The 250468-nt window shown below is 42.3% G+C and overlaps 2 protein-coding genes, 2 long non-coding RNA genes and 1 pseudogene across 6 annotated transcripts; 2 read left to right on the forward strand and 3 right to left on the reverse strand.

Annotated features, from left to right (window-relative positions):
- Positions 1-11314: 11314 nt before the first annotated feature.
- Positions 11315-14294, reverse strand: IFT70B (intraflagellar transport 70B). Its single transcript, XM_006119451.5, has one exon. It carries the CDS (start codon positions 14085-14087, stop codon positions 12084-12086), a length of 2004 nt encoding a protein of 667 aa, XP_006119513.2. The 5' UTR covers positions 14088-14294; the 3' UTR covers positions 11315-12083.
- A 61-nt stretch (positions 14295-14355) lies between these two features.
- Positions 14356-27782, forward strand: LOC149524068 (uncharacterized). Of its 3 annotated transcripts, none has more exons than XR_016350056.1 (3): positions 14356-14712; positions 16133-16293; positions 23440-27782. It is a non-coding gene; the product is annotated as an uncharacterized LOC149524068 (long non-coding RNA). The 3 variants fall into 3 exon arrangements; XR_016350057.1 differs by having other exon boundaries at positions 14356-14600; XR_016350055.1 differs by lacking the exon at positions 14356-14712 and adding an exon at positions 14717-14856.
- On the reverse strand, positions 21144-149864 carry PDE11A (phosphodiesterase 11A). Its single transcript, XM_075933714.2, has 18 exons — positions 149776-149864; positions 144999-145139; positions 142387-142451; positions 136134-136269; positions 130456-130531; positions 127487-127554; positions 125842-125934; positions 118368-118418; positions 93209-93355; positions 92983-93090; positions 82754-82863; positions 79502-79592; positions 69795-69895; positions 59425-59502; positions 57531-57598; positions 53606-53676; positions 49911-49994; positions 21144-21590 (listed from the first exon to the last, which is right to left on the reverse strand). Exons 1-18 carry the CDS (start codon positions 149860-149862, stop codon positions 21432-21434), a joined length of 1734 nt encoding a protein of 577 aa, XP_075789829.2. The 5' UTR covers positions 149863-149864; the 3' UTR covers positions 21144-21431.
- LOC149524069 (uncharacterized) lies at positions 76505-78557 on the reverse strand (annotated as a pseudogene).
- On the forward strand, positions 101540-111526 carry LOC149524070 (uncharacterized). The gene is made up of 3 exons (XR_016350128.1): positions 101540-101700; positions 106864-106986; positions 111227-111526. It is a non-coding gene; the product is annotated as an uncharacterized LOC149524070 (long non-coding RNA).
- Positions 149865-250468: the final 100604 nt, after the last annotated feature.

The following is a 250468-nucleotide window of genomic DNA, read 5'->3' on the forward strand; positions in this document are numbered from 1 at the left end:
GATGCTGTCCAAAGGCTGGATCAAAGGGTTAAGTGGGCTGGATCCAGTCCCCGGGCAGCATCTTGCCCAGCCTTGGCATAGTATAAGCTATCCTATATCAGTGCAGAGGAATGGACTAGTGTGGTGGCGCGTCAGGGATCCCCCTGGTCCTGCACCCCGTCTCCAGCAAGATAAGACTCCTCCAGCCAGTAGAATAGAGAGGGTTTATTACTTTTCCAGGATACAGTACAGCATAGACGTGATGTGGACATAAAGAGTCAGGCGGGCAGCGCTAGACCCCTTTGGGCAGGGGTGCCCAGGCCCCTCAACTCCCAGCACTCTGCTTAGTCTGTTCTCTTCATGGTTTTCCAGCCCCAAACTGCCCAGCTCCCAGGCTCTGCCCCCCAGCAAGGTGGCCATCTCCTTTGTCTCTTCCCTGGGAAGAGCCTTGTTATCTGCTCAGGCTGGGACTAGGGGCTCGTCTACACTGGCCCCTTTTCCGGAAGGGGCATGTTAATTTCACCTATCGTAGTAGGGAAATCCGCAGGGGATTTAAATATCCCCCGCGGCATTTAAATAAAAATGTCCACCGCTTTTTTCCGGCTTTTAAAAAAGCCGGAAAAGAGCGTCTACACTGGCCCCGATCCTCCGGAAAAAGCACCCTTTTCCGGAGGCTCTTATTCCTACTTCAAAGTAGGAATAAGAGCCTCTGGAAAAGGGCGGTTTTTCCGGAGGATCGGGGCCAATGTAGACGCTCTTTTCCGGCTTTTTTAAAAGCCGGAAAAAAGCGGCGGACATTTTTATTTAAATGCCGCGGGGGATATTTAAATCACCCGCGGATTTCCCTACTACGATAGGTGAAATTAACATGCCCCTTCCGGAAAAGGGGCCAGTGTAGACGTAGCCAGTGTGTCTGGGCCAATACACATGTGGGTGAGTCAGTGGGAATCACACATCACAGTGCAGAGTAACCTCGAGTTACAGAGCAGACAACATCCCCACTATGTCACAACTAGATCAGTGATAGATCAGTGGCTTTCAAGAGGAAATCAAGGTGCTAATACATTATTGTATTGTCAGGATTATTGTGTCTGGGAAACTCCTCAGCAGGTGTAAATCAGCACTAACTTAGACCAGATAAGAAGGATCTGACCCATTTAGTAGTTATTGGCATTTTGGTAGTGCTCAGAGACAGTAAGGACTGAATTTACTTTCCGGGATTAAGAAGCAGGAGTCAAGCATTTCCCCCTAGAGCTGTGTTCTGTCAGTTCCATGTTTTTTTCCCAGCCTTAGTAAATTATTATCCCCTTTTAATTAAAGGGAAATTCTCCGGTGAACAAATCCAAAATGCTCTGAATTTCATGGGAGTCATTAAGCCAATGAAATGATTTCTTGGTATGACTGTGGGCTAAGCCCTCAGCTGATAGAAATCAGCTTAGCTCCCTTGATGTAAGGAACTATTGTCGTCATATAAATTGATGATCTTCCCATGTCTTTCTTTAGAATCCTAAGGGCCTGATTCAGCTGTCATATTACACTCTTGTAAATCAGGGTCAGTGCCATGAGGTAAGTGAAATATATTGGTGTAAAAATGATGTGAGAAGACAAACACTACAGTCAAAATGTGATTCTTTGCTTTTTTTTTTTTTTTTTTTTTTTAAACAAATGACATATTGTAGTGCAGGTCATATGATTCACCCGCTCTAAGGGCACAAGGATGGCCATGTTCAATGAAATCAGAATTGTATCCTAAGTCTTCTAAAATCAGATTTGTCTTTCTATGTGTTATACTGAGCTCATCAGCATTCTAGCTGTGCATATTTATTGCTGGATTTAACAGTTTTTAAGATCCAATAATGAAACAGGATATTAGTAGTATTTTTCATTGCTTCAGCTCCTAGGAGACCCAGTTGTGGAACTGGGCCCGGATCCTTGGTGACGTACAACAAAGAACAGGAAAAAAGGGCAACTAATTAGAGAGTAAAAAAAGTTTGTTCCAAATCAAGGCCTCGTTCTGATTTTATTTACATCAGGATCAATCAGGATTAGTTACCAGAGTAAATAGTGTTTCACCACGTAAAACCATCATAAGCAAAATACAGAATGAGACCCTAATATGTGTGTTATCAAGTAAATCTATCCAAAGTATTCTTTCAAGGTATTTACAAAGAAAAATAAAAACACCCACAGCTGAGTTTTGATTTCATTGTAACACTGTTCTGTTTACAGAATCCTTTTCATAGGTAAATACTGGCTGGCACTGCATAAATTCCTATCCTCATCATCCTTAACTCAGAGTTGATTACTTAGGTTAAAACTCAAAATGAAGCCATTAGTTTTTTAGGCTTTCCATGTAATTTTATCTTTATTGGGAACAGGGGGGGGGGAAGAAAATTAGAGAAATAAATCCCCGAGTCTTGATGCAATCTTAAATTATGGGACGTTAATACAATTCCTTTGTGTTTTCAAATGCAAAAATGGGAGGTAACCATTTAGCATGCATCCCTAGGGAGTCATTCTCTGATTTCAAACAGGAGGGAAGACCAAAGTCAAGGCAGAGGCCTGCTGTGACTCTATCACAGAAGAACACGTGCCTTTGAAATTTCATCAGCTAGAAAATCGATGACTACTGTTTCAGATTTCATAGAGGAATTTTGCTGGGGGGAGTTTAGGACCAAAAGATAAAAATGCCATAAATTCTATCCTAGAATCTGCAAGTAGAAGGTTTAAGAGATTATGTGAGTAAATCACTCATCCCTTCTGAGTATCCTGCTGATAAAAAGGATCCCCTGATGTGATATGAACCATCAGGTTTGAATTTGAAGCAGAGAATTTCTTTTCAGCACCCTTAGGGAATCTCTACATTTTACGCTATTAGAATTACCTCTCTAGGCATGCAGAAGAGGCCACTATGAGACACTGAAGCATCAGAGAAATTATCAAGAAGAAATACACTGTTAGTGATTTCCTTTATTTAATCCTTTCATAAACAGCTTTATAACAGCAATTTGCAAACCTATACAGTATATTACTAACTCACATGCATTTTACAAGGTCAAACATGTACCTCTGTTTATCATGACTAGGACTAAGCATAATGGCTGCAAACTCTTCCTGCTTCATTTTCAGAGGTCTAAGACTTCTGTAACAACTTAATTTTTCATTTTATGTGTCATAGTTATTAACTCCTGCTATTTGCATGTTTTATCCTCCAAATCATTTGTATGATTCCCAGGACCATGCCAAATTCTTGTAGGTAGAAGCACAGGACAGCGACAGTAAGGAGCTCTGGACTCTGTTCTCAGTTTTACCACCTTGTCTGCCTGCCTCCGTTTCCCATGTACAAATAAGAGGTACTGCCTTATCTTAGAGGGGTACTGTAAGGCATAATTCTTTAATGTTTGTGAGGTGCTTAGATACTGTGGCAATGAATGTCATACCAATGCTTGTAACTCAATGCAGATTTCACACTGGGAGAACACTCCTTGTCCCCTGCTCTCCACCCTCAGAAAGGCCAGCAGGACTTGGTCCAGAAGAAGCCCAGCCTTCTGTAGGGACACTGTATTGTGTTTTACATTTATCATTATGCAAACATTTTGGGCTTCATTGTATTCTCCTCTTACCCAACATTTGCCAGTCACGTTATAAGGGAGTGACGCACCTAGCTCTGGAAAGGCTGTGTACTGGCAGAGTGAGCGCTGAGCTGCCTTTCACTCTGGCTGTCTGGTTTGAGCATTAGCCAGTCATTTGTTTCTCCCTTGTTCCTGTTGATTTCGTTGTTAATGCTGGATCACATAGATCCACCGGTTGGGCTCAGTTGTGGAAGTGCTGAGCTTCCCTGGGACAATGAGTACTTACAACTACTGTGATTTACAGTGGCAGTTGGAGTGCAGCAACACCTTGTAGGATCACGAGTATTTTGTATGCCAGGGCCCATTCCTCTTTTACTTGTGACTTGGTGTTTCTGTTCTAGTAGCGCATGCAGTGGCTGTCCTCTCCAGTCTGCCTCTCCTCTTTCACACGTGAAATGGTTTCCTAACAGATTGCAGCATTTGGATTCAATGTCAGAGTGCTGACCTCCTGTGGGTGAACAAGGTGGTGGTTTATGTGCCAAACTGTGGCTGCTTAGCTCCCTCTGGAGCAACTCCTGGGAATGGCATGCATCTGTCTTAATGTAGCTATCTCTGAAGGTTACACAAAGGCATGCACTGCCAGAATAAGGATAAAGTCACACACAGAAATCAGGTAATATTGCCTAATGGAGATCTCTCTACAGCTATTTTGTTTGTAGCTATGAGTCAGTTGTAATTTTATAGAATACACTTGTAACCTCTCTCTTATCCTCATTGAAATAATAGGTAAGTCAACATGAAAATTTGCCTTTTTCTTTTACCATAAAATGCAGGGAGCTTTACTGCAGTGGGTATACTGAGGATTTATGTGCCCCCTGGAAACAAAAAACTTATCCTAGGACTCTGATGGAAAAGCAAATCCCTTAAATCCAAGTAGAAGCTACAGTGTTAGTATTTATCAGCACATCAGTAGAATCAGATACAGCATACCTGAGCTCTTACATGTCTGCTGGTCTAGAATGTTTGAACTATAATGAATCAGAAGACAAATAGCTTCAATATAGGGGTATATTGATTTCTGAAAAATTAAAGTTGTCATTTTTACATTGGGAAGGAAAGACTTTTTGTGTGTGAAAGGTGTTACCCCTACAGCAGTGTTTTGTCATCTGCTGCCTAGGAGAACTGAACTGGCAGACACAAAGTGCAGTAAAATAACTGATAAAACTCAATTAAAATGTCTTATTTGTGTGCATGACATACCCTGCCTCAGCACAGGGAGATGGACTAGATCAGTGGTCTCCAACCTTTTTAACCACAAGATACATTGCACTTCACTTTTTCAATTTAAGATCTACCTCAAATCCAAAAACCCTTGTCCCACTTCCTTCCCACCCCTTCTTTAGGGTTGCCGGGTGTCCAGTTTTGAACTTTGGACAGTCCAGTATTTGAGCTTTCTATTCAGGAAACAAATTGAGAAAATATAAATGTCCGGTATTTTCTAAATAAGATGTAATGTAGATTATGATGTTATGTCAAGTGTGTCCAGTATTTTTGTTGAAACCATCTGGGAACCCTACCCTTGAGACCCTGACCCTGCTCCACCCCTTCTCCTAGGCTTCATTCACTTTCACTAGGCTGGGGTAGAGGTGCACGCTCTAGTCTTGGGCCAAGGGGTTTGGAGTGTGGGAGGGGCTCTGGGTTTAACCCAGGGTGTGGGATTGGGATCCAGGAGGGGTTTCAGTCAGGGGTGGCCCTAGACTAGCTGCCAAAATCTGGTTCCCTAGGCAAACCATGCAAATGCACCCCCACCTCCAAACCCCTCAATGATATTGCGCCACCTTTTGGTGCCCCATTTAACTCTGTGCCCTAGGCGACCGCCTAGTTCACCTACATGGACGGGCTGCCCTTGTTTCAGGTGCAAGTTCTGGGAAGGAGGTTGGGTGCAGGGGGACTCACATCTGCAAGAGGAGGTTCAGGGCTGGGACAGAGTTCAGGAAGCAGGCTCTGGCTGGGCACCATTTAACTGAGATGGCTTCCAGGTGGTGGAGCAGTGGAGTTAAGGCAGGCTTACTCCTACCCTGGCCCTGCACCACTCCTGAAAGCAGCTGGCATATACAGCAATGGCTCTATGGTGCCATGTGCTGCCCCTCATCTACAGGCACCGAGCCCACAGCTTCTGCTGACTATGCTTCTCTGCTATTATTGATCAATGGGAGCTGCAGGAGTGGTGTCTGCAGGCAAGGACAGCGTGTGGAGACCCCCTGCTTTGCCTTTCTCATGGGCTGCAGGGACATGCCACCCACTTCCAGAGCAGTAATTACCACAGGGATAATGACTCCAACCGCGACAGGTTAGGCACTTTGGAACTCACTTTTCAAATAATTACATTTAAGCATAAGAGAAATGAAAATTATGAAATGCACAGACCAGTCAAAAACCAAAACTAACACACTTTGCAAACAGAAATAGAAGTAACAGCCCCCCAGGTATGTGTGTTGGGTTGGGAGATGAGAGTAAAGGACAGTGTGTTTGAGACTGACTGACAGACACACACAATGGCTGCGTCTAGACTGGTTTTTCCGTTAAAAGTATTTCCGCAAAAGCGTGTCTAGATTGGCACGGATGCTTTTGTGCAAAAAGTACGTTTGCGCAAAAGCATCTGTGGCCAGTCTAGACGTGATTTTACGTAAGAAAGCCCCGATTGCCATTTTAGCCATCGGGGCTTTTTTGCGCAAAACAGTTCTTCCCTGTCTACACTGGCCCTTTTGCGCAAGTATTCTTGCGCGAGAGGGCTTTTTCCCGAGCGGGAGCATAAAAGTATTTGCGCAAGAAGCACTGATTTTGTACATTCAAAGCGGCCAGTATAGAGAGCTGCACTTGCTTTTGCACAAAATCTTGCCAATCTAGACGCACCGATAGTGTGAGAGTAACAGAGATTTGCATTGCCAAGCTCCCTTCATCCCCTTCTCTCTGGGCAGAAGATAGGGTACAGAGGATTTGCTGAAGCATGGGTGGTCAGTATTGTCTAGCAGCATTACTAACTCTGCCATTGCTTACTGGTCTCTTAGCAGACATTTATTAGAGCCAAATTACAGCACAGAACATTGAGAGCCAGGTAGCTGTAAACAAACTTTAAACATAAGTCGACATCCAATTAACTAAAATCATGCTGGACCACAGATGTTGCTGGACCACAGTGCTAGACTAGAGCGGTTCAAACTGTATGGAGGCTAAGGGAAGAGTCCCCAAAATGGAAGCATCCTGGGCCCAATTTTTGAGTTTGTCAGATGCAGTATATTCCAGAGCTTTATTATTTAGGATCATAGTCTAAATTCAATCAGGATTTAGGAAAATCACACTGCTCAACAGGCCCTTTGGTGTGATGGTCTTCATTTTTTTTTCTTAGTGGGTAACATCCAACTAACCAAATGTTGCCTTACTAAAGACAAACCCTAAACATTTTGTCAGGACTGAAAGCCTCTTTTATTTTACTAGGAAAGTGTCCCAAGGATTAGTCATGGTTGAGCTAAACAGACCAAATAAGGTACTGGGAACTGAAAAGTAGCTGTTGGTCATGTAGACCTTAAGCTTCAGCTGCAAGTTTTCACTGCAGTATAAATGTTATCGATCACTTTAAAAGAACACTTCAAATATCTTATTGCTGTGATGAATAATGGAAAATTCAAATGGAAAGTGTTTAAAAAAATCTAATTCATTTTCACCATTCATGCTGTTTATGTTGTAATTTGCGAGCATGGACACTGACATTACACTGGTTAGCTGTGTGTCATTTCCCTTTGCTAGTTCTCATGCACTAGTTTAATACTACAAAGTCTGGGGAATATGGAGATCTAAACAAAAGACTATTTTAAGTGGAACTAAAAAAACCTGAAACATTTCCGTGGTATTTCACCAGTGATCATCCATGCTCTTTGTTCTAAAGGACATGCTTTTGCTTGAAAGCAGCCCCACTCTCACCCCCAAATGTGCTGCAGAACGAGATGTCTATACCTAAATGTCATTTAGCACATGATTCAGAACCTGAAGGTGACATGCACTATGCAGAGCATTCCTACTCTTTATTTTGAGAACCAGCCAATGAAGGCCCAACATTTGGAGGATTTTTAAAAGGATTTACAAAATCTATAAACTTCTAAAATTTTCAATTTTTGAACAAAGAAGAAAAGTGAAAACAGTGAGTCTGAGCTGCAATGAACTGAGAACAAAATGGCTTCTGAATTTAGTGCAAGGAGAGCACTGAAATAAAAATGTGCATTTCACAGAAAACAAAGCCCAGTTACCTCACTTCACTATCCCCATATCACTAGTCTCAGGTTCAGAGGTGTTAACATTTACTACAGTTATAACTATTGCAAGCCCCTCATGCAGCACTAAGGACTAATCCTGCAAGATTCTGACAAATATCAACTCCTACTGAAGTCAATGGGATTTGAGGGCACTCAGCACCTTGTAGGAGCAAATCTTACTGCTGCTAGTGAAAATCTCATCTACTTGCAACAGTTTCAGCTGTGTATAGTCAGGAAACAGTAGCATTGCTAAGTGACTGAAGGGACAAGAGGAGATAAGAAAAGGATAGAGAAAGGAAAAGATACTAGATCTTTCAATTCTTATCTTTCAGCACCCACAGTACACACATTGAAATCCTAAGCCTGCAAACCATCATTCAGGGTCTGACCCTGCCACCCTGGCTCACATTCAGCAAGACCTTATAGCAAAAGTATCCCATTCATTTCAAAGGGTCTATTTACAGTGAGGTATTAGGGGACATCAGGAAACCAAACCAAATCCTCACTCCTGTAAGCATTGCAACCTCACTGATTTAGAGAAATAGGATCACCCTAGTATACTCTCCCCAGCTATCTGTTAAGGATTCTTTTACCCTTGGAAATACACACTAGCCTATCAGTAGAAACCTTTAATGAGAGCCCTTCCTTCTTTTGGGAACAAAACCAAGTTATTTCTTTCCTAAGTGTTCTGTGACTTTGCTTTTATTCTGAAGTCAACTCTGCCTTCATTTGCAATCAAAAAAGAGCAAAGTTTACTAGAGCTATAGCTATGGCCGTAGCATCTATTAACTCCAGTCTGTTGTTGATTGCTGCAGCCATTTCATTAATAACTAAGATTTAAACATCAAGGAGATTCATGGTGAGCTATGAAGTAAATTGTGTAGATGTCCCTTCATTCCATCCTTTCTTCACCTCATTTTGAACTTTTGAGAGAGAAGCAGTTCAAGGCCCTTTCCAGATGCTAGATGCTGTAATTATTACAAGAGTAACTGAAGGAAGGAAAAAACAATCCTGCATGCGGTAGCACAACACAACTTGTCACTGAAAGGATCTGGCCTGTTGAGAAGTTCATGGTCTAAAAATTGTTTTAGGGAAGTTCCATGGTGTATGTTCTACAGAAGGTCAGACCAGATGATCATAGTGGTCCCTTCTGGCCTTAGAATCTGTAAGTAGCATTCTATTTGAGGTCAATAATATGATTCAATGTCACAGCTTTTCTATATAATAACTATAATTTTGAATAAAATCACCATAGGATCAGGATATTTGTGAGAGGAAGGAGTGGGACTTCATGCTGATGTGCTAAAAGGATTTGCTAACTTCCCCCTTGCCATGCACCCCAAGAACTTGTAATTTAAAAAGCAGTATTTGTCTTCAATCAACTCCCCAGTAAGATACATTTCTGAGTAATGTGGCTCGGGGTTTTTTTGGTTTGCTTTTAAAACGAAAACAAGCTTGAATATGCACAAAACAGAAGTGTGCAGGGAGCCACATGACAGTTTATTTGCTAAGCAGCATAATCAATGTTTGGGATCTTTCCCCTCTTCCAAATAAAAGTGTATTTGCCTTCCCCCAAAACTGTACTTGTATGAAAACCAGAAACTGGTAACATTAGATGCAGTTTGAAGATGGTTATAAGATAGGCTGTAATATTTATATAACATGTTTCACGATCAAAGGCTCTGCAGTTGGAGATGCCATAAAACAAGGTTTTCAAATACAGCCGTAAGTATTTTTCCAGAAAAAAGCCACAGCAATGACATAATGCTTAGTGCATAGAATTTTTTGGGATGGGGGGAGGTAGGCAAGAAAGGGTGTAAGGAAATAGAAGAAGCAGATTAGTTCTTGCATTATTTTCCAGGGCTTCTCAAGGGAGAAACAAACTTCAAACATGCAGCAAGAACTTCTACCCTCCAGTGATTGGTGCTGGGTAATACAGTAATTTGTTAATGTTTCTACCATTTTACATAATCTAAGACCCCTATTCCCTTCTGTGCAAGCTTTTCCCAAGTATGGGAGTGCAAACTCTTTACAGCAATAGATCCTTCATAATCTTCATGGATGGCCAGAAAACTTTGAGAATCAAGGGTCTTCTAATGCAAAGGATCCTTTTATCCACATTTTTACTGAGACCTCGCTGGCCCCTGGCCACTATGACTTCAACAAATATGTTGCCATGTATGCTCTGACTCACCGCCTTTGGGCACAGACCACCTTACAGAGGCTGATCTTTCAAATTTCCAGGTCCTGTAATTACTCAGCTTTGACGGAGACTGGAAATGAGCCTGGTTATGGGAAATGAGAGCATGGAAACATCAGAGCCTAGGTCTGCCATGAATAAAACTGTAAAATATTCTTCATTCTACATTATTCTGCTGGGAGGGAAGTCAACATTTGCATTGACCGATATACATATGCAAAGTGATTTTTGTAACATGTTTACTGAATTTTACAGAGCATTCATCCTCAATATAAAACAAAGCTCCCTGTGTCCCTGCCCACAGCCTTTGTTTCATTCTTGAGTAGGTAGAATGACTTGTTTTAAAAGGTCATACTATTTGTTGCATGATCTATAGTACAATTCCACTGCAAATCAGAAATGTGCTTTGCGAGGGATGTTACATTTAGATCAATAGACTAATCAAATAGTCAATGCAATTTGCATTGAGTATTCAATTAGTCGATAAGAGCAACCCTGCCTTTGAAGTGTAACAAAGGCAAAAGCGCTGTGAAGAGCACGGGCCAGCAGGGGACTAAAGCCGTCCCCTGCTGGCCCTATGCTCCCTGTGGTGTTTCAAAGCGGCAGTGCAGCATGGAGCCCAGGGTCTGGCCCCAGGCCCTACAAGGCACTGCCACTTTGAAGCATCCTCTCCTCTTCCCTTACCCCTTGCTGATAGAGGTGGAGGGGGGGAGGAGAGGGTGAGAGTGACTAGTCCACTAGTGGGTCAACTGTCTGATAAGCATTTGCGTATCGGATAGTCAACTAGTCATGCACATCCCTATGTTTTACTGCAGTGCTTCATGAATGTGAACAAAATCTGAAGTCATGGATCTCTGTCTTAGTGGAAAATGTTTAAAGTGGCAGCAGGGGCTATATGGTTCTACGGAGTAGAGGCCTTACTTCTGGAACTCTGTGCTAAATGGCACACCCTGTACTTCTCAACACTAGGAAATTTTCCAGTGGTGGACAATGGGTGAAGCTGAACCAGGGCTGAAAATTCAATCTTTGCACATGCAGACTGGACCAAATGATGTTCAGCATCATTTTAGAAATAGTGGTTAAGCCTTAATATTACGTTGAACACACCCATTTCCCTTGTCTGAAAACCTGATGAACAACTATACCCAAGACTAGAGGCTTTCCTCCCAATGAGTCAACACATTTAGTTAACCAATGTTGAAATGGTTTAAGCCTGCTGTTTGATGTTACTAGTCAAGGTCCTGCCTTTCCTGATCAACCTTATAATAATGACATATTTAATGAAAAATAAAACCCCAACAAACACAGCAGAACAAAGTGAAGACATAGAAAAGGAGGTATACATAAGGGGGATAGTCACTGCATCTGGATTCTTCACCAAAACTTCAAAACCAATGAACACTCTGGTCAAAAGATGCTCATCTCCTTTTTCTTACCAGTTATATAACCAAACCCACAGATTTTTGTAGACTCATGTTTATAATACAAAATAATTTTAGTGTTAGGAAATACAACCTCTCTAACAAACTATATAAAAGTGCAGTAGAAAAAAAAGGATTTTCCAAAACAGGGAAATGAACATAAATTAAAGAAATGGCTTAATGGAAATCTGGTATAAATGTCTAGCCCCAAAGCTGATAGGAGAAAGAAGGGAAAATATTTCAAAGTGTCAACATATAGATTATAAAAACTTGTTATTGTAGCTTCCTGTTAAACCACATACACAGAAAAATCTCCACAACATTTTTGTTAAAAGGTTTTTGGGGGTATAGTGATAGCTTACAAAATATAAAATCACTGTGTGAGGATATTGTTAGTCATTAAACATGTTACATTTGTGTTAGAACACCATCTTCCACCAAATACAGCAAAAATTAATAGGATAAACATTTAAATACAAAGGATAAATATATTTAAATCAAAAAGAAAATACATTACTTTGAATACACAGGGTCAAGGAAATCAAAAGTGAAAAAACACAAGAATCATAGTCCATCTACATCTTGTATTGGAATGGCAAAGTATTTACACATTCCACCCAATGACCTCATACATCAGTGCCCTTAACTGCCTGGCTTCATATGTAACTGTGTTCTTCCCACTGTGCATCCTCTCTTCTTCAAGTGGTTGCTCTATAACAGCAGGGATGTTTCTGCCATATAGTTCACACTGCTCTAGAAAATGCACACACTCTGAAATAACACTGTCACGTAGCATGATCATGTGCTTGGACATGTTCTCCAGCAAGGACAGGAAACATCTTTTAGCATAATACCAAGTATCTGTGCCTAACTTTTTGTTATAAGGCTCCAAACTTTTAATTACCCTTGAGATGCCAAAGTCATAGTTTCCTTTGGCACAGTAGAGTGTGCCAATCACTAAGTTAACAATGCAAAGATGGTAGATCTTTTTTTCAGGGTCATCATAAGAGAGCTGCTCTTCTTCCTTCTCAATCTTCCTCATCAGCTCCTCTGCCTCTTCATTCTGACTGGTCATGATGTAGGAAACACAAAGGTTGGCCAGCACAATGGCACTGACTTGCAAGATGTTATCATAGTGCTTCTTCACAATGGGCTCATAGAAGCCAATGGCCTCTTTGTACTTGTTCTCCTGCATGAAGAGCACATGAGCCACATTCAGCTTCCACACTTCGTGTTCATTGCAGAACTCTACTGACTTGCGAAAGATCTTCTCCACCATAGTGTAATTCTCCATGTCCCAATAGATCTTGGCCTGGGCCATCAAGACAGGCACATATTTCTCCAGAGTCTCATCATATTCATTAACTGCCTTTTTGACAGCCTCATCATCCCGGTTTTGCCTAGCTTCCTGCACTTGTTTAGTGAGCTTTCTCAGCTGGTCAGTCATTGTCCCTGCAAGTTCATCTAGCTTGTGGAAGGCCTCCTCAGGAGCAGTTTGACATGTAATCATGGCATCCAGGAAGTTGTAAAGGTAAGGTGAAAGCAGCTTGTAGGTCAGATGGGCATTCTCTGCCAACACATCAGCAGCAAGGTCATAATATTGATGTTTACAGTACAATAGCAGCAAGTTCCCAAAAGTCTCTGGTGGGCAGGGGTTCTGTTGCAGAAGGAACTGCAGTTTCTCAAACCCTTCAGTGGGCCGGCTGTCCATGTTCATCAGCGCTTGGTTGTGCAGGGTGACAGGGTCTAGCTCTTCCTCAGCCCTTGGTGGCATGTCTGTAAGTGCTTCCTGGGCTGCTTCCAGGTTGCGTAGCTGGTATTCTATGGCAGCTTTGAGGTTGAAGGCCTCCACCAGAGCAGTGCGGTGCAGGAGCATGGTGTTGCCCACACTGCGGACATCAATGCCCTCAGTGGTCATGCCCACACTGAGCTCAGGGTGCTGGTGGATGCCACGTTCAATAATGTCAGAGATGTGTTTGAGGGCAGGTGCATACTGCTTGGCTGCATAGCAGCACAATGCCATGTTGTATGACAGTTCAGGAGAGTAACCCAGCACCTGCATGGCACCTGCAAATTTGCCGCAAGCCTCTTCGTGCCGCCCTTCCCGGTACAATAGGCAGCCCAGGTTGACCTCAGCATCTGGCAGCTCTGAGGCATCTTCCGTGGCCCCAGGGCTGCTCTCCGCAGCAGCAGCCAGTACCTGCTCCACCAGGCTCTTGGCTGCAGCGAGGTCACCTTGGGCGTAATGGGCAGCAGCCTGCAGGCGAAGGGCACGTCCCTGGTAAGCGGGCACATCGAGCAAGGGGCTGGCGACCCGCAGGGCCTCGGCATAGAGCCCGGCCTTGTAGAGGGACTGGGCCTGATAGAGCCGGTACTCGTCCAGCTCAGGGTGCAGCGCCCCCAGCTGCTCGTAGCACTCGGCCGCCGCCGCGAAGTCCTGCAGCTGGTAGTAGCAGTAGCCAAGCAGCGAGAGGCCGGCCCGGGAGCGGCAGCTGTTCTGGAGCTCGCTGCCCAGGATCCCCACCGCCTCCGCGAACCGCCCAGCCCGGATCAGCCCGTAAATGGCCGCTGTGAATTCCCCGTCCGGGATCGGAGCAGCCCCGGCCATGGTCGCAGCTACCAGGCTCAGCGCGTCCCTGGGCCGCCGCTACCACGGCAACCGCCCCGCCGGAAACGGAAGTACCCGCGAGTGACAGCGAGACCACGTCTCCCCGCTGCCATGGTAACAACCCAGGTGGAAACGGAAATGCTCGGAGCTTAGCACTACCGGAGTGGTGCTGCCGTCTGTTGTACCTATCACGGCGGCTGTTCTGTCGGACGCGGAAATGACGTGATCTTGCCGCATACTGAGACGGAACCAACAGGTTCCGTGGGGGCACCCTCCGGCGGGGGCCGCACTGCATGCTGGGAAGCGTAGTCTCTACGGGGTGGGGGCCGCTCCGCTAGTAGGGCTTGGCCCCACCCCGTTAGCCTGCATCTGGCGGACGCCCCCTTCCACGAGGGGTGGGGCGCTCTCCTCGCAGTATCCCCACGGCTAGAGGAGTCACGTGTCACTCGGAGGCTGCGCTTGCGGGCCTGGCGCGCAGCAGCGAACGCGCGTCCCAACGGCCAGGCTCGCTGGGTAACGGTTACGGTCACCTATTGCGGTAGCCGGGAAGCCGCCCAGTGCCCCCTTCCTCCACTAGGGATCGAAGCTGAGACCCCCGCGCTGACACCACCGGCCCGGCCGCGGGGTTTGTTAGGCGGTGAGGGGGAGGCGGTGGCGTTTGCTGCCTAGAATGCCCCGGGAGGGCAACAGGCCACCGCTAGGAACCCAGTTCTGTGTGGTTTTCCAAAAGTGGGGCTGTTATCCCCATTGTATAGATGGGGAGACTGAGGTACATGGGTCAACAGCCTGATTGCCGCGGGTTTGGTTTCTGCAAGACTGGGCAGCTGGGGCAAGCGGATTGCGATCTACGGATACAACGCCTATTGAGCTAATCCTAATGCTTTAGCTGTGCAGCCTTTTATTGAGCAAAAATAGCAAATGCCCATGGTGTGGCTGAAATACAACTGTTCAGTGGACTAATAGTGTAATAACAGCCACAGATCTATACCGTTAATTAACCTCTCAGTTAAGAGACTCACAAACCTAAGTGGTTGCCTTGGGTTTCATAGTTAGATTGTAACCATAACTTTATAAACCTTTTCTTCTGTTGGCATCTACAACTTACATTTTCATTGTACGCTAAATGAAGCACAGTATGGCTCATAAAGGGCTTCTGAACAAATACTAAGCCATCTTATATTACAAAAATTAGTTCTACTTGCCTGCAGACATTGGTATATAAAAACAGAAGATAATGGATTTAAGATTTTAAAAATTAAACTTGTCACACAATTAACTACTATCATTTATAGTATTTTGGGAGTGGGGTGGACGGAAGAACTCCACTATATGAACTTACATAAATAACCTACTATCATGCTAGGTCTTATTTTGTGATATATCAAAATTTTTGTTGCAAAAAGGTTAAATTACTTCCTTCTGCTATCACTAATCATATATTTTCGTTACAATATGCCAGATATAGCCATTGATCAGAACAGGAAGGGTGTCTGTACAACACTCTTGTGTATATTTTAGAGAACTGGCTGGAGGAAGAAATGCACACATTTTGCATTGGCATATACTTTTCTGTATAAAGAAAGAATCAGGAAAATAGCAAACTTTGAGGTGAAACTTTATAAATATGGCACCATAGGAAGTAATTTAGGAAACGTATTCTTGAATATGAGACACCTTAAAATCCAGACACTATTATCTAGTAAATAAGCCATATAGTCACAATTTTCTGACATTAAAAATTATAAAATTAATAAGAATCTGAACATATTAAGCTATGTAACTGTTTAAATATATATATCATAATGTATTCTAGGTAGAAAATAGATGTATTGAATCTAGATGTACTGAATCTAGTGTAACAGATTTAGGTGTAAATCAACGTTTTAATATCAAACAATGAAAATATATTTTTGATTAGAAAATAAAGAACCAATGGAAAAGTTTATATGAATCAAAGTTTTCCACACTTGATGATTTAAATCACTAATTTAAATTGCCTTGATTTAAATCAGTTTACCCTGACTTTTCCCTTCATCCTCTTCTAGAAAAACCTAGGGATTCTGTTACCTAAATCCACCGATTTCAGAACCATGTGAGACAAGGGGCATCTTATCTTCACAGATGGTCTTTAACTCTGCTTTGCTGCCTGATTCTGCTTCTGGCCTGGTTCTTCTACCTCAAGTTGTGGCTGCCACTGAATTTAAAAGTGAGTCCTGTAGTGTTTTGTACTTGGAAGAAGTGCTATAATTTAAAAGCCTTCCACCTGTGAATAGTTCCACTGAAGTCAAGAAGCTAGATACTGTGTTGGGTCACAACAGAGCAAATTGGGTAGAATTCACTGAAATGAAGGTTTGTATTTCAAAAAATGAAATTTGAATCCCTCAAAGATGTTTTCTGTGCTTCTGCCTTTTCTATGTGAATGAGTAATCAATAGATGGGGCCCTGATAATTAGGCAGGCCTCACTGGAGGAAAAAAAAAGAAATTACAGGGTACCATTAAAGTGATTTATTAATTTTTAGTGAGACAAATAAAACCAATTTGTCCATTTCAGAAACATGCTTTTTAAAAAAGTTGAATCAGAATTGTTGACACAAACTAAAGCAAAACAATGAGGGAAATGGAATTACAATAGAAAACATAAAGGAAACAGATACAATAAGACCTTTTGCAGTCCCAAGTTATGCATTTTTGTAGTACATAGGCTCCATTTACTGTAGAAAAAAAGTCTATATGTCTGTTCATGTGTATAATATCTCACACAAACACATATAGACCAATGGACAGTTTACAATAGTATTTTCACTGAGTTGAAAGATGCAGTGTCCAACATGCTCATAAACTAAAAATTAAATCCAAAAGATTCATAATCCAAAACAGAGAAGGAAAGGCAACAAGTAATATACAGCATGTATTCCGGAATTGTCAAAGTCAGTAGGACATCACTGACAATAAGTTCTGAACCCTTTTATTTTAAGTAATTTACATTTTATTATGTTCATCGTTTGGTAAAACCAATCCAGATAATTTTAACATGTTAATGAAATCCTCAGATTTTTTGAGCAAGGTCAGTGTAATTTTCTTGCTTTACATTTCCTGACATTCTGAGTATCGGAAGTGCCTTCTATTAATTTCGTATGGACTGATGTCTTATGTAATCGTGAAATTTTTAAGATAGTCCTAAAATGTTACTAAATATGCAAAATACCTAGCTACACCTACAAATTCCTTAATTTTACTAAAAGCCAACTAATATATTCATTATGTATACTGAAACATTGTCATTTATATTAGCATGAACCAATGAATTGTCTAAATCCTACTAATTATTTTTTATATTAGGCACTGCTGGCTGCAGTTTGGAAAAGTGTCTTGTGAATACTGGTATTGGCTTTGTTGATAATTAGGCATGTTCATAAACATGCTGTGCACTATAAGCAGGAGAGGTTAAGAAGGTTACGAGGCCAGAAAATGCAGCTACTTTTCCAGTGACAATGAATACCTGAGCTAAAATGGAATATATCTATTTATACTATTGTATATCATTTCTTTACTTGATGCGTAGAAATCCTACTAATCAACACATTCAAATTTGTAAATAACCACAGGCCAGGGTATAGATCACGCTAAGTACTGAGGAGCTCCCAGGAGGAATTAAACACCCCTGGCTTCCATTGACTATAACATGAACTCAAGGTGCTCAGCACCTTGTAGACACTGGTCACGAATATCGTACGGACAAATCATGGGCTTTACTCAGGCAAAAGTCCCATCAAGGATTGGGACAAATGACTGAGGAGACTCGTTGCCCAGCATTGATACTGAGCTGAGTGTGGAGTGTCTAAATAGGAAGGCTGGGGTAAACGGTTGAGCAAGGCTATAATAGCCCCCCTTTCTGAGTACCAGTTGATTTTGTTCTCTGCCTCACTTGTTTCCTGCTAAATTCCCGCTGAACCCTACTGATTTCCTGTGTCATAGCAAACAGGTACTACCAGCAGAACTGCCCAATGCTGCATGAGGTAGGGATATACACTCTCCCCCTACCCAAATCTGTTCTTCCCACTGGTGCAGTGTAACCGAGGTGGATCTTTGCACATGTGTAGGGCAGGGAACTGAGTCAGGACTGCAGGATTTGGCCTAGCCTACACTTTACAGTGATCTCGCTTGCATTTTTTCCTAGAATAGGTTTACAAAACAGATTTAAGTTCAGGAAAAGTATTTTTCTCTAGTTGGTACAAAACCAGCTTTTTCCAATCAACCAAAAACTACCAAAACCTTTTTAAATGCAGCTGACACACAGTGGAAAAAGGTCCCTGACATCTTAAGTTTGAAAATCATACTGTGTGGCTGTGTCTAGACTGGCCAGTTTTTCCAGAAAATCAGCCGCTTTTCCGGAAAAACTTGCCAGCTGTCTACACTGGCCGCTTGAATTTCCGCAAAAGCACTGACTTCCTACTGTAAGAAATCAGTGCTTCTTGCGGAAATACTATTCTGCTCCCTTTCAGGCAAAAGTCCCTTTTGCACAAAGCTTTTGCACAAAAGGGCCAGTGTAGGCAGCTCAGATTTGTTTTCTGCAAAAAAGCCCCGATTGTGAAAATGGCGATCGGGGCTTTTTTGCGGAAAAGCGCATCTAGATTGGCACGGACGCTTTTCCACAAAAAGTGCTTTTGCGGAAAAGCGTCCGTGCCAATCTAGACGCTCTGTTCCGAAAATGCTTTTAACGGAAAACTTTTCCGTTAAAAGTATTTCCGGAAAATCTTGCCAATCTAGACGCAACCTATATGTTTCTGTACAGAATCTGCCTCTTTTTCTGGAAAAAAAAAAAAAAAAGCAAATGTGTTGCTAGGATTTTGAACTAAAACTGAAAACTTTAGGGCTCAGATTTTTTTTTATCTAGACTTTAGTGTTTTTAAGATTGAAATACTAATGGCCAAATTCTGCACTCACTTTCACCAGTACAATACTACTGATTTTAACAAAACTGTATCAGTGTGTTTGAAAGTAGAATTTGATGAGAATCATGTTACATGCTTTCATTTGCTTTCTTGTGGAAGAACAGAATCATTGCATTAGTCAGCAGTTTCTGAATTTTGACTCACAATAGAAAAGATACCACAAGACAGGAGAAATAGATGGAGGCAATTACAAATAGCTGCTTGATTGATGGTTGACATTGTTAAGGCCTTAACTGTATGTCAGGTTGCAGTGCTGTTGAATTCCCCTCACTGCCAGTGGGTGTTGCTATGGGCAACAGTGCACTGAACCCAGTAAAAAGGAAAGGAAATATGGGAAAAAATCTTGGAGGAAGCTATAGGATACGTACTATAAATTGTTACACTTAGCAATATGCATTATCAAAATTCAGGACAGCTACATATAGCTGCCAGTATTACCAAGTCAGTCATGGTGTCTGCTTTTCCAATAAAGCACATATTATATAAATAAGTTTAATACCGGTTTGCAGCACACCATCTCATCTTTTTCATTACTAGGGAAAGAGTGAAGAGGTGGAAAGGTAACAGAAGCAAGTTCATACAGTAAATGTATTTACCTCTGGATAGCATACATGTCTCCTTCTCCCTCCCCATTTCTCTTTGGTAGCAAACATGATATGGTTCAGTGATTTAGATAACTAGATTTTCTTGCACTGGTTCTGGATTATTCAGGCATTCTAATCTCTACACAAATTATAAATAGTACAAACATTTTAATAAATGGATATAGTTTTACAAATTGTCAATTAGAAGTAATAGTCGGATTTTCAAAAATGCTTAGTGCATTGCCCATCTTACTTAGGTGCTCATGAGAGAGAATGGTACTCGGCTCTTATGAAAATCTGTTCCTGTAAGTCATTCTGATTTTTGTTACAGCAATGACAATCCAGGGTATCTCCACTGAAGTGAGAGGTGTTATTCTGTTTTGCTGACAGTGTAAAAGAGATTAGAATCTGGTTTTAATTTCTTATGCTGTTTTTGCCTAGTGGTAGCCATTCCTAGTTTCAAATTGCCATTGTCAGGGCCTCCAGTAACTGATGACCCTAGTAGCTTTCTTTTTTCCTGAAGGGGCAATTTCATGCTTAAGAAGCCCTAAAGATGGGAAGCATTCTGTCATGCGTCCTCTTGTATTCACGTGCTTGGAATAGAGCAAGCAGTCTCAAATCATGGATTACAGTGCTGTTTTGCCAAGGATTTCTGCACTGATTGGAAGAGGCCAACTTTAGTGTGGTCACTGAGAACTAGGCATGCTTGAATTCTTTATCACAACTGATCAACATTTTACTTACAACGGTTCAGATATGTTACCCTGGATTTGCTTTCTGCTAGTTGTAATTGGATAAAAGACATGGTAAGAGAAATAAGAGGTAGTCGATATCTAGTGTGATGGTACTCTATTTCTCCATCATTTCTTATGGGGTAACAGTCAAAATATTTATCTCAGTTGGAAATTATATCAGAAAGACACATCCAAAGTAAACTCTTCAATGCACATTCTTCAGCACAAAGCAATACATTTCCCTTTTTATCCTATTTTTGTTAAAGGCTATTAGTTCTTTCCTTAGGTAAAATGCAGCTTAAAAATGAAACAGTTTTTCTAAAAGAATGAACCCAAATTACCATGCAGTAATTTTTGCCTTTATACAGATTTCCACCTGCAAAGTAATTCACTGCATTGTTAATATGAATATTTTAGGGGAACTGGGACAGATTTATATTTTTAAAGATAATAAAGTTTATTTTTAAATGTAGCAGACAGGCAATTCTAAAGGCTCTGATCAATCACTAAGCAGCTTTGTTGTAAAAAAATACTTTTGTAGAATACAAAGCAGGCATTTCAGAATGCTCAAGCATGACAGAGAAGGAATGAGAAAGACATTACAAAAGCAGGCATAATTGGTTCATAACAAATACTGAAAAGATGCAAAACAACAAAGTAATTACACAGTCTTCAGTTTTCCTGCAGCTCCTTGCATATGCATTGATAATTGTGCATTCCCAGTCTGCTCTGTATTATTAATTTTATTAAGATGTAAATTCTTGTATTTCAGTCTGCAGTCTGGTGTGGTGGTGTGTTTTTTTGTTTGTTTTTTAAACAACAGCAGTTGAAATGTGATGGAGCTCAATGACTGCTTCTGCTATGCCTTCTATGTGATTCCAGATATCAGCATCATCTTATCTCAGGTCTTTTCAGACCAACTGAACACCTACATAAAAGCCAAATCATGGCCAGCGAAATTATATCCAATCAATTAATCATGTCAGTGGAAGCATTTTTTAAAAATGATGTGGCTGAGCTTAGGACTGCCTTGCAGACAGCTGTCGTCATAACAGCAGCTGATGTTCACAGGCTTAATGTATGTCTTCAAGAGAGACAGAAAAGCTAGAAGAAGAGGAACAGGGTGTTGTCTGGGAGAGAAGTGTTTTCTGGTGCAGCTCCTCCCATTTACCCCTGTTTACTGCCACAGAGTCCAACATGGGCTTCAGTTTCACATTCACCTTCACTAGAGACTGGAGAAAGATATAAAGGAAGAGAGGAAAAAAAAATATTGACAATATCTCTGATCCAACATCTAGGAAAAAGGGCTAAACCAATAGGCTGTGTCTAGACTGCATCCCTTTTCCGTAAAAGGGATGCAAATTAGACACATTGCAATTGCAAATGAAGCGGGGGAGGGATTTAAATCCCCGCCGCTTCATTTGCATAAACATGGCTGCCATTTTTTCCGGCTCGGAGCTTTGCCGGAAAAAAGCGCCAGTCTAGATGCGGATCTTTCAGAAAATAAAGCTTTTTCCAAAAGATCCCTTATTCCTTTTAAAATAAGGAATAAGGGATCTTTCGGAAAAGGCTTTATTTTCTGAAAGATCCGCGTCTAGACTGGCTCTTTTTTCCGGCAAAATGATGCAGTCTAGACACAGCCATACTGTTAACTTCAAACATTCAAATATCATGAGATTGAAAGCTCAAACCCAGAAGATAAATAAAAAGAACCTAAAATGTATTGGCTTAAAATGTCATGATTTTAAGCCAGAGTGAAATCAGGTTACATTTTCAAACTACTTGCCACAATCATGAGACACACCCCCACCGCCACTACAGCCTTTTAATACTGGGTAAAGCAGTAGTAGTGTAAAGGGCTTGAAAAGCCCTGTATGTGGCTAAGTAAAATGCTTCCCAGTGTAAGCACTGGGACAGACAGCCATAAGCTTTTCTTTCACAGACCTTTCACAATTCTCAGGTATAGGGTATGTGTTGGGAGTTGGGATGCAGCATGCAGTGTTATGGAGATTCCAGGCAGCAATGCAACCCATAGAGCAGGGTTACTCAACTTTGGCCTTGTAGGCCACAATGATACCCACAGCACATGCCGAGAGCCGCAACTTAAGTGTGGTTGCGTGTACGTTCAAATAGCTTCTTTCACACTGACGGGCATGAATACAAAGATTAAGGCAAGACAAATGGAGAGGTGTGTTGTATTAAGTCAGTTCTGCTGATATTAATAAAATGCAATATTTACCCGATTTCCACCCATATGAGCAATGACAGTCCAGGAATTTAACTACTTAAAATGCATATCAACAGAAGACCATTATATTGACTCGCCGTTGTGGAATGTGTTCCCACTGGAGGCCATGTTCAAGGTTCCCATGCAAATATGTTCAAGGCTCTTCTGCAAATATGTTGGAAGAGCAGACGTGTTCCCTGGATGTGGCGGAGTGTTTCCGTGATACCATAGTCTAGACATACACTAAGGCTATGTTTACACTACAAACAAAGCAATGAGTAGTCCTGTGACATCTTAGACATTAACAAAAATATATATAGTGTCATGAGCTTTCATGGGTAAAATCCACTTCATCAGATGATGTGCTGGAGTGGAAATTATAAGAACCAAGGTATTTATAAGGAGGCGGGGGAGAAGTGCACTGGTGCTAAAGAGGCTAATTAAGTAGGCTGGAATTGTCCCATTCTTAGCTTCTGACGTAAAAATGTGGTTGTTAGAGGCAGGGAAGACTGGCTTTATAATATGACATCCAGTTAATGTCTTTGTTCAAGCCCAGGGAAACACTGTCAGATTTGTAGATGAATACCAATTGCACACTCTCTCTCTGTAATTGGCTGATGAAATTTCTTTGTAGAAGAATGGCTACTTTTAAACCCATGATTGACCAGGCAGGTAAAAATGTCCCCCCTACAAGTTTGTGTCTTGTCTTATTTTTGATGTCTGATTTGTGTCCAAGGTATAAATGCAACCCGGAGGTCATAAGATATGCAAGGTTTCAAATAAAAGGAAGTGTAACTGCTGTATTATTCTATCTGCAGCCCTTTTAATTAATAATGTAAGGCCTCTATTTGTAGATTGGATAGTCTGCTTTCGATGATGGAAAGTGAAGTGCATGTCTGTAATCCATGGAGGAATGTCATGAGAAAGGAGAATGAAGGAGAAGACAACAAACACTGATTTTATAGACATGCAGAATGTTTAAAAATATAGAGGTGGATAAGTATGGAGTTTTTGCTATTAAACCTGTTGTTTAAACCAAATCATCAAGATATTCATCAGCAATCAACTTAAATGGCCTCAAGACCCCAGAAGACTGTTTAGTATTATAGGTTAATATGGATACCCTGCAAGCTATGGGGACTTGGTTAGCTACTGGAATAAGTCTTGGCAGATTTTTAATTGAGTGCCTGCATGATAATTAAAGTTCAATGGCCTGATTTGAAGATGTGCTGAGCATCTGCAATGTCAGCAGATTCAGTAGGAAATGCAAGTGCTCAGCATTTTTGAAAATCAGACCATAAGTACTAATTAATTTTGTCTAGAGCATGGAGTAAATCTACTGTGAATTGCTTCAACTATGCAATTACCACGGAGTAAAATGTGAAGCCCGATGGGTAGGGTTGATGACAGGGTATAAACTGATTGCCCAGTAAGATCGCAGAGATGTTATTGCCTGACAGTAGCATTTCATTACTTTGTAACGATATTTTAGGACTTTGCTTGTTTAAATGAACAATGTTTCCATTGGTGCAAACTAGCTCCTTTCTGAGCTCTCTCTATTTTAGCCCTTTATTTCAGAGAACAGTGTGTTTTTGGAAATCTGAGACACACCCAAATATAAGCATTAACATCAGTGATAGAAACTCACTGCTGGTGAACAGCCAATCTCCTTCATAATTTGGAGGCAGTCAATTCAACATACACTCCTGATGGCAATTCACCAGGAACTTCCTATGCAAAGCATCTTGTCATGGCAATGGCAATGCTTGCACAGATGTACATCAACAGAGAGGGATAGAGCTGGCAGAAATGTCTTGAATTTTCAAAACTTTGAAGAAAAAAGGTACACATTTTTGATAAAATAATTTTTTAAAAATCACTTTTGAATTGTCCTTAGAGATGTAGCTTTGTACACTCAGACCTTCATGCTCCCATCACCTGAAAGCACAGAATGATCTGCACCTCACCGAGGCCATAGATGTTTATGCTGCTAATGTATATCTGCAGTGCCTACAGTGAATTGAAAGGCGATGTAGGAGCCCGGGAAATAGAGCATCCCTGGCACTGCCTTATAGTGATTCTTCAGATCCTGACAGACTTGCACTGGCCTGCTGTTGTGCCAGGTCTCTTGTTCCAGGTCAAAAATAAGACTTCTAGGCCAGGGCATCTCTATGCACATGCTCTATATAGCTTATACAATATGGGTGATAATATGTGGGTCCTAGAATGATGACATTCAAGGTCTATTCTTTGTTTTCTGTGGGCCCTAGTCATTTCTCCTCTTGCTGTGCAGTCAATCTGTTGCATACCAAAGATGGTGACTTCATACTGGTTGATGAAGGTGGAGTTGCTGGTATTCTACATGGCCAAAATATTCATCTGCCACGCATACTGTGCAGTACCTTTGCTTGAGGTTTCCACTATTCCCTTAATTTGAGGTTCTTAAAATTAAGCAGAAAGGACCAAATCCTGCTCCTGACTCCTAAAAGGCCTACAGTTGGCCCTCGCTATACTTGGAATGGATTCAACCACACTTTTTGAATCACAAGTTAATTGACAGATTTTGTGTGCTGCGAAGATCTTTTTGATTCACCATGTGGATATATACATTTTTTGTAAATTTGGATGTAACTGTACATTTAATAGGACTCAGGTATTTACAGACTAAACAACAAGGATGAGGACACTTTCAGGATTTTTCATGTACTCTTTATGATTACCTTAGGATATTAAAATTAACTAAAATAAATTAAAAGTAAAATTTCACAGTGAATAAACCATATCTTTGATTTTTCACTCTTATTACAGGAAATTCTGTTAAATAGTTAACACAGAGTAATCTTGAAAAAAACTTTAGCTTTTATTACCCATTAGTTGAGCTACCCTGTTAGTTAGAAATGGTCCACAATGCTGATTTTGCATAGAGGTTTATCAAATGTCTTTATTCAAGCATTGATTTCATGTTTCAAACACTACTTCTGTATTGTATAGTTTGGCTTTGAGGCCCCTTTATTTTGACCTGCTTTTAATTAAACCTGCTACGATAATTCTAGCTTTTATTTTAATTTTTCTGAGTACCAAAGAATTTCACTAGGACTTTTCTGATATAAACTACACAAACTGGATTTTACTTGTGCCTGAGATGTAATTAAAAACTCATTTTTACTCATATCTGGCCCTGTTTTACTTATTAAATGCCTTTTTAAATCAATTTTCTTTTATGAAGCTTCTGCAAAATAATTTTAACAGCAACGCATTTCTCTGTTCCCTGGCAGGTTCTTCAGCATTTACTACATTCACAGCATCTGTTCATGATCCAAATTATTCACCAATTTATTCCTAATGCTATTTAAGATTAGTTGGCTCTAACCCAGTCAGGGTTCTTCACCTCTGGCTCTTTGTTCTACAACTTACTTTCTATTTTATTGAACGAAAATCCCTTAAGTACTGTTCATTCATCCTTTTCTTTCATTTATTCCTCATAGGAATTGATGTCAGTGATCCATTTAATTCAGTGTCCACATTGATAAAATCCAGTCTAGCTCCTACTGATGCAAATTTCCCATTGACTTCAGTGGGCAAATCATTTGTCCCAGGTAGCTGCATGAAAACTAGATGTTTCAGAAAAAATCACAAACCACCAATAATGCATCTGTTATTGTCTTAGTTTTTGTACCTTAAGAAAAATTCTTCATGTCCTCCAGATGGTGATCAATTTATACTCAAGCAAAAGAAGAATCCTACATTGGCAAGAAACCTGTAGGCCTGTTCATTTCTATGTGGTAGGCTAGTCACATGAATAACAGGTGCAGGATCAGGCCATAAGATCTTTTTAAAGTTATCTGAGCCATTGTTTGTTTCCATCTTCCATTACAAAAAAAATGTTAAAAAAAAACCATACATGCTGGCTATCCAGGCACTCAAAAATTAGTAAATAATAGTAAAGTTGCCATATCTAAATATACCTCTTTCCCTTTGTGTCTATGTATTGAAGATTAAATAGTTTTGATTAAATAGTTTTTCTCAAATGGTAGTATTTCACAATTTTTTTTCTACAAATTCAAACTGCTGTAGTATCTTTTTGTTGCTCTGTATAGGCCCCACAAAGAGAGAAGGACTGGTTGTGGAAAAGATACATAGTGCATGATATATTCACTGTGCATTTTATAGGATGCAGCTGACAAAGGTGTAAGAAAAAAGTCTGACATAACTTATATTACTTGAAAAGAAATGTGGAAGTTGTCATAATGCTTTGATAATGCATCTGTGCAAGAGGGAAGAGATAAGACTGTACAGCAATACGGAAGATATCAATGGGAGGATGGCAAACAGAGCTGCCTGCCTGTGATCAAAGATGGTAAGATTAGATATGATTTTGACTGGCATACCATTGGCTTTAGCAGCCTGTCCTGCAGCTACTACAGACTTTGCCTGTTTCTAACTGGTGCACATATTCAGGTAGTCTGAGTGGAGAATTGAGGGTCAGGATTTCTCGACTTCTTATCCTAGCTGACACTGACTCCCTGTGCAGCCTAGGATAAATTAATGAACCTCTCTGCCCCATTTCCCCTATATGTAAAATGTGGATAATAATTTTGCCTACCTTACAGACACGGAGTAAAGATTGGGGTATGTACTTGCACTTCAGGTAGAGAAATAAGTGCTGCTTGAGTAAGTTCCCCCATGCTAGCAGTGACGATGTGGGTCACATGGGCTTGAATGCAGGCTGGCAATGTGAGTGTGTACCCAAGGTCCCTGGCAAGCAAGTCATGTTCACTGCTATTTTTACCATGCTAATTTAATTAAAGCTAGTACAGGTATACCCCTGATTGCAGTATAAATGTACTCTTAGCATGTTCTGCTGTGCTGTGTAATAATGGCACCCTCGTGCTCTGAAGAGCTGATCCCTGCTGACTACAGCAATGGGACTGGTCATTGAGGAAGATGCTAGTCAGCATGAGTAAAGGATCAGAATTTATCCTGTGTTCAATATTCATAGAGACCAGGTGATCATTGAACCAGGACCCCTGTAATCTGATAGCAGCTCAGTCAGTGTGTTAAAGGAATGTCTCCTAGTGACAAAAGTGAGAAAAGACACTAAGTTTTCTATCTTAGAAGTTACCCCTAAAAATATATTTAACTGTCTCTGTTCTTCACTACTAAAATTCCAAACATGAATTTTTGGCGCACAGACATTATTTAATAAAGCTTTCAAAGGAACAACATGTTTGCCTGGATGTTCTCTTGCAAGTAAGTGGTGATTGCTATGGACAGAACGGCCACCAGGGAACCTATGCTTTTTCCGCTTGCCTCTTCTTGAGCAAAAACCCCCTCTTCCCCATCCACATATGCCTTTTTGCGCAAGAGCTCTTGCGCAAAAAGGCATTCTTCCACATAGAATGAGGATTACCAATTGCGCAAAAACCCCTCTGATCTTTCAATTTACTTGCGCAAAAACGTGCTTGTATGGATGGGGTGTGGATGCTCCACGAGTTTTTGTGGAAAAACGGCCATTTTTCTGCAAAAACTCTGTAGTGTAGACATAGCCCAACTGTGACAAGATTGCAGCCCAAGAAAATATGGCTGCAGCTCTAATATTTATAAAACAAATTATGCATAAGAGACATTTATTTTGAGTATGTCAGAATGTTATAGGTCCCCATGTTTACTCTGCTTTGGAATCCACTGATTTCTAATTACTCACTTTATTGTGTAGGAACTTCGTGATTTGGAAGGAGAAGTTAAGAAGTTAGGCTATGTTTACACAGCAGCGTTATTTCAGAATAACATCAGTTATTCCGAAATAATGTAGTGCGTGTCTACACAGCAAGCCCGTTATTTCAAAATAAATTTGAAATAACAAGCTTCTTACTCCAACTCCTGTAACCTTCATTGTTTAAGGAGTAAGGGAAGTTGAAGGAAGAGTGTTCTATTTTGAAATAACTGTTGTGCAGACAGCGCCAAAAGTCGAAATAAGCTATTTTGACTTAAGCAACACAATTAGCGTAGCTCAAGTTGAGTAGCTTATTTTGAGTTTAGCCCTGCTGTGTAAATGTGCCCTCAGTGACCTGGAAGCATAGAGATAAATTCAAATACAATATAAGTGTTTTATACTTCACTAAAGTTGATGGGATAACAACAGAGCTGAATAGAATTTTGCTGATGTGGCTTTCATAAGAAGATGTATGCCAGAGGTCAACCATTTATCTGATACTCCTTGAATTGTTTTGAGGTTAGAAGAAAATGGGACCTACAGCTCAGCCAGCCACAGCTTTGGTCTGACAGAAAATGTTCTGCAAAACCAAAATCATCTCTCGGTTTGCTATCTCCACGTGCATGCTAGTACTGAAAAACAAAACTCTATTGCTAAAAGAAGACTGTTTTCTGGAGGCTTGCTACGGAAGATAAAGGACAAAAGCTTGAATACATTTTTATGGAGTTATGTGCAAACTTTAGGGCTTTGTTTTATGGATGAAAAGCCAGTTTTGTTCCAGATGCAAAACTCCAAAAGAGATAAGTGCACCACAAGAGAAGGCTGCAATTGTAGAAAAAGACTCTGCTCTCCCCATGATGGGTAGCCCATAAGGGACAAGCACAGCCTCCAAAAACCTGGCTGGGAAAGTGTGAGACTAGGGCAGCTGGAGATGCACTTAATCATTGCATTCCTTTAGGATTTCTGTTAGTGCAGTTTCTTGGAGACTACCAATATAATTTACAGCTGCTATCTCCAATGAAACTGCCAAAGGAGGGCAGTGAAGAAAACAGTGCCTGCCCTCCCTAGGGAATGAATGCACCTGGATATAGTAACCCCCAATAGTGCACGAGGAGCAAACTGTGAGCAGGAGTGATCTGGCATACAAAATATATTCAGCATCCTCTGAACTGAACAGTTATTAAAGTTTCCTTCTTCTGATAGCGAAACATTCTGTATACTTCCAAAATAATGCTGCAGTATCTGTTTCTAATAAAGTTATGGCTGGCTGGATTAATAAAACAAACTTCTTTTATTGATAAAAATGACCCATATGTTATAATGAAGAAAATGTGTATAATACTTTTAACTTATTTGTAGCAAAGTGTGCTCTGATCAGAGTAAAAATTGTTCTTGTCAAAGGGAAGAAATGTGACTGAGAGATTGGAAATCTATTGAAATAGCTCAACTGATATATTGCTACAGTTTCCAGGCAATCTGATAGTTAATCTGTTCATAATCATTTAATATAACCCAGGATTCAGTATTTCTTTTCCATGAAAAGATGACTTACTGTTTCATAAATACCAATATAATCTTTTATTTGGTTCTGCAATTCTTGGTTTTGGTCTTGATCCTATATATTTTACACCACAGTTTGTGCAAAATCTGAGATGACTCTTTCCTGTCAACATTTGTTTTGAGGAGCGATCAATGCCTTCTGCCTTGCCATTAAATAGATTTTGAAAAACTTGTTAATCCATATCAATTTCATATCCTTATTTAGATCTTTGAAATTATCCTCAGCTGGGAATTCTGCAGGCTATTGTGATTCTGTGGTGTTCAACGCGCTAAAAGTGTTTCATCCATCATCATTTCTAGTCCTTTTCTGATGCAATGTAGTTTGTTCTTTGTCTTTCTTGAAAACTGAATGGCTGTTAAATTATCCATTTATCTTCCTTCAGATTTGCTGTACTCACTCTGGTGGTTGTCTTTTTTTTTTTTTTTTTTTACCTTATCTGACAACTTTTCAGTCTGTTTTCTCTGCTCTGAATGTGGATCTTCATTTGCCACCAATTCCTTCTCACTGTACAGGCCAGATAATTGTGTTGTTTTCTCATTTGAAAATTGTGTAATTGCACAGATCGTTCACCACCTTTTTAATAGGTGATGTTGAAAAGCCTCAAATGTGAGAAATCTGGCTCCAGTGCAGTCAGTAGCAGATCTCTCTGGCTACGTCTACACTGCAGGTTTCTTGTACAAGAGCACGTCAACACTGCCATGTGCTTTTGCACAAGGGAGTGTCCACACTGCCAAAAACAGCTTTTTTTTGCACAAAAACTCTGCAGTATAGACGTAACCCCAGTGACTTCACCAGGACAATCATTTCAGCCAATATTCTGTCATCTATTCAGGCCTTCTCTGAAAAGCCATAGTTGTTGGCTTGTCATTTCAGCACAGGGCTGGATGGGCTTTCCTTTGTGGATTGTCAATACAGGTTGAACCTCTCTAGTCCAGCACCCTTGGATGGCGAAGCAGAGAATTTGCCGAACCACAGGAGATCAATATTGTCTAGCACCATTACTAACACTTCCACTGCTTATTTGGCTCTTAGAAGACAATTGGAGTAAATTACAGCTAAATAACATCACAGAATACTGAGAGCCAGTACTGATGGCTGTAAGCAAACTTTATGGGACTCTGGGAAACTTGGCCACAGCCATAGTAAGTAGGAAAAAATCCAACAAAAATAATGAGCACTTTTCTCTATGTACAAATAGCCTTGGTCACTATCAAATATGGATACCTGTACAAAAACATTCACACAAGCATTCATGAGGTGTGAATATGAGACAGAAATTTGGTTGGAATTTCAATGCATGTTCCTGATCACCATTTTGGCTGCTTGCAACCAGATTTTAGATTTTACCTTGGTAAAGAATTCAGGACTTGGCCCTATGTTTGCTAACTTCTTTTAAACCATCCCATTCAATAAATTCTGTGCAGAAGCACACTTTGAAAGGCAATATCAAAATCCTGAACAGAGATCCATTGTTCCCCAGCCAAAACTCTCACTGAATTCAGTAGGGACTGTAGCTGAATAAAGGCTGCATCAGGATTTAGTATCATGTCCACAATCCTTAAACTTCCCTTCTTGTGAAAGGTATACAGGCATGGATCTAAGAAGGGACTCCTGTGTTGCAATGCCTAACCTTTAGGTACCTAGAAAAATCACAGGGATAACAATGCAATCCACAAAAGCTGAGTTAGTGTTGAGGCTCCCTGTACAATGTGTAGGGACAGATAAGCAGCTCAGATAAGCAACAATGGAAATCCATCAACCATACGAAGAAACTCGTACAGATACAGACAGACATCATCTTTCTATCCAAGTGCAAGAAGATGGACATCGTACCCAAAGGACTGAAAGTGAACAATCCATTAAGATCAACAATGGAAATCCAGCTCAGAGTGTGATTCACAAAAGCCAGCATGCTAGGCAATAAGCCACATAAACAAGCCAATGAGAGATGCTAGTAAGGAGTGTGAGTGCCATTAGCCCCATCACTCTTATAGATATGTGCTGAGTGTGCTTGTCTCTGCTAGCAATCATAGAAGAGTAGAGTTTAAAGAAACCTCAGAAGATCATTTAGTCCAGTGGTCTCCAACCTTTTAAAGCACAAGATCATTTTTTGAATTTGTCAGTCCAAGATCTACCTCAAATCCAAATACCCCTGCCCCTCCTCTTCTTGAGGCCCTGCACCCACCCACCCCTTTGCCAAGGCCTTGCCCTCCTCACTCTGTGAAGATGGGGTACAGGGGAGTGGGAGAGTGACATCAGTGCCCCCTGCCTCTATCTCCCCCATCCCACACAACAAGCAGGAGGCTCCCAAGGGGCAGTTCTGAGGCTCTGGGCAGGATCAGCAGAGCGGTGGGGGAGGGGCGGGCAGCTGAAGTGCCTCCCAGCCAAACCAGTCAGGATCACCTGTCAGAGGTTCCAAGATCTACAGGTAGATTCTGATCTACTGGTTGGTGACCACTGATCTAGTCCAACCCCCAGCTCAAAGCAGTGCCAACCCCAACAATCATTCCAGCCAGGGCTTTGTCAAGCCTGACCTCGAAAACTTCTAAGCATGGAGATTGCAACACTTCCCTAGGTAACCCATTCCAGTGCTTCAACACCCTCCTAGTGAAATAGTTTTTCCTAATATCCAACCTAGACCTTCCCTTCTGCAACTTGAGACCATGACTCCTTGTCCTGTCATATGTCACCAGTGAAAATAGCTTGGCTTCATCCTCTTTGCAATCTACCTGCAGGTAGTTGAAGGCTGCTATCAAATCCCAACCCGCCATTCTCTTCTGCAAACTGAATAAGCCAAGTTCCTTTCAGCCTCTCCTCATAAGTTATGCACCCAACTCTCTAATAATTTTCATTGCCCTCCAATGGACTCCTTGATTTTCTGCAATAGGCAGCCAAAAACTGGATGCATTACTCCAGATGTGGCCTCACCAGTGCTCAATAGAAGGGAATAATCACTTCCCTCGATCTGCTGGCAACGTTCCTATCAATGCAGCCCAATATGCCATTAGCCATCTTGGTAACAAGTCTGACTCATATTCAACTTCTCGTTTACTGTAATCCCCAGATACATTCTGCAGAACTGCCATTTAGCCAGTTGGTCTCCAGCCTATAACAGTGCTTGAGATTCTTCCATCCTAAGTGTAGGGCTCTGCACTTGTCCTCATTAGATTTCTTTTGATCCAATCCTCCAATTTATCTAGATCACTCTGGACCATGTTCCTACCATCCAGCCAATCTATCTCTCCTTCCAGCTTAGTGTCAATTCTTCCCTGTCAATCCAGAGCCAGAAACTGGAGCCAGTCAACTTAGATGCCTAAGTAATTTCTGCTGAAAATGAGTTAAGTGCTTGCCTCAATCTACACAAATCCTTGAGCTCATAGACACCTCAGAAGTGGAGATGTAGGGCCTAGGCAAAGCCTCTAGCTCCAGCTCAACAGAGGTCAGGGAATCTGCTCCTGGCACATTCCCCAAAGACCCCCACACCGAGTCCTGGGACCACTGTGTTTTCCCTGTCCCACCAGCACTACTTCTGGGGGACAGGGCTCTGATTTTCTCCTGCTTTGTCTCCCTTTGACATGTTTCTGCTCTCTCTGGAAGCTGGGCCTGAGTGGGGAGCAGACTGAGTGGGTGGGAAGAAGCTGCTTCTCACATCATCTGATGGTGGCCACTTCAGGTCATGATCTCTGTGCAGTTCAGCAGCTGTCTGAGAAAGAGCCCAGGTGGGGAGGTGGATGTGGTCTATGTCCTCCTCTTTCCACCTAGGCCTAACTGCTGGGGACAGGGGCTGAGCAATCCAGTCATGTGCCAAGAGCGGAAGAGGGGGGACCTCTGGCTTGCTGAGCCACTATTTCCAGTAGCTGGTCCTGGGTAGGGAATAGGAATGTGAATGGTTAACTGGTAAGCATCCGTGATTAGGGTTACCCTATTGGAACTTTCCAAAAAGAGGACACCCCTGAGAGGAGTATATCTGTATCAGTATCTACCAACCCATGTTGTATTAATAGTTGGTATATAACACATTAATACAACATGAGTTGCTATATAACACATTAATACAACATGGCTTTGTCTACACTGGGCCACTTATTCCGGAAAATCAGCCGCTTTTCTGGAATAAGCTGCGAGCTGTCTACACTGGCCCTTGAATTTCCGGAAAAGCAACGATGCTCTACTGTAGAAAATCAGCTGCTATTCCGGAAAAACTATTCTGCTCCTGCTCGGGCATAAGTCCTTATTCCGGAACACTGTTCCGGAAAAGGGCCAGTGTAGACAGCCCAGTAGTCTTTTCCGGAAAAAAGCCCCGATCGCGAAAATGGCGATCGGGGCTCTTTTCCGGAAAAGCGCATCTACATTGGCCACAGACGCTTTTCCGGAAAAAGGGCTTTTCCGGAAAAGCAGCCTGCCAATGTAGACACTCCTTTTCCGGAAAAACTGAAAATGGAATAGTATTCCATTTTAAGCATTTCCGGAAATTCATGCCAGTGTAGACACAGCCCATGATATAGATACACTCTCTCTCAGGGGTTCCTCTTTTCTGAAAGTTCCAGTATGGTAATCCTAGCATCCCCCTTACCGGGTGATGCTTACCAGTTATGGATAAGCGGTGACCTGGCCAGGCTAAAGAAGCTTTGTGCCTGCCTGTGGAGTGGTGCAGTGGGCCCATCTGGAGTACCCCCACCCACAGCAGATGGGAAGCACTCTATCCCAGCTGGAGCAGCCCCTGCCTATGGTGGGCCTGGCCTGACCGCTCCATTCCACCACACTATGGGTTGGGGGGCGACACCAATATAAGTGATTAACCAGTTAAACACAACGTTTAACCAATTAACTGATTAAACAGAATCTTACATTCCTCATTGGGAGCAGGCTGCTGCCACCTCTGAGCCAGGTTTTCTGACCCTGCACACCCCATACTGCATTATCTGTGGGGTTGGTGCAAATGTCCATGCCCACATAACTTTTTTACCCAGAGGCTAGAGCACTCTCCTGAGAAGTGGGAGATCCCCCTTTCACATCCTTTGTTTCCCTCTGGGAGAAGAGACTAAACAAATCCAGGGCTCCCTCAGCACAGGTTAGTGTTCTGACCACTGGGTTACAAGTTCTAAGTACTGCTGCTTCAACTGGACCCAATGCAGTAGCTACTTAGCACACCTAGAACTGGGATTTAAGTGCCAAGCAGAAGGGCTGGGCCGAAGTATAAGAGAGGGAGTTCCCAGCTCAGTTGGAGCCCAGCAGCTGAGTAGGGAGGAGGCTCGGGCCAGCCAAAGCTCCAGAGGCAATGGAGAGCCTTACCCTGCCAACCCCAGCAGGACGACTGGGTTGGGCCGCTGGGCCCACTGCTGGGCCCCAGAGACTGTTCCAGGCCACTGCAACCCCTGCGGGAGCCCCGTAACTATGAGAGGTTGCAGAGAACCCTGCTAAGGCCTGAGGACTATCCGGGATTCCCATGGGCTGGACCCCCTGGACCTCTGCCTGAGCCACTCTGGAACCTATGGATACCCTGCCAGCTCTTCTGGCCCCCGCAAAGCCTGCCGACCAGACAGGTAGGACCACAGGGGGAACCAAGAAATAGCCCAGGAGGAGCTGACCTAGTGCCGGCCCAAGGACATGGAAGTCAGCTGGGCTGTGGGTTGTGGTCTGGACCCCTGCTAGCCCACTGGCTGGACTGGTGTGTTGTGGCCAAGAGCCCCACCAACCCGGTGGCAGCTAGTGCTGCCACTGTTAGGGCCCTGGGCTGGGACACAGTGGAGTGGGTAGGCCTGTGTCCCCCCGCCACCCTTTTCCCTCGGGTGGCAGATTCTCCCTGAAGGGAGAAACCACCTGCGCCTGTCGGCTCTCCGCCAGCAAGGAGACCTGGCCCTGGCTCAGCCTGCAGATAGGCCTGTACCCAGGAACTTTTTGGATTGCTTAACTGCTACTGTTTGTTTGTTTGCCTGCCCTGATCCCAGGGCCAGGCTCAAAGACTGCTATTGGTTGTGGGTTCACCCCACCCTACCCCCATGATGGGGCTCTGGGACTAATTGTAGGGAGGCAGCCTGGTTGCCCACAGCCTGAGATGATTACAGGGCCAAACTCCCTTTGTCTTAAGCTACAAGAATATTGAGAAGCCACTGACCACTGCCTTATATTTATAACTAGAAGATTTTCCCAGCATTGCTCATGTCCTTAACTCAATTTTTTTTCTTCATTTAAATCATTGCTCTGGAGTGGCATTGGGGATGAGGAGTTCAATATGCAGGCTTCCCACAGGAGAGAGGACTACCCCAGCCATCTCTCACTGCAACAGTATGGGACCATGGTTGTGCCTGCTGGAGCTGCAGTGGCCGGGGGAGGGTTGCATGTTCCCCAGCTGGGCAGATCCAGGTTCATATGCCCCCTGTGCTCCCCAGCCAGAGTGAGGAATGCAGCTAAATGTGCACTTTCCTCTCTTTCCCCTGATGAAGGAAAACAGTTCCCACACAAATCCGGGGACGGAGGGGAAGGAGCTTCAGCCTCCCACATTCCCTAAACAGTGTCTGGGAGGTGGAAAGCTGGGGCAGTCCCAGATGGAGAGGGGCCATACGCCTAGCCAGCCCTTTTCACCTGCCTAGTGATTCTGTCTCTTCAGTATGGCCTTCTGAGTAGCAACCCCATTCCAAGCACATTCCATTTTCCTGGCACAACCAAATCCTTATCTTGCTTTAAGTTATACGAGGAAGCTGTATACCAAATTTAGTGGCCCTAGCTCTTGCCATGTAGGAATTCTTGAACAGACAGATAAGCTCTCTCAAATAAATAGTACATAGTAACTGAAACTTTTGACCCAAATCATTTAGCATACACTTGACACTTCAATTCATTATCAAGGCAAATTCTTGCAAAGGACAATGAAAACAAAGTGTTTGCCTATGATGGGATGCCTACCACCTCCCAGACACAAGTGATGGAAAAAGTGAATGTGGGCTCCGAGGTCAATATTGCTGGCACCTGGAGGTTGTGGTAAGCCTCATTAGTGATGAAACCCAGTTGGGAAGGGGCTGAATAAACAGAGGAACATCAGATCAGGAGACTGCAGGGAGAATCTCTATAATCACCTTCCTTATAGAAGAGAGTAAAGAGACCTATAGGGAAGAGGAAGGTTCTTGCAGGATGAGTGGCAAGGCTGGATGGGATGAAGTCTGGTGGAGTGAACTTTGACAGCCTGTCTTAGGGTCTGTGGAGTGGAACATCATGCTGAGGGGCAGGTCTGTGTTTCCTTATTAGCCACTGTGGAAGATATGAAGAGTGTGACAAAAAGGGATACAGACTTTTGAAATTCCTGAGTAAAAGGCTATATGGGCCACTGGGCCCAGATGGAGGGAATGGACACTTGTTTCTGTTATCTTGGAAGAGGAGAAATTTTAAAGTGACCTTCCTGGAGGGCCACATCAAAAGAAGCAGCTGACCAGCCAGTGCTACACAGTAGAGGGGGTGCTGCAGTGGTGAGTCCTCCCTTCTACAGTGCTGTAACCTTTGGGGATGTCTGTTTGTTCTCCCTGTGGGTCACAGGAGAACTATTAGCGCTAAAAGCTTTTGCCTTGCATCCACTTTTGAATATGAATTGAATAATTTAGAGGCTTGTAGAAGTGACCTTTTATAGCTATTGCTCCATAGACTGTGAGACTACAGGGTCAGATATGATTTGTTTAATAAGGATCAGCATGACACGGATCTCAAAGTACCTGAAGGAAGCAACCTGATTTCGTCCTTGGTGTGCCAAGAATGCTGTCTGATAAAGAAGCAGAGACTCTTATTGTCTCTCAGCATGAAGTCTAAAACTCTGAAAATGTTTGGTGATGTAACAGACAGATCTCCCAAACTTTACATGTAAATTCGGAAATTCATTTCCTGCTAGGATTTGAAGCATTTGCAGCTTCTGGCACCCAACAGGTGGAGTCTTGACTAAAACTGAAAGAATCAGCCATTCAGGGCACCAAGATAGAAGCAAACAAATCCACAATTGTGTATTTCCTACAAAGACAACTCCCTTAAATGTAAAATAGCTGCTGTCACTTTGTCACTGACTGCCTGACTATGTATATTTATACACACAGAAGCAGAGTTTGACCTTTAGCCTTGCTATTCACAATGTTATTGTCTCTGCCTAACAGCACAATGAGCAGCGGGAAGGTTTCTGTTTGCATCTTTTGCTGGAAACCTACAATTTAACATTGTTAAATATCTGTTCAGACTTATAGTTTTCTATATCTGAGCCTCATATGGAGGGCTGTAATCTAATCTTGGGGAAATGAAAGCTTGAAGGTCAACCCTGCCCTAGGTGCATGCAAAATGCTACCAGAGTCTAGAAGAAGATCCTTGTGGTGCTGAAACTTGAACACTTGCAAGGTGGCTTTGAATGCTGCAAGATCTGTGAAATGCAAATTAATCTGTCTTACATGCCTCACAAATGCTGAGTTATTCTAGTTACAGGGAAAATCATGTACATGCGTGTCCAATATCTGCTGGAACTCTAAAACTGCATCCCACGTGCTCTTCCACATGCTGTGAGCTCATCTAAAAGTTAGCATAAACAATCACTTTCTGTTCAGTGGAACACCCTAGATTTTTCTGCTTTTAGACAAATTCTGTTTCTCTCTTCTGAAGAATGTGTCCTAGCCAAAATGGTAGAGGTAAAACTACTTCTTTTATACTGGATACTCAAGCTATATAAGGAAATTTTCTTTGGGTGATGTCCCTGGGGGTGCTCCACATAAGGTTACAGGTCATTCCCAGAACTGCAGAGTTGGAGCTTTTCAAAGCAGTTAGCAGTCAGGCTGCGCATGTGCAGCAGGTGGCTTGCGATTTGGCAGTTGGCTGCTTCACGCGTGACCTGACTCTTCCCTTCAGTTCCTCTTCTACCGCCCTTGGTCACGGACGGAGCTCTCCTGCCGCCTCTGGCTTTCTTTTCTCACAGGAGGTTTCACTTTCTCCTACTGATCTTTTGACCACCCGCAGCTACAGTTACTCTCGCTACATTCTTGATACTTCAAAGGAAAAAAAAAAGAAAAGAGGAATGGTAGGAACTGTTCCCTCAGTGAAGCCCTCAAACGGCAGCAGCTCCTCTTTCATGTAGCCAGCTGCACTCTTTTTTTTTTTTTTTAAAAAAGAGAGAGAGAAGAAAAGAAGAAACAAATTAACTGCTTAATAAGGCGCAAGCAGCCAGCCTCACTACAGGCGGGCTATTGGTCTAAGAAGAACACCCTTCCCCACTATAGCCCTCAACCATGAGCGTAATGGCCGTCACTATGCCGGGCGCTCAAGGCTTTAAAAGGTGCTGCAACTGCAATGACCCAATGCCGGTCTCTGATGGCCACAGCAGCTGTATAAAGTGCTTGGGGGAGTCACACACACCTCAAAAGTGTGACCATTGCTGCACTTTAACAGCCAGAGCCAGAAAGCATTGGGAGCTCAGGCTCTGCATGATCCTCTTAGAAAAAGCTGTGCAGCTGGGGGGGACGTTTCAGGGGGGCAATCGACAGACCCCCCCCAAAGCAGAGATCTGCCTCTTCAATGCTACAGAGGCATCACCATACAGAGGACTCACCAGCTAGATCACTGCCTCACCCCAGTTGTCCCCAGATTGAACAGGGGAGAGGCACCTCCGGCACTGCGGGGCTGAGAGCAACATCAAGCGCCGCTGCCCCAGCACTGAAGCTCAATGAGGCACCAGTGTGCTCCTCCACAGCACGAAGGAGAGGGCACCGACAAGAGCCAGTGCTGAATCAAGTGCTCCAATGCCTGGCACCGGCGAAGGATGCAGAGCTGGCTTCAAAGCGGCCCCGCAAATCCCCGATACCAACTCCTACCGCACCGGATTCCCCAGTGCCTCCTGTGGTGGAGGTTTCTCTGAACAGGCAGACAGCCCAGGATGTCTGCAGTGCACTAGCCAGAAATAAAAAAGACTTGTCCAAGAGCGGAAGCGGGGAGGGGCACCTTCCCCTGAATTCATCAAGAGAACTATCTCCAGTGCCCCTTCCACAGTGCTCATCTCCAGACCACAGGAGGTCCCGACCTCCTCTCCTCCCCCCCCCGTTTGCAAGGGCACCCCCGGGCTCATGAATATGATAGGAGGAGTGTGTTCTCCTCACAACATTCATCTCCTACCATGTCCCGACAATACCATCATTATGGGGAATGCACGTACTATCCCCAGTGTTACCCTGATTAGCACTACCTTCTTCAGCACTACCCGTCTCACTGGGCACACTGGGACTACTGGGGACCACCGACACATGAGCTGGTGAACCCAGTGCCTCTGTCAAAAAGGCTTCCACTGGCTTCACCAGCTCTCACTCTCCTCACCACACCACAGACAGACGAGGAGGAGGGCCAACTCTTGGATGATCAAGGTGACACTCAACTACCACAAGACAATTCATCTAACTCCCCTGAGGAGGCTACAATTCCAGAGGATGCACATACCTCCAAAGACTTAAAAAGATCTTGAAATTGCTTCAAGTGGGTACCTAAGACACAAGAAGTGAAGCTTCCAGCGGTGAAGCAGAAACAACACTGCCTCCTAAAGAACATTCATCCATCATCCCAGGGCAGGTTTGCTTTGCCAAAAGACGAGGCTATCATGGAGGTGTCTGACGACATCTGGCAGATGCCTCCATTGGCCCAACCAATATGTAAGAAAGCAGACAAGAAATATTTTGTCCCATCCAAAGAAGTAGACTTCCTCTTCTCCCACCCTCAACCAACCTCACTAGTGGTAGATGCGGCAAACCAACGCTCAAAAGTCTCCCAGTTTAAACAGAACACCAGGGACAAAGAACACAAGAGGCTGGCCCAATTTGGCAGAAAGGTGTACTCCTCAGCCACCTTGCAGCTCAGAATAGCGAACTATTCCGCCCTTCTGGCCAACCACGATTTTGACAACTACTTGAAGTTAGTGGAGTTGATGGAACACCTACCAGAATCCAAGAGACCTATCCTCAGAGCAGTCATCTGAGAGGGGCACATTATTGCCCGCACTGCACTGCTCTCGGCAATTGACAGAACCGACATGGCAGCAAGAGCAACGGCTACAGTCGTGGTCATGAGGAGGGCGCCATGGCTACATGCTGCAGGGGTTCCCAAAGATCTTCAAGCCAAGGTGAAGGACCTCCCTTTTAACAAACAGAAACTCTTTGCAACCAACACCAACAAAATTTTGCACCGCAGTAAGAACTCACATACTAATCTATGTACACTTATCATGTACACACCTCCATACAGGCAAAAGCGACACACCCCTTTCAATAGGAACATGGACACATATTAAAATAGTCCTCAAAACAAGCCATATGAACATAATTGTCCCAAACAATGTAACCAAAGGAGGCTTCTACAACAACCATGCTCCTCTAGTGGACAGGCTTCTAAACAATAAATTTGAAACATTTGGTCAAGGATCTGCCAGACCTCCCCATTTATCCAGTGCAAAGTCAGAGTCATCTATTCGACCACAGGCTATGTCCTTTCCTTCATCATTGGGATGTAATAACATCCGACCGGTGAGTTATGGAAATAATCTGTACTGGATACACAATCCCGTTCACCGCCCTTCTACTTACTCTCCCCCCTTCCCAGTCTCTTTTCAGGGACCCCTCTCATGAGATACCTCTCAAATGAGATCGATCAGCTCATCAGACTGAGAGTTATAGAAGAGGTACCCATGCTATACAGGGGGAGGGGATTTTATTAAACATGCAACCAGAACAGCACAGGAGGCTGGAAACCGATTCTAGACCTCTGCAAACTAAACAAGTTCCTGAAAAAACAACGCTTCTGGATGGTCACGTTAGCATCAATAATTCTGGCACTGGATGAAGGGGACTGGTTTGCAGCCCCCAACCTTCAAGATGCCTACTTTCACCTCTCAATACATCTGGAACATAGATGCTATCTGAGATTCACCATGGGGGACAATCATTCCCAATACAAGGTTCTCCCCTTCATCCTGTCCTCTGCTTCGCCAGGATTTTTTCCGAAGGTCCTAGCAGTCATCACAGCCTACCTTCGACATCAAGGGGTGGTGATCTTCCCATACCTAGACGATTGCCTAATAAAGGGTTGTACAAGAATGGAGGCAACAGATATAGTGTCAAAGACCAAAAGACTCTTGAACTACTACCATTTTTAGGGCTCCTGAAAAATGAACAGACGTTGACCCTCAATCCCATGCAGGATTTGGAGTTCATAGGGGCACAGCTCGACTCCATATGAGCCAGAGCATATCTACCTCAACAAAGATTCAAAACGCTGCACGACCTAGTAGCCACCCTTCTAGTGAACTCTTCTACCTACCTCCAACTGATGGGCCATATGGCGGCCACTACTTGTATAGTCTAGTATTCACGCCAACACTTCCATGCCTTCCAGCATGGGTTGGCAACAGTCTATGTGCCATCATGGCACTCGTTGCACAAGCTGGTTCTGTTCCCCAAGCAAATACTGGACTCCCTCAAATAGTGGTCATTTCCGCGCAATTTATTCTCAGGGGTCCCATTTCTGCAACCAAAACCATTATTGCAGATCACAACAGATGCCTTGCTGAAAGGTTGGGACAGGCACTTACACCAACAGACAATACAGGGCAAATGACTACTTCACGAGACCACGTTGCTCAGAGCTATCCAAAATGCATGCAGACACTCTGTCTCGACCATTAGCAATTGCACGGTCCACATACTGATGGACAATACTACCACCATGTTTTATATAAACAGACAGGGTGGAGTGCGCTCCAATCCCTCTGTGCGGAGGCTGTGCAGCTTTGGAACTCCTGTATCTATCACAGGGATCTTTTTAAGGGAAGCATATTACCAGCCATCAACGATGTCATGGTGGATGCTCTCAGCCGCAATTTTGTGGGATCACGAGTGGGAACTTCACCCAGCGGTGACAGATTCCATTTTTCGCAGGTGGGGCTTTCCAATGACGGATCTGTTCACAACCACGAGCAACTCCAAATGCCCCCATTTCTGCTCCCAAGCAGGACTGGGCAGGGGATCCAATGGCAATGCATTCTAAATCCAATGGGACTAACTGATTCATTATGCCTCCCCTCCAGTACCATTAATCCTCAGAATTCTGTGCAAGATCCACTCAGACGGTGCTCGAGTCATCCTCGTAGCCCCATCTTGGTCCAGACAGACTTGGTTCCCGTATTTCCAACACATGTCCATCGAACTACCATAACCTTTTTCATAAAGGCGCTATCTCCTCTCCCAGAATGCGGGCAAGTTACTTAACCCCCATTCTCAGACCATTCACCTCCAGGCTTGGCTCCTGTCTAGTTCTATGGAGCTGAACAGGACTGCTCTGAGCAAGTAAAAACCATCATCCTACATAGCAGGAGGCAGTCTACTAGGAAAACTTACCTGCAAAAATGGAAGAGCTTCTCATCCTGATGCCATCAGTTGCACGTCGACCCTGGCAAAGCCCCACTCCACGTAGTACTTGATTACCTACATGCGTTGAAGAGTGACAGCCTATCTATGTCCTCAATAAAGGTACACCTGGCGGCCATTGTGGCCTTCCATGACCACATTGAGGGGTCATCAGTGTTTGCACATCCACTCACTAGGAGATTTCTCGAGGGACTCCATAACCTTAACCCCCCTGCTCCCACAGGACCCCAATGCCCTCATGGGATCTGAATTTGGTTCTTGAGTTCCTTCTGAGACCTCCTTTTGAACCTATGGCCACATGCTTTCTCCTGCTCCTCACAATGAAGGTGCTTTTTCTAGTGGCCATCACCTCCAAAAGAAGGGTCAGCAAGATAGGAGTCCTAATGGTGGGCCCAGCATATATGGTTTTTACCAAAGACAAAGTGACTTTGAGAATGCATTCGACCTTTCTACCTAAAGTCAGTACCTGCTTCCACATCAATGAGCCCATAGTCTTACTGAGTTTTTTCCAAAGCTGCATACATCTACACATGCCATGCTTCATACCCTGGCTGTCAGAAGGGCTTTGGCTTTTTATATCGACAGAACTCAGATCTTTTTCAACTCCCTACGTCTGTTTGTCTCTATTGCAGACCACTCCAGGGGCAACCCAATTTCCAAACAACGCATTTCCAAACTGATAGCAAGTTGCATACTTCAGTGACACTCTCTTCACAACAAACTAAGGATGGCACCAAGAGCACACTCTAACCGTACTACAGCAACATCCATGGTATTCCTCAACAGTGTGTCACTCAAAGACATTTATCGGGCAGCCACCCGGTCATCCGACCACATATTATCTAAGCACTATGCTATCATGCCTCAGCTGGCGGCAGACACATCAGTGGCTACAGCAATTCTATCTGCCACTACGAAGCAGTGACTCAGAGTCCCACGAGCCATAGTAAGTACTGCTTTGTAGTCACCTTATGTGGAGCACCATTGGGGACATTACCTGGAGAAGAAAAGGAAGTGCTGCACCTGTGCAGTGACAACTGTTCTTTGAGATGTGTGTTCCTGTGGGTGCTCCATGACCCTCCCTTCCTCCCCGCTACTCAGAGTCCAATTGCTCTGTGGTAGACTAGGAACTGAAGGGGGCAGTCAGGTCGTGTGCGAAGCAGCCAACCACCAAAGTGCAAGTTGCCTGCTGCGCACGTGCGACCCAACTGCTAACTGCTTTGAAGAGTTCTGACTCTGCGGCTCGGGGGATGACCCATCACCTTACATGGAACTCCCATGGGGACACACACCTCAAACAGTCATCAATGCACAGAGTGAATAACTTCCTTTTCTACAAGGAAAAAGTTAAGTTTTGGGAATTACTAAACTGAAGTTAGATCACCTAGGGTATGGCTTCACTAGCTCGGTAGTTCAAGCTAGGTAGACAGATGAGGGCAACCGGAGTGGCAAACGAAGCCCGGGATTTAAATATCCCAGTTTCATTTGCATCTTCCCGGGCACCGACATTTTTAAATCCCCCTTAGTCCGAACTCCGTGCCCGCGGCTAGACACGGCACGGAGTAGGTAGTTCGAATTAGGATCTCTAATTCGAACTACCGGTACACCTTGGACTAAGGGAGATTTAAAAATGGCGGTGCCCGGGAAGATGCAAATGAAGCCGGGATATTTAAATCCTGGGCTTCATTTGCCACTCCTGTTGCCCTCATCTGCCTACCTAGCTCGAGCTACCGAGCTAGTGTAGACATACGCCTATTTTTCTATTTCAGTGCTTCTCATGGTAATTCTTAATGAAGAACCAATATGGTGTAGCAAAGCCTAATGAAAGACTCAAACTATTCAGATGCTGTAATTCTGACAATTCCAGTGTCGTACATAATATTCTGATCACTAATCATTACATGCAGTTATAAAGAAACATAAATTCAATAAATTTATAGGATCTTAAATATAGTAATGAACAAAAAATCAGGAAGCTTTTATCTTCACAAGTGCGTGATGCACTACAGGGAGGAAAGAATCAACTCTGGTTACTACAAGCACTGGAATTGGAAAATTTCAAATCTCTTGCAAGCTTTATAACTTAAAACAATACCAGCTAACAATTAAACCAAATAACCATTTTTAAAAATAATACCCATATAACCAACTTTGAAATATTTAAAGTTGTTAGCTCTTCTTTGTATTATTAAATTGGGTGCCTGTTAGGACAGAACACTAAGGTCTTAGTGTTAAAAAACGTACATGCACACTGCAATCATGTTAGCGTGATGGTGTGCCTTATTGCCATCATCAACTTTGATAGTTGCATAGCTAGTTATGTATTTCATTTCCAACATGGGTGCACACACACACACACCTTACTTGTTCCACATTTCTGATAGTCCTAAAAGATGGTCCCTATACCCAATTAAAACTAGCAATCAGTCTTATTTACTGAATGGAGATCTTTAACTAATGACAGGTCCAAATTGGTTTGAGTAATATAATGCTCTTAACAATCTAAGAATACTAGACTTCTAATTTCTCATCTAAAGTGTTGGAAAACAATATACCTCAGCACACTTCAGATTTATATAATGACACAACCTGACCACAGATGTAGACACTAATTCTAGAGGGATACCGTTATATATTCTTATCAAACTACAGATATTTGATTGAAATCAAGTCCATTGCAGGAGAAATTGACTTATGTGGGTTAAGGCATTGCTAAATGAGGTGTAAGGTGTTATTTCAACTTTAGCTTCCTCTCCCATTGGCTCTAGGGTTGCCAACTCTCCCGACCAGACAGGCTAGACACAATTTGCAGCAATGGCATTTGGTGTGGAAAAGCTGACAACACTAATTGGCTCCACTATATATTTTTTTTCTTACTGGAAACAACCAGTTAGGGCAGAAGAGTTATTAATCTCTATGCCCTAGTCTACACTAACTCCATAAGGGTACGTCTACACTTGCTCCCTAGTTCGAGCTAGGGATGCAAACGTAGGCAACCGAAATTGCTAATGAAGTGGGGATTTAAATATCCCGCGCTTCATTAGCATAATCTTGCCTGCACATTAATCCGCTCACCAGCTGATTCGAACCAGGAAGTGCGCTCCGGGACGCGTTAGTTCAAATCAAACCCCTTGGTTTGAACTAACATTACTCCTTGGGGTTTGATTTGAACTAACGCATCCTGAAGCACACTTCCTGGTTCGAATCAGCTGGCGAGAGGAATAACGTGTGGGCGAGATTATGCTAATGAGGCGCAGGATATTTAAATCCCCGCTTCATTAGCAATTTCGGTCGCCTACATTTGCATCCCTAGCTCGAACTAGGGAGCAAGTGTAGACGTACTCTATCTCCCTTATTTCAAAATAACAAGCAGAACAGCCACACTATCAAGCCTGTTATTTTGAAATTAGAGGCTAGTTATTTCAAAATAATAACTCTTTTCCATGAGGAATAACACTAATTTCAAAATAGTTATTTTGAAATAGTGGTAGTGTGGACACTCTACTGCTGCTATTTCGAAATAACTACTCCCCAGAGTCATTCAAAGTAATTACTTCCAGTGCTTCCTAGGGCTTTTAGTCGAGGTAGTGCGTCCACCTTAAGGGAGCCTGCCTCAGGCTAATGTCGAGGCTTCCCTGTAGTGTGGACAAGGTATTTTGAAATAGTTATTTCGGGAGTTATTATTTCAAAATGATTTCCTAGTGTAGACATGCCCTATGGGGCCTTTCCTAAGAGATTAGAATTAACTGTAATACACCTTTTTTTACACCTTTTTGTAATAGTTCATTTAGTTTGATTATTCCTGGTCTTTTCTGCAGGTCTTACTAAAGGCAAACTTGCCTCTGATTTCAGTTGGGAAATGGCTACATGCACATATCCTTGATTATTATTTGGATTAATGTTGTACCAAAATGGCAATACTGGCTATAATATTCTATGCTTACTCAAATCATTAACTTCTAAATTGTATGACAGTGCATTATAAAAGCATTGATTAGGTTTTTGCTAATTCTTATTATCCATCAATACTCCACCTCTTCATGCTTCATTCACAAGTCTTAATGATGTATCTGTAAGTGGGCATTGTATCCCATGATACACAGTCCATACAATTGGTACAAAGGTTAAAAATTAAAATACATTAATAAGGAAGAGGGCGAAAAAAAACCCTGAACGTGAAATATTTGTAGTGCATATAGCACCAGACCTAAAAGAGGTTTCTTTATATTTGCAGAGAATTTCTTGTACCTCTGTGCATCATTGATGCGATAAGTACACTGAGGTTTGATTAAGTTGGATATGGAAATTAAAACTTGGCTTTATATTCAAGAGGGTAGCTCACACAGTGGGATACTGTGACATCAAGTTTTCTGTTTACCCCTAAGGCTGGTGCTGCAATGACTTCAAGGTTTGATGGTGTCTCTCTTTTTAAGTTGTTGAGCAGCAGGCTAATAGCTGCACAGCATGATGCAAAGACAGCAGAAAACAGGGGAATCAGATGTGAATATATTCCCCACAGATATCCTGCTAGGATGGAGCTAACTAACCAGCGCTTTAGTGTTCAGATCTAGTCGACTCACACAGAGGTTTCTTTGATTCTCTGCCCACCCTGTCTCATTGTACTCTTTCTGATTAAAGACACTGTCACAAATAAATCATGACTTCTGGCATAAGAACTTGGATTCCTAATGAGGTTGCCATGTTTGGTAAAATAACCTATTTTTGACAGTCTCTTATTTCAATGTCTGTTTCCCCCCTCACTTATTTTTATATAAAGGAAGGGTTGCTAACTGTAGAGATTCTGTTTATTCCCATTTTTCCCTTGTTTGGAAGCTGCCTGTTCATGTGCCTCCACTTTCGCTCTCTGCTTTACCAGCTACTGGTGACATGTGGCCTATAATCACAAAACAAATTCCTAAAACAATATATTTCTTATGTGCAAGAGCTAAATCACAGTTACATATCTGAGCAAGGGAGTTAGAGTGAACAGATTAGAAATGTTATTAAAATCGCATCCTCCATTCCCTGTACATTGAAATGCCTGTTGTAGTTGCAGGGAATTGCAGGAACACAAGGTTATGCAGGAAGAGAGCACAATTCTAGCACAGATTTCAAAGTGAATAATTAAATCTCCTTTAATGCCTCATTATATATTCATTTTGTAACATAGCTGTTTCCTATATTTTGTGTACTGATGCCCAAATTCTACAGTTTTTATTCAAGCAAAAACCCCTCTGACTTCCAAGAGAGGCTAGTCTAAGAGAAAGGAACGGTCTGGTGTTGAATTTGGATGACAAGAAGGTGTGAAAGGTATTGACTTGGTGACTTGAGATCATATAGCTTACTGCTGGTTTTGCCGACTAAAGCTCATGATAGTATATAACTTTTGTTAGTCTCTGAGGGTGCATCTATACTGCACCGTAGCTCAAAATAAGACATGCAATTTGAGCTACGCAAATTGTGTAGCTTATTTCGAGTGTATTTCAAAATAGCTTATTTCAAAATTTGGCACTGTCTACATGGCACCAAATTTTGAAATAGAACACTATTCCAAAATGTCCTTTAATCCTCGTGAAATGAGATTTAGAGGGACGTCGGAATAGTGAGCCCGTTGTTTCAAAAGCTATTTTGAAACAACAGGCTTGTTTAAAAGACTTGGAATAGCTATTTTGGGTTACTGGAAGTATCCCAAAATAGTGCCCCTGTCCAGCTGCACCCTAAGGTGCTACGGGACTACTCATTGTTTTTAAAGTTACAGACTAACACAGCTACCCCTTTGAAACATCTTTAGCCATTCTTGCATAGCTGTGCCTTGGTCTAAAAACAGAACTATAATAATGAACTGCAAGTTCCATATAGACCAAATTCTGGATCTATTTGTTTTAGCTCATTTACTGTTTTTTAAAGTGTCATCTATATTCAAGGCTTGCTTGCACCTCTGGGTGCAAGTGGAGGTATCTAATGGCTTTAACTGTCTGGATTAAACTGGAAGATTCTGCTCATGTGTAGCCCTTTAGCCCTTTTATATGCACCTATTTGTAACAGGAACACAAGTAATCTCTGTAAGTGCATGATCACAAAAGTACACTGTGGGTTAGAAACAATATTTGCTGAAATAAGGACCACATCTCCAATGGCCTCTGAGGCTTGGAATGCCTCTCCAAAGCTTCTGTCTTTCTCTGAACTTGGAGAGGAGCCAAAACTAGAGTGGCATAATTCAGCTATGTGCTTTCCTTTGGGGCACAGCTGTTTAGGTCTGTGCCTATGTGCAATCTGAACCAGAACTATCCATTGAACAAACTATTTTGCACAGTATAGCCCTGTTACAGTGTTGATATTGTCTGATGTGTCAGGCAGAATGCTGTAAAAGATTCTTGAGCTTGAAACTTTTGAATTTAAAGAGAAATGTTATTTACAACAATCATTTAGTCTTTTCTTCAGTAAATTTAAAGATTTTGGTTTACACCTAAGAATTCTGAGTAAAGTTGAAGTAGGAAACAAGTTGACGGTGTTTCATGAATAAGTGTAGTGATTTAAAGATTCAGACTGCCTGTAAGGTTGTTATAAAAGCTACCTCTCGCCTTCAGAGATGCAGGACCAGTGTTCTGATTCTGTAGTTGCAGAAGTAAAAAATACCTGATACAGGGGCATGCAGATGCTATCAATCCATTCCAGCTGCAACCTGGGTAGTTCATCTTTCCTGTTCCGATCAAAAATAGCCTGAATGCAGAGGGGGGAGGAAAAGTGTCATGCTTTATTACAAGAGAATACTTTACAGATGCTTCATCCAGCACTCTGGAACTACAGCCAAACTGTTACAAACTGAATACTTAATGAACAATAATCAGTGTTTACAGTCTTTATAAGCCATTGTCTAGGATGAAAAATAAAACTTTCAGCTCTGTTTTTGAAATGTGTAAGTTGAATTTGACCATTTATCTAATGGTATCTTAGTGGAAACTGAAGATGGGCTTCAAGAGCTCATTTAAAGAAGAGAGAGTAGAATTTTGTGTGGGATTTTGAAAAATTTAACCTGAACTTTGAAGTGATGTAGGTATTTCTGAAAATCCCATTATTTGTTCTATGTAGACTGTTTTGTAAGCTTAATGCAAGAAAATTATCTTGTGCGGACAGGCAAAGGATACCACTTTGTCTTCCTGACCAGCTAGCTTCTCTAGATTCACTAGCAGTATCCACATATTTATTTCCTTTAAGTAACCTGTGATAAGGCTGAGTCATTAAACATTTCAGTGACTGCTACTGTTGCTTTTTAAAAACTCTCATTATTCAAATTGTAACACTCTGATTTTGGTCCTTATCCCTCAGACTTTACACTTTATATACTCCACCATTGGTTCCAAGATGGATTGATTTAAATCAAAGCAGATGAAAACACAGATTTTAATAATGATTTAAATCAGTCAGGAGGTAACTTTGATTTAAATAATTTTAATTCTCCTGCATTTCTATTTTTTAATTCTTTTACTAAAGAAAGGTTGAATATTGTTAGTTGATAAATCAATGTGCTTTAATTGTTACAACTAAATATAGCCTTCACAATAAATGTGGTGTATATTTTTGCTAATGAGGAATATAAGTATATATACTTATTAATGCAATTATATAGCTTAATTTGCTCTTAGTCAGTTGTTTAATTTCTCCATATTTATCATGTTAGAAAATGATGAATTTATTTACCAGATTTAGTTTTTACTTGTGATTTTTGTCAAGCTGTATTTGCTTGGAAATTCAAATGCAATAAAAAATGCATAAAGAAAGCAGTTTAAGTTTTTTAATTGAACAAACCTACCTTAAGTTCTGGATACACAAGAAAAAAATATCAAAGCATGTTTTGCTTTAAATCCGATTCCCTAAACAAAGGAAGTATTGTGGGTAGCTAATGAACTGATGTGATTATTTCTGGTCACCATATGGTTTAGAATTTTAGAATTCATCTGTCCCCTCACACCTAGTTTTTATTAATAAATTGGAAGAGGAAAATAAGCTTTCCTGCTGCTCCCTCCCCAGCCCTCTGAACTCTCAATTGGTTTCTTTGAATGAACTAGTCATGGAACTGAATATGTTGAACAAACTGAGCTAAAGAAAGAATCTATTCTCTCTGCACCTGCAGAAGAGGCTACTGCTGTCAAAAGCTGGTTTAACTGTTAAAGAAACTCTGATTCAGCTGTTTAGCCAGTGACTTCCACCAGTCAAACAGTCTGACTATTAAAGAAAGTTGGCAGCATGCATGTACTACTTAATATTGTTTGTATTTAATTTTAATAGACTTCTAATAGATATTTGCAGTGTTGTTGTAGTCCTGTTGGCCCCAAGCTATTAGAGACATACTATGAGTGAGAGAATATCTTTTATTGGGCCAGCTTCTGTTGGTAAGAGAGAAAGAAGCTTTTGAGCTACACAGAGCTTTTCAGGTCTAGGAAAGGTACTAAAAGTGTCAGAGCTAAATACAAGGTAGTTTAACATAAGTAGTTAAATATTACACTTATAACATAAGTAGTTAAATATTTATTAGATGCAGTAAGTTCAGTCTTTAATAAGCTTGTGCTTCAATTTAACATCAGGTTTTATTTAACTTCATTTTATTTTTTAAAAATTTCATGTTTTTAATAAACTCTCATTAGTTCACATTGGCTCAAATGTGAACCCATTCTCCAGCCCAGGTAATTTGTCTGGACACTAGGGAATGCTATGGTGTAAAGAGGAGGGGTAGAATTTTTCTTTCAGGCATTGGAGCAGAGGTAGATCCATAATGTGGGCACTACCCCCTTTTACTGGCTGGAGTAGGTACCCCAGCTGCAGTGTCATCACTGTATTGGGGGTAGGAGGGGAGAGCCCTGAGGATGTGCACAATAGCACAACCCACTTTCCTTCTTTCTAATGTTGCTGCATAGAGCTTTCCCAAAATCCTCAGCAGCTCCCTGAACATAGGCCTATATCCCTACTCATACACCCCATCCTGCTGCTTCAGCGACGTGGGAACTACTGTATTAAGGAGTTTCCATATTCCTGATCTGACAAATGCAGATTTGTGGCATGAATTCATTTTTCAGATTGTTTATGCTAGGGTATTTGCTAGAAACACTCCAAGTAATTAGAGTGCCCTTCTAGTTGAATATAACAGAATGTGTTTTAAAAGTCTGTTACACTGGGACTTCATTAGTGTGAGGAACACACTTTAATTACTACATGCATTATGTGAAAAACACCAATACATATTATATGGAATGGTACTTTCAGTTATTGCAGGCTAAATTTGGTACAAGGCACCAGCATTGTTAGTGCTATGTCTGATTAAGTGCTAATCCACGGTATTATAGCTACTTTTTTTACTTATGTACATGAGAGGGCATACACAGAGAACTTCATTATCTTCTCAGGCTCTCTAGCTCAGTGCAGAAAGTTGTAAGCCATCCTGAGTCATCTTACAGTAACTGAAAGTCACTGAGTCAGATCTTCATTGGATATAGATTACTGCAACTCTATTGACCTCAGCAGAGTCATGCCGATTTATACAAGCTAGGAATCTGGTTCAGTGAGTGCTTACCACACTGCAACATCAAAACAGCAACTCATATGAGTAGGCTGTATCACTTTCTTGAAGTATCCGCTGTATGCAGAATTATATGTAGTTTAAAATGATGAATCTCTATTTTATTCTTGAATGGCTTCAACTTGAACTTCTTAGAAGCCCTGTCTTCCTTTCCTCATGAGTCTGCTTTTAAGATACTTAAGTGGGAAGGTCCTCTTTTTGTAATAGGGTTTTTGGAGGTCACTTTTCCTCTTTGCAGTTTCCTTTAGCACTTTATACCTTTCCACATGTTTTATGTTGATCTGTATTACGGTGTAGAAGCCATCCCATATAACCCTACAATGATGGAGGTAAGGTTACTTGTAGGCATACAAAAGAAATGATTCCTTAGAGGGTATAGGGATGCATCACAAAACTGATGTCAGAAATTTCTTACTGTAACACAAACAAAACAATTATGCTTTCTAATAATGTAACTATTGCATCTTGGGTATTATACTCAATGCTGTTGTATAATGAGTAGACCATATAAACCTTGGGATATGTTCAGCGCATAAGGAGAAAGGACTTGATTCAAAGACCGACGAAGTAATTGGGAGGCCTCTTTTCACTAACTTCAATGGACTTTAGATTTCACTACCAGATTCCAGTGCTAGGCTATCCATATGTTACATATTCCTTCTTATAAAACCCATTTGCTTCTCTGAATTAAGACAATGACCAGAAAACAGTTTTCCTCCTCCACACACAGGTAGCTGATTCAAAAGTGATAAAAACTTACTGAAGGAGTGAGTTTGAGTTCAGATCTCTCTCTGTCTCCTTGTTCAAAGAACTCACTGGTTACCAATTCAGCTGCCTAAAATATAATCACACTAAAGGTTAAAGTTCATGTTAGCTATCTGTAAGAATTACATATTTATTGTTTAAGTACCTTGCCTTAAGCATGTGCTGAACTATAAATTCATGGGCAGTCCCATTCATGTTCCTAGAGCAAAGGATATGCTTTAGTATCTTGCTGAGATTGGGGCTCAGTCAAGGGACACTGTAGATATAATTGTATCTATATCTCTGTAAACACATTCAAAAAAACACATTCTCAAGTCCTTTTGATGCCTGTCAATGACCAGTCCTATTGGAGCTGTATGTAACTTATGCATTTGAGAGAAGAATAGATCATTATTAGATCCAGGAGACATACAAAAATCTTTTTACAAAGATAATTTTAAAGTGTACATGAACCCTTTGGGTGCTGCTACCGCTGCTTAAGAAAATTGTCAGTTGTTGGAGAAACAAATCTGATCGATAAGTTCTGTGTTAACGTGAAATCCTAAGGCTCTTTTTCACCCAGTATTGTTCTTCTGTACTATATGTATCCTATACCACTCTAATTACTGTAGCTCTTAAGCATCTAAAGGTGAACACAGATTAAAATTGTCATATTTGATTAAAAGTAAGAATGGCGGCATTGTCTTTTAGAACTATATTATATTCTTTTGCCAGACTCCATGAAGCAGCCTTCATTTTTGACAATGGTATGTGTTACTAGGAACAGGATGCAGTATTCAGAAAAATTATTTTTTGAAAATACTCAAAGCCTAAAGAAACCAGGAAAGCCCAGACAGCAAGTGACACTAGTATAAACAGTTTTAACTAAACGTACTTGCTGTCATGCGCGTGCACACACACATAGAGCTACAGAGGCTATGTCTAGACTTATCCCTCTTTCGAAAGAAGGATGTAAATTAGACATACTGAAATTGCAAATGAAGTCGGGATTTGAATTTCCTGTGCTTCATTTGCATAATCACATCACGGCATTTTTCCAAATAACATTTCGAAAGTGAAACCGTGGTCTAGACGTGGTTCTTTCGAAAAGAAAAGCCTTTTTTGAAAGATCCTGTAAACCTCATTTTTTGAGGAGTACAGGATCTTTCGAAAAAGGCTTTTCTTTATGGAAGAACCACGGTTTCACTTTCAAAATAGCGTTTTTTTAAATGCCATGACGCTATTATGCAAATGAAGCAAGGGAAATTCAAATCCCGGGTTCATTTGCAATTTCGAAGTGTCTAATTTGCATCCCTCTGTTGAAAGACAGATGTAGTTTAGACATATATCCTGAAATAAAGGTATGTTTCTAAATAAGAAAAGGCTTGAAAATTCAAACTCGCATTCTGTTAACTTATCCTGTTGTGTTACTTGCTTTTCTGATAAAAAGCCAAATCATATGCAATACCAAGACACAATATGGTAAACTAAGGATAGACTTTGTACCCCAGGATAACTCTAAATTTCCTGCTCTAACATTGAAATGCAAGATTGCTATGCAGTCACTTGGGGTATGTCTACACTACCCCGCTAGTTCGAACTAGCGGGGTAATGTATGCATACCGAACTTGCTAATGAAGCCCGGGATTTGAATTTCCCGGGCTTCATTAGCATAAAGCCGGCACCGCCATTTTTAAAAGCCGGCTAGTGCGAACCCCGTGCCGCGCGGCTACACGTGGCACGGGCTAGATAGTTCGAACTACGTAGCCATTCCGAACTATCTGTACTCCTCGTGGAACGGGCTAGATAGTGGAACGAGGAGTACCGATAGTTCGGAATGGCTACGTAGTTCGAACTATCTGTACTCCTCGTTCCACTATCTAGCCCGTTCCACGAGGAGTACAGATAGTTCGGAATGGCTACGTAGTTCGAACTATCTAGCCCATGCCGCGTGTAGCCGCGCGGCACGGGGTTCGCACTAGCCGGCTTTTAAAAATGGCGGCGCCGGCTTTATGCTAATGAAGCCCGGGAAATTCAAATCCCGGGCTTCATTAGCAAGTTCGGTATGCATACATTACCCCGCTAGTTCGAACTAGCGGGGTAGTGTAGACATACCCTTGCAGAGGCTCTCAATAATCATCAGCGCTTACATTTGCTATAACTTAAAAATGAGTCACAAAAATTGAAAGCATGTGAACTGAAATTATAAAATGATTTAAAATCTTCAGCTAAGCTAAGACTAATTACCTGGAGAATTTTACTGCAATTTGGAATGACTTTTTCTGTATGGAGCCCCATAATGTGAATAAAATAACGGATTAATACACCTTGCATTAGAATAATTTAACAGCCTAACGGCAATTATGATCTTTCCAAGTATCTTCTACATGAATAATCAATGTGTACTTGTCTCCTTTCCTCCTGCTGTCTTCGACATTCCATTTCTATCTCCTTTTGTATGTCTGGTACCTTTCCTAATACTTTGGAATGTTTACCCTTAGCACTTATTCCTTAGTCCTTTCCATTTATGTATCTTTTGTTCTCTCCCTTCTCAGGACTCCTCCTTCAGATGAGGCTGAGGCAGGGATGAGCAATAAAAATGACAGTGATTCACCAGCGTTAGCCTCTGGCACTGCTATATTTATCTGCGCCTCCGCAGGTATGGGCAATTGCAGCTCCTGTTGGCTGCGGATTGCTGTTTCCAGCCAATGGGAGCTGCGGGAAGCAGTGTGGACTGGGACACCACTTCCCATAGCTTCCATTGGTTGGGAATGGCAATTCACAGCCAATGGGAGCTGCAATCACCTGTACCTACAGCGGTGCAGGTAAATATAGCAGCGGCGGCTCACCAGGGGCGAATCCTGGGGAACCGGATCTGGCCAGCAGGCCAGTATTTGCTTGTCCCTTGGTTGAAGGTTAACAGAGTTTCCATTCTGTGTCCACCACTAGTGTCTCTATTTACTTTTATCTTGGGAAAGTCAATCAGATGTGCTTAATGCTAGGAGACTGAGTTTTTAATACAAAATACATGTTGGGCTACAAGGGAAAGTTTAGCCTTTGGAAGTCCTAAGGAAAAAAAAAACGGGATCCTGGATTTCAGTACTGATATCCCATAGCCTAAAACTCATTCAAGAAGTGCTAATCAGATTCTAACTGACTTTTCTGATACCATAGGAAATGGAAAGGCTAATGGGGTGAGGGGGACTGAGGAATGTCACAAGCTGTAGCCATGGCTGAGGTGGGACTGAGAGCTGAAACTTTTATCCTGCTGTTGGAGAAACTTCCAGATACAGAACATTCTCATACTACAGTGATATGTCCCACTAAACCGGAAATGTTAGTGAGTGCCTAGGTATTATACACCTTTTCAGAGCCCCACTCTGCAATGCAAATTTGTTCTTCTGTATAGGGAATGCTGAAGAGGGCTTTAAAACTACATCTTGAAATATTAAACCACAGCTGAGATAATTATATTTCTTTATGCTAAAAAGGCATATTCTAGATCTATTCAGACATGTGAATCAACTGTCAGTACCTGTTGGTATTCCATATTTAGGGCAAATTGTGCTATTGTCACTGGGTTATAGAATTATGTATATTGGAAAAGGTAACTTTGGGTTTACCAAAAGGAAAAAAACAAATGTTTGCAAGGTGGTGAGTGTTTTTTGGAAAAGGTCCCTTTTTTGGACTGGAGTTAAAAGGGGAATGGATGAGGAGAAGATATAAAAAATAACTCTTTGTATATCTAAATATTGATCAAGAGCATCAAGCAAAGGAAAAGACTGTGCAATAAACCATGCCTTGCAGAAACACTTTACTATTTTTTTAAGTGCATTAATACTGCTATAAATTGACTGCAGTTTTGCTCCTTTGTAAGTCAGGTCCCTGGGAATATTGTCCTACCAATACTGCCTCGTCCCAGCCCTGCTATTAATCATGACTTGCCTGTCTTGAAATCTCCCACGGTTTGGTCACAGCTCCGAGGTCACAGGCTGTCATTAGCATTGATCTGAATAACAGAAATGAACAATACAAGCTGAATAAACCTTTATTGTATTTCTAAACAAATCTGCCCTGAATGCATAAATAAAAAGTCAGAATTAGCACCTTTTGCCTCTGGAAAGAACAGCAGCACTGTCTGAAATCTTAATCATCAGCATAGTTTTATTATCCACATTATACCTAGGAAGTCTAATATCACATAGATAATGCATAAAATGGAAAATGTATTATGCTAGAAAAGAAACATGTATCAATATAGACAAATCACTAATTTTGCTTCTAACTAATGATAATTATATCATATAATGCAGCATGTTCTTTACCAGGATGTAAGTAATGGAGTTGTTATATAATCATGCAAACTGGATCAATCTATTTGTCCACTAATAAGTGATTGATCTAGCAAGAGAACTTGTAATCATGAGAGGCATTCCAGACACGGTTTCAGCAATTTCTGCTACTCAGCTGCAATAAAAGAAATAAGATTTATAAGGGCTACACTGTTTCACTGTTCATTAACAAGAACTATTCAGCTGTAGAAAGGTAGGGATTTTAGCATATATTTGTTTAAATGATTAACCGGTAAGCCAGAGTTTATCGGTTAAACCTAATAAGTACATGCACTCTTCCCCCCCTCCTCGAACCTTGATGCTGTAACAGAGGTTTTTAAGATGGCTCCACACAAGCACTGGATCCCATGGAGCTGCCTGCACACCCCCAACGCTGCTGCATCTGATAAAGGGACAGCAGCACAGAGGTTGAGGGGAGCAGGCAGGAACTGATATATGCAGGAATCTGGCTTTCAAGCCAGCTGTCTGGGCTTATTGACTTCTTTGGAGCTACTTGCTCCCCTGCACTGCTGCCTCACACGGGTGTGTGTGTGTGTGTGTGTGTGTGTGTGTGTGTGTGTGTGTGTGTGTGTGGAGGGGGGGAGGCAGGAGTCAATACACTTACTGACTTACTGGCCCCTCCTGTGCTGCTGCCTCTGTCCACAGCAGGCCTGAGCCCACCATGGAAAGAGGCTGCACCGTGAATACCAGCACAGCCTCTGACCGTGGGGAACTCCGGTTTCTCATGGACAGGGGCTGCTGTTACCTTTGATACCAAGTCAGCAGTGTGGACTGGCAGGGGGCTACCCAGGAGTGGGGCCAGGAATGCACTGGCTGCCAGCCCCTCTCCTGGGGATTATCGAATAATCATGTAACCCTAAGATTTGATGCAGTAACATAATTATTAAATTAATCGATACCTAATATCCCTACTCCATGTCTCAAATCTTTCACCAGTTGGCAGTTCTTAGGGGCAAATTGAGTGCAATGCATTTGCAGCTCCTAATTGAGAAGCAGTAGGAGAGAAATTCAGCCAGAAGAAGAGGGAGAGGGAAAAGGGGTCACTGGGTACAGGTTGATGTGGAGGATCAATCAAAATGTGGAGGGTGTTTTATCTTGAGAACTTCTCAAGCTTTTTGCTCTTTAAAATTGAGCAAAAGGAAATAAAATATCTAATGGGGCTGGGAGAAGAAAGATGAGGGAGGGAAGGAGGAGCAGGGTGAGATGGACCCATGATCACTCCTTCCCTGCTGAGTTTTGGGACTGGGCTCCGACAGAAGTAGATTTAAATAGAAGTGGTTAGGAGCCCTTCTTCCCCTATCAAGTTCTGTGCTTTTACAGCTACAATCAAGCACTATATCTGGTAATAATTACAAAGCACTTTGTTATTTTAAAACAAGATTTCCAATATCACTGCAAACTATATTTGTGTTCCTGACATTGACCTCCTTAAATACATTGTGGTTATCTCCCAAAGTAATAGAAAAGCAAAAGAATGACTCACCGAAATATTTCTCGATGGCTTTTGACATTCCAATTGTAATTGCCTTTATTAACAAGTTCAAAAAACTCAGTCCTTCTCCTGCAACAAAACACACATGTAAGAAAAAAACAAACTCCTAGACCTGGAGCTATGTTGTGATACAAAGAAAGTTTTTGTGAGAACACAAGATCACAATACCTACTGCCTTAATGTTAGAAAATGTTGAGTTAAGAAGCCATTTAAATGAACCATTTTTATTTTGGAATATGCCTAATGACTGCCAAGCAACAACATCAGAGCCATCTGATAAGAGCTATATACAGTACCTGCAACAAAACTAAGTGGCACCTTAATTCTCAGTTTTTATGAATGGATGAAATGTTTTGCCCTTACCAACACATAGCCAGTAAGACCATGTGCCCATAGAATATATATTAAATGGTGATGATACTTTGCCTTTCATGTGAGGATATTAAAGGGCTTCAGAAAGATAGGTAAATATTGTTTCCAGCTGAGGTTTAGAAAGGTTTAATGGCTTGTCCAGGTCATGTATTGAGTTAGTGATATGCACTAATCACTAAAACACTCTGCTTTGTTCCCCGAGACTGAGGGGGGGATATATTGAAAGAAAGACCATCCAAATTGACATTCCATCTTGATCTTACATAGTGGTTGGGTATTAACCCAAGAAGAGATGCTTCACAGTCTGTCCATGAAAACATGCCAGTGCAAAATAAACTTGGGTCACTAGGTATGTCTACACTGCAATAAAACACCTGTGGCTGGCCTGTGTCAGCTGACTTGGGCTTGAAACTATAAAATTGCATGGTGTGGGAGTTCAGAGCCATGACTTGAGCCTGAAACTGAATATCTATGCTGCAATGTTATAGCTAGGAGCCCAGGGTGCAGGACAGCCACAGTTGTGTTATTGCAGTGTAGATGAGCTTACTTCCTGCTTGTATTATGATAAACTAGCTTGAGGATAAAGACAGCTCATGTGAGGTGCCAGGTCAAGATTCAACTGCTAGAAACTTCCAAACAGCTGTCCTCCCTAAGCTAATGGCCCTGTAAATACCTTTTCGCTCCCATGTAGACAGCCCAAGTCTAGGGCTACCCCTACCCTCACCTGCATCTTTTAACTTTTCACTGAAGTTGACCAGTATTGCCACCTCTGGTTCAAGAAAGAAGATTACCCATTATGTTTGCATCCTCCCCCAGAAAGGCCCATGAAATACCATCAGTTCAATGTTTTTGGTTTTTGTCTATTGAACTACAATTTTCCTGCTATGGAAATATTTTGTTTATGAATTCTTGTTCTTACATTTTAAAATAATAATAAAAAACCCCCACACTATGTCTTTTAAATCTAAAACATAAGGATCATTTGCCGGGGAAAATGATAGATACGCAGTTTAATGGATCCAACTATGTTAAGGCTGACTTGGAGCCTTCTCACTAACATTCTTGACTTATGACAGTCTGTCTATATTTCAGCTGGGTACACTATAATGAGTTGTTCCAGGCACCATACAAACACATATTGAAAAAAGAGTCCTTGTCCCCAAGAATCTTCTGTCTGTATTTCAGACAGGGGCACAGGAGAAACAGAAGCACAGATCTTCTTCAAGATCACACAGCAGATTAGAGTCAGAGCTTAGAACTCCCCACAAGTATGTCTACACAGCATTTTGGAGCGAGCTTCAGGCTAGAAGTCTCATACTAGAGATCTAAAAACAGCAGTCTAGAATGTATGTTGAAGTTGCAGCTCAGGCTTTGAAGCCCACTCCCTCTCAACATGCTTCACAGCTCAAGCCCTAGCTCCAGCCACACTTTCACAGTGCTTTCTGTTCAGCTACTTCTAGCCTGAGGCTCACTCCAAAATGCTGTGTAGATGTGTCCTGAGTGCCAGTCCTACAGTGGAGTAGGGATGTTAAAAATCATGTATTTGTGCTCCTACCTGCCCCCTCCCCTGCTGTCTCTGATAGAGAGGCAGCAGTGTGGGGGCCAGGCGGCTCCCTGGGAGTTGGTATACACAGGGAGCCAATGAATTTCAGCTTCCCATGTGCCCCAGCTCTCACCTGCCCCCTTTCCACTCCCCATGCTTTGGGAAGCAGTGGGGGGGGGCAACTGACTCCATGGGAGCCGGCTTCCCACATGCACTGGCTCCTGCCTCCCCCTGCTCTCTCCCTTCTCATTGGGGGATGCATGCAACAGTTAGGATTAACCAATAAGCCTTGGCCTTATCAGTTAATCATGTAAACGAGTACATGCTAACAGCCTTACAATGAAGCCTTTTGTATCAACCAAAAGTGTATTAGATTACTACCATAATGGAGCTTAGAGGGTCTTATATGAAGGCCTAGCCCTAGTTAGACTGAACTTTATAAACAGTGACCATTTCACCCATCACAGAAATCCACCCACTTCTGCACTTATTGCACATTCAGATAAATACATCAGTATATTAATTTGAAAGAGCAGTCTGAATATGTGATCACACAATTTCACATTCAATTCAAATTTCGTACACTTGGTGTTGCCCACCCTAGAATACATTATTTGCTGTAAATGAATACAATTTTAAATGGGGCATATAGGGGCCTATCATAAATGTTCCGAGCACTTAGCCTCTATTGTGTTGATAAAGTCATCTGAATTTAAAGGCGATTCAGGTATCAATTGTATAACAGCAACTAGAATTCTAAGGCATAACGGCTGGTCCTTTAATAACATATGAGTGGGATATGAGCTCAGTTTATTTTTTAACAAAGAGATGATTGAGGAGTGAGTTGAGTATAGTCTTAAAGTACCTACAGCAGGAAAAATATATTTAATAGTGGGCTCTTCAATCTAGCATAAAGAGAATACACAATCCAATGGGTAGAAGTTGAAGTAAGACAAATTCAGACTGGAAATAAGGTGTACATTTTTAACAGTGAAGGTAATCAACTACAGTTGCAAGAAGGATCGTGGTGATAGAGTCTCCATCACCAACAATTTTTAAATCAACTGGATTTTTTCCCTAAAATTCTAGGAATTATTTTGGGGCAGTTTTATCTCCTGTACTATATAGGAGGTCAGACTAAATGATCAGAATGGTCCTTTCTGGCCACGGAATCTAGAAGAACAGAATTAAATACATAAATAATTAAACTCTTTCTATTGATTGATTACAATGTAATAACAAACACATCTCACTACCATGTGGCAAATTACAGAATTTTTCTACTGACATTACATAATTTCCACCCCACCCCCTTATTTAATGTGGAGGTCGTTAGCACACTAATGAAGCAGTGGATAAGATGACATACATTCTCTGTGTTTTATGAAATATGATACAAGGGGGCTGCATTTTACAAAAGTTGCTAATACAATGCAAAGTCACACAAGCAGAAAACAAAATTAATTTATTTCACATAGATTCATGGCATGATGGCATAGCCGTCCCTGTGGGAATAAACACTGCAATGATGAAAATTTTAATGGCCTGGAGTAGCTGGTGTATAGACCTTAAATCAGTCTAATCATAAGCTGATCACTGGCAGCTAAACATTTGTTGTGAGCACAGCCAGAGCTGGTGGACTTCTACATTTTTCTATTTAATACACATTTCCTTGCCAATGTCTTACTAGAAAAATATCAGTAAAGCAAAATTTGATAATTCTTGAATTTCCGGTTAAAGAATCCTAGCAACTGGAATCCTAGAACTGGAAGGGACATCGAGAGGTCATCAAGTCTAGTGCCCTGCCCTTACGGCAGGACCAAGCACCATCTAGACCATCCCTGAGAGATGTCTATCTAACCTACTCTTAAATATCTCCTGAGATAGAGATTCCACAACCTCCCTAGGCAACTTATTCCAGTTTTTAACTACCTGGACAGTTAGGAAGTTTTTCCTAATGTGCAATGAGTTTTCCACATTTGTGGTTCCTAGGCAATACATAGTATCGAAGCAACAAACTGACAGTTCAGAAGAAAAGGTGGCTTCCCATGCCCACCTTGAACATTGTGAGATCTCAAATAAAAAATGTATGAAGCAGCAAAATAAAATATCGGTGATTCAAGGTATTTTTGGTAAATCACATGCTTCTGAGTAATTGAGCTGTTTTAATTCTAGGAAAAAAATTCCTAGCTCCATTGGAATATAGGCAGAGGAAACATGGAATCCCCACATTTATTCTAGTATCAAAAGGCTAATTCTGTAAAAAGCAACAAATGGTCCAGTAGCACTTATGAGGAAACAATTTAATGCTGCCTTAATGTACTTAAACATGATATCCATGAAGACTACTTTTATGGGTTTTTTTTTTAAAAAAGCTATGCAAGTGACAGTCAAAGTAAAGTGTTCAAAGTAAATGTAATTTTCAGTTATTTTGTAATCCACTCGTGGGGCTGAAGAGAAACATTTATTGATATATCAATGCTGAAAGATACAGCTGACAATATATAAAAAAGCTCTACAGTCCAGTGGCTCAGGACATCATTTCAGTGACTCTCAGAAACTATCATGACAAGTTGGGCCTGTATCTTTTCCTTTTGGTACATATATGACACTACTGTCATGAGTTGTAAGAAAGAGAACTTATAGTTGTATTTTTTCAGTTCTGTTGCCTGTTGTCAGTAACAATTTCCTCTCTTGAGGAATTCATAAAATATGGGATCAGTTCTATAATCTTTTCTGTTTGGATACAACGTGTCCTTGCTGTGTCTTTGCATTGCATTCTCACAGGTATGCTGCCTGTCCAGATCTTATTGCAGCCCTGGATCCTTAAGACTACCTACGTAGGTTATTACATTGCACAGTGGTCTCCTATGAAGGATTGGGGTTTAAATAGGAGCTTGCATTCAAAATCTCATCTACCACTGATAAGACAAAAAAAAAAAAAAAAAACCTTGAAACTTTTTGATCTAGTTCATGTTGGGCTAGGATACCAGTAGGCTGAAGAGAAACAAGACAACCTTTTTTCCTTTTTTTTTTCATAAATAAAAACTAAAAGTCATTTTTAGGACTCTAAAATAAATGAAATTCTATTTATTCACAGCCATAACAGACACAGTGTGCTTGAGAAAACGTCTGTATTTGACTGTTATCTGATGATAGTTAATTATTTCTTTGAATAACAAAAATTTCTGAATTTCTGAAAATTTTCACTGAAATGTTATGCATAAAATTAACCTTGGTCAATTGTCCACTGGTAGAAGGAATCTGCTTTCAGTTAAAATCCTAAGTGATAGGAGAGTTCTGCCTGAGTAAGAACCGTAGGACTTTGCCATAAGCAGGTAAACAATACAAAAAGCAGTAAGTGCCCAATAGGCAACATTTTCATTGGCAGGTTCATAACATATAGTGTTTTAGCATATATTACAGAAAAAAAAGGCATTGTACAGGCAGTCCCCGAGTTACGCGGATCCGACTTATGTCGGATCTGCAGTTACGAACAGGGCTTTTCTCGCCCTGGAGGATGCGAGCAGTGGGACGCCCAGATGCGCTGTGGTCCCGCCGCCCATGTCCTCCGGGGCGAGAAAAGCTGCTCCACGTCTCCCTGGTCTGCTGGGGGGGAAGCCCCCCCCAGCAGACAAGGGAGATGGGGAGCAAAGCCTTGGAGGACGCCGGCAGCGGGACAGCCGTGGCGCGTCTGCGCTGCCCCGCTGCTCGCGTCCTCCGTGTCTCCGCTCCGCGTCTCTCTGGTCTGCTGGGGGGAGTCCCCCCCCCCAGCAGACCAGGGAGACGCGGAGCAAAGCTGCGGAGAATGCAGGCGGGACCGTGGCGCATCTCAGCGGTCCCGCCACCCACGTCTCCCTGGTCTGCTGGGGGGGGTGGGGCGCGCAGCTAGTGCGCCCCCCCCCTCAGCAGACCAGGCTTTTCTCGCCGAAGAGGCCTGGGGTAGAGCAGCTGGGGCGCTGCCAGGTTGGTCCCCGCAGCGCTGAGGTGCGGCGCTGCGGGGACCTACCCGGCAGCGCCCCAGCTGCTCTGTCCCAGGCGTCCAGATTCAGCTGCTGTTGAAACTGATTAGCGGCTGATTCCAGGAAGCCCAGGGCAGAGCAACTCTGCCTCGGGCTTCCTGTAGTCAGCCGCTGGTCAGTTTCAGCAGCGGCTGAATCTGGACGCCAGTTCCGACTTACATACAAATTCAACTTAAGAACAAACCTACAGTCCCTATCTTGTACATAACTCGGGGACTGCCTGTACCAAGATGTTTTCAGCAGATTAAAGTTACATACATATATTAGCTGGAGTTCACTGCAGACACAAGAACATAATAGGCTGGCAATGAGTTTATTTATAAATTGAATCTCTCTAGTCCGGCACCCTTGGAACCTGACCGGTGCCAAACCAGAGAATTTTCTAAACCACGAAAGGTCAGTATTGTCTAGCAGCATTACTAACACTTCCACTACTTTCTGGGTTCTTAAAACTAAACAACAGCACAGAACTCTGAGAACCAGGACTGGTGGCTGTAAACAAACTTTATGGGACTGCAGGAAACTTGGCCACTCCCAGGATAAATGGACATCCGGCTAACTAAAATCATGTTGGACCAGAGAGTGCCGGACTAGAGAGGTTCAACCTGCACTAATATTAGTGGTTGAGATCCTTGTTGTACAAGGGAGAATTGTCTGACTCCGGTATAGCTGAGTCCAGTTTTAAAAAATTCATCTACTAGATCTACAAAAGAGGAAGCTGATAAATAATGTGGCCAGAATCACAGAGGCCTGGTCTACACTAAAAGGGAAAGTCCACTTAAGATCCACAACTCCAGCTACGTAGTCGGAGTATCTTAAACGCACCTTTGCTCCTTGTGGGGAACTGGAAGACTGGCACTGATGGGGGATCCCTTTCAGTTCAAATTAGCAGGTTTTCACTAAACTTGCTAATTTGAATCCCAGAAGTTTGACTGCGGCAGCCTAGATATTCTCCCTCTAGAAAGAGAAGGTATTCCAGAGTAACTTTTGTCGAGAGCATTTCTATGAGTCTGTGTATGTGAGGGATGACTATTTCTCCCTCATCCATAGCAACTCTTGCTTTAAACCATGGAGGACTGTATCCAGTCCTCTCAGGAATCCATTTTCCAAATGTCACTGTTAATTTGTAAATAACTTTCTAATTGTTGTTGTTAAACAACCCTTTCAGGCCAACTGTTTATACAAGGAAATAGGTATCTGCTAAAATTCCTTAAATTATCTGTTAAAACATTGAGATAATTTATCAACATATCTCCACATATCAAGCCTGATTTTTCACTTGCAGGTAATCTGTTTATTTGATAATTAGTTAAAGTCCTATAAATAGGACTTCCTCAAGTATAGTGCATAAAAGTCTTTCTCTATCCATATTTTTACTGCTTCACAAACCAATTCCCTGAGTGCTAAGAGAACTTTATGAATAGCAGTACAGAGGAGATCCAAGAATACTGCAATGCTGATTTTTTTTCCTCCCAAAGACATGTAAGAGACAGGAAACTTAAAAATTATGTCAATTTAATCAAGAATGTGCTTGCCCAAAAGAATCAGTTTGCATAGTTTATCTTTTAAAGGCATATACTTTCAGAAAGCTTATGCGGTGGTTGTTTTCAAACACACTTAAGAGTAAATTGTACAATTAGCACAGAATAGTACAAATAGTTTGAGTTGTTTTATTAGCACACATGGCACAAAAGCTGGGTTCATGTTAATGTGACAGTATTGAGTAAAAAGAGGTCTTTTTTATTTGCAGAAATTCAAGTCAGTGCCTTAGTTTCTTGAAAATATTCTGACTTATTAAGCACATCAAGGTCATTAATAAAAACTAGGAATGAATATTCTTGAAGCTCAGTTACTGCACGTTGTTTGACATCAGTGCTGTTGATATACAAAAGGAAACTTGATGAGTCAGATATACCCTTCTGGTGTCAGGAAGTGGAAGGGCTACTGTGCCCATGTGGGGATTTATCCCTTCCCTCTCCTGAGAGGAGCATCCACTGTCTGCCCTTTCCTGGCTGTCCTTGCTGAGAGAGCAGCCTTATATTTTTCCAGGAACACCACAGGAGTCTTGCTTGTGGAGTCTGCTCAGGATCTGTGGAAAAATGTATCTTCACTGTTGCTCCCGGCCAACCTGCTCACACCCCCTTTTCAGTGACCCAACCAGTTTTGGAGCACTAAGCTACTTGTGCTAGGACGATGGAGGTCATACAGAGCGCTCATTGTGGTCCCAAACATCTCTGTCCTAAGCCACTGGCAATTTCCATTGTCTTATTATCCATCAAAATCAGGAGCAATCTGCACAGACAACTTAATAGAAGTAGTTCTTTTTCTTGAAGTAATTCCTTTTTGAAGCAATCTTTAGCAAAATTGTTTAATTTTGTTTTGAGAGGCAGGTGTCTCAATTTGTTTTTGAAAAGTCTCTTGGTGATCTAGGCTACCCTGGGGGAGAAAAGAAAGCCATGCACTCTGAGAGACATTATTAGCAGGAAGCGAGGTGTTAATGCAGTACTGAAATAGCACAACAAGCAGTCAGAGCAAGCTTTGTTTGCTCCATTCCTACCAGTGCCCAATGGTATGGCACAATCTTAATGTATATTAACAGACCATATGAGGAAAAGATTTTGCCTGAAGTTCTTTGGAAACTTGGTTTGGCATCAAGCCATCAGTACTCATAATCAGGAAGGAAAAATCTATATCCTCTCATACACACTCAACAATCAATAATTAAATGGAGTGAAAGTGGGGTGCTAATGGATAACAAGCTATTTTCTAATGCACTGAAATTCCTTAGGAATTGAATTGTCTAGTGTTGTGCCTGAACAGGAGATGATCTATAATTGCACTCACTATTGTACTCCACCCAGTAAATTCCCCAGGTGTTTGCTAGCAAGTGAGATTCTGACTGGCACACTTTGGAGGAGGAGGTGTGATACTCAGGAAAGGTAAACCTGAGATACCAACAATTGCATGTATTGATTCTGTATGCAAGTTACACGTTGCTTTACTCAGTTTGAATCTCCTGTGGTTTTTTTAAACTAATTTCAGTGCCAAAAAAATGAAAGAACTGGTGTTACTTTGACTTGGAGGTGAGATAGGAAAAATAAGAAGGAATATGAAGTAACTGTATTTATTGGACACCTTCAGTGATGCATGATCCACTTAAACTTTTACATGGCCTGGGTAGGCTGCAGGGCACATAGGCGTGCTCCCAAGTTCCAGCACCCACTGTAGATTGCAAGGCAGCTCCCCTTGGCTGGTGCTGCACCCCGATGGACAGTGCTGGTCGAGTGGGGACAGCAGCTGGGGGAAGAGCTGGCCCGGCTGTAGCAGTAATTGCTGCAAATTTGTAACCAGGTGAGTGAGCAGGAGGGGAAAGCCAAGCTGGGAAGAGGAGGAGGGAGCAGAGCTCTGGGGTAAGAGCCAAGCAGGGGACTCCTGGGTGCAAGGACCGTAGGGGGTGGAGGAATTGGGCTGGGTATGGCTGGGAAGGGAAAAGAGCGGGTGGGGTGGCAGAAGAAGGCAAGGATGGCTGGGAGAAAGGAGCCGAGTGGTGTCACAGGACTGGTGACGGGGAGGGGGACAGAGCTGGCTGGGGGGCGTGGCTGGACAGTAGGAGGAGCTGGGCTGCAGTGGCTGGAAGGGCAGAGAGGGTAGGAACCAATCTGGCCACAGGACCGCTGGGGGGTACAGCTGGGCTGGGAGTGGCTGGGAGGCAAAGAGGGGAAGCCCGTTGCGCTGGGCACAGAGCGGGTGCAGGGTGGGGGAGGGGCTGAGCTGGGCACAGGACCACTGTGGGGGGGGGGGCAGAGCAGTGCAGGAGGTGGCTGGGAGCCAAAGAGGGGAATGAGGGTGGGAGGAGCACTTCTGGGCAGGTGCGAGTTGGGGCTGTGAATGACCAGCCAGGCCTCTGACTGAGGGGTGGTGCTCAGAGTTTCTCCAGGTAGGGGGTGGCTTGCGGCTTTCTCTCAGGGAGTGGAGCCCATTGACTGTGGTGTCCTGGGTCTCTGAATTCCTGTTGGCGAGCCTGGAGATGACTAGAAATTCCAAAAGGGCTAAAAATGTGTAGTCTCTTTGTAGTTTTTGCCCATAGAAACAATCCGGCACTCTTTGCACATGAAAGTCTGCTTGGGAATCATATGTGCAGGAAATACAAGACTGGGCTATGACTTTCTTCTGCAATTGTTTCAAGTTTGGAGACAGGACGTGCCTTGGCTTTTTCTGAATATCAAAATGAAACACATATAGGCATGGGACACTTCTATTAGCTTAAGTATTAAAATATGCATTAGGCTAAATATCTCCAACCATAATTAACCACTCATTTCATATATTACATAGCCCCTCTCCCCTGCATTGGTGCTTCATGGGTCATTAGTTCATGTTCTTTGGATTTTCATTTGTCAAATATAAAAAATGCCAATACTTACTCAAAATATAGAGTGAGATCCGTTGCCAATATCGACTGCTTTAGAAGCTGCATAAGGTCACTGTATTCCTTGGAGGACAAGTTAGCAAAGATGTTGTGACCCTGTAATGAAAAAGAGAGAGAGAAGGTAAATGGCTAACAATCATTGTAGATTTTTAAAAGGTTTCTAATGCTGTAAACTGCCCCATTTTGCTACACAGAAGGGTTTTTTCCCCCCGAATCATGGTAAAATCATGACAAAATAATAAAGTTAACGCTACTGAGATTACATTAAGACAGGAGATGCTGACCATTGTAATCAAGAAGCTGGGTTATGTTTCTTAACACTGCTAAAATTATAGTCTCTTACAAAAAGATGTATTCTTTGGTCTGATGCTGCACAAGACTCGGTTTATGGAGGAAAAGCTCCATATGGATACATCTCAATCTTCTCCTTTTAGCAAGTGTTTTTGGGGCTGCACTTTGTGGCTTTTTACTTGTGCTGCCAACAGATTTATCTGTGCTGCTGCTCAAAGCATGCAAGCTGCTGTTAGAGCCATCAAAGACACTAAATCAGATTTTAGTTCAAAATACAGTCTCTGTGTTCACCCTGTTTTCCCACTATCTCGTAGTACAGACTAAAGAAGCTAAGTTTGTGAAGCTCTAGACCTTGTGGGCCCCATAAGAATGCACTTTTTAAAGGACTGGGAAAGCTTATGATTCTAGAAAATGTTTTACAGCCAGAATGAAAAGGAACAGTTTGTTGCTCTTTTGGAAAAGGAAGATAATACTAAAAGGCTGTGTCTACACTGGCAAGTTATTCCGGAAAATCAGCCGCTTTTCCGGAAAAACTTGCCAGCTGTCTACACTGGCCACTTGAATTTCCGGAAAAGCACTGACGATCTAATGTAAAATCATCAGTGCTTTTCCGGAAAAACTATGCTGCTCCCATTTGGGCAAAAGTCTTTTTCCGGAAAAGGGCCAGTGTAGACAGCACAGTAGTGTTTTCCGCAAAAAAGCCCCGATCGTGAAAATGTGCTTTACCGGAAAAGCGTCCTGCCAATCTAGATGCGCTTTTCCGAAAATGCTTTTAACAGAAAACGTTTCCGTTAAAAGCATTTTCAGAAAATCATGCCAGTATAGACGTAGCCAAAATGTTATAGTTAGAGATGTGTCAAATAAGGGGGAACAGAAGGCCCATCGTTCCTCCAGAAAATACAAACTGAGTGAAATCTGCAGTTGAACTTGGCTGAACTTTAAGCTAACCTTAGACTTTATAACATCAGTTACATATGATTACATTCACATATTAACATCTTACTTAGGTATTGCTTCCTAGCCTTAGATACAATGATGTTTTTAGTAACTGAATCTAATTTTGATAGTTAGCTGTAGTATAATTTTCATATTCAGTATGCACTGCCATCTAGTGTTTAGGAAGATTAGAACACTATAAAGAAAACAAGAGCTTTCCTTAGATAAGAGACATCTCTTCTTTCTCTAAGGATCTTATGGCTTGTCTTCACTTGCCCAGAGATTCGATCTCCTGTGGTTCAATTTAGCTGGTCTAGTAACGACCTACTAAATCAACTGCTGATGGTGTCCCCATTGGCCTCGTACTCCACCAGGCCATGAGGAGTAAGGGAAGTTGAGGGGAGAGTTTCCCCCGTCAACCTCCCTCAGTGGGGACACCGCAGTAAGTCATGTAGCTGAAGTAGAGCGTCTTAGCTGGACTTTCTCCCATAATGTATACCTGGCCTTAGTCTTGTAAAAGATTCCCTTTCACCTGTGTGTTGGGAAAGGTGTGTAGGGGGAATTCTAGAAGATATTTAATTAAAAACTACAGCTTAGGTATGGTGTACAAAGAAAAGACTAATCCAGTATGTGTTCAGAAAAGAGCAAATCATCGAAGTATAGAATTACTAGTACATGTGATATATTGTATAATAAATAACTTACAAAAGGCTTTCCCTTTATATTCAAGGTTTTGTTTGTTGAACTACTTCATAATGTATAAGGCAACATCACTACAGCACAAAACCATGATAACGTGTCAAAGGTGCCCAAGAGCAAATTCAGGCACCATTTTCTGTTCAGGCTCATAGAAATCTAAAGAAATAATACAATATGCTTTGACACTTCCCTCTAAAAAACACAGACTAGAATATTAAGCACTAACTTATGAAGTGTAATCTAATTTCAGTCCAGTAGAGTGAGAGGTCTACATCGTTGGTACAAACGTATATAACTAAATTGACCTCAATGGAGTTATATCTACTTGCAAAAGCAGAGGATCTGGATTTGTCCTTTCCAGTTTGAGTGTTTTTTGGTTCCATCTTTCAGTTTATCCAAACAAGTAACAACATGCAGAATGTAGGGCTTAAAATCATAGAATGAATTGTGTAGTTGCCAGGACAGATGATGTTTGGATAATGAAACAGGAGTGAGCTGGGTAAGGGAAGAGTTTGCCCAGGAAGGGAAGATGTTTTTTGTAGATTTGTGGGAATTTTTTAGGTCCACAGGTGCCATTAAATCATGTAATCTGACCTCCTATATAACACAAGCCCTCCTGTTTTGAGCCCAATGTTCTAGTGCAGTGTTTCCCAATTTTATTTGGCCACAGAACCCTTTTAAACTCGAAAGAACCACTAATAACAGTCTGGTATATAACAGGTGATCGTACCACTGACTGCGCGCAGCACTGAGTAGTGACATCGTCATCTCTACTCTCCAGCTAAGCTGGCATTAAAGGGACACTTATTGTGGCAAACACAAATGAAAACTGTTTTCAATAAAATTAATAAATTCTTAAATATTAATTATTTTTAATCATAAAATTTGATGTTAATGGAATTTTCTTGCGGAACCCTTATTTTCACTTCGCAAAAACATGGGGTTCTGCAGAACACCAATCGGGAAACACTGTTCTAGTGGAACAAAAGTTATATTTTCCAGAATGGCATCCAGTCCTGATCTGAAGATATCAAGAGATGGAGAATCCATCACTTCCCTCAGTAAAATGTTCCAATGGTTAATCATACTTCTTGTTTAAAAAAAAAAAAAGAGAGAAAAATTATGCTTTGTTTCTCATTTGATTTCAGCTTCAAGCCATTGGTTCTGATTATACCTTTCTCCGTTCAGTGAAACAGACTGGTATTTTTTTCCAAAGGCATTAATCAAGTCTCCCCTAAATCTCCTTTTTGATAAGCTAAACAGATTGAGCTCTTAGGCCTGGTCTATACTAGGAGTTTACACTGAATTTAGACACATATGGTTGATTTTCTAAAACGATGTATCAACACTACCAAGCTTGTCTTGTTAACCTCAAGGGCCAATGAAGTCGATGTGAATTGCTCCTGATTTCACGAGGAATAATACTAATCCCAACCTTGCCTGGTTGAGTTTAGGACAGTGTAGACACACCGCTGGTGAAAGTTGAGGCTGTTGGCCTTTGGGAGGCATCCCACTCTGGCCAGAACTTATGCCTTTAATGCTCTCCAAGTAAACAGGAAAGCCCCGGGGAAAGTTTGAATTTCATTTTCTGTGTGACCAGCATCACAAGCACACCTCAGAGTGAGCAGCACACTGTGGCACACATGACCATGACTTCTAATACTTCCATGATTTCCAATACTTTAAGTCCCATGTGCTCCAGTTTCCAGGTGCGCAAAAGAGCACCAGCATGGAGTATGCGGGAGTTCTTGGATCTCATCGAGGTGTGGGGAGAGGAATCTATTCTCTCCGAGCTCCAGCGAAAGAAATGTGGACATTTACATGAAAATCTCAAACTCCCTGGTGGCCAAAGGATATGCCAGGGATACCCAGCAGTGCAGAGTCAAAATGAAGGAGCTAAGGCAGTCCTACCACAAGGCAAAGGAGGTGAACGGACAATGTGGTGCATCACTGCAAACATGCTGGTTCAATGAACAGCTGGATGCCATACTGGGTTGTGGGGATGTAGTTGAAATGCAGAAGATGATTGTGAGGTTGAGGAAATTAGGTGGTGTACCACAATCATTCCTTTTATGCCTGAATCTCCTATCAGACCTGGATGCTCTAGGCAGCCATTTGTGCTTTGTGCTTCTTATTATTCTTTTGTTATTCTCAAAGAGTTAGCTGTTTGCTCAAGATGGTACAGTGTAGGAATGCACTGTTGACTTTCAACAAGTTCTGGGACAGGTCCCAAGGCCGGCCACCTGGCATGAGAGTGCAGGAGCTCTTGGGAAGATCACATAGCTATCTATGCTAAATATTTCCCACCTGATAATGCTAATTAGTTGGCCTGGGAAAATTTGCAAAGTATCAACAAGCTAATTATTGGATCTGAGAAAATATGCAATGTATCAACAATATTGTTAGGTTCTCAAAACACCAGGTGGGATTACTGTAGATCCAATAGTATATAAAGGCTGGGAATATTCCTAACATTGGAACCTCAGCGTAGACCAAAGCTGCAGAAGGTGCTATGCACTGGCCACTGGGGTCCATCCGCTGTCCTCCTTCAGGGGGTTCCCAGCAGCAGAAGGGACATAGGCATTGCATTTTATTCTGAGGTTTGCTTAGGCTTAATAAGCATTGTCCTTTCTTAGTAAGCATTGCATTTCACTTTAAGATAGGCTTAGGCTTAATAAGCAGGGCTCGACAAATGCGCTCGCCCGTGGCGAGTAGATTTTTCTAGCTGGTGAGTGCAGGGGCAGACTGGCCCGGAGGGTGGTTGTGATGGGCTGATTGAAGCCCGCACTACGGGCGGCGCGGCTCCATCTGATCCGCCGGTCGGCGGAGGAGCACAGCGCCACTGGGAAGGGGGAAGCGCGGCGATTCTTTCCACCGGGCTGCCTACGTGCAGGAGGAGGCGAGGCGAGGTGGGGTGGGATGCTAGGACGCTGGCGTGACCTTGCCCCGTTGATTTTAAAGGGCCGCGGCAGCTAAGCTCTGGCCGCGTGACCCTGGGAGCTGGCTGCGGCGTGCAGCACAGCCAGACCCCGCCTCACCCCGCAGGCTCCAGTCCTGCCATGGCCCCAGACCTCCCTTGTCTCCGCGCCACCCGTTCCCCATGCCTCTCCTGCTCCCCGGACCACCTGCTCTCCCTCTTCCCTGCGACCCTTTAGCTCTGCACTGCCCTTACACCCCACACCCTGCTCCCCCCAATCCCTGCCCCCCCAGCTCTGTGCTGCCCGTTCCCTGCACTGCCCCTAGACCCCGGTCCCTCTGCCCCTCCCATTCCCCGCGTCCCATTCCCCGTGCCTCCACCGCATCCTGCTCCCCCCGATCCCTGCCCCCCCAGCTCTGTGCTGCCCGTTCCCCACACCACCCCCGTACCCTCTCACTGTTCCCTGTACCCCTCTGGCTCTGTGCTGTCCCTGCACCCTGCTCCCCCTGTGGGTCGGGAGTGAGGGGTGTTTGTCCACAGGGAGGGGCTGGACAAGGCAGGAAAAAGGCTGCTGTGACCCAGCAGCAGTGAAAGGGGGAGGTCACTTGAAGCGCCTTTGCCTTTATGGAAAAAAACGAATGAAAATGCTATTTGTTATTTATTGGGCTAAAATGCCGGGACAAAAAAGAAAACAAACAAACAAAAAAACCCATTGCAAAATGCAAACATGTGTAAAAGACAACAACAAAGGGGGGCGGGAATGTTTTGCTTGGGGCAGCAAAAAACCTAGAGCTGGCCCCTGGGGAGGGGAAGGGGCTGGGCTGGGCTGTGGGGAGGGGAGGGGAAAAATATGGGGAAGGGGTTTGTGCTGAGGGGAGGAGGTCAGGAGAAGAATAATAAGAAGAAAGAGGACGGCACCAAGGGACAGGGGTGCAGGAGAGACAAATACCAGGGGACCAAGTGCAGACAACGAGGAAAAGGGCAGGAGGGAAGGTGTCAGTGGGAGGGGGGACAGGGTGATGCTGGAAGAGGAGAGGGTAAGGACACTGGGGACTAGAGGGGGAGGTGCTGGGAGAAGGCTTAAAAGAAGGGGTGGGCATGAGGAAGGCGGGGATGGAGCAAGGCATCTGTGAGGGCACAGGGGCATGAGGAGAATGGGGGCAGAGGGTGGTGAGTGGGTGGGTATCAGGGAAAAAGAGAGCAAAGGGGACAGGAGCAGTGAGGGAAGGAGGAGGCACCAGGAGGGTGCAGGTACCAAGGGATTCTGGGGATGAAGCAGAAGGGAAGACACCTGCAGGGGAGGGACCAGCACCAGAGGAGTGAGGGAGGCCTGGTGGGTAGAGGGAGGTTTTAGGAGAGGGGATGAAGAGGGGCTCACACGATCAGAGTGGGGCTATTGGAGGAGTGGGCACAGGGCGGAGAGAAGGGCTGGCGGAGGGGGGCAGGTCTCAGGAAGGCTGAGGGCAGTGAGAAGGGCAGGAGTCAAGACAGCAGAGGGTGAGGGGTTGGGGGGCAGCAGGCACCAGGAGAGCTGATGGAGCAAGGGGAGGACACATGGCAGCAGAGAGAAAAGGTAGAGGTTTATAAGGGTATGTCTACACTACCACCCTAGTTTCACGAGGAGTAACGGTAGTTCGGACTAGGAAGCCTAGTAAGCATTTCAATTTCAGCTGCGCGCCCCGTTCATTCGCGGTGCGCGCATGCGCATTGCGACTCTTGCGCATGTGCAGTACGGGGCTGGCGAGCGGTTTTTGACGCCGTTCGTCATGCCCTGGTAATGAAGATATTTTATAGAAAATCAAGTGCAAAACTTAATAACTTTGTGACTTATTTTTGTAACCAGTGTCTGGCTGCCTGCTTGCCTATTTCACCCTCACACTGTTACGCTGCTAAAAAAAAAAAAAAGACAGGACTATGAAGCACTTTAAAGACTAACAAGATGGTTTATTAGATGATGAGCTTTCATGGGCCAGACCCACTTCCTCAAATCAAACTGTGGAAGTAAATTGGCATGACCATATATACCAAAGGGATAAAAACAAACAAAAAGTGAACATGTATAAATAGACAAATCATATTTTAGAACAGAGGAGAGAATGAAGGGGGGAGGTTAATGTCTATGAGGTAATGATATTAGAGGTGATAATTGGGGAAGCTATCTTTGTAATGGGTGAGATAATTAGCATCTTTGTTAAGCCCCATTCGTAAAGTGTCAAATTTAAGCATGACTGACAGTTCTGAGGCTTCTCTTTGAAGTCTTGTGTTAAAGCCTCTTTGAAGCAGGATGCAGGTAGTAAGGTCATTGAGACAATGCCCAGGTTGGTTGAAATGGCAAGAAACTGTTTTTTCTTTGTGAAACTGTCTGATGTCTGTTTTGTGTGCATTGATTCTTTGGTGTAGTGTCTGAGAAGTCTGTCCAATATACATAGCAGACGGACACTGTTGGCACATGATGGCATAAATTATATTTCTGGATGAGCAGGAATATGTATTCTTGATCTTATAACTGAAATGGTTAGGTCCAATTATGGTGTCAGCAGAGTAAGTATGTGGACAAAGCTGGCAATGCGGTTTGTTGCAAGGGAAAGTTCCAGGGTTGGTATTAGTGTGGTATGTCCTGTGGTTGTTGGTAAGAATCATCCTGAAGTTAGGTGGTTGTCTATAGGAGACTATGGGTCTGTCTCTCAGAGCCTCTCAGAGTGTAGTATCCTGTTTCAGTATAGGTTGTAGTTTATTGATAATGTGTTGGACGGGTTTAAGTTGGGGGCTATAGGTGATGACAATTGGTGTTCTATTGTTGGTTTTCCTGAGTCTATCTTGAAGTAGATGGTTTCTGGGTATTCGTCTGGCTCTTTCAATTTGTTTTTTTATTTCTCCAGGTGGGTAATTGTGGTTTATAAATGTCTGGTAGAGATCCTGAAGTTTCTGGTGTCTGTCAGTGGGATTAGAGCAGATGCGGTTGTATCGAAGGGCTTGGCTATAGACGATGGATCGCATGGTGTGTTCTGGATGGGAGCTGGAGGCATGTAGGTAACTGTGTGAGTCAGTGGGTTTTCTGTAGAGAGTAGTATCTAATTTACCATTGGTGATTTGTACTGTGGTGTCCAGAAAATGGATCTCTCGTGTAGAATGGTCCAGGCTGAGACTGACGTTGGGGTGTAGGTTGTTAAAGTCTCTGTGGAATGCATCCAGTGTTTCTTGGCCATGGGTCCAGATCATAAAGATATCATCGATGTAGCATAAGTAGAGAAGAGGTAAAAGGGGACGGGATCTGAGGAAACCTTGTTCTAAGTCAGCCATAAAGATGTTAGCGTACTGTGGGGCCATGCGGGTACCCATGGCTGTGCCACTTATCTGGAGGTATAAGTTGTCCTCAAATTGAAAATAATTGTGGGTGAGAACAAAGTTACACAGGTCTGCTACCAGACTGGCAGTGGTATCCTCTGGGATAGTGTTTCTAATTGCTCGTAATCCATCTTCATGTGGGATGTTGGTATATAGAGCTTCTTCATCCATGGTTGCAAGGATGGTGTTATCAGGGAGGTTATCAAAGTTTTGTAGTTTTCTCAGGAAGTCAGTAGTATCTCAGAGATAGCTCGGAGTGTTGGTTGCGTAGGGTTTGAGAAGAGAGTCTACATAGCTGGATAATCCAGTAGTGAGCGTGCCGATACCTGAGATGATGGGAAGTCCAGGGTGTCCAGGTTTATGGATTTTGGGAAGCAGATATAACAATCCTGGTCGGGGTTCAGAAGGTGTTTCTGTGTGGATTTGGTCCCGAGTAGATGTAGGGAGTTCTTTAAGGAGACGGTGTAGTTTCTTTTGGTATTCTGATGTGCCATCAGAGGAGAGAGATCTGTTAAATGGGGTGTTGAAGAGTTGTCTGGTTGCCTCCTGGTCATAGTCAGACTTATTCATAATAACTACAGCACCCCTTTTGTCAGCTGGTTTGATTATAATGTCCGGGGTGTTTTGAGACTCTGGATAGCATAGTGTTCAGCGAGACTGAGATTGTATGTTGCTTGTTGTCATTTGTGCATAATGTCAGTCTGTGCATTGTTGCGGAAGCTTTGTATATAGAAATCGAGATTGTAATTCTGATCGTCAGGGGAAGTCCATATAGAATTATTTTTCTTTTGGTGTTGATAGGGGGGATCTGGTGGGTCAGATTGATGTTCGTTGGTAGTTTGGAAATATTCTCGTAGGCGGAGGTGGCAAAAGAAAGCCTCAGGGTCACCTTGTTTCAGCAAGACCAGACTAACACGGCTACATCTCTATTACTATGTTACACTGCTAGTTTGTCACATCATATGTACAATTAAAAAGTAAGCACTTTGAGTCAGGTACTATGCTTCCTCATATATTTGGAAGCTCACAGCACATGTCGGGTGTTACTGCTGCCTATATAATAAACCAACTTCAGTTACTAAAAATACAAAACCAAACACTCCAAACATACTGTAAATATTGTGGTTGTCCATAAGGCTTGATGCTTTAACATTTTTATTTTTACAACAGAAGGTGAGTGTGACAAGGTAAACACATTAGCTGGGAAAGGATTAAGAGTTCCTTGGCTATCAAATGGCCGAGAAGGGTATATATAAGGAAGATGAATGATACAAGGGGGATACAAGAGACGGTATGTCCTTTTCTCTGTCTGAATGAGGCAGGGACAGCCTCAGGGGAAAACAGTCAGCAGTTGCAGTTAAATGGTTTTATGTTGTGTTTGAACTTTGTGGTAGTCAATATATGCTGCCCAGAGGAAAGGGCAATTAAAGGAGTTTGGGTATGGGGCATGTCTCCTTGTGAGTGAAATAGCCCCCCACTCTACAGTGAAAGTAATAATTCAGCTAGTCTGGTACCTCACTTTGAAGAATCATGACAGCATGATTAAAATGATGATGCTCCAAAGTAGCAGAAGTTCCATATAGTTGAGCCAAAGCGGATCCGCTCCTGAAACAGAACAAGGGGCATCATCAATTAGCACTTCCTCTCTCACTAAATACATTTTAAGTGATGTCTTCACCCAAACAATCTCAGTTATGGTGTATGGAAAGGCAAAGATGTAATTCCATAGCTCAGTATACTAATTTATAATAGACCTAATTTAAACTGCAGACATACATGTTCTGGACCCTGGTAAGTCTGCTTGCATCAGCTAAGGATTCCTCTTGAGCAATACAGAAATTTTGGATGAGCTTTTCAAAAGCACCTATGTGATGGTGCATTATTTCTTCCTGTAATAACAAGAGTAAAACTAGTTTCATTCCAAATCAGGTGATGTCTTGTGTATGTATGTATATATTGCAAGGGTGTATCATACTCTCTCTGATATGTAATACATGTAATGGGTCCGGCCTGCCTTTTTCCTTTATCTTTGTACCAACCCACATATAATACTACATATAATAGCAATGGTATATAAGAGGTATTGCAAAACTCTATTGTAAAAGAACCTCAAGGGTCATTAAAATCCTGTCCCTGCAGTGGGCAAAACCAGAAGCTGAAACCGTAGATGTCTAACATTCTTAAACTATATTTCTAATCATGGTTATTGTTTATACACACTAGTCGCAAAATATGCAGCATATGGTTAAAACTGAAACTTTAAAGGAAGAAAAACTATGAAATGTAATTATGAAATTGAGAATTGTCGGAAGGTGGAGGGGAGTGGGATTGGACTGTCAGAGTAGATTAATGTTCACCAGTATTTCACTTCTGGGACCCAGCCTAAAGCGACAAGATAGGTTTTCTTTCCAAAGAAATGAGTATAAGAGATTATGCTACAAACGAATAGCAGGCGTCTCCTAGGAGCATATACTACAAAGCTGTTCCATGCTGATATTTAATCATCAGGGGCAGCTGTAATAGAGAAGGGGATAAGTGGGAACATCATCCCTAGAGAAAACAGTGCTGAGTTGTACTAACAGAGCAATTTCAAAGAACTGGGATATTGCTTCCATCATATACCTCTTGATCTTTCATCACACAAAACATTGGTACTCGGCACTAAGATAAAACAGGAAAATGTGATGCTTAACTCTGTAAGTAAGCTTGGAAGAATAAATCATAGCTACTGTTATGAAAGGTACAACTTCTGTTTTCAGGGATATTTTATGTGTGTGTCATATCTTCTCTTAAATGTCTTGAATAATTTCTTTATGGCATTAGAGGAATACAGTATCCGGTTTGTACTCAGTTGTTAAACAACAACTGGAAATGACAGCATTCAATTGTTGAAATCTGTTTCAAACTTCCCAAGAGAAATATTACACAACATTCCAAGAGATAAATGGTTAGGTTAATCAGAGCCTGAATCTATAGGGATACATGGATGTAGGGAATCCTACCTAAGTCTTATCTTTGTGAATTAGGAACATAAACATCAATCAGAAAAGTTTTCCCATTTGTCTTACACGGTTTCTCATCTTTTCTGCTTCTCCAAGACTCCGTAGCATAACGCAACTGGTGATGCTCTGTAACCTTTGCACCAGTAATCCTATCTCTTGAGCATTGCAATTGATTTTTCTTGCCTTGGCAAATGACAGTCCAGACAATGTTATTGTTTCATTGAGAGTGAGCAGTAGCACCAGCAGCTGAGAACAACAGCTGATGGAAATGTTAACTGGGCGCATCAGAAACATCAAAATGGGTAGAGTATAATGAGGAAGTTTGCCCTAAGAAACAAAGCAATCCATGTATGCTACACACTGTGGAGCATAGATTCTTTTTTTTTTCTTTCGTTCTTTTCATTTTTTGGAAAAAAAAAAGAGTGGGAGGCAAAACAGCTCTCTGGCTTTCAAATAGTTGTGGTTGGAGCTGGCTGTTTCTCCCCTCGATCCCCAGAACTAGCCACAGTGTAGAGCCTCAAAACAATGCTGTGGCCCAGGAACTGCAAAACCCCAATCTTTTGGATTCTGGTTATCTGCAGATGGTTATGTTTCCTTTATGACAGTGAGCCAATGGAACAATATAAGTCCTGAATTAGATATCTGACAGCTCAATAGCAGAGCTCAGCTGGGATGTTGCAATGGGAGAGTTTCTGCACCTTTCCAAACATAAATAGTGGGGTGGGAAAGGGGAGAAATGCCCTTTGATCAAAGGAACTTCCTTATCATCACAGGCAAAAAGAAATAAACCCTGTCCCTTTCCACTACACTATACTGCCTCTACTAGCAATCATATGAAGGAAGGGACTTTTTGAGGCAATAGAATGTAACTGTGTAAATAAGGGCTGCAGGATCAGACCCTAGATCCCCTAAACTAGATTTCCTTTTAGGGTGAAATTTACTGGGGCTTGTACAGCAAGGTTCCACTTAATAGACAAGTATCTGAATAGAAAGTCTAGCACACAAGCTCTAGAGCATATCCCACCAACCAGCTGGCCTCACGGAGGTACCTTCATACACCCTATGCACCCATGTCAGAGCGCCCCAAGTCATGCCCATAATCCCTTAGGGGACAGGTCAGAGAGAAGTCATGTACCTGTATTCATAAGGAACCAGGACCTCACATAGCTGGAGAGGCGGAGTTAGGCTGGAATAACTGCCACATCACATGGGGAGAGATTGCACAGATCCACAAACCATAGTTTTGAATTGGTGGCAACCATTCCACATGCCAAAGATTGAAAATGTGGGATTTTGCAGGTGGAGTGAATGTCATCCTTTGGTGGATACAAGACTTCAGTTCTACCTGATATTTATTTAAATCTATTAAATGACTAGAAAAGGTTTCATGATGATTTGAACATACCAGCCAAAGAGAGACTAGGATATTTGCAATGCTTCTTATGTTCCATCCTGGCAGATCTCTAGTTGGCAGGTACTCTGATGGAAGGGATCATCAATGTTTGGTATCACATTTCTATATTAGGAGTTAGTTCACAAGGGGCAACCCAAATCAACAGCATGATACAAAGGGCAAGTCAGCAATTACCAAAACGAATAGGGAATTATAAAGATGGATAGTCCCTCATTACATGTACGCACATGAATACTTGGCCTTCACCTAGGAGCCCTGAAATTAATGCTTCATTCTTTATTCTCTGTCACCTTTTGTGCCGCTATGGAAGGGAGAAAACAAATTAAAGTAATAAGAATTAGAAAACTTACTTGGCTTGGAAGGCATTGTTGGTTCCCCTGTGGTCAAGGTCATGACATAAACATCCCACAATCAAAGCTAAAATTTCAATTTCAGTCAGAATCTCCTGAAATCCTGCTGTCTAAGAACAGAAAAAACAAATCCTATCAGGAGCAGGAAGGATAGATAATGTTAATCCATCAAGTAACATCTTTGTTTTGAAACCAGCATCCTTTAAATAAGGCAAGATAAATGCTTTATTGTTAAATACTGTTCCTTGCTATATGTTGGATGGTTAGTGGAATTCATAATATCATCGTGATAACCTATTATGAGCTCTGTCACATTTTTAATCCGCTCTTCACCAATACCCAGAAGATTTGGTGAAAAAAGAGCTGAAAATAAAAATAATCCTTACACACTAAAATGAGAAGCTGAATTTACATATGTGAAAAACATGAAACAAAATCAATTCCATTTTAAAAATATTATTACATAGACTGACTTCTTAGATCCTGAGGTGCTGTATTTGTTGTACGTTATTGCAGACAACTGAGAAGCTAAATCAAAGGTGGCTCATGAGACAGAGAAGCTAAATATCAGCTATGCAAATACTAAAGTTGTCAGAGACTGTTTTGTTAGCTGCAACAAGGGGATTAGATTTTAGGAGGGAACACCTTGAATAGCATAATTCTACTAGAAATACCCAGCATGAGTTTGAGAGATTTTTCTTAAATAAAGCAATGAAATTATTCAGTGCTAAAACTGATATAGTAGATGTGAAAATACAGAATACACATTAGGCCAAATCCATGCCACCTTAGCTCACATGTGCTAGATTTTTCTTTTATTTCATGTTGGTGATACAATGCAGAAGCTGATTGGTATCTGCTGCATGTACTTCCTGCCACCTGCCATTCTTTATGCTACGTTAGGACCTAATTCATATCCTGCTGAAGTCAGTGAAAGGACTCCTATTGATTTCAATGGGCACTGGATGATGCATTCAAAGCAGACAGGTTCAACTTAAGTTACACCACTACTTGCACTTTGTCAAATTAATCACAACAGCTTTGAATGCACCTGAATACTGCCAGCTCTCTGGCTCAATATTTTTTATTAAATAAAGTTTTCTGCTCTTGACATGTTAAACAGATCACTTGAGTATGTTAGCATGTCACACTGAACAGAGTAAAATATTGCACTAGTGAAAGCAGGCGGGATGGGTCTTTTGCATATCAAGATTACCTGTACATCTGGGAAATTCAAGAAAGAGGCAGATTATTTTCAAGAAATGGTAATTCAAATGGTACATTTCTTTTAAAAGATGCTCTCATACAGGGGTCGGCAACCTTTTCAAACCAAAGAGCAAAACTACATCAGAATTCAGAAAAAGTTGTTAACAAAGAGCCATTTAAAAACGCCCATTTGCATGACTAAAAATATACAACTTAGTATTATTGATAATTGACATGATGATTACATAAGTGAAACATTGTACTCACAGACTTTAATGGGACTTCAGCTGCTGCATCTTTTTGCACAATTGTTTGAAGTTTACATGATAACTAGTCAAACTCAGGTTCATGCACACATTCAAGAGACATGAGTAATTATGCATTTTTAAAATGCTGAATTAATTTTTCACTTTAATTTTAAAAAGTTGCATGCATTTTGGGAATGATAAAAGAGCCATATTTGATTCTATAATGAGCCATATGTTGCAGACCCCTACTCTAATATTTTACTTGAAAATATTTTTAAGTTTTTAAAACCTGTTCAAAATATCCTTTATCCACGGGAGGTGGGAGCATGGCATTTATATGTGAAAGGATTTGTATGGAAAACTTCACACACAGGTCTTGAAAGATCTATGAACTTGTGAATCAGCCAATTGAGGAATAAACACAATAGCATGTGACTGAAATGACCAATCACACAACAGAGATAGCAAATTGTGACTAGTTCAGTAGCAGTTATTAATGAGGAGAGTAGCAAGTGAATATGGCATGCTTTCCTTTCAAGCCAGAAAAATAACAAATAATCACATTCTGACTATGGAGGGGGAAACTAATGGCAGCTAAAAACATCTTCAAGCTGCTTAGGGAGTCAAAGCCACAAAGGAAATATGCATATGCACCGGGATTGACTGGTAAGAAAAGTGTCAAGGGAAAATGTAGCTCATCCCATCATAAGAAAGAATGCATGAGTGACAAAATGAGTCTGAGTGAGGAGCAGCACAAAGCCAATAGAAACTACAGTAAGAGGTAGTGAGGATGGAAAAGATGGCCATAAAATAGCATCTGCTTCACAGCTACAATAAGAGAAAACAACCCATGTGTCTGAGATGATACAAAGGAGCTCAAGGGAGTTCGTTTTCCCCAGACATAAAGGCTATGTCTACACTGCTCTCTCTTGCGCAAGAAAATATGCAAATGAGATGAAGCGGTGAATATTGCCACACCTCATTTGCATACTTAATGAGCCACCATTTTTGCGCAAGAATCCCCTCTTGCACAAGAGCTGTTCTACTGCTTTCTTCAGGAAGAATGGCTCTTGTGCAAGAGGGGGTTTTTGCGCAAAAAGGAGCAGTGTAGATGGCTCCTTTTTGTGCAAAAGCCCCACGCACAAAAATGGCAGCTCATTAAGTATGCAAATGAGGCACAGTGATAATCACCTCATTTGCATATTGTCTTGTGCAAGAGGGGGCAGTGTAGACGTAGCCAATATGTCAGTGTCATTTGGATCTCCAATACCTGAAATACTTTCACCCACATGTTGGATATCTATGTTTACACATGAGCACATTACAGTAAGACCTATTGAAGCATATTGACTCTCTAGACAATAAATCCTACTTTAGTAAATTTTAAGTCACTATCACTAATATGATAAGTCTTCAGGGTATTAATTACTCTTAACTCCCATCCATTTCAGTGGGAGTTTGAATGCAGAGCACCTTCCAGAGGGTTCTCTGCATCCTAAAGGAATGGACTCCATCTAGTTTCAGAAAGGCTGATCTAAATGCCAAAGATGATTCTACACATGAAGCATCCAGAGGTAAAATAACATGACTATTATTAAATGGTTGCTTCTGAATTGTAGATAAGTTGCCTTTAAAACGGCAGCTTCAATAATATCATTAAAAGAACAGCAAAAACATCTGAAAAATACTGTCCATTTAAAAAAATTATTCTCCTACAACAAAAAATAACAATGGTCCATTTAAAAAAGTGTAAATAAAATAGCTAGTGACCTGGCAACATGATGTGCCAAGTTTTAGTCCAAAGAAAGCATCCACAGCTGAGCTATAAACCACTGAAAATTGGAATTTTATAATGGAAAACTGATTCCATAATAAATGATCCTCATCTTAAAATAAGGTTTGATTGAATTCAAGGACTCAGCTTGCATCATAAATGCAGAAGTACAGATTAAGCAATTTACTAACAACAGCAATAGCTCAGGAATAAATTTAACCTTTTATTTCATAACAAATCTTGTCATGGAATATACAAATAGGATATTTCACTTAAAAAAAATATTGAATTTAAAACCAGTGTTATGGTAAGAGGATGTCTGCTTTATACATAATGCAGGAAGACGAGAGTAGCTATATCTCCCACCTTTTAAATTTACGTGTAGAGAGGAAAAATACATAGCTATGGATGATGGTATAATAGAATTTATTTTCACAAGAACAGGAATGACCCATAACTCAGGAATGGCAGATGGCAAAGTGAAGGTCACTTTTTCATGTAAGGAAATTAATTGTATTACACCTTGCTCCACTTTTACATGTTTTGTCATTAGCACACTGGATTCAACTTTAATTATCTGTTGTTTTGCTTTCATTTTACTTTTTAAAATACATATTGATGAAAGGTGTGTCAGATGAAGGCATGCTTACTAAGTTATGGTGCCCTGCTCTTGCGCCATATTCATGAGTAGTCTTACTGATGTCAATGGGCATATTCATGAGTTAGAATACAACAGTATGTTATGATGGGCATGCACTGTGACCCGGCATTGGCTATCTGGAGGTAGCAACCTAAGGCACCTAGTTACACCTGGGCCAGGCCCAAATGAAGATGAAGCTGAGCTGGGGAAGGAGCGAGGTGCTGAGTATAAATGGACAAACCCAGGCAAGAGAGAGGATGCATGGAGAGGTCCAGTATTCCCCTCTTGCTGCTGGAGATTGAAGGAGGTAGGTGTACAGCGAGCCCTGGGAGAAAACTAAGATAGCAAGAAATTCAGGGAGGCAGTGAGGAGTCAAAGGAAGCAAGCCTTAGTTATTTGCTACAGGGTCCCTGGACTGAAATCCAGATGAGAGGGAGGGGATGGATTCCTTTGCTGGCCCATGAGGAAACACAATGATCCAAGTGGGCGAGAGACTGGTGAGTTTGGAGCCAGGTTGATAGGCAAACACCCAGAGTGGTATTGCTCTGTACAAGAGTTGGAGCACAGCCCTACAGAGCCTGGGAAGGGATAAATAATTATGTATGTTTTGAATTTAGCTTATAGGACTCTTTGTTTATTCTGGAAGGAGGGACTAAATGTGATTTGGCTGAAGGGCTGTGTAATGACAAGAGGAAGACCATGGTAGGACTGTCAGCAGGGGGAAGGAGGCCTAGTCACAAGGAAATGCTCTAGCTGTGAGTCCATGCCTCCACAAGTGAGTTGCAGGACTGGCCCATTAGCTTTCCTAGGGTTCAACAGGAAAGAGACAAAAATATGTGTCATTAAACATATACAAAGAGTGAAATTATTGCTTTTTCTTTTTTAAATCTGTATTTGAAAGCAACCTTATCTCCATGTTGAAAGCAATCTGGATCCAATATGCAGTGATTGTTTTGGAAAAACTACCCCTGAAATCTATCACACTTTTGCATTTGTAAAGATGGCTGAACATTTCCCTTATTTTGCAGCCAGAATTTTAACTCTTTTTTTTTTTTTTTTGGAGGGGGGAGGGAGAGGGAGGATATGTTTTTTTTTTTAATGGCAATTATAATGTGTGTAACATAAGGAGACACAGCTGGTGTGGTCTTTATTAGGAATGTTAACATGTAGTTGGTTACACAATTAACTGGTAAGCCTAGGCTTATCGGTTAAACGTAACGACTACATGCATTCCTCTCCCCCTTGCTGCCTCTGAATCAGCCAGCTCCCCATGAGCACTAATGCCCACTGTGCCACCTAGATCCCCAACCCCATGCTGCTGCCTCTCTATCAGAGGTGGGGAGGTTGGCAGGAGCCAGTGCTCACGGGGAGCCAACTTTAATGCTGGCTCCCCCTGAGCACTGGCTCCCGCCTGCCCCCTCCTCTGCGTGTAACTGCTAAAAATTCCAGTGGTTACACATTTACACAAACTGTAGTTAACATCCCTAGTCTTTATGACAGTGATGTCTAACTGATGGTATATTAACCGTATTGTTATGACATGTCTCTTCACACAAACACACACCTGTCAGCACAATGGTGTATTAATCAAGATGAAAATTTAAACCAGAAGGTAACAAACTGCAGAATATTCTCATTTTTATACTTTTTAAATTCCATTCTCATATTCTTTGCTCATTTAAAACTCCTACTAATTTAAAGTAGTTCAGTCCATTGGAGGCTCCAGTGGATTTATTAACTGTTCAGCCTCTTTCTGAAACTCAGATTGCTGATAGGACAAGAAGCAATGGGCTTAAACTGCAGCAAGGGAGGTTTAGGTTGGACATTAGGAAAAACTTCCTAACTGCCCGGGTGGTTAAACACTGGAATAAATTGCCTAGGGAGGTTGTGGAATCTCCATCTCTGGAGATACTTAAGAGAAGGTTAGATAGACATCTGTCAGGGATGATTTAGACGGTGCTTGGTCCTGCTGTGAGGCAGGGGACTGGCCTTGATGACCTTTCAAGTTCCCTTTCAGTTCTAGGATTCTATGATTCTTTTTCACAAATATGGATTTTAAATCTGCATTATAGCAGCATTTAAAGAAACATAAAGAAGTGTCCGGGGATGTGCATGTGTGTGCGCGAGTGCATGTTTTTTCACTCTGCTAGCATTGAGTTTTGTAAAATTCTAATATTCCATAAGACGTTATGAAAGCTTTGTAATGAGGGGGAAATAATGCAATTTCTTCTGGTCAGCTCAGATATAATTCTATGAAGGTTCATATAACAAGACACTGCTGAACAGAAGGCAACATTATTATCTAAAAATTACTACAGCTAAAAAGCAAGTTAATAAGACAACCATTTAATGCATGAATACTAATTTCCAGAGAAACTATCCATAGTCTTATGGAACAGGATAACTCAGACTAATCATAAATATTGTTTTGACATCAGTAAAATATTGTTTTGACCTTTGTTCCTTTCAATCTGACCTTATTTTCAACAATATAAATATCTCCAAACGCTGAGCAAGCCTTTGAAAATTTTGCAGTCACTATCTTCTAAGTCTGGCATGATCTTCTTTTCTGAACTTTTTTGTGGTACAGAAAATTAGTTATGTTGACCTGGGCCTCATAGATACTGATATTACTATTTTTACTTAGTTAAAACATTTATGCTTCAGTCAACATTATTTCTGGGCTATTGACACAGACAATCCATTTTTTGGAAGACGACATACTGGCTACATCTAGACTGGCATGATTTTCCGCAAATGCTTTTAACGGAAAAGTTTTCCGTTAAAAGCAGTTGTGGAAAAGAGCGCCTAGATTGGCATGGATGCTTTTCCGCAAAAGCACTTTTTGCAGAAAAGTGTCCATGCCAATCTAGATGCGGTTTTACGCAAGAAAGCCCCAATCGCCATTTTCGCGATCGGGGCTTTTTTGCGCAAAACAAATCTGAGCTGTCTACACTGGCCCTTTTGCGCAAAAGCTTTTGCGCAAAAGGACTTTTGCCCGAATGAGAGCAGCATAGTATTTCCGCAAGAAGCACTGATTTTTTTTACATGAGATAGTCAGTGTTCTTGCGGAAATTCAAGCGGCCAGTATAGACAGCTGGCAAGTTTTTCCGCAAAAGCAGCTGCTTTTGTGGAAAAACTTGCCAGTCTAGACACAGCCACTATGTCTTAAGTACAAAATATTTTTAAGACTCTCCTATACATCTGCAGGTAATGAATTTATCATCTCAATGGTGTTTTATAGACTGGCAGGTGGTAGGAGTCTTGAAAAGCAGTAATGCTCACATGCCCTTTCTCTCTCTTTAGAAAAGAAGTACATAGTCCTTGAGATGCACCTGCTTTCCATCAAAGCTCCAGCTTTGCTATTTTCCACAAATAAGCCCAGGATTCTCCAAAATGGAGATGCACCATGAAACTGCTTCTGTGGTTTGATTTTTTGAGATATTATTGTCAGCAAAATGTAATGATCGGTTTAATTCTTGGACTAGTAGATTTCTGTCTGGTGCCTGACTGATCTATATCATCTCTGATTTCACCACATAATGTTCTGCTGTTCCAGTAAGTGACATGTTCCATCCAATTCTTTCACTTATTCTTCTGCAAATATTTGGATGGTAGAACCCTGCCAACTCCCAACTGATTTATAAATGTTTCACCTACTGTGTCGTGAGGGGATGTTAGCATTTTAACACTATACAACAGAGAACCCATGAAAACAAGAGTGAATACATCTGCATATGGCAAAGCTGTACAAAGAAACTTATGGCATCAATTCGCATTTACCATACAAATTTTCTTCAGGTAGAAAAGATACAGATGAAACTTCTCTGCACAGCCCTTGATTCAAAGGGATGGATGTGTTGTGGCTAAATCACAGGGCAGTGATTTAGAATTCTTGTGTTCTCTTTCAGCCTATGTCAGTCAGAGGCTTCCTATTATGACCTTGGGAAAGTAAACAGGACCGCATTTTCAACCATGACCGGGGCTTTTATCTGCACCAATTTGTGGGTATCCAAACCAAGACACTTAGGCTAGGTCTATATTGCCACTATGCTGCCCTCGTTTAGGGGTTTTACACTGAGTGCTGGAAGACCTCTTTCCCATCCCTGGTGCCATGGGCATACATTGATTTGTTCAGCAATTAATCTGATCCAGTTGGATAAAGCAAGTTGCTCAGTCATCCTAGTTATTGTATTATCTGCTCAATAATATCTGAGTATGTGTTTCCCAAATTATGACTTTGTTAAATAAACCAATTTTAAAACAGCAGAACTAGCAAAAAAAAATCATAAGTTTCTGAGGAGGAAGCTTAGAAATTTTCAGTTTTTCTATATTTTTGGTAACAAAAAAGCATGCCTGTCACTGTATAAATACCCATTGTGCCCAGAGGATTGATAGTTATCACTTGTTCTGCAGAGAGCTGTGTTTATTGCCAGAAACAACAATTTTGCCCCATAACGAGTTTATAAATAATTATAAAGATATGCAATTTCAAACGGAGTAAACACAGGTTGTTTTGCAAATATATGTGCAACACCTTACAAGTTTGTTGATTTGGATAGATGTATGTTAGGGACAGACACACCTTTGGAAAATGTGAATGAAAATGTCCTAATAACCAGTTTCATGCACAACTGTCTAGCAATATGTATGGCTTATAATGTGAGTCATGCCGTGTGCTTAAGGCAGATCTTTAAAACTTTTCACCCTCTATACCCCAAAGCACTTAAAGGGTTAAAACGTTTGAAAATGAACAACTTTTCATGGTCATCTTTCAAACTACATATGAGGAAATGTTTGCACAAACTTCAGGATCTTCTCTTAAGGCTAATGATAAACGAGTGAGGCTGTGTTTGGATCCAGATGAGATTTACACTAGAGTTTGAGGCTGAAATAGGGTTCATGTTTTGTTTTGGGAGTTAAATCCCAAACTTGTTAAATTTTAGCTCAAACATCGCAAATCTCATGGTACATCAGTTTCTACTACTTTGCACAGTAGGGATCTTGCATTTGTTCTCAAAACTTTCCACTATCAAGGGTTGAAATCACTCTAACAGCTGTTCTTACCAAGGTTTCAGACATGTCGCAACCCAGAAAATAAGCCCCTTGGTCTGTGTCTATACTGGCACGTTCTTGCATGAAAACGGCCGCTCTTGCGTAAAAACATGTCGCTTGTCTACACTGGCCGCACATTCTTGCGCAAGTAAACTGATGTTGTACTTCAGAAAATCAGGGCATCTTGTGCGAGAACTCTGATGCTCCCTCTCGGGAAGAAGCCTTCTTGTGCACGAGCTCTTCCAGAAGAGGCCAGTGTAGACAGTCAACATGAATGTCTTGCGCAAGAAGCCCCTAGGGTTAAAACAGCCATCAGAGCTTTCTTGGGAAGAGAGTGTCTACACTGCCATGGATGCTCTTGCACAAAAGCACACGCCAGTGTGGAAGAGTTTTTGCACAAGAACTCTTCCACAAAAGAGTTCTTGCGCAAGAAGCTGTCAGTGTAGACATAGCCTTACAGTTTGGGTTCTAACCACAAATCTTGAGCAAATTTAGATACAGGAATTCAAACTGTATGCTTTTGAAATATGTAAAGGGATGTGAAGTTGTAATTTTGGCTTTAGGTAATGTATGGTTTAAAAGGAGAATATAGAAAAATAACACGAGCTACAATTCTTCTCTCCAGCCCTGTTAACCAGGGCTTTTAACCGTATAGGGTCAGTTATCTAAAAACTGGACTCAGAAACCTCATTACCAACTTCTGACCATGAATTCTATGATGCTCTTTTGCTACTGGCATCAATAAGAGCAATTGATATGCAGAAAAAAGGCTAGAACCCTAGACTGATATGTTTGATGAATAGCAGAAAAGAATTTGTGGAGGCTGTAAACTTATTTGGATCAGCTCTACAGAAGCCCATTTTTAAAATGGCTTACAAGGCAATATCTCCTATTTCTATTTAGATGAAGCTAGAGCATCACACCAAATAACTCTGCTGATATGATTCTACTCTCAGGTATTTATGACTCCGTTTTCACATACAGAAATATATGCAAAATCAAAGATTTCAGAAAAGGAAGACCCAGAAAGATCAAGCTCTCTAATAAGCTCCCTACTCCAAGATTGTTATCTATTGTTAATTCATGATTTTCATGTATTTGTGATATGATATCACTGTTACTAGAACTCTTATCAAATGTTACCAAAATGTATTTCCACAATTAGGGATACGCCTATGTATTGTACATTGGTATAAAATGAACTTATAATAACTAAAAAACTAATGTTGGAAAAGACATTTAGGCATATAAGACAATGTGATGATAAAAACTCTTATGAGGGCTGTCCTTTTCACTGAATACTTACAGTTAACATTGCAAACATTAATTGGCACACATTGAAAGCATGCCTCCAGTTGTGATACAGAACCATTCGGTAATTCTTCCTCACTGTCAAAAGCCACCTACACAGTGTCTGAAATGAAAAGCAGAAATTTTATCAGGGCTACACAATGTGTACAAATGGGAACAGCACTGCCAAGACAAAACAACAGATATCTTTACAGAGCAGATTTCCATTGTATATATTTTACCTCATAGTCTATTTTAAATTTCTGCACCATTCCAAGCTCCATGAACATCCGGAGGGCTGCAGTAATCATGGCATCCACATCGAGTGAAAAGTCATCAAAATGGATATCGTCAATGCCAAGCTCTGATACCAGTGGTATGTTTGCTGCCTAGAAATGACAAAGAGAAGAAGAAACGCCTCGTTCAAAATTCAGAGCTTTTTCCTTCTATCTGATTCTTTGCTGTGGGTACGTCTCCACAGCAAATTGCATATCTCATTTCGATGCTATTTTGAAATAGCATCTCTACACAGCACCACATTTTGAAATAAAGCGCTATTCCAAAATGTCCCTTACTCCTCGTAGAATGAGGATTATGGTGACGTCGGAATAGTGAGCTTGAAATAACAGTCTTGCTGTGACGATGTGGGATAGCTATTTTGGGATATTTCAGTATCCTGAAATAGTATTGAGGTGTAGATGTACCCTATTATACACCAAATCTGACCTGCAAATACACTCTGCTAGCTCTGAACTTCAACTTGAATTTTTGTTTCAGAAGTTCAACTGCCCTAAACAAATAAGGGGGGAAAAGGTAATCTGAACAATAAATATTCTGACCATCAATAGTCATGCCCATGTGTAGAATTTTAGACTATAAGAGCTGTCTTCTTTACAGCTATTGTAGTAACAACATATTCCAATGTTGTCCAACGCCACAAACAACTAGACAGCCAGCACCTCTGAATTTCAACTGCTGCTTTTCAGAAGTGGAGAAGTAAATAGACTCTCCTGCAGAGTTTTTCTACCCAAATGCCCTCACATCATGTTACTGTACAATTGTCTGCTGTTATGTATATTTTTACTATCTATTCAGAGCGCCAAAATACAATACAAGGTATTTCCAGCGTAAATATTTTTTTGAAATGAAAACCAAGTTTTTGGAGCATTCAGTTAATTTTGTAAATATTTTGGCAAAGTCCCAGCCATTCTCTGTGGGTCTCAAGCTACTGGAGGACAGCATTAGCCTCAGAGGCTGGCTGTGGCCCCCCACATGACCTCTTTAGTAGAGGCAGGAGCTATAGCCTATCAAGCCACACTCATCACAGACTAGTACATAAGTTTAGGGTAAACTCCGCTCTGGAGTCCTGATCTCCCTCCTACTACTCCATGGACCCTAGGGCAGCAGCAACAGGCATGGTTTCCATCAATCTCACTTCGGCAGCTTTTCCCTGGTCCGCTTCCCCAAACAATCCCTCCCAGCATCTTTCCTTTGGTACCTACTCATCAGTCCTCAGTTATCACCCACACAGCTCTTCTATATCACACTTCCTCCTGCCTGTTCTTCACTCTTTTCCTCCCCCACTTCCTTGCCTGGAGACCTTTTAAAGCAGCACCACGGGCCTTAATTGGCTGCAGGTGTCTAATTAGCCTGTAGCTTCTAGCAAGCTCTAAGAGATCCCAGGTGCCTGCCTCATTATGCTGCACTTTGGCTTGGCCTTTTTTTTTTTTAAACTCAGGGAAGAGGAATCTGTTCACCAAAGTCTTCCCTTCATTAGTATGCGGCAGCCAGCTGGAATGGGTCTGTTACAGTATTTAACAATAACAGCCATACATTTTGCTTTCTGTAAATATAGCACTATATTGTCATCTTTTTAAAAATGGAACTGAGCTCTTTTATGTGAAATAGTACAACAGTGCATACTATTCTCTATATATTTAACTGATCTGTGTACCAAATCAGTTAAATATATATATATATATATATATATAGATATATATATAGATATATATAGATATATATATAGATAAAGCTAGAGTGGCAGTTGATTAGTCATTTGCACACAAATATCTGATTTGCCTACGCAGTCCAATTTTTTGGTGATTTAAAAAAAAGTGAATGTTTCCATCTTACATCTTCATTTTTGAAAACATATTGGTCAGAAACCTGGAGTGTTATACACACACACACACACACACACACACACATACGCACACTTTTTCTTAAGCCCAATAATTTTACATTTGGCTCAAGCTTAGCCACACCATGTAATACAGTAGAAAGTTTAGAATGTTAGTGACTGATTAATGGCCAACTAAAATAAAATGTTATTGGAGGGGAGCCAGCAGCACAAAAAATCGCCATGACCAACGCTAGCTGAAATGGTTTAATCAGCTTAGAACTGAATTTCCAAGAGAAAACTGATCAATCATCTAAATCCTAGACTCTTTATACAACCTGGCTGAACTTTTACAGGATATGTGTGGGGCAGCTGGCTTTCCTATTGCCCAAACTATTTCTGCTCTAGAATTACAGGACTTCAGATTTTCATCAGCTTAGTTCAGTGACAGGCAACCTAGACTAGAGAGTGGGTGGCAGGAGTGGTTTGCCTTTATCTCAATGGACCACAAGATTGATTTAACCAAGATGGTCTTTCAGGATAGAGTAGTTTTGCTAACTTCACGTGCACACCTAGAATTTGCGGATTGTGCTGATTGAACCGTGGCAACACTTGGATTGAACACACAGGGAGCAAATGGCTCTTGCAGTCAGTGTTAGGTGCGTGCCGACAGCACACCACTTCACATGCCCTTGCTTTATGTGCATGTCGCTTTAGTAATACCGGTAGGAAAAAACTACGTGGATGGAAACCAGCGGAATCTGACAGCTCTGCATGTGGGCAATGGTAAACAAAATGTCTCATGAGCCACACACGTAACCTCAAGGGGTTGTAGGTTGCCCACCACTGGTTTATCATTTTCCATAAGGGCAAATCTTGAAAGCTTCTGAACATTTCTCATTTTATATCAATTACATTTACAGATGCTTGACATCTTTATGATTTGGCTAATGAGCATTAAAATAATTTTTTAAGGTAGAGAAAATGACAATTTTTATTATAAGATGCTGTAGATGTGAAATATTGTGTTGCTGTAGCAATCTATGTCCCAGAATTTTGGAGAAATAAGGTGGGTGAGGTAATAATTTTTATTGGACCAACTTCTGTTGCTTCTGAAAGCTTGTCTCTCTCACCAACAGATCTGTTCCAATAAAAGAAACTACCTCATCCACCTTGAGTCTGTGGATGTGAAATTGTATCATAACTGCTAAGTCTCTGCTGTGTTGAGTTTCAAAGGGCTAATAGACAACTGTGAAGTTTCTCATGGTTCACTGACTCTTCAAAGCTTCATCAGGCTGTTTGCAATGTACGTGGAGTTTCATTTCCCCATTAATACATTCATTATTTGTGATAAATGCACTCTCTGCAAAATGTTGCTGGGAGCAATATATCTGGGCCTTTTTTAGCTGAATGTTATAAGGAAGTTTATTGGCACGAACTTCAAGAGTGCTGGCAACAAAAGAGCCATGTTAGCAGTAGAGCTGGCTCAAATTTTTTCACCAAAAAATGTGACAAAACCAAATTCTTTGTCTTCATTTCTTGGGTTTTTGTTGAAAAGCCAAAAAAAAAAAAAAAAAAACCCACCTCAGTGGAAAATTTTCAGATAACTGGGTGGGGTGAGGGTATATGTTTTAAATTTTTCACAGGAAAGATGCATTGTCCAGCCAACTCTAATTCAAAGGGAGATATTTGATGTAGCACAAATATACTCATCATTTTTTCTCTCTTTGGCAATGATATGTAATAAATCTATAACAACTGACCCGCAATATATTAATAAAAGCAAATCAAAGGAAATGTCTTCCTTTGTCAATCTTAAACTTCTAAATATTTATGAGGCTTTACATCTTTAAATTGAACAGTTGCACCATAATCTAAAACTGAATTAATAGGTAGGAGATAACATTTGTATAAAAGAACCATTTATTTTACAACTGCAATAAAGAAACAACAGCATTACGAGAGATGAAGCTAATTTGAATAATGTTTATAAAAATGACATGTTGTGTGGCTGCGCCAGTGTGCTGGCTGCACCTGGCATTGTCTTTCCTCACTTTCCTATATCTGCACTGCAGCAGTCTGGGTTTATACGAGAGGGTCATTAAACTTAATTTATTTTTAATTACAAAGGCATCAAAATATACACTATACAGAATGTTAAACACGTACAGCTCCGAACCCTCAGAATTCCACCTGTCTGGCAGGAGACTTTCCAGATAGCAGAGTGAATTTCATTGAATTTCTTTTCCAAGAAACAAAAAAGTCTAAAGTTCTTGGCGGATAGGTGGGATTAAGGCTCCAGACACTGGATTAGTGTGGTAAAATTTTCAAGGATGCCTCATGATTTAGAAACCACTAAAAATCAACTTGAGAGTCTTGAGTCCAGTTGGTTTTCAGGGGATTTAGGCTCCTAGTTACTTGCGCACTTTTGAAAATTTTACCCTCGATGAGTAGATATTTATATCTTTCTCAGAATGATTGAGAATATCATTATGCACAGAAGTCTTTCCCCCTATGTCAGGCAGGATAATTACAAATACCTTCATTTAACCCCTCTTCAGGAAAAAGTCTTATAATCAGAAATGTACATATCCTCATTGTGTTTGATCAAATCAAAGATTTGATTTATACACATGTTTTTATGACCCCTCTTAACACATAAGATCCCATTATTCTTCTCTTGAAAAAAACTATAGGAGGGCCAAAATTTCCTGTCACCTTCAGAGTGAAGAACTTCCAGTGTGCCATTTACTGCTGTGGGAATGACTTGGCAGCCTATGGTGGAAGTGAAGCACCACAGAATCACAGGGTTACAGGGGATCGCAATGATTATCTAGTCTAACCCCCTGTGAAAATGCAGGATTTGTTGTGTCTAAACCATCCATGACAAATAAGTATCCAGCCTCCTTCTGAAAACCTCCAGTGAAGGAGCTTTTACCACCTACTTAGGTAGTCTGTTCTTACAGTTAGGAAGTTTTTCCTGAGATTTAATCTATATCTGCTGTGTCCAAGGCTACATCTATACTGTGTCCTTCTTGCACAAAAGCCTATTCATGAAGCATGGATTAGCATATTGCCGCGCTTCATTTGCATAATTAATTATGGGCCGTTTTTGAGCAAGAGGCTTTTACACAAAAAGGAGCTTGCGTAGATGGCTCCTTTTTGTGCAAAAATCCCCTCTTGTGCAAGAGCCGTCCACACAGCTCCTTTTTGCGCAAAAGCCTCTTGCGGAAAAGCGGCCCCTAATTAATTACGCAAATGAAGCACAGCAATATGCTAATCCGCACTTCATTTGCATAGGCTTTTGTGCAAGAAGAAAGCTGTATAGATGTAGCCATAGTGTAAACTCATTGCCTCTTATCCTGCCTTCTGTGGCAAGAGAGAACAATGTTCTCCAGTCATCTGAAGAAGTGAGTTGTGCCCACGAAAACTCATGATACCATTGGTGGCTTCGTCTAGACTGCACGCCTTTTTTGACAGAGGCTTTTTCGAAAGTATTTTTTGATACTTTCCCGAGGGCACTGGACCAGCGAGGTCCAAGCTGTAGAATAGATGGCTCACTGGTCTGATCCTTGGCTTCCACGGTTATATTAGGTGGAGGCAAAACCTAAACAAGCAACTTTTTAATAAATCAAGATTTGAGAAGCACTGAGCATTTCTTATTTCACTTGAAAGATAAACTCTGGTGCTTATACCTCAACAATGCTTTAAGCATTTTTAAGGCTATGTCTAGACTACAGGGTTTTGTTTTTTTTTAAAGTGGCCTTTTTTCAAAAAAACTTTACCTGTGTCTAGACTGCTGCCACGTTCTTTCGAAATTAAATTGAAAGAACGTGGCTTTTTTTCAACAGCAGTAAACTTCATTTTATGAGGAAGAATGCCTTTTTTTGAAAGAGCTCTTTGAAAAAAGGCGTTCTTGAACACAAACAGGGCTTTTTCAAAAGAGAGCATCCAAATTGCCTGGGTGCTCTCTCTTGAAAAAGCGGATCGCTTTTTTGAAAAAAGTTGTGGTTGTCTAGACAATCTCTTTTGAAAGAAGCATGTAGTCTAGACATACCTATAGTGTTCTCCATTCTTGGAGCATAGATTGGCTGTGTAGATTTTGTTTCTTTATGTTAACATATAACTAGATGAAAAAAGATAAATATTTATTCACTTACGTTGTTACAGATTGTGTGTATCTGTATATTTATTATATAATCAGCTTCTGCAGTAAAACCCACACACAACATTTTAATGTGTTTATACTGCAGGGGCTGAATAAATCAATCACCTGCAGGGAAAGAGCAAGCAAGCAAACCAAAATAGGAAACTTCTGCTGGTCTCATTAAATATGTTTCCCATACTGGAAATAAACTTGGTTTTATATTTAGCGTGGCAAACATTCCTACAAACAACTTTACTTTTATTCTTATTTTCAGTTTGAATAATACAATGCATGAAAACTGGCACATTGGCCAAAACTGCAAGCCTGCAAGATTTACAAAATGTATCCCTAATTGCCATCAAATTCATTAACCCCTTAAAGAAAATCAGATGTTTTTAAACTACTTTTGGGAAAATGTTTCTCCTCCTGAATAATTTGTGGATAACTGCTAGTCAAAAGCTCATGGCAAGTGCCTTTTTATTTTGACAACTGGAAGGATGTTATCACTTTCTCAAAACTGTATAACTTTATAGGTTTCCCAAATGGTCTCACAAATCACAGTTCCTGTAGGTAAGCTAGAACTCTTTTTTCAGCACCAAAGCTATACCAAACTCTAAATTAATGTAACATTAGTCTGTACTTCTCACCTAGCCTGATATACAGACAAAAGATCAGGGTCAAGACGTGATCTGTCAAGAGAGATAATTCTAGGAAAAGAGAACTCTTACATAGGGGAGAAATTATAACATAGTGGAAACATGTAAAACAATTACCTGGAACATTAAATGGTCTGATTAAGTTATGCAGCTCTTTGAGACAGGAGGTGGGCAGCTATGAAAATGTAAAAAGGCTGAGATTGTAATTTCTCCTGTCTCTCCTTATCTAGTCATGATTCATGGGAGCCAGTGCATGCTGGTAAGTGGTATTAGGAATTTCTTTCACAAACCTCCAACTGATCAAATACTAATTGTAGTCATTCTAAGTAGCATAGTTTCTTTACAGGGATCTGAATTTGGATTTTCCATTTGATAATAAGAACAGTGCAGAGGATCATGCTATTTTGTAGTGAAGTCTGGGCATGGCAAGACATTTTGGGCATGCCTACACTAGGAAATTATTTTGAAAGGAAATAATTCCCAAAATAATAGCATGTCCACACTACTCCAAACCCTTGATATTAGTCTGAGGCAGGTTATGTCAATGTGGACATGCTACCTCATCTTAGAGCCCCAGGAAACACTGGGGAGTAATTAGTTTGAATTATGGCGGAGAGTAGTTATTTCAAATAGTGGTACTGGAGCATCCCCCCTTCCGCTATTTTGAAATAATTATTTTGAAATTCGCATTATTCCTTGTGGAAAGCAGGAATTATTATTTCAAAATAACCAGCCTCTTATTTGAAAATAACAACCTTGGCAGTGTGAATGCTCCGCTTGTTATTCTGAAACAAGGGGAGTTATTTTGAAGTAACTCCCTACTGTAGACCAGGGTTTTAGGTCTTTGACAATAGAGCATCCTTAGTGTCCCTATATTTCATATTTGACACATTCGAATTTGCAGCAGATTCTACTGTATCCTGCTTATAAAATACTCATTGCCATGGTGGCCATCTTGCTAAGTGGACAGCACACTGGATTGGCATGTGGGAGACATGGCTGTTGTTCCTAGCTCTGCCCATAGCTTGCTATAGGAGCTTAATCTCTGTGCCTGAAATACCTTTATTTCTATACACAGAAAGCCCCATAAAAACTACCTGCATATTTAATATGTGCGAAGAAATGCAGAGATACTTTTAAGTGAAATTTCTTTATAAGGGTCTCCATCTGCCACTGCATCCTGTTGATGGTTTGTTTCTGCCCTTCATGAGGCTGAATCAGCATCTCCTCCCAAGTGATCTGCAGCATCTGAAACTGGACAATGTCCTCGAAAGAGAATTTTCACCTATTTATAGGAGGAGTGAATGGGGAATAGAATCAAAGATGTGTTCTCTCTGGATTTCATTTCTAATGCCCTGAGCACAGTTATGTTAATGTCTTGCTCCAATGTCAAAATTACCACTATGAATATTTGATATTGTTATTATTTGCTCTGAACAACTCCCCCCACCCTTCTACTATCCTCAAATTGTGGTCCCAAGATGGGTCACAGTATATGGGAATACTGAAGTAACTGAAAGCAGAGAGTAATGAAGTGAAACAGTCAGTAGGAGGTCTTTAGGGTTGTTTGAGGGTGCTCTATGAAGCACATCACCCTCACTTAACCACCCATAAATCTGTCACTCTCTCTGCTGCTTTATCTTCCAGATTTCCACAACTCCTTCCTCACCCAGAGAGTTCCACTTCGGTATGAACACAACCTGCCTGGATTCCCCCTCTTCACTGCAAAAATCAACACGTTTGGCCTTGGATTCAAATTGTATAGTAAAGCTGTACGCACGCTGATGTGCACCGGAGTCTGCAATGCTTTAGGTAACTGGCATACTGCAGCATTTGAAGCTAAAGATGTTTCTGCTTATGGACAGGAAATATGAGGGAGTTATAAGAGCAATCAGCCTGTTGGAGGAGGAAGTCATTCAACCAAATGTTGAAACTAAGATGAAATACTAGAGGTGGCCATGAACAAAAACATTGGACCTGAACACTGACTTTTGAGATGTTCAGATCCAGTTCTGGAACAAAACTTTGCAATCATCCCCATCACTATAAACACAAAGCAACAACAAACATTCTCCTTCCATGTGAAAATCATGTCTATGCTACGCAGACTTACACTTCAGGAGTGAAATCCAGGCTTCACTGAAGTCAGTGGCAGCTCTGCAATTAATGTAAAAGGGAATGAGATTTCACTCTATGTATTTGACATTTTTGTGTAGTCTAAATGAAGAGGTGTCTGTCTCCCCAGCTTGTGGCCTTGGCCCTCAAGGAACAAAGTGGATGGCTCTGCAGAAGTACATAATCTGCCCTTTTGAGGAAAGCCCTCAGAAGCATATTCAACTGGCTGTCCTTTGCATATAGGGTGCTTCTAGTAACAGCCACTCGAGCACTGTCCCTCAATACTCTTTTTCACCCTTTTGTCCTCTTACCTGTTTCTGGGTCTCAAAGCCACAGTGAAGCTCTGACTAGTGATATGTATTTCAAAAAGAACTGATCCAAGCAGGCAAGTTATGTGTATTCAGGGTACCTCAATTAACCTTGCTCCCATGTAGCTTACAATGTGAGAGTAGCACTGACTCCTACCAGGAAATGCAGCTGACCATAGCAACATTACAGACATATTTTCCCAGGAATAAGGTGTTATTGAGCAAATGTTCTAGTGTTGTAGATATAAGTGTTTTCCAGTCGCATCAGAAATGCATATTTTCTATTCAACTTATTTTCACTTCAGCAGACACGTTGGCTGAGCCCACTGAAAAATAAATAAGTAGATATATGAAATTTGTTCTTGTAGGGGCCGATAGATTGAGATCAATTGACTTGCCTCTCCTGTGGCAAGTAAAGGTCAAGGAAGTGCCATTTCTCAAGAAGATATATAAGTGACAGCAGCAGAGGAAGCAGCTTTAAGGCTACATCTACACTACAGGGTTTTTGCGCAAAAACATCTGTTTTTGCGCAAAAACCTGCAGAGCGCATTTTTGCACAAGAAAATTCATAGTGAACAGAGGGGTTTTGTGATACAGGTATTCCTCTTTCTACGAGGAATAACTCCTTTTTGCGCAAGAGCTCTTGTGCAAAAAGGTGAGTGTAGACGGGAAACAGGATTTTTGTATAAAAAATCCCTATTGGAAGAAGCACAGGTGCCCTGGTGGCTATTCTGTTAATGGCAATCATAACTTTCTAGCGAGAGAGTGTCCATGCAGTCTGAGCGCTCTCTTGCGCAAAAGTGCATCGCTTTTCCGATGCGCTTTTGCAGCGTGGCTGCGCTCTTGCACAAGACGTTTTTGTGGAAGATCTCTTCCACAATAAGCTTCTTGTGCAAGAAACCTGCAGTGTAAACATAGCCTCACAGTACAACCTATGTAAGGAGACAGTGTGTTTGAAGAAATACAGTACTGGCCTGGAAGTTAAGACATCTGGTTTCTGGCCCAACTGCTGCTACTGATCTGCTGAATGAGCTTAGGGAAATCACTTCTTCTCTTTTTGTCATAGCTTCCCCATTTGTAAAATGGAAATAATAATTTGTATCTTCCTTTGCAAAGTGCTTTGAGATCTGCAGATGAAAAGCATTATATTGCTTTGTCCTCAGGTTGGCAAGTTACCAGTGCTGAACCTATTAAAAGTGTGTTGTTTCACAAAGCTACGTTTGGGTGGTGGTCAAACCAAATTACATGTGATCAGCATTAGTACTAGTGTGTACTTTAACAAAATTCATTGGGTTAATAAAATTTATTCAGTTTTTTCCCTAAACAATAAAACCACTTGCTAAGCCACACATCTTCCACCTAAACATAACATCTGGATAACACTGACTATTGTGAACTGTGGGCTGAGTATACAAGTCTGCTATTTACCTTGCATGTCAGTATATAAAACTGTGTGTGTATGAGAAAAAGATCTGGGGATTTTAAAATTTTAAACTTATAATGGTGAAGAAGGGTAAATGGTTATAAAACACTTCAGATGCTGACTTGGTGTTCTGACAAGTGAGTGCTGAAATTGACTTAAGAAGCTGCAACTCTTTCTTTCAGATAGTTCTGATCAGTCAGTTGATAGTTTCAAACCCAGGTATTTTTTCCAAACCAGCTCTCATGAACAGAGATAAATGTCATAGAGTACTGAAGTAAAAATATAACATTTCAAAGTTTTGTTAGAGACTATAATAGAAAAAAAGCATAGAATACATTATTTATATTGTTAAAATCAAGCTTCAGTGTTAAAATTGTTTTCTAGCACATAGAAACAAAATGTATTACAGAATTTTTTTCTCTTTATAGGCTGTTTTAAAAGAATAGAAGCATAAAATAAAAGTGATTAATGATCTAAACCATCTATTATTGTTAAGAGTAAAGTATGTAACCATAGATTAGGTATTCTACAGGGTAAGAACTTTCCAGACAATGATCTCCCAAGGTGCACATATGGAGAGCTAATGTGCTTCTGGCCTATTTTTGTAGAACTTGAAAAAATTGGTATGCCACATACTGCCATGTAGGAACAACTGATTTTTGAAATGGTGACCAGTATAGGTGAAGAGCTATTACTAATCCATTAGTGCAGTCCAAGTCCCAGACTGTTAGGTCATGTCTAATACACTAGGGAGTTATTTCAAAATAACAGGCGAGTGTCCACACTACTAAGCCTGTTATTTTGAAATAATGGGCTTGTCATTTCAGAATAATAACTCCTTCTTGTGAAGAGGAATAAGCTTAACTTAGTTTGAAATAACCTAGTAGTGTAGACATAGCCTTAAAGAGTGACAAGCAGCAAGACTAAGGGAAATGTTTCCCAAATCATACTGCAGAATAGTGGTGAGATCAGAGGTGAAAGTAGGGGAATACACTCCGTGCTCAGCTCTGGCAAGAACTGGCTGAGCTGTGACAAAAGCCAGCAGGAAGCTATTTCAAGGGCTGGCAGGCAGTGTTCTCTCTAATCTGCAGGGCAGCACAGCTTCACAGGTGATTAATCAGCCCCTCCCAGTCAGTCAGCTCTGTGCACAGAGCCCTGAGCCTCTGTCTGGGCGGGGCTGATTAGCAGTTTAGAGCAGTGTTTCTCAACCTTTTTTTATAAAGTACCCCTTTAAAAAAATTAAATTAGAAGTACGCCTAGTACCTACAGTTTTTAGACACACACAATTTTTTTCTATCATTGCAACACATTTGTTTAAACAACTTAATCGTAGGCGGGCAAGCGATGAAATTTTTGGGTATTAAAAATAAAAAAATAATAAAGCACTGTAAAACTTACAACAAAAATTCAGTTTTCTCCAAATTTCAGATGTGTTGAAGTACCCCCCAGACTTCTCTTGAATACCCCTAAGGGTATTCGTACCACTGGTTGAGAAACACTGGTATAGAGAGAACACTGCTGGCAGGTACCTGGGTTGCAATAGGACAGTACCTGTAAGACATTTAAGTTCCTTTCAACTCTGGATCGGACAGAGGCTGCCCATCCCCACAAGGTTCAAACTAGCTTTTACGGAACAGAGGGCCAAACTTGCTGCCCCTGTGAAGAGGCAGGGTGGGTAATGAGCCTACATACTGTGGCTACATCTATACTGCAGGCTTCTTGTGCAAGAACTGTTTTGTGCAAGAGTTCTTGCGTAAGAGCGCATCCACACTGCCATGTGCTTTTGCGCAAGAGTTGTGCTTTTGTGCAAGAGCGTCCATGGCAGTGTGGACGCTCTCTTGCACAAGAAAACTCTGAATGCCATTTTAGCTATAGGGGTTTCGTGCGCAAGAAACCCCTGTTGCCCGTCCACACTGCCTTCCTGCACAAGAGCTCTTACGCAGGAAGGCTTATTCCTCATGGGGAGAGGAATAACTCTTGCGCAAGATGCCCACTGTTCTGACGCTTTACTGTAAATTTACTTGCATAAGAACATGCGTGCAGTGTAGACACTCCTCAAGTTTTTGCGTAAGAACAGCCTGCAGTAAATACAGGATGGTAAGGAAGCCAGCTTTAGTTTTAGGAGAGTAAGTGGAGAGAGCCCACTAAGGAAGAAAGGTCAGAATTCTCAAAGGAGGGAGGGAGACATTTTTTCTTTATTGGCCAGGAAAAAAGTTGAACTATCCAATCTGGTGTGCAGTCAGATGGCTGGCTGGTATAGTCCTGGAAACATGCGCATTAATGAAGCAGGATGATTTCCTTTTAGTTTGTGCAGCTTTCTTTCTAAGTGTTTGTGACATATCAGGCAAGCAGAATAGTGACAGATGGGAGAAGCTATGCTAATATGAATGCACTAGTATTCCATTGTGGCTAAAATCTTATTTCAGACCTACTATGACAACTATAGCACAAGTGTGTTAAATTGATTTTAAGTCAAAATCAAATTAACACTTTCAAATAAATAACATACATTTACAAGAGAACATCTAGAAAACCTCATTTGTAATGGATTCCTTAGAGAAGGTGACATTTTATAAACTCTCTAAAGACCCCTATGACAAAGTTTTCAGTTTCTTGCCCTGTTAGTTGCAAAGATTTTGTATTTATGATGAAAATCAGTGTAAGGCTGTCTTGATGAGTCTGCAGAGTAAAACAAAAGCCCAGACAGTGGTGAAAACTTCCCTCATTCATTTTAATGGAATGGTAACTCTAAAGCCTCAATGTTAACATTTACTACTGACAATGACTTCCACACTGATGCACACTGGAAAAAGAAATTTTTCAAATGCAACAATTTTCCTTTGTGTATTCTCTTTGCTGTTATTGAAGAATCTGTGTGAATAAGTGCTTTCTCTCATCCACCCAAACCAGCTTCTACTTTTACTGCATCCTGCATAGTCATAATTCTGTTTTATGACATCAGTCTGTTTCCATGGATATCACTGTCATGCTACAGATTCAGGCAAGAGAAAAGCTGTGATGGAAAATGTTCAAAGATTTCTGGAAGATTAGTTAACTCTGTAGCAAACAGAAGAAGGCTAATCAAACACATATGTTGTTATAAGAGTAACATGCAAAACTTCTTTTTAGATTCAAAGAAACTCCCAAAGCTGGAAGCAGGTTGATGTGATCCTCCAGAATGTCACAATTTCTGAGATACCACAGATGCCAGAAAATTCTCCAGAGCAATAGAACTGAGCCACCGGAAATTAGGTGAGTGGTGGCTTCTCAGGAGCAAAGCCAGTTCCCTTGACTTTCCTTACTCCAAAGGACCTGAAGAAACAAGAAGGCTTTGTCTACACTGCCAGCTTTTGCTGGCAGAGAGTATGCAGATGAATGCTGATTAGCATATTGTAACACTTCATTTACATAATCTATTCAAGCTCTTTTTGCGCAAAAACAAGCAGTGGCCATTTCCTTTTTGTGCAAAAACCGGGAGAGGCATAAGGATCTTACCCAAAAAGGGGTTTTTGTGCAAAAAGGAAACAGCCACACTGCTTGTTTTTGTGCAAAACCCCTTGTGCAAAAACAGCGCGAATAGATTATGCAAATGAAGCATGACAATATGCTAATCAATGCTTCATTTACATACTCTCTGCAGCATAGACAAAGCCAAAGAGTGTCAGGAATCAGGAGGATGCTCAAGTGATAGCAGAGGAAGAGTAGTTTCTTCTCTTATTAGCAGGGTGAAAGTGACTCTAGTGAAACTGGAGAGATGCCAAACAGGTTTCAAGAAGGACAGGAGAAGCAAATATAGCATATGTCCTAAAAGTCATTGAGCCTCATGCTCAAAAAAGTGTAGGTAAACTGTGGTGCATCTATGGATACCTCTAAACTACAGAGCTTTTTCAAAAAGCTCTGCCACCTCCAATGAACGCGTCTGCTTTTCCGAAAAAAAATTCAGAAAAGCAGATGCATTTTTTCGCCATCCCTGTAAACCTCTTTTTACAAGGAAGAAGGGATGTTCCAAAAGAGGTTTTTTTCCCCCAGTATTTGGCCCCATGTGGATGGGCCAAATGTCAGAAAAGCCTCTTTCGGAAGGAAAGTAGAAAAAGATACGCAAATTGCGGTTTGCAATTTGCGTATCTTTTTCCAACTTTTCTTTGCAGTGTAGACATAGCCTATGTTTTCTCTTCTGAAGAAAACCATGATTAGCCATTTGACTTAAACTGTAAGCTCTTGAGGGCAAAGCCCATTGCCTTCATATGTGTGTGCTGCACCTACCACAATGTCGTCAGGTGCTTTCATAATACAAATAAATAATTATGATTATTTGGCGCAAGAACCATAAAAAAGCTGAATCTAGGAACAGTGGAATGAGGTAATGTTATTCTGGTTAGTGGCTACAGTTGGGGAGACAAATGAAACTACTGCTACTTCTCCTATCCCTAAATCATGTATGAATGAATTTGATGCATGGAAACCGAGTAGGGTACTGAGCAGTTATATGAGTGGAGGAAGTATGAATTGGCAGGTAGTTTTTTCGGGAGACTGTACCCTATCTAGGGAGCTGGTCATGGGAGACTTAATTAAACTGTACACAGCACAGTCCATTTATTAACTATCTATTATTTCTATACATAGAATGTTTACAGCCTTTCCTTTCTGCAATATATAGTAAAGATCTTGTTTGAAACACAGCACATGTGCAAGTGGTAATCTACAACCCACTTAGCAATATAGCCTGTGTGAGCCACATCTTTTGCCTTCAAGTTTGTAGTAAAGTGGGGATTGTACTAAGTGCCATGACACTCATGGGGATACAAAGTGGGGTCAATTACACTACTAAATGCCATACATAGATCTGTACATGTGTAGTAAAGATCATAACTATACTAGAAAACGTTGATGTGCCATGTCCCCAGTAGTTTTTTTTCTTGTTCACAGTGCTGGATATAGCTTGCTGCAAAGTGAAAGATGACAGAACCCTTCACAGAAATTGTCTCATAAAATATTCAGTTTACTGTTCTCGTCAGGGGTGCAATCGGTACAATCTCTCTCAGTTGCAGTAAGCAACAGAAGTGCTGAAATCAAAATTTTCACATATTTAAAATCACTTAAAAGACTGAAAATTCAAAATTACCAACATGCTTCTTCTGTTAGAAAATATGTTCATTATACCTGGGCTTTTGCTAGGAGGAAAAGAAGCAGTAGCATGATCTCTGTAGATTAAAAGAATTCCACATTGACTGACAGGTAATGAAACAATATAATAAATAACCTTGCCAAACTGTAATCATATACTGTTATATAATAATTAATAGATTCTGTCTGTATGACACATGCCTAATGGCTACTGTGTGCCCACTTACATACCTGAGTAACTTTACTACAGCAAGTAGCCCCAGGGAAGGCCAACTGAAATTATTCCTGGGAACAAATTGATTCGTGGGTATGCAGGATATAACATCCCCAACCCATTCACTGTATTAGTTTATAGAGCTTTGTAAGATGAAAATTTTTATACGGATCTTTGATTCTAACAGATCTGAACCAGCGAGGCTATTTCTTTAGGTTCTCACATCACTTCCTGGTGCAAGAGCAATAAACTGCCTATGTTGCTAACATATTCCAGTACATGCACACACAAAAACATTATTATAGTTTGAAATTACACTAAAACTATCTTCTTTAGAATTTTACATTTTTAGAGAAATGCTGTTCAACTACCAGCCTTAATATGGAGCAAGGATGGCACCCAGTGGCCAAACACGTTAATCTCACAGTGGATTTATTTCTTATGTATTTCCAGTTTCTGAGCTCTGAGGAGCTGTCCAATTGCCAAAGGTTTCTAGCTCAAATGCAGACCATTTGGCTCTACCTAAAAAATTTAAAGGGATGTTACCAAGCTAACTTTGGCAAAATCATTTGTAAAAATAAGCTTTTATGAAAAATACAGGAATATTACCATTATTATTAAAAAAAAACAATTACAGTAGAAGGCTGAGGAAAAATAAGCATTGCCTAGTAGCATTTGCAGTCAAAATATTGCAGCATTTTGCTAAAGCAAAGGAACCTGAAAGTGAACTGAGCTTAAAGCAAAGGAAAACTGCCTATTCTACTTTCATCGCCCAAATACAGAAAACCAATTTTCCCCATCACTAATATAAAGAATTTAATTTTTAATATGATTTTTAAGGTCAGAATCTTTATTTAACATTCAAATAGCCTGTTGTGCAGACAATATTAGAGTTGATAAAAAGTTCCAGTGAAATTAAATTTGATGAAAAAATAGACAATGTTTTTCATGTTTTACAACCAATGGATGCTACAGAAAAAAGTCAGATTAGAGTTCCACAAAATATGTAATTTTATACAGTGCTGTATTAGATTACTCTGAAGATTTCTGTCAATATTTAAAGCAAATGTCAGTACTGTACAATGCTCCTAATAAGGCCACATTGAGAACCCTATGTTCCTAATAGTCAGCAATTCCATACGAGTCATCTCAATGTTAATAGGATACTTCTATTTAGAATTGCTCACCATTGTAAGTGCATCACAATCAGATCCATAATGAGGGGCTTCACAAGGAGTGACTCTGGACTTGTTCTGAGTTTATATGAATGAAAAGACACTCTGTCTTTAGTGCTAGCTAAATGGCTTTTTGAAGTATACACTTAAATTCACATATAATTGTTTATGACTGAAGCATACTACTTTATGTTTTGACACACGTTGATGCTTGATCATAAAGCAGATATTCCTCTCATTCAGATGACATTTTCTAAAGACTACAATCTTATCTTTCTTGCATTGTAGTTGCCTGAATATAATAATGCTGGACAGCAATTTTTTCCTCAGAGCTTTTCAGCTGATGAGATATCTGTAGATCAGGGTGACCAGTCAGACTGAAGGAAAGACCATAGCTATATTGGATAATGAATCATTTCACCTCCTGCTCTGAATGATGCAATGTTTCTACCATTTGCTTAGAAAAACAAGCAAAATGGAAACAGCATTTTAAAGCCTTGAGGCAGTACTTCTGGACAGCACCACGAAAGCACACACAAAAAAATCCAACAGAAACAGCAACATTGTAACTGATAACAGCAACACCCTAACACATGATGCCTTTTTAGGCTGGGGGTAAACTTCAGTCCCTTTTCATACACTGCTCCTTTTTTAAGGCTTCTTAATGTGACTATTGTCAAAATAGCATTACTGCTATGAGAACAATTATCCACTAAAGTGAAAATAGCCAATATTAAAGGAAAAAATGTCAATGACTTTTTTAGAGTGTTGATTTGGGTATATTTTTTCCCCTTGGGAATGTATTTTTAATTTCTGTAAAAAGAGCCTGGAGCCCAGATTAGGCATTTTGTTATAGATTTATGATAAAATTCAGTCAGTAAATAATGTGCAACTACTTTTTGAGAAGAATTCTTCAAAAAACATAACTGAAAGTCCTGCTTACTTGTATTATCTAATTCCATTTTCCTCTTATTTACAGTAATAGAAAACTAATTTCCTGTAATTTATGGACAGAAACAACAAGGTGGAGCTTTAAAACCAATACAATTTATATTCCAGTTTGACTATGATGTTGTCAACTTTCTCTGTTAGAAGTACTCATTTATTATTTCATATTGATGTTTATGATATTCCCTCATTCTAATATCAGAACTGTAAAATTGGTTTTTGACACTTATTTGTAATACATAGCATATAATCATAAAGAGACATTGCTTCTTTATGAAATTCTATAGAGCACTCTTATTTTTAAAAAATCTACTAAATTTCCTAATGTTGTGGGGTAATTTCCATAGAATTTTAATAAAGCTATTTATTAATCATTTATTAAACCCCTATTATTTAATCATTATTAGATTCTACAGGACTGTTCTATAAGAGATGTTCTGCTTTAAAAGAACAACTTTAAATAAAGGATGAGAATCTTCCTTTAACATTCAAATGGCATGTTATCTAGACAATCAGGGTGTCTACACAGCACCCTAAACTCAAAATAAGGTACACAATTTACGCTATGCAAATTGCAAAATAAGGTACACAATTTACGCTATGCAAAATTACTATTTTGAAATAGATCGTTTTGAAATTTGGCACATCTACACAGTGCCAAATTTCAAAATAACACGCCATTTCAAGCTATCCCTTACCCCTCGTGCAACGAGGTTTACCAGGATGGTGAAATAGCGTGCCTGTTATTTTGAAAAATATTTCAAATAATGGGCAGCTTGTATAGCCATGAGGTAGCTATTTTGGGATACTTCTGGTATCCCAAAATAGCCATATAGTGTAGACGTACCCTAAATAAATAAACTGTGGAAAACATTGGAACCATTTCAATTTTGGACAAGTTTATGATAATTCAGTATGATCTTTTATATTGGAGTAAAATTTAAGAATCTGTGAACTTTACAAAAGGAGGTAGAATATTATTCTCTTTTTACAGATGGGAAAACAAAACATAAAGAAGTGACGTGGTCTGCCTTCTCACTCATGTGGATCCATCAGCGACATAGCTTGAAACCTAGCTAGACAATAACACTTAGATACTATGGTGACAGACCCCATATAAATACACTAGACAGATATCAGACCTCATCTTGGAATCTAAACATTCCATCTGTCCTGCAAGAAAACAATGGTTGTTTTTTCCACATTAACTCAATATTATTCTGAATTAACTAGAACTTGCAAAAAAATTTTTTTTTAAAGGAAACACTATAATGAAGTTTTTCCAACATTTTTTCACAGCCATAGATCAGGTGACTTTTAAAAATTTTAACTTATTTGTTTGCACTGTCCATTACAGAGTATCTAAGAATGTCTATAAAATTACAACCTTAGATAATGAGTGTACTAGGTGTGCTAAAATGAGTTTATTTAGGTAAATGTTTAACTGCTGAAAAAGAGGCAGCAGCATGGGAGGGGTGGGGTGTCAGGCTGGTATGCACAGGGAGCTGTCAGCATGGGCAGGTGGGAGGGCTGTGTGTACCAGTGCACTTTAACTTATGAGCCCAGCCCCATTGGTTAACCACGTAAATGGGTACACACTCCTATCCCTAGAGTGTACTAAGCTCATTTTCTACCATTACAGTTAATGCCTTCACCAAATTCAATGTATGCAAACAAGCTGTCTAATCCATGTATCCAACTGTTTCGATTGTCAGGTCTGGTAGCAGTAGTAACATTTGTTTCTATTTTTTTGGCTCAATGTTTTCAATCTTTATTTTGTAAAATATCTGTAATTTTAAGAGACAAAAATTCAAGCACAACTTTCAGTTTTCCACAATTAGGCCAAAGTAGCTGAGGCAGAAGGGATATATTATCATTGTTACATTCTGAATCAAAGATTTTGTACAGTAGGTGATCTGTTATTTTTGTCATGTGGCTCTCCTGTGTACTGTTTGCCCTACAGAAGAGAATATCTTAAAAGGCTATAAATAATGCATTATAGCCATTAAATATTGATCTACCTTATACCATTCAGAGCTGCACAATTAGGTTACCTTTTAAAAAATAGTTTCTTGTATATTACACATCAAGAGTGAAGTACTGTATTTGCATATTCTCTTTGGAAAATACATTAGTTGAATTTTAAGGCGATGTATGTTTGTAGATGTGTTTGTTTGCTATTTGAATTTTAAAACTGATCTAATACATAGCATTTGTTTAATCCTATCTTAGAATTCAGTGACTCTTCCTAAAAATATCCAGTCCTGGGGCTCATTCCTGTGTTTTTACTCTTGAAGGCTGGATTTCTAAATATGGATAGCACTGGGGAAAAATACAACTGTTTCAGGCTTGGTGAACTTAAATCCCAATAAGAAGGCACTAGCCACCCAGTATAATACAACCCTACAGGACATAACTGAATTTAGGCTAAACAGAATTTGGTTAACTGAGACTTTTCTGTACAATAATATTACAAATCATTTTAGTCAAACACTAACAATGGGACTATGGAAATTAGAGATATCTGCCTAATTTTAAATCAAAGAGACAACAGAGTATTTTAACTTCCGTTCTGGCTTGGCACCCAGCTTTTAAAGACATAAAATTAGTCCTAGTTTCCCAATAAAGTAAAGAAAATGAATTAATGTAGATATGGCATGTGATCCACCACCGTGACTCCAGGTTTATGTTCATGTAACTCATTTTGATTGTACTGGGATTACACTCATGTAAATCAGGAGTGATGAATTAGAATGTAGAAACCTATAATGTGGAGATGTGATAACCTCTCAGCACTGAGCTGTTTTTTAGACGCAGTCGTAGGATCATGTATGGAAAAGCCTTGTTGGGTTATATGGTCCATCAAGTTGCTCATTCAGAATGTTCAGTATTGTATTTATCCTCCTGTACTGCTCAATATGAATTTCAGCCTCCCAGCCAATGGTGCTTGTTCCATTTTTCCCAGAATATTTTTACACAGTCTAATGGAAATAGACTTTGAATTAATGAAGTTTCTTTTTAAAAATAGTGAATTCTCAATAGGGGGCACAGCAGCAATAACAAACAAACTATAATTTATTACTTTGGGAACTCAGAAATGGCATTTCCTTACAATATGATTTTTCTGATAAACGGTAACTCTTTAAAAAGAGCATCCACTGTAGCAGTGTGCATTATTCTCAGATACAACAATTAAAGTTAATTTTAATTGGAATTTCATCAATAACTCTATAACAGCCAAGAATACAACCCTTTGGATTTATTGTGATAAGATAAGATAAGATAAGATAAGATAAGATACAAATATAAAATAAGATAATATACAATAGCCGCTGGAAAAATAAGCCTGAAGTATATCTATTCATTTTTATCACTTTGTAAGAGCCAATATGTAAAAGTTTATTATGCCACCAAAAATAAATAGGAAAGAACATTTCAGGGATAGATAAAATAAAGAACAAAAAAGATAAGACCAAAGATAAATAAGATGTCAAAGACTGAAAAACCGGATTGAGACAAAGGAAATTCATGTATTTTTATAAAAATCTATAAAGTGCTCAGCCTTGTCTGAACATACATCCCCTACATAAATTCAAATACAAAATACATTTAAGAATTATTCATTCCCTTTGACAAACAAATATCCATCAGCAACTATTAAACCTGGCTTTGGAGAATCATGTTGTGCAGTGAGCTCCATAGCCAAAGAATCCTTATGGAGAATATTCCTCCATCTGTTCCCTCCCATTTATAGAAACGGGTTCATCTTGAGCACCTCCATTTATGGCAACTGTAGCAAAATCACATAGGGTGAGAAATGTTCTCTCAGGCCATTGTTGTCAACACCAAGCAAATCCTAAAGGGACACAGTCTATTTGCAGCCCAAGTGCTAGCCTGATCAATCTCTAGGTAGGTACATAAGGCAATCTTGTCTGGGAATTCAGTCTATGACCACCACAGGCAATTTTATTTTGCCAGTGAAGCTTTTGGTGACCATATGATTATAACTGTGTTGCAGCATTCCTTAGCAATTCATTGCTTCATAATTCATTGGTCTTCTATCCTTATAATATGTCTGTACCAAGGAAGGCATTGAGACCAGCGCTGATAGTTCTGGTTTTGGCTATAAATATTGCTGAACATGCCCTGCCATGTAATATTGAACAGTTGATGAAGATGATGGTAATTGAAAATGTCAGCCTGTGCTCCAAATCACTGACAGCTTTATAGGCTCTTAGCAACACCTAGAATTCTATCTAGAGACTTAATGTAAGCCAGAACAGATCCCAGAGCAATGGTATAAGGGGCTCCCGACATAAAATTCAATGATTAAGCAGATCAAAATATTCTGCACTAGATTCAGTTTGTGAGTGGACTTGAGGTATATTCCCATGTAGAGCACTTTACAGTACTATAGCTTTGAGGTGATAAAGGTGTGGATAACTGTGGCATGGTACACCTGTGAAGGAAAATGTTGCACTCTTTTCACCAGGCAGGGATGCCAGGTGTCCGGTTTTGAACCGGACAGTCCAGTATTTGAGTGTTCTGTCCAGAAAACAAATTGAGAAAATACCGGACATATAAAATGTCCGGTATTTTCTAATTAGGTAAGTTTTATTATTATTAGGAGTATCAGTACATAGTTGTGTACTGCCTGGCTGGTAGACACGCTCATGCTGCGTAAGCGTGTCTATCAGCCAGGCAGTATGCAACTACGCGAGGGGGCAGGGCTGGGGCAGGAGGGAATCCCTGGGGCCGGACTCGCTCGTGCTTTGCCAGGACTGTGCGTGGGACGGGCAGCACCTCGGAATCTGCGTGTGCCTGGGTCAGTCCCGCTCCCCGCCAGCAGATTCTCTCCCCCTGCTATTCTCTCCCCACCCCCCCGATCTCCCCCGATGACCCCAACCAGCCCTGCTTCCCGCCGGCTGGTTCTCCCCCCTCCTCCTCCCAATCTCCCCCGGCCAGCTCTGCTCCTCCCAACTTCCTCCCAGCCAGCCCTGCTCCCCTCCTGGCCGGCCCTCCCCCCCACATCTGAGATCAAGTGTGTCCGGTATTTTTTTGAAGCCATCTGGTAACCCTAGCAGATACAGATACAAAGAATATTCTAGGCCACAACTGCTGCCTAGGCATTTAATAGCAAAATGAACATAAACAATTGAAATAGGTGCAGCAGGAGTATTCGTTGTTTTTTAAATAGAACTGGCAGTTATACATCTCTGATCAATGCAGGCATGGATATCAATTTTTCCAATTCTTTTGCTGCTTCCCCAACCCATCTGTATCAAGCCTGGGCAGAATCCAGCCCACCAATACACAGGATCTGGCTGGCCTGCAGACGTTGCGGGGAACACCAGCACAATCCTATTGGCCAGTTTCTAGGTAGAAACTAGCCAATGGGAGCTGCCTGTTTCAATAACAGGCAGACATGAGCACAAGGGGCTACAGAGCACATGACTACAGCCTGTGCAGGGGCGGGGCAGCCAAGGACACTGATTCAGGAATAGCTGCTAGCTGGTAAATGTCCTGGCCAGATCTTGCCTCTGGTACCCCATCCTTTCCCTTCCCCAACCCTCTGCCTCCCACTCCTGCCCCCTACTCCCCATACCCAATTCCTCTGCCCTCTCCTGTACCCATATTCCCTCCCAGATCTGGCACCCCAATCCTTTACCCCAGATCACAGTCCTCTCCTGCCCTAGCTCAAATCCAAATCCCTGCACCCAGTTCTGTACCCCAATTCCCTGCCTTAGGTCACAATCCAACCCCCTGCACTCCAGTCTAGTGCCCTAGGTCATAACTGCCTCCTTCATCCAAACTCCCTCTCTTACCCCAAGCTCCTTTCTGCACCCAACCTCCAACCCAGACCCTATACCTCCTCCATTGATATCATGGAAGAGTGCAGCCCTCAACCACTTTCCTGTTTATTGGAGTGGCCCCCCAACAAAAATTATTGACCACCCCATATCTAGATCATCTGAGTTGCCCAGCTTAAGTTGCAGCCAGTTAGCCATGCCCCAAATTCCTAGACACTGATTCATTACTACCAAATTCACAGTCCATTTAGGTCCATTTTGCGGTCATGGGATTTTAAAGATCTTAAATTTCATAATTTCAGCTATCTAAATCCAAAATTTCATAGTGCTGCAATTCTAGAGATCATGATCCCAAAAGAAATTGCAGAAGCAGGGGTCGCAAAGTTATTCCTGGTAGGGTGCAGTACGGCTACTCTTACTTCCATACTACTGATATTAATGAAGAAGGTACAGGGTCTGGGTTGGAGGTTGCAGAAGGGAACTTGGGATAAGGAAGGGAGTTTGGGTGAAGGAGGCAGTAATGACCTGGGGCACTAGACTGAGGTCCAGGGGGTTGGTCTTCCAATGAAATCTGTATGGTATAAGGTAAAAGCACACAAAGGACCAGATTTCATGGTCCATGACATGTTTTTCACAACAGTTAATTTGGTAGGGCCCTTCTCATTATACTTCTGTAGCCAGGTGAGGAACAATGGAGACAGAGCTGACTGTCAGAAATAAATGAATGTTTGGATCCACATCTCTTCACTAATCTTCCCATCAGTTGCATATACAGTTTGTATAGGAGAGGAGACAATAGGTATTCTCCCAGAAGCATCATACATAACTTGAAAAGCACTCCGGAAGACAAATAATGACAGTCACTCAAAGGGAGCTATTTGCACACATGCAGTGCTCACAGAAACTAAAGAGCAGTCCCTTCTTTAAAAATGAATTCCTGATAATCTTGTAGGATTCAGCATGCACAAATAGTTATTAACTACCTCTACACTCTTAATATACCATTATTTAGCTTTGTTGGCTGTGCTTAAGAAAACTAAAAGTTGGCACAGAAAATACCTATTTCTGTCACCTCTCTAGTAATACCAGAATCTCAAAAGGTATAGAAGTACTGTTGGATAGTGCAAATTCTGAAGTTTTGACTGCTTATTTTAGCCACAAGCCTTTTGGAGCTTCACTCATCCCTCATCCGTTAACAGATCATACTGTCCATCAGCACAAATATCCTTTGGCTCTATTCTGAATAAAAAAGTAAAACTGACTTTTTTGAGTTTTTTTCTATCTGACACTTAACTAACACTTTTCTATCTGACATTTTAACTAACACTTGTTTTGCATGCTAACTGAAAGATAAACCCTTACCTTAAATTTGTCGACTTCTGCCTTTGAGCATGTTGCATGGTAGGACAGAACCTGATGCAGAACAAAAAGAATTTCACAGTGGATAAGCAGAAATTAGAGGGTTCCTTGATGCTGTCTAATAAAGTGCTTTAAAAACAAGTTTTATTAATATTTATGCAGCATCAGATAGCTATAAGTAAAGGTATATATAATTAATTGCAGGTTCTCAGGTATACATCCGGCATTTACATTCCAGATAATTTTAAAGGAAGCCATAATTAGTGTAATATTAAAGGCATAATAATAGTTCTCCTGAAATCCTGCAATTAAAAGTGAAAAAGTCCATGCTTATTTGTACTTTGATTTCAAAGTACTAATTCTCATGAAACTATTGAGTTTATATGTTCTATCTAAATCAGCGGTTCCTAAAGAGTGGTCCATGGACCATGCTGCAGGTGGGTCACAGGCTTGGGGCACACACACACACACCTCTGCAGCAGAGAGCCTGTGCTAGCACTCCAGCTCCACACCCTTCCTACGAGGGTGGAGTGCTAGTGCTGGCTTCCCACTGCATGGGGGGGAGGAGCCTCGAGTTTAACAGCCCAGATCAAATTTACGGGGGAGGGGGGGAAAAGCAGCTTTTTTTTCACCCCCTGGTTGGTGAAACAGCAGCGCAGGAAATTGCTCACCTGGAGGCTTTCCCTGCTGGTCCCATTGGCCAGAATCCCAGTCAATGGGAGCATGGGAGGTGATTTCTGGGAGCAGAAGGAAGTGTATGAGGTCCCTCATCCTCCTCCCACTGAGACTCTCACAAGATCCTCCACTCCTAGCCTTCTCCTGCACCCTCCCTCCTGGCCAACCCCCCCCAACCCACTCCTGCACCTCTCTCCCATCTAGTCTCCCACCCCCAGCCCACTCCTGCAACCTCCTTCGTGGCCAGACCTCCTATCCCCAACCCCTCCTGTACCCATTTTGTCATCATGGGTGGATGGCGGTGATCCGCAGAAAGGTTTGCATTGAGCGGGGTGGGCCGTGGGCCAAAAACTTTGAGAACCATTGTTCTAAATGGATCTGACTACTACCTAATTATCATTTCTAGCCATGAGCTGTCATTCACTTAAATATGATGCTCTAGGAATGAGTACTTCCAGAAATAGCATGCAGGTATGTAAGGGATGGGCCACGGCTTTGTGACATATATAAATATGTATGTACTTACCTGCAATAAAATGTACCCTAATCTAAGGGAAATATTCACCCAGCAATCCAGAAGCTTCAGAAGGCTCTCTGAGCACTGGAACCACCTAAGTTCCAAGCTACATAAAATGGGCTTCTGTGGAGTATGTGCACAGAACAATATGCAGTGTCTATGCATTCCCATAGAAGAAGTTTATTTGTAACCTCACAGTACCTGTGGTTGGTTGGTTTATGTTCTGAAGCACTCAGGCTTATATCTGTTATTTTAAATAATGGTTTTACATTTTTAATACAATTGTGGGAGTTCATAAAAATGTCTACTCTCTTTTTTGAACCCATCTAACCTCTGGGATGTGATATTGAGTTTCCTGGCACAACCAAACCCTGACCTCGCTTTAAGTTAGACTAAAAGGAAGCTGCACACCAAATCTGGTGATCCTAGCTCTTAGTTTAGGAGATGTTCTTGAACAAATGGACTCACAGACGGATGAACTCACAGACACACATACAAATGCACATACTCTCTAAACTATATAAAGAGATTATAATTGTAAAGAATATCAAGTCCTGCAAGAGCCCTAAGAAAAGAGTGTTCACGCTTTGCCTCTTAAATCTCAAGTCTTTATACAAATATAGATGGTATTCCAAAAAAGTGCAACAGAATATGCTCAAATATAATCATGTAAGTACTTTCATTGTGTTCCAAGGATTTAACATTAAGCATACACTTCAATACTTTTGGATTGTTCTATAGACTGAGACCACAGTGACACTGATAATATTTCCAGAAAAATAGCTTGTGCTATTTTCGTAAGAGTTCAGGGGTTTATGATTTATTCAGACCAAGTTTCCTTCGGCTATTCTTAAGCTAGCCCACATTTTTGTGTGTTATATAGATCTAATGGATATACCCATTCAAAATACAGAATCCACATCATCATGAAGTTGAGGTCATGTGTGAAATACAAGATATTACTGCAAATCTTGGAGAAGTTACTTTCCTCTTGACAAAAATGACTTTCAAATACTACATTTGAGTTTGCATGTGACATTCAAAAATTTGGAACTAAGCTAACATAGACTCACATAAGAAGAGCTTGGAAATCATTAAGATAATAAGTAAACTGTATTTTTAACAAAGGCAACTAGTAATTGAATGAGAAGTGAAAATGGATTACAGATTTCTTTCAACCCAAGAAAAATATCATCCTAGCAACCCCAACGCTGCATCTATAGTCAGCTTTAGCAGTAGCAAAGGAAAACTATATGTCCAGCTTTAAACTTTGTTTCTTTTGAAAAGAAGTCATTGTGAGCAGTTCATGGTAGACTTTTTACATAATTACTCTTAAAATCTACAGAATTTAATAGGGAATGGTGGTCTTCAACAGTTTTTTTGTGGGAGTGAGGTTTAACCATCATATACAATGTAATAAAGAATTGTGTTCCATTAGAATGTTCTAAAAAGACTATAAAGGGGGCTGTGACAGGACATTTGCTCTGCACTGGCCCTTTAAGGTCAAAACCCCAGCCCTGAGTGAGGGCTAAGAGTGAAGCCCCAGTTGAGGCAGCTCTTACTAATGATGGCCCAGCTGGGGGCTATATAAAGGAGGACTCCTGGAGGGAGAGGAGAACTTACTGCTGCTCTGGTCAGAGAGCAGGAGGAACTTGACTACCAAGGAAGCAGGAGGCTTCCTGGAGGTAGAGCAGTGCTGGGGAAGGAAGGCAGGGCCTGAAGCTGCTGGGGCTGCAAGGGGCAGCCATGGTAGGCAGGGGCAGCAGGTCCACATCCCTTTTCCAGTGATGAGTGGCCATTACAGACTGCAGTTTTCCCCTGAGGCAGGGGCTAGATGAAGACTGACAGTGGGTCACTGAGGCAAGGAGGGTACAGGGGAACTGAGTGTTCCCTGGGAGGAGAACAGGGTTCCTTCGGGAGGGGAGGACCCTGGAGTGGAAGCAGGATGAACGCCAACCCCTGGAAGGGGGGCTCAGAGACCAGAGTGAGCACTGTCAGAGGACAGTGTCCTGAAGAGGACGCTGAGGTCCATGAGTGACACGTGTCTGGACTAGAGAGGACGGTGAGAACATGGGGAGACACCAGCTAGAGGGAGGTGTCCAGTGAGTCAACAAGCTAATTCCCAGAGCAAGCAGCTAGAGATGCCACGGTGGTGAGTTGGCCCCGTGACAGGGACATACTACTTTTTGAAATGCTATAGACTAGATTAATTTCTACAGAACCTTGGTGATTTTATCCCTCATCATTAGGCTATGTCTACACTATGAGCTAGGAGTGTGATTCCCAGCTTGCATAACACATGTACACACTAGCTCTCATCAAGCTAGTACAAGTGTAAATAGCAGTATAGCCACTGTAGTAACATGGATTAGCTGGGCCAAGTACAAATCTACATAAAAACAGTGTAGGTACTTGGCATGGCTAAATTTTGCAGCCATATACCACTGCCCCCTGCCATGCAACCTTATGTGAGTTCTCATCAACTTAGCATGAATATGTTTACACAAAGAGGGAATGACACTCTGAGCCTATGGTTTAGATAAGTGCTTCTTAAACTTTTTAAGACCGTGGAAAACTTTTTAAGACTGCGGAACACCAAATAATAATTTTTTTTTTAATGAGGAATGCCAAGGATTTTTTGTTGAACAAAAAAGTCACCTGCTTCTTTAAGGGCACTATTTTGAATTCTGTTTTTCTCTGCAGCTCACTTCCAACTGCCTTGCGGCACACCGGTGTACCACGGAACACAGTTTAAGAAACACTGGTTTAGATGCAACTTTAAGGACTTTTCCATAAGGGTGCCTTTTTATAAGAAAACAAAAGGAAAAAATATGTAGCACTTTAAAGACTAACAAGATAGTTTATTAGGTGATGAGCTTTCATGGGGAGACCCACTTCTTCAGATCATATTCTGAAACTGAATTGGCATGACCATATATAACAAAGGAATACAATGAAGAAAGTAAACAAATAAATCAGATATTAGACCAGAAGGTGGGGGTGAGGGGCAAGGAAGAGAGAAGAAAGAATAGTATGCCATCATGTGCCACCAATGTCCCTCTGCGATGTATATTGGACAGACTGCTCAGTCACTTCGCCAAAGAATTAATGGCCACAAATCAGCCATCGGACAGCTTCACACGGAAAAACCTGTTAGTCAACATTTTAATCTAACTGCCCATTCCCTTAAAGACCTGACAACGTGCATTTTACTTCAGGAATTTTAACCTCAGATTACAGAGAGAGATTTCAGAACTTTTATTCATGCTTAAATTTGACACTTTTCAAATGGGCCTTAATAAAGATGCTAATTACTATACACATTAAAAAGACAGCCTCCCCACCTATTGATAATCGTAATAACTCCAGATTAGCCACTGATTGACTTACAATAAGTTATTTCCTCCTTTCTTATCTCTTGTAAACTATCTTGTTAGTCTTTAAAGTGCCACACATTTTTTTCCTTTTGTTTTACCAAGCTCAGACTAACACAGCTACCTCTCTATTATTTTTATGAGAAGTAAAGGAGAAGAAAAGAAAGAAACACCTTTTCCCCAATTTTAGGATGATTGGTCTTCAAACTGCAAAGCTCTGTGGTAATATTCTGGTCCCCTCGCTGGTTAAGAGCATTTATGTTATGAGACACTGTAATATACAGTGTTGGAACCCAAGTAGTAGAACTACAGAGAGCTTTCATTATGTTAGCCTTGCCCTTTTAGTAGAGAAAATGTGGTTTTCTTGATCTGCCAGACCTCACCTCTGACATGCCTTCACTTTATTCCAATAATGGATATAACGATGAAAGAAAGATTTCTACAGATTTTTGCCTCTTGATGATAAAAGTACTAATGATACATATGACACCTCAGCCCTTCACAATTTTTCCCAGATGCTCTGCCTCCACACCCAACTGGCTGACATATCCAGTTCTACACATTTTCAATAACTGCACTCTTCTGATCCAACTCTGAACTGGAAGTAAAACAAAGAAATCCTGACATTTCCCTCTCCCTTGTCCCCCTACCTGCAATAACCTCTCCCTTTTCCAGTGGCCCAGAAAGCTTCACTCTCTTGTTTAAAATCCCTGCCAAAAACTCACTTTTTTCACCTTTCGTACTATAGGTGACCAGCTACCTTGGTTCTATATATTCCTCAATGGATGGGAATATATAGGCTTAACATAAGAAGGGCCATACTGGGTCAGACCAAAGGTCTATCTAGCCCATTATCCTGTCTGCCAACAGTGGCCAATACCAGATGACCCAGAGGGAGGGATCACACCAGGTAGTCCTCATGTGATCCCACCCCGTCACCCATTTCCAGGTAAACAGAGGCTAGCAACACCATTCCTACCCATCCTGGCTAATAGCCATTGATGGACATAACCTCGATGAATTTATATAGCTCTTTTTTGAACCTTATTAAAGTCCTAGTTTTCACCACATCCTCTGGCATGGAGTGCCACAGATTGTGCACTGAGTGAAGAAAAACTTCCTTTTGTTTGTTTTAAACTTGCTACCTATTAATTTCATTTGGTGACCTCTAGTTCTTATATTGTGGGAATAAGTAAATAACTTCTCCTTATTCACTTTTTCAACACTAGTCTTGATTTTATATACCTCTATCATATCCCTCCTTAGTCTCCTCTTTTCTAAGTTGAAAAGTCAAAGTCTTTAATTTCTCTTCATTTGGGACCCGTTCCAAACCCCTAATCATTTTTGTTGCCCTTTTCTGAAACTTTTCCAATGCCAATATTTCTTTTATGAGATGATGCAACCACATCTGTACACAGTATTCAAGATGTGGGTGCAACATGGTTTTATATAGAGGCAATAAGATGTTCTCTGTCTTATTCTTGATTCCTTTTTTAATGATTCCTAACATTCTATTTGCTTTTTTGACTGCCACTGCACTTTCAGTGGATGTTTTCAGAGAACTATCCACAATGACTCCAAGATCTCTCTCTTGAGTAATTGTAGCTAAATTAGTCTCCATGGCTACGTCTACACTGGCCCCTTTTCCAGAAGAGGCATGTAAATTTCACCAGTCGTAGTAGGGAAATGCGCGGGGGATTTAAATATCCCCCGCGGCATTTAAATAAAAATGTCCGCCGCTTTTTTCCGGCTTTTAAAAAAGCCGGAAAAGAGCGTCTACACTAGCCCCGATCCTCCGGAAAAAGCGCCCTTTTCCGGAGGCTCTTATTCCTACTTCAAAGGAATAACCCTAACCCTAACCCTAACCCTAACCCTTTCCTATTCAAAGTAGGAATAAGAGCCTCCGGAAAAGGGCGCTTTTTCCGGAGGATCGGGGCCAGTGTAGACGCTCTTTTCCGGCTTTTTTAAAAGCTGGAAAAAAGCGGCGGACATTTTTATTTAAATGCCGCGGGGGATATTTAAATCCCCCGCGCATTTCCCTACTACGACTGGCGAAATTTACATGCCCCTTCCGGAAAAGGGGCCAGTGTAGACGAGCCCCATCATATTGTATGTATAGTTGAGATTATTTTTTCCAATGTGCATTACTTTCCACGTATTAACATTAAATTTCATTTGCCATTTTGTTGCCAAATCACTAAGTTTGGTGAGATCTTTTTGAAGCTCTTTTTGAAGCTTTGGTCTTAACTATTTTGAGCAATTTGGTATCATCTGCAAATATTGCCACCTCTCTGTTTATCCCTTTATCTAGATCATTTATAAATAAGTTGAATAGGATTGGTCCCAGTTGAATAGGATTGGACAGACCCTTGGGGGACCCCACTAGTTTCCTCTCTCCACTCTGAAAACATACCATTTATTCCTACCCTTTCTTTCCTAGCTTCATTCACAACATACCATGACTCTCATTACTTTTATTGTTTTTTAAAATGTTGTTTCTCCCTTCTTTACCCCTTCCTTCTACAGCATTTCCTTGGTTTGTCTGATTTAGATTGTAAGCACATCAGGGCTTGGATCACATTCTTTTTTGCTGAATCACAACACAACTGTATGCCATTATCAGCTTGATACTTAGCTAGTATATGTGTATTGCACCTGGGGGGAGTTTCCTAAGCGACACTAATTTCTACAGTTCATTATAGTTCATTTAAACAGTTCATTATAATGTACCCCACATAATCTCCTGTTCAATGTTATCTTAATGAAATACGAATTCTAAGCAGTCAGAATGTATATTTAGAAAATGAGACTAACTATAAAGTTCACTGAGATAAATTCTGCAGCAGAATTACATGCTTATGACAAATAATGGTTTACAGAGAGTGTTTGAATATTTTGATCATATACTTACATCAAGAGCCACAGATTGCTTTGCCCAAGATTTCTTCACTTGATCATACATTATAGTGTTGTTGATGCCCAGGCCACAAAAAATAACAAAAGCCTAACGAGAAAGAATTCATTTAAAATACCAATAAAAAGATGAATTCTGTTTTAGATGTTTGGAAAAAGAAGTGTAAATTGAAAACCAGATATATTATAGAAATAATTGTATATAGATTATGGGCATTCTAGCTCGAGAATATAGGTCAGTAAAGCTGCTCTGTAAGATAAATAATTATGAGAAAAACTTGTGTAGGTAACTGTATTTTTAAAATAGCTTGCTTCTCATGAGGAGCACCAAACATCTGACCTATTTCTCAAGCTAAAATGAGAAATCTCTTGACATAATATGGGCCAAATGTTTCAGAAGGGTAGCCATGTAAGTCAGTAATTGAAAAAACTTTAAAAACAACAAATAATCCTGCATCACTTTAAAGACTAAAAAAATGTAGATGATGATATGAGATTTTGTGGGCACAAGCCACTTCTTTAGATGAATGGAATTTACTTTAATGAAGTAAACTCCGTGTATCTGAAGAAGTGGGTTGTGCCCAAAAAAGTTCATGATACCAGCTACATTTTTTGTTAGTCTGAAAGGGCTCGTCTAGACTACGCTAAAGCGTCGAAAGAGGAATTCCCGCGGAATTTGCATATCCTCTTTCGACACTTTATCATAGTCTAGATGAGCCCTAAGGTACTGCAGGACTATGGGCCAAATCTCACTCTTACTTGAAATCTCGCCAATGATACCAAGACTTGCCGTAAGTGAACCAGTGACTGACAAACATGCAATAACTGTGATGGTGTCCAAAAGTATATATGCCTTTGTCATACTTCCCAGTATTATACAAGGACTGGAAGACCGATAAAGTACTTTGGGGTGCTATTTCCATAATATATTATTCCACAAAAAATACATAAAGCTAATCTAGTAAGTGTAAGTAACTGTATGTATCAAGCTACATTGTCCTATGTGTTCATTTAGGTCAAAGTGCTATGGGACTCCTGTCCTGACTGGGACATTTGAATGCTACAGCAATACACATAAATAAATTATATTGACTCTTACTTTGGCCACAAACACACCAAAATACTTCTACATGGCATTCATTATGGTAAGCAGTTACAATTGCTATATCTAGGAAGCACAGAAACTAGATCTGAGAGGTGTTCAAAGGATAGGTAATTATTCAGTTTAAATATAAGCAGGTAACCAATTTTAATCCTTCTTATTGTCATATTTACAGATATGACAAATCCTGTGTCTGATCTCTCAATTTTTTGGAGAAATTCAGAGCAGTAGTCCAACTTTGTAGCTCAGAGTATGTCTGGTTTTATCATATTCCATTGCCGGTCAGGGTCAGAATAAGATCTTTTTTTCTTGCTTGATGTTGAAAAAGATGAAACAGGGCATGGAGTGGTGACATCTCTCAAACAGCTGCTATGTATAATAAACTAGAATAGAAATGTATCACTGAAGAATTTGCTGATAAGGAATATAGACAGTCAAAGCCTTTTCCTTGCTAGTTAGCTTAAACAGCACTCAGGTAGCGAGAAATATAGAATCTGAGCTAGCAGAGTATAGAACTGTTGCAAAGTTAAGTATCTCTTACCTCAAATAATCGCTGATCAGCGTCATCAAAAGGTTTCCCATCCAGCCTGTTCAACACTTGAGCTACACCTTTTAGAAAGTTAAAGGACAAACCTTTTAATGCAGAAATTCTGTTCATTACTAATTACAATATTTTTTTCAACTGTACAGAAAAACTCTTAAATATTTTATTATGAAAAATAGTAAGCAAATAGCAATGTCTGAAAGTCGTATTTTGATGTTATGGTTTGGTTTACAACTTTTAGCTGTTTTTTTGTTTGTTATGCAAATATAATATTAACAGTCTACACCAGGTCTGGGCAAAATATGCCCTGGGTGCTGGATACTGCCCCACAAGCCACTGGATCCGGCCCACGGCTCCCCCTGCTGGGACCTTCAGGCACATGCAGCTGTGCGGTTTAAAGCTCAGTCCAGAGGAGGAGGCTTCATGAAATCTCCCCGCCCCCGCCCAATCCTCAGCTCCGACTGGCCAGAAACAACCAGCCAACAGGAACTGACCCCAGCAACCTCTCAGCTCCTATTGGCTGGAAACAACCAGCCAATAAGATCTGAGAGATTGGCCTGGGGGATGGGAGCAGCGCAAATTTCTTCCCGTCCTGGAACTGAGAGCCACGTGGGGTTTGCAGCTGCAGTTGTAAGTGATTTGGGGCTGCAGCAGGCAGGGAGACCAACCTGACTTGGGGATGCTGCAGGGCTGCTGGCTTAGGTAAGTGCCTCCCAGCCAGAGCCTACCTCTGGCACCCCAGCCCCTCCTAAACCCCAACTCCCTCCCCAGGTCACCATCCAAACCCTCTGCACCCCCCTGCCCTGGGTCACAACTCCCTCCTACACCCTGTACCTCCCCTACACCTCTCTCCCAGGCCAGAATCCTCTCCTGCACCAAACACCCTCCCAGACCCTGCACTCCATTCCCCTGCCCCAAGTCACCACCCACAGCGTCTGTAGTCTGCACTCCCTTTTCCCCTTCTCCCAGGTCACAGCTCCCTCCCAGACTTTGCCCCCCCTCCCAGTGGCCCTCTCCTGCACCCATACCCCCTCCCTGACCTTACGCTCCTATCGCTTGACCTAGGTCACAACCCCCTCCTTTGCCCAAACTCCCTTTCAGACCTACCCTCTCCTGCACCCCAGTCCCTTACCCTGTGTACCCTTCTGTGCCCAACCTCCATTCTAGACCTTGTACCCCCTCCACAGAAAAGTGTGGCCCTTGACCACTTTCCAAAACCTTGAAGTGGCCACCTGCCAAAAAATTTTTGCCCACCCCTGGTCTACACAGTATTGTTCAGTGCTTTGTGTGAGCGATTAAGATCCCGATTCAGAAAGATATTTAAGTATCGGTCAAATATTTGGCACATAAGTAGTCCCAAGAACTTCAGGGCACGTGCCTATGAAACTGTCTGAATTAGTGCCTGCATTCTTAACTATTAGCTACTTTACCATGACCCACATATTCTCTTCTTCCTCCCCCCCAACACTGGCCCAAACATTTGCAAAGTTATTAAATACTCAATTCTATAAAGCAATTTGTAAGGAAAAATCTATTCCGAGCTGGTGGCTCTAGAAGAGTCAATATTGAATTCCTATGTGAAAAATTATTCCTCCTATTTACTTATAGCCCTCTCAAAATACTGTAACATTTATCAGTGAGTTTCTCTTTTGCCTCACTCTGTGCAACAGATGTCATGAACAAAATTATTTAAAAGGAACAATTACTATGTTTGTATTAGTTGGTTAAGCACACAGGGACTGATACTCTGTTGTGATGTTCACTCATCGCCTCTACACTGTACTTACACTCTCAACTTTCATTGATATCCTGCCATATCATATGGTGCCATGAACTAGATCCTCAGCTGCTATAAACCAGTGGTGGGCAAACTGCAGCCCACAGGCTCCATGCGACTGCTGGGGCTCCACCTGCTGCCTGAGGACCCCTTGTCTGCCTCTTTACCCCAAGCACCTCTCATATATTGAGACACTGGAGCTAGACTTCCTACTCCTCCCCCTGTGCTACGAATTTGCTGATTTATGCTCTGTCCCTGCTCCTCCCCCATCCTCCCAGAGTTGGAATGCCACGAATCAGCTGTTCACATTGTTCCAGCTCTAGGAGGGAGGGAGAGGAACAGGGACAGAATGTGAATCAGGTGATTCGTGACACTCTAAAGGCGCTGGGAGGGATGGTAGGAATACGAAGTGCAGGGCTCTAGTGCCCCAGTGCATCAGATGCACATGGAGGAGGGAGGCAGACTGGGGGTCCACAAGCCGCAGGTGCAACCCCAATGGGCCATGGGCTGCAGATTGCCCACCACTGGCCATGCAGCCCACTGAGATGGAGGGCCACTGATGAGGCCCACTTACTATTAGTTGCCTATTGCTGCTGTAAACTGTTATCGCTGCATTGACTTCAATTGAGCTCTGACAATTTAACTTTAGAGAGCCTCTCTTTTTGTGTGCAGGTAATTGTTTGTCTAAGACTTATGGACACCTTGGAGCACCTTTCAGGATCAGAACCACAGTTGCCCAAAATGTGCACACACAAGAAAGGCCCTTGAATGATGACTTGATATAACAAAGGTGGGGCTAGCACATTGGGGGCCCTAAGCAGGAATATTTTCCTCCCTTCTTACAACAAATATTAAAACAACTAAGAGGGGGACCCCTTGAGCTTCTTGGGAGCACTAAGCAATTCCTTAGTCTGCTTAAGCCTAGCACCAGCAGTGCAGTACAGTACAAAAGTATTCATGAAAAGTGTTCAATTGATATAACTACGAAGTAAATGGAAAGCTGAAAAATTGTCCATATAGTATCCAAGTCAAAACATTCCTTCTTGGATACCTGGCACATATCCTAGGTATTGTAACTGCTTAGCAATATTCTGCTGGGAAACAGAAGAAAAAGGAATACAACTAAAAAGACAGAAGTAAATTCATATTAACACAATAATGCTGAACTGAGTTATATGAAATATCTTACCAATTATTTGGTGGCTGCTATTCCATATAGGAACACAAAGAACAGACCTTATGTGAAAGCCTGAAAACTGGTCAGCCTACGATGAAAAAAACAAGAACTTTAGCCGTTACAGTATTTGAGTAGCTAATTATAGCCCTCTGATGTCCCCCAAATAGTAACATCAAGGAAGACTTCAACCTGTTCATAGTTACAAATCAGTTTAATGTCCCATAGGTCAATCCTGAAGGCCTTGTTCAGGCAAAACTCCTAGGCCTGATCTACATTAAAGGGGAAGGTCAATTTAAGATACAAAACTCCAGCTATGTTAATTATGTAGCTAGAGTCAATGTATCTTAAATCGAGTTTTTGTGCCATCCACACAGTGGGAGGTCAACAAGAGCAAATGATCCTGTTGGTTCCCTTACTCCTCATGAGGAGCAGGAATACTGGCGCCAACAGGGGAGCCTTCTCAGTTGGAATTAGAGGGCCTAATCACTAGATCTGCTAATTTGAACCCTGGGAGATCGACTGTGGCAGCTTCAATCTTCTGCATAGTGTAGACATAGCCCTATTGATGTCTAATCTGTGGCAGGATTACTTGCATTGGTAAAGCAAGAGCGTGTTGGTCAAAAGTATCAGCTGAATCAGGGCCTGTATTAGAAATTGTTTTAACATATATAAAAACACAGCAATTGCCTCAGATTACAATGTCTGGTTATTGATTTGAACTAAGGACTAAACATGATTGGTATAATGCTCTGCCATTGGGATAATAGCCAAACAGAACATATTTGAGAAACTATATTGGTGGTTTAGGAAAGGGAATATAAACCACCTGCCAAAAGGGAAGTGTGGTGCTCTCCTCAAGGATTAATCTGATATTGGGATTGAAAAAACAGACAATAAAAAGAGGGAGGGTGCATAGCTCAAGAAAGATTTGCAAAGGGAAGGCAAGAAGTGAGCTGGAAATTGGGTGGGAGAAAAAAGCAAGTTTCAGGAGGAACTGAGAGACGTGGTCAAAAATCAGGGGTTGAGATTTTCTAGGTAGATGTCACTTGTAATTCAGAAAAGACCTTTTGCCTTCTTGCTAGTTCTGTGGTAATAGACTGTGGTCTAATAAATGCATCAGGGCATAAACTTTTGTGGGCTGGAGCCCATTTTGTCAGATGCAGAGTCCTTGTTTTTGCTGAAACAGATTAACACGGCTACCTCTCTGAAACTTGTGATATGAAGCTTTGCAATGTACTTTTAATGCCATAGATTCTCCATTTCCTATGCTGTCCTTTGGAGTCAGTGCTGCAAGACATCTCAAGGGAGGCAAGTGAGTCTTCAACCTCTGAGGAGAGACTGAAGGGGGCAAACAGGATGAGCTGAAACTAGCTGCAACTCCCGGCCAAAGGTAGTGATCAGCAGGTGTTGCTGGTGCTATTGTAAAACCCACTACAGGGGAAATGGTGAAAGATGAGAATCAAAGGTTACAATTCTGTCAGGAAGCAATGTACTGAGGACAGATGCCTCCTCAGATGCTGCAGTTTCAAAGGCTGCAATGTGAGCAGCTGTAGACTGATTCTGTAATGACCTCCAACTGAGGACTTGCAGGAACTGCCATCTGTAAGAGTGTGAAGCAATTCAAGTTTACTATTAGAGTCATATCTTGCTATCAATATGTAAGTGGAACTTCTGATTGAAATCAATGGGGAGTCCCACATAAAATCCATGATAGGATACAGCCCTTTTAGTCTTCTGATTCGTCTGTGAAGAAATGGGTAATTATATTTTAGCAGAAGAAGCAATATGTGAAACATAACTCAGACTACCAACTGCATTTCCAAACCCCCTCAAACGTTGATCATAACTAGCAATAAACTGCAATCACTTATGACTATGTCATAATTTACCAATTACCTAAAAATACTCGTCCATTCACTTATTGTAAAGTACAAAAAATAGAAAATCGAAGAAGAGCATTTATCCTAGAAACACTGTCAAGATGCAGAAAGCTATATGTTTGAGTACAAACTTATATAACTGGGCCGGCCTAGCACAGTTCAGCTGAACTCAACTGAGATGAACACTCACAGGAATGCTGAATGTAATCCCAATAACATTTTCTACCTTTTTACCTAGATACGTGATAGATTATTCTCCAAAATTGTGGGGGGTTTTCCCTTTGAAAATAGAGATCGTGCATAGGGGCTGGAACTATTGGTGGTGGCAGGTGGAGGGGGGGAGTGCTGTGAGACCTCCCAGGCATGAAGTTGTTCCATGATATATAGCAGGGCTACTCAACACACGGCCTGCAGGCCACCATTGGGTGGGAGCTAAAACAAAAAAGCAGTCAATATAATGGTCTTCTGTTGATATGCGTTTTAATAGTTAAATTCTTGGACTGTCATTGCTCATTAAAAGTGTTGACATATGGATGGAAATGGGGTAAATATTGCATTTTATTAATATCAGCAGAACTGACTTAAATGGGGCCTGTGTGTTGTGTAGTCTTGCCGTAATTTTTGTATTCATGCCTGTCAGTGTGGAAAACTGTTTGCGTATAAATTTGCATGTATATGCAACCACATTTAAGTTGTGACCTTGGCATGTGCTGAAAGTATCATTGTGGCCCCTGGGGCTGCCAAAGTTGAGTAGCCATGAGATACAGGATTTACAGTTTGATTCAATGGCACACAACACCCCCAATATAAAAATTGTTCCAGCATCCCTTTAAGTGTATGGAATGAAATACACTTAAAGGGCTTCCTTTTTAATTAGGTAAGTCAATATATAATCTCACATTTGCAAGATATAAAACAAGCATTTAAATTGCAATTGCACATAAGTAACATATTTTTCCCATGTTGTAAATTTCCATAAGATGGAGGCCTATTTCAATAAAATGCAGGGTTTTTTTGGGGGGGAAGGGAAACAAATAGGTTTTATTTATTGTCTGAGTTATTGCAGATCTTGATGTAGATCACAAATAAAATACCTCAGTACTAAATGTTCAGTGACAGTGATTTAACAATAACATCAGAATTTCGTTAAAAATAAAAATTAGTGTATAGGAAAGAGTTTTTGTAAGGGTAGCAGAGAAAAAACAATAGAAAATGAGATTACAAACACAAAGGCACGTTTTATTTTACTAATAAGGAATGATTGTCTCAATTTTTTAAAAACATAATTGTATTTTGAGTATTCTTGTCTCCAGAAATCATCGTTTCTACCAAGTGGCATTGTGAGTTACATTTTTATGACGATACCAATTGAAAATAATTATTGACCTTTATATAGGGTAATTCACATCATTCTTCTCCTATATGTTGGTCAGTATCTCTTATTGGCATAGACTTTAAGTATGAAATGAATATGAGATGGCAGCATTATTAATCAGAACATAGCATGTTATAAGTATAACTGCAGACACATCAAATATATGGTGTGTTATACTTCAGCATATCTCTTTGGTAGGAAATTCTTCCCAGGCATTAATTGTACTTTCTGAAATTCTGGATAAATTAATGCTAACATCATTTTCCCATAAACTAACAGACCGGGTACACATTTTAAATAATCTGTTCTGCTAGCTTGAGAGCTCTTCTGTGTACATACTATGGGAAGTACCACTGGAACCAGTGGATACTGTCAAAATGGAAGGCACTTTTAAAGCATGCTCCTTGTAGTAATGTAATTTAATAGACTCACTGGCTAGAATTGTGCACTGACTTCCTATGAACCCATTGCCCAGCTCCTAGGCAAGTCCACTAAAGTAATGGTGTTGCAAGAGATATAATTCAGAATGGAATTTGCCACTCTGTCTATTGCTCACTGTAACCCCATTGTTTAAATTTCTAGCTGAGACTGGAATGATAACTTGAAATACTCCATATCTAACCTTGCCAGAAACTTACATGAGTACGTACTAGAAAAGGAGTTTCTATCATGCAACTCAACCAATAACAATAGAACTCTGAGCCAAAGCACTCCCTACATGGAGTGGTGACTGGGTTATGATTTGTGAGCTGTGGAAATTGAGGCCTGCTTTTCAAAGATGCTCAGCACTTGGAGCTCCCATTTATTTCAATTAGAATTGTGGGTGATCTGCACATAGTTAAGGACAAGCTAATCCTTGTTCCTTCTCTGCCAAGTGAAAGCATAAAAAAATATCCAGTCTGAGTGAGACAGAGCAGAAGTGGGAAGCACTGACCCTCTTGGCCTCTGGGGGTTTTTCAGGTCCTGGCCTTTGACCAGGCCAGCAGACACCTGCTATTCCATTATCAGTTTCATGAGGGGTCTCAGCATTGATTAATCATCACCTAGCAGGCATTTATTTATGTTAATTCCCTCACCTTGGAATGAGGTTTGAGAGCACCAGCACATGAAGACTGATTCTTCAAACAGCTCCTGTAGAAACACTGCTCCGCCTAGGAGGCCAATGGGGTTGGGAAATAGTGTTGTAGACGCACAGGAATACGGTTGGGATGGCCCTCGTCTCTGTGGGCTCTCTGGAGAGTTTGTGACTCAAAGACCCATCAGTTCCATAGTGGGAGAAAACCTCCCATATGTCCAGAAAGGAAGGTTTGAGCAATATGAAGCGCTGTGAGCCAAAACTCATTCCAGTAAGCAGGAATAACCCATGCCAGGGACAATTTGATTCTTTGGTCCTGTCAAACCTAGGAAAGTAACCCAGTGCTGAAGATGTGTATCAAAAGTGGTGTTTGCTGCCTATTCCCCAATCTCAGCAGGCAAAACTGTGCCCTAAGATTTTAAAATAACTCCCACTGGCTTGTCTAAGGCTATGTCTACACTGCTGGCTTTTTCCGGCAGAGAGTATGCTAATTAAGTGCTCGTTAGCATTTGTTGCGCTGTCATTAGCATATTCTCTGCCCGAGGCTTTTTGTGCAAGAGGTTTTTGTGCAAAACAAGCAGTGTAGATGGATCCGTTTTGCGCAAAAACTCCCTTTTGAGCAAGATCCTTATGCCTCTAAAAAGGAGGTATACAGATCGTGTGCAAAAGGGAGTTTTTGTGCAAAACGGATCCGTCTTTACTGCTTGTTTTTGCGCAAAAAGCCTCAGGCAGAGAATATGCTAATCACAGCATGATAAATGCTAATGAGCTTTTGATTAGCATACTCTCTGTCGGCAAAAGCTGGCAGTCTAGTCATAGCCTGAGAGGAAAAAAAATAGCCCACAATGTATATCTTATTGATGAAAACATACTGATATAACATTAGTTTGCTAAGTAGGATAACAAAAAACATTTGTCTTTTGACATCATATTACTGCAGCTTTCTGTTTACATTAGTGTTGGCAGTTCCACAATCTCATATAGCTATGGTCTATAGGGAACATAAAGAATAATCAGTGGTAGAATTTTCAACAAAGATTAGCTTTCATAGATCTCAAAGGACTTTATAAAGGAAGGCATCATTATCCCAAGTTCACAGATTGGAAAAATGATGCACAGATAAAGTAATTGCCTACAAGTGAAGGTAGGAACAGTGCTGTATCCTCAATATAAAAATACCTTTCACCATTTTTCTGTTGCTTAAAGCCACGCTGCCGCTGGTAAGCCCAATAGAGGACATACAGAAAGAAAAAGATAATGCAGAACAAATGTACATATGTCTTATATTCATTTGGATTTGCTTTATTTATATTCTACTCAACTGCAAAAATATGACAGTGTAAATTTAAAAAAATCTTACTTCAGCGTCAAAGCGAGGATCCTGATACGCATCACTGATGTTCACTGGAAGACCCGTGGAAGCTACTAGCTCAGCAATGCTGTTATTTATGAGCCAGTCAGAATAAGATGATGATTTTTCCATACTGTCTTTGAAACTATCACAAAGGCACAGCCAGGAAAGAAAAGAGTACAATCAGTGTTGCTTGAAAGCCCACGAAGTATAATCACTTTTAACATCAGAATTATCTATAACCATAACAAACTGCCGAATGAAATTAGCCACAGTATAGTAGTCAGGTAACTATCAAAACTGCTATCTCAGACATCTAAATGAACATTTAGTTAGATTCAAACCCACTTTGCTGCAATATCACACTAGCCTACCATGCACTAAATGGTCATTTGCACTCTGCTGCCTAACACACAACTTCCCTCATGCACCTTCAGCTACCCTCCTTTGAAAACTCACTTGCCACAATCTAAGTGTTTGTTTTTGAAAGCCCCTAGTCTTGGTCATGGTGGAAGAGCTGTTATGCTGGGGCTCTGTTATGAGTCCTTTTCTAGTTCCAGAAACTGTCACTTGCATGAATAATCTTACTGGATAAAATTTTTGTCCCACTGAAGTCAATAGCAAAACTACCATTGAATTCCACAGAGCCCAGATTCACCCATCGTTTTCAATGGGGCTACTCAAGTAAGTACTATTCATGTGAGTGAGAGACTTTCAAGATCAAGTCACTGCTTACCAGAAATAGTAAATTCACTAACTGCTCTGGATCAAATTTAAAGAAACAGTTAGTTTAGGTGCATCACTTTTTGTTGCATCTGAGAAATTTTTAAGGAATTTAAGGCTGAACAACCACCTCTGAAAATCAGGCCTTTCAAGGTATACAAAAAATTGCTAATCACTCTTGAACATCTTGTTCCTCTTATTTCTCAGGTTCTGGGACACTTTGCTCCATGAAGGCAATTATTAATGTGATTCCAAATATAAACAGAAATGTGCTCACAAACAGGGAGGAACTAGCTGGGGAAGTAGATGTGGGTGACGACCTGGGAAGTAGCCATCATGAGATGGGAGATTTCAGGATCCTGACAAAAGAAAGAAAGGAGATTGGCAAAATACACACCCTGGACTTCAGAAAAGCAGAGTTCAACTTCCTTAGAGAACTGATGGGCAGGATTCCCTAGGATGCTAACATGAAGGGGAAATGAGTCCAGGAGAGCTGGCACTATTTTAAAGAAGCCTTATTAAAGGCACACGAAGAAACTATCCCAATGAGCAGTAAGAAAAGCAAATATGGTAGGTGACCAGACTGGCTTACCGGGGAAATCCTTGGTGAGCTTAAACATAAAAAGAAAGCTTATAAGAAGTGGAAACTTGGACAGATGACTAGGGAGGAGTATAAATATATTGCTCGAGAATACAGGAGAGTAATCAGGAAGGCGAAAGCACAATTGGAATTGCAGCTGGCAAGGGATATGAAAGGGTAACAAGAAAGGTGTCTACAGGCATGTTAGCAATAAGAGGGTGATCAGAGAGGGTGTGGGGCCCTTACCGGATGAGAGCGGTAACCTAGGCTATGTCTAGACTGCAGGCTTCTTTCGAAAGATGCTCTTTCGAAAGCATCTTTCGAAAGAGCATCTTTCGAAAGATCGCGTCTAGACTGCAGGCGGATCTTTCGATAGAAAAATCCGCTTTTTCGAAAGAGAGCACCCAGCGAGTCTGGATGCTCTCTTTCGAAGACAGCCTCTTTACATTGAAGAACGCCTTCCTTCGAAAGAGGAACTTTCGAAGGAAGGCGTTCTTCCTCGTGAAACGAGATTTACCGCCATCGAAAGAAAAGCCGCGTTCTTTCGAAATAATTTCGAAAGAACGCGGCTTGAGTCTGGACGCAGGGGAAGTTTTTTCGGGAAAAGGCTACTTTTCCCGAAAAAACCCCTGAGTCTGGACACGGCCCAAGTGACAGAAGATGTGGGAAAAGCTGAAGTACTCAATGCTTTCTTTGCCTCTGTCTTCACAGACAAGGTCAGCTCCCAGACTACTGCACTAGGGAAGGAGGTGGGCAGCCCTCGGTGGAGAAAGAACAGGTTAAGAGCTACGTAGAAAAGCTAGACATAAACAAATCCATGGGTCCAGATTTAATGCATCCAAGGGTACTGAGGGAGTTGGCAAATGTCATTGCAGAGTCTTTGGCCATTATATTTGAAAACTCGTGGAGATCGGGAGAGATCCCGGATGATTGGAAAAAGGCAAATGTAGGGCCCATCTTTACAAAAGGGAAGAAGGACAAATAGATGTCTTAAAGCCACCTTCTCTGCACATCATTTTCATCAAGCTGATGAGCTTTCAGAACTTACAACTCAAGCAATAAAGGCCAAAAAAGTGGTCACCAAAGCTATTTCTTTGCAAATAACCACAAAGGAAAAAAGGTACAAAACAAGAAAAATATGTACTGATAAATATGGGTTGTTTCACCATGACAATATTTACAGAAGTGACTGATAACAAAGGTGGAGGATCACACAAAAAGTCTGTTTCTTTTAAAAATGAGAAAGGAAATGGATTAGAATTTGGAAAGCTGCATTATCCCTGGAGTCACCCTGCTTAATTGTAGAATTTCTGCCTAGTACATTACCCAGTCCATACTCTGCTTGGCTGCATGCTACAGTTTCAGATAATGCTATGTATCCTCACTGCAGTCACAATGAAGAACCCGACCTTGCAGTTTTCATTCAGGCATGACACGCAGTGATTTTAAATCAGTAGAAGTTTTCCTGAATAAGGACTACAGAATTTAGACTAGAAAGGGCAAAAGTCATTGGAAGTAATTTTCAAATGTCATGGGCTTTGGGCATTGTTTTGTATCCCAAATAACCTTTATTTTTGCATTGTAGTGCAACTAATTAGAATGTGTGTGTGTGTACTAAGACTACAGTGCAGATCTAAATGTGGCACACTAACTGCCTGTTTAGAACTGACCTTTGCAAACCCAGCCTGGCTTTCCATGCAGATGCAAGTAATGTCATGCTTTATACTAGAGCAGTGTTTCTCAAAGGGGTCCATGAAACTACTCTGAGAAACCTGCTAACTGTCTGCTCCAGTGTGTTTATTTACCAGCTCTGCAGCCACAGAGCCTCATGGCTCCAATTGGCTCCGGTTTGCCGTTTGCAGTCAAGGGTAGCCATGGGAAGTGGAATGGGCCGAGCTGCTACTTCCTGTGGCTCCTCTTGACCGCCAACAGCGAATCGGAGCCAACAGAAGCCGCAAGGCTGCATGGTTGCAAAGACAGTAAATAAACACACCAGAGTGGCCATTTAGCATATTTCTTAGAATGGTTTCATGGAACACTTTGAGAAACACTGTATTAGAGATACATGTCTTGCTAATCTGAGCTATATGGGCATACAACACTTATGTATGTTGGAAAAACTGATACATGTGCTCATTCACACAGCTTAAAATGAAGCCACTCTTGACTCAATCATATGTAAAGCAAGATCATCAGCAATTTCTGAAATTTTATATCTAATTTTTGAAGTAAAACTCTCTGCTTCCCTGTATGCACCAGCACAGACACACATGAAATTATGGACCTAACCCTACAACACAGCACAGTACTTGCAAAGATCAATATGGTAGCCTTCTCCAAATCCCATCCTGAATGGGATGTCGCACATGTGAATGCAGTGCAAGATAAAACAACACAGAATTAGGATAAGTGCTCAAAGAAGGCTGGCTTGCTCACTACTCCACCCTCAATTCCTTTGCAGAACTGGAACCCCAAGGGGCAACTTCCATAGGACGTGAAATTGTTTGCCATAGAGCTGGAACTCCTTCCTTTCATGGGCACACGTTCCTCTTCGCACACAAATGTGGAAGGGACTAAATGACTTGTATAGGCCAAATCATAAATCTGTGGTACAGTGAGGAATTAAGAATCCTTAGTCCTGTGTCCTGGTCCCATGCTTTAACAAAGAAGATTCCCTTCCTCCCCAGTGACTAGAGCCACTGCTATTCTGAAAGCCCCTGGTCAAAAGCAGTAACTTGTCATTCTTATGTAAATTAGTAGGTCAGCTATTCCTACTTCAGGCATTTATCACTCAATTTTCTTTTACTCCTTGCTTTCTCTATCCCATCCTTCTCTGTTACCGAATAGGGCACAGATGGAAGTTAGGAGACCTGACTTCTATTCTTAATTCTGCATCTGACTTCATGTGGCTTTGAGCAAATCACTTAAAAATTCTGATCATCAGGTTCTCCATCCATAAAATGATGATGATATAATGCTACACACGTTTTATAAAGCACTTTGAGATCTATGGGTGAAAATGTTTTTCATAAAGTACTAAGTACTATCATTATAATTATCTATCCGATAATGCATCCATTCATCATGATAGCTATGAGTGGGATCTCGCCTTGCAATTTTGGAAGTGAGGGAGCACAGCATTAAGAAAAGTGAATTTTGGTTTACTGTCTTAAAAGGGCACTGTTAAAGCTTGGGGTGGGAGCATAAAATTAGATCTATCAACATTGTGTTGTTTTGAGTGCATGTATATAAGCCATACTTCCACTATGCCTGCCAAGTTATTGTTAGCGGAATAGAAACAGAGATTTAGCAGTGTAGCATTGATATTACATCCCTAATACTAATTTCAGAATCAGTACAAACTGCTTTTAATGAAATGTTTGCGATGAGATTCAGTTTTAGGACGCAGCTTTAACTGAAGGGAAAAATCTTTCAATGTTACACCTTCGTTCACATGCAGTAAATTGGTTTCCTGAGGACTTTTGGCTATGTCTACACAGCATCATTATTTCAGAATAACTTACGTTATTTCGAAGTAACATAGTGCACAGCTACACTGCAAGCCTTTATTTCGAAATAATGTCTAGCTGGAGGACTTCTTACTCTAATTCGTGGTAACCCTCATTTCACGAAGAGTAAGGGAAATCAAAGGAAGAGCGCCAAAAGCCAAATTAAGTTTTTGACTTCAGCTATGCAATTGACATAGCTGAAGTTCCATAGCTTAATTCAACTTTTGCCCTGTTATGTAAATGTGCCCTGGAGGAGCAATGAACACTCACAGGCACGTCTAGCCTTCCGGCTTCTTGAGCAAGAAGCTTTTATTGGAAGAGATCTTCCACAAAAACTTCTTGTGCAAGAGCGCGTCCACACTGCAAAAGCTCATTGAAAAAGCAATGTGCTTTTGTGAAAGAGAGCATCTAGGCTGCATGGACGCTCTCTTGAAAGTAAGCTCTGATTGCTATGTACAGAATGGCCACCAGGGCACCTGTTTTTTTTCTTCTTTCCTCTTTTTGTGCAAAAATCTTCCTCTTCCCTGTCCACACACATCTTTTTGTGAAAGAGCTCTTTCACAAAAAGGCGTACTTCCTCTTAGAATGAAGAATACCTATGCCAGAAAAAACCCTCTGTTCTTTCAATTTTTTTGTGCAAAAACGTGCTTGAGGTGTGGACGCTCTGAGGTTTTTTTTTGAAAAATGGAAGTTTTTCCGAAAAAACTCCATAGTCTAGACATAGTCACAGAAACCACTCAGTACCTTGCAGGAGTGGGCACTGAGAAAGTAGCTCCAGTTATTCAAAAAAAAAATCTGTATGCACTACTGTTTCTAATTATTATTTTTATCAAGCTCAGGTTCACAGATAAGTTTAGAACGTAAGGATAGGTTCCATCAGGCAAAAGTTGTGTATGTTTAGATGGCTCCCAGCTGGCTTTCAGCCACACTTATTTACCATCTCACTATCATACATGCCCAGAGGTTTGCATGTTTTCCCGTTCCGTGTGGGCCTGAAATAAAAACAGTCTGATGGCCAACCCTTTGACGCTGCTGCAATAAGGCATTTACACTCAATCCACGCAGCACAAATCTGAAATCATTCCATAAATAAAATGCAACTGAATTAAATTATTATTATTTTGATACTTACCAAGCAAAGCAAAATCTCTGTCACTATGAATTGTGCCGTGTTTTCCATGAACAATAAAGGGATACCAGATCTTCTCTGGCTCCTCAACAGTGCATACTGACACAAAGACAGTATATAGATGTGAAGCCTTATTCATTGTATACACCCTTAAAAATAAATGTGAGTTTTGCCTCGGTAAAAAGTGCAGGATCAGGCTGATTTTGATCAAACCAGTCCTCTGTTTCATGAGAAAATATACTAAGGTTTAGTAGAACAAACAGCTGTAAGTCACTGTGACATAACCATCAATCCATTAGCATAGAAGACATGAGTTCTAACCTGTTCTCAGCATCAGCACTGCATTTTGGAGACAGCAACTCAAAGGATTTTGTAAACTTCACCACCTGTCATATTAAAAACATAATTCTATCTGAACTTGGGATTTTTCATGAAAAATTATATATGTGTTCAGCAGCAATGTAATGCTTTTATATTTTAAATATATATTTTAATCAGGAATGTTCACTTGTGCATTTCTCAGGTGAACTATTCATGTTCAAAATTTATGTTGCAATACAGCACATAAGCAAACTATAAAAATATACTAAACTGATTTATTTATACTGATTTCTTCCCAAAATAATATTTTTCCTACAATGTTTAGCACAGAGACTCCCAGTGACTTCAAAGGACCAGAGCTTCATTCTTTCACAGTCAATAACTGAAACAGCTAAATAATCTGAGAAACAACCACAAATAATCAAACGAGAAACACAGAAATAGAAGTTGACCAGATTCACTTCAACTGAACTTCCTCTAATTATGTCATATGGCCATATAATGTCACCAGCTTTTAAGTGCAGCTTCCCATTTAAATCAATTGGGTAATTTCAGAGTTGTGCTTAACAGATGATGACATGGTCTACAGAGAATATTTCTGACTGTTACCAGCTGGCCCCAGGTGCCTCAAAGTCTTATGGGAGTTATGATTCACAGTCCTTGCAGGGATGCACAATTATGAGATTTACAAAGAACAGTGAACAGCAATCGTGGGGAACCTTTTTTGGGTTGGGGGCCACTGACCCACAGAAAAATCAGTCGGGAGCCACACACAAGTGAGAAGCCCCTGACTGAGAAGGAAAAAGATATTCCTCACATTCCCCTCGTACACCAGAGCCTAGGGGGTCCCAGGCTAGTCGATTTTGTGTGCTCCAGGCCTGTGGGTGAGTGACACGGGGGCTGGAGCGCCAGTGCAGGCCCCCCAATGTGGGAGAGATCCTCGAGCCTCAGAGGGTCAGATTCAGGCAAGCCAGGAGCCACATCTGGCCCCCGGGCCTGAGGTTCCCTACCCCTGGTGTACAGCCACAGTGAAATGTTCAGTTGTCTGCAAATGTCAATGTAGTGGAGATTCTGTAAAGGCACAGGCTGAAATGGTGCATGAAATCAAATTCTTGACAAGTACTTTTATATTGTTAACCTCCTGATCTTTAACATAACTTTACAGTGGAATAATTATTCCTGTGATAAGTGGACAGAATATTTCCTATTGTGTCATCTTTTCTTGGTATAAGAATGTCAGATAAAAATGGCTTTTTTATAAGCAGTAACCACATTTTATTACCATGGGTTGTTCCAAGCTACAATTAATGCAATCTCCAGTGACACAAATTTGAATGTTTGCCAGGAATTTTTATCTGCAACTCACATCCCTGAAATAACATGATAGCATGTAACCCATCCAACAGGCTATTTTCCAAAATCACAGAAATAACAATAATAATTAGTAATACATTTACATATGGGCTCAGGAAGAAACATGTATCTTTAACTCTTACCCCACTTACAATTCCAGAACCGCTAGTCAAATGAAAAGTTTTGAGAATGTAATCTTACTGCCTCCTCTGTGGCTATGAAAGTCCCCAGATTCAATAGATCGAGTGCAGTTCTACTGGATGTGAGTGCAAAGAAGGCACAGCCTAGCTCAACTGGTCCTCTCCCACTTTTTGAGGATGGGACAAAGGAGAACAGGAGAGAAGGGAAGTGGAGTACCCCCACAAAAGAGGGACACAATAGAGGTGTAGGATTTTGTAGCCTCAAGATAATCGCAATAATGAGTATGTGATTAGACTTCCACACATACATGCAACCCAAAAAAGTATTTTTACATTAAATCAAAATATTGTCTATTTGAACAGAAATACTTAAGGATTCAGGCAAATATTTGTGAATTTATATTTGCACAAAACTAAAAGGTGCAAAAATACAAAAGCTACAGAAATAGTTTCAAAGACATTTAGTGACTAATTGCTGAAATACATGCAGAAAGAAGTAGGTTATAAAAGATGCACATTAAAGAACTGGTTTATTGTTCTCTGGAACTAATTCTGTATATTAAAGCTGCTTTCAAACACTACCAATTAGGTAAGATGTTATAATGATAATTTTAGCAGTGAGTTTCGGGAAGATGATACAGTAAAGACAGATTTTTTCCTCAGAGCAATTGCATTTTGGAGAAAAAGAAAACAGATGGCAAATGCTTTTCATCCTCCTTGATTTCTTTATAGCCACACAAGAGCAGCAGTTTGATTCTCAGTTAAATGCTGCTGAGACCTAGGCTTTACACACACACACACACACACACACACACACACACACACTCTCTCTCTCTCTCTCTCCCCCCCCCAAAAAAAACAAAAACAAACAGGCAATTAAGGACTATATAACTACAACTGGATCACTCTTCCTGTCAATTCCATACAAAACTTTTAATGTGACTGCAGTAAATACCTTTAGGTGGGCAAAAGGAACTATCAACAAATGTTGTGGAAACATTTGACAAAAATTAACATAAAGTGTATATAACTTAAAATAAGAACAGCCTCACCACAATAAAAACAGACATTATACCACTCCTGTCTTAGACCTTCTCTAAAATTTGAAGGACCACTTACTGGTGATTCAATGTCTTCCAGCAGTAATACTGAGCAGCGTTCACACTTCAACAGAGTCTGGGCTCGATGCATGATTTTCTTAACGATTTTCTCTAAGTCTGTCTGTTCCTCAAAGAGATCATTAACTACTTCCAACAAAGCCTGCATAAGAAGACAGGAAATGATTACTTTGGTTTTGGAAGCAATAATTAAATGATTTACTTGTAAAGATGTGCAATCTTTGCGACTGATTCTGTCCTCATTAAACTGATGAAAAGTAACTCCACTGACGTCTTCATTCAAGCAAAATTCTTACTGATTTCAATGTCAATTGAATCAATGGGAGTTTTTCTTGAGGAACCAGTGATGAAAAACGGAATAATCATGTTTGGGTTTGGTCCTGCATAGAGCATAATACAATTCTACTTCAGTTTTCCATTTATTTCAATAGAGTTTTAGATTGGATTCAAGAAGAAAGAGTTTCAAAGTTTCATAGGAGCATTTAGCTAGCAGGGTTAATATGCTTCATGATGGTATGGAAAACTGTCTTTTAATAACATGTCCACATCTACTGACTTATGGTTGAGATGGCCAAGATTCGATTTAGAACAATGGTGGGCAATCTGCAGCCTGCCAATTCCTGGCCAATGAGAGCTGTGGGAAGCAGCACAGGCCACAGGGACTTCCTGGCCACTGCTTCTCACAGTTCCCATTGACCTGGAGTAGCAAACCACAGCCAATGGGAGCTGTGGGCATCTGGACCTGTAGCTGCAAGGTAAACAACCTGTCTGTCTGCCTGCCAGCAGCTTACCCTGACAAACTGGGAACCACAGGTTGCCCACAGGTTTGCCCATAACTGTGTTATAATATTATGATGCCTTTAATACTAATCCCATCACCCTGCTTTACTTATTTATTTGAAAAAGTTCATTGCAATTTCAAACCCAAGACACGAGACATGTCTTAAGAGACCAAGACGTAAACATTAGACAGTCACACTGATCCTGAATTTAAAATCAGCTTACACAAACTTTTATAAATACGAATGAACACGTTTTTCAAATGGATGTAAGAGATAATGAAAAAGTACCGGCCATGCAGGCATGCAAAAACATTCCACATGAACATTTGCCACTGAAGATAGGCAGGTATTTGAAAGTGATCTGCAGACTGGGAAAAACCAAAGTTGGCTTGGTGCAGATAGGCATTACAACTTTGAGTGGCAGTGTGCTGATTTATACTATATACTATTTATACTAGTTAGCTGTTTTATACTATACTATACTACTATTTAGCCCATTGTGTTTGAATTATTTTTTCTTCCTTGTTATCTACGTAGGAGATCTGAAATGAGTTTTGGTTTGTGTTTGCTAGTTTTTCACTCTAGAAATATCAGGACTATCTAGCCTTGCCTTCTCTGTCTTTGTGGGAGGGACTAGAGAACTGCAGCAGGAACTTTCTCAGCCCTCATTTCAAGGGAGACATGTTAAACCTTTCTCAAAGTGGCAGATTCTGATTGCAGTTAGGATTGGTCTGCACATAGCTTGAGTTCTGATTTCACTGTATCAGTTTAGAAACTAATTTAGATGAATTAGTTTAACCCCCTTCTGTGGGCACTTATATCGTATTCAGGGAGCCCTATAACACTTTCGCTTATGGACATTCTTTACCAGTTTAAGATAAATAAAAATAAGGAACTCTTAATCTGAAACTAGAGTCTCCACATCAACAGCCTGCCGTAGTTTCACTAAATCAATTTTAAAGCTATTTACTTAAATTAGTGCTCAGATTGTGTGTAGGTAAGGTCTTATTAGCATTTTACTCTATATATATGTTTACGCTGCAATGAAACCTGTGGCTGGTCCTGGCCAGACAAGTTGGTCTCACAGAGTTTGGTCTCCAGGACTATACATTTCTGGGCTTGGGCTAGAGCCCAGCCTCTGAGACCCTTTTGTAAAACGAGAAAAAAAATTAAAAAGCTGTCAGGCTTTTTTATACTGCACAAAATGGCAAAAAAAAAAAAAAGACACGAACACGGTAGATTTTTTTCCTTCACAGACAGCATTTACTACTTAATTTATATCCGTACCTTAAGAATAAATCTGATAGATAAAAACCAAAATTTAAATTTACAGCTTAACCAAAAGTTGAAAATATTTTTAAATATGGCTTCATTTTCTCTTTTAAATAGGCCAAATACTTTTTCGGTATAAATCAACCAGGGGTGTCTTAATAGTAGAAATGCTGGGGCTATGTCTACATTATGGAGTCTACACTATGGATACCAGATGTATCCCAGAAAAACTCTGCTGCATGCGTCCAGGGAACGCATCTGCTCTTCTGACATTTTTTGCGGAAGAGCAGATGTGCTCTTTCGGAAGCCCTGTAAACCTTGTTTCATGAGGAAGAAGGGCTCTTCCGAAAGAGGAGGTTTTTCTGAAATTTGGCCCAGTGTAGACGGACCAAATTTCAGAAAAGACTCTTCCAAAAAAAAATCGGAAAAAGGTATGCAAATTGCGGAATGCAATTTATGTACCTTTTTCCGAAAAATAAGTGTAGTGTAGACATAGCCTGAGACCCGCTGGACCAAACTGCAAACCCTCTATACATTGGAAACTACTTCAAGCCCGGAGGGGCAGCTGCATTCCCAGAACCCTAGTTCCAGCACCTTTGAATAAACTGCAATCACTGAAGTTAAAATGGAGATGAATTTGACCAATTACTTCGAGTCACTCAATACAGCTCTGGCATTAACATGTCTCTATATCACTAAATATATAAAAGAAAATTAGTAGTCTGAGCCCTGCTAATTAGAAAATTCAGCCCAAAAGAGGAAAAGCTCGATTTACGTAGATTACAATTGAAACCATAAAAGCTTTGCTATATTGGCCGATTCAGGATTTGCTGTCTTGCCAAATCAAATTAAGGTCTATATCTACAAGACAAATGTAATTACTTCAGTTTAATTTAATCCATCTAAAAATAACAAAATAGTTCAAGCTGACAACCAGGATGATATGAAAATGAGCTTGCTTGTATGTCCATGTACATTTTGTCAAGCAACTTCCACAAAACTATTCTTCAGATAGCACATATAGCCACAACTGGAATGACAAGCCCCAAATTTGAGACAACTTAAAATGCATGTAACAAAGAATGCCTCAAGGAAAGTAAATAGGCAGTAAGACATAATCTGCCGAGAAATTTTAAAATAACTCGTGCATGTGTAAAATAGCAACTCTACAAACCCAACACTTCTTTGCTCTGTGCTCTTCCTGTAATTCTAGAGTGTCACTGAATGCAGGTCACCCTAGAGCTGCCAAATGGCAATGAATTTTGTCAATACTTCCTTGAGGTTGAAATAGTGATCAAGAAAGGGCAGACCTATGTTTCCAGAAGAATTCTCTCAGCTGTTTAATCCCCAGAAATTGACATATTCTAATGAAAAGTGAGTGTGAAGCATTAGGAGGGAGGAACCCTGAAAAAATCATCTTAATCATTTCCTGTTTGAAATTACCCATCTGGCTAAGGAGATTAAACTGAGGCTTCCCCCCAGAGTCGATAATCAACACTTCAAGAGTGTCCCTTCAGAGTGATGTGATGATTTCAAATGTTTTAGTTGTTTACTTCTTTCTTTTTGCTACAACTTCATCAGAAATGTCAGCATGCTTGTCAGCATGCTTCTATAAAAGGGAAAGCAGTTTTAGTCCGAAGAGAGAATAAGGTTTATATGCCTGAGAATTTGACTTCCATCAGCTCACATCTCAAAATTAAAGACTAGATTATTTTACCAATAAAAAAAGTCCCACAGAGCAAAAAGACAGCTTTTGGAAATGCCTCCTCCATCTCTTCTATGCAGGTTTAGATAGCATTGAAAATTAATTGCAATTAGCTAAATCTCTGAGCAGCTTCTGTCATCATATTATTAAATAATTGCCAAAAAAAGTCTCCACCTCTCCCTCTCCTAAAATTGCAGTGGTCCATATTGAGACCTGCACAGGAGTAAAAGACCTGATGACCTACAATCTAGAGATTTAAACTATTGGAAAGGGGAGACTCCTTGCTTCCCAATGGGACATAAAGCAATAGGTGTCTGATACTGGCAGATGCCAAGATACTTATGATTACGTTATTATGCATACAAAAACTAAGGTACCAGAGGTTTTTAACACCTGTTCATTATATTTTCTCTCTCTCTACAAAGTGTGACTAGTTGTCCCCATTGAACTCAATGAGAATATTGAACAAAGGGAGTTTTGCTTCACAGGAGTAGAGATTAATAATGGTGTGTTTTAAAGGTCGTGGCTGATCTCCTTTGGGGACTGCAAAACTCATTCCTGGCTTCACCAATCACAAGTAATTCACCGATTCACACGAATGCTGATAAAATCCCTAACATACAGCACTCTTGCTCACTCACTTTCATAGATAAATATTTACCATATTTTATAGACAAATTAAATATTATAAATCCAGGAAGCTCATGGTTGACATTTCTGAAATTTCTGAATCTGTGGAAATGTAATTCTATTCTGCAGCCTGGGTTATAAATATACCTATCTCAGCGCAATAAACTTGAAACTGATGTCAAGAAATAAACATCTATCATCAAAAGCAAATTAATCTACCACTGTCTAAGATTAACGCCTCATGAACATTCACCACTCACCTAAAAGTTTCTCTCTGAATTATTCTGAAATAAAATATAATTGGTTCCTTAAAACTATCTCTTCTGGAATTTGAAGGAAAGAGAAATGTGATGTGTTAGGAGCTGTCGAAGATGCTGCTTTCTACTTACTCTGCTTCTGTCATATTCCTTTCTTGAAGCAGCAAATAGCTGGGCATTAGATATGGCAATTCCACAAAATGGAAGGTACAGCTGCATCACCTATTTCAAAGATAAATTTTAGGCAATTAGGAAATACTATTGAATATAAACATCCACGTTTTTGAGCAATGAGATCTGAGGACACTTCGCAACTCTCAGGAAGTGCTCTGGACCGTTAAAGTCTTCTATTATAAAACTAAAAACAAAGCAAATTATCTGTGAATGGTCCATGGAGATGGTAAGCTCAGTTGAAGATCAAGTTTCAGGAGCTATAGGAAAGGGAGCAAGAAGAAGGGAACATCTGGTTGAGTAGAAATGTGACAATAGGGGAAGAAAATTCAAAAAGTTCATATGCATTTAGGTAAGAATCTAAACTTGCTGAGATGACACTGAATCTTTTAAAGTTTATTCGATCACTTATTTAAAAAAACACTCTAGGAGCTAGGGAGCACTGGCTGGTTGGGAATGACGTGTCCATAGATTAGTCTGGTTCTTGTATTTCAAATGTACAAACCCTCTAGCCAAACACTTCAATAACTGTAAAGTTCAGGATTTTGTACATAAAGCTCACATGAGGTGAGGTAACTTCACAATATCAACAAGAAAGTAAAAACACAAGCATCCTGGCACTTCAAACCAGAGATTTGCAACAGTAGGTGCAGTGTTGGTACCACGGGCTAGTTCTGGCCCAGTCCTGTGAGATACTGAGCACCTTTTATAAGATGTCAAGAGTCCTCAACATCTGCCAAAGTCCATTAGACCTGAGGGCACTCAGACCTTAACCAGGACTAAGTCCTCTGGGTCTGAAAGTGATGCTGAAGGAGAGAAAAAAGGGAATAAGATGAACTAGATGAATATTGGAAGATATCATCGCTAGATAGAAAAAAATCTATCATCAGTCTATCTTGATAACCTTGGAAGGAATAACTGATGAGACAAATACAAAAATAAATATCACTGACAAGAGAATAGTTTGGTTTTCTACATCCAATCAGACATACATGTAAATGCTTTATTGTCTATCTTGTTTACAAAACTAAGCACAAATACAAATAACACTCTCTTGGCAAGTTGAGTTGAAATCTTGGAGCCTAGGTGAGCTCCAATAATGTATTAGTAATAAGTAAACCTACACAGTAAGCCTCAGGTCCAGTGATATTCACAAACAATTGTTACTTAACCTGGTTGATATTAAGACAAGAACAACCTTTTGTGCAGTTGATGACTGAGCTAAGTGAGGCATAACACTTAAATCAATTGCATTTCTCTGTTTTTAAAGACCATATTGATCAATTGTAAAATTTCAAGGAACATCCTAGTAATCAATGAGAGAAACCCTACTGATTGAATTGATACTTCTCTTACTATTGTCTTGCTCCCACCCCTCCATTTACGTGATGTCATGTACATCTGTATCAGATACAGACTGGTTATAGAGCTTGCTTATACACACCAAATGTGTCCATCAGAAGATCCGTTAATGCTTTACCAGGTATGGCCTAGTTTCATTTAAATAAGGTATTTCATAAAATGCTGTCTAGTGACTGAAAAGCATACTACAATTTAGCATTCCATTACACTTGGCTTTTGTACACAGATGAGAAATCTGAGAGTATCTCTTGAAAACATGGATTTTCTTGATTAATAGCAGCTATAAAACGGTGAGGTCTTTGTTTTCTGTATTTTTAATCTTTAAAGTAATCATTTTGATCTCATAGTTGTTGCACTTCCTGAGACCTGCTGAGGAACAAAGCTGAGAAAAGGGTGGGCTGGAGCAGTATTGCTTTTGGGGTTGTTTATGGGTACAGATTCTTAAGGGTACGGTGATACTCACACACACACTGTTCATGCTGACAGTTTAAAGGCAGACTGAAAGTGCAGTGTAGATTACTTTTGATTTCGCTGGTGGCTGGAGTGCTGGCCAGGCATCAGCTTCCTGGAGACTCGGCCGGGAGGTTCCTTGGGAGATCCCTTCAGATCTGCAGGAGGCTTTACTTTCTCTGGGCCGGTCCCAGGATTCTGCTGTGATGTTACATCTTGTCCGAGAGAGAGAGATTATCTGGCCGCTTCTCAGTTAATTTATCTGCTTGAAGGGTCTTCATTTGCCTTAAAAAGTTACAGATCCTAAACTGCCTTTCCATTGGGTGTTTCTCATTCACACTTCACACACATTCAATAGACCACATGCATATTCATAAGCAATATGGTTTCTATGCAAAATTGGGCCTCATGGCCTTGACATAAATTGTAACTGAGAGCGCCAGGGTCAAAGAAAAGGGGAAAGCAGAGAAGTATGTCCAGCCAGTTAGATGCGAGTGGGGGGGGGGGGAGGGAGTCGGGTCATGTCTGACTGGTTATAATAGTTACTGCAGCCTGCAACAGAAGAGAAACACACATACACGCTGTTCTCTCAAAGACTTAATTTCTGTTCTTTCTTATAGCGTTTCTCCTAAAACTAAAATGATGTGTTTTAGACAGAAAGTATGTTTGCTCTTAGTCCATGGAAAGGCAACAATTGCTTTAATCATCAAACATGTCCATTTTTTACATTCTTTTCTACATTAAAAAAATCTAATGTGGCAGGTTCGAATGCTCATGATCAGTGGGTAAGGCCATTCAAAAGGAAATTTAAAAGTAAATACACAACCATAATGCATAATAAGAGACCGAAGAGAGTATGGTACTGTATGGGTACACCCCACACTAACAGAAAGGAGTGGTGAAGGCTGTTTTACCTCAGACAGCAGAGAAACGTCACTGTTCCAGATGCGGCGTTACCCAGGCCAAGAGTAGTATGCCCCAGAGAGAGAAGGTGGAGGTAGATCCTTTTATTTTCCCACAGATACTCCTCTGACATCAGGGTAGAAAGAGGGGAAAGTACTTTTCTTTTGTTTGTTTGCTCCAAGAATCCCTTTAGGTGTTTGCTGGAATGATGAGAGAAAGGCCATACAAAAACCTAAAGCAGAGTATGAAGGGGACTTAAAGGGACCCCTCCCCCCACCAGAGTGGAAGAATCAAACTTTCCATTTTTATTCTGGACAAACTTTACATCTCTCCATTTAGTTTTTGGTTTGGGGGGGCGGGGTAAAGAAAACTTGGTTACTAGCGATGTATCACCAAGGAAGGTAACTAAATAGAAAAAACATTGCTTACAAGAAAAATTCTGACCTTTTATGCATTCATGACATTTAACTACAATTCACCTATTACAGTATATAACTTTTAGAAACAGTTTGGAACCTAGTCCTGCACCCATTAGAGTCAGGAGTCTACTCTAGACCAACGTATTCAGACACCAAAGTGAGGGGAGTGGCATAAGAAGACACATCATGTATTTTAAAGCATGACAAAATGGGTGATTGTGGTGGTAGCCCATTCAAAAAGGGGAGGGATGAAAGCAGCCTTAGGGAGGCTGTGCAAACCAACAGCCAATCAGAAAAGGCCAGGTGGGAGCCAATCAGAGTAAAGATAGAAGACAGTGAATCAGGACCAGACTAGGCCCTATAAAACAGGTTGCAGAGCTTAGAGGAGCTCAGTCTAAGCCTGACCAGTAAGAGTGAAGAACTGGCTCCCTGTAGAAGGAGCAGCATCTTGGACAAAGCAGTTTTGGGCAGGCTTAGGGGAGTGGAAGGAGAGCTCCAACCTGGTATCTGCGCAGCTGACACCCATGATGGCTCAATGTCAGGTTGGTGGTCCATTTCTAGTGGGGTGCCCCAAGGATCTGTTCTTGGACCAGTTTTGTTCAACATCTTTATTAGTGACCTGGATGAGGGGATGGATTGCACCCTCAGCAAGTTCGCAGATGACTCTAAGCTAGGGGGAGAGGTAGATACGCTGGAGGGCAGGGATAGGGTCCAGAGTGATTTGGACAGATTAGAGGATTGAGCCAAAAGACATCTAATGAGGTTCAACAAGAACAAGTGTAGAGTCCTGTGCTTGGGACAGAAGAATCCCAAGCATTGTTACAGGCTGGGGATTGAATGGCTAAGTAGCAGTTCTGCAGAAAAAGACCTGGGGATTACAGTGGATGAGGAGCTGGATGTCAGCAATGTGCCCTTGTAGCCAAGAAGGCTAATGGCATATTAGGGTGCATTAGGAGGTGCATTTCCAGCAGATCCAGAGAAGTGATTATTCCCTTTTATTCGGCTCTGGTGATGCCACATCTGGAATATTGTTTCCAGTTCTGGGCCCCCAACTATAGAAAGGATGTGGATGCATTGGAGAGGGTCCAGCGGAGGGTGACCAAAATGATTAGGGGGCTGAAGCGCATGACCTATGAGGAGAAACTGAGGAATTTGGGTTTGTTTAGTCTGCAGAAGAGAAGAGTGAGGGGGGATTTAATAGCAGCCTTCAACTTTCTGAAGGAAGGTTCCAAAGAGGATGAAGAAAGTCTGTTCACAGTAGTGACGGATGGCAGAACAAGGAGCAATGGTCTCAAGTTACAGTGGGAGGAGGTCTAGGTTGGATATTAGGAAAAACTATTTCACTAGGAGGGTGGTAAAGCACTGGAATGGGTTACCTAGGAAGGTGATGGAACCTCCATCCCTACAGGTTTTTAAGTCTCGGCTTGACAAAGCCCTGGCTGGGTTGATTTAGTTGGGATTGGCCCTGCCTTGGGCTGGGGGCTGGACTTGATGACCTCCTGAGGTCTCTTCCAGCTCTATGATTCTATGACAAAAAGGGCAGCTTTTTGAGAGTCCATGGGTTGGGATTCGAAGTAGTGGATGGACCTGGGTTCCCCTTTTCCTTCTTGCAATGCATCTTGCCACATTGGAGCATGGCCAACACAGACTGTGGTTTGCCCCTAAGATGAGAAGCTAGACTTTGAGGCTGCAATTGGCCTTGGGAGGCAGATGCAGAGATTGCAGATGGACTGCTGATTCCCCTGGAAATTGGGAGAATGGAGTTGGCGGCACAGTCAGAGAGCCGTTTCCTAAAGGAGAAGCCAGAATCCAGGAGCAATAGTGGAGACAGAAGAGCAGACAACGGTGGAACACCAGCTGAAGGCGGTACATGAAGTAACTGGACTGAGCAAATTACTAAATTCACCAGCAGGGCGTTCCACAGTGATGAATACCACTGTTACAGTGATAAAAAGCACAAATTACCCTCTGTTGAGATGGACACCCACTCAGATAGCCTTCATGTCCACGGCTGTGCACCTTTTGTATAATCATTTGCACCTATGAAAACCTGGTGCATAAAATTGCTATTAGCTCAGAAAAATGGTGTTTTACACCCTCTTTGCAGAACTATAGATGATGACACAATGTGCAGTGCAATGATACTGAAAACTTTATAATAAAGAACAAGAGTGAATAAAAATTCAAAATTAAATTATATAATCCAGGGTACATCTAGACTACAGGCTTTTGTCGACAGAGGCTTTGTCAACAGATACTGTCGACAAAGAGCATCTAGACTACATCCAGTTCTGTCGACAAAGCAAGTTGCTGAGAGTGTAGACGCAAGTTGATGAGAGTGTAGACGCAAAGGACAGTGTAGATGCAATAACACCTTCTGTCAACATAACTCTGTCAACAAAAGGCGTTATTCCTTGTAGAATGAGGTTTACTGCTGTCGACAACACTGCCGAGTTTTGTTGACATTTTGTTGACAGAACTCGGCAGTAGTGTAGACGCAGGTATAGTTTTGTCGACAAAAGTCCATGAGTCCTGTAGTCTAGACACACCCCCAGTATCTGTGTTTTAATGCAATTATTCCAGTCTTTAAAAGAGCATTTGGCAAAACAAAAATCTGCTGCCACTCTTATTTTGTCTTTTCTGAGCCATATAGGTCCTGCTGCTTAAACAGTCTCTGGCAAAACTGTAATATACTGACACATTGCTAATGGTTACTGAAATTTTTAAAAGGCTCCTCTATTGCAAAATCACAGAATGTAGAGAATGCTATCACATTTTGGCTTCAAATAAGTAAATTAAATATGCATTTACTACTGCAATATCAAAACACCTGTTTTCTAATGCATTCTGTGATCCTTTAGTAGATAGGAGACATTCAGAAGTATCATTACAGAACCTAGGCACTATGGCAATTGGCATTATAAAAATATCCACCAGTGTACTGATTGCCATTGTAGATTTTAGCCACGTATTGTGAAGACTTGATAATATACTAGATTCTCAACGGTGTTACTTCCAAAAGAGAATGTAATTGAAGAGTTAAAGAAATGTCACCATGAATTTGGATATTTTTTTAACGGATGGGTAAGTAATAAAAGATCATCTTGCAATCAGTGTAAAAGAATATTGCATCATGCTTTGCCAGAATCTATTTAAACTCTAAAACTTTCTAGTTACTAAAAAGATTTTTCCTTAAGTAGAAGTGTCTTGTTTATAATAAACAGTGCTAAACATTTCAGTGATGTTATGATCCACCATTTTTGACATCTGAATTCTCCAACATAAAGTGGTGATCCATTGACAACAATATTGAGCTGTGACATTACCAAACAAAGGAGGCAGGTAAAGCAGACTGAATAGAATGGAGAAGTCTTATGCTTACTCATAGATATGTTATCAAAAGTAGCAATAATGGGAAAGAATAAAAAGGAAAAAAGGACAGATTTGTTTTAATTGGCTTCTGTGACACAGGAACATTTTAAGAAGGAGCTGATTTCCTATGCTTTCTCTGCTGTCCTTTCTGCACTACAAAACAGGCTGAGAAAACTCATGGTCTGGGTCTGTGAATGTTTTGTCCAACACTAAGGTTTTATTGCATAAGAAAGTCTATCAGCTTATATCCGACATTACAACTGTTAAAGGAGCTTCAGCTAACATGTCCAAGGCTTAAATAAGGAAAATATATTCTATACATGCTTGAAGGTGAAATAAGTGGGGTGTCATTGCCCACTTATGTGGCCTTACAATCATGCCAATGGAGTGATCAGTGTGAAATTCATGCAACGTGTTATATAAACCATTCCACAGGAGATGAAGTTACTCCAATACATATCCAATTAGCAAGCGAAAGCACAATTAGCAAGTGTTTTTTCAATTTGGAGAAGTATTAGAATCATGAAAGATAATTCTTTATGTGCTTCATTTCCTACCCTATCTAATTTGCACTAAATGACTAGGATATCCATAGCAAATGCTTGAACTGTACACACTGTTAAGAAAGCAAATACACACACTATTAAAATACAAGGCAGAAGTTTGTGAAATGTACTTCGTTAATTTTTTTTTGCAACTGTAGTTTGACTTTAATGGTTTATAATAATATATCACAGCTAAGTGGCATCAATAAGTGTGTGATAGCATATTTTGTACAACTAACGTAGTTTTAGTAATCAAATGATCTAACTAATCTACTGCGAGGTGGAGCTAGAAAGCTTTTTGTCTCTTTCACCAACAAGAGCTGGTGGAATAAGAAGAGGTTACTCACCTTGTGTAGTAACCACAGTTCTTCGAGATGTGTCCCCGTGGGTGCTCCACTCAAGGTGTCGGGTCCTGACCCGGAGCTACTAGTCGGAGATTTCCAAAGCCATAGCCGGGCCGGACCGTGCATGCGCGAGAGCAGCACATGGCGTTCACACCTTTGCAACATCTCGCTGTCCAGCCCCCCCTTGCCAGTTCCTCTCACTGCTCGGTCTCTGAAAGAGAAAAACCAGAAAAGACCCAGAGCAAGGAGGAGGGCGGTACATGGAGCACCCATGGGGACACATCTGGAAGAACCATCGTTACTACACAAGGTGAGTAACCTCTTTTTCTTCTTCGAGTGGTCCCTGTGGGTGCTCCACTCATGGTGACTACAATGCAGTAACCCAGAATGTGCTACGGGTCAGTTATTTTCTACCGTGGATAAGACCGCAGAGGCCACCGCGGTATCCGAAGCCCACCTCCTACTTATGGCATACTGACACGCCAAAGTTACACTAGAGACCCAGGTAGCCGTGCGACAGATGTCAGTGAGGGGAACTCCCCTTGCAAATGCTGTAGAAGTCGCAACTGCTAGCGTAGAGTGAGCGTGAGGTAAAGAAAGAAGAGGCTTGTTCCGGATTGAATGACAATTTGTAATACAAAGCGTAATCAATTTGGCAATGCGCTGGGTGGAGAGTGCCTTGTCCTTGGATCTCTGTGCCATTGATATGAACAGCCTGTCTGTCTGCTGCCATTGGTGGGTTCTGTCTATATAGAAAGATAGTGCGCGCTGGACATCGAGCGTGTGGAAAAAAGCATCCTTATTTGAAGAATGAGGCTTGGGGTAAAAAGCTGTGAGGACAATAGGCTCGTTAATGTGAAAAGGAGAGCAGACCTTGGAATAAAGGCTGGGTGTAATCGTGATGTTACCGCATCTTTGGAAAAAATGGTGAAAGGGGAGGTTGCCATCAAAGCCCCTGGCTCACTCACTCTTCTCGCTGATGTAATTGCAAGTAAAAACAGTTTTCATGGTTAGCATATGTAGGGAAACCGATGCTAGTGGCTCAAAAGGAGGGTATATGATGGTGTCCAGCACTAGGTCGAGATTCCAAGAAGGAGGAGGTGCCCTTCGTGGTGGGTATAAATTCATGAGCCCCTTTAAAAACTTCTTTGTAATTTGATGAGAGAAGAGCGAGGAACCTTCTACTGGATGGTGGAAAGCACTAATAGCTGCCAAATGCACCTTTAAAGACGACAACGCAAGTCCCAAATTTTGTAGATGTAGGATGTAGTCAAAAACGTGATGCAGAGGAGATAGAAGTGGCTGTACGTTATTCTGAAGAAACCACTTGGAATATCTCTGCCATTTCGCAAGGTAAGTATTTCGTGTAGATTCTTTTCTGCTATGCAGCAGTATCGCTTTGACCTGTTCTGAACACAGGTTTTCGTCTCCTTTTAACTATTCAGGAGCCATGCCGTCAGATGTAACGACTTGAGTCTGGGATGTAACAGCGAGCCTTGTTCCTGAGAAAGAAGATCTTGGTGGAGAGGGAGGGGGTATGGTGGCTGTATTGACATTTTGTGTAAAAACGGATACCAGGCTTGTCTGGGCCAGGCTGGCGCTAACAAAATGATGGTCGCCGCCTCTGCTCTGATTTTCTCCAATGTCCTGGAGATGAGGACCATGCAGGGGAAAGCATACAGGAGTGCCTTCTTCCAGCCAACCAGAACCGCATCGCCGAGGGAGCCCTTGCCGAGCCCTGCTCTGGAGCATATAGGCGACACTTCTTGTTGTAGGTCATTGCGAAAAGGTCTACTAGGGGCATACCCCATTTGCAAAATATCACCTGAACCACGTCTGTCCTTATTTCCCACTCGTGGTCTGTGGGAAAACGCCTGCTGAGGGAGTCCACAATTACATTGGCCGTGCCAGGTAAGTACGATGCTATTATGGTTACATTGTTCTGTATGCACCAATTCCAACACCGCACCGCTTCGGCACATAGGGAGCGTGATCGTGCTCCTCCCTGCCTGTTCACATAATACATCGCCGCTGCGTTGTCCGTCAGTATTCTTACTGTGAGACCTTTGATATGTGGGAGAAAATGTTTGCATGCGTAGAAAATTGCTCAGAGCTCTAGTCGATTGATGTGAAGATGCCTCCGGATGAGAGACCGTTTGCCTTGGATTCGTTCATTGGCCATTTGAGCACCCCAGCCGATGAGTGATGCGTCCGACGTTATTTGTGCTGATGGTTGTTGGTGGTGGAATGGGACTCCCAACAAAAGATTTCGAGCTTTTGTCCTCCAACGCAGAGATCTTTGAACATGCAAAGGTAGCCATACTGTCTTGTGAATGTCGTGCTTCACGGGAACATAAACCATCGACAACCAGTGTTGGAGTTTCCTCAGATGGAGTCATGCATGAGAACTACCATGGTGGCAGCAGCCGTGGGTCCCAGGAGACGGAGGCAATTCTGAACAAAGACACTCACATTCCCGTTGAGTATGGTGATGAGATCTTTGATCGCCTGAAACCTCTCCTGTGGTAAGTATGCCCTCGCTGTGAGGGAATCCAGGTTCGCCCCTATGAACTTTATAGTTTGTGTCAGGGTAAGTGTTGATTTTTGTTTGTTCAGGAGAAGACTGAGGGATTCAAATGTGCGTTCGACCGTCCCCACCATCTGTGATGCTTCTTGCTCCGTGGAACCTTTTATTAAGCAGTCATCCAGGTACGGGAATATTACCACTCGTAGCCGACGTAGATGAGCAGCTACGACAGCCAGGGTCTTCGAGAAAGCTCTGGGTGCTGAGGCGAGACCGAATGGCAGAAATTGATACTGAAAATGATCGTCGTTTATCACAAATCGGAGAAAGCTCCTGTGAGCGGGATGTATGGCTATGTGAAAGTACGTGTCTTGTAAGTTGAGAGCAGCGAACCAATCGTTGTATTCGAGGGATGGGATTATGGAATTCAAGGTCACCATTTTGAAGCGCTGCCTGCAGAGATAACGATTTAGGTGGTGTAGATCAAGAATAGGTCTCCAACCCCCTGTTTTCTTTTCCGTTAGGAAGTACCTCGAATAGAACCCTCTTCCCTTGAACTGATCTGGGACCCTCTCTATCAATACGATGGTGAGGAGACAATGGGATTCCTGTCGAAGGAGGCCTTCGTGCGATGGGTCCCTAAAAAGGGATGGGGAAGGTGAGGTGGTGGGGTGGCTGGAAGTGAAGGGGATGGTGAAGCTGACCTTTATGACTTCCAGCACCCATTTGTCTGATGTTATTTTGACCCATTGGTGATAATAGGGACGTAAAGGGTGGTGGAAAATGGGATCTGTGTGCGCGATAATGATTGGCGGAGTTTGCATGCCCTCGACAAAGAAGTCAAACTTGCTGTTTTGAGGCGGACGTGCTGGACGCTCTAGGTGGTTGTGGGCGCCTTTGCTGAGGCCACTGTCTACGGCGGGATTGATCAAACGTGCAGTTTTGCTGTCTACGAGACTGGTAATCATACCGTCTCTGGTATGGAAAATAACAATGACGATGGAATGGTGGGACATACATTCCTAGCGTACGGAGCGTCATTCTTGAATCTTTGCCAGTATGAAGTACCTCATCGGTCTTTTCCACGAACAGTTTTACCATGTCAAACGGGAGGTCTTCAACTTTGGAGTGTAGCTCCTTGGGTACTGCTGCTGTGGCGAGCCAGGACGACCGTCTCATAGACACTCCTGTTGCTACTCCTCGAGCCACTGTGTCTGCCACATCCATAGCTATCTGGAGATTCGCTTTCGAGCACGCGTAGCCTTCCTTGAGGCTTGTCCATAAGAGCTCTTTATCGGCCTCCGATGTTCTTTGAGCCAACACTGTAAGCTTCGCAATATTATCAAAACTATGCTTTGCCAATAGGGCTGCATAATTCACGATGCGAAGAAGTAACGTGGCCAATGAGTATACTTTGCGACCAAATATGTCCAATTTCTTGGCCTCCTTATCTGACCCTACATTTTTTAGCTGCAGATTCTTAGCCCTTTGTAGAGCTGCATTGATGACCAAAGAGTTTGGCTGAGGATGGGTAAAAAGAAATTGAGTCTTTAGATGAGACAAAATAATGTTTTTCCGCCGGTTTCAGAGTTGGAGTGGTTGAAGCCGGGGTATGCCAGATTTCTGCTACCAACTGGAGGATTGCCTAGGCATCGCATCCTTACACTTAGTACACTGTTTAAACCCGGGTGACCCAGGCATGATGCTCGATCAGTGTAACTATATACAGTGACTAATCTAATAAAACTAAGAAAACAGTAACTGGAAAAAAAATTTTTTTTTTTTTTGCTTTTCTGAGGAAAAACCCAACAACTAACTACTAACTACCTATAAGTACTAGAGTTAAACTGTTCGTGGGGTTTTTGTTTGTTTGTTTGTTTGTTTGTTTGTTTGTTTGTTTGTTTTTTACAGAACGGCTTTCTCTGAAGAGATAAACGGCGCTCTGCCAGCAACCACAGGCGGTTGAGAGGAACTGGCGGGGTGGGGGAACGCGAGACGTTGCAAAGGCGCAAACACCACGTGCTGCTCTCGTGCATGCGTGGTCTGGCATGGTTACGGCTCTGGAAATCTCCGACTAGTGGCGTTGGGTTGGGACCCGACACCTTGAGTGGAGCACCCACAGAGACCACTCGAAGAACAGATATTACCTCATTCCCTTTTTCTCTTTAATATCCTGGGACCAGCATTGCTACAACAACACTCCAAATTTGGTTTTTATTCACGCTGACTTGCATGTTCAAAAACACAGACTCAGTGAAACCATTTAAACATTTCCTATGTTCCTAAAAACAGGTGGAATATATAAATGTTTTATTAGGTTCAAGAATCTGCAGGCCAAAATCAATTGCAATATTGTTACGTGTGAACACTCACCCAAATCACATTACATCCTTGCATCCGTACAGTGTCTGGCAAATCTTATATCCAGATCTTTGATCAAATCAGAGCATAGCAGCAGTTTGCACTTCACAGAAACATTTACCAAAACCAGAGATTTTTCTAAGCTCATGACAGGAGTGAGCCCCCATATTCTGTGGACATTCTGACATTCTGCTTCTCAGAGGTCATCACAAGAAAAGGGTCGGCACGCACACATCACTTCACATAACCTCATAACTCCAGGTGGCTTTGCACGACTTTAACAACATGACAATGTTCATACCCTATCAAATGATATTCATGCAGTTTTATAACTGTGTTTCAATCATGAAAATTGAGTCTAATGATTCCAGCATACTACTGAGACCCAAGAGCTCCTGTTCTTATACTGACATTGCCAAAGACTTGCTTTGTGACGTGAGGTGAGTTATTTTATCTGTTTGGGTAGCTGTAGAAAATAATTGGTGTTTGAAGGCTTAGCTCAGTTATATCTGTAATATGTTTTGAGATACTTAGGATATATTGACACTACAGGCACTACAGTGACACAGTGCTGCACCGTAGAGAATAAAGTGATGGAAGGAGCTTTCAATTGCTGTAGTAAATTCACCCCTTTGAGAGTCAGTGGTTTGCTAGGCCAAAGAATTCCATCATCAACCTTTCTGTATGTACTCTAGGGAATTTTCACAATCCTGGATGAGGTAGTTAGACAGGCCAAGCATTAGACTGAAGATGCTGCAGAAGCATCAAGTGTTTCTACACCCTTACTCACTGCTGGTGTGTTTGGAACTGCCTTTTAGTTGTTGACCTGATATAAGAGAGAGGAGCCCGTAGGTTTGTGCACAATTTTCACATCACTAAGAGAACTGTTACCTGAGATCTGTGATTAAAGTTACACAAATGTTTTTCCTTTTGTCTTGTGGCCCCTGCAATTTTTCTCTGTCTGGTGATATTTTTGTTTCCTTCATGTCCCTTTTTTCCCCCCAAAAGACTTGTCTAAATATAGTGAATCTGATTAAGAACGTTCATGTCACATTTGACCTTCACCTTTTCATGGAGAACTATGGGTAACTGTAAAAAAAAGTGGCATGCCATCTATTATAAAGACTGTCAGAATTTTCTACCATGGCTAAAACAATCTATCCTTGAGTTTGGAAATGAATGAAAAGTTTTGGGTGAAATCCCTCTCCCCAAATCTAGACTCATACAGCCACGTGCTTGGGAAATTTTATCCCAAACACTTAAAGATTGGCAAAATTATGACCTGAAAAAGATCCTTGTCCTAGGAGTGCAAAATTAGTAGGTTTAAAATTAGTAGGTTTAAGCCTGAATTAATAATTTCATAATTACATGTAAAAAATCAAGAGAATTATGGAAAACTAGGGAGGAATGGCATCTCTGGTTTAGCTCTTCTGTATATAACAATCTACACTGAGAACATGTTGATATAAGGGTACATCTAGACTACAGACTTTTGTTGACAAGTTTTGTCGACAGATACTGTCGACAAAGAGCATCTAGACTACATCCAGTTCTGTCGACAAGGCAAGCCGCTTTGTCGACCTGACAGTGTAGACGCAAAGAACAATGTAGATGCAAAAACGCCTTCTGTCGACAGAACTCTGTCAACAAAAGGTGTTATTCCTCGTAGAATGAGGTTTACAGCTGTCGACAAAATTGCTGAGTTCTGTCGACATTATGTCGACAGAACTCAGCAGCAGTGTAGACACAGGTATAGTTTTGTCGACAAAAGTCCACTTTTGTTGACAAAACCCTGTAGTTTAGACACACCCTAAGTGTCTGGTCACATTCTTCTCCTACAAGTTTCAAAAGACACCTGATAATTTATAGAGAACTATTGTTTGACCATGTATCTGGTATCTTTATTTAATGGAGAAACAAGTGAGGTTATAACTTTTATTGGACTAACTTCTGTTGGTGAAAGAAACAAGCTTTCAGACTTACACATGGCTCTTCTTGAGGTGTGAGAAAGTTACTTGGTGTCACAGATAAATACAAAGTGCATCAGATTGTTTAGCCTGGAATCTCAAACTCATGGCCTGTGGGCCATCTACATCCCGAGCAGTTCCACAATCCGTCCCATGTGCAGTTGCCGGCATGTAAGTCCCTGGGGAGAGGTTGTATCTGTACCCTTCCCCCAAGTGCAGCCCCTGCTCCACTCCACTCTGTCCTTCCTCTTAGTGCCCCTGCCCCACCCTCATCCCTCCATTTCATCCCTTCCCCCAACCCCCTCCCTCGAGGGACATGGCCTTGGGTATTACGGGGAGAGAGGGGGACTTACCTGGCATGGGACAGCAGCAGGGGTCGGGCTGGGGCTTCCCGCCGCCACAGCAAAGCAGAATAACTGAGCTGGCCTGAGAGATGGCAGCCGAACCATCTCTGTAGAGAGTGTGGTGGGGCTCGACCTCTGCTGCTGGCCTCAGTCCAACCCCTGCTGGGGCCAGCAGCAGGGTCTCATATGGGAGACTGTCCCATCTGTAGCTAGCAGCTGGAATCCGCTCTAGCCCCACTGTGCTGCCAGTGGTGCAATAGGCAGGGCTTGTGGACATGTGGCCAGGGGGGTACATGCAGACCTGCAGATGAAGCTAGGAGATGCAGGGGGGAAGAAACGAGCAGAGACCTGTACCCTGCCAGAGGACGGTGTCCGCTGTCCTCCTAGGAGGATTTGAAGACTGGCAGTGGTCCTAAGGTAAACTGAGTTTGAGACCCCCCCCCCCCGACAGACTAAAGTGTTAGTGACAAACCATCTAGAATAGACAGTATGTTGGGCCCAAGTTTATGATGTGCTGAGAGCCTTTTGCAAGGTGCTAAACACCTTCCACTCCAATTGAAGTAAATGGTGTTGAAGACTTCACTTCCAGCTCAAGTCACTAAAGGAAAAGTGGAAGCTGGGTGTAAAAATTAAGTAAACCTGGCTTCCTGTGTAGATCCTCAGCTGGTGTAAATTGATGTGGCTTCATTGACTACCCTGCTGTTTGTAGCACTGACCTAGTGTAGACTTTGCTGCATTTTTCTTTTCCTTTCTCACTACAAAACAATCCTGCGTAGGAGTAGATGCTGTCATATGCAAGCAAGAAATAGTATTTAGAACATGGTTAAAGTATAAAATCCAATGATTCAGAAAGCATCAAAGTCCTTTGACATTCCCTTGATGCTGCTACTTTTCAATCAAAGCAGTCCAGATGCTTCTTCTGCAGTAGCTAATCTCCCCAACAAACAGAAGAATGTTTAGAACATTTATTAAAGGGGTTCGTTATGGAGTTTCTTGTCCACCACCTGGTTCATAATTTACATTTCACCAATTTTTTTCTATTTATCTTTTACAGTCTTCTTTTGTCTCCTGACCATTTAAGTATTTTATTGTGAAATGTATAGAATCATGTGTCTCTGGTAAAATATAATCATATGTTGTATCTTTTGGAAATACATCCATGTCATTTTGTTGGCATGCCTATGGACATTGTGAAACTTGCCACTGGTGTTTTAAACTTGTTTAGTTTGAGCTCAGATGTATTTAGTATTAATGTGACAAATGTCACTGTCACAGCATGTCACTGCACTCCTTGCTGTTGACACTTGGCTCTATTTTTCATTCATTTTCCCAGAGACCATTGGTCTTTCCATTTTTTGGATGACAAATCAATGATAGGCAATTCAGTATAGTTAGGAAAGCTTCTTATAACCAGTTCCTCAATACTGAAATTTTGCCCATGTATGTCTTATAATTTTGATGGTTCCACTTTTTGTCCATAAACCAAACAAACTTTCACTTGACTTAAATTTAGCAAAGACTCAGTAATATAGTCAAAACATCACTTAACACACAGCATCATAACATACTACTAATATTTCTCATATACAACACCAATATACACTCTAGTATGCCAGATTATGCAACTGGATACAACTGACAATAACAGACACACAACAATAGGCACAACTTCAATAAATCTTGGAGAAAGCAAGAAAGGATATTTTGTAATTTAAACTAGAAAAAAGCATATTGTGAGGCTTCATACATTAAAGTTAAAACTATGTGGAACATGTGAAAAAATACAATCTTTGGGATATGTCATTCAATTCCAAAATGAAAGAAGGGCAAGAGCATCTCCACTGGATAGGTGGATATCTTTAAACTGATAAACTAGTATTTGCTTGTCCACTAGAACAGTTGTGAGAAATATTTTAGGTTGAATCAGAGAAAGAAGACGACTAACTTGGGTCAACACATCTCTCATACAAAAGAAAAACAGAAGAAAAATTGTATTTATTGTTTCTTTGATCAAAGGAATCTTTGAAAGACATAATCTATTTCCACTTACCAGACAACTATCATAAAAATGAGAATGGTACATCAAATAGTCAATAGCAAAAGAAAGCAAAGTAACAATACAATATATTCTATAAGGGTATGTAAACACATCAAAGTTAATTCGAAATAACAGGCGTTATTTCGTATTAACTTTACTAGTGTCTACACAGCCAAACTGCTATTTCAAAATAAATTCGAAATAGTGGAGCACTTATTTCGAATTTGGTAAACCTCATTCTACGAGGAATAATGCCAAATTCGAAATAGCTAATTCGAAATAAGTGTTGTGTAGACACTTATTTCGAAATTGGGGGCCTCCAGCCTTCCCAGGCTGCCCTGGTGGCCACTCCAGCCTCAAACAAGAACACTCCTCTCCCTTCCCTCCCTCCCTAGAGCCCTTAAAGGGGTTGACTCTGGCCACGGTGCCTGTGCCAGCTCCAAGCCTGCCGGCCCAGAGCCAGCAGTCACTGCCCCTGACCCAGTGGCCCCAAAACATGAACCAGCAAGGCACTGGCAGCCAGCCCTCCACCGCTCCTCAGGAGCAACCTGCCAGCTCCCAGGAGCCTGCCAGGGCCTGGAGAAGGCAGGCGCCTTCCTGGTCCAGGGTAGACCTTACTCGGGTTTGGGGGGGGATGCCCCCAACGTCCATGATCTCCGCACTAGATGGAGGAACGCTGCTGTCTATGGCAGGATAGCTGCCAGCCTGGCCACCAAAGGCCACATGCGAACCCAGGAGCAGGTTCGCATGAAAATCAAGTCGGTCCGGCAAGACCCCCAATCCTGATCCCTGAGCTTCCCCTCCCCCTTCCTCCCCTTTCTTCTCCCTTCCACCTCCCTCCTCCCAGGTTTCCCCCTCCCCTCTCCCACCCTCTTTCCTCTCCTCCCCCACCTCCTTTCTCCAGTCTCACCAGTTTCATTCACCCTCCCACCCCAGTTTTGTTAAATAAAGAGAGTTTGTGTTCATGAAAATACATGTATTTTATTTGACATCAGGAAGGGGGTCTGGGAGGATAAGTGGAATGATGTGGGGGAGGAATGAGGCACAAGCCCCCACTGGGGCAGACCAGGGAGACTCTTAGTTCTCCTCAGGGTAGAAACTCTCCCACAGGGCCTCCTGGATACTGACAGACCCTCAATGGACCTCGTGGATGGCAGCCTGCAGAAAGTGCAGCCAGGCTCGCATCAACGCATTCATGAGAAGCACCAGAGTGCCCAGGGGCCGCTCTGGCTCCATGTTTCAGAGTGCTGTGGTGTCCCGAGTGAGGGCAACCATAGCACGCAGAGACACAAAAGCGTTGCTGTCCCTCATCGAGGTAGGTAAGCAAGCAGGGAAAGCTGAGAACCGGCTGCCTGAGGTGGGGGTCTCTTTAAGCACAAGCCTCAGATAGATTCAGGCAGCAGCCACACAAAAAACTCCTGACCTGATGTCCTGCTGGACCTGGTTCCCGCTGGCCTTCAATGCAATTCAGTGTCCACTAAGTGTGGACACACTATTTCAAAACAGCAAAACGCTATTTCGAAATGCATTTGTTATTTTGAAATAAGCTATTTGAATTAACTATTTTGAAATAAGATATTTTGAAATAACATTGTAGTGTAGGCATACCCTTCGATATAGTATATTACTTCCATGTTTACTCACTTTGTCTTTGTCTACACTGCAGCACTATTTCGAGATACCGGAGGTATCCTGAAATAGCTATTCAGCATCTTTTGAGCATGCCCGTTATTTTGAAATATAATGGGCTCACTATTCCGATGCCCCTGTAAACCTCATTCCAGGAGGAGTAAGGGATGTTTCGGAAGAGTGATTTATTTCAAAATAAGTGCTGTGTAGACAGTGCCAAATTTTGAAATAAGCTATTTTAAAATTTACTTGAAATAAGCTACGCAATTTGCATAGCTCAAATTGCATAGTTTATTTTGAACTATGGGTGCAGTGTAGACGCACCCTTTGAGCATAGCCTTGATCGAAAGGATAGCAACATAAAGGAATATGAGCCAAATGTTGCTCTCACTTTGAAGAGCAAAAGCTGGAATGCTTCTGTTGACTTCTTAGTCTGGATTTACATGAGTGTCACGTCAAGAAAAATATAACCTTTTGTAACAATCTAGCTTTAATTTTATCTTTAATGTAGAAAGCTGGTTGATGCTTTAAGGACCTTTTCGACAGCTTTGGCCTTATCAAGTCTATAAAAGTCATACTAAGATCAAAATTTATCTACAATCAAAAAACCCTTCCAAAGACTCTGAGCATAAAAATATAGTATTTCTACCAACAGCAGGATTTTATAGAACAGACATTGTGGTCTGACATTCTCAAATATATCTGTACCATGTCTGACATGACTCTCAAATCCTGAGTGTGCTATTAATGTTAAATATTCTAGCCAGTCATTAGGACATGATCATTCAAATAGCAAAGGGGGAAAATTTGCAGAGAATTCTAATGCCCAAAATCTTAATTAGGCCCAAGGAAGAAAATAAACTTGTTTTCTTCTCATCAGATTCAAATTCACTACTTTGGAGAAAATTGTCTGAATCTGTACGGACAGTCACTACACATTTCAATTTCTACTTTACAACCTCAACAAAAGGGAATTTTGAAACAGATGGAAATAGAAAGAGTCCAGCACCCACAGAATCGTATCCTCAGAAAGGAAAACTTAAATTCAGGCTTGAGTACTGAGAACAAGCTAACGTGAATGTGAATCCTGTTTCATATTAAAGAGACACTGCCCAGCTAACTTAGGTCTTAAATTGTTGGTTAAAAACAACTGGCATCTTAACTCTTTCTGTAGTCTATCTAGAACTAAGTAAGAAAGGATTTCTTTTTGAAAACGTTACCTCTAAGAGAATGTATTTAACAGGTAAACATTCCTCTGCCAGTATATGTAACCATACAGCTTCTGCGGAAGATTCATGTGTACCCAAAGGTTCCAAAGTGATAAAAATGTAGCCGTGTGAGTCTGGGGTAGCTGAAGCAAAATGCAGGACAATGTAGCACTTTAAAGACTAACAAGATGGTTTATTAGATGATGAGCTTTTGTGGGCCAGACCCACTTCCTCAGATCAAATAGTGGAAGAAAATAGTCACAACCATATATACCAAAGGATACAATTAAAAAAAAATGAACACATATGAAAAGGACAAATCACATTTCAGAACAGGAGGGGGATGCAGGGGGGGGGAAGGAAGGTAAGTGTCTGTGAATTGATGATATTAGAGGTGGGGAGAGTGGGATGTCTGTGAGCTAATGGTATTAGAGGTGATAATTGGGGACGCTATCTTGATAATGGGTAAGATAGTTTGAGTATTTGTTCATTCCTTCTCGGAGAGTGTCGAATTTTAACATGAATGACAGTTCAGAGGATTCCCTTTCAAGTGCAGACGTAAAAGGTCTTTGTAGCAGAATGCAGGTGGTTACTCTCTCAATGACTTAACCACCTGCATTCTGCTACAAAGACCTTTTACATCTGCACTTGAAAGGGAATCCTCTAAACTGTCATTCATGTTAAAATTCGACACTCTCCGGGAAGGAATGAACAAATACTCAAACTATCTTGCATAACTCCCAAGGAAAGGGAACTAAAAATCAGTTTTGCATGCACCTTACAACAAATGAACACTGCCATTAAGCATTCATGAGCATGGCCAACAGTGTCTTTGATATTTTTAAATGATTAAATATCAATAAATGCACACTGGCATCTCTTGGTTGCCTCTTGGGGATGGTTCCAAAGACCACTGAAATCAATGGAAATCTTTTCATTTATTTCAACAGACTTTGCCTCAGGTCACTAATGTAATGAAATTGTTTAGCCTTACATTTGATTTCTCAAAATATTCTACTGAGTCCTCATAGATATCACTTGACAGGGCGGCCATCAATAATCTGAATCAAAAGCAGTAAAAGTCAGAGAAGGCTACAGTACACTTTTGAGGCTCTAGATCTAAAAATGCCATAAGCAATTAACTCTTTTTTTTTACATTTGGTTAGAAATTTGTATTTCAACTTTTATCGCAGGTCACTTTATCATGGTTAAGATAGTTTCCTTAGATTGTAATGAATCTTGTAAATATTCTTCCTTACTTTCTTTTTTAGCTGTACATTTCAAGGGATTGAAAGTGTGTGGGCTGGTCTGGAAATAAGACATGACTATTCCACACCTAATTATCTCCTAAACTAATGATGCACATCTCCAGGTATTGCTATCAATTTCTAGGCAAGGATATTTATAAACTCAAAGCACAAGGTCAAATCCAGATAGCCTAACTGCATTGCCCATGAGTTGAGTAAGGCGTGTGTGTGTGTAATTGAAGGTGGAGGGTGGGGGGTAAATCAGAGGACTCTGAATCCTCTTTCCATCCACACCACAGAATTGCTCCGTGGTTGATATTGCCTCTTCAGCTCTGCAACAGCTTACATGTGGTGAATCTCCCCCTCATGGAGGAGAGGGTAGTGGATCCACTGGCCCCAACCAGTGGCATGTGGACCCTGTTCACCAGCTCCTGGTACATTGTGCCACTGTAATGTACATATAGCACTACCATCCAGGCCCTCTACACCTGGGGCAGGATTTCCCCAGAGCTGTTTGTCTGTGTCACCATACTACAGCCATTTTAACTGTTGTAAAGCTCTTACTGCTGGTTGTGTGGCAATATTGTCACCTGAAGTCTCCTTGGGTATGTCTACACTACCCCCCGTAGTTCGAACTAGGGGCGGTAATGTAGTCATATGGAGTTGCAAATGAAGCCCGGGATTTGAATTTCCCGGGCTTCATTTGCATAAAGCCGGCCGGCGCCATTTTTAAATGCCGGCTAGTTCGGACCCCGTGCCGCGCGGCTACACGCAGAACAGGTTCCGAACTAGCCGGCATTTAAAAATGGCGCCAGCCGGCTTTATGCAAATGAAGCCCGGGAAATTCAAATCCCTCCGCCTCTTCCCAGGACCAGGCTGGTGGCTCCCAGGAGCCTGTCCGGGGCTGCAAAAGGCGGGCTCCCGCCTGGTCTAGTGCGGAGATTATGGACCTCACCGAGATTTGGGGGGAGGCCTCCAACGTCCACAATCTCTGCACTAGCCACAGGAAAGCGGCCGTCTAAGGCAGGATAGCTGCCAGCCTGGCCACCAAAGGCCACATGCAAACCCAGGAGCAGGTTTGCAGGAAAATCAAGTTGGTCCAGTGAGACCCCCCCCGACCCTGAGCCCTGAGCTTAGAACATAAGAATGGCCGTACTGGGTCAGACTAAAGGTCCATCTAGCCCAGTAGCCTGTCTGCCGACAACAGCCAGCACCAGGTACCCCAGAGGGGATGGATCGAAGATAATTACCAAGTGATTTGGCTCGTGCCATCCATCTCCAGCCTTCCACAAACAGAGGCCAGGGACACCATTCCTACCTGCTGGCTAATAGCACTCCATGGACCCAACCTCCATGAATTAATCTAACTTCTCTTTAAACGCTGTTATAGTTCAACTCTTCACAGCCTCCTGTGGCAAGGAGTTCCACAGGCTGACTATGTGCTGTGTGAAGAAGAACTTTCGCTTATTAGTTTAAACCTGCTGCCCATTAATTTCATTTGGTGTCCTCTAGTCCTTATATTATGGGAACTAATGAACTTTTCTTTATTCACCCTCTCCACACCTTTCATGATTTTATAGATCTCTATCATATCCCCCCTCAGTCTCCTCTTTTCTAAGCTGAAAAGTCCCAGTCTCTTTAGCCTCTCTTCATATGGGACCCATTCCAAACCCCTAATCATTTTAGTTGCCCTTTTCTGAACCCTTTCCAAGGCCAAAATATCTTTTTTGAGGTGAGGAGACCACATCTGTATACAGTACTGAAGATATGGCATACAATAGTTTTATACTTCCCCTCCTTCTTCCCCTGGCTTCCCCATTCCAGATCCCTGCTCCCAGGTTTCCCCTCCCCTCTCCCACCCTCTCTCTTCCCCTCTCCCACCTTCTTTTCCCAGTCTCCCCAGAGGTTAATCCCCCCCCAATTTTGTTAAATAAAGAGAGTTTCTATTTTTGAACACGTGTCATTTATTTTTTACATCAGGAAGGAGGGCTAGGGAGGGGTAAATGGAAGGAGGTGAGGGAGGAATGGGGCACGAGCCCCCGATGGGGAGGAATGGGGTGGCTCTGCGGGCTCCTCGGGGTGGAAGCTCTCCTACAGGGCCTCCTGGATCCTGACAGCCCCCCGATTGACACCCCCGGATGGCAGCCTGCAGCAAGTGCAGCCGGGCTGATGGCAGAGTGCTGTGATGTGCCAAGTGTGGGCACTCAGGGCACTCCAAGACAGGACTGCTTTGGTGTCCCTCATTGAATTAGACAAGCAAGTGGGGAACCCTGAGAACTGTCTGTCCGGGGTGGGGGTCGGCTCCCTTTAAGCACAGCCCTCAGCTAGCCTGAGGCAGCAGCTCCACACTGTAAGTCCTAACCTGATGCCCTGCCGGCACTGGTTCCAGCCAGCCTTAACTTCGGTTCAGGGTCCACTCAATGTAGACATGCTATTTCGAATTAGCAAAATGCTAATTCGAATTAGTTTTTAGGTCTAGATGCACTAATTCGAATTAGCTTATTTCGAATTAACTAATTTGAATTAAGTTAGTTCGAATTAGTGCTATAGTGTAGACATACCCATAGCTCTTTTTCTCTCCTTTCTCAGAAACTGGCCATGAAATGGATTTTACAGCCTCTGATGAAGCTCTTTGTTCACATATCTTTCTTCAGGGTAATTTTGTAAAGGGCCTGGGGGAAGGGAACAAGAAACAGCTCCAAACAAATGGTTGGGTGAACTCACCTTGAGAATAGCATTGTAAATTATATTATGAGATATGCAGTACAAATAATGAAATGGTGCAGTGTAAGTTTTAATGGCTGTTAATCTTGTATGTAGTAAATACACTGCATCCTTCATTTTAATACTGCATGTCATACTGGACTATACTTTGGACCTCAAATTAAGTCATATAGATCCTGATAGCCACTCATCATTTTTGGCAGGGTCACCTGTGGGGAGTAGGGATATCAACATGTAGACGACTACATGATTTATCGATAAGACTGGAATTATTGGTTAATCCTGTTGACTACACATATCCCCCCCTTGCTGCCTCTGTATCAGAGGCAGCAAGGTGGGGGAAGGTGAAAGCCAGATCCCCCACCTCCATCCTGGCATTCTGATACAGAGGAAGCAGCGTGGAGGGTGAGGGGGGCAGGTGAGAACTGATACACAAGAGAAGCTGGTTTTGTGCCTGCTCTCCACATTTGTCTGCTCTGTGGATCCACCTCCCCCGCTCCCTGCAGCCTCCTACAGAGGTAGGAGGAGGTGGGGGCAGGAGCCAGTGCTTAAAAGCCAATTCTCCCCCAGCACTGGCTCCATGGTGCCACCTGCCCCCTCCACAGTGCTGGGGTGGCAGGTGGGAGCCTGTCTGCGCAGGAAGCCAGTTTTTAAACTGGCTCCCCTCGTGGACCAGCTCCTGCTTGCCATACCATGCTGCTGCTTCTGATAAAAAGGCAGCAGCATGGGGTAGCAGGGGACTTGCTGGGGGTGGGGCCAGGAGTGCACTGGCTATCAGCCCCACCTCTGGAGACTATTGAATAGTCATGTAACCACTAAAATTTAATGCTGTTACATAGCTATTCAATTACATGCCATCTAACATCCCTAGTGAGAAGGGGAGGGCAGACACAGTTTATCTTGGGACCCCTTTTGAGAGGCCCCCAAACCTAGTGAGAAAGTAGCTTCATCACTAAGGTTTGCTATGCCTCATCCATCCATCATGACAGAGGGTTCGTTGCACCAAATTTGAGTGAGTAGTGCTGCTTCCCTGTGTTTCAGGTTGCAACACCCGGGGCAGGAACCTGAGCCCAGCCCAGTGGGACAGGAGCCACTGCTAAGAGACAAATGTGGGGCAGGCTTGCTCTTCAACTCACCCACCCCACAAAGCCTCCCTTCAGTGATAATTTTCAAAGGGTGGGGTACCAGTTTCAGATTTTGCCCTCAGCCCCCCCCCCCCCAAATCTTCTTGGCCCTGTTTTTTAGCACCAAGAAAACCCTTACATAAAGAATTGATTACATAAACAAGGTCATTTCTTCCAGTTATATATATTTTGCCTCAATCCATCAACAGTATTTTTAACAGGTACTCGTCATTATTTGCATCACAAACTACAAAGATGAGGCATATTGAAAGGTGAATAGGTATTAAGATGAATACTTTTGTGGTGCTGCAGACAGTTGATTTATGCCAGCTGAACTGCATCAGAAATGTATCAGCTAGTATTTTCCTTGGTGTAATTTGGCCACATACGTACTCAGGGTGGCTAGCCCTTCATGCAACTTCCACCTACATGATGACTATGCTTTATTTCCAGGATGCTTGTTATGTAAGGCATACACAAAAGGGAGTTCACGGTGGTTGAACTTTTCGGACAGCCCCCCACCTTGTTGCCCAAAGATGGCAATTTTTAGACTCTTCCTGCCCTTGCTTGCCTGGGATTGTTTGCTCCACTCTGGCAAAAAAGGTTGACTGAGGGTCTGTGAAGCCTGTTGGACCTATCCTCTATAACGGCTACAGATGTTAAGTGTAGAAAGAGGCATTAAAAATAGAAGGCCCATCTCAGGTTGATGCTATCCAGAGTTTTGTTTGCTGGTGAGGGATGTCTGGATTCAGCTGAGCCAGAGACAACATGCTGCCTGAATGAAATAACCAGCCAAAGGGAGACTGAACAAAGAAGTGACTGCATGAAGACAAGCTCTTAGCAGAAGCAGGTAAGTCCTGCCAAAGACTTTTTTGTTTGCTCTCACTGACCTGCTCCATAATCTTTGGCCAGTCATTTCATATTTCAGTGCCAGTACAGTTAGGAATTTCTGAAATGGGCATGGGAGGGCACAGACTGACAGGGGACTTATGAGGTGTAATTAATGTTTTGTAGTATGCTTTGAGGGGCCTCCTAGGAAAGGCACCATGTAAGTGTGAAGTATTCTTTTTTTTTTTTTTTAAAGCAAAATTGTTTTTCTTATAATACCTTGTTTGCAAACACTTCCAGTTTCTTACTCCTTTTCCTTCTGGAGCCGTTCCTGGGCTGCGGTCTGATAGATGTAGTTAATTTGTCTGATATGCTGAGAACTCCGTAACGTTAAATCCTGCCCTCAGTGAGAAGTGATAATACATGACTGCACCACTGGCCAGCAGACTGGAGAATGCTTTTGGGCGCAGTCACAATTCCTCCTGTTTCTCCCCTCTCCCAGTGGGAGAGGGAGCAAGTTACTTTTTGGTGAGCTGTACATAGAACAAATAAGCACTGCTTTACACACTGCTGCAGCTTGGAGAGGCAATAAGTGCTTGGCTGAAAAAGGAGTAAGAGAAATGCTTCCCTCCCTGCATAATCAAGAAAAGGCTGTAACAATCTAGCCCTCAGTGTCTGTTTTGTGCCACCAAATCCTGTTCTTTTTTCTCCTATTCTCCTCAAAATCAGTGAGATGACTCACATGGAGATGGCAAGCAGGATTTAGCCATTTATATACAGTTCATATTCAAGATCTTTATTTTTAATGATGCCATTTTGTGGACTTTTACTATTTTCAAAATGGAAGAACTCCTTTCCAAGCAAGATCACAGAAGCTGTTCTATACTAAAAAGAGTTAAACATTACTTATTCTCACCTGGAAAACCATACTAATTTAGTTCAATAGATAAACTGTTTTTTTGAAAATAAAACACAAAGTGTGATTATATTTTAAACTGTAAAACAAGTGGAGGCTTGAAGGTTTAGCTTCCTAGCTTGTGAGTTGGAACTCAGAGGGTACCCTGAAAATATAAAAAATAATGCAAAAAAGAATGATGCGATACTATTTGAATCTTGCAAAGTTTTATATGAACAATTCTATTTATGCATATACAGTGTTACCTCATTGCAATCTGTACTAAGTAGCAAAATGATACGCTGGGTTAGGTTAAATCTCATTGCACCTAGTGGATAAAACAACAGAAGCTTCCCCCCAGATCTCAAGCACATATTGCTGTGCAAAATATAGACACAGGCAACTGAGCTCTGTGGGCAGAGGGTTATGCTGGATGTTTGGAGTAGGGATGTTAGACAGTGTGTAATTGAATAATCGTGTACCTGCATCAAATTTTACCAGTTACACAACTATTCAATAGTCCCCGGGAGTGGGGCCAGGAGCCAGTGCACTCCCAGGGAGCCCTCTGCTACTCCTCGCTATTGGCTCTCTATCAGAGGCACCAGCTCAGTGTGGCAGGCAGAAGCTGGTCCATGAGGGGAGCTAGTTTAAAAATTGGCTTCCTGTGCAGACCAGCTCCCACCTGCTGCTCTGTGCTGCTGCCTCTAATACAGAAGCAGCAGCACGGGGTGGCAGCAGCCTCTGTCCACGGGGAATCGAATACAGAGGCAACAAGGGGGGAATGCGTGTAGTCAACAGGATTAACCGAAAAGCCCAGACTTGTTGGTTAATTGTGTAGTAATCTACAGGTTGACATCCCTAGTTTGGAGGAGGGGGTCAGAGAAAAGCTGCAGAAAGCCAAAGATATAGCCAGAAAAGAACTAGTAGAATGCTGCCTGGAAAAAAAGCAACGATAGCTTCTCCGCTAAATGCTGTCTGAAAAGGGGGTTAGAACTGTAACAAAAACTCTTCCATTTGATTTCAGTTGTGCCAAGGGAAACAGGATTTTGAACTTTCTTTATAATGAAACAAGATTCTGTCAAAGAAATGCCTGGCTTATTATCAATTTCTCCTCCTTACCAAAATACCCCAAAAGAGCCTGAAAATTGACTAACTGCTCAAGCCAAAAGGGGTAACAATAACTTAAAGGCCATGTCTACACTAGGAAACAATTTAAAATAACTAAATTTGACTTAACTCCCAACTTTACAAAATTGAAATAACATATCCCCAGTATGGGGGAACCCTGCCTCGGACTAAGTTTGAGGCTTCATTAATGTGGACATGCTACCTTGACTCAGAGCCTCAGGAAGCACTGGGAAATAATTACTTGGAATGGCTCTGGGGAGTAGTTATTTTGAAATAGCAGAACTGGAGCATCCACACTAATGCTACTTTGAAATAAGTGTTATTCACTGAGAAAAGCAGGAGTACAGATTTTGAAATAAGTGGCCCTTTATTTTGAAATAATGGGCTTGGTGGTGTGAATGCTCTGCTTATAAATTCGATCTAAGAGGGATTATTTCAAAATAAAGCCCTAGTGTAGATCAGGGCTTAGTTACTTGTCCATTTAGTATCTAGTTCAGTGGGGTTCTAATCAAAGTGCCATAGTACTCTGATAAGCAGGGCTCGCCAGCTGTGCTGTCCGGCGATCTGTGCATGCGCAGATCGCCCAAACCTGGCTCTTTCGGGTTACAATCTACTCGCCTATGGCGAGTAGATTGTATTATTTGTCGAGCTCTGCTGATAAGCTACTGCCAAAATAAGGGGAGTTACCTATTTCCAATTTCAGACTTTTCAATATCAAAAGATCATCTTTTCCACAAGCTTTTGGGATCTTTCTGATATCTTTAAATATTATCCAATTATAATTTTAATTTAAAACATTACGTGTAAAATAGATTAAAATCTAGTTCACTCTTGTTTGTATGTACATTGGTGCAGAAGTATTGACAGTATCAAAATTGTTTATGCAGATATGACGCAGAACATTTTATGAAATGTTTATCATAAAACTTCAAATAATCAAAAATTAGACCACAAACCAAGATTTATTAGTATTTTTATTTTACATAAATTCAGAACATTAAGAACACTGCCACCTGTTTTAGACATTCAGATTGATATATTATAGAGTTAAAAATATTACAGTTATCAAACTGATTTATTGCATATGAGTGTCCCTCAGCCCCTCCATTGTACCTCCCCTACTCCCTACATATGATAGAACTACAATTGGCCAGAGAAAGGTTCCTCCTCCTCCTCCCCACCACCACATGCTGATTGAGTTCAGAGGCTCCAGATTACAATGCTTCTGTGCATCTTTTGTTCTTAGTGGGGAAATAGACAAAACAGGTATCTGCATTAGACAAGGGATTAGACTCCTGAGGAGTGTCAGGGTAACACAGATGTGTTCTGTGACTCTGCCTGACCTCTCTGACTCGGCTACAGATAGTTCATCTTCCGTCCTCCACAGGCATACTAGGCTAACGTTAGTTTTGGTTAAAATCAGTGTGGCCTGACTTGTGGCCTGTAGGATGTTGCTGGATAGATTGTGGTAACTGGCAATGAGGAAGCCCAACCATTCTATAAGTATGACATCTGCTGCTCTAAATACATGTTGTGCACATAGGACCAAATCCTGGCTCCTTGCGCATGCAAGCCTCACCGCCCCTTTCTCACTAATGAATCTATGTGAATGGAGAGCAGGATATGGCATAAGAAGGTCACATCAGGAATGCAAAATGCACCATTAAGTCTCCCTGGATTATTTGTTTTTAAAACAGTCTGACCTAATTAAAACATCGATAAAAATGTTTTCTATAAAAATGTGGGTACTCAAAATAAGGCTGGTGTGTAAGCTGTGTAACTGATCAAGGGAGGCTCGTCCCCAGGCAGCTTCAGAGAAATCCTCACCCTTCTCTTTTATTTGAGGACTCTTCAGACCACGTCTTAGGAGACCAATCAGAATTAGAGGCAGAAATCCAACTAAAGGAGGCAATCAAGAATAGCCCACAAAAGCCTTGATACTACTGCCCAATTTCCCTCCTAATGTGACCACCTGTATAGGATAGGCTTGTGTTGTTAACCTCTGTATTGGACTTTTTTTGGTGGGGTTTTTTTTGTCTTTTTTTTTTTTTAATATAGACTTTAAAAAATTCTTTTTCACCCTTCCTTTTGATTGGCCTGGGAGGGGGGAGGAGGAAAGTTCCAGAGGACCATAGACCTTACAGAGGAAAGTTCCAGTATGACACAGATAGGTCAGGAGCAACCTCTTCTTTTATTAGGACTTTTTTGAGGAGCCTTCTTCCCAACAACCCCGCTACCATGTGTATGGAGTGAGTAGATGTGGAGCATGAACATATTTACCATTCACCTTTGTTCAAAAATCAACATCCTATCCTTGGTTCCTTAAGAAGGTAAAGACCTTTTTCATCTTTTCCCATTGCACTGTTCTTCCATGTGCACAAAATGCAATGCCGTGGCTAACTGAGCTTTTGGGGTCAGACTGAAACTACCTGCCCCCTGAAACTCTGCTTCGCATAAAGGATTCCTGTCTCCTGTAAACTTTAGTAGGACAAGAGTTCCCACTACCTGGTGCTCTAAAGCGAAGCATTCCAAAACAACTGTAATTGCCAAGAGAACAGGTGACCATGTCTGTGCTTGTTTACACTGTCTCAGCACTCACAATACAGAGATTGGTCTTAACTGAAACCTCTCAATCGTTATCAGCTAATCATCTCATAGAAGGATAAAGGCACTTACATGATTCAACTTTGCCAAGTTCATGGGTGTTGGTTCTTTATTTTACCACAGCTGCCTGAAAGATAGAAGAATGGACTGTAACCAGTAACACAATGAAAGTATTAAACTGTATACAAAATGAATATCAAGTCAGTAAAGGAAAACTTATCTCACAAACCTGTGATGTCTTGCTAAATCCTTTGTTGGCCATGCTTGAGAGGTGAGAGGAATCAGAAGTCAAAAATGTTTGTCATGCTAAACTATGTTAGTCGTGCCGCATTTCAGATAGCATCGGGTAACTTGGCTTGAGGTGGGTAATGAGTTGACCCACGTCACCGGGTCTCCACAGAAAAATAGCTAATTTAAGTAACTGTAAAATATTTCATACACATGAATTTTCTCACACACAGAGTAACATAATTTATACAGCATTTGAGAGTAAAACACATTTAAATGCAATGTTCATTTCTCATAACACTAACTTTCTTATAATGCATGTATGCATAATGTTATTGCTTACAATAATCGGTGCGTAACAACACAATGCATGCAATATATTAAGTCATTTTATTGTAACAGACTTAACTTCAGGGTTTTTTAGTTAAACATAAATATCAGGAATTCTAAATTAAAATGTACAGAAATAGCCATATACAGAAACTTGCGCTGTGAAGGAGATTTTTGTGGATGTGAAAACCCCGTACTTTTCCTTCTACCAGAAGGTAAAGAGTGAACCAGAGCAGTAGGTGCAGGTATGAGCAGGACAGCTGTAGAACACCGGGTCAATTCTCCTCATACCACTCCAACTGGCCATTACAATTGCAGTGCAAACAGTCATCTTTTTAATCCCCTGGTTTCTGTGTATCAAATGCTGCTTAAATAGGTATATCAATACAACAGTAGTTATACAACATATGATAAATGTTAGGTAGGATGTTTCAGGTACTGTCCTATTGCAACCCGGGTCTCTACCAGCTCTTTAAATAGCTCCCTGATGGCTTTTGCCGCAGCACAGCTAGTTCTTGCCAGAGTTGCACACTGGGATGCACCCCTTTACTTACACTACATTCAGACTGAGGTGAATGTGATTACACACACATTTGCTTCCAAATGAACTCATGACCTTGCAGATGATGCTAATGCTCCTAAGAGAGATACAGAGAAGGGAGCACTTTTGTTTACTTGAGCAATAAAGAATTCTGACAAGCTTCAGTCTGTATTTTCCAGGGATGTTAAATTGAGTTTAATCAGCTAACCAAGTAATCGATTAGTCAATCAAATAGTTGATTAATTGATAAGGGGGGAAACTGCAGAGCCTCTTTCCCCCTTGCCCCTCCATGGAGACAGTGCTGGGGGGAACCGACTCCTGCACCAACTCCTGCTCCCCCACTTGCTGCCTCTGATAGAGACAGCAAGGGAGGAAAGCAACTAGTTGAGTAGTGAATTGACTACTCAACTAGTCGCTAACATCCCTAATATTTTCTAGTGATTACTGTTGAGGAAATGGTCACATATTTATTTGTATTATGTGCTATTCTAATAGTAACAGTATTTGCAGTTCTATAGCAGTTGTTCTCTGGCTATCTCAGAGCTACTTAAAAATAGTGATTTGGAGCAATCCAGTTAGGTTGATAAGTATTATTAACTCTATTTTACAGATAAGAAAATTAATGTACAAGAGGGTTAAGTGTTTCAATTATAGTCACATGTTAACAGCAGAGCTAGTCACAGAAACTCATGAATCCTTAATCATGTATTCTAATCACTAATACTTACTCATTCTGGCTACGTCTACACTGGCCCCTTTTTCCGGAAATGCTTAAAACGGAATACTATTCCGTTTTCAGTTTTTCCGGAAAAGGAGCGTCTACATTGGCCCCAGAGTTATCGTCATAACGAAGTGCTTTTCTGGAAAAGCGCGTCTACATTGGCGGCGCGCTTTTCTGGAAAAGCAGAAGCCGGGAGCCATTTTGAAGAGGGCAAAGGCCACCAGACCTTTCCGGGGGCGGGGCCAGAGCGCCGTTCAGACACGTGGTTAAAGGGGTCTCGCCGGGCAGCCGTTGGTCTCCTGCTCCCGTGCCTTGGGGCCTCTGCCAGGGACTGACACCCTTCGCAGGTCTGTGGTTGCCCTCTGACTTTTGGGGACACCGCCCTTTGGCCACCAACTGCTTTTGCCTGTGGTTTTTTTTTCTGCCCTGCTCTGTCTGCCATGGAGCCACGGGTGGCCATGTGCCTGGTCGGGCCCCTCTTGGGGCTGTTCAGGTGGCTGCAGCTCATGCTGCAGGCCGGTTCCATGCTGTTCATGGACCAGGAGGCAGAGATCGCCTTGGACTTCCTCACCAGGGGGGCGCTGGCAAACCTGTCGCATCAGCACCCCACCGTATACCGGCCACTCTGGAGTTTGGACATCAGCACCGACTGGTGGGACCGTGTGGTCCTCGGACTATGGGACGACTACCAGTGGATCCGGAATTTTCGGATGAGGAAACGGACCTTCTTGACGCTATGCACCTGGCTCATCCCCGCGCTGCAGAGAACCGCCACCCGGCTGCGGGCACCCATCCCCGTCAACAAAAGGGTTGCCATCGCGCTGTGGAAGCTGGCCACACCGGACAGCTACCGCTCCGTGGCATACCAGTTCGGGGTGGGAAGATCCACCGTTGGAGTGATCGTCATCCAGGTAAGTCCCAGGGGGAGTGGGATGGGGGGAGGGTGCTCCACTCCAGGCCCAGGGACAGCCAAGACTTCCAGCTGGGTCGCCCAGGGGTTTGGGCCGCCCCTCCCTTGCACAGGCCCAATGGGGGGGGGCCCTGCGGCGAGGGGGGCACTGGGGTGTGTGTGTGTGAGTGTGAGGACAGAGGGAATCAAGGGGGGGGCCCCAAGGGAGCACACACTCACTCCTGCCGTATGTGATGTGTTCCCTTCTGTTTCTCTGCACCCTTCTGCAGGTCGTCCACACCATCAACGATGTCCTGCTCCCAAGAATCATCCACCTGCGCGACGTGGATGATACCATGGCCGGCTTCGCTGCCCTCGGGTTCCCCAACTGCGGGGGAGCCCTGGACGCCACCCACATCGCCATCCGGGCCCCGGAGCATCGAGCAGCCCACTTTATGAACAGAAAGGGGTACTGCTCCATCGTCCTGCAGGCCGCTTCCTGGACATCTACGGCGGCTGGTCCGGCCGGGCACACGACGCCCGCATCCTCCAGAACTCAGGACTGTTTCAGAGGTTGGAGGCGGGCACCTACTTCCCCCGGCGGGACTTGACTGTCGGGGATGTGCCGATGCCCATCTGCATCGTCGGGGACACGGTCTACCCCCTGATGCCCTGGCTCATGCGGCCCTACACAGGGCAGCCGGACCAGAACCGGGCCCGGTTCATCGACTGCCTCAACCGGGCCCGAAACCCAGTGGAGCTGGCGTTTGGACGCTTAAAAGGCTGCTTCCGTTGTTTGCTCACCCGTCTCGATATGGGTGAGCAGAATGCAACGGAGGTGCTGGCCGCGTGCTGCGTGCTCCACAATATTGTGGAGCGCAGTGGGGAGGCCTTCCTCCCTGCATGGGTGGCAGCTGAGGCACAGACCTTGGACCAGCCCGCCACAGCTGCCATCCGCCAGGCGCGCCAGGAGGCAGTGCGCATTAGAGAGGCCCTGGTGGACATGTTTGCCCAAGCCCCGTAGCAGGGTCGCTTGGGTCACCCCAGAGTACTCCGTCCCAGCTCCTACCCTCCCCCACCTCTTCCCCTTACCTCCCCCCCCCCCCCCCAATAGTATAGGAAAGCGTCGGGTCACAGCACATCAGCCGTCATCGAGTCTGTTCGTCGGGTGCGTCGGGCGTAGTTAGGGTTTTTATTTTAAGTTAGGCTAGGGTTTAGGCCACCATCGCCGTCCTGAAGAACAGCCAACAGGATTTGGGACTTGTGCGGAAGGCTCACATCAGTGACATTTTCGATGGATCTCCTGGCTGTTCCTCTCCTGAGGCCCGGAAGGACCAAAGGATCGAGGTGGCCAGCAACACCGTCATCGTCCGTCGAGGGATCTCCTGGCTGTTCCTCTCCTGAGGCCCGGAAGGACCAAAGGATCGAGGTGGCCAGCAATACCACAATCGTCCTCCCTGCGCCTAGACTATGTTTAATTATCTGTTGTGTGCATCTTGTAACCGTTCTTGCTAGTTTGTTATCTTATGTAAATATAGTTTGTGGTTTACATGTTACTGAAAAGTGTCAGCATTTATTTCTGCACCACAAACTACTGACCACTTACGAAGGGCCCCCCCAGTGATAGAGTACAGATTTCGTTCTCCACAGTTTGCCACCATGTTACATTTAAGTGGCTACTTGGCATCTCACATCATTTCGTACACTACCTAGAGTTACACAATACCCAACACAGGAATGAACAGCAAAATAGAGACCTGTTTATTTACAAGGGGGGGGGAGACCTTCAACTGGGACGGGGGGGGGCAGTTACTGGGACGGGTGGCCCCTGCGAGCGCTCCTCCGGGGGCCAGCCCACCCACGCTGGGCAGACCACATCGGGGCAGGCTGCACGCGGAGGTGGCCAGGAGCAGGGGCAGAGGCAGGGGCAGGAGCAGGAACAGGGTCAGGAGCTGGGATAGGAGGAGGGGCAGGAACAGGGACAGGAGCTGGGATGGGAGGGGGGATGAGCTGTGCTACAGGAGGGATGGCGGGGCCCTGGGCTCCGCCCATGCCATAGTGAATGGCATGCACAATATGTGCCATCAGCGTGTCCATGGTGGTGCGCATCCCTCTGCATTCGGCCAGGAAGGCAGCCCAGGCGTCCTGCTGCCACTGCAGGTCCCCCTGCACCCGCTCCTCGATGGAGGCCTGTATTGCCTCTATAGCGTTGACGTGGCGCCGAAGCAGCTGGTCCCTCTGCTGGAGCCTGTGCCTCCGGGGTTGGCCTGCTGGGGGTGCCGCTGCTGCTGCAGTGGATGGTCTGGTGCTGGGTCCCGCTGCAGGGAACAGAAGAAAGGATGGGTCAGTCAGGCAGGCCATCCACTGTCCCCACACCGCATGCCCTCCACCCCTGAGCCCAGGTGACCCCACAGTTGTGTGGCTTGGGCCCACTCGGTTCCCCTCCTGCCTGCCCCGGGTAGGGTCCTCCCTCCAGGGTATTGTAAGCACCGGTCTGTATCCTGGCCCCGTGCAGGGCGGGAGGGTGCTTGTGTAGCGTTCACCTGTGGAACTCCCTGCCGGTGGAGACTGTGAAAAGCTTTGGGTTAATCACTGGTGTTTGACAGGGAGCGAGATGCATCCCCACGCAGTGCCTGGCAGCACATCTGGCAGAGGCAGTCTGGGCTCTCAGATCCCCTCGCGTGGGATATCTCCTGGACGGAACCAGAAGAGTGACTGGGTGGGGGGATGTCCCATCCTTGCAGCACAACTCAGGGGCCCTTCTCCCTCCCACGATCCCTCCCACAAGCCCGGTAGCCCAGGAACATGTGTGGCCCCAGTGGGGACTTCCCTTGGGGAACCAGCCAAGGCACCGGGAGCAGGCGAGGGGCTCGCTGGGGGCCACGTTCACAGGATCGTGACGCTGCGGTCTACCCAATAGAAGCTGGCTGTGCCTCACAGCCAGGCATGGGACAGTGTGCCGTTCTCTGTGCTGCACCCTTGGCGGAGCTGCGGGCTTTGGGCTGAGTCACTGGGGCCCTGGCCGGTTCCAGCCGGCATCCACCCTTCCCCCTGGTCCCGCCGAATGTGTGTGAGCAGCAGGGTCCCAGGCATGGCCTGCAGCTGCCTGCCGTGGCCACGTGCCACTCGGTCACCAGGCTGCACGTGGTTGCACCTGCTGCTTGCTGCCTCATGCTACGCAGCATGCAGCTCACGTGGCCTGAGTGACATGCTCTCCCCCTCCTCCCTCCGGGCACCTGGCTCCCCACCCCCACCCCCCCCGCCTTCCACCCCCCACCCTTTGGGAGTGCAAACTGCGCAGACTCACCAGTGGGTTCCTCCCCGGCCTCGGAGGAGTTGCTGGAGGGGGCCTGCTGGGTGGCAATGGTGGCCTCCTCGCCAGATGCGCTGCCGCTCTCTTCTCCCTCCTCCGGCTCGGTGGGACGGTTGATGGGTGGGCGCTGGCAGGTGTCCACAGGGACCAGTGGGGCTTGAGGGGCGGGCTCTCCCAGAAAGGAGTGGAGCTCCTCAAAGTATGGGCAGGCGTCGGGTCCTGCCCCCCTGCCCTCAGTGGCCCTGACGTACACCAGCCGCAGCTCCTTCACTTTTGAGTGGACCTGCTCACAATTGCGGCTGGGGTGTCCCTGCTGGGCCAGGTTCTGTGCAAGCCGGGTGTACAGGTCGGCGTTGCAGTGCCAGGAATGGAGGTCGTGGAGACTCTCCTCCTCCTTCCATAACTCCAGGAGGGTCTCCAGCTCCCTGGGTGTCCATGATGGGGCCTGCCTTTTGCGGCCCCTGGGGGCCTCCTCCGCTGGCGGTCCAGGGGACTCTCCGGCTGGAGCTGCCATGGCGCGGTGAGAGGACCCTGTTGGGCAGCACAGCAGGGTGGCAGAGCTGACCCAGGCAGGCTCCTGGCACGTGCGCCCAGCAGCCTGAGAGCTCTTTAAGAGCTCGGGCTTACCAGGAAGTCCGCGGCTGCTACAGGGTCTCGCGGCGTCCAAACCGCTTTATTCCGTTTTTTTCTGCTTTTCCGGAAAAGCTGTCTACACTGACCCTTTTCCAGAACAGTGTTCCGGAATAAGGATTTATGCCTGAGCGGGAGCAGAATAGTGTTTCCAGAATAGCGGCTGATTTTGTACAGTAGAGCGTCGATGCTTTTCTGGAAATTCAAGGGGCCAGTGTAGACAGCTCGCAGCTTATTCCGGAAAAGCGGCTGATTTTCCGGAATAAGTGGCCCAGTGTAGACACACCCTCTGTGTATAAGGAAAGAGAAAATCATTATATGGATTATGGTCTAAAATAACTTTTTTGAATTAAAGGTTGTACTCTCAGCAGATGTATGGCCTGGCTTCACTGAAGTAAATAAATACCTGAATTCGGTCAGTACAGCAGTGATGATTTTTAAACTCACTGAAGAGCTGGTCCAGACTTTAAAGATAGTAAATGACTGTTAAATCTCCTTTCTTACAAAAGACAAGTTTAGTTTGTCACAGCCATGTTCTGGATAAAAGCCTGTAATACTGTTAACTATATTTTCTAGTAGTCATGTATATATGCCCCATTGGTCTTTTAATAAAATTTATATAAAAACAAAGGTAGCTGCTCTAGCTGCATCAGTCTGATTCATGAATTCATTGTAGGTGTTCCTAACAAATCCAATGAAATGAGAAGCATTTGCTACAGTTAGATATACGTTGATTTTGCTTCTGTTTCTCTTTATATATTTTAGATTGCAGCAAAGTAAGTTAGAGGCACTAGATTTAATAATATTTTTGGGATCCAAAGCCATGGCTAGATAGGAAAACAATTCAAACAGATGATTCTATTTAGCATGTTTCCAGTTGCTTGCTGCAATCAGTTTGTGCTCCTGAGAGTAACTAGCTATGACTTTTGGGAGCCAAATGAGTCAAGTTTGTTCAGATGTTAGAGAGAATAAAGAATTAAATCTTTAATCACAAAAGATGAAAGCTGCTAGGCTTTTCTGGTATTTATTTCCCCTCTTTATTTCCTGTGTACACACAGCTAATACACAGGTTGGACCTCCAGGATCCAGCACCCTCGGGATCTGACTGGTCCCAGACGAGCGATTTTTGCTGGACCGGGGAGGTCATTTTGGACCCCTGCCATTGGCCCCCCGACCCAGCTGCTGGCCTCCCAGCAAGCTCCCCACCTCCTGCTGGCCCTTCTGCCTTGCCAACCCTGCTGGGCAGCCGTCGCTGCTATTGTTCAGGGACCCGCCAGGAAGCCCTGTGCTGAGGCTCCGGGACCTGCTGAGCAGCCGTGTGCACTGTGCTAGGGCTCTGAGACCCGCCAGGCAGCCGCGTATGCCGTGCTGGAGCTCCGGGACCCACCAGGCAATTATCAGGAGAGTGGGGCAGAGCAGGGGCAAACTGTGGTATGTTGCTAAGGAGGAAGGGATTAAGATCTGGATCAACAAGGGTGTTGCAATGCCTAAATCCCTAACTTTTAAGCACCTAGAAAATCACAAAGTCTGAGACAAGCACCAAAGCTCCCTATATAATAAACAGGGAGGAAGAGGCACCTAAAAAGGGAGCCACGTAAATTAGCCATTGGAGATGCTGGTAAGGGGTATGTGCCACGTTCACCCCCCGATGGAGTCTGATGCCTAAATCCAGGCTACAGGGAGGTACCTTCCTCTGTCTGCAAACTTGGCCAGAAACCCCTCTGCTGAACTCAGGAAACTTAGGCACTGAAGACATTTTTGTGAGAATGAATTAAACAGCTGGCTCTCTCCCCACTGGACAGCTGGGATAGGAGGAGGAGCCCTGCTTTTACGTTTTAGGTCAGTTGTTCGTGCAATTCCATGGGAGACCAAGGTTCAGTTCTCCCACCCCACTTGATGAGGAGAGGATTTGAATGAGGAGCTCTCAACACACCCTAACCTTTGAACTGTGGGATAGTGCTCTGCGGTGGGACTCCCTGAAATTGTTCCACGGTGCAGGCTATGTCTACACGACAAAGAAAAGTTGGACCACAATCTGCATGTCTTTTTCTTCCGAAAGAGGCTTTTCTGAAATTTGGCCTGCCTGGAGGGGGCCAAATGTCAGGAAAAAAACCCTCTTTCAGAACATCCTTTCTTCCTCGTAGAATGAGGTTTGCAGGGATGCCAAAAAAATGCACCGGCTTACCTGGAAAAGCTCTGTAGTCTAGACGTACCCTGAGGGACACAGCAAAAATAAACCCACTGCAGTAAGTTTCAGAGGCAGATCCACTGACTGGGGCTCACAGGGCTAAAAATAGCAGTATAGGCATTTATGCTTCGACTCTGAAACCAGGAAAGGGGGATGCAATGTGAGAGACTAAATGGGTCCCCTATCAGAATATCTCATAGCTCAGTGGCTAGAACCCTCTCCTGATGGGAGAGAAGCACCTGTTCAAATTCTTACTATCCATCATGCAATGGAGAATTGAACCCAGGTCTTCTACAGTCTAGGTCAGTGCTCTAATCACTGAGTTTAACACTTGTAACATAAGCAGCACCAACTCTTCTACCAGCCAGATTTTGAATGACACATGAATCTCAGCAGCTGCTCACAACATTAAGTCCTACATGTAAGATAAGTGAATGAATGTTTAATCATCTCCTACTTTGTGGATTGCTCTGAGGCTTAAGCAGAAACTTTGGCACTACCTGAGGCAGAAACTTTGGCACTAAGGGTGTGTCTAGACTACATGCCTCCTTCGACGGAGGCATGTAGATTAGCCAGATCGGAAGAGGGAAATGAAGCCGCGATTAAAATAATCGCGGCTTCATTTAAATTTAAATGGCTGCCCCGATCTGCCGATCAGCTGTTTGTCGGCAGATCGGGGCAGTCTGGACGCGATGCGCCGACAAAGAAGCCTTTCTTCATCGGCACAGGTAAACCTGGTTTCACGAGGCTTACCTGTGCCGATGAAGAAAGGCTTCTTTGTCGGCGCATCGCGTCCAGACTGCCCCGATCTGCCGACAAACAGCTGATCGGCAGATCGGGGCAGCCATTTAAATTTAAATGAAGCCGCGATTATTTTAATCGCGGCTTCATTTCCCTCTTCCGATCTGGCTAATCTACATGCCTCCGTCGAAGGAGGCATGTAGTCTAGACACACCCTAAGCGAGTTTAGGTGCTTCTGACAATCAGGGTCTGTGCTGCCCAAAGAATAAGCAATTGATTGTATATAGTATTGCACTATCAAAGTGCATATTGAGTAAGGTCTTGTATCAAAACTTGTGATGCACTGCTTGCAAATTATTGTGTGATTGTATATATGGGTTGTGTATAATGTGATGTAGGTGTGCTGAAAATGTTTGTTTGTGTTGGAGGCAGTAGATAAACAGCCTGCCTCTAGACAAAGGAAAGTGAATTTCTCTGCCTGGGTCAATCTTCCGAAGGCACCGACAAAGAGAATACATGCTGCTGTCTTCCAGCTGAAGCTGAGGGGTAAGGTGCAGTGGCAGGACCTTCCTGCTGAGCTGTCTAAGAAAAGTTAATGGAACAGGAGGAATGAAGGTTGCTCCTTTGACATATTTTAATAGCAATTTCTACCTGCAACAGCTAGGGTTTTTAAAATGCTGAGTAACTAATTTTTTAGAAAAAGGAAGAGGAAAACCAGAAGGGAAAAAGAGCAAAGAAGAAAAATTAAACGGCAAAATTTATACAAAAACAAGACCAGTAAGCAAGACCAGAAGGAGGATACAAATAGAACTTTCGTGCACAGAAAAGAACCAATTAAACATGGGAAACTAGAAAAAAAAGCTTAGCATTATAGAGAAAAAATAAAATAGAAAAAACAATGGAGGGTGAAATAAAGGGAGAAAATAAACATAGTACTAAAGAAAATCTACAAAGGTTTAAATGGAGTATAAAGCAAAGGCAGGGAGCTAATAAGACCGAATGAGAACCAAACAGAAAAGAAGAGGAGAATGAGAAGAAGACAATCTATAGATTGTTTATAGTCTGGTCATTCCTGACTGAAAACAGTGTAATGTGACATGCAATGTATTCTGCGTCTTCATAGTGCATGATATGGTGTAAATACATATGCTATTTTCATGTGGTGTGCAATTTTGCATGCCAAATTGCAGCAGCTTGTGATGATCTCATGTGACAATTTGCCTTGGCCTGAAATCCAGTAGTCTGTTGATAACACAGAACTTCATGCTCTACAGGGACAGAATGTGCAGGATGCTTTGTGTGTCATTTATTTACTTGGGCAAGAGATGAGATTTTGAATTTCACAATATAGGAAATTTACTGGGAGAAGGAAAAAAACCCAATTGCACAAGATTAAAGGAGAGGCCTAGAAGGATACAATAACTCTAGAAAGAGGGATGAAGGGGAACCCATATCCTAAAGGTGGGGGGAGAGAGAGTAAAAGAGGGTAATAAGAGGATAAAAACCACTGCAGAGTGCAGAGAAGTAGAGGACTATAGAAACACAAAGACAGACATATAGAAGAGTGAGACATACACAGTTAGAGGTAGACAAAGAAAGCAAAGAGCGATTCTCAGGAAGAAGTAATAGAAACACTTAAATATTTAAGTATTTGAACCAGCTGTTCTTTCTTTATTAAAGCAATAAAACTAGGCTATTTTTCAAATATGAAAATTTCACATTGATGTTTCTCAAATGTCTATTTTTAAAAAAGCCCAAGCTATCCTTCATGGGTTTTTTGCGGGGCATCAGGGAGATGTTTACTTTTTTAGATTTTCAGGTGACTTTGTCCACTTCTGATTAAGCTCTACAAACAACAAAACAAACAAGATTTCGCTGTCCCAGAGGAGGGAGGGGGATCTCCAGTAATCCAGGGGAAATTCTACAATTGTTTGCCTTTGGAGCCAGAATAAAATTGCAGAATTCCCCCCAAGATTATGTCACCTAGATATCTAGGACTAATGATGTTGCTGGCAATACTCGCCTCCCCTTACTTTCCTCTCTGTGTCCCTTAAGTCCCTGAAGCCTAATCATTACTTCTCTTGTGTGAATCCACTGTAGTTTAGGTGACGTGGGTTCATGACCCTCTTTCTTGTGTACTGGCATGCAGTGTTGAGAGAGTGAAGAGTTCTAAATAAGGTACAAGAACAGTCTCCTGGATTGCCAACACCAAGTGCAAGCCTATACACAGGAATTTCTGTGGGGTGTGTGTGTGCTTTTTTTGTAAATGTGGACTGCATTTTTTTTAATATATAATATCTATATGTAAATAAATATTTTCCGATGCTCTTTTCTCCCCATAGCGATATTTAAATCTGTTTTGAATAAAAACCAGCACAACTGGAATATAATGGACCATTTTTATAAAGGGTTTTATTTTTTAATTATTTTCATTTAAATTTAAAATGGTCCCTTATTTTCCAGTTATATTCCAGTTGTGCCTAAAAACCAATTTCAAAAATGAATACTAATTTAAACTAGAATAATATTAATACAAGGAATCAGCTTAGTTGCAGTGAAATTGCCTGTATACAGCCATTTCAAAATAAACTATCAGCGGTGGAAAGCTAATGCATACATGTCATCAATGCAATGAAAAGAACAGTCTGCTACCAAGCAGCGCTAATCGCCCGATGCCTGTGGGATGCCCAGCAGGGCCCAATATGGGCATGTCTAAACTACACCCCTCTTTCAGCAGAGGGATGTAAATTAGACACATCAAAAGTGCAAATGAAGCCGGGATTTAAATATCCTACGCTTTATTTGCATAATGGCAGCCGCCGCTTTTTTCGAAATGGGGCTTTTAAAAAAAATGGCAGTTTAGACGGGGCATTTTTGACAGAAATGCCCCTTTTCGAAAGATCCTGTACTCCTCATTTATGCCCTATTTAAACTGCCATTTTTTTCGAAAAGCCCCATTTCGAAAAAAAAGTGGTGGCCGCCATTATGCAAATGAAGTGCGGGATATTTAAATCCCGGCTTCATTTGCACTTTCGATGTGTTTAATTTACATCCCTCTGCCGACAGAGGCATGTAGTTTAGACACATCTTTAGAGCCCAGTTATATTCTATATCTGGGGTGCCCAAGATGTCAATCGCAGTCGATCGCAAGCGGTCAGCCAGTGGATCATGAAGCACACTGGCAGACCACTCCCCCAGCTGCCCGAGCCATGGGAGGGGCTGGTGGCTGTCCCACTTCTACCTCCAGCCTGACTCCTGGGGGAGGGAGGGGAAATCAGCCCCAGTCTTTCTCTAGCCGGCCAGAGCATGGGGGAGGGAGGCTTGGCAGAGCATCACTCCTGCCTTCCCCAGTCCGGCTGGAGCACAGAGGAGGGAGGCTGGGGCAACTTGGGGACAACTAGGGAACAATAGCGGGTACGGGGGAGGAGTGGCAAACAGGGAATGTCCAGAAGTTTCCTTCAGAATCTCTGCCAACCTCATCGTTCTCTAATTAAACTTGCCTTTCATCAAGTATCAGCATTCCAGCTTAAACAAAAATTATTTCTACTATTTTTCATTGCAAATATATAATATTTCAGCTACATTATGGGTTAAATAGGCTTGTGTGGGCTAGCCTGGGAATCTAGCTACCATTTATAACATTGTTTCTATGGGAAAATGGATTCTGAGTTCCAAACAACTGACTTACAAAAACAAACTTCCAGAACACAACCTGCTCATAAGTTGGGGACTTCCTGTACTAGAACTGAGGTTGCCTGTGCAACCTTAATTCACTTGCCTTGTGTGCACGCATTATGATATAGTACTTATGTTCTATTTTTTCCATAAAATACCACTTGTAGATGCTGTCACTCCATAATATAGTTAAGTACTTGTCTTAGACAATATGAGATCTGTATGCAATGCAATGCTCTGCTATTCAGTATTTGCTAGGAAAAGGTCACCATAGGCTATGTCAGAATCATCAGGTTTGCAAATTTAGTGAAGAATAAATGAGGTTATTTTTTAATATAAATATTTTTGTCCTAGGGAATCTGTATAAAATTAAACCTACTGTTGTTGTTATAATAACTTGTTTCCACTTGATGGCACTGTAACTAGGCTGTTTCTGTCTTATGTAATACAATTCCTAAATGCAGAATAATGTGAATTTGCTTCCAGCAGTTAGACCCTGATTTGGCATGTATAAACCTGTGGAACTCTGAAGCTAAACAGGAAGTAATTGCCTTAAAGTGTCCTAGAACTTAAAAAAAATGGTAAATGTATAAAGGTGGTTAACTACTCCTTCAAACTCAATTAAAGCTTACAAAGTGTTTTGATGCCTTTGGATGAAAGGTGCTATCAAAGGGAAAATACTGGAAACACTGGAGTTCAACAGATAGCTTTGGCAACCCTTCAATACCCACTCAATACTATGGTCTCTCGTATATTACTGTGACAAACAAAAGTTGCAAAGTCAAGAACTCAAAGTGAAGCCACTAGAGGGGGATGAGACACCCTTTTTTCCAATGCGTTTACATAAATAGTTGCTAACAGCAGAGAGATGCAGTGACACAGGAATCCAGGGTTCTATTCCAAACTCTGTGGGGACATGCGCTCTGATGAACATAAGAATGTCCATACTGGGTCAGACCAAAGATCCATCTAGCCCAGAATCCCATTTTCCGACAGCGGCCAATGCCAGATGCCCCAGAGGGAGGGAACACAACAAGTAATCCTCATGTGATATCTCTCCTGTCACCTATTTCCAGACAAACAGAGGCTAGGGACACTATTCCTACCCATCCTGGCTAATAGTCATTGATGGACCTAACCTCCATGGATCTATCTAGCTCTTTTTTGAACCCTATTAAAGTCCTAGTCTTCACAGCATCCTCTGGCAAGAAGTTCATAGGTTGACTGTGCGCTGCATGAAGAAAAGCTTCCTTTAGTTTGTTTTAAACTTGCTACCTATTAATTTTATTTGGTGACCCCTAGTTCTTATATTATGGGAACAAGTAAATAAGTTTTCCTTATTCACTTTTTCTGTACCAGTCATGATTTCATAGACCTCTATCATTTTCTCCCCTCCCCCTTAGTCTCCTCTTTTGTAAGATGAAAAGTCCAGGTCTTTTTAATCTCTCTTCGTTCCCCTAACCAAACCCCTAATCATTTGTTGCCCTTCTTTGAACCTTTTCCAATTCTAATATATCTTTTTTGAGATGAGGCAACTACATCAAGATGTGGGTGTAGCTTGGTTTTATATAGAGGCAATAAAATATTCTGTCTTATTCTCTGTTCCTTTTTTAATTATTTCTAACATTCTGTTTGCTTTTTTGACTGCACACTGAGTGGATGTTTTCAGAAAACTATCCACAATGATGTCAAGATCTCTCTCTCGAGTCGTTATAGATAAATTAGTCCCCATAAAATTGTAGTATAGTTGGGATTATTTTTTCCAATGTGCATTACTTTACATTTATCAACATTACATTTAATTTGTCATTTGTTGCCCAACCACTTAGTTTGGTGAGATCTTTTTGAAGCTCTTCACAGTCTGCTTTGGTCTTAACTATCTTGAGCGATTTAGTATCATCTGCAAATTTTGCCACCTCATTGTTTACCTCTTTCTCCAGATCATTTATAAATAGGTTGAATAGGAATGGTCCCAATACAGACCCTTAGGTTAGTTACCTCTCTCCATTCTGAAAACTTACCATTTATTTCCACCCTTTGTTTCCTGCCTTTTAACCAGTTATCAATCCATGAGTGGACCTTCCCTCTTATCCCATGACAACTTACTTTACTTAAGAGCCTTTGAGTGACCTTGTCAAAGGTTTTCTGGAAATCGAAGTATACTACATCCGCTGGATCCTTCTTGTCCACATGTTTGTTGACCCCCCCCCCCAAAGAACTCTAGTAGATTAGTATCAGAGGGTTAGCTGAGTTAGTCTGAATCTGCAAGAACATGCATCTGATGAAGTGGGTCTTTGCCCACGAAAGCTTATGCTCCAATATCTCCCTTAGTCTATAAGGTGCCACTGGACTTCTCATTGTTCTAGTACATTAGTAAGGCATGATTTCTCTTTACAGAAACCATGTTGACTTTCCCCCAACAAATTATGTTCATCTATGTGTCTGACAATTTTATTCTTCATTATAGTTTCACCTAATTTGCCCAGTATTGATGTTAGACTTACTGGTCTGTAATTGCCAGGATCACCTCTAGAGCCCTTTTTAAATATTGGCGTCATGTTAACTACCTTCCAGTCATTAGGTATAGAAGCTGATTTAAAGGATAAGCTAAAAACCACAGTTAACAATTCTGCAATTTCACATTTGAGTTCTTTCAGAACTCTTGGGTGAATGCCATCTGGCCCTGATGACTTGTTACTGTTAAGTTTATCAATTTGTTCCGAAACCTCCTCTAATGACACCTCAATCTCGGACAATTCCTCAGATGGTTACAGATCATTCTGCCCTTCTTCCCTAACGCATTCTTTCCCTGAAGCCTGTTCTCCTCTGTGCTAGTCTCCCTTGCTTCTATAGCAGGGACCGTGCCCCTCCCCCCTTTTTGTACCCAGGACCATCCCCGCTCCTGTTCACCCAGTGGGGCTGGGGCTCTGGGGCTTACCCCACATCACCCAGTGAGCCAACCAAAGAGCGAGGCTGGGGCTTTCCCTCCACTCTGCTGTGGCGGGAAACAGAGCCAGGCTTGTGCACCACTCCTCCCGCTCTGCTCTGGCACCCTGGCCAGGGAGTGGGGCTATGGCTTGCCCTCCCTGTAGCCGGGGAACAAAACCATTGCTTGCTTCCCCTATCTCTCCTATCCTGCTCCCCATGACCCCTGTTCTTTCCCACTGTGATAGGGTGAAGCAGACCCACACTAAACTCGCAGGGCTCAGCCAGGATACCTGGCTGAAGAGGCCCTGCCCCCGCAGCCCCACCGAGCATGTCCAGGCTGCAGCTCAGCTATAAAAGCCTGTGAAGAGGCTCAGTCTGGGCTGGTGGCAGGAGGGGAAGGATCTAGGCAGGAAGCTCCTGACCAGCATCCACCAGCAACCCCAGGAGAAGCCAGCAGAGGCACCAGGGCCAGTTGGGACGTCGCTGGGGTAGCCCGTAGAGGATTAGTCACCCCCATGAATGTAGAGGACCCTGCAAGTACGTGGGAAAAGGCCTCATCGGACCAGGTAGGAAGTGGCCCAGGGTAGGGGTGGGAGCAGCCTCTCCCCCCAGGGAACCTCAGTACGTTTTGGTGGGATTTTCCCACCAAGGGAGTGGGGGGCTGTCCCGCCACTCACAGAGCCCTTGGCTGGGACCAGGTGGAGTAGGGTGGGCCCGGGTCCCCCTACCAGAGGTGCGGCCCCACCATATCCGTGACCCGCCGGCACAAAGCCTGCCTTAAAGGGCCAGCTAGTGACTTTGTTTATGGACTCAGGCCAGTGGGCCCTCCGTGAACAGGACTTGACAGAGGGACTCAGGGTCCTATCCCAGCCCACCGGAGGGGACAGGAGAAATTGCACCATGACATCCACCCAAGTGGACCTTTCTGGATATGCCACTATTCTACACCCCTATGCTTGCCTGCTCATCAATCGGGTAGTTTCCTTCTTTTCCCTGCTGCCTGGGTACTAGCAGCTGGAGAACTGAGAGAACAGGAAAGAGTCTCCCTACTGTCTATTCTGGTGCCAGTGCCACAGCATCCCAGGCAGCAGGGAAGAGCAATTCTTGGTTGGACCTTAGGCACTACTGTGATAAATATCATTATTATTGAAAGGAAAAGGCTGTTTAATTCCAGACTGGATCATGCGGAGTGCCCTGAGACTGTTGGGCATACAGCCATGTGAGAGTGGAGCATGTTTACTGGAGAGGGAACATTCAGAAAATTTTCCTGACAGCCTCCCACAAGCCTCTGCTAAGCATCTACAAATGATGATTTCAAAAGCTTATAATTCAGTCATATTTGAGTGAATGTTCAGAGGCCACAATTTCAAGTGGCTGGTCCAAAATAAGACAGTGGTAGTTTCTCAACAAAACTGTAAGAATTCTTGAATATCAGCAAAATAATATATTGCCAACTGGCATGGAATGTTTACCCCAAACAGGTGATGAATTGATGAATGTGGATCTGAGAAGCCACTTATGTTTCTTGACTGCACCTGAAGGGTGAGTCAGATGTAATTAAAGATGAAGCCCAGGTAGGGAAGCAACCTGGTGGTTAGTATAAAAACAGAAAGACTGGAGGAGAAAGGGCCTACATATAGACAGATGAGGGACTTCTTAAGTAAAAGAACTATGCAGGACAGTGTGTAGAGCGCCTACTCCAGACATATCCACTTACAAATGGCAAACTCCACTGAAGAGTGTCCATCAGTCCTACCTTATTGAACATCAAGATAAATAAGCTCCCAAAAGACATAAGAGCAATAACTGGTACCACTTTATTTGCTGATGACTGTTCCATCTGGGCCAAAACCTGAAACACTGTAATAGCTGCTAAACAAATAACCGAAGCCCTACAAAAAGGTGCAGAATGGGGAAACAGGTGGGACTTGAAATTTTCAATTGACAAAATGAAGGGACCGATTTCATAGAAGAAAAACTTAAGATCATAAATCCAGTCTATATTGACAAAAACATATAGCTAAAAGCTTCAAATTGTTAGGCAGTGTTTGATAGCAAACTCTCTTGGAAGGATCATATTAAAATATTATAAATAAATCAACTTAATTAAAAGCATTTCTGGAATTCTCTGAGGTGAGAATAAGAAAGCAGTACTGATTCTATATAGAGTGCTAATAAGGCCAAGTACTGAGTGTGGGTGCCAGATTTTCAGGTCAGCATAAAAAACAAATGTGGGACCTCTTGGCACAGATGAAGCTCAGGTGTTGAACTGCATGTAGTGCCTTCACAGAATATATGTGTGTGTACTGCAGATAGCTGAAAGTGAAACTCCTATTACTTTAAGAATTCAGCCTTTAGGCTTAACCTTTTAGAGGAAAAGTCACTGGAAACAGTGTAGATGGAAACACTAAGCTAATATATGATGAATGCTGTGAATAAAGTGATCAATGCATAGAGCAAAAACTCAAAAGTCCAGGTAGGTTTACAGCATGGTCCTGTGGTGATAGTAACCATGCACTGTCCCCACCCCTATGGAAGCTGGATCTGTGTGCTATTTCCAGGACACAGCATGGAGCTAGGACAGGCAGGCAGCCTGCCTTAGCACTGCTGACCGGGAGCCCACCCAAAGTAAGCTTGAGTTCCAACCCACTGGTCCAAACACCTACACCTCTCATCTTTAACCCAGCCCACAGCCCTCACCCTCTTCCTGTACCCCAACTACCTGCCCCAGCCTGGAGCCCCCTTCCACATCCTGAATCCCTCATCCCCAGCCAGAGCCCTCACTCCTTCCTGTACCCCAATCCCCACCCTAGTGAAAGTGAGTGATGGTGGTGGAGACTGAGCCATGAAGGGAAAGGGAATATAGTGAGTGGGGGGCAGGGCCTCAGAAAGGAGAGGGGCCTTAGGGAAGGGCCACAGCTATCGTGTTTAGGTTTGTGCCACTAGAAAGTTGGTAATACTACCTCCCCTCTCAAACAAGTCAGCATTTTGAAAAAAAATAATTTAAGTATATTGCATCAACGTTCAGAACATACTTATCCTAGTTTTTAAAACTGACTAATTGGACTGCCCTTTTCTGAACTCTCCTATTTTATAAATATAAAGTGTTCTGTATAACAGTACAGAATGTATATAACAAACTTAAAATACATTTCTCAAATATTCTCTCACCATCTTTCTTCTCTGAAGCGTGAAGCTGGGCATCTAGAAATGCATGATTTGCTATGCTAATATCCTGCATAATATATATTTGTGTCTTCCAAATGCAAAACACAAACATGATCCCATCAAGCCACTCAAAATTCCCAGCTGAGCACAAATACCTTGAGACCTCAAATGCTTCCCTCCTTACAGCTCAATCACTTCATATAGGACCTTTACTCCCTAGTTAAACTTCTCAAGCCACAATTTTTTTTAAAATGAAATGTTTTCATCTACACAATCAAATGTTTGGGCTGGCAAGCAACTAATGAGTTTACTGTTAGCGATCAAATTTTGGCAGATGTTCATAAAATAAATTTATATTCAGCCATGTACAGAGATCATCTGTTCACATGTAGGAAAAAATACAAAAATCCACGTTATATAACACTCATAATCAGTCTTAATTAGGTACTTTTTTCTAAGTCTCCAGTTTGCTAGTTGATGGCTTCTTGTCAGAACTCTGTGTAGGAGAAAACATTAGCTTGCTTTAACTCTTAACTTCCCCAGGAGTGGAAGTGGTAGTCATGGATGATGGGTTCAGGATAAAGTACCACTCTTGAAAGTGTACAGCCGGTCCCCGACTTACGAATGAGTTACATTCCAAGCACTTGGTCGTAACTCGATATGTTCATAAGTCGGATTACGTTCACTGACGTGCGTATTTCATTCGTAACTCGGGTTCCAGCTGTATAGAAGGTTGGTCGTCAATACGAATGGTCGTAAATCAATGCGTTCGTATCTTGGGGACCAGCTGTATATACTGACTATTCTCAAAACCAGTGAGATTCATATTTACTTTATTCCTGGAGCTCTGATAACTTGATACAGATTCCAAAGTTCACATTAAAATAAGTACTTCTTGTTCCAACTCAGAATTTTCATGATGTTTATCTTATCAGTTACAGCTGTGATATTAGGCCTTGGCTCTCAGTTTACATCATGCATCAGTGACAGTTGCCATTTTAGCCAACACTAGGGACTGAAACTGGTGCTTCCAGAGCTAAAAAATCTGAGTCTCTTGAACTTTGTGGCTCATGGCTAAAACAGACCCAGAAACTTTGTAGATCAAATACATGAGGTTACAGCAACCACGGACAGTGGGCTATATGTGCTTTACACTGAGACTTACAGAGTGGGTAGAAAGTTCTAACAGCTTGTGGCGTGCCATGAGGCAAGCTAGCACTCCTCCTGCCTTCAAAACCAGCTCCACCAGAGGAAAGAGACCCAGTGTGACCACCTCTCAATTTAACCACGCCTCCATCCCCTTGAAACAACACTGCCTAGAAGGGAAGCCATCTCACAACTCTCCCCTTGACACACACTTGCTCATGAAATCGGCCATTTCATCTCTGTATAAAGCTATATGTTTGTTTTACTCCTCAGTTTTAGAGAAAGAAGGTACTGAGCTAACAGAAGGCCCATTTTTGAGATGGGGCATGCCTTCTGTGAGCGTCTGAGTCCTTACAAATTGCACTGCTATTCGTGGCGGGTATACTGTTTTGCACTTAGTAACTGTACTTGCGGTGTTAAAGTGGGATGTTGTAATCAGGTGGGGGGCAATAGATTCAGTGGTGAGAGAGTTTTAGTTTGTTTACCTTTAGAAGGGAAGGACAGGAATCAGTTTATACCTTTTTGATTTGGCATAGGGCATAAACTGGGCATCAGCAGAGAACCAGATGAAATTGACTTTAATCATACCATTTTGGCTGCAACATAAGTGGACAGGATAATGGTGGAATTTTTTTAGATGAAGTTCTTTTGCATTAGAATTAGCAAATTAAAAATGTAATTTAGTTTCTGTGAGTTTATAGCATTCTTTGGAGAATATTATAATTTAAGATTTTTTCCCGGTTTGGAGGATTTCAAATCCCATAGGGAGGAAGGAATTAAATGTCTTACACATGAAAGGAAGCTTGTTCTGAACTTTCAGGGAACTGCTTCTGTTGGTATCATGAGCACCAAGCTCTGTGATAGCAACAGATGGCAAATAACTAAAATCTCACCTAAATGAATTATTTTATGCCTACGAAGGAAGTGATATGTAAGGGGAGTTTCTTTTTTAATTTCTGGAGAAAGCATTCTTTTTAAGAAGAAAAGATAAGAAGCATTTGGGATGTTGCTTGTTTACCTGTGACTAAACAGATCACATTAACACATGATGAGATTAAAAGAAGCACAGGACTATTGTTTGTAGGGAGGTCCTCCCATGGTTTTAACCTGCAAACTGTAGCACTACTAAAAGTAAATAGGAATGCTAACTAATTTTTTTTATATATCTTTGTTTCATTACTTCCTTGTGCTCCTTGTCTCTATGCTTTCCACCTGTCTTTGTCCTCAGACTGTCAATTCCTTGAACTATTTTAATCTGTATTTGAACAGGGGCCAGAACAATATCTTGATTGGGATTCCTAAACACTAATACAATACAAACAAGTAACTAATAACAATGTTTAAATTCTCACAGACTATTTCCTGGAGTCCCAGAGGTCTTGGCTTGAGCTTGGCAATATGTCTTGGGACTAGGAATGTACAATTCTGTTTAATTAGTTAACCAGCTAAATGTTAAATTTAATCAGTTAACTTGAATTAACAGAGTTGGGCTGGGGGCCACTCCAGCCCACTAGTCTGAAGTGGACCCACAACCCACCACCCACCACAGCTGGGCTGGAGAGGCTCCCATGCTGCAGGCAGGGCCTGCTCCAGCCCCGTGCTGGGCTGACAGCTTCCAGCTCTTGCAGGCTGGGGGTCAGTAGCCTCCTCCACCCTCGGTGGGCCACAGGTGGGGACTGCTCATGAGTAATCATGTAATAAGTTTTGTTATCAGAGAGAATTGCAGTGTAATGAATTTTGAGAACCCCTGTCCTAATCTGTCCATTCTTGATTATGTTTGGACTAACATCATTACCTATTTATAGGCTTTTGCTGAATTCCATTGGAGACAAGAATCAAAGTTGTAGCTAAGAACTCAAGAAGTCTGACACAAACACAAACAGATGGGGTTAACTCCATGTGTCCTAATGATAGCCTTGCAGATTGTCAGAAATTCTCTTATCATCTGACTTTTGGAAAGTTGCTGCAAATCCCACTGAGTTCAATAGGAATCAGTATTAACACCCCTGAAAATCAAGCCACTAAGAAAAATCCAACTGTCATTAGTAGAGAAAGCTAAACCAAATTCCTGTGAAAACTCAAAATTTCAGAGACATCATATTGCCGGCTAATGAAAGTATAGTAAGACTATACAGATCTGTTGAAAATCCTACTGGGAATGCAATTGCTTTTTTTCTGAATACCGGTACTTGTTTTCATTAAAACATGTTTACTATTTTAGAAAAGGGGATATTGATTGAATACTGCTGTCCTTGACAACCACCTGTTTTGAAGAGGCATCCTTCCCTGATGACAATACAACTCAATGAAGTTGAGTTCCTGCAGGTTATTAAATAGTTCTGTCAGTTGTAAATAATGAGGACATTATCTTTATCATTCTGAATATATGTACCTCATGTCAGGCCGAGCCATAGCTACATTATACCACCTCACTGCTCAGAGTTAAATCAAGGGGGGCAGTGGTTGGGGGGAAACCAGAATGAAAGCAATGACTAAGATAAAGTTCCTTAAGGGAACAATAGAGGAAACCATTATTTGAAAAATGCCTCTGTCTGGCTACAACCAGGCTGGCAAGTCTTAGTCTTCCCAGACCAAAACCTGTGATCCAGATTGTGTTGCCAACTCTCATGATTATGTCATGAGTATCATAATCATTTTCTTAAAGCCCCAGTTCCTGGAATCAACTGGTGATGTGACCATTTCAACCTTCCCTGAAAAAGGAAAAAGTAAGTTTCTAGCCCTTGAGGCTTTGGCAAAAGCTTCAGCATGTGACACTAGTGCTAAAGACCCTTAAACATTCAAAAAGCAGAAGGCAAATAAAAAGAACACCAAACCTATTATTTTTATATCATCTCATGATTTTGGTGACCCTTACTCATGATTTTTGAACGTGCTGAAGTTAGCAATACTGGGGATTCTAAACACCTTCAAGTCTTGCCCTTGTATGTGCTGCTCAGCGAGTGATGAGAGGGATCCAAGGAGACAGAAGTCATACGTGCAGCATGACAATTTACTTATCACAAGCTAGAGATGGAGGTAAGTGGGCTGCATGTAACTTATCAAATTTTTTAAGGAAATAGGCATCTAGGTCTTTTTGTTTGTTTGTGGGTTTTTTTAATCATTTTACTCTGAACACTATGCACCTTTTGCCACAAATAAATACAGCTTTGTTTTGAAAAAGTTGGTTCAGAGTCACTTTAACGACTGCCAGGCTTCCAGGGAGACTTGGTGGGATGATTCATATGACTGGAGCACTGTCATGGAAGGGTATAAAATGTTCAGAAAAAACAGGCAGGGGAGAAAAGGAGGAGGAGTTGCAGAGTATGTAAGACAGCAGTATGATTGCTCAGAGCTCCAGTATATAGAGGGAGAAAAGCCTGTGGAGAGTCTTTAGCTTAAGTTTAGAGGCAGAAGAAAAAGGGGTGATGTTGTGATTGGTGTCTGCCATAGACCACCAGATCAGGTGGTAGATGAGGCTTTCTTCAGACAACTAAGAGAAGCTTCCAGATCACAGGCCCTGGTTCTCATGGGGGACTTTAATCACCCTGACATCTGTTGGGAGACCAGTACAGCAGTACTTAGACAATACAGAAAGTTTTTAGAGAATGCTGGGGATAACTTCCTGGTACATGTGCTGAAGGAACCAACCAGGGGCCATGCGCAACTTGATGTACTGCTCACAAACAGGGAGGAACTGGTAGCGGAAGAAGATGTGGGTGGCAACCTGGGAAGCAGTGATCATGAGATGGGAGATTTCAGGATCCTGACAAAAGAAAGAAAGGAGAGCAGCAAAATACATACCCTGGACTTCAGAAAAGCAGAGTTCGACTCCCTTAGAGAACTGATGGGCAGGATTCCCTAGAATGCTAACATGAAAGGGAAATGAGTCCAGGAGAGCTGGCACTATTTTAAAGAAGCCTTATTAAAGGCATACGAAGAAACCATCCCAATGCACAGTAAGAAAAGCAAATATGGTAGGAGACCAGACTGGCTTAACGGGGAAATCCTTGGTGAGATTAAACACAAAAGGGAAGCTTACAAGAAGTGGAAACTTGGACAGATGACTAGGGAGGAGTATAAATATATTGCTCGAGAATACAGGAGAGTAATCAGGAAGGCGAAAGCGCAATTGGAATTGCAGCTGGCAAGGGATGTGAAGGGTAACAAGAAAGGTGTCTACAGGCATGTTAGCAATAAGAGGGTGATCAGAGAGGGTGTGGGGCCCTTACTGGATGAGGGAGCTAGCCTAGTGACAGAAGATGTGGGAAAAGCTGAAGTACTCAATGCTTTCTTTGCCTCTGTCTTCACAGACAAGGTCAGCTCCCAGACTACTGAACTGGGCAACACAGTACAGGAAGGAGGTGGGCAGCCCTCAGTGGAGAAAGAACAGGTTAAGAGCTACTTAGAAAAGCTAGACATAAACAAATCCATGGGTCCAGATTTAATGCATCCGAGGGTACTGAGGGATTTGGTAAATGTCATTGCAGAGAGTTTGGCCATTATATTTGAAAACTCATGGAGATCGGGAAAGAACCCAGATGATTGGAAAAAGGCAAATGTAGGGCCCATCTTTACAAAAGGGGGAAGAAGGACAATCTAAGGAACTCAAGACCAGTCAGCCTTTCCTCAGTCCACAGAAAAATCATGGAAGGGATCCTCAAGGAATCCATTTTGAAGCACTTGGAAGAGGGGAATGTGGTCAGGAATCGTCAACATGGATTCACCAATGGCAAGTCATGACTGACCAATCTGATTAGCTTCTATGATGAGGTAACTGGCTCTGTGGATATGGAAAAGTCGGTGGATGTGATATACCTTGACGTTAGCAAAGCTTTTGACATGGTCTCCCACAATATTCTTGCCAGCAAGTTAAGGGAATATGGATTGGAAAAATGGACTGTAAGATGGATAGAAAGCTGGTAAGATTATTGCGCCCAACGGGTAGTATTCAATGGCTCGATGTCAGGTTGGCAGTTGGTTTCAAGCAGAGTGCCCCAAAAATCGGTTATAGGGCCAGTTTTGTTCAACATCTTTATTAATGATCCAGATGAGGGGATGGATTGCACCCTCAACAAATTTGAGGATGACACTAAGATAAGGGGAGAGGTAGATATATGGAGGGCAAGGATAGGGTCCAGTGTGACCTAGACATATTAGAAGATTGGGCCAAAAAAAATCTGATGAGGTTCAACAAGGACAAGTGCAGAGTCCTGCACTTGGGATGGAAGTAATCCCAAGCATTCTTATAGGCTGGGGACCGACTGGCTAAGTAGCAGTTCAGCAGAAAAGGACCTGGAGATTGTAGTGGATAAGAAACTGGATATGAGTCAACAGTGTGTCCTTGTAGCCAAGAAGGCTAATGCTATATTAGGGTGCATTTGAAGAAGCATTGCCAGCAGATCTAGAGAACTGATTATTCCCCTTTATTCTGCATTGGTGAGGCCACATTTGGAATACTGCATCCAGTTCTGGACCCCCCACTACAGAAAGAATGTGGACGCATTGGAGAGGGTCCAGTGGAGGGCAACCAAAATGATTAGGTGACTTGAGCACATGATCTATGAGGAGAGGCTGAGGGATTTGAGCTTATTTAATCTACAGAAGAGAAGAGGGAGGGGGGATTTGAAGGGAAGTTCCAAAGAAGATGGAGAGAGGCTGTTCTCAGTTGTGATAGATGGCAGAACAAGGAGCAATGATCTCAAATTACAGTGGGGGATGTCTAGATTGGATATTAGGAAAAACTATTTCACTAGGAGGGTGGTGAAGTACTGGAATGGGTTCCCTAGGGAGGTGGTGAAATCTCCATCCCTAGAGGTTTTTAAATCTCAGCTTGACAAAGCCCTAGCGGGGATGATTTATTTGGGATTGGTCCTGCTTCGGGCAGCGGGCTGGACTCAGTGACCTCCTGAGGTCTCTTCCAGCCCTTGATTCTATGATTCAGGGGAGACGACCTTGCAGGTAGGAGACACAGTTGGGTTTACTGGATTAACAGGCATGTTAAGCAGGGTGCTGCAACCAAAAGATCCAAGAATCCACAGTTCAAACCTAGAGAAGGATGAAGGTAGTGATTACCTGTCCTCAAAGGAGATCTGAAGGACAGCCTGCTCTATAACTAGAACACCAGCCTCATAAAAAAATCTATTCTCCATTTATTTTTTATACAAGCAAGTAACGTCACTTTTTATTACTTCCACTCCCCTCAATTACTATGACAAAGTAAGCAAGTGGCTCCTTAATTTACATGAAGGTTTTGCAAGACTGTATTATACAAAGTTCTGTCCAAGCACTGGAAGTTTTATAATTACTGGTGTGAACATCTCTGGTTTGATAAATATATAGGGATAAACATTCAATGTAGTAAATTTTCAGAAAGACTCCACTAACAATTAATGTGCTCACACACATGTCTTACAAATCATCCTAATACTAACTGTCCTTGGTAGTGCCCTGGCTGCATTCTTTCATTGTTCAGCTTTGTCATACTTGTATGAAACATGCAACACTTTTTTGTTGCTGAAATTGTTGGCCATTATACATTATTATAAATAATGTGACTATTTCTGACAGCTCAAACATTATTGTGGCTTCACAAATGTAATCATATTTATTTTAAAGTCTACTTAAATGTTTGTCTGCCAAGAGAATAGCATGAAGAGTATTATTAGCAATTTAATTGGCTAATTTTCTTAAATGTTCACATAATTCAAGTCGGTTGAAGTTCTGGAATCTATCTGGCTGCACAACAATTTGTATCCTTGTTGACTAAGTGTTGGAGGTGATCTGACAAGTTGTACTTTGTGTTTTATGTTCTTTCACTAATAGTATGACACTTCACAACATCCACAACCAATTAGAGCATTCTGAAATCTTTCATAAGGACAATAAAAAGATTAACATTCATGAAAGCAGGCCAATTATATTAATTGATTAACAAAACAGGGGCTTCTGTTTTGTGGTGGAGATGCAACAGCATCAAAATGTCAGTGTGCAATAAGTTTCTGCCTTTGCTTTCAAAAGCAATTCTGGACTTAGATGTCAGCTTATGATACAATTGCAAGAACAAGTCATTACCCATCTCTTTTGGTGAAGTATTCCAACATACGGTACAAATCCTACCTCCTTCCCTAGGTCACAGAGGAATGGAGGCAACAGGGAACAGGATGCTGGGAAAGGGAATTCTGCTCCCGGGGTAGTTTTGTTTTTAAGGGTGACAGAACAGGGTAAAGATTGGTAGATTTACATTTGCACAGATCCTTGGCCATTTTCCCATATAAAAGGGGGTAATATCCAGTGTGAAAGTTATTGCACCTTTAGGGTACGTCTACACTACAACGTTAATTCGAACTAACTTAGTTCGAATTAGTTAATTCGAACTAAGCTAATTCGAACTAACGCATCCAGACTAAAAAACTAGTTCGAATTAGCGTTTTGCTAATTCGAACTAGCATGTCCACATTAAGTGGACCCTGAACCAGGGTTAAAGAAGCAGTGCCGGCAGGGCATCAGAGGAGGACTTAGAGCGTGGAGATGCTGTCTCAGGCTAGCCCAGGGCTGTGCTTAAAGGGACCCGACCCCCACCCCGGACAGACAGTTTTCAGGGATGCCCCACTTGCAAAGCAGTCCTGGCTTGGATTGCCCGGAGTACCCACACTGGGCACATCACAACACTCGGCCAACAGCCCGGCTGCACTTGCCGCAGGCTGCCATCTGGGGAGAGGGGGCAATTGGGGGGCTGCAGGAAAGCTTCCACCGCAGAAGCCTGCAGAGCCAGCCCAGTCCTCCCCATCGGGGGCTCGTGCCCCATTCCTCCCTCACCTCCTTCCACTTACCCCTCCCTAGCCCCCCTTCCTGATGTACAAAATAAAGAAAACGTGTGGTCAGAACTAGAAACTCTCTTTATTTAACAAAACTCAGGGAAACTGGGAAAAGGAGGTGGGAGAGGGGAAGAGAGAGGCTGGCAGAGGGGAGGGGGAAAACTGGGAGGAGGGAACTGAAAGGGGGAAGCAAGGGAAAGGAGGGGGTAGGGAAACTCAAGGATCAGGGGTGGGGGTCTCGCCGGGCCAACCGCCTCCCAGCACGGCGAGGGAGGGGGCCTCGGCGTCCCCGGGGGGATGGGGTGGAGGGTGCGGAGGTTGAGGTGGGGGGTGTGGACATTGAGGAAGAGGTTGTGGGGGTTGAGGAGGAAGAGGTGGGAGGGGGGGCAGGAGTGGGAGGAGGGACAGCAGTTGGGGGGGCAGCAGGCGCAGGACCAGCACGGGGCACCATGCTCTGCAGCAGGAGCTGCAGGTTGGTGCTCAGCCCTCGGATCTCAGCCAGCAGCTCGTGGCGGAACTGCAGGTCTTCCCGCATCCAGGCCTGCAGTGTGCAGTGCACGGCTCTCAAGGACCCCAGGTTCTGGTCCCAATACTCCTGCTCCGTGCTGGCGGTCCGGAGCAGGCCGCGGGTGCGGGAGCATGTCCCAGGCGGGGTGGTGCGCCCTGCACGAGCAGCTGGTGCAGCTGTAGAGAAAAAGAGAAGTGGTCAGTTCTCCCTGGGGACGCAGAGGATGATGCCCAGCCCCCTCCTCCACCCCGCAACATGAGGGTGACCATGTCCTACACCGTCACAGCCGCTGTGCTTGTACAGAGGCCATGGTCAGGATGTCTGGCTCTCCCCGGGACTGGGAGCTGCCCCAAGACCACACCCATGTCTCTGTGCCATATATAGTGTGGCCGGGGGGGCAGGGGAGATGTCCCCTGCCTCCGTGTAGAGGGGATATGTGAAGGGAAAGCATCCTGCTGGGTCCTGCCCCGGGGTCGGGAGCATGTCACGCGTCTTTGCACAAGCATGTGCCTATTGGGCAATGGCCTCTGGGTGTCACGCAGCTGGAGCCACCTGCCCAAGGGTGGCATGGCACATGCTCACACGTGCACAGGCGTCTGCGTGATCCGTGGAAGGCATGGCCCACGCACGCGGTCTCTGGTCTCCCTCCCACCTCCCCCCCCCCAAACTACTTAATTCAAACTACTTACCCGGTACGGTCTCCCTGGACGACCCTGCTGGAACAGCTGGCGGTGGCCCCTCCGGTGCGCCCAGGTCAGGGCCCTCCGGTCCCGGCTCGCTGTCCCCCGGGCTGGCACGGACCGCCCCACCCCCCAAGAGTTGGTGGAGGGCGGGGAAGTAGGGGCAGGTGGCAGCCCCTGCAGCGGCGCCGCCCCTGGAGCCCTGGCGTACCCCTGCCGCAGCTGTTTCAGTTTAATTTGCACCTGCTCCTGGGTGCGCCTGTGTCCCTTTCGGGCCATGGCAGTCGCTATGCGGCCGTAGATGGCCGCGTTCCTCCTCTTAGTGCGGAGATCATGGACATTGGGGGCCTGCCCCCAAACCTCAATGAGGTCCATGACCTCCGCACTAGTCCAGGGGGCCGCACGCCGTCTACGGCCCCTGGCTGGCCCCTGGGTGCTGGGGGACTGGACAGGGGACGGCTCGCTGCCACTGGCTGCCTGGCTCATCGTGGGGCCACTGGCTCAGGGGCAGAGACTGCTGGTAGGGCTGGCTGTCTCCAGTGCCGTCTGGCCAGAGTCTACCCCTTTAAGGGCCCGGGGCTGGGGGAGATGAGAAGAGTTTTCCTGGTTGTGCCCAGAGAGGCCACCAGGGGGAGCCTGGGAAGGGCTAGCCTCCCACTAGTTCGAATTAAGGGTCTACACAGCCCTTAATTTGAACTAGTAAATTCGAACTAGGCTTAATCCTCGTGGAATGAGGATTACCTAGTTCGAACTCAGCGCTCCGTTAGTTCGATTTAAATTCGAACTAATGGAGCGCTAGTGTAGCGCCTATGAAAGTTAGTTCGAACTAACGTCCGTTAGTTCGAACTAACTTTGTAGTGTAGACATACCCTATCTGCTTTAATCATAGCCACTGAAGCCCTGTCCCACCCCAGAGGGGTAATTCTACAGACTAAGGGTAAGAGTCACAACCTATTTGTCTATCACCAATGGAATTGTTTACCAAATTCAAATCACTTCTAACCTGAAGTATCCAGTTGAGTGAGAAACTGCTTACTCTAGATATTGCCCGGTCTAATAAGGTTGAGAATTTGAACTGTGTGCTCATCTCTTTCCTTTAGTAATTACTCTGACTTTTTGCCTACCACTTATTATCACTTAACATCTATATTTTGTAATCTATAAGCTTATTCTAATGTTTGCCCTTACCAGTGAGTTTGACTGCAGTGATAGGTAAATCTGCTCAGGTTACAAAGGTTGGTGTATGTTCACTTTTCATTAATGAAATGGTGAACTATTTAATAAATGATATCAGGAACTTTCATGGGCACAACCCACTTCTTCAGATAACAGGAGTATTAGAAGTCCAGATCCAAGAATAAATAAGGGAAGGGGGGTGAGGGAGGAGGAAAAAAGAGAAAAAAGGAGGGGAGGAAAAAAAGAGAGACAATGAGTAGATGGTTCAAATAGTTAGGAGAGGCTGATTTAAAAACAATTAGCACCTCCATTGTTTCATTGGTTGGTTAAGTCATTAGGATGTGGAAGGTATTGTGCGAGACAACCAATGTCCCTATTCATACCATTTGCATAAAAATTAAACTTGTGAATGAAGTTAAGTTCCAACCCTTCTCTGTGTATTTGGCTTGTGGAATTGGCCTGAAACAAAATGGGTTCCGCAAGGGCCAGTTTTGGGGCCGGTTCTATTCAATAACTTCGTCAACGATTTTGATGATGGCATAGAGAGTACAATTATTAAGTTTACAGATGATACCAACCTGGGAGGGGTTGCAAGTGCTTTGGAGGATAGGGTCATAATTCAAAATGATCTGGACAAATTAGAGAAATGGTCTGAGGTAAATAGGATGAAGTTTAATAAGGACAAATGCAAAGTACTCCACTTAGGAAGGAACAATCAGTTTCACACATACAGGATAAGTCTAGATTACATCCCTTTCCTGAAAAAAGGCATGTAAATTAGAGACTTCAAAATTGCACGTGAGGCCGGGATTTAAATTTCCCATGCTTCATTTGCATAATGGCGGCCGTAGTTTTTTTCAAAAAGGGGGTTTTCAAAAGAAAAACGGCTGTTTAGACGGGGATCATTCGAAAATAAAACCCTGTGCCTCCCCCCCATGCTACTGCCTCATATTTTCAGGAGTACAGGATCTTTCAAAAAAGGGTTTTATTTTTGAACGATCCCCGTCTAAACAGCCGTTTTTCTTTCGAAAAGCCCCTTTCTGAAAAAAACCGCAGCCGCCATTCTGCAAATGAAGCATGGGAAATTTAAATCCTGGCTTCATTTGCAATTTTGAAGTGTCTAATTTACATGCCTTTTTCGAGAAATGGGAAGTGATAGTCTAGGAGGGAGTACTGCTGAAAGGGATTTTGGAGTCATAGTGGATGACAAGTTAAACATGAATCAGCAGTGTGACTGTTGCAAAAAAGCAAACATGGTTCTGGGATGTATTAATAGGAGTGTTGTGAGAAAGACATGAGAAGTCATTCTTCCGCTCTACTCTGTGCTGATTTGGCCTCAATAGGAGTATTGTATTCAGTTCTGGGCACCACATTTCAAGAAAGATGTGGAGAAATTGGAGAAGATCCAGAGAAGAGTAACAAAAATGATTAAAGGTCTAGAGAACAGGAGCTATGAGGGAAGACTGAAAGAACTGGGGTTGTTTAGTTTAGAAAAGAGAAGACTGAGAGTGGATATGATAGTGGTTTTCAAGTATCGAAAAGGGAGGGAAGAAAATTGTTCTCCTTGGCCTCTGAGGACAGGACGAGAAGCAATAGGCTTAAATTGCAGCAAGGGAGGTTTAGGTTGGACATCAGGAAAAATTTTGTAACTGTCAGGATAGCTAAACACTGGAATCAATTGTCTAAGGGGATTGTGGAATCTCCATCACTGGAGATATTTAAAAGCAGGTTAGACAGACACCTGTCAGGGATGATCTAGAGAGTTCTTTGTCCTGTCATAAAGGCAGGGGACTGGACTCGATGACCTCTTGGGTTCCTTCCAATTCTAGTGTTCTATGATTCTCTACTTGACTACCCGCATTCTCCCGCCCCCACCTCTTTATCAGAGGCAGCAAGGGGGTTGGGAAGCAGGAACTGATGCTGAGGGGAACCAGCTTAAAAGCCGATCCCCCCAGCACTGTCTCCACAGTGCCACCGGCCCCCTCTCCTGTCGCACTGCTGACTCAATCAGAGGCAGTAGCATGGGGGGGAGGCACAGGGAAGGCTGCCATGGCAGGGGTAGCTCCTGGACCCAGAACAAGCAGGGACTGACTGCTTTTCCTTATCAACTAATTGTATAGTCAATACAAGTTAGACCAACTGCACAATTAGCCAATTACCCACCTCTTAACATCCTTAGATGGCAAGAACTATTGTAGGAACATTTCATTATGTCCCAGGAAAAATGAAAAATTCACTAGAGAGGTGAAATGCTATTACTAAAAAAAAAATCCTTTGTAGTTATTATGGAGATCAGCTATTGATAACCGAGTAAGCTAAGTACCTCACTATGGGTACATCTACACAGCAGGGCTAAACTCAAAATAAGCTATGCAACTTGAATTACACTAATTGTGTAGCTTACATCGAAATAGCTTATTTCGAATCTTCCTCCAACTTCCCTTAATCCTCATAAAATTAGAGTTACAGGAGTCAGAGTAAGAAGTCCTCTGTCTGGACATTATGTTGAAATAACTGCTTGTGTGTAAACGCGCATTTTGCTATTTCAAAATAACATCAGTTATTCTGAAATAACAGAGCTGTGTAAACATACCCTAAAAGACGAAGTCATTCCAGTGGACCAATGAGGCAGATCTTTTCTGCTGATCGTTTAAGAAGGCTTACCTCAGCTATAGCCAAGAACAATTTTTTTTATATGCTTCTATAACTATGCATTGATTTCAATGCTTACTTTTGTTGGCGCACACATATTTTTCTCCAAAAACAAGAGTGGCTTAGCCAAATCATATTGGTTGATTTGGGCTTCTTGTTTTTTACTGGTAAAAATGAAGGCTAGTTGAAGTGCTAAATTAATCTCACCCATTACATGAGATCAGAATACTTTTGTGACCTTAGCAGTTTCAGCCTATTACAGACAACTAATCCTTCTGATACCTCTTCATTGACATAAATCTCACAAATCAGAGGAAGACTGAGGTACTATCTGTGCTAAAAATGTTATCAACGAAAGTTCTGCTGGCATGCTGCTACTGACAAAGTATTTATTTACCAAGAACTCCTGATCTTGACAACATACCAATTAGGAATAAAATAATAAATTATTCCAAAATAAATGTGACTTTTATTCTGGAGTAGAATATTCACATCTGACACTATTCCAGAACAGTATATTCTGCAATAGCTATGCCGGTCAATTTCACCATACAGTCAAAGCCCAAGAGCCTTAGTACAGCATAGGTGAAAAGCTGATTTCAGACATGCCTTCCTCTTCACTGACAAGCAAACCACAAATTGTTGTTTTCTCTACTGCTTCCTCTTCTTAGCATTTGTCATCTTCAAAAGAACCTAGACACACTAACTCAGTCAACTGTTCCAATATCCATGAATGACAGGCATTATCTTCATTTTCTAGATAGAAAATCTAAGACAGGCTAAATGACTTATTCAGGACCCCTGCTGGTGTGTCAGCTTGGATCAGAATTCAGGGCTTCTAATTCTTTTTCTGAGACCTCTACTCTTCTGTATACCTGAGGATAGTAAAAATGGCTACATGGAAGTCAAGCAATGGAGTTCTCTGAATTTTCCTAAATTCACTAAAATTGTATGTAAAAGAATCTTCTGATTAAATATTACCTTAGTCTTCTAGTTCAAACAGAAAAATATGCTTGAAGTAACTTTAGTTCCAGATGGGAAAATATGCTGAATAAATCCAGGCAGAAAAATAACTAAGCAACCCATTCCAAGCTTACCTGCAAGAATGAGATGTCCTGAATCAATAATGCCACAAGACTGACCATGAGCTTGAGCTATACAGATCTGGAATCTCTTCCGAGAGAGAATCATAACACACTAATCTGCACAGCAGGCACTGGGGAATGTAGAATGATTTGTCACCAACCGACTGACTTGGACACCCACAGATCCCTTCACTAGTATGATGTAGCCCTAAATGCAGCTGAAAACTTGATTACATTTTTTTTAAAAACCTAATGGGTTTGTGAATTGATCTTTCACACAACTCTTCTGGAATTTTACTACAACAAACATTAAGAGAATCCACAGTCAAGGTAATTTTGATAAAATGAACAATACTGAGGTGCCAAGTAATAAAAAAGGAAGCAGAATTGCTTCCCTGTTAATGTTCCCAACTGTCCTAGTGGACGAATTTACTTAATGCTATTAAATTCTGTACAACACCTCTCAGGAAAAGGGTATTGATTTACCATGCTCAGCTTACCACAATCATTTGTAATGTATTTACAACAGCTAGGTTTATTCCCACAAACTGCTAAACATGACAGTAAATAGTCCCCATATGATCTCAAGCAATGGTGCATAAACTGTGGCTTTCACTTTGCAGCTGGCTTGGGGCCCCTTCATTTTTGCTCTTTTTACTGTACAGGCAGTCCCCGACTTACGCGGATCCGACTTATGTCGGATCCGCACTTACGAACGGGGCTTTTCTCGCCCCGGAGCTCACGGGCGGCGGGACCACACAGAGCGCAGCGGTCCCGCCACCGCGTCCTCCGGGGCGAGAAAAGCTGCTCCGGGTCTCCCTGGTGTGCTGGGGGGGACTCCCCAGCACAGCAGGGAGACCCGAGCAAAGCCGCACAGGCGGCGGGACCCCGCTGCCCGTGCAGCTTTGCTCCTATGCCCCGGAGCAAAGCCGCACAGGCAGCGGGGTCCCCCGCCTCTGCGGCTTTGCTCCTGTCTCCCTGCTGTGCAAAGGAGCAAAGTCGCACGGGCAGCGGGGTCCCGCCGCCTGTGCGGCTTTGCTCGGGTCTCCCTGCTGTGCTACCCGGCAGCGCCCCAGCTGTTCTGTCCCAGGAATCCAGATTCAGCCGCTGTTGAAACTGATCAGCGGCTGATTCCAGGAAGCCGGGGGCAGAGCAACTCTGCCTAGGGCTTCCTGTAGTCAGCCGCTGATCAGTTTCAGCAGTGGCTGAATCTGGAGCCAGTTCCGACTTACATACAAATTCAACTTAAGAACAAACCTATAGTCCCTATCTTGTACGTAACCCGGGGACTGCCTGTAATGGTAGAACCAAAGAAATTGATATTAAATATTTACATCCATCTACTTGCAATATACAATTCACATTCATAAAGTTGATATTTGCCAGTTATACCTGGATAAAAGTAACATCAAAAATTATACGCCATATGTTAAAAGGGCAATACCCTTCTATGTAGGAACAATTTGCTCTTACAAAAATGGTTGTGAAAAAAAGGGAGATAGATTAGCCAGTCTTAAGGAGGAAAAAAATCCTTGCAGTTGCTTTTTCAACCAGTTATTGCTTCTTTAATTCACTTGTGGCTAAGTGCTGTAACATATAGGGCCAGATTTATAATGTATGTTTACTAAGTTTATAAAATATGGCCAATATTTTCAAGAATGAATAGCCTCCAATGATGGCTGCCTAATTTGTAACACCGATAAGTGAGCTTTATTTTCAAAAAAGGGCTGAGTACCTACATTCTGAAATCAAGTCCTTTTAAGATATCTCAAGCGGAACATCCAAAAAGCAAGGTCCCAAAAAATCACAAGTAACTTCTGAAAATTCTTTCCTAAAGAATTAGATCACCGTATTGTCAGTTGCTCAGACACACTATGTTTTTTATAACGGGGTTTGTAAGATTGCCACATGAGGAAAAATTACCTTCCATGCAGAGTTAGAATGTTTTCTCCTTCTTGCCATAGCTGGTGCTGCTGACGAAGACAGAAATGCTGCTCTCTTCCCTGTCACTCCCACACACTGCAAGGAAAGCAACTAACCGCAGTACATCTGTGACGGACCAGGCTGTGTCTGGGCACAGCTGAGGGCGTCTGATCAGGGCAAATTGCTCAAATCCGGGGCTCCTTACAGCCCCCAGACTGGTGACCTCTCCAAACAGGCCACAAACCAGTCCCACAGAGCGTTCCAGCAGCCTGCCTGAAGCCTCACGAGCAAAACCCCTCCACCACCCCAGCAATATCCATGCCCCAGATGGCCCTGGGCCTCATACACAGGTGGGGGGTCCTAGCACCCAATCCCACCTATCCCGAACAAGTTCTGTCCAGTTCCAAAAAACCAGCCACAGATCCCTGGTCAATTTACCCTCTGGACCTTACCCACAAATCATGCTGGGCCAATCCTTTAGCATCTAACAACTAAAGGTTTATTATCACAAGAAAGAAAAGCATAAGAGTAAGGTTGTTAAAGAATAGTACGTTACATGCACCGAATCTCCCAGTTCTTGATGCAGGCTCTAGCAGAGATGTTACAGCTGCTGGCTTAAAAGTCCTTGTTGCACATCCTAGAATCAGGATGGGTTCACAGGTCTTTCTGGCTCTTCGATCCCTGCAATGCTGCCTCTGGGATGAAGTTCTGAGTTGAGAACAAAATGGCATCTCTCACATGGCCTCTTTACACCTCCTTCCTGGCCTCTTCTTGTATGCAGCCGGTCACCTGGCCCTCAGCCTCTCTCTGCTGGCAGATCTTAGGTCTCCGTCCTCATGCTTTAAGTGTGTCATTGGACCATCGAGTGCCATTGTTCCACAGGGCCTCGCTAATCAGCCTGTCCATAGCAATGCTCAACCACATTCAGAGAAATATTCAGCTTCCACACAGATTACAGATTCCTACCTACACACACAGACATTATACACTCACATAAATAGTGTACACAGGATCAGCAAACAATAAGCTCCCATTCAATACCCCACATGGCCCCCTTTTATACCAATTTCTGGGGCCAACACCCCCACCTAGGGGTGCAGCAGTGATCTGGCTGCTTCCCTCCAATTTGGTAATGTGACAACATCTCAAATACCTACATCCACGGCAGTGAACATTTTTATGTGGTTTCCTTTATATAAAATTACTAATGTAACTAATGGGGATAAGGTGAGGTGCAGCCAATTGCAGATAATATTTGTATAGTAAAAATCAGATACACATCTCTAAATTATTTGGAACCTTCAATTTGTGCACATTGTTAGCTATATAACCATGCAATATTTTATGGTTAACCTTTATTCTTCACTCCTTCCATTGCTAGCTATTGTACTCCCTTATTGTGTCTGATCTTAAATTAGAATATCTTTTGTCCGAATTCCAGTTTTTCAAGCGGTACAAAATAGAATGATCTGAAAGCCAGAAGTTTAACCCATGAGCTGTCAGTCATCTCAAATAGGCAAGGGTATGTCTACACTACAGCACTAATTCGAACTAACTTAATTCGAATTCTTTAATTCGAACTAAGCTAATTCGAACTAGTGCATCTAGACCTAAAAGCTAGTTCAAATTAGCATTTTGATAATTCGAACTAGCATGTCCACATTGAGTGGACCCTGAATCGAGGTTAAGGATGGCCGGAAGCAGTGCCGGCAGGGCATCAGATTAGGACTTAGAGCGTGGAGCTGCTGTCTCAGACTAGGTGAGGGCTGTGCTTAAAGGGACCCGACCCCACCCCGGACAGACAGTTCTCAGGGGTTCCCTGCTTGCTTGTCTATCTCGATTAGGGACAGCAAAACAGGGCTTGGAGTGCCCTGAATGCCCACTCTCGGCACATCACAGCACTCGGTCATCAGCCCGGCTGCACTTGCCACAGGCTGCCATCCGGGGGGGGGGTCAGTCGGGGGGCTGCAGGAGAGCTTCCACCCCAAGGAGCCCACAGAGCCACCCCAGTCCTCCCCATCGGGGGCTCGTACCCCATTCCTCCCTCACCTCCTTCCACTTACCCCTCCTTAGCCCCCCTTCCTGATGTACAAAATAAAGGACACGTGTGTTCAAAAATAGAAACTCTCTTTATTGAAGAAAACTCAGGGAGACTGGGAAAAGGAGGTGGGAGAGGGGAAGAGAGAGGTTGGGAGAGGGGAGGGCAACTAAAATGATCAGGGGTTTGGAACAGGTCCCATATGAAGAGAGGCTAAAGAGACTGGGACTTCTCAGCTTAGAAAAGAGGAGACTGAGGGGGGATATGATAGAGGTCTATAAAAGCATGAGTGGTGTGGAGAGGGTGCATAAAGAAAAGTTCTTCATTAGTTCCCATGATAGAAGGACTAGAAGACACCAAATGAAATGAATGGGTAGCAGGCTTCAAACTAATAACAGACAGTTCTTCTTCACAAAGCAAATAGTCAACCTGTGGAACTCCTTGATGCAGGAGGCTGTGAAGGCTAGAACTATAACAAAGTTTAAAGAGAAGTTAGATAAATTCATGGAGGCTGGGTCCATGGAGTGGTATTAGCCAGGGGATAGAAATGGTGTCCCTGGCCTCTGTTTTGGAAGGCTGGAGATGGATGGCACGAGACAAATGGCTTGGTCATTGTCTTCGGTCCATCCCCTCTGGGGTAGCTGGTGTTGGCCGCTGTTGGCAGACAGGCTACTGGGCTAGATGGACCTTTGGTCTGACCCAGTACAGCCGTTCTAAGCTCAGGGCTCAGGGTCGGGGGTCTCACTGGACCACCTTGATTTTCATGCAAACCTGCTCCTGGGTGGCCAAGCTGGCAGCTATCCTGCCCTAGATGGCCACTTTCCTGTGCCTAGTGCGGAGGTCGTGGATGAGGTCCACGATGTCTGCACTAGACCAGGCGGGCGCCCACCTCTTGTGGCCCCGGGCAGGCTCCTGGGGGCCGCCAGCCTGGTCCCGGGAAGAGGCGGAGGGCTGGGTGGCAGCGGGTGGCTGGCTTGTGCTGTGCCAGGTGCAGGGTCTGCTGGCTGGGTGCTGGCAGGCTTGCACCTGGCACAGGCACCGTAGCCAGACCGTGCCCCTTTAAGGGCTCCGGGGCCGGGAGGGGGGCAGAAGAGTTTCCCTGGTGGTGCCAAGAGTGGCCACCAGGGAAAGCTGGGGAGGGATAGCCTCCCACTAGTTCGAATTAAGTGGATACACAGCCCTTAATTCGAACTACTTAATTCAAACTAGGCGTTAGTCCTCGTGGAATGAGGTTTACCTAATTCGAATTAAGTGCTCCATTAGTTCGAATTAAGTTCGAATTAGCGGTTTGCCTGTGTAGCGCCTATCAAAGTTAATTCGAACTAACATCTGTTAGTTCGAATTAACTTTGTAGTGTAGACATACCCCAAGAGATTAAAAAAATAAAACAAAGTAAACTAAATGGATACACTTATAACTGGAGAGGAAAATAAATGAGATTGAGAGCAAACAAACTCCTGGTTCACAAATCTGATGTCACTAAACATATCTACTGGGTTGTCTCCATCTGCTGGCAAGGAGGTACCATGGCTAATAATCTCTCAAATACAGAGAAACGGTTGTTTTTCTATGTTTCTGCAAAAATAACAGCTATCCCTCCCTTTCTAATCTTTAATACCCAGCCAATTACAGTAAACTTCCAATAATCCGGCACTTTTAGGGGTGAAGGATTATCAAATATGCCGGACTATAGGAAGGGGTCAGGGGTGGAGTGGGGGGGGATGCGCCCCTCGGCGCTGCAGGACCAACCCGGCAGCACCCCAGCTGCTCTGCCTCAGTCTTCCCCAAAAACCCACTGACTTTAAAAAGGAAACATACAGCACTATACCTATTACATGCAATTGCTGCTGAAACTGACCAGCGGCTGACTTCGGGAAGCCCGGGGAAGAGCAGCTGGGGTACTGCCGGGTTGGTCCCACAGCGCCGAGGGGCAACGCTATGGGACCAACCTGGCAGCCCCCCAGCTGCTCTGCCCCCGGCTTCCCCGAGTCAGCTGCTGGTCAGTTTCAGCAGTGGCTGAATCGGGGAAGCCTGGGGCAGAGCAGCTCCAATTGTCCGGCTGCTCGGAGCACTTCTGGGTTCCAGATGGTGCCGGACCATCAGAAGTGCCGTACCATTGGATGCCAGACCACTGGAGTTTTACTGTACTAGTTTAAAATGGTATTTTCCTGCCTGGATTGCCGTAAGATTCCATCATATAAAGATACCTTAAAAAGCCAATATGTTTCTAATTACACCTCTTACACACCAAGTAAAAAAGATGCCAATGCTACTGCCAGACATTATTTATATTAAAATCCATATTGTCAACTCTCATTTTTCAGCAAAATTTTTATTGCTGTGTCCTGTACTGTGGAGTTATATATTTTATATTATAAATAACAAAAACCCACTGACTTTAAAAAGGAAACATACAGCACTATACCTATTACATGCAATTACTATAAATATTTTTTTTATTTATGCAGCGTTTCACACTGTACGCACCTTACATTAGTTTCAGTTTCCTAATTCATTTCAGTCATGTCCTATCATTCCCCATTCTGAAAACCATCACCATCTATTTGAGATGCCAAGGAGACAGGAATTTCTTACAACAGACCTTATTATTTATCCTGCATAAATACAGTACTTGCTCTTATTGTCAGTGCATAGTAATGTCAATATATCAACTACCAGTGGCACAACCATAGCACACACAGTATTTCTAGATAAGCTCTTCAGGTGGGGGGATGGGCTCAATTTTGTTCAAATGCAGTTAGCAGTGTTGTTAGCTACTATTTTATTCCACTTCATCTCTTTCCACTAATTTATCTGCCTCCTAATCTTCTACGTCCCACCCCACTTTTCTGACTCATTTATACCTTCCCTTCATGCTCTCCCTCAGATTCCTCATTTGCATGGACCCTCCCGCCATATTTTCTCATCCTTTTCACTCAGTCTTTTAACTCTTGATTCTGTCTCAAGACTTCGCACTCCTTCCTATGCTCCACATTCCCCTGCACATGCACACATTTTCTCCTTCTTGCCCTCTCTGTCCTTGCAAATTCACCTGATCCTCACAGAGTTCCTCTCTGTCTCCAAACCACACAAATGGGTATCATCTTCCCCAATGTAAGCTTGGCTTACTTCAGTATGGGAAAAATGGAAGACAATGGTCATCTTTGCTATAAAAGCAGCCTACAATTTCTCCTGAACAGGTTGTGTAGGCATTTTATGGCTTCAGTCCTGCTGAAAACACGGACAAAATGGGAATCATTGACAAAGACAAACAAACTAATGAAAATGAAAAGTTGTTGGGTGCTGCCTTATCCACATATTACAGAAAAAGGCATCTTCTAGACTATTATATTTTAAACGATCTTGAGTCCATGCAGTTCCAAAAAGGGAAATCTATGGAGACAGCTGCATGAAGGAATATCAATATGTATCACTAGATGTGCAAAGGAGTATTTTTGGCCTTTAGCTATATTACCGAATCCACAATTAATTTCTTCCTTTAGCATTAAAATATTGTGTATTTAAATTTGCTGTCTATAGTAGTACAAAACTACATCTTGCCTAACAAGCAGGAACCTTTTTGTTAACCTCTGCAAAGTTCACTCCCTCTCTAACTTGTCTACATTAGGAAATTGTTCCTAAAATTACCCACTACAAGTTGAACCTTGCTAGTCTGGCACTCTCTGATCTGGCAACATCCGGGGTCCAGCATGATTTTAAGAACATGGATGTCCACATGTCATGAGTATGGCAAAGTTTCCTGTGATCCCATATAGTTTGCTTACAGCTATCAGTCCTGACTCTCAGTGTTCCATGCTGTTATTTAGCTGTAATTTTCCCATAAATGTCTTATAAGAGACCAAAAAACAGGACTGTGTAGCACTTTAAAGACTAACAAGATAGTTTATTAGGTGATGAGCTTTCATGGGCCAGACCCACTTCCTCAGATCAAATAGTGGAAGAAAATTGTCACAACCATATATACCAAAGGATACAATTAAAAAAATGAACACATATGAAAAGGACAAATCAAATTTCAGAACAGAAGGGGGATGGGGGGGAGGTAAATGTCTGTGAGCTAATGATATTAGAGGTGATAATTGAGGAAGCTATCTTTGTAATGGGTAAGATAATTAAAGTTTTTATTCAAACTTAGGCGTAAAGTGTCGAATTTAAGCATGAATGACAGTTCAGAGGATTCTCTTTCAAGTGTAGTCTTAAAAGGCCTTTGAAGCAGGATGCAGGTAATCACCTAATAAAGCTCATCAACTAATAAACCATCTTGTTAGTCTTTAAAGTGCTACTTAGTCCTGTTTTTTGTTTCAGCTACACCAGACTAACACGGCTACATTTCTATCATTATAAGAGACCAGTAAGCAGTGGAAGTGTTGGTAATGCTTCTAGATAATAGTGACCTCCCGTGGTTCGGAAAATTCTCTAGTTTGGCACTGTTTAGGTCCTGAGGGTGCCAGCCTAGAGATGTTCAACCTGTACTGTCACTAACGCAGTTCCACTGGTGGCAACTCTAGCGTATACAAAATCCGGATAGCCACTGCTTTTTGAGCGATGTCATGCAGACTTGCTTGGTGGGGTTAAGATGCTTAAAACACTAGCTACCTACAATCCTGTCCACCACCTAGAATACACCGTTTAGAATCCTAGATCACTAGTGCTCCCATCAGTAGAACTGAACCAATTATAACAGTACTGGGAAATCTTGCAAACAGTGTCTAACCTGAATATAACCATAGGATCTTGTCAAAGACCAAATTTACAGTAAAATTAAAAGATCATTAATAATAAATGTCCTACAATTTAATATGGCTATTTAATTCAACTAGACTGCTTAAAAAGTCTAAGCAAATGTGTGTTATTCAAAAGTTATTCACATTTTTGTTGGCACCTAAAGATTTGAAATATGTTTGTTGTTAAATTTGTATTTGTAATTATGGATAATCATTTTCTGCAATCACAAAATAACATGAGACCATGTTTATAGCATGGCCATCAACTGTGGTGAGGATATCAGATCTTAAAAATATAGCATTTGATTTTTTTTCATTCCTACCTCAAGTCTTTATGAAGTAAATGAAAGAGCATATACACAAATTTTGGTTTTCTTGAAAAATGCCAACTGATAATAGTGAGACACTGGGACCCGACCACATCATTAATAGAAAGCAACAAGCTCATTGCTGCTGTGGGTTACAATTATATTCACTTCAGCATAAGGATGGGAGAGCAGTACTTTGTTAGTAGCTCTTCCACAGATGTATAAGCAGAGCTGAGAGAACAGATCCTCAATTAGAAAGCCTGTTTATATTGTTGAAGCAAGATACAAACTGATTTTACAATACGAATAGACCCAAAACTTACAATAAATACACAAGAAAAAAGATATGTGGGAAGAGCACGTTATGATAATGTAATACCATAAAGAAAAAATTCATTCATTAGGTGGGTTCCTCTCCCTAAATAGAAGACTTGATCCTTAATAGTGGGAAGTTTTTCTCAAGCTACCAGGCAAATGAACACACAAAATAAATATAATCTTACTTTTTCATCGTCGTCAGTAAAAGGAGCACCTCCAGGAATTTTATTTATCGCTTGGGCAACACCAATAATCTCTCCATCACTGTTTCTTATGGGCATGCATAACAGTGACTTTGTCTTGTATCCAGTCAGTTTGTCAATCTCATCATTAAAGCGACGATCCTACACAAGGAAATAAGAGAAGTATTAACATGTGCATCATACATTTCTGAGTTTTCTTCAAGGAGAGAAGTTCATTGAATGGCTTCTTCACTTAATGTCTTTTTTTAAACAGATGACATTATATTGGTACCTTATTCCCTTTTATCATAGCATACCTAATTTGTGTTTTCCATTGTTAATATAATGCAAGAGATAGTACCAGGTTTAATACAGCCTTATGCAGTAGGTCAGTACAAGACCTATACATCACTTAAGCCCTCAAAAAGGATGCAGGGGTTGACTTCATCCTTAAGGCACTGAATAGAAGACCCCCAAAAGACAGTAGGAGAAGAAAATATAAAGGGAAAAGCTTGTAACAATAGAGCAGAGATGTGCCTTTGAGAAGGAAGTCAGAAGCATCATTTCTTTCTAGTCTGACCCTCTTTTTCTCTTTCTTATTGACTCTTGCTTCAGGATGTATTACCTCTCATTTCCCAGTACAAAAATGGAGCTGTTGTCTTCTTCCTGCACCTCTTCTGAAGAAGAGTGTGTCCTGACTCTCTCCCTCTGCCCCAATAATTTCCACACAACTGGGTTCATTTTCTTCAGAGATCCCTGAGGCTATGTCTACAGTACCCTCCTAGTTCGAACTAGGAGGGTAATGTAGGCATACCGCACTTGCAAATGAAGCCCGGGATTTGAATTTCCCGGGCTTCATTTGCATAAGCGGGGAGCTGCCATTTTTAAAACCCCGCTGGTTCGAACCCCGTGCAGCACGGCTACACGGGGCTCGAACTAGGTAGTTCGGACTAGGCTTCCTATTCCAAACTACCGGTACACCTCGTACGTCCATGAGGTGTACCGGTAGTTCGGAATAGGAAGCCTAGTCCGAACTACCTAGTTCGAGCCCCGTGTAGCCGCGCTGCACGGGGTTCAAACCAGCGGGGTTTTAAAAATGGCGGCTCCCCGCTTATGCAAATGAAGCCCGGGAAATTCAAATCCTGGGCTTCATTTGCAAGTGCGGTATGCCTACATTACCCTGCTAGTTCGAACTAGCGGGGTAGTGTAGACATACCCTAACATACTTAAGAATTGAAAACTCATGTGATTCATTCACTCTGCCTTCCATGAGATCAGACCCTGAATATGTTTCTCTCAATCTCACTGATTTACAGTAAACTTATCATAATTTATGTAACCATATAATGTAAAAAATTTCAGACAGAAGTACTATTTTAAGGTGACCCTTTAAGCTTGTATTTTCAGTGCGCTGCCATATTGAAACTGCACTATGAGTTATGAAAAATAGACACCAACTGAACAGAATCTTACATTGTCGAACAACTTTTAACTGCGAATAATGTCAAAGTAGTGCCCAAGGCTTTAGTCAAAATTAATGCCCAACCAAATTCTTCTGCAGCACACTGAAAATGTAGGGACAAGTACTGTTCACTTGCAAAAAACAAAGAGGAGTCCTATAACACCTTAAAGACTAACAGCTTTATTTACAAATAAAGACTAACAGATTTGCAATTAAATCTGTTAGTCTTTAAAGTGCCACGGGACTTCTTGTTTTTGCAGATACAGACTAACATAGCTACCCCTCTAAGATTTGTTCACCTGAAGATTCTTAAAATACAGTATATATTAACCGGTTTCCTTTTCACTTTAAATTTGTACAGTTTCAAAGGAGTATGTTTTCATTGTAGCGTGCAGGGATTTCACAGCACAACTCTCATTAATGTTAATGGGAGTAATGTGACTGAATCTTTACAGTGAAAATACCCCCTTAAGCATTACGTGCAAGTAGTAATTTATTCAAGCAATTTTCAAAATTAATTTCTTGCCATTTTGTTTATTTTTACTTTATACACACTAAGCATTCTGTTTTATGTTTATATAGACCAGGTGTTTGTTTATATTAAAATGGGTGTGAAAGTTATATTTTCAGTATTAAGCCACACTCATCTATCCTCTATGTTATAAAATGCTTTTATATATTTCCAGATGAAAAACTGAATAAAAATAAGAGTTCATTTAAAATTCCCATAGGAAATCATAAAAAATGTGTACTTTTGCTGAGAAATTTGGATAATATATTTCAGATGTGGAGCCTCTGTATCATAGGCCACTAACCCACAGAAAAAAAATCAAGTGAGGGCCACACACAAGTGAAAAGTAATTTTATTTTGTATTTATGAGAAAAAAAATAAAAAAGTTGAACTCACCCTCCCAGGCTGAGGGGTGTGGAGGCTAAGAGTGTCTCCCTGCAGCAGATGAGCTGGCACCCATGGGAGAGGTGGGAGCCCTGTGGGAGAGGTGGCAAGACTTGCTACGGGCCAAATGAAATTAAGCAACAGGCTGGATCATATGTATGGGTTATATGTTCCTGCTTTGGTGTATTCAAGGCTTACTTCAATCTACATTAAGAACATAAGGAACCTCTCAAAACAGGATGCTAGAAATCAAGGTAGGAATTATTTTTAAATCCAAGTATCCTAGGAATTTGACCAACAGGCAGTATACTAAACAATAAACACACCAAAAATCAAAATGCTAAAATTTCATCTATCTGTAAGTTCTTTTATACTATTAATGTTTTACCTAAGCTAAGCATGATCCTCACTAAAGAGGGATCTATATGAAAGCTAAATCTCTGATAAAGCTTGCTGCTTTAGAGCACTGGAAGAAGACATCAACTTTCAAGATTGAAATTTCAAATAATTCAATAGACACTAGAACTGCTTTTATAGCTAATGATTTGTTGTTGGGTTTTTTTCCCTTTATAGAAAAACTTTTTTGTTTTGTTCCCATTCCAGTGGGAGGATCAGACTAGTGAACACACAGTACTTATCTCCAAGAGGCATTCAGATACTCTCCAGTGATGCATGCATGCAAACAGACATATAAAATAAATTAACAGACACAAAGTGCACACCCATAGTACCTCACTGCAGGAATGTAACAAGAATTGTTAATCAAATATCATTAGTTAGTTTATAAACCTTTAATATCCTCTTCCTAAAGTTTTAATCTTTATTAGAAAATAATGTAATTACCCTACAGAACATTATTTCTGAAAGAGTTATATGATGAAGATAAAAGATGTAATTACAGATGCTAGGTGATACATGCATAATGGACCTTGTGAGTACTTCACAAATAGCCTGTGTATATTTTTCTTCCCCAAATATGGAATTTGCTGGGGTTTTGCCCAAATCATCTTTTCTCTTTTTTTCCACATTAAATCTGGTACATTAAGGAAGTTTTGGCATACTACATGAGAGCTAATATTCAAAATGGGATTATAAATCTTTGTAGTACAACATCAACTGTTTCTGGAAATCAGAGATGTACACATTTTTAGACTTTTCCATTAGGGATTCACTGTGCATATTCAGACTGTAAAAACAGTAGAGCCGAACCTTGATTTCTGATTTGTCCATAATGGGCTGAGTGCTTTTTGGTTCTATATACAGGCAGTCCCCGGGTTACGTACAAGATAGGGACTGTAGGTTTGTTCTTAAGTTGAATTTGTATGTAAGTCGGAACTGGTACATATTGTAGGGGAAACTCTAGCCAAACATTTCTCCAGAGCTCAGTTTTATTCTCCCACACCTCACTTCCCTCAGTCCTTTATTCTCAAGCTGAGGTGTCTGCTGAGAAAAGCCGCTCCGCGTCTCCCTGGTCTGCTGGGGGGGACGCTAGCTTCGCGTCTCCCTGGTCTGCTGGAGGGAAGCAGCTAGTGCGGGGTTGCCTCACCCCGTTTGTAAATAGGGATCCGATGTAAGTCGGATCCATGTAACCCGGGGACTGCCTGTAATGTTAAAAGCTATAGATCTGAATTCTCTAGTACATTTAAAAATATTTCTGATCTCATATGATAAGATTAAGTCACTGATAACTGGACCCATGTAAAATACATTATGCTAAATCAGGGCTACTCAACATGTGGCTTGTGGCCTGTTTGCAGCCCGGTGCAGATTGGGTTTACGCAGGGCTTAACATGTGGCTCACAGGTGGTATTCTTTGAACATGACCTCCACACTGTATAATGGCAAGTCAATATAATGGTCTTCTGTTTATATGCGTTTTAGTAGTTAAATTCCTGGACTGTCATTGCTCATTAAAAGTGCTGTCATATGGGTGGAAATTGGTTAAATATTGCATTTTACTAATATCACAGAACTGACTTAAATGGGGCTTGTGCGTTGTGTAGTCTTGCCTTAATCTTTGTATTCATGCCAGTCAGTGTGAAAGAATCTATTTGCATGTATTTGCATATATATTTGCATGAACATGCAACCACACTTAAGTTGCAGCCTTTGGCACATGCTGTGAGTATCATTGTGGCCCCTAGAACTTCTAAAGTTGAGTATCTCTCTGCTAAACTATACTCATCACTTAAAAGTGAGTAGTATAAATTCCTTTCCTTTATGAAAAAACTAAATTCAAGATGGGGGAAATTCATCCACATGCAGAAGACCGTGTGACCAGGTATATCAATCCTGTACTGGCAATACAGGAATTAACAAACTGTTTTGGGCTCCAGAGGCCACGCCCCCTCTTTCTTGCTGGGCATGCTCCTGGTAAAGGGAGCATATAAAAGGAAGCAGCTCGGCTCAGGCTTGATTGTCTGAGAAGAAGATTAGACATGCACTGCAGGCTCTTGCATAGGAGCTGCAATGACTCCAGACAACAGAGACCAAGTAACCTGACTACACTACACCACACAGAACCAGTTGACTATGGGGATTGAAGGAGACACTGAGCCAAGTTGAGGAGAAGCCCAAGGCAGGCCTAAAGGTAGGAAGCGATCCAGGGGATGCATTTTGAGGACATGAAAACCTAAATCCTGCACTAGGGTAATGGGTTTCATAGAGTGTTGGGTGAGAATCTTGGGAAGCAGGGTGGGCCCAGGTTCCCCTATCTTCCCTGGATTTCCTGGTGGCACTGCTGCTCAAGGAGAGGGAGGCCCTTCGTAACTCTTGTCATTAGAGATGTTAGAGTATAGACGATTAACCAATAAGCTGATGCTTATTGATTAATGGTATCAATTACACTCAGCCAGTTCCCAGATGGCCAAGGGCTATCCGACGGAGAAGAGGCTTTGTTGCCACAGTGGAGCGTCTTCCCTAGGAGTTGGGCCAGCAGAGGCTGGCAGCAGGAAGTTTCACTGTGGGCTTTGCAGTATAAAATTAAGTTTTATGCGGCAGAGTCTGCAGCATGTGTAACCACGTAATGGTTAAGATTTTTAGTAGTTATGTGATTACCCTATTACACTATTTTTAACATCCCTACTTGCCAGTAGGCATTGCTGCTGCCAGGGAGAGGGGGATGCTTTGGATTAGGGATGAGAGGGTACGTCTACACTACAGCGCTAGTTCGAACTAACTTAGTTCGAATTAGTTAATTCGAACTAAGCTAGTTCGAACTAACGCATCTAGAACTAAAAACTAGTTCGAACTAGCGTTTTGCTAGTTCGAACTAGCAAGTCCACATTGAGTGGACTCTGAACAGGGCTTAAGGATGGCCGGAAGCAGTGCCGGCAGGGCATAAAAGGAGGACTTAGAGCATGGAGATGCTGTCTCAGGCTAGCCGAGGGCTGCGCTTAAAGGGTCCCGACCCCCACCCCGGACACACAGTTCTAAGGGGTGCCCCGCTTGCAAAGAAGTTCTGGCTTGGAGTGCCCTGAGTGCCCACACTGGGCACATCACACCACTCGGCCATCAGCCCAGCTGCACTTGCCACAGGCTGCCATCTGGGGAGAGGGAGTAATTGGGGGGCTGCAGGAGAGCTTCCACCCCCAGAAGCCCGCAGAGCAAGCCCAGTCCTCCCCATCGGTGGCTCGTACCCCATTCCTCCCTCACCTCCTTCCACTTACCCTTCCTTAGCCCCCCTTCTTATTGATGTACAAAATAAAGATAACGTTTCTTCCAACATTGACTGTCTTTATTGAAAAAAAACTGGGGGAGACTGGGAAAAGGAGGTGGGAGAGGGGAAGAGAAAGGCTGGGAGAGGGGAGGGCAACTAACATGATCAGGGGTTGGGAACAGGTCCCAGATGAAGAGAGGCTACAGAGACTGGGACTGTTCAGCTTAGAAAAGAGGAGACGGAGGGGGGACAGGATAGAGGTCTCTAAAAGAAGGGGTTGGGTGGAGAGGGTGCATTCAGAAAAGTTCTTCCTGAGTTCCCATAAAGAAGGACTAGAGAACACCAAAGGAAAGGAATGGGTAGCAGGCTTCAAACTAGTAAGAGAAAGTTGTTCTTCTTGACAAAGCAAATAGTTAACCTGTGGAACTCCTTGCTGCAGGAGGCTGTGAAGGCTAGAACTAGAACAGAGTTTAAAGGGAAGTGAGATAAAGTGATGGAGGTTGGGTCCATGGAGTCCTATTAGCCAGAGGGTAGGAGTGGTGTCCCTGCCCAAAGTTTGTGGAAGGCTGGAGAGGGATGGCACGAGACAAATGGCTTGGTCATTGTCTTCGGTCCATCCCCTCCAGGGTCCCTAGGGTTGGCCGCTGTCGGCAGACAGGCTACTGGGCTAGATGGACCTTTGGTCTGACCCAGGACGGCCATTGTAAGCTCAGGGCTCAGTGTCGGGGGTCTCAGTGGACCCCCTTGATTTTCATGCACACCTGGTCCTGGGTGGCCAGGCTGGCAGCTCTCCTGCCCTAGACGGCCACTTTCCTGTGCCTAGTGCGGAGATCGTGGACGAGGTCCACGATGTCCGCACTAGCCCAGGAAGGTGCCCGCCTCTTGCGGTCCAGGGCAAACTCCCGGGAGCCGCCAGCCTGGTCCCGGCAAGAGGGGGTGGGCTGGGGGGCATCGGGTGGGTGGCTCTGTGCCGTGCCAGGTGCAGGGTCTGCTAGCTGGGTGCTGGCAGGCTTGCACCTGGCACGGGCACCGTAGCCAGCCCGTGCCCCTTTAAGGGGTCCGGGGCCGGGAGGGGGGCATAGAGTTTCCCTGGTGTTGGCCAGAGTGGACACCAGGGAAACCTGGGGAGGGCTAGCCTCCCACTAGTTCGAACTAAAGGGCTACACAGCCCTTAGTTCGAACTAGCTAGTTCGAACTAGGCGTTAGTCCTCGTAAAATGAGGTTTACCTAGTTCGAACTAAGCGCTCCGCTAGTTCGATTCAAATTCGAACTAGCGGAGCGCTAGTGTAGCACATAGGAAAGTTAGTTCGAACTAACGTCCGTTAGTTCGAACTAACTTTGTAGTGTAGACATACCCTAAGATATTATGTAATTGAATAGTCATGTAACTGCATGAAAATTTAGCACATACACAACTATTCGATAGTCCCTGGGGGCAGGACCAGCAGCCAGTACACTCCCGGCCCCACTTCAGGGAGCGTCCTGCAACTCTGCACTGTCTCCCTGCCCCTCCCTCATCAGAGGCAGCAGTGCGGGGTGGCAGGCAGCAGGTCTGCGTGGGAAGCTGGTTTTTAAACTGGCTCCTCTTGTGGATGAGACCTGCTCCCTATAGGACTGTGCTACTTAGGAGAATTTAGGATTACTGAGCATGCTCAGAGACACAGAGCATCCTGAGTAGCTCTGCTGAAGCCCCTGCCCTTCCTGTGTATTAGTTTCTGCTGACTACATTTTACAGGGGGTTTAAGGGGGCAAAACAGAGGAAGGAGGTGGCCAGCGTCTGAGCAGAGGGCAGAAATTTACTGGTCTGGGGGATCAAGCCACTTTATGGTGAGAAAGAAGAGGGGTGGAGGGAAAAATCAGGAACAGGGATAGGAGCTGGGGGCTAGCTCAAGGGGGAGATGCTGCCAGTCCCTGTGCAGGGGTTTTGCCCCACTCACAGAGAGGGGCAGAGGTGGTAAGAGGCACTCCAGAAAGATGGCCAGGTGCTGAGTGTGCAAAGGCAGAGGTGGGGGGCAGAGAGGGGTTTTTATTACCCCTCTGTGGGCGCTATATAGGAGTAGCTTCCTGGCTATGTTCTTAAAGGTACAGCTGTGCTAATTCATTGGCTCTCACTGCTAGGCCCCCGCGGCCCCTCTATCTGTACTGGTATAGGGACAGGAGACAGAATGTTGTAAAAATGTGGCATGCAGGGTTTGATGGAGTGAGTAACACATCTGGAGTATTAAAAAAACTCTTATTAGTCCCCCCACAATTCCTGGTCCCTCATCACGAGTGTCTAGGACAGACAAAGTAACAAGCCTTGTAGCTAGGGGAGTATGTGTGGAGGGAGTGGTTAACAACTTGACTTTAGTAAAGTTTTTTATACTAATGTAGATAGAGCTACAAAAATGTGGGTGCAAAACTGGTTTGAAAATAGTGCCCAGGGTGTAGTTATCAGTAGTCTGCCCATGTCAGAAGGGCATAATGAGTGGTGTCCTGCTGGGACCAGCTCTAGATACATATCGATTGAAAATCTCCATTCATGCTTTCGATAATGGCTTTGAGGGGTCAGAAGGAGGGGTACAAGAGGGCACAATCCCCCAAAATGCATTGCGGGAGTGGAGCGATGCAGCCGGGGAGCAAAGAGAGTTGTTGCGTTTCCCCACTGCTGCCGGTACATGCAGGGATGAGGCAGGGCAAGGGCAGAGCAGGAGAGAGGAGGAGCAGGGGTGGGGTTGTCCTGGCCTTTGCCCAGCCCTCCAGGTCCCCCCTTACCAGTCACCTCTGCTCAGAGTGCAGATGTGGATGTGAACACTTTGGGATGTGAATGATAACACATTAGGAGGGCTTTTCAAGTGCTTTGGACAAGTTAAATATGAGTCAACCATGTAAAACTCCTGCAAAAAAAAGCAAACATTGGTGTTGTAAGCAAGACACAAGAAGTAATTCTTGTGCTCTACTCCGTGCTGATTAAGCCTCAACTGGAACACAGTGAGAGAAGGCTGAAACATGAGAACAATCACTGGGTCTATGGGAATTTGTTATATCCTGGTTTTAGTGTTTTACAATAGCAGTTTTGGACATTTTATACTTGTAACTGCTACCTGTAGGACTCTGCTACATTCAGTAGCAATGTCTTGTAATAGCAGTTTTCTTACAATTCTACATATCAGTAATTGCAGTTCTATACAAAGAACGGTATATAATTGCTTTCTGTAGGATTGTGCTACTTCTGGTAGCAATATCTTATATTCCTTACGATCCTACAAATCAGTAACTACTCCTGGTAGCACAATCCTAGAGGGAACAGGATTGTACATACCGCTGTCTGGGACATGCTTTCGTGGAGCACCATGGGGGGAAGGGTGCATTCACAGCACAGGAGTGGGCTCCAGCAGGACAAGGAGCCCAGTGTAGCAGTGGGTTCCAGTGGGGCTGGCACGACAACTGGAGCCCATCAGGGCCAGTGGGGACCAGCAGTCGGGAGCCTGGCAGGGACAGCACAGTCAGTAGCAGGGAGCCAGCAGGGAGGCCGGCAGCGGAGGGGGGAGGTTGATTTTGGGTTGATTTGGTTTGTTTTTCAATACTGCAACTTAATTAGGAATTGTTCTTCTTCCTTGGCTGTATTTATGCCTCCGGAGGGTACTAACTGTGCTTTGTTTCTAGAAAGAGTGGATTACTAAACTGTAATAATTGATAAAGCAATGAGATTCTTTTGAGTCCCTTGTCTGACCATTTCCTTAATAGAGCCAAAAAGAAGAAGAAGATGATAAATGGCTTTTAATAATGGCACCAAGTGCCCAGTCCTGAATGGTACTGAAAGCATCCTGCAAACTGCTCAGTTTCCTTGCAATAACTTCAATAGGAGTTGAGAGCCTCAGTTTGCTAGTAAGAGGCACTCTGCACTAAGATTATTCCTATAAACAGGATCATATTCTGTATTAACTCATGCAATAAAGTGGAACTCAGTGCAATTTTCACAGAGTAGTCTTTGCCAGTTCAGAAAATGAAATACTATAAAGACATGATTCCATCAGGCCACTACAACTATTTCTTTATTATATCTGAATTATTATAATTCAAATACTAATAATACGTTTTGCATTATTGAAGAGACAAAATAGAGTCCCTGCCCCAAGGATCTTAGTCTAAAGCAAGACAGAGTAGACAGGATATGCCAGAATGACTGGGAATCTTTATTTTACTAATAATATTATTATTCATGCACTGCTTGTGGGCATCATGAAAGAAATGAGCTGTAAGGAAGGATAAGAATTAAAACAGTGTGGTATCTTGATAGGCCAGAACAGGGAGAGCTTTTATGTATATGGGGAGATTCGAGGAAAAGACATAGAAAGCTGCAAGACAAACAGATCAATAGGCCAAAAAATTAAGAATATTCTGTTTACCTCAAGAATTCCTTTCTTTGAGTAATAGGGTCTGCATGCCTTATAAGAGCCTCCGGAAAAGGGTGCTTTTTCCGGAGGATCGGGGCCAGTCTAGACGCTCTTTTCCGGCTTTTTTAAAAGCCGGAAAAAAGCGGCGGACATTTTTATTTAAATGCCGCGGGGGATATTTAAATCCCCCGTGGATTTCCCTACGACGACTAGTGAAATTTACATGCCCCTTCCGGAAGAGGGGCCAGTGTAGACGTAGCCGATGTGTTTCCTCTGCCCCGTATGGAAGAAGCTCTGGATGCCTTAGGAGGAGCCAGATATTACTCTACACTAGATCTTACTTCAGGATATTGGCAGGTAGAAATGGCAGAGGAAGATAAACCCAAAACTGCATTCATCACCTCCATGGGGCTGTTTGAATGTAATCGGATGTGTTTGGTCTACAGAACGCACCAGCTATCCTCCAGAGGTTGATGATACGTGTTTTGGGGGATCTAAACTTCTTAGCAGTATTGATTTATCTCAATGATGTCATACTGTTCTCCAGTACTTTTGAGGAGCATCTGCAGTGCCTGGAGATGGTTTTTGACAGACTCCACCAACACAAGCTCAAGCTAAAGCCCAGGAAATGTCATCTGCTACGAGAAAAGGTACGATATCTTGGGCACATAGTATCTGCCCAAGGGATTGCGACAGATCCAGATAAGATTCAGCAGGTGAGAGACGGGAGGATCCTTGCTAACAGGAAGGAAGTGTTACAGTTTCTTGGATTCACTGGCTACTACAGACGATACATCAAAGGCTACTCCAAATTGACAGCCCCATTATTCAGACTAACTGGAGGGGGCACCCAGACCAGAAGGAGAAATCAGAGGGGTCCTACTAAGATACCAAGTTTTGCTTGGACAAAGGAATGTGACCAGGCTTTTACAGAGCTAAAAACAAAGCTGACAATGCACAAATATTAGGTTATGCTGACTCTAGTTTACTATTTATTCTTCAGACAGATGCATCTACGGAGGGGCTAGGAGCTGTATTGGCACAGGTTCCGTTAGGAAAGGAGAGAGTCATAGCTTATGCCAGCAGGCGCTTAACTGCCTCAGAAAAAAATTATCCTTCCCATAACCTGGAGTTTTTGGCATTAAAATGGGTAGCTGCAGATAAATTTAGAGACCATCTTCCAGGACACCAATTCATAGCACTAACTGACAACAATCCACTGACCTATGTTACTACTTCTGCTAGGTTGGATGCAACTAGTCAAAGTTGGATGGCAAAGCTGGCAGAGTTTAACTTTGACATAAAGTACCGGCCTAGGAGAAGCAATGCCAATGCCGATGGCTACCCTTGGAGGAGGTGGCTACTGTTCTGAATGCCGGATGCAATATGTCCTCCATAACAACCCAGGGTGATAGCCAAGGGAGAGCAACAGACGGAGCTGAGCCACTCCATTGGCCAGGCATAGAGTTAATCCCAGGCCTGTCTAATACCAGTAGGCCCCTGGAGCTAGTATGTATTGACTTTCTCACCCTGGAACCATCCCGAGGGGGCATCGTGAATATCCTTGTAGTTACTGACCACTTTAGTCGCTATGCTCAGGCGTACACTACTCGTGACCATTGGGGGTTTAAAGGTGATGTGGAAACAGTTCATCTGCAACTTAAATGGGCTGTTAGGGAGAAAAGAGGAGGAAAGCGATTCAAGTAAACAAAATGATTTTTCAGCTGGTACTGTATTTATATTGTGGAAACACAATACATTCACATGAGAGAAATTACCATGTGACCTTAATTATATTCACATCCTTCTGTGCCCGTCTTTCCCTCTGTTAGTTGCATCACTTACTGCTTCACATCTAATTAGACTGCAAGGTCTTGGGAAAAGGACTGTCTTCCTAAGTGTTAGAACAGTGCCTTGGGGCCTTTAGATGCTACAAGAATATAAGAATAATTATCTCAAACATTTGCTTTGGGATGTCAATTTTAACCAAAAACCCAGTCAAAAATTAGGAAATAGTCAGATATGAAATTTTTCTTCTTTACAAATGGTATTACTGCATTTTCATTTAATACTAATGCAAGGATTTCTGAAGTGCGATCTGTCACTGATTTACTAACATACACTATGCCAAAAAGATGTCACTGTTTCAATCCCTTTTGGTATTTTGCAGTAAGAATTTCAGATGCAGGAGACCCATTCAAAATGCATTCATTAATACACTTAACAGTTGGAATTTCAGGACTGCCAACAGAAATATAATGCATATATCAGAAACAGTCAATCTGAAGGACAAACCTTCTCTTGCCTGAAATTGTTTTATTGGTTGTAAATTCCTCGTGGGGGAAATGTTGTCCTGTAAAATGTGATGGTCAACCAGGGAAGGAAAAACATACCTGAACAGACCTGATCCATCAATCTAAATGTCAGTATTTTAGCAGCTAGAGCAATTGCACTGTGGGCAGCATCCTCTCTGCCTATCTAGTCACACTTACTGAGAATATAACAAGAGTTCTAGTCAGCTATTACCATATACAGAGACAGATCAAGGCACTGGCACTTAATGCTTATGCCAAAGGCTCCTGCTCCTGGAATCAAGTGATTGTATCTGAATCTCACTTTTTTTTTTAATGAAAGCTTAGTGTCCAGCCCTCATGGTTGTAAAAATAACATCGATAATGTAGCCACCCATCCAGATAGATCCTTAACTGGGACGATGCCATGTAGGAGTCAATCTTTTGGAGATGCTCCTAATAGGAAAAAGGGTCCTACCAGTACCCTGTCTGGAGTGGAGGGAAGAGCCTTGACCCCACTACTCCAAAGTGGACCCAGTGTCCTACTGTGTCTAGGGTCCCAAATAACCAGAGTCTGGGCTTGACTAAACAGAATTCGGATCTTGCAAGTGGACCCAAGTGGGAAGAGTCTTACATACATAAAAATCTGCTTGCAGAATCAATCATGGGAATGGTGAAAAATTTAAGTGACAACTAGAAAAAAAAAGCTGATGAATTTAGCAAAGTTGAGTAATATGATGCTTATCAAGAGCTATGACCATACTCCATACACTTTTACTAACCAGTTTTATTTTTAGTGGAAAATTCAAAAATTAATCAGTTAGGATCCAATCCTCTTCTCTCGTCTCCATTGATTCAAAGGAAGAACACGTTTGTAATTAATGTCTTCATATGTTATCTATTTTAAAATAACCCTCTAGTAAAGGTGAGCAAACTACAGTCCATAAGACACATCCAGAGCATTAGAGCTTTTACACTTCCATTGTGTGTTTATTGTTTAACTCCAAATCTGCACCAGCATTCCTAGCCTTAACTAATTTTCATTCTGGATTTCAAACTAACTATACTAAACTAGTAAAAGGCTTTCTTCTTCTCAGATTTGTGGACAAAGGAGCCAAAGCAACTGTTCATTTTCTAATGAGCTGCCTAGGATAGAAAGCGCTGTTTTCCTGTGATTATTCACCTAGGTCACACAAAAATTTCCCTAAATCAGGAGAATCTGCAAATGGTTGGCTCTAGGGGCTTCATTACCCCTAGAGAAATCTGCACAAAGCTGTTCTGGCACCAGACAGAATTTGATGCAGTAACAAAAATGTTTTCCAGAGAGACCAAAACATTTATCAAAGGCTACCACAATGGGAATTGTAGAGCTGATGCTGGGGGCCAGCGATGCATGCAGAGCCTCCACAGCCACCAACCCCTGCACCTAGAAGCCAAATGTGCTGGCCATTTCCAGGAGCCATGTGGAGAGAGGACACGTAGGGAACCTGTTTTAGCCCCGCTGTGGTAACGACTGGATTTTTACCAGCCTAGGCAGTTATGCTGACCACAGTCACCAGGGTCTCACTGGCTACATCTAGACTACATGGCTCTGTCGACGGAGCCATGTAAACTAGTTTATTCGGCATAGTCAAAGAAGCAGGAATTTTAATAATCCACACTTCATTAAAATAAAAATGGCCACCACGCTGTGCCGACGATCAGCTGATCCGGCACAGCGCAGCAGTCTAGACGCGGCGCGGTCGACAAGGGAAGTCTTTGTCGACTGCTCTGGTAACGAGGCATACCAAAGCAGTGGACAAAGGCTTCCCTTGTCGACCATGCCGCGTCTACACTGCTGCGCTGTGCTGGATCAGCTGATCGTCGGCACAGCACGGCGGCCATTTTTATTTTAATGAAGTGTGGATTATTTAAATCCCTGCTTCTTTGACTATGTCGAATAAACTATTTTACATGGCTCCATTGATTTGACTGGGTGTTCTGGACAAAACCCGGAAGCCTGTTAACCCTACCACCACCTGAATACATTCCCAGCTACTAAGTCTTAATGCTAATGTACAGGCTTTCATTTGCATTTTCGATCGGGCTCATTTACATCCCTCTTTCGACAGAGGGATGTGGTCTAGACATGCCCGAAGTGTCCACCCTCCTGGTGCCCTTTCTATTGTGCTTCTAGGGCTTTAAATCCAGTGCAGGCTCCAATCATTGTGAACACACTATTTCATAATAATTCTGCGCTATTTCAATGCTGCCTTATAGTGTGGAGGTGCCATTTTGAAATATTTATTTCAGGATTTATTATTTTGAATAAGATATTTTGAAATAATTTCCTAGTACAGACATGCCCCAGATTAACAGGCTTCTTCTCATGAAGAGTGGTTCAAATACTCCACAAGGACAACTATAACCATGAGTAGTAAGGCTAGTGGAGTAAAGCTTCAAAGCAAAATTACTTCCAGCATGCTATTTTATAGTTACAGCCCAATAGCATATTTTTCTAAGTTAACAAGCAGAAAGCTAATGAAAGGGTGGCATTGTTAAAGCCATTGCAAAACATAATTGGAAGATGAATCTGATTAAAACTGTAAAGGAATCTTTGCTGAAATAGTTTTGATACTTATAGAAATTAAAGATAGAAAAGATCTATTAAATCACCTACTTATGTTCCTTAAAAAACTGAATAAGATCATCTCCATGTGAAATAAAAAGAACAACCCAAAAGACAGTAATCTCTTCAGAAAAAGCTCAAAATATAAAACATTAAATGAAATACATTTTTGTTTCTTCTGTAACACTAACTAAAAGTATTAAAGCAGTTCTACAGATCTTCTCTGGAACATCATGTGTTGAACTAATCAATTTATGAATAAATAAGAAACAAAAAACAAACACTGATTACATCTCCCCAAATAGAAATGGATAAACAATGTCAAAGCAAAAAAACAAATCTGCATTATACAAATCACTCCAAAATGGCTCAATCTCTGGCAATTCCCTATATAAGGAATGTTGCAACCTTGCTTCCCATTCACAAAAAAACAAACCAAAACAAAAACCACCAGCTCTTCCGCCCCAAATACAAGGAAAAAAGACAGATACTGGCCAACCCAGAAATCCAGTTCCTCAAACTTCATAATCGCAAAGAAAAAATGCACATTCAATTAACTTACCATAAAATTTCTTCTATCCAAAGACAGCTATATTTTTCAAAATGAAAAACAGAAAAACAGATAAAGCCCACCCAACAATTGACAGAACTGTTCTGAAAACTATTTTACCAATAGACAAAGCAGTGTCTAATCCACACAATTCTCCAGTACCACAGATTTCAAATATTACATAACTTCATTCTGCTTATCATAAAATGTTGACTTTTATCTAAATTGTCACTATTAGTTACAGGACAGTGCAACTACTGTTCATATATTCAGTTACTATCAACTGTTGTTACATAAAATATCAGCATATTGTCTTCTCTCTTTTTTATTATTTTCCTCACATTTCTAATCTACTGAGGCCACTTTTTTCTCTTAGTTACATGGTATAAATCCTCTAACTTCCTTAATAGTTTTCAATCTACCCGACTATTTGGAGCACCTCCAATTTTAGTATTGTCTGCAAATGGTAATGTGCACATAAGCTCATTTACCAGATCATTAAGGATTTTAAATAAAATGGAATATTAATCCATACAATAAGACCTCCTTCTATTCTTCTAAAATCAAAACTACTGAAGCAGAAAACACCATTGTAACTATTTTTTCTTGTAAACTAAAGGATAGAATCTTGTACACATCTTAGACTTTTACAAACTTAGGACCAGATATTCAGCTTGTATACATTGGTATTTACTAATTTCCAGAGGACCTGGGCCAGACTGATCTTAATAATATCACCAACTTCCACTGTGTGCTTATTTTTTAACTTCAAATCTGAACCAGCAGATTTCTTTTTTAACTACGTTTTCTTTCTGGATCTCAATCTAACTTTACTAAACTAGTAAAAGTCTTCCTCCTCCTCCTCTGTGGACAAAGCAGCCTAAGCCACTATTCATTATCTAGTGAGTCACCCATGATTGCAAGCTGTGTCTTCCTGGGATCATTCACCTAAACCACACAAGGATTTCCCTAAATCAAGAGAATCTTTAAGTGGCTGGATCCATTGGCTTCATTGCCCCTAGAGAGACATGCACAAAACTGTCCTGGCATCACACATAATCTGATGCAGTGACAAATGTTTTCCAAATAGACCAAAACATTTATCACAATAAAGACAACTAAAGCATACATTTTCATAACATTATGTATTCAACTAGGCAAAGATTTCAGGGGAAATGAAGTCACTCTTATTTGAAGTACAAAAGGAGGTGCACACTGAACTCTCTTAGGCATCTTTAAAAAATCACAATTGGATTATCTGGCTAACACAGCGAAATTACAAAATTAAAATGTGGGGGAAGGGGAAGAAGTCTCTAGTCAGAAAAGGTAGGAGAAGTGGCCCTCAAGGCAATTGCTCTGATTAAACTGAGGTTCATATGAACAACTGACCTTACCATGCTGTGCCCCACCTTTTTCATATGCCCTTGTGCTTTCTGGGATACTTTTATTCCTCTACCTAGAAAAAAACTCTGAAATAAGTGAAATAGTTTAACCCTCGGGGGGGCTAATGGTTCAATTTCAGATGTACAGGCAGTCCCCGGGTTACGTACAAGATAGGGACTGTAGGTTTGTTCTTAAGTTGAATCTGTATGTAATTCGGAACTGGCGTCAGCCGCTGCTGAAACTGATCAGTTTCAACCGCGGCTGAATCTGGACGCCAGTTCTGACTTACATACAGATTCAACTTAAGAAACCCAGGCATCCCCAAGTCAGCTGCTGCTGAAACTGATCAGCGGCTGATTCCAGGAAGCCTGGGGCAGAGCAACTCTGCCTCGGGCTTCCTGTAGTCAGCCGCTGGTCAGTTTCAGCAGTGGCTGACTTGGGGACGCCTGGGGCAGAGCAGCTGGGGTGCTGCTGGGTTGCTCCAGTAGCGCGGCTCCTCGGCGGCTCTGAAACTGACCAGCAGCGGCTGAATCAGGACGCCTGGGGCAGAGCAGCTGGGGTGCTGCCGGGTTGGTCCGGAGCGGCGCTGCAGGACCAACCCGGCAGCCCCCAGCTGCTCTACCCCAGGGGTAGGCAAGAAAAGCCTGGTCTGCTCGGGGGGGGCACTAGCTGCACCCCCCCCCCAGCAGACCAGGGAGACGGGGGTGGCGGGACCGCCCAAGTCCTCCACGGCTTTGCTCCGTCTCCCTGGTCTGCTGACCTGGGAGACGCGGAGCAAAGCCACAGAGCACGCGGGCAGCGGGACAGTCCAGGCGCGCCGCGGCTGTCCCGCTGCGGGCGTGCTCCGCGGCTTTGCTCCACATCTCCCTGGTCTGCAGGGAGACGGGGAGCAAAGCCTTGGAGCATGCCCGCAACAGGACAGCCCAGGCGCGCTTGGGCTGTCCCCCTGCCGGAGTGCTCCGCGGCTTTGCTCCCCGTCTCCCTGGTCTGCAGGGAGACGGGGAGCAAAGCCTTGGAGCACGCCCACAGCAGGACAGCCCAGGCGCGCTTGGGCTGTCCCGCTGCCCACGTGCTCTGCAGCTTTGCTCCCCATCTCCCTGGTCTGCTGGTCAGGAGATGGGGAGCAAAGCCGCGGAGCACGCCCACAGGGGGACAGCTCAAGCGCGCCCGGGCTGTCCTGCTGCGAGCGTGCTCCAAGGCTTTGCTCCCAGTCTCCCTGCAGACCAGGGAGACGGGGAGCAGCTTTTCTCGCCCCGGAGGACAGGGGCGGCAGACCGCGGTGCATCTGGGCATCCCTCCGGTCCCGTCCTCTGGGGCGAGAAAAGCCCCGTTTGTAACTGCAGATCCGACATAAGTCGGATCCGTGTAACTCGGGGACTGCCTGTATAGGTTTTTTGTAAGTTTTCAGAAAAAGAACAATGGCTGTTTATAGCTCATCCATATCATTCCTGTTAATAGCATATCCTGCATGAAATGTGGTTTTAATACACTATACTGCCTTAATATTTTACCAGAAGTGACACTGTTTCAATGCAATACATGAGTTATTTTGTATATGTGCTGGGAATTTGTTGTATATCCATTAGCTATGTGCATTTTTGTGTTGTATAATAATGTATGACTTAGCAAAATAAGCTACACAATTCACTGGGAAGAAATTCATGGTGAAATATTATTGAGTTGAAAGCAGAGAGCATAGCTTCATAATCATTTAAAAACGTCATAGACATGAATGTTAAGCTAATAACATGCATAATTAAATCTTATACTAGGATCCTGAGCTAATCAACAGCAAGGATCGGGAAAAACTTTGTGTAGCACATTGTTAGTTATATCAGTAGTTCTCAAACTGTGGGCGAGAACCTCAAAGTGAGTCACCACCAGTGTCCCCTTTAACTTTTCCCACTCTTGAGCAGAATGAATTTTGTTATGGGCACCAACGTGGAGGCAGTGTGCAACACATCATCCTCATATTGGTGCGCATAACAAAAGTCATGTCGCGGAAGTGGAGCCAAGAGGTTCCAAGTGTGGGAAGAGGCTCAGGCTTGGAGCAGAGGGTAGGGGTATGAGAGCTCTGACTGGGGGTGTGGCTTTTGAGGTGGGGCTATGGACGAAGGCTTTGGGATGCAGGAGGAGGCTACAGGATGGAGCTAAGGGATTCATAACACAGAAGGGGGCTGTGGGTTGAGGCAGGGAGTTGGGGAGCAGCAAGGGCATGAGGGCTCAGGGGTGGGCCTGGGGATGAGGGGTTTGGAATACAGGAGTATGCTCCAGGTTGGGGAGGAGCTGAAGCCTGGAGGATTGGGGTCCACGAGGGGGTATAGGCTCTGGGCTGGGGATTTGGGCTTTTAGGTGGGGTTAATGAAGAGAGATTTGGGATGCAGGAGATGGCTCTGGTTTGGGGGGGGGGACAGAGTGAGGGGGAGGCAATTGGGACTCAGGCTTACCTGGGTGGCTCCTGGTCAGATGTGCTAAGGCAGACTGCTTGGTACCTGCCTGTCCTGGGGCGCAGTCCTGTGGGCAGCGGGGAGGGGCGCCTTTCTCCCAGTGGCAGCAGCTTTGGGGCTTGGGGAGAGGTCTCTCTCCCCGCTGCAGCCCTGAACCTCTGCATGGAGCTTAATGGGAAGCTGCAAAGTCGTGCAGCTTAGGAGGAACTTAGGTCACAACTAGGGATGTTAGATAGAATGTAATTAAATAGTCATGTAACCACATACAATTTTAGCAGTTACACAACTATTCAACAGTCCCCAGGGAAGTGCTGGCAGCCAGGGCGCTCCTGGCTCCACTCCTGGGGAGCCCCTGCCACCCCGCGCTGCTGCCTCTGTATCAGAGGCAACAGCACAGGGTTGCAGGCAGAGTCAGTCTGCGAGGGGGCCCAACATGGAGCAGCCTCTGTCCACTGGGAGCTCGAATCCCCCACGGACAGGAACTGCTGCCATGGAGCAGCCTCTTTCTGAAAGAGGCCCAGGCTTGCCATGGACAGAGGCTGCTCTGTGGTATGCGGAGCATTCTCTGTCCACGGGGAGCTTGAACTCCCTGCAGATAGGGGCTGCTCCACAGCATTGTCCCCTTTCCCCTCTGTGCTGTTGCCTCAGTAGCAGGCAACAAGGGGGGTATAGGCGAGTCCACAGAGCCAGCGCATGCAGAGAGCTCCAACCTGCCCCCCTCACCCTCTGCACTGCTGCCTCTCTATCAGAGGCAGCAGCGTGGGGTGGGGGCCAGGTGGATCCAGTGCTTATGGAGAATCAGCTTAAAAGCTGGTTCCCCACTGGCACCGGCTCCCATCTCCCACTGTTGATGCCTGTGCTACAGAGGCAGCTGGGGGGTGGAGAGGGGGGAAGGAATGAATGTAGTTGACAGGATTAACCAATACTCCCTAGGCTTATCAGTTTCTCGTGTAGTTGTCTACAAGTTGACATCCCTAGTCACATTTGCCAGTGCTGGCATTAGACTTGCTGGGGCATGAAACTGAAGCTGAAACCTAAGCCTTGCCATCCCAGACTGAAGCTGAAGCCCAAAGGCTTCAGCCCCAACTCCTGCTCCACACACATCCCACCTGGGGTCATGTAGCAATAGTTGTAATCAAAAGAGGGGTGACAGTGCAATAGTTTCAGAGCCATGGAGCTAGATGTATTATGCCAACTGGGATACTATCTCTTTGCTTGTTTTCCCAGAACTAAGGCAGCAATGCTGACCACACAGCGAGGCAGTATGGCTTCCCTCTGACCGAGGGGGAGAGGTACGACCACAACCCAACTACAGCAAATTATTGGATAGCGTTGGGCCTATTGTATCTCCTGATAAATAACAAATCTTCAATTTAATTTGCCTACAGATTTAGCCCAGATCCTGCAAACACTTACAAATGTGCTAAACACTTAGAAATGTGGAATTACTTTCTTAAAATTATACAAGGGGTTAAATGTTTGCAGGATGTGGGTTCTAGACTTCTGTCACCTTGAGTTAAGTCTCTTAAAATATTTCCTAATGATAAGAAATGATACTGCCCAGTATGTTGCACTGTACAGTACATTGCTAAACTAGGAATGAGTTGAATAATGTGGTGTGTTAAAGCATGGTATAGCTCCCATTCTAGAAGAAGCTACATCTGACTGCTAGATAAATGTTTGTAAGACAACAGTGCTATATAATAACACTGATAACGATTTCATTTATAAAACTGGTCAGTCGTGTTCCCTGTAAGCTGAGCACTTGTGTGGCTATTCAGGAGAGAATAAAATGCTGCTTAGCTGAGTAGCAGAGCGCCCACAGCTAGGTTTATGTTTCTACTGGTGGTGCACATTCACAGTAAAATCCTCAGTATGTCCTTAGTGCATAACAAAATTTATTCTGCACATGGATGGAAAAATCCACACATGGATGGAAAAAATTAGAGGAAATGTTGCTTGTCAGAGTATTTGTAAACAAATTACACTAAACTGAAGATTTCCTGAGGGGAAAAAAATATACAATAGCATGCAACTATGAACAGATAAAAGGAACTACTCATTTGCTATTGGAAACTGAAAGAAAATAAAACTTGAAAGAACAGATAAACCTGAAGTGATACTAGAATCATCTTACAATCTTTATGTAGTCCTTTTTAAAAAAAAATTGAATTTCTGAGTGAATGAGAACTGTAAGATTAGGTAACTGCTATACTTAAACCAAATGTATAATTTAAGTACAAGGTTAAATTAAGAAGGTATTCCCATTATTCTATGGGGTTTTATGAGTGTGCTATAATTTTTAAAGTGTTCCTATTTTTCTAAGAAAGTGATAATGTATATTCAGCCTCATCTATAAGGCTATCTTTCTGCTGGACAGACTAATAAAGTTATGAAGGATAACATAAAAGAGCCTTAACTAAGCAATAAATATACAGTAGATGTCAATGTATCTAAACAGAATGGAAAACTAAAGAATTTATGTAGGCAAATGCAGGAACATTCATTGCAAATAATGCTTGTGTGAGACCTCAAACATGTCTAGCTAATGGGGAGTTCCAGATAAAAGCCATTCAGCTAAATGAGCTACTCATGTATTTACACCTATAAAGGTATTAAACACCTACTGTGAACTTCTGAGTGCCCTCATTTGACAGTATGTGTGAATGTTATATACGCATCTCAACTCTGCTCATTGAGCTGATAGCAGCCAATACCTTGAAGAAGGAGCTCAGCATACTGTAGATTTTTATCCCAAAGTATCTCCACATTACTTTTCTTCTTCCAGATCTTTTCTGTACAGTTGTCAACTTGTCAGTGCTGGCTTCTCCTTGGAGTTTCTCTTTCTTGACTTTTATGCTCATTTATGTTAAAGGAATTGGAATTTAATATTTATATGTCCCTAAATTGTTTCAATTTTCATTTTAATTCTTGGCTGCTACTTCTTTACTCACCTTATCTTTCTTTCACACTTGTTTGTGTGTATGCATCTGTATATTTTATATATAATATACACATGTAATAGATACACTAAGAAATGAAGTAAAACATTCTGCTGCATAATAACAGGGCAAAAGAAAATGAAGATAAAGAACAACATTAGAAATATTCCTGTTTGTGCAAAGATGATAAGCACTTCCAATTTCATTTGTTGCAGCTGGAGTTGCTGCTTAGGATCTCTAAAATCAGATCTGGACATACACAGTTAAGGCTCCCAAACAAATATATGAAACAACCTAATACTGTATATCTTTTAAAAGATGTTTAATCTCATTTGTGACCACAAAAACCAAAATGCCTTAATCAGAACTACATGGTTATTTCATGTCATCACTATAGGCAGAGTAAAGGTTGTTTGGGTGTTTTAACTGTGCATTTCCACATCTTAACATGTTCTTAACTTTGAATTTCCTAGACTTTTAATATTTGGGTTGGGATAATTATGACATTCATACAGTGTTCATTACTGTGTCCCAGTACTGCTTCATAAGCTTAACATTACAGTAAAGCAGGGGTCTCAAACTCCCAACTCGTGGGCCAGTCCCAGCAGGAGCACCCCAATCTCAGAGCATGCAGCTTTGGAGGAACACCGGAGGGAGGAGGCCTGGCACTGCATGGTGATAGTGGTCACGTTTCCCTCCTCTCCCCCTGGGGGCAGGAACCACAGGGGAAGCGGAGCACAGTGGAGCTCAGCACTCCACTTCTCCCGTGGCTCCTGCTGCCATGGGAAGTGCGGGGGGGCTGGGCACCGTTGCCAGATAGCGCCAGTCCTGCCTAATGCTCAGCAGTCAGGGGGAGAGGATAGGGCCATGGCAGGAAAAGGCGAGGCTTGGGTGCCTATAACGGAGAGAACCCCACAACACACTGGAAGTCTCTGGCCAGATTGCATAATTGCTCCAGCTGGGACTGGCCTGTGGGCCAAGAGTTTGAGGTCCTAGCATTAAGGCAATACATATTTCTTTACTATTTTAATTCTCTTCTCCATTTTGTTATCATATCCATTCATGTTTAATGTCTTAAAAATTCTGAATTCATTTCCGCTATATTTTGTTCAATTGGTGTTTTTTCTTACAATGTCTATCTTATTTGTCATGTTTCTGTGACCTCGGCTCTTCAAAAATACCTTTTCTACTACCTTTGGAGAGAGGAATATTATTGACTAGTACTGGAATAAATACAACACTACCAACTGATGTCTGATTTTAAAGAGCAGTTGAATAAAACAATTATTCAAATGTTTTCCTTAAATTGGACTGCGCCTTCCAAGTCCTGTCCTGTGAAACTGAAAGAGATATAGTATTAATATTTATACCTCATGGCTATTTTGCACAATAAAATGCATTTCATATCTGCTCATGCCCATTCTTTCATCTAAAAGGCCTTTCCCAAAAGGAACTTCCAGCCTAAAATATTTACAAAAATGAGTGGAAGCCTTTGTAATATTGCTGTTTGATAATAAGAGAAAATCCTGCCAAAAACTGTAATCCCATATACTCTATATTTTCAGAATCTGTGTTATCCAGAAAGAGAGAAAAGTGTGCCAGAGCTCAAAGCAATAGAACTTTCCCAGTAGGCAACATGAATTTCCTCTGGCTTCCTTATCCCTTGCCTTGCACAGGTGCAAAGGAGGTCTGTAAGAATTGCTGCTGGGGAGCCACCGAGGCTACATCTACACTGCAGCCTTTGTCGCTGAGACAATGCAAATGAAGTGCTCATTAGCATTTATCGTGCTCTCACTTGCATAGTTTCTTCTGATCTGTTTTGCAGAAGAGATTTTTGCGCAAAAAACCACAGTGTAGACTGGGCTATTTTGTGAGGAAAAAAAAAACTTTTTGCGCAAGAACCTTTATTTCTCAAAAAAGCAGGTATACAGGATCTTGCGCAAAAGGATTTTTTGCCCCATCTCCACAGCAATTTTTTGCACAAAAACCTCTTCCGCAAAAAGGATCAGAAGAGACTATGCAAATGAGTGTGAGAAATGCTAATGAGCGCTTCATTTGCACTGTCTCTTCCAACAAAGGCTGCAGTGTAGACGTAGCATTGAGAAGAGTTCTCACATTCAGGTTTTCAGAACTTTGCTGAACCCCCATTCTAAAGATGTTTGGATTTGTTAGGTTTTCAGGGGTTTTGCAACACAGAAAGCAAGGCTGCTATAACGTGTTACTTCTGTAGGAAAAACTATTTGATTCCTGTTTTTATTTCTATTGCACACCACCAGCTTACTTGCACACCACCAGCTTACTGGTGAAATGATGTTTTTCTCTTCTAATAGCTTTTTTCTCTTTCTCTACTTTATTAAAACCTCATGTTTTACCTTCTCTTAAACTGCTTTTCAAAATTACTATTTTAACACAAGATAATAGTATCCTTTCCCTTTATTTTAATTGCCATTGGTAATTGGCAGAATGTCATTTTTACCAGTCTGAGACTATGCTTACTGAGTGAGCTCTATTTTCAGTGATCTAGGAAAGGATTTGGGATGCCATCACATTAGCCATTTTGTATAACTAAACTAACAACATTATCTGAAATATAATTATATGTTTCTAGTGACTAAAATATTATTTAAAATGCTGCTCTGCTTGCTGATGCACAGAAGTTGGGGTAAAATGGAAATAATAAATCAGGACCAAAAGCAGTAAAACACTTTGAGCAAGAAAGATTAATGTCTTGAAAAAAATCAATAACTTTATGCTAAGTGAATTTTTTTTACAGATGATTAAAGTTGAATTCTGTTTGCCTGCTGCATATATATTTATAATGCACTCATTACTCTAGCAGCTGAGCACAAATATGGCACGTCTCGTATTATGATGGCCTCACAGCATTTTTCCTGCTTGTTTTTCACATTAGAAATACAGGTCAGGACTTTCCTATTGTTGCTCCTGGACTCAGTTGAGGGAACTAGAGCGGGATAACCTGAAATATGAGCTGCAGCTTTCCCTATACTCAGCTGAAGGGAAAAGAGATGCTGAGTCTGAGGACCTGTCTACATACACAAGATGTACTGATATAGTTAAAGTGGTACAACTCCCTCTCACCCTGCAGTGGACACAATTATATCTGGGTTTCGGAGCATGTCACGAGAAGTGGTGAGTGCCCTCAACTCTCAATGAAAACAGCAACTGCAGGAGTTCAGTAGTCTACAAGATTGGGTTCTAAGTTCCTTAATAATTAATTTTGATCTGCTTCTTTAAGAGACCTTGAAATATTAGAATGAAGATTTTCCATTGAAAACTAGTAATGTTCCAAAAAATTATATTACCTACTTTTTGTTTCAGTTGGACTAAGTCCCAAAGAAATTCCCATTGAGTGAGTGCTATTACTAGAGTAGTCCTGCTGAATCTTATTGAAGGAAGCAGTCTCATATGTCAATGACCAATGTACATGCATTTTTTAACTAATTCTGACAAAATCTTGTTTGCAAATCAATTGGATTATTTATGAATAACAGTCGCAAAACTGGACTCTTAAACTGAAACAAGGCTGTATTTCCAGTAGGTTCTGCACTTAATCTCTGTTTAAAATTTTCATTAGAACAACCTTTCTATTAACATGACAGCACAGAATTATAATGTTTTCAGTTTTTCTGCTGTTGTAAAGACTTGCTTTAAGCAGAAATGTGTGATATTTCACTGTAATTAAAATGCCTGTTATCTAATGAGAAAATGTAATGAAGAAATAAAATCAAATAGTAGGACTAAATAATGCCTAGAATAAGGCATGTGACATTCATCTACCAGAGTTTCCTACTTCCATATGCTGAATGTTTGCTATTTTCTGCTGCCCTCAGAAATATTTGTTTAATAACTCTTAAACTTCATAAATCAAATTATCTTGGAGAAATAGAGCCAATTAGTTTATCTACTATTAATAAATAATACAAAATTGATTGAATAGTAATCTTCAAATTTAAAATTAATTCTGGGCCTGATTTTGCAAACCTTTACATATGCAAGTAGTCCTATTGACTTCAGTGGGGCTGCTCACATGAGTAAGGATTAACAAGATCCAGCCCAATCAAGTAATAGTCACTACATT

This window comes from Pelodiscus sinensis, chromosome 7 (assembly GCF_052426305.1).
Source record: "Pelodiscus sinensis isolate ZL-2025 chromosome 7, ASM5242630v1, whole genome shotgun sequence".
Taxonomy (NCBI): domain Eukaryota; kingdom Metazoa; phylum Chordata; order Testudines; family Trionychidae; genus Pelodiscus; species Pelodiscus sinensis.

Coding starts and splice junctions, on each gene's coding strand:
- IFT70B (XM_006119451.5), bottom strand. CDS start 14,087: ATGGCCGGGGCTGCTCCGATCCCGGACGGGGAATTCACAGCGGCCATT.
- PDE11A (XM_075933714.2), bottom strand. CDS start 149,862: ATGCAGCTGTACCTTCCATTTTGTGGAATTGCCATATCTAATGCCCAG. Junction 142,452..144,998: donor TGGAAGACATTGAATCACCA/GTAAGTGGTCCT, acceptor TTAATATGACAG/GTGGTGAAGTTTACAAAATC. Junction 21,591..49,910: donor TCTGCATGCCCCTGTATCAG/GTATTTTTTACT, acceptor ATCTTTCTCCAG/TCTCTAGTGAAGGTGAATGT.